The sequence below is a fragment of the Coturnix japonica genome, chromosome 21, assembly GCF_054131305.1.
Source record: "Coturnix japonica strain WE chromosome 21, WE-NBRP24, whole genome shotgun sequence".
Classification (NCBI taxonomy): domain Eukaryota; kingdom Metazoa; phylum Chordata; class Aves; order Galliformes; family Phasianidae; genus Coturnix; species Coturnix japonica.
In genome coordinates, this window is record NC_140683.1 from 6,904,334 (window position 1) to 7,185,166 (window position 280,833).

The 280,833-nt window shown below is 48.3% G+C and overlaps 12 protein-coding genes and 1 long non-coding RNA gene across 81 annotated transcripts; 6 read left to right on the forward strand and 7 right to left on the reverse strand.

Moving 5' to 3' along the window:
- Window positions 1-3,323: 3,323 nt before the first annotated feature.
- Window positions 3,324-15,933, reverse strand: NCS1 (neuronal calcium sensor 1). The gene is made up of 8 exons (XM_015879224.3): window positions 15,223-15,933; window positions 8,620-8,644; window positions 7,136-7,274; window positions 6,933-7,011; window positions 6,724-6,812; window positions 6,560-6,637; window positions 6,202-6,318; window positions 3,324-5,777 (listed from the first exon to the last, which is right to left on the reverse strand). The coding sequence occupies exons 1-7, from the start codon at window positions 15,284-15,286 to the stop codon at window positions 6,220-6,222; spliced, it is 573 nt and encodes a 190-aa protein (XP_015734710.1). The 5' UTR covers window positions 15,287-15,933; the 3' UTR covers window positions 3,324-5,777; window positions 6,202-6,219.
- Window positions 15,934-19,858: 3,925 nt separating this feature from the next.
- On the reverse strand, window positions 19,859-53,643 carry GPR107 (G protein-coupled receptor 107). 6 transcript variants are annotated; one of them, XM_015879221.3, is made up of 18 exons: window positions 53,523-53,643; window positions 48,885-49,010; window positions 48,351-48,401; window positions 48,041-48,129; window positions 47,757-47,905; window positions 47,191-47,225; window positions 46,933-46,989; window positions 46,330-46,440; window positions 44,997-45,130; window positions 44,287-44,362; window positions 43,212-43,285; window positions 42,538-42,655; window positions 41,592-41,722; window positions 39,803-39,846; window positions 32,970-33,019; window positions 32,086-32,169; window positions 31,155-31,279; window positions 19,859-25,459 (listed from the first exon to the last, which is right to left on the reverse strand). In XM_015879221.3, the coding sequence occupies exons 1-18, from the start codon at window positions 53,619-53,621 to the stop codon at window positions 25,363-25,365; spliced, it is 1,650 nt and encodes a 549-aa protein (XP_015734707.2). In that variant the 5' UTR covers window positions 53,622-53,643; the 3' UTR covers window positions 19,859-25,362. The 6 variants fall into 6 exon arrangements, with proteins under 6 accessions (XP_015734707.2, XP_085377466.1, XP_085377467.1 ...); XM_085521340.1 differs by having other exon boundaries at window positions 53,518-53,643; XM_085521341.1 differs by lacking the exon at window positions 48,041-48,129.
- A 43-nt stretch (window positions 53,644-53,686) lies between these two features.
- On the forward strand, window positions 53,687-57,840 carry LOC107321843 (uncharacterized). Of its 2 annotated transcripts, XR_014936285.1 has the most exons (4): window positions 54,039-54,177; window positions 55,351-55,441; window positions 57,089-57,194; window positions 57,644-57,840. It is a non-coding gene; the product is annotated as an uncharacterized LOC107321843 (long non-coding RNA). The 2 variants fall into 2 exon arrangements; XR_014936284.1 differs by lacking the exon at window positions 57,089-57,194 and having other exon boundaries at window positions 53,687-54,177.
- A 624-nt stretch (window positions 57,841-58,464) lies between these two features.
- On the forward strand, window positions 58,465-140,421 carry FNBP1 (formin binding protein 1). 50 transcript variants are annotated; one of them, XM_032448177.2, is made up of 19 exons: window positions 79,088-79,280; window positions 81,797-81,912; window positions 86,312-86,368; window positions 88,922-89,069; window positions 97,895-97,957; window positions 98,753-98,857; window positions 110,259-110,387; window positions 112,040-112,186; window positions 116,336-116,533; window positions 117,902-118,084; window positions 122,343-122,432; window positions 125,561-125,575; window positions 125,722-125,757; window positions 128,946-129,055; window positions 131,079-131,211; window positions 132,047-132,168; window positions 132,550-132,689; window positions 132,902-133,060; window positions 137,543-140,421. In XM_032448177.2, the coding sequence occupies exons 1-19, from the start codon at window positions 79,170-79,172 to the stop codon at window positions 137,548-137,550; spliced, it is 2,070 nt and encodes a 689-aa protein (XP_032304068.2). In that variant the 5' UTR covers window positions 79,088-79,169; the 3' UTR covers window positions 137,551-140,421. The 50 variants fall into 50 exon arrangements, with proteins under 50 accessions (XP_085377443.1, XP_015734712.2, XP_085377440.1 ...); XM_032448179.2 differs by having other exon boundaries at window positions 132,553-132,689; XM_085521339.1 differs by having other exon boundaries at window positions 122,346-122,432; window positions 132,553-132,689; window positions 137,543-140,357.
- A 2,164-nt stretch (window positions 140,422-142,585) lies between these two features.
- USP20 (ubiquitin specific peptidase 20) lies at window positions 142,586-159,294 on the reverse strand. Of its 5 annotated transcripts, XM_015879190.3 has the most exons (25): window positions 159,146-159,294; window positions 158,234-158,329; window positions 157,995-158,098; window positions 157,601-157,654; window positions 157,043-157,105; window positions 156,787-156,900; window positions 156,120-156,216; window positions 155,866-155,935; window positions 155,198-155,311; window positions 154,315-154,393; window positions 152,546-152,969; window positions 151,524-151,661; window positions 150,368-150,480; window positions 149,771-149,943; window positions 149,344-149,438; window positions 148,901-148,934; window positions 148,409-148,454; window positions 147,978-148,158; window positions 147,694-147,820; window positions 147,414-147,583; window positions 146,725-146,806; window positions 146,222-146,330; window positions 145,736-145,838; window positions 145,416-145,487; window positions 142,586-144,606 (listed from the first exon to the last, which is right to left on the reverse strand). In XM_015879190.3, exons 3-25 carry the CDS (start codon window positions 158,073-158,075, stop codon window positions 144,446-144,448), a joined length of 2,700 nt encoding a protein of 899 aa, XP_015734676.1. In that variant the 5' UTR covers window positions 158,076-158,098; window positions 158,234-158,329; window positions 159,146-159,294; the 3' UTR covers window positions 142,586-144,445. The 5 variants fall into 5 exon arrangements, with proteins under 5 accessions (XP_015734676.1, XP_015734675.1, XP_085377433.1 ...); XM_015879189.3 differs by lacking the exon at window positions 158,234-158,329; XM_085521307.1 differs by lacking the exons at window positions 155,866-155,935; window positions 158,234-158,329.
- A 39-nt stretch (window positions 159,295-159,333) lies between these two features.
- On the forward strand, window positions 159,334-164,379 carry C21H9orf78 (chromosome 21 C9orf78 homolog). Its single transcript, XM_015879195.3, has 9 exons — window positions 159,334-159,435; window positions 159,626-159,685; window positions 160,848-160,899; window positions 161,093-161,163; window positions 161,345-161,422; window positions 161,843-162,040; window positions 162,520-162,656; window positions 163,412-163,510; window positions 163,875-164,379. Exons 1-9 carry the CDS (start codon window positions 159,356-159,358, stop codon window positions 163,964-163,966), a joined length of 867 nt encoding a protein of 288 aa, XP_015734681.1. The 5' UTR covers window positions 159,334-159,355; the 3' UTR covers window positions 163,967-164,379.
- A 187-nt stretch (window positions 164,380-164,566) lies between these two features.
- Window positions 164,567-168,082, forward strand: TOR1A (torsin family 1 member A). The gene is made up of 5 exons (XM_015879191.3): window positions 164,567-164,804; window positions 164,938-165,203; window positions 165,691-165,866; window positions 165,960-166,087; window positions 166,739-168,082. Exons 1-5 carry the CDS (start codon window positions 164,591-164,593, stop codon window positions 166,987-166,989), a joined length of 1,035 nt encoding a protein of 344 aa, XP_015734677.2. The 5' UTR covers window positions 164,567-164,590; the 3' UTR covers window positions 166,990-168,082.
- A 1,316-nt stretch (window positions 168,083-169,398) lies between these two features.
- TOR1B (torsin family 1 member B) lies at window positions 169,399-173,653 on the reverse strand. Its single transcript, XM_015879192.3, has 5 exons — window positions 173,446-173,653; window positions 172,845-173,110; window positions 172,348-172,523; window positions 171,605-171,732; window positions 169,399-171,326 (listed from the first exon to the last, which is right to left on the reverse strand). The coding sequence occupies exons 1-5, from the start codon at window positions 173,621-173,623 to the stop codon at window positions 171,061-171,063; spliced, it is 1,014 nt and encodes a 337-aa protein (XP_015734678.2). The 5' UTR covers window positions 173,624-173,653; the 3' UTR covers window positions 169,399-171,060.
- Window positions 173,654-174,252: 599 nt separating this feature from the next.
- Window positions 174,253-176,678, reverse strand: LOC107321830 (torsin-1B-like). Of its 2 annotated transcripts, XM_015879194.3 has the most exons (6): window positions 176,443-176,651; window positions 175,836-175,929; window positions 175,376-175,701; window positions 175,125-175,300; window positions 174,746-174,873; window positions 174,253-174,653 (listed from the first exon to the last, which is right to left on the reverse strand). In XM_015879194.3, exons 3-6 carry the CDS (start codon window positions 175,634-175,636, stop codon window positions 174,409-174,411), a joined length of 810 nt encoding a protein of 269 aa, XP_015734680.2. In that variant the 5' UTR covers window positions 175,637-175,701; window positions 175,836-175,929; window positions 176,443-176,651; the 3' UTR covers window positions 174,253-174,408. The 2 variants fall into 2 exon arrangements, with proteins under 2 accessions (XP_015734680.2, XP_015734679.2); XM_015879193.3 differs by lacking the exon at window positions 175,836-175,929 and having other exon boundaries at window positions 175,376-175,644; window positions 176,443-176,678.
- A 4,478-nt stretch (window positions 176,679-181,156) lies between these two features.
- PTGES (prostaglandin E synthase) lies at window positions 181,157-190,891 on the forward strand. Of its 2 annotated transcripts, XM_085521354.1 has the most exons (4): window positions 181,157-181,362; window positions 187,413-187,550; window positions 188,634-188,716; window positions 189,547-190,891. In XM_085521354.1, the coding sequence occupies exons 1-4, from the start codon at window positions 181,210-181,212 to the stop codon at window positions 189,794-189,796; spliced, it is 624 nt and encodes a 207-aa protein (XP_085377480.1). In that variant the 5' UTR covers window positions 181,157-181,209; the 3' UTR covers window positions 189,797-190,891. The 2 variants fall into 2 exon arrangements, with proteins under 2 accessions (XP_085377480.1, XP_032304094.2); XM_032448203.2 differs by lacking the exons at window positions 181,157-181,362; window positions 189,547-190,891 and adding an exon at window positions 187,123-187,291 and having other exon boundaries at window positions 188,634-188,865.
- Window positions 190,892-193,730: 2,839 nt separating this feature from the next.
- On the reverse strand, window positions 193,731-211,593 carry PRRX2 (paired related homeobox 2). 5 transcript variants are annotated; one of them, XM_085521353.1, is made up of 5 exons: window positions 211,490-211,593; window positions 209,443-209,639; window positions 196,622-196,806; window positions 196,325-196,503; window positions 195,501-195,884 (listed from the first exon to the last, which is right to left on the reverse strand). In XM_085521353.1, the coding sequence occupies exons 2-5, from the start codon at window positions 209,543-209,545 to the stop codon at window positions 195,749-195,751; spliced, it is 603 nt and encodes a 200-aa protein (XP_085377479.1). In that variant the 5' UTR covers window positions 209,546-209,639; window positions 211,490-211,593; the 3' UTR covers window positions 195,501-195,748. The 5 variants fall into 5 exon arrangements, with proteins under 5 accessions (XP_015734864.1, XP_085377479.1, XP_085377477.1 ...); XM_085521351.1 differs by lacking the exon at window positions 211,490-211,593 and adding an exon at window positions 210,541-210,653; XM_085521352.1 differs by lacking the exon at window positions 211,490-211,593 and adding an exon at window positions 210,263-210,332.
- Window positions 211,594-213,882: 2,289 nt separating this feature from the next.
- Window positions 213,883-218,515, forward strand: ASB6 (ankyrin repeat and SOCS box containing 6). 3 transcript variants are annotated; one of them, XM_015879361.2, is made up of 7 exons: window positions 213,883-213,974; window positions 214,060-214,265; window positions 214,455-214,636; window positions 214,996-215,102; window positions 215,518-215,626; window positions 216,066-216,164; window positions 216,502-218,515. In XM_015879361.2, exons 2-7 carry the CDS (start codon window positions 214,153-214,155, stop codon window positions 217,266-217,268), a joined length of 1,377 nt encoding a protein of 458 aa, XP_015734847.2. In that variant the 5' UTR covers window positions 213,883-213,974; window positions 214,060-214,152; the 3' UTR covers window positions 217,269-218,515. The 3 variants fall into 3 exon arrangements, with proteins under 3 accessions (XP_015734847.2, XP_015734846.2, XP_015734848.2); XM_015879360.3 differs by having other exon boundaries at window positions 213,883-213,948; XM_015879362.3 differs by lacking the exon at window positions 213,883-213,974 and having other exon boundaries at window positions 214,128-214,265; window positions 214,405-214,636.
- A 585-nt stretch (window positions 218,516-219,100) lies between these two features.
- On the reverse strand, window positions 219,101-221,615 carry NTMT1 (N-terminal Xaa-Pro-Lys N-methyltransferase 1). Of its 2 annotated transcripts, none has more exons than XM_085521355.1 (4): window positions 221,559-221,615; window positions 220,345-220,511; window positions 219,966-220,218; window positions 219,101-219,589 (listed from the first exon to the last, which is right to left on the reverse strand). In XM_085521355.1, the coding sequence occupies exons 2-4, from the start codon at window positions 220,504-220,506 to the stop codon at window positions 219,333-219,335; spliced, it is 672 nt and encodes a 223-aa protein (XP_085377481.1). In that variant the 5' UTR covers window positions 220,507-220,511; window positions 221,559-221,615; the 3' UTR covers window positions 219,101-219,332. The 2 variants fall into 2 exon arrangements, with proteins under 2 accessions (XP_085377481.1, XP_015734849.1); XM_015879363.3 differs by having other exon boundaries at window positions 220,345-220,549.
- Window positions 221,616-280,833: the final 59,218 nt, after the last annotated feature.

The following is a 280,833-nucleotide window of genomic DNA, read 5'->3' on the forward strand; positions in this document are numbered from 1 at the left end:
CACGCTCCCCTTGTGCATCACTCGGATCAATAGCAGGCCCTCCTGCATGGGAAGGGAATCATCTATAGGCAGTACTCCTTCATGGGCACCTCAGTGAGAGCACAGCGCAAGCAATGGGCTTTGGCAGCAGCAACCTCCCCCCAGCACTGTGCCCATCACAAAACGTGGGGACAAATAGGTTGGGGTCCATCCAGCCAGTGCTGGACACACTTAAAGCTGGGGGACCATTTGCCCTCCCTGATTGCTCATAGACCAATGGGCTCCTGCTCCCCCCATACCCACTATCTGTGGGCTGATCACAGCCAAGTCTGCCCTGAGCTGCCTGGGGTGTTGCAACAAACCCAGTGTTTGCAAGAGGTTGGTGGGACACCTTGTCCCCCAGCAGGACGTGTCACACCCAGCCCTGCTGAGTCAGGAACTGACCCCAGGTGAAGGCACAAGGTGGGGGGATGGATTCCCAGCTGGGAATAGGGTGGTGCAAACACAGCTCTCCCCAAACAACACATCCCCACTGCAACAGGAGATGAGATGGGAGGTGGCACAATGCCATGGAGCTGACAGCAGCTTCACCCTCTGCAGCCCCATCAGGAGGGAAAGAGTGAGATGGAAATGGGGATGATACCCCACATGCACTCACCCACACCTGCAGACAGTGAATTGTGGTGCCCATGTGCCTGCAGTGAGGTGGGGATGTGAGGCCCCCTCTAACCCCAAGGACAGAGAAACCCATTGACCATGGCAGGTATCCAGAGGGGACATGCAGCAGTAGCTGCCCACGCTGTTCCTGTGGTCATGCTGGCACTTCTGCAGTGCCTGGCACTCATTGCAGTCTGCAGGCAAGAGAGGTGAAGCCAAGTTCTTCCAATTCCAGCCAAGCAGGAAGAACTGGAGCACCTCCCTTGTGCCATAGTTCCCACTGCACTCCTGGAAGCAAGCAGGGGGGGCTGAGAAGGGACATAGCACCCAGTGGAGTCCTGAGGATGGAATAGGAGGGGTGAGAGTGTCAGGCTCTGGGCACCCCATGCTCCCAGCACAGAAGCCATGGTCAGGCAGGGCAGGCACCTACAGTGTGGTCTCAGTGATGCTCGAGTGTGATGATGGATTGGCCTGCACAGCATAGCACTGTGTATCAGCAGGGGATGCTGCAAGCGTGAAACCTAAACTGGCATCCACCAACACCCTGAGCCCCTGCTCTGCATCAACACACGCATTCCTGGCCTCAGTCCCAAGTTTCTGTTTGTTTCCCTGCTGTGCCTGGCAGCAGAATTGCCAGCAGCCAAATGCCAGCACTGTGCTGAGGGCACCCAGCGCTTCCGCTCAGCCCTGCAGAGCTCTCCCCGAGAGGCAGCGCCTGTGCATTTTGCAGTGCCCTTGGGAGAGAGGAATTGAATCATTGGCAGCAAATGCAGGAAGCCCTGGGAGAGATAAAGAGATGCGGGGGCCAGAAAGGTTGCAAGCAGCATCTGCTTTGGGAGGGTTCTGCTGGGCTCAGCCAAGGGAGATGAGCAACAGGAGAGATGGAAGGGAGGAAAAGTGGGTATGAACCAAAGGATTTAAAGCAAAAGAGGAAAGGCAACATCCTCCCCAGCAGAAACCCACCTGACACCATGAGCATTGCATGGGCAGCAGCAGAGCCCAGGGCACTGCATGTGACACAGACATAGGTGTCAGCATCCCAGGGGCACAAGCAGCACCACCTGCTCCTGGGCACCATCTATGGGGCAGCTGTTAGGAATCCTTCAGCCAGATGGGGAAGATGTCCAAAAAGGAGCATACAAAAGACTCACTGTGCAGAACCAGGGTGAACACCTTCACTGCTGTGCCCACCTCATTCCCTGCCATGCAGCAGTAAAGCCCCACATCAGCACTCTGATGTCAAAACACCATTAACCATGAGACCACTGTGGGGTGGCAAAGGCACCTTGGGGATGTCTGGCTTTCTCATGAGTGCAACAAGGTCCTAGACTACAGCAAGTGAGGATTTGCTCAAATTCAACACCAATAGGCACAGAAAGAAAGGAAAGAAGCTGCTTACCATCAAAAACCCTCAGGTGTGCAGAGATCCCCAGCAAGACCCCCTTGCCTCCACTGCCAACCCTTAAATAAGGTCTGGGTAGGGGTGGATCCTGGCTCCAGCCCTTCCAGTCACTCAGATGCACTGCTTGCAGCTGAGCTCCCCTGGGTTGGCCCTGCCTTCCCACCAGGTGCTCCATCACTGCTTCACACCCTGATTTAGTATTTCAGCTACACCCTGCCTGGCTGGAGACAACACAGGTGGCAGAGCCTGGCATCAGAAGGCTGCACCTGGGAGATCCCACCCTAGTGAGCCAGCTATGAGAAGTTAAGCTGGCAGCATCCCTTCCAAAACAACCAGGGCTGCAAACCTCTGGCTCCAGCTGGGCCTTATGTCTATGAGACTGTGGCTTGTTCAGACACAGAGGCAGCTTCATCTGCCCTGCAGTGCTCACTGTGCTCCTGCAGGTGATGCTCCCTGCTGCTCACATCCCCTGCAGCTCCACCAGATACTGTGCTGACTCCACGTGGATCCAATAACATGGATTTCCTGGCCATTCCTGCACATGGCATAGAGCAGAGCTGGCTGAGCATCCCATGCCAGGCTCACAGTCAGCCAAGCCCAGGTTGGCCAGACACAGCCTTATTAGGTAGCACTGTTTGCTGTGAAGGTGACCTAAATGTTTTCATTACTGGATGCTGTTCTCATAATTACAGCTGGCTGGAAAATGGGAACTCCTTCCCATGAGGGATATCAGTTGTTGGAAGAAAAAAAACCCTAACACCCAGAAACCTTTGAAAAACAAGAACAGCAGAACCCAAACCATCAGCACCAGCCAGGATGGTGGGCCAAGGTTACAGTGCCTCCCTGGGAAGGGATTGCAGGAATGAGCAGGATGGGGGGGGTCCAAAGGTGAGGATGGGCTCCAGGTGAGGCTGTGACCCACAGCACCCAGACAGGGAACCAGTTCTACCCACAGCTTCCCCCCATCACCCTCCCAGCGCTCCCAGTCCCTGTTTAAAACTGGGCTTAACCCCTTCCATGCTGAGACTGCTCCCATCCAGCAGCAGCTCTGGGTGCCCACATCCACCCCCATCATTCGGAAGCTGTGCCCATCCTCACCCTCTCCTGGCACAGCTGTAAATCTATTACATGTGTATAAACCTACACGATATCTGAGCACTTGCTCCCAGCAGCAGGGTGTCCCCACGTCTCCATGTGCTGTCCCTTACAGCCCCTGCCCAGGGCACACAGCACTGGATGGTGACACCCCCCCCCAAACCCCACAGCGCATCACAGACCACTTCGGTACCATCATGAAGCTTTTATTTCCACCGCCACAAAGTTCCTGGGTTTGTTTCTATTTGATTGTTTGTTCTGTTCTTAAAACAGGTCGTTTTGCTTGGTTTGCTCTTGGATTCATCTCAAAACAAGGCAGCGGGGCATGCAAGCTGAGACACCGGCACAGGAGCACAGACAGCTTCACCTCCATGAACACAGCTCTGCTGCTCCTCAGCCTGGGGGTCCTGCAGCACTGCCTCCCCTGGGGGCACCCTGACCCCAAAGGGAACCGAGGGACCCAGCGAATGGCGGCTGCAGGGCAGCAACAGCACGTGAACAGAGAACGGAAAGGAAACACAGACACTGCTTTTAATCAGGCAACACCGACAGACAAATGGTGGGAGGACGCTGCGGTCACCGATGGGGAAACTGAGGCACGTGAGGAGGTGAAGGCCGACATTCCCGAGCGTGAGAAGCTTCAAGCCATTCTTCCATTGGCACCAGGAGTTGTGGGTCTCAGAGCTGCTGACAGAGGATTTGGGGCCCCTCGGTGCATCCAAGGTATGGAACCCCATGGGAAGAAATGCACAACAGGGAGAAAAGAAACCCAAAGCTTTCCAGGGGAAAGTGCCAGAGCAAACATCTGCATCTTTCTGGTGTTACTTCTCATGGGGCACCCATCATGTCCCAGTGGTGCCATCAGAGCAATGCCTGGCACCAGGAGGGTACCCGTCCTGCAGATGGGAGGTGATGGAGTTTGAGGCACTGCAAAGATCTACCCAACAGAGACACGTTTTGGCCACAAAGCATCAAGAAAAGAGGTTTTAGGGGGGAGAAGAGAGTGATGCTTTGTAGCACACCCAGCACTGAGACACTGGAGTAGAACCATCCTGGTGGCTCCTGGTGGCAGCGGAGGTGATGTCTCTTTGGGGATGGGGAGAAGTGTCTCTATAAGGGTGTGTGAAAGCATCAGGAGCTGTTGGCTTCCCAAAGGTGCAGGATCCCAAGTGTCAGCAGGGCAGAGAAAGCATCCACAGCCCCACAGCTGCAGGCCATCGTGATGGTGAATGTAAGATTCAGCCCCATAGGGACACTGCTGCCATCTTATGCACAGTGGGGACACCCCTCAGAACATCCTGTGTCCATCTGTCACCTGCTGGGGACATCTCCATGGCTGAGAGCTGTGTGAGCATCACCAACTGCTGCCACCATCAACGGTGCCTGGGATGGATGAAGGGGGTGGGGGTAGTGCTGGGCCAGGAGCAAAATGCAGCAGGACAGATCTCTCCTTCCTCAGAGATGGATGGAACCAGCAGGGATGGCATCTGACGCTGTGGGGTGTCCCATGCAGGTGGGTGCCCTCCTCCAGCCCTTCGCCTTCCTGTGGGGAGGAGTGTGGGTGCACACCAGCTCCACTTTCATTTCCAGCGCAACCTCAATAGGAAGCAATGGGGCGGCCCCAACCCACTGCCCTTCATAGCTGCCCCTGCTCCGCCAATGGAGGAAACGCACCTTCCCACCGTTCCCAAAAACACCACCAAGGGAATTGGCTTGAAAGCAAAACCCAACGCTTGGCTCCATTAATACTTTTCATGCAGTATGAAAAAGACACAAAGGAAAGTGCTCCAGCACCGGCTGCCTCCTCACCTCACCAGATGGGGAGAGAGGCTGGGGAAAGGAATGGGAACAGAGCAGAGGGATGGGGCTGAGCAACCCTGGTTGGGCAGGAGAGGGGAAAAGGAGAGAGAGAAACACAGGAACGGGGCTACAGGAGAGGGAAAGAAGTAAAAGAACAGAGCCCCATCCAGTGCACGGCATACAGCGGGTGGAGGGGATTTTTGGCTTGGTTATTGCAGGCTCCCGGTGCCCCGCAGTCGTGTGTGGGGATGTAAACGTGACAGACGCCATCAGTGGGGTGTGGGACACACAGACATGGGAGACGAAACGTGGCAGCAACGGTTACAACAAATAAATAAAGGTATCCGTCGTGTTAAAAAAAAAAAGCCTCACTTCTTTCCACCGAATGGACCAAAAAAAAAAAAAAAAAAGAAAAAAGCACAATACTGTCTCACCAAAATAATAATAATAATAATAATAATATAATATATATCCCTATAGCCCCTGTGGGCTCCATCCCCAGCTGCATCCCGGAGAGGCGCATCCGCAGTCCGACCCCAGACCGTAGGAATGAGGAGCAGGGGGGCTCAGGGCCGGGGGGGGTCTCAGCCTTGGGTGCCACTCTGACCCATTCCCTCAGCCCCCAAGTTTTGGGTGTTGGCTGCTGCTCAGACCGTGGTCTTTTTTTGGGTGGTTTTTGTTGGAAAAAAAGAAGCAGAAGGTGGCAAATGGCACCGGCGTTGGTTCGGGGCGTGAGCTGGCGCTGCGCTGCATCCTTGGCTCGTGGGATATGGAGGAGGGCCGGAGAGGGGCAGGCAAGCATCGCTGCGTGGTCGGATGGCACAGAGAGCGTCTTCCCCATAAGCTGCAGGAGAAGAAGGGGGAGAGGGAATCTGTGTGAGGACTCGCATAAGCCCCCCCCTGTGCTGCCAGCATGATAATGAGCTAAAACATAAAGGGAACGTTTAACATCATGTCACCGTGGAGCATCCCCATGCCCCGTATCACCAGCTGCCCCCATGGCTGCTCTGCAGCTCCTGCAGCACAGTGTCGCAGGCCCTGCTGCCACCTGGCAGCGTTTATTGTTTTATGGCACTGCAGTGCCTGGGGATGTGCTGAGCGATGGGGATGTGCTGGGAGAAACCCACGGGGATGGGGAAAACATCCCCTCCCTGATCCCCTGGGGGATTGTCCATGCTCTGATGCTCAGCACAGGGGGAAAAGCAAAGTGGGGATAGCACTGGGTTGAGTGGGATGGGCACATCAGGACCCCCCCATGCCAGACTCACCGCCGCTCGGCCCTGGGACTATACGAGCCCATCATAGAGGGAGAGGGCTTGCACGATGGAGGGGTCGGCCTTGGAGCCCTCCTGAAACTCCTGCAGCGTCAGCTTCCCATCTGCATTCTGCAAAACGTGGCAGTGGTGTTGAGACACAGACATAATACCAATGCAGCCCCACACAGCCCCACACAGCCCCCCATGCACACAGCAGCAGGGCACAAAACGCATGGGGCATCCCTGGGGCCGTGGTATAGAACTGAGTTTCCCCTAAGTGATGCTGGAGGGGAAGGAGCAGAGATGCTGCGGGAACCCAGAACCCCCAGCCCCCAGGAAAACAACCCCCATATGACCACGCTGCCCTCACCTTGTCCATCATGGCAAAAATCCGATCCACCCTCTTCTCCGGTGTGTTTTCCTCCTCGGGAAGCTCCACAGTGTTTCCCTATAGCAGCAGGACAGCACACAGTCACAGGTGGACGTGGGGACCCCAGGTGGGGACGTGCACTCTGACCCACCCCCAGTGCTTACCACCATCTGGTAGATGGCATCCACAATGTCCAGCATCTCATTCCTCGTGATGTAGCCGTCGTTGTCCAAATCATACAGCTTAAACGCCCCTGTGAAGACCCACGTGGAGATGTTGGGGCCCCATCCCCACACCCACATCCAGATGGTGGCTGTGCCCCCTGCAGCCCACACAGCCACCCCACAGCAGAGGGCCCACGGGCAGCACTTACATCTCAGCTTCTCGTCCAACGTCCCCCGGGAGGTGACAGACAGAGCCTGGATGAACTCTGAGAACTCGATCCTCCCATCCTGGGGGGGAACAGAGGAGTGAGAGCAACCGGGGAGTGAATGGGACACACAGGGCAGCACTGCACCCACTGTGCCCCACTATAGTCCCACGGCCACACACCCTGTCCGCAGTGTGCTGACTTGCCTTGTTCTCATCAAAGACATTGAATACAAAGGTGGCGAATTTGGTTGGGTCACCAAAGGGGAAGAACTGCTTGTAGATCTTCTGGAAGCCGGCAGCATCCAGCTGCCCGCTGGGGCAGTCCTTGATAAAGCCCTTATACCTGGGGAGGCAGCATTAGGGTTACAGTTCCATCAGTATTAGGACCCAGGACCCAGATGGATCAAGTGGTGCCCAACCCCAGCACCTGCCCAGAATGGGGAACCATGGCCACATCCATGTTGAGCATTGGCTAGGGAGGGGATGGGGATGAGGATGGGAAAGGGTTAGGAACAGTGATGGGCATGAGGATGAGAATGACAATGAGGCTGAGGATGGAGATGGAGACGGGAGTGGGATGGAAATGGGAATGAGGGTGGGGATGGGATAGAGATGGACAAAAGGATGGGGAAGGTGATGGGGATGCTACTGGGGGTGGGGATGAGGATGGGAATGAGGATGGGAAAGGGAATGGGGATGATATTGGGGATGAGGATGAGGTTGAGGATGAGGATAGGGATGAGGACTTTGATGGGGACAGGAATGAGAGCCCAGCACAGCAGCCCCCAGCCAGCACAGGCTGCTGCTCCACTCTCATGTGCTGCAGCCAAGCCATAGCAAGAATGGGCAATAAGCTGAGGCAGCACAGGGGCTTTTGTGCATCAGGGTGTCTGAAAACTACTCATAGGAACTGAGGGCACAGCAGGGCTTCTGCACCTCCTGGGACAGCATGGCCACAGACAGAATCACAAGGCACTGCCACAAGGAGGTGCAACACCTCCAATGCTGACAGTGCAAGTGAAGGGGTCAGGCAGCTCCCTGAGTCTGAGGACGGGACATGGACCTTGCTGGGACCCCGCTGTGTGCAGCAGCATTACACAACCCCTCACCCAGATCTGTCAGCGGGCCGAGGGCTGGGGGAGGAGGGGAAGGGGGTGGCGAGGTGGGAAAGTGAAGCGCCGGTGACATCTTCGTGCTGCTGCAGCTTATGACTCATCGGGAGGGGGGAGAAGGATGAGAGAAAGCGATAAAGAAAGAAAACCTTGACTGGTTTGATATGGAGATGAAAGGGAAAAGGTGGCTTTTTTAGGGCGGCACGTTCGGCAGCTGGAGGGGATGGGGTGAGAGCACACTGCTGCCAGGCATCCCTGCCTCCATGCCATCGTCCTGGTGTCTCTGCCCCTGAGACTCTGAGCACCCTCAGGGTTGCATTGGGGTACACACCGTGGCACCATTGAGCCCCAGTGTCCCCATGGGGACTAAGCAGGAGGAAAGGCAGAGCCACCACTGCACAGAGCCACAGGCAGAGGGAGCGGAGCGCATGCGGTGTGCAGGGAACAAAGTGCTGTGTGCTGCTGTCCTCCCCTATGGGCTGCATGCACCCCAAGGTCTGCCTGCCTCTGCACTGAGCTCCAAGCAGGAGGGGTCCCCCAGCACTCCCAGCATCTCACCGCCACGCTGCTACTCACCACTGCTGCACCTCCTTCTCTGTAACTGCAAGAAAAGAGAAAAGATGGGAAAAAAAGAGGTCAAAATAAATAAAAATAGGAATGGAGTGCTTTTATGGTGCTGAGCGATGCTCTGCTCACCCTAGAAGTGAGTTCCAGGCCTGCAAGCACCTTCCTGGGCCTACAAACACCCATGACTCCATCCCACCTCCATATCCAATGGCTCCATCCCATCTCAGCTCCCATTCTTGGCTCCATCCCTGCCTGCTGGGATGCTGTGGGCAAAGGGGCCACTGCCCAAACCACACCGAGCACGTGGGATGGAGTGAGATGTGGGCATGGCTGTGGCACAGCGTGGGCATGGAGTATCCCATCATAACCCCCGTGGGAGCACGTGAGCAGGGAGCCTGCTGCCAGCACCCCGGCTGTCATTTCAATCGCCTCGTGCATCCAAATAGTAATAATAGAAAAGCAAGAGGGGTTGAAACGCGCCGGGATAAGGAGGAGGAGCGGGGATGTGTCAATGTGCAAAAGGCTGATAAAAATAGAGAGCCCAGCACACCAAGAGATGCCAATTACCTCGGAAGGCAAAGAAAAGAAAGCGGGTTTCCATCAGAGAGATTCACAACGCGCCTGGCAAAAGGCAGAGAGCGGCTGGGGGGGCTGCAGGGAGGATGGAGAGGGGAGAGAGGGGGCGGCTGCGGTGTCACAGCAGTGGGTTGGCTGTGGGCAGCACAGGGAGGAGGATGTGGGGATGCTCAGCACCGGGTCTGGGCCATGGGAGGGCTGTGGCTGTGCCATGAGATGGATTTTGTGGACATTTTGGTGCGTCACAGAGGGGACGGCAGGTACCGGGCTGCCAGGTGCTGCTGAAGGCAGCAGGAGGAGGAGGAGGACCTGGTGCAGCTCTCAGCTGTGCTTCCCCCTCTGTGCTATTTCAGTGCTGGGAGCTGCCTTTCAACTCCAGCAGGAAACAATTAAATCTGTGCTTTTTTTAGTACAGGAGAAACGCTGCGAACGACACGCGCGGAGTCGGCTCCTGGCACACACAGGGCACCACCAGCCCCGGGCATTGCCTGCAGGCACCAACACGGAGCCCTCATCTTCATGCATGGAGAGACCCCCTTGCTTTGAGCTTTACACCTGCAGCAACAGAGCCGGGCACCCTGCCGGCTGCAATGCTCTGCATGGCACCAATGGAGGATATGAACACCATCCTTGCTGTGGGATCTATGGCTGTGCAATGTGGGGACACGCCGTGCTCCTGGTCCGAGCACCCCATCAGGGTGCTGAGCAGCTCCCTGCACACAGCCCAGCACACACAGTGTCTGCACACTGACTGCTGCATTCATTCCCTCCCGCCGGCATCGATCGCGGCGCGATGCTGAGCTGATGCAAATCAATTTGCAGCCATCCAGCACGGGCACGATTGACCCCGAGAGCTCAAGGACGAGGGATTACCCGCAGAGCATCCCGCTGGAGCAGCAACCTGCTCTGCAGCACCCAGAGCACAGCCCTGGGGCGGTGCTCCCTATGGAGCACTGAAAAACAGCGCACAGAGTGAAGTCTTAATGGATCTCAGGATCCTGAGGGATGAAAGGCACCATATAAAGGCTCACTGCTGCTATTCGTGATGAACTGTAATGCTGGGAGAGGCACTGCCCCAGCGCTGCAGCCGCACTCCTGGAGGCACAGTGCTCTATGGCACAGTGCTGTATGGCACAGTGCTCTATGGCACGGTGCTCTATGGCACAGTGCTCTATGGCAGCTTCGATGCTGCTGCCCCTTCGTGGTACCCATGACTCCATCCCACCTCCATACCCAATGGCTCCATCCCATCTCAGCTCCCATTCTTGGCTCCATCCCATTTCAGTATCCCCTTTGCCCCTTCCCCCCCCCCACTCCCCACAGCGCACGCAGGGGCTGATGGCACCATCACCACCCTCCCTCTTTGTGCCTCCCCCCTTCCTACCACCCAGCTGCTGCAGCAGCAAGAACAGCTCTGGTTAATCATTGCTCCAGCCATTAATTGATGTTTACAGGGCTGCAAGGGCAGCAGGGATGCACCATGCCCATGCAATGGGACCAGAGCAGGAATGGGGACGGAGCACTGCAAGGATGCAGGATAAAGAGCAGCAATCCAGACCCCAACACTTTACAGACCCCTTTCTCTCCCCTGCTGCTGCTCCCCGAGTCCATTGGGGTCACTGCTGCCAGAGCAGGAAAGCAGAGTTAATTATTTCCAGCCACAGGCAGCACTCAGCTTCCAGATCACCAACAAGCTGCTTTCACCTCCGCTGGATGCTCAGTGCAGCACCCAGATTGCACGCTGGGCACTGCTGCATGCATGCAGCACATGTGCACGTGATGGGGCACTCACTTGCACTAATGGTGCTGTATGAGCACTCGTGCAAAAGCCAGCTGGGGGATGGACTGCATATGGGGCACTCGTGTGCAAAGCTTTAGGGTGAGGCCATGCTGACTCAGCGGGTGCTCATGCATTTATTGGGCTCATGTACAGCCTTATTGAGCCCGTAAGAGTAAATGAGTGTAATTCCCACATCACACACTTGTGCACACACCAATTGAGTGGCTCAGGTGCTCCTGCAGAAGTGAATGGGAACCACAGGCAGCAGTAACCACAAATGAGCCCAATGGGCAGAATGCAACCAGGCGCTCGGACGTGCATTAATTGAGCACTGCTGTGTGTACTAATTGGGCTCTCATGCGTGAGCCCATCGGGTGCTGATGCGTGTCTCTCCGGGGTGCTCATGCATGAACAGATCGGGCTGTGATGCACACAGCAACACAGCGCTGCAACACCCTGCAATTTGTGCCCAACACTCCACCCCTCACTGCACTGAAACACGTTGTTAAGAACCGTCTGAGGGTAAATCTGTTATGAACTCCACTTCCAACATCATCACGGTGTTCACGTTCATCGCTGATGGAGCCGGCAGGGATCCCCCCCTGTCCCCTCACCTGCATTTCTTGCCATGCACAGAATGGGGGGGAACACAGCAGAGCCCCCCACCAGCCCAAACACAACCCCCGGCCCTACAGATGGGCTATGGGGTCATCACCACGGGCTAAAGGCTCCTATGGGGTCATCACCACGGCCTGAAGGCTTGTGCCTGGGGACTTCGCAGAGCTCCATTTGGTGACGGCATTCCTTCCATCTGCCCCACGTCAGCGCTTTGGAAATGTGGGTTGCTTGGCCCTGATGGCTCACATTCATTATCATTCTGGATTAAATATGTAACCAATGGCCTGGTTACACATTGCAGAGCTCGCTGTCTTCCTGCCCCCTGGGCTCAGGCTCTGCCCAGGGATCAGGCTGCTCTGGAAACCCTGTGGTGCAGGGGAAGGGGCTGCGGGTCTCCTTGGAGCAGCCGCCCCCACAGACACATCCATGGCTGTCCTAGAAAAGACTTCTGCTAATCCAAATCCTGTGTACCCCTATTTCTATCCCAGTGGGTGCCCATCCCACAGCCAAAGGCTCAACACACATCATCCCACCACATCCCACAGCCAAAAGCAACCTGGAGACATCCCCCCCAAGCCCTGGCAGCTCTGGGGCTGGGCTGCTCCTCTCCCCCATGATGCACATTGCAGGCACTGAGTTGTTCGGGGACACTGGGGGCACAGTGCCATCATCAGTGCCATCATCAGTGCCATCATCAGTGCCATTTGCTACCGCCGAGGTGGGAAGTGCAGAGGGAACTGTGTGTGCCTGGCACTGCTCACAGCAGCTGCCATTGGCTGCGGGCTGAGCGGGGCCACGGCACGGATAGGAAAACCAACACGCTGTTAAAATCCTTTTTAGACCCTATGAAATATTGAAGAGCCTGATGTAAGGCTTTGGGAGCTGGATTTGGGGCAAAAGCAGCAGAGGATGGTCATCGTGTATGAGGATGAATGAATGATGCTCCCATCAGCTCCATCCCCAGCACGAGAAGCCCACAGCACCACGCACTGAGCAGCCATGGGGGGCTGCATGGGGGGCTGTGTGGGATACAGGCTGTAGCCCTGAGGAAGGCAGGGAGGAACAACATGAGCACGCGAGCATCGCCCTGAGAGCAGAAGGAGCACATCGCATCCCTCCCGGAGCAGCCGCTTCCTTTGATGCTGTCGCAGCCTCTTGTTTCACAGCCTTAATTATAACAGCAGCAGCAAAGGTCAGCGCAGTGGTTAAGCAGATCCATTAACGTGTCAGGGGATCTGTGAAATGTGATGCTCCCAGTGCAGTCACAGCGAGGCCCAAAGTGCCACCAGCCACTGTCCCCCCATGGACACGGGGCAGGGGATGGGGCTGACACCCCAACACTTGGCAGGGCAGAGTCAGGGCAGGGCAGTGAGGAGCTCAGCCTGAAAACTGGAGCATTTTCACTCTTTTCCCCACAGAATTGAGCCAGCCGCTGCGTACCCCGTAACTCCAAATCGATCTGTTTGTAGGTTGCTCTGAATCTAATGGCCATTAATTCAAGGCATTACTGGCACGCAGCAGAGCCAATTTTGTGGTTCGTTGTAGAAGAGCAGAAAGTGCCAAAGTGAGCTGAAAGTTCACTAAAGAGAGAGCAGGGAGTGGGACACGGTTGGGGTTAAGGTCCAAGGGACCCTAACACAAGTGCTGCAGTCCCATGGAAGCAACTACAACTGCACACAAGTGCTTTGCACCAGAGAACCATTAAGGCTGGGGAAGCCTTAACCTTCAGCCTGAACCTTCACAACCTGAGGCCATCATCTGTCATCCACCTGCATTCAAGACTTGGACACAACCTTTCCTGCATCCCAAGACCTTCACGGCAGAACCTTTTGATCTCAACCAAACAAATCCAACTCCCAACATTCCCAAATCCCATCCCCAACCCCACACTGTGAGCAGAACAACCATAACCCAAAACCCTGCTGGGATGGCAGCTCCTGGAGCCCCACCAGCACCTCCTGGGACACAGTGCAGCACCCAACACTCTATGAGCCACCACCACGACGACAATGAAGCACTCCAAGAGCTTTCAGATGAAAGGCTCTGTGGAAGCACAAAGAATTACAGAATTTATTATTCATTATTATTCTGTGCTGGCCCCTCTCATGGATGGGACCTGGGCTGCCAGGTGGGTTGAGCCTTCTCTGGTTCCCCCCATAGCACTATGGGCACGTGGGTCAGCACAGCTCAAGCAAACAGAAAATGATGCAACAGAAGGAAATCACACCGGGGGAGAAATGCTGCCCTTAATGCAGCCACAGCTCTCAACATCATGGGCACATCCCTGGGATGAAGGTATTTCTCTACCATCAGCTCCCTGCCAACACCTGTCCAGGGCCAGAAGCACTCAGCAAAAGTAATTCAGACACGAGTAGTGGAATGAGCTCAACAAACTGAGCCCAGCATTAGGGATGGCTGCAGTTGATGGGCACCGTGCACTGCTGGGGGGGCACAGCCATGTGCTGTCCTGATGGGGAGGCACAGAGCAGACACACACAACCTGGGTGCAATGAGGACGGGGGGCTTTGGGGAGGGGTGTGGGAAGGGGAGAGCACCCAGGAGGGGCACAAAGTTGGAGCCACAAGGCCACAACCCTGTGCCGGCCTCATCCAGCAGAGAGGACGTGCATTCACTACAACGGGTGCCAGCAGGTCCTGCAGCCCATGTGCCCTGCAGGGCAGCACCTTCCCAGCACGGAGTGGTGCAAAATGCCCAATGCAGCATCACTGCTCAGAGCCGAGCTGAGCTCCGGGGCTGTGCCCCCCTCCCTCTGCACGGTGACAAGGAGCAGCCCCGAGTGCGGGGGTGTGCAATGCACCAGCGATGCCTCCTCTCCGTATGGGAGAACACGGAGAACACGCTGCATCCTCATCTATTGCCTTTTTGGGTAAGCGCTGCCGTGGGACTGCAGCAATGACAGCGGGAACGCTTGCAGGTCTGGCGGGGCACGGAGCCGGTTGGGAGCTTAAAGCAAAGGGGGGTGAGCGGGGAGGGGAATTGGGAGCAGCGGAGCCTTTGTTTCCTCCGCGCATCCTTCAGAACGGAGCAAAATAAAGGAGGTTTGGCTCAAAGCGGATGGTTCGGGCATCGGCCGCGAGAGTGAGGGGACAGCGGAGGATCCGAGGGGAAAGGAGCCGGCTCGGGGAGTTAAAGCAGAGACCCGTAGAGCGGAGCATGGAGCGAAACGACACGGGAACGGCACCGAACTTCGGGAGCCGCGGGGGCAGCGCTGCCCCAAAGGGGTCGGAGCGTCCGGGGCTGCGGAGTGGGGCCGGGGGGGTCGGGGTACGGCAGCCGGGGGAGGGGGGAGAAGGATGCGGCCCCGGTGCCGCGGTGTCGGATGCTGAGCAATAGGCGGCGGAGCGCAGCGTGTGCGGGGAGCCCCGCGCTGCCCTGCCTGCCTGCCTGCCCCGCTCCATGTTTTCTCCCTCCTCCTTCTCCCAACAAAAGCCGGGGCTGAGTCTGCGCGCTGCGGGAGGGGCCGACCCCACCGCGGTACCCGCAACCCCGCGAGCATCCGCGGGGCGCAACCGCCGCTCCCCCCATCGCCCCCTCCAGCCCCAAATCCTCTCCCCCCTTCCCAACCCTCCTCCCCCCCCCCCCGTTCACACCGCGGTCAGCCCCCGCTATGCACTCACAGTACGTTTTCCTGGTCAGCTCCTCCACAACTTCAGGCTTCAACTTGCTGTTGGATTTCCCCATGGCGATGCGGAACGGGCTCAGCTCGGGGGCATGGAGGGCTGCGGGGCCGGGAGCGGGGCACGGAGGGCCCTACATCCCGGGGAGGAGCGGAGCGCTGCGCTCTTTGTTGCCGGGCTTCGGGGCTGCGGAGATGCGGGGCCGCTCTGCGCCTCCGCGCGGCCGCTCCCGCCCCTCTCCGCGCTCCCTCCGCGCTCCCTCCCCTCCCTCCGAGGGTTGGGGTGCGGGAGGGGGGGCCCGCAGCTCTCGGCCCGACGCCGCCGGAGCTCAATGGGAGAGAAGGAGGAGGGAACGGGCTCTTGTAGGGCGGAGGTGGGAGGGGGGGATGCTCGCCAAGGGCCGGAGGATGCGGAGGGAGAGAGGCGGCGGTGTGAGCGCAGAGGGAGCTGCGGGGTGGGAGTGACCTTGGGGGGACGCACCCGGATGCACAATGGCCCCCTCCTCCCTCCTCCCTCCCCTCGGTGCCGGCTCCCCGCTCTCACGCCGGGATCCCCGCTACGAGCCTTCATTCATCGTGCAGTGAGCGATGCACCCAGCCGGGCCGTGGCACCAGAAGCCGTTTTCCCCACCTCAAACCCAGGCAGGGCTGGATGCCCCCCAACGCAGCGTGATGTACACGATAAACGCGGCTCAATTCCAGCCCGTGTTGCAACGCAGGCCCCGCAGGAGCTGCCCGGACACGCCGTGCTCCTATAACAACAGCCAGGAGGAAGAAACCACATATCTCTGCTTGGATACGGTTAAACCTGTCTGCGGGGCTGCAGGCTTTTGGGGGACAAAGACCCTCCTGCTTGCAAAAGGCCCCGTGCATCCCCTTCCTTCCAGCAAAACGCCCATCTTTGCAATGCTCTCCTTTGCGCCGAGCTGTGACCGTGTTGCAGCAGGGCTGTGTTGTGTTGCTGTATGTGTGTGTCTGTGTGTGTGCAGAGCAACCAGAGAACAAGCCACAGTCCCAACCGGCCCCGCATAGATCCGGCATTTCAGCACGAGCTCTGCGATGCGAAAGGGATTTAATTCTATTTAAAACTCTCCCCTGCCTCCATCACCGAGAGAATAGAGAGCTCAGATCTCACCGAGGAGAGGAGAAAAGTAATTGGGAACTGTGCGAGCCATCCACTTTCTCTAATTATTAGCTTGAACCTTGCCATTGCTTAAATAACAGCACCGGTGGCAGTTGCTGGGAGGCAGCAGAATGCAGCCCCAAAACCAACACAGCGGGAGCTGCGGGTGGGCAGAGCTGTGCAGGGCTGGGACAGAGCGATCTGTTCCTTTTGGGCTTCCTTGTGCCCCAGGAACAGGGCAGCAGCGGGGAGAGCTCAAAGCGTGGGGGAGGAACGAGCACACACACACACGAGATTAATTGTATCGGCTGCAAAAAGAGCGGCTATTTTAAGGTTAATGCTTAACGATCCTGAGTCAGGCAGAAGAAAAGCCGAAGGAAAGCAGAGGCAGCAGCTCAGGGTTGAACTGGCACAGCCAACCCCCCAAACAGCTGCTGCTTTGAGAGGGAGGGGGAAAAAAAATTCCAGCGGAATGAGTTCAATTTCCTGGTGTAAGAACCGCAGCGGGCAGCGCACTGAGCCCGTCCCATCCCAACCTGCCCTCACTGCTGCAGTGCTACGGCTCCTGAGCACAAGGAGATGGGGTTGGGGGCAGCACCAACAGGACCCTACAGTGCTCGGGAATCAGCCAAGAGCGGTGACACGGACCCCAGCAGCTCTCCAACGTGGGCTGCTGCTGTTTGAGTTCATTGTAGATAACGTGGCTTTAGACGGAACACGGCGACGAGGAGGAAAACAAATCAGGTCATCGGGTAAACGGGCGCAGCAGCGGAGCCTGCAGGCTCAGCTCCCAAAGAAACGGAACTGCAGACGTGGAAAGCACGGCCGAGCTCTGGAAATAGGCACAGCCCTACAAAGGATGTAGGAGTGACAGCGGTACAGTTTGTTGTGCTGGTGATTTCTCTGCTCAGTTCTAGTGTGTATATAATATATATAGAGAGAGAGAGAGACAAAGCCGGGCAGGAGGCGGCGGTGCGATCCTCGGAGACACGCTGCAAATCACAGCTGGCACCTGGGAGAACAGCGTCCCTCCTGCAGCTCAACAGCCGCCTCCTCCAGCCTCCAAATGCTGCTTGAGAGCGGGCAGATGACAACCGAGAGCACAGCTACAGCATCACCCACCTGCAGCATCACAGGGGTCGGACAGGCTCCGAAATCCAGCGCACAAAACCGATTTGCACCTATTTCTTTCATTTTACTGCCCCCCCCCCCGATGCTGCTTTGATTCATGACACCGTACAGGCACTATGGGACCGGTAAATGCCAGCGGGTTTTATGGCAGCAGGTCTTTGTGCTGAGTTTGTGCAGCAGTTATTACCTGACTTACCCAGAATACAGATGAGGGAGCATAGGGAGCAGCTTCATCCTAACGCAGAATGTCCCTGCTCCTGCCAGGTAGCAGCCACAACTCACCCAGTCTATGTGCAAGGTTTAACAGTCAAAAGTGAACCCCTAAAGCAGCAATTATGCATGCAATATGCTTCACACCGAGATAAGCAAATGGCAGGAGAGCGAGCCGGCCTTTAGTCCAGCTCACAGCTGATAAGGGACTGCTCCCTACAGTACATTTAGCAGCGATTTGTCCAGCGCTCTGTTCATTATCTGAAAGAACACAGAACTTCCTCCGTTTCTCCAGGGAAGGTTGTCTGCAGCCAAACCAGTCCTGTTGGCACAAGGTTTCTCCTGACATCTTGTTTTCCTCTGCTTTTGTTTCATCTCATCTCTCCACATCGCAGCCCTTGAGCCACGCTAATGAATTCCCAGTTTGTTTCTGCAGTTTCTCCCCATGCAGCCATTTTGTACCGCGCTACTCTCATCTCAGCTCTCTAATCATCACTTAGACAGGCTTAGAGATTTAATTCTTGTCACCTTCTGTCACTGCCTGTGTATCTCATCTCACCACGGCCATTCATTGCAGTGCCACCAGCTTGGCCAACGCCTCCCAACACAAGATGATCCCTAAACACCAAAGCTGGGCTTCTTCCAGGAGATGCAGATCAATATCTTCATTAGAGCTGGGCCAGGTGTGGGATTCCTCATGCAGAGCAGCTCTATGGGAGAGGCATCTTCAGGCATGCTGACAAATGCTCTTCCACCCCCTGTAAGAGCAGGGGATGCATTTGTAGGGTGACAGATTGCCACTGGGCTGTGCCACCCTACAACAGCGGCTCAAAACCACAGATGGTAAAAGCAGCTCAGTCTCCTGAGACAGAAACCTTATGTTTAAAACCTTATGTTTAAAACCTTCTGTCTACCTTTTGTGCAGGAGAGCCCCATTGCAAACAATTCCTACCACTAAGGATGCTGGAAGTCTCTGGCCAAGCTCAGTGCAACCATCCCAAGAGGGAGCAGTAATGATTCCTAAGCCACCCACTCCATTCCGATCCTGACCTACACCATTTAGCCCCACTGCAGCAGTCCCACCCTGCAAACCTGTTTAGCTCTTCCTGATAAGATGATAACAGTGATTTTGTGCACTGTGTTTCGACCACCCCAGCAGAAATATCCCATAGAGGAGAACAGCCACAAGAAAGCAGCATCACCCATAGTGCATTTAGTTTCTATGGGCGGGAATGGAGAGGAGGAATGGATGACATGCATTTATTATGACGTGTTGAAGCCTTTGGCTCCTAACTGGGGACCCCAGTACGAGGATCAGCTGTGCCAAACACAAGCTGCTTTATTACCTCTCTGTTCAAAGCAATTTGTTCTTATTGACCATTCACCATACAAGGCACTACAGCACAGTCCTGCTTATTAGAGTCTGTCAGTCAGAAGGCAAAAGTGGGATTTAAAGAGAAGGCAGATCTTTGCAGGCATGAAGATAACCTTGCTAGTGCTTGAGCACTGACAGCAGGCATCCTGGATTGCAGCAAGGAGCAGCAGATGATCAAGGCAGCTCCAAATTTCAGATGCTAACAGGAAATCCTTAAAGCAGGTGGAACCATTTACCTCCTCTGGCCAGAGGAATACCTAGAAACCTGGGTATAAACACAACATATCCAGGAAAGCTTCATTAGGTTATTGGTTATTTTTGCTCCTTTACAAATCAAGCAGATGGGCTTTGCTTGCAATAGACCATAACTATTAGGAGCCATTACAATTAGAGGCTCCTCCTCTCACTCTGAGAGCAGCCAAATCAGGATTCTTCCTGTATATACTACACTTAGTTTCAAGCTCAAGTGAACCTTTCCACCATGCAGCCCTACACTACATACCCCTTTGCCAGCAATTTGCTTGTCATTACAGCTGAGCTATTTCAGGTCCAGTACAACATGAGGGTAAAGGAGATCCTCCTGCTTGAAGACAAGGCAGCTCAGGGAACACCTGCAGCAGCCCAGGAACAAAAAGCTTCTCCCATCCATTACATGCATATAGCTGCTCTGTGATTTGGCCCTGTACCCATGGAAAGTTAACAGTTGCAACTGGAGGTCAGGCATGGAGGGGAAAAAAGGCTCTGAAATCAAAAGGTCATCTTGGTTACCAGCAATTCAGAAGCAGAAAACAAAATGCATTAAACTTTCTAGTCATTCAGTCTTTATTTTATACATTTGATCACAGCAGGGAAGCCAAGTTGCACAGACCATCCTGATTTATACCTACTTTGCTTCGCTCCAAATACTGCTCGCTGTTCTTTTAATAAAGCTTAAAAAAATACTGAAAAAAAAAAACCAAAGTTATTTGTGCATCTTAAGAAGAACAGAAGAAAAGGCTATTGATAGGTCACCAAAAACCAAAAGGAAGAGGACCTTACTGTACAGGGAAGTCTCTGAGAGCTCTTTTTGGAGATCACTTACTAAATGAATTCAGAGCTACATTGTACAAGGTGCCCTAAAGCTGCTTAATGACACAAGAGGATCTAGAATTAATTATTCATAGGTACTGAAGGGAAAGGAAAACCATTTAGACCCATCCTCTGTTTTGACGGAACAGGTCCCAGCCCCACGCTTGGTTATCAGAGCTACAGGAGGAAGCACTGCTGATAAGGTGGAGGTCAGGCTCTACTTCATTACACAGAGAGCACAACACCAGGTGAAATCCCACAGGGAGATATTTATTTAGAACAGTCCTTTCTACAGGGTTGCAGCAGTCAGAACGTAAGTGGGTTCTTAAGCCAGTCAACCTACATGGAGCGCCCCTTCTTCCTCAGCCATTTTCTTCTGGTTCCATCAATTTACACAAGTGTAACATCTCAGTATTTTTCTTACCCTGTTCCACCCACTCGCAAGTACACATCACGTGGAGTTCTTACAGGATCATTGCTATTTCCAAGCATAAAACTACACAGGGGGAGGGGAAAAGGGGGGGAGTGCACAGCTTTCTATATATCTCTAAGTAAAAGTGATTAATAAGCCAAAACTGCATCATACCAAGTGGCTACAAGAAAAGCCAGATTAAACCAACTGAGCAATCAGCCCCAGACACAGACAGTGGTCAAGTACCCCTAGGGAGCAGCACCTCAGCTCTCATGAAGCATTCAGGTTAATGAAGTTACACACCAGGCTGCGGGTCTTGGATAGTTTAAGCCCAGTTGTGTTTCACACATCACTGTTACCTGCCACCCACATCTCCATGCCGAAAAACAGGGAAGTGTTTTATGATTGAAATGGAGGTCAGAAGGTAGAATCAATAAAACACGTTGGCTTTAAAGTAACAGTAGTCTGTTAGCTATTGTTACAGGTCAAACTGAAGGTGACAAAGCAGGCAGACTGAAGGAGCAAGCGCTTCCTTCAATACCTGCACATCTACCTGGTTTTGTAAGAGCTATGCAACCTCAGTTCTCATAGAGCTCAACAGAACCTACAAATACCCAGTATTTGCTTCTAATGCAGCTGGGCAATTTCCAAACAGACACGCACCTTGTCTATTTGTTTGCCACAGTTCAGCCTGCATTGCTCCTCTTTAAGAGAAGTGTACCATAAGGAAAAAGGAGTGTTAACACATTAAGAGTCTTCCATTGGACTCTAGTGCGTGCTGGAGTGATTAGGACATGTCCCCTTTATGTCCAGAAGGAATGTTACAGTACTTTGCAACACAAGGTGGATACACACTCAGGCTACAGAGAGTCCACCACCTAGCTTAGAAAAATACATCTTCCACATTACAAGCTCCAAGACAAAATACTGCAATGCAGCAAATTTTTACAACATGCTCCCAGGGTATGGCAGCGTGGAAATCCAGGAACAGGGCACTCAGCTGGAGAGAAACACTGAACAATGTGCTGCACAGATCGTGACATGCTGAGTTAGATGACAACATTAAAGAGCAGCTTAATAGGACAGCATGTGGCTTCTTCAACCAGAACTGCTACATTCTGAGGAAGCAGTAGCGACATTCCAGATGACCCCATTATGTCTTCCTTTCTTTTAATACTTCTCTTGATGAACATCAAGGAAAATGTTTTCAAGTCTGAAGAATGCAAGAGGCTGGCAGCTGCGCTGCAAGGAGGTTTCCTATGGAAGACAGCTTGCTTAACAGTCAGAGCGGGAAGGAGGAATGCATAGAGGCATCTGCATGTCACCATCAATAGGGATTTACTGGGGCATAAGCTGCATTACAACTCAAGAGTGAAGCAGTCTTGTTCCTCTCTGCGGAGGATGCACAGCAGCAGCAATGTGTGTGAATGCATTCACAACCATTTAGCCAGAATTAAAGCAGGGGTCCCTTCCCAGGACCCCTGTCAGCTACACTGCTGTGGACTCAGTGACTGCTTCAGCTGTTCACTTCAATAAGAGGCAGGCAGTAAGGCTCTATCCCAGGATGATTTGTACAGCCACGAGCAGCTCTTCTACTTCCCCTGCATGTGAAGGGCAGAGCTTCCTACCAGACAAGCACACTCAGTATCTGAGAGGTGAGCACTGTGATTATGCTGCCTGGTGAGCCCCTAAGCTGCTGCTTTTCACCAGCGATAGGAAGTCATGCAGATGTGGGCTTGCTCTGGGAGGAAGGGGGAGGGAGCAGCCCTCGCTCTGATGCTCTATGGCACAGCACACTCCATGCTGTGCACAAAGCACAACTGCAGGCGCTCTCTCCATCCTCCAACATCCCAGCAGCTGCTGTCTAATCATGCAACACTACAGGGACATCTTTCAACCTGCTTTGTGGACTCCTACACTGAAAAGTGCAAATTCACTTTGGAAATGGCTGCACTAAGAAAACTTGTCGCTGTTTTTTGACTTGCTCACCCACGTTTTGTTTCCTTATTAATGAATAGGACTGACTAGTCCCTGCTGTAGTGCTAGCCAGTGTCCTGCACTAAGTGCCAGCTGTAGCTGACTGCTAAGGCTCAGGTCTGAACTCAGAACCAGCTCTTCTAAGAACACTTTCAGAGCGCTACCACCAGGATTTTGTGCCAAGACAAAGAAATCACTGATCTTTTGGCCTCTGACTATGAAGGCAGGGTGCTGGTGGACATAGCTACACTTGATGCAACTTCAGCAACAAGAAACCCGAGATGAAGGTAAAAGCATTTCTTCTATCAGCGATTCACTGATGCTAAGGTATGAAAAGCCAGCTGTCAAACCAGCTCAGTGCACACCACGACCCAGCACAGCCACCAACGTTTTGGGAGTGAATGCTGCGCCCATTAGAACTTCCAATTTCATTCAGAAATGACATTAACAGGTTCTAAGACATCATCACGTTCACACTAACAGCGCATTATTGCAGTTTTGCTCCTGATAGTAAACGCTCATCTCTTACATCCCTCCATGCCAACTGACTCTGTGTCTCCAGAAGACAACTCTGAACAAGGCTCACAGTCTGTCTCAGCAGCCCTTTGGATACAGAGATACTTCCCCAGGGACAGAGCATCTGTGCGAAGAATGAGAGGCCCCAGTTTTCAGGTATTTAACCACACAATGTGCTAGGGCTGCCTATGCTTGTTTCTAGTTCAATTGCTCAAGTCCCAGCTATGAAATATGGAAAAGAACTTTCCATACAGGAATCTAGAAGGCTCATTGATCATGTAACAGCCTTTTCTGTGGTGTAGGCTCTCTTTTCACTTGAACTGTATCTCTGCAAAACAGTGACAGCAAACGCCAAAGCATCACTGCTGCAATTATAGTCTAGTTACAAGCCAAGGAGGAAAATAGAGAAGAGGACTCTGCACCAAGATAAGAGGGTTATTCTCATGCTTTATCTGAAGAGAAGACAGTTCCAGGTATCAAAGCAGGTAGATTAATTTCTACTACTTCCACGATGAATAAAATCAACACCAGGAAAAAAGAACTTGCTGTCAAAGAAAACAGTGCTGCTCTTCAAACAGCAAGTCTTGGTACAGGCTTCTGGCTAAGAGCTCTACTACCCACACTGAATACTAAGAAAGAAGTGGTTCAGCATTTCAACAAACAAAAAAGCAACTCCACAAAATAAAAATCCCACCCTCTTCTTAAGTTAAAGAAAGAGACAAAGCAGTCATAGTCATGGCAGCCCTTCCATCAGTTGTGCCCTGGAGATGCAGTCAAATAAGAAAAAGAAAAGCTAATTCCCAAATGAGCTTAAGAGATGTTGGCACATCTGAAGCTCTGTGAAGATGCCCATCCCTGTTACCAACAGGAGCACTTTACTCAACAGGTACCTCTTCACAGCTCTACATAAAGATTAAGGCTTCATTCGGTCAATGAGTTACACTTTTATTTTTCCTTAGAACTCATCCTTGTTACATCAGCGAACCACTTCTACCCTCCTACAAACTAACAACCAATTGCTATGCCTCACTACTACAGCTACCAGTGTGCCCTTCTAGCAGTACCAGAATGCTGGAGATGAAATGCATTTGTAACATGACTCTAAAGATCACACTGCAGATCTGCAGATGATAGTTAAGACTTGTGTATTCCAGCCATAATTCACTCCTTTTCTGAAAACAAAAATAAAAACCACTTAGACTGGGAGTCACAGTTGCCTGAATTTGACAGCAATACCATTCCAACCAGTTCAGCTCATCTCATACATCAACGCCATGTTCTACACAGCCAGGGAGGTGTGTGTAGCCACCCAGAGAGGCAAAGCAACTGAGGATAATGGAGAACCAGAGATTTATGCTGCAGTACATTTGCTGGTTTGATTTCCATTGGAGATTCTGGTACTATTCCACTGTACCAGGGAGTATCTTCTGAAAAATCTTTAAAGTATTTCAGAATGTAAAACAAAGTACTCTGGGTCATGGCTTAGAATTCCATGTTTTAGATAGCACGGCAGACCCCTAAATATAGGCAACAGTCCTTTACTTCGTGTATTTCCCATCAGGTGGGTGCGAATCAAGAGCAATCCTATTAGCAGTGGAGAATCCACATTAACACTTGTTGTGCTACAAGTTAGTGCTTTTAATGGAAAACAGTCGCTTGCTTCCTACGTAGCAATACATTTGAAAACCTGACATATTCAAGTAAAAGCCTGCACAAATTAGACAAGACACTTATCAATGTTCCAACTGATGTGAGGACTGGAGGAAGTCACCTGATCCAATAGCCCACTTAGTCTTAACTGCAGTTGTTTCAACTCATTTGCTTTGCAATATTTTCTCAAAGCCAAAAGGAGAGTTTATATATATATAAAAAAAAATACTTACATCTCATCTTCTTTTCCCCACCTTCTGTGACACTTTGCATTTCCCAGCATAAGTGTTACTTAGCATGTGTGTGTATATATATATTTATGCACATTATATAAAATATATATCTTACATACACACTAAAGGTCTCTCTTCACATTAGACTTGAACATTCTGAAGAACGCAGCTGCAAAGAATACCAAACTGATCCAGAAAGGGGAAAAAAAGAATAAGCTGCCCAAAAGCCCTAGGAAAGCTTCACACTCCTTGCAGGTACCAAGAGATGCCTTTTTTTTTTTAATAATCAGAGGAATAGTTAAGATTTCTGCACTGCTTTGCTCCCCCTTGACACACCCCACTCTGCAGTTTCAGTGTTGGGAAGTGCTAAACGCTCCCTTTCCACTGAAAGTAATATTAATAAATTAAAAAAAGTTTCTGAGAAAGTGCTGCCTTAGTCCAGTCCATCATGCTGTGCTTTCCCACTCGCCCCGTGGCTCTGCTGAACCATTCACCACTTTCTTGACCTTCTTCATGCCCTCCATTACTCCAGAAGTTGTCACCCTGGAAGAAAAAGAAGAAACATCAGAAGAGAACTTGAGCTGCAGCATCAGTTTCACCAATAGCCCATGCTTTTCCTGTACTGATCAAATAACACTTCTCCTAAATGTCTCTTAACCCAGATCTACCAGTTTGGATGTTCTCTATTCCCTACCACTACCATTTTGCAGACCAGATACTGTTCTGGACACATCACTGATGGTGATGATTCTCATTACTCCTCATCTGCCATTAAAATAGAACAGACAAATGTAGACTGGCTCACAGCTTCCCATTCTAGGAGTCCAGATGTAGCATCAGAAACAAACATTTAACACACCTGTACCAGTAGAATGAGTGTAGCTCCATAGTTAAAATAGATGTGGAACAGATGAAATGATGGTAATAGACAAGATCTAAACAGCACTCAGCTTGGAAGCTTTATATGAACCCACAGCATCATTCAATTATTTCCCTTGTGCTAGAGAATATCCTATTGAAACAGTATTAGAGACACTGCAATGGAATAAGCATTACAATATTTGCTCGTATTTGAAGATGTATGGGGTTGTCACCTTGACACCAGCTGTTTATATGCTAAAGCTTGAGCAGCTTGCCTAGAAACTTTACAGCTGAACACCCTTAACTCTGCATTAGACTTAGTTGTGCATTTGACATGTATAATACATTGTTCCTGTTTAAAGAACAAGCATCACAGATGCTGCCCCAAGTGATCATTACTAGCCTAATGCACGCCAGCTCTGCTCATAGCAAAACCACTTAATGAACAGCAACGAAAACTGAGAGGCCATTCCAGTTATACCAATCCATGCGAAGGATATAGATAAGACAAGGGGAACGGTTTTAAACTACGATTGGGGAGGTTTAGGTTGGATCTTAGGAGGAAGTTTTTCACCCAGAAGGTGGTGACGCACTGGAACAGGTTGCCCAAGGAGGCTGTGGATGCCCCATCCCTGCAGGCATCCAAGGCCAGGCTGGATGTGGCTCTGGGCAGCCTGGGCTGCTGGTTGGCGACCCTGCACACAGCAGGGGGTTGGAACTGGATGTTCTTTGAGGTCCTTTTCAACCCAGGCTATTTTAAGTCTGTATTTTTCATGGCAATCTGACTAGTGAACTACAAAGCCATGTAATACTGTTCAAACACCATTCAAACTCATCTTTTTATCCGGCTAGAACAGCACCACTATTCTCAGAACTACCTTGGCTATCCAACAAGCTCTTCAACCCTGTATCTTCCTTCCTGAGCACACAAAACAGTCTATTCTCAGACACCAGACATTTGCTCCATTATTTTGCACAGTGTGATTCTCATTCTGCACGTATTTTTTCCTACAGATGTTCTGCAAAGGTTGTTGTGGATGCTGTAACTAACAGCGCCAACAGCACAGTGCATTCACAAGGGATGCCTGGAAGCATACATAAAACTACCCTGTTTGACGTTGTTGCTGTCAGTATTTACGTGCTTTCACCTGCTGTTCACCATGTAAGAATATCTGATCAAAATAGCTAACAGCATCTTCACAGCATTACCCTGGAGGAGAAGTAATCTTCACATTAGAGATCAGCTTTTATGACCTCTAAGAATAATTTACCCAAACAAAAACCAGTACATCCTATGACTCTTAATGGTGACACGACTGGGACCCACCAGACGTTAAGATACCTCAGAGTAGGCCTAGATGAGCTTGTATTTAATGGAATAAGAGGGGCCAGAAGAGCACAGACCTAATTCCATTTTTTAGTTTGGTAGGGAATAAAAAAGGGAGAAAACAAACAGGCTGCTTAAAGAAGATGGAATTAGCGAACATTTGCCTGGAGGAGATCACATCATGCTTTTCAGAACAGAGGACAGATAAGTCTCACAAGTTCTCCTCAATTACAATAGCTTTCCCACAGTCACATAGGAAAAATCTTGGGAAATATGAGCTAGACAAAACTATCATCACGGAGGCAGAACAAATTGGAAAAACATGCATTGAGATGTATTTAATGGTTTCCTGTCAAAAATGAAAGAACACTGAGTGTGGTTCCAGAGGTCTGTCCTGGGTTCACTTCTACTCAATATTTTCAGTAATTGCCTGGGTAATGGAATAGAGAACTTGCTTATTAAATCTGCAGAAGACACTAAGAGGCACATATTTGAGAACAGGACTAGAACACTGAAAGGTTCAGGCAAATTGAAGTAAGTAATGGCCTGAAAATTACAGGACAATGCAGAAAAACAACTATGAAGTTTACTCTTCAGGAATAATTGACTTCATAAACACAGAAGAAGGAACTAAATGTTGATTCTTCAGGGGCGAGCTTAAGATTACAATTACAAACCAAGAAATGAGCCACTGCCAAAACAATCCAACAGCAATCATACTGGGATCCATAAATAGATGTTTTGCCCATGCACGACACCAAAGCAGTGCTAACACTTGACTCACAAGTAGGATCCCACCAGGCACAGCCTAGATTTTAGCACTGAGCTTCAGCACAATTACAAAGTTATGTTTCAAGAAGACGACAAAACATCAGAGGTTACAGTCAAATGTGAATGACCCACTTCCCGTGTTCATGGAGGAATGAGACAAACAGATACATAATGAAAGTGAGATTTTGGGAGCTGGGTGGATCCCTCAGCTGTTAAAGGCTGCTCATCTGGTAGGTGCTGTTCTTGTCTAAGGACAAGTGAGCAGTGCAGAGATCTTAAGGCCTGATTTTGTCTTGCTGCTCATGTACAATGGGAAATTCTCTTCCCTCTCAAAATTAGTTCAGACAATGTGTTCTAAAGCCCATGAAATAAAGGTAACAGCGCTATGGTCAAGATCACTGCAACTCTCATTGTAATGCTCTGAGCAGTCTCAGAACTTCAGCTCTGACCTGCAATACTGCAAGGAAACATTTCCCAACTGAACACTTCACTGAATTGCACTTCTGCATTTCAGTCATTGCTAAAATACAAACCCTTCCCACTAAACCATTCCTCCAGAGAACTTTTGTGGCTGTCAGAGGGAAGGAAAATCACTTCCAACAAAGAACATCATGAATCAGTCTGCCACAAAGCACAAACAGAGAAGGCAGAGCAAAGCAACCCATCAGAACTTCAAGTCTCTGCACAGAACAGGCTGTCTCATGACACAGGGAGAAACTCCAGATCCCAGGGCATGAGCAAAGGTAGGTCAGCATTACCACAATAGTTCACTATGTTGAGGCTGTATGGGGGTGTTAAGAGAATACAGAATCAAGTCTCCATGCACTCAGCAAAATAGATATACTCAGTTAAGCATCAACAGTTATCGCTGCAATCCCTCCTTCAGTGGAAATATCCCAACCCCACATACACTTATGAATATGATCTCAACTCAGATTGCAGAAGAGCTCTTTGGTACCTAACATCTAAAGCAGTGATTATTAAGCTAACAAAATAGCTTACTGCAAGAGTAAAAAACAAACCCACAGAACTGCTTCCTCTCCCCTTCCTCACCCCACTTTATCGACTGTACAGTTAATTTTTTGTGTCCATGTCCCAGAAATGGCATTAGGACTGGAAGCCTGACAACTGTTCCTGCCAAGTGTGGCTGCACCTTTTCAGACAGAGTACTTTAGTCTAACAAACTGTCAGGAACAAGCCCACATAGTGACAGAACAGGCTCGAGAGGCTGCCCAACACAAAATACACAGAAAGGCACTTTGTTGATGATGAATGGCTATTGACCCTGCTTGAAAAAGAACAGACCCAGTCCTTAGTTCAGGTTTAGTCATCCTCTCTTCTTCACCAGGGCAGCTTCTATTGAGCCTGGTATAATTGGAAGGAAAGTCCTGTAACATTTGTGGATGTGTTCTCCCAAGTTAGAGCATGTTAATTGGAAGGGGAAAAAAAAACCAAACAAAAATCACCTTTGCAATCGTTTGCAAATCACCTTCACTGCTCTTTATCTATAAAATATTTTCAAATATTGCTACAGAGGGAAGATTTGTGCCCCACATTGCATCTGTCACAGGCACTTAGTCCTCAGATTCTATTTTTCTTTAAACCCTTCAGATTGCAACACTGTCCTTTGCAATATTTACATTGCCTGCCAAACAGAGCTTTGTATAGTTTGCGTTGCACGAAAACTGGCGTTCAGCTAAAGAGCTGCACTTAAAAGCATCTTCTTGCTGGAAGAAGAGCAAGGCTGGAAATCAGGCACGGTGACCTTTGAGCTCTGCTGACTATATTGAGTCTCAAGTAACTAAATGCTTCTGCAGCAAGTGTTTAAAAAAAGGAAAGATTAAAAAATTAAGTTAGAAAAAAACCCACCACCATAAAGCCTGTAAAGATGACATGGCAGAGCACCATGAAGACAAGTCAGTATTTATCACATGAAAGACAAAACACTCATACAGTGGTTACTCAGGATGCAGTCAGGCACTTAGTCACTAGCTCAAATAAAGCCTTGACGTTTTTTTCCCCATAGAAACAACATTTAATATTTATAAAAGCAAAAATAAGACCCAGCAAGATCAAAACAACAAGAAATTTAATACACTTGCATTGCAGCACTTCACCTATTACAGGAGGTGTGTGAACCATGCCTTTCAAACACGTGTAAACTTAACCTCCCTGATGCAGCCAAGGGAGACAGCACAAGACACTAAGAAATCATCCTCTGCCAAGTGCCCACGTGGAATAAAACTCGTGAATCAGATGAGAACAATTCCAGCAAGGCAAGGGGAGCAACCCACAAAGCACAACAGTGGAAACTCCAAACGTAAAAGCATAAAATGCCTTACTAGGAAGAGGCTCACAGAGAGTTCTATCCTCAAGTAACATCTGTACCCCCACTGCAAGCTATAAATCACTCCATTCGTTCACTCAACTTCTTTAGGCTTGTTTCTGACAGTCTCTCTGAAACTGGGCAACGTCTCCAGTCCAGTGAAACCACTGTATGGTGCAAGGTTGCTTCTTATTACAACTAAAAAAATACCTGATCAAGTAAAATAACAAAGGATTTGGCAATAAGATCTGTTACTAGAGACATTTCAGAGAATTAAGTCCCTGCATGACACTGCAAGCAGATCCCACCTTACAAACCTATCTTTGTAGCAATTCCCCAGTAAGCTCCACTTCTTGCTGACCTAACTACGAGGGCAGCAAACACATTCTGACTTTTTTGCCCCTGCAATAAAAATAAGAGGAGCGTTGAGATATTCTACCCAAAATCAGGTAAAGGACACTTGCAAAGCTGAAATGAAACTCTCAGGAACAGACTTCTGAGTCTGAACATGAACTGCAATTATGCACGAAATGCATAACTACTATGAGATCAGGCTGGTTCTGCTCCTACAGCGGCAATGGTATGGTAATTATAACTATACTCAACGCTTTCAGTATGCTGCATTTCTTAGGGCAGTTTTTATTATATAAAAAAAAGAAGTGTTTTTCAATAAGTCCTCAGAAAATCACTGCAATGGAAATGACAGGGATTATGTTGAGTCCCACTTCGTAGTTTATCCTCACTAATTCAGTCCTACTGCATTTGTGGTGCCTCATGGTCTGCTGCATGGAATGGAACACTGAAGAGCACTGCTAAAATCCCCATCTCAGTGCAGAGTTACTTAAAATAAGCTTTTGCAGATCTTTAGATTGAACTTCAAAGCCAAAGTGGCCTTACATCATCTCGTTTACATTCAGCAGTAAAAGGAAGAGGTAGTAAAAGGAGGTTCTTACACAGCTTCCATCTCCAAATCATCCTCATCATCTTGAGAAAGCTGCAGGTAAGGGTTATCTGATGCTGGACGGAACTTGTACCCAGTGAGGACAAAGAACACCAGCGTGGCCATTTCATTCAGCAGCTGCAAGTAAGACACAAGATTGAAACTCACTCCTGTAATTCTTCATGGTCATAAAACACTTCTCCTCATTCATAAGGTTCAAGATTGAATGGCCAAGAAGTCTGTGTCACAGCAGAAATAAAAAAGCAATTTCTATCCCGTTATCATTAATCCCAGGGTAAAGGCTGTCAAACACTTTGTTCTTTCAAATTTCCCCATCACTTTATATTCAGTTACAACTCTAGACATCACTCCAGTGATGTTCAGCAAGACTTAAAAGCCAAGGAAAAAAAAAGAACACCATATCCTGAAGTTGTCTGACATTTCCAACAGTTAATATATTCCACAGACTACCTGCACAGTTACTTGGATTATATGTTAAGAAATCAAGTATTTAAAAGTCACTAGGCAAATAAAGCCTGTAAATGGAAAAGCAAAAGTCTATTTCACTGGCTCCCCAGGGCCTCAATTACACAGGGCAAACCTAAGTAATTTTTTTTCCCCTCTTTTCTATGTTCTTGATTAATTTCCTTCAGACATTTTTAAATTGAAAGTCTAAAATCAATAAAGCAATTACTTTCAGACATCTCATGTATAATCCAGCAGTCTTGCTGGTCAAACAGGACTAGAAAAATCCACTCCTGCCATCAGGAGTGATCAGTGATATTAGTGAGGAGAAGCCAGAATGTATCATTGAGCTTTGACATGTTCTACCACAACATGAACAACAAATTAAGGACTTGGTTTGGTGGGGTTATTTTTACAGATTAGTAAATAAAGTAAAATAAAATAGAGGGATGGATGTATTTTGTGTTATTGACAAATACCTGGTACAGCCATTTCCACTGGAATGGAACAGCAATCTTTATGAGAATTGCAATGATTTGTGTGAAGTAAATGTAACACACAATCTGTGGGAAGGAAACACACAATCTGTGAGCGAGAACAATAGCATCATCCTGACTGAACCTATTTTTCCAGAGAAATAGCTTAAGCAGCTCCCAGACACCTCATTATGTCAGATTAGCCCTATTATGCTTCTTCGATAAACAAGGAAGATATAGGCTGAGGGCTCTGCAGTTTGTTGAACATCCAAATGACTCAAGCTGCTACTAACATATTTAAGTTACATCAGGAAAATGCTTTAAGCATTTGGGTTTTGTAGAATTCTAGAATCAGTATTGTAATTTATTACTCTTAATGCTTCTTAGAGTCTGAAATGAGACCACTGGAAACCATTAAGGAGGATATACTCTCTTAGGAGTTATGCTCAGGGCCCCCAGTGACTTAATAAGAAGCTGTATGTGTGCATCTCAAGGCACTGTTTGCTCCCAAGTTTAGTTTTTACCAAGTTTATTGTATTTTATTCAAGCCCATCGATTCAACTGGCAGCTCAAGCTGTCTCCAGAGGAAATTAGTAAGCATTACAGATAGTTGGAACCAATTTAAAAGATAGAAGGATGCAACTACTTGGAAAAGAAGGGAAGTTGCTTGGAGGTGTGTAACCCAATTGGCCAAGATGCCAAAGCACATCACTGCCACAGAACTGGCAACATCTCCATCCCATTCATGAGTTATAGCTTCAAACAAGTAATCCAGCCAAGAGCTGGAATGGCTTCCAAGTGCTCTGTATGCATAGGTACACAGCTGCTGGATTTGTTTGGTTGGGTTTTGCTTGTATGTTGTTCTGTTTGTTCAGTTTTAAACTTACCATAACATAGTAATGCCTGAAAAGCTTCAGCTTTGCTAGGTTAATGGCAGCTGTCAAGAGAACACAAAAATCCATCAAAAAGTTAATTGAGAGTATTTTCCTTGATGATTTTCTACAAGGTAGACAAGTGATCAAAATTAGGATTTGGGTACTTCCAGATTTAAAGCTTTATACCCACAGTCTGCTGGCTGTTTCAAGGAGTGCTATTCTGTCTCGACTACATATTGGATAATCCCTAGGCTGGGGCAGTCAACCTCTCACAAAGGCAATTCAACGAGGTCACTAAGTTTCACATAGATACACACACTAGAGTATAGAGCCTTCCTCTAATGCTCACCTGTCTGTAGCCGACTACGCACCGTTGCTTTAGTTCTGCTGCAAGGGCAGTGCCACTTGACACTATCTCAAAGCTGTTCAGATCAGTTGAAGGCACAGATCACGTCAAGAAATACTCCACAGAGGATGAATTTTGTAGGAGGCAATCGTGGGTTTGAGAACCACTGCATCTTGTTAAAACACTTCTGTTGCTGTTCAACAGCTAAGCTGTATTTCTCTGTCACTCGTGGCTCAGTCATAATTTATAAGTGAAATGGGAAGTCACATTAATCACTTCTCATTACAAATGCATGCGTTTCCAATCACAAACCATGTAAGCAAAGGCCCCAGGCTAATCTGCACTTACTGGACAGATTACATCAGCTCTTGAGGAACACAGCATACATTCACGTGAATGAGCAGAGGTCAACAACAGATGGAACAGCTGTCAGCTCCAGTTTGAGACTCAGGTTTTATAGGTGCAGCAGGATAACAGATACAGACTTCTGGTGCTTTTGTAACAACAGGAGAGGCAAAAAGCCCAAGATATGCTGACAGCACACAGAGATGCAATTGAGAGCCAGTGAAGACATGTTGCTAACCGGAAAATACTGCTATGCACTTCTTTGTAGACTGCATACGAAACACTTAACATAGAACAGCATCAATTCTGCAATACAGAACTCTGGGCTCCAGACTTTAATCTGCAGACTAAGTACAAAGAGCACTTCACTGTGCAATAGATGCAGAGACCTGCAACTGCCCCAGAACATAGTCTCCTCATAAAAGCACATTTAAATAGCAAGAAAGAGTATGGATTTTCATGGATATAGTTGTCTACTTGATAGCTTTATGTCAAAAGCATTCCATTACACACTTGGAGAAAGATTAAAACATGAAAATTTGCAGGACAAACTCATTAAATCACGAAGTAACGCTGTCATATTTAAAGAACTACATTAAGTGTGACCATGAAGATCCTGTGATTCACCACGTATCGGTTTGTGCAGAAAGATCTATTTTGAACTCAACATATCCATCTTCAAGAACTGCTACCAACTGGTGCAGTGACAGGCCACAAGAATTCCCAGGCTTTGTAGTTACAGGAACACCAACTCAACAGCTGTGATTCAAACTGCCGGCCCATCAGTGCTTTACAGTCAACAACTGAGTGAGCTGGGGAGTCATTTCTGTTCAGGCAGTGCATAGGAGGAAAGGATAGTGGTGCCAAAGGGATAGTGGTGCCAAAGATTCAGCTGCCAGCTGAAGTACTGGAAGTACCTCTCACTCAACAGATAGAACGTAGCTCAGGATCTTACCTATGTATCAAGATAATCAATATCATAATAAGTGTTACATCTAGATAACTGGAACAGTTAAGCACGGGGGAAAAAAAAAGGCAGGAGAAAGAAAAAAATAAGACAAAACACCCAGTAAAAATACTGAAATGACACCTGTAGAAGCCAGCTTGCTTGGTTACCACAGCCAGGTGCTCTTCAGAAGTTGTCTCAACTTCAGAAATCCTCCTCTCCACTGTCAGACACTAGAGTCAGTATTAATGCACAGCTATGCCAGTTTATCTGAACAGCTCAAAGTCACAGCACACACTGTTCTGAAGGAAGTCTAAAATCATCACTGCTTGGCATCAGCAGCCTGCAAATAGCTTTTTCACAGTTTGAAGGTGCTCCAAACAGTAACACTTGAGTCTTGCTATGCTGGACACTTGGAGACTTCGGCTCACCTAGCCTGGCAGTACAGACATCAACAGCAACACACAGGAGAGAGGTTAGGCCAGCAGCTGTCACTTACAGCTTTAATCACTTGCAGTCCCAACCTGTGAAGCTGTGATAAAGCAGCAGCAATCACAGCATGCAGTAAAGGTTGGGTAAATTTATGTTTCGATTACGATAACCATTCTTCAAGGAACAGTACTTAACTGCAGAGTAGAGAAAGAATAAAAGAGACTCTCTACCAAAGGTTTCACAAATAAATTCATACTTGTGTTCCACTGCTTTCACAGACTAATTAAGATAAAAGCAATCTTCCAAGAAAGGTTTATAACACCTATACCCTGCTTCTCTCAGTTTCCCCTCTTCATCACCATTTACTTTAACAGCTTGTGCCTGCAATAGCCTGATCTGCATTTAAAAAAGAAGAAATAACACGCTACAGAATTTTGGAAATCAGTCACTGTTTCAGATTACTCTCTATGCTAATTTCAATGCTGAAGCAGCCCGTAAGATGGGGGGAAGAAGAAAGTCAGACCATGGCAGCCCTGCACACCAGACAATAGCTTTTTGAAGAGTAATAAGCAACCTCTCAGAATATGTATGTAATAACAGTAAGAGGACTACGGATGAGAGAATAGGAAGCTCAAATGCAGACAATACAGAATGCAAGGACAAAATATAATGCATCTAGAGCAAATACAAAGTACAGATAAGAGCATTTCCACAGTGCACTGCATGCTATAGTAACTCATGTATTTGAGATGCTATATTGTTGCCAAATTCTAAATGTAAGTTCTCTGTCCCCTCCTGCTCCCCATGAATGAAGTCATGCATGCAAATTTAGACCTTAAAAAGCTACTCCAGGAGTAAATCTGAGAAGCATGGCCTTATAATCTCTATGGCACTCTGCTTAAAAGCATTCCTACATCAGAAAGAAGAGGTCAGGCATACAGATACAGTAACCCTCAGTGTCATGCCAATGAAGGTGGCACAAACTAGCTAATCTTGAATATTCTGAAACACGTTAGCCATTTGGCACAGAAGTTCCCCATCACACTTGGAAGAAATTCCACACTACAGGATAAGCAATGTGTCTGCAACATGTAACTGGTATTTTGACTCTGGAACATAACAGGCCTATTTCATTTCTCAATGTTTTTCAGCTCTTCTGTGTTATCCACTGAGGTTTTGAGACTGAAATCACTGCACTTTAACTCAGGGTTTAGATATGTCTGTGTACTGCCTGGAGCATGTTTACCCAAGCACTAGGCCCTCCTTCTCTCTGGAGAGCTGCAGAGGTGTTTTTAAGCTCAGGAATCATTGCCTCTAACATCTGCTGAGCTCAGCTACACCAGGGTGTTCTGTACCACTCAGGATGGGGCGCTTCATTCACAGCATTTTCATGGTACAGAAGCAGGATGATGCTAAATATGGCAGAAGGTTCTTCCTGACATGGACACAAGCATGAAAGCATTAATCATTTGCCCACTGCACAGCACACAGGGAATGTTGCCTGAGAGCTATACACTGCAATCTATTTCCCCTAGTACTGCTGCCAACTGTGACATGCTGCAGTGCTTCAGGAAAATGGCTAACTGTTCGTGACCAGACTGCACCAAGCTTCACATCTCTGAACACATAGAGGTACTGGCAGAACAAAAGCTGCAGTGGTGCTTGCAGCCCTCCACTCCACTCTCAAACAACAGATGTCAGGTAAAAGTGGGTTATGAGGCTTGAGAGGCCCAGGGACCTTTTGAGATCTTTGAGTTTTGAACAAAAATAAGGAGTCTTCCAACAACATACTCCTTTCTCCTCCTTCTCTAACAATGCCTCTGAACAAGCTAGTGATAGTTGAGCAGACTTCAAGCCCAAGCAACCCTAGCTCAGTCAGCAAGGCTCATTTCATTACATCTGTAAGCAAGACACCCACACAACGCAGATGCAGAAGTGGACAAACAGACAGCTACCTGTGAAAAATACAGTGACAGACCAGAAGAGCTGCAGCAAGGCACTTGCTTAAGGTGGTGATTTTAAAAGGGGAAGAAAAAGCTCCTAAAAAAAGGGTTTTGTATTTTTTTTAGTACCCACCACAGTGCAGGATGAGAAGCCTGTGTACATCAAGTATTTTGCTTCAGAGTTAAAGATCTCCATTCAAAGGAAAAAAGAAAAAAGGCACACCAAGGCAGCTCAGAGCCAGCTGTATGACTGTGCCATGCCCACTCCTCACCAGCAATCTGTAACATCTGTGCTTGCGAGGTCTTCCTGGATAAGTCACAGCTTTAGAAATATTTCTCTAGCTTTCCCACTTCAAACAATAATTTTCTAGAAACCAAGTTTAAGTGAACGTTAGCCAATGACTTCAAATCACCAGCAGTTTAACAAGCCTTTTATATAACCGCAGATTGTTAAAATAAAACCCTAAAGCAGGCACAGCTCTAACAGATTGAAGACTCATAGTCAGGCCAGCTTTCTTGAATTCTATTCTAGTCAAACTGCAGTCACGACTGCACTCGACCCAAAGGAGCACTATCTAATAACAGGTTGTGAAGTAGCTGGAAGAAGACAACAAGACAGACAAACAGCCAGGAACATTAGCAGGAGCCTGAGCCATAAAGTCCTGGAGCAGTTAGTTCTAAAGGACACAGGAAGTGAAAATAATTTTCCTTAGGACCTTCTCACCAGCAAAAAGGTCACCAGAAGACCCAGAGACAGGAAAAACAGCTATTGAATTTATAGGATATAATTCCCCAAGACACCCTCTGAGATAATTAAGTCTGTGCAAGAGAAACAGGGAAAACAGCCTTTGAGGCAACGCCAGACAATAAATCTTAGCTTGCAATAGGCAGCCTGACCAGAACTCTGCACAAGACTCAGACAGCTTTCAGCACAAGATAGACAGAGAAGCAGTTAGGCTGCATATGAAAGGATTCAGTAGCTTTCACCACTTAAGGAGAAAACTGTCTTCATTTGGTAAATTCAGTGTTCATGCTGGTGAAGACAAGAGACTGAGCAGCACCTCTGCAGAATACTGCCTCCAAGGGAAGCCTGCAGAGTAAAAAGCATGTGGTTCCAGTCAAGATGGTTCATTTATAAGCCTGTGAATGATTCTGCCTTACTCACAGTGCAACCAAATCTTCTTTAGTTTCCTCACCAGGCACACTAGCAGCATGACACCATCAGGTAACGCTCCCCATGGGCTTCTGACAACCACCTCTAAATATTTAACATCTGATGAGAGCTTCATCCCTGTGGGGGTGCTGGGTACAATCTGGCACAAGCCTATGGAATGTTTTCCCTGAGATATATAAATATATATTTTAGCTCTTCCCTTATTATTAGACTCACCACTTCCTTATGCTGTGCAATCTCAACACAGTTACTGATTTTGCAGAATCCCTACAATGAAATGTGGCTACAGCAGCAGGTGGCTCACACACAGCACTTACTGTGAAGAACACTGCTGCTCGTGTGGTACCAGTGATACAAGACTAAGATTAACAGACAGTCTGAAGGGCTACAGTGTGCATCACTGACTAGCTATAAGGATGTAAGTACTTAACAGATCACTATACACTTACTTCCATTATACACTACAACAAATCTTCCAGAATAAAAAGCCAGAAACAATGTTATTACTCAGATCAGGATTCCACCCACCACTATGATGGACAGACAGGTCAAAAGTCTTTATGTCGAACATCTTTGATGTTCACTACCTTATTTTTATCCTTCATTCAGTGTTTTAAGGTTAATCAACCCAACTCCATAGCACCACCTTGTGATATGAACCACCAAGTGCACTGTAAGAACATGCTACACCTTCAGGTAGATCTAATAGTCTTCCATCTCAGTTCTACACACAAGCCCCGGAGCTATCAGCACTGGAGCAGCTGCTGGCTCTGTTGGGTGCAGGAGCTCTGTCTTCATTACAAGAACACTGATCTACACCAGCTAAGAACCAGGTCTTACTTACAAAAAGTCCTGAACTGACTAAGTCACTGCTTCAAAGATGGTCTAAACCAAAGCAGACTTGTAAAAACAGAAGGATTCCAGACGACATATACTGAGTGAGCATCAAATCACAGAATAATGAAGTGGCTGCCTGCTTCTAAGGAAGCCAGTGCTATGTTCCATGGCTTCAATCTGCAGCCAACTGAGGAACTTATTTGGAAGAAGTGAGAGGACAAAGCAGGAAAAGCAAACATTACCAAAGCCATATTTGGGTTGACTTTCCATCCATCATCTCACTTTCAGTGCTACAATAAACACAACTTGACTTTACACAAGCAGCCCTTGAAACTGCTGTACAAACATGGAGAAGATGAGAACTGCGTTACATCCAATGCCAATTTATGTTTTGTTTCCTACTAAGGTTTATTCCAGTCTGTCCAGGTAGGAACAGATTTATGAAGATATTTAAGTTAGGCTATCAGTCAAAATACACACCAATTCTAGAATACACTTCTAGATCACTTCTGAACTCGAGCCTAAGAACAAGGTAAAGCTATCAGATGATTTCCTCTAGATACAGTGTCTAAATGGAACATTTGGGGCTGTGCAGATACCAGCAAACAAATTTCATACATGAATTGTTGGAGCAATGCATGGAAAAGGGCATTTCCCAAACGTTATTCCTAAAAGACCACAGAGGAAAAGTAGCAATGCAACAGTAACAGCGTAGGCTTACAGCTCTAGTTTAAGTATTTTAAAAATCAGCACCATGCTTGAAATTTTGGCAAGATCTTCTGGTATGTAGCACAGAACAGTAAGAAAATTACTGCTACTTGCCTTTTCCATCTGTTGCTGAAGCCTCCTGTAAATGTCTTATTGACCTGAAAAATTAAGAAGTAGAATAAGCTCTTTTCACTGCAGCCCTCCAGAACTCTTAACAGTTCTATTAGCTTTTCATGGCTGGGCTATGCTCATAATTAACTGTGCCTTAGCATGCGTGGCACTGCATATAGTTCATCCCCACTCCAAGCAGTTAGTTCAAATATCTGTACCTCCTTATGATTAAGAAATCTAAACTGCTAAAGCCTACTTCAACCTACAGAAAGCTGGGACAGAGCAGAATGAGAAACTGGGGCATTTCGCAGCATAATGCTTACCACTCAGCTGAGCTACGCTTCAGAGTACTGCCAAGCATTTGGCACCTCACTGCTCTTTTAAGCTCTTTTCATTTAAATAGTTGATTACAGCTTACATGGCTACACAGGCTACTTATGTAACAGAAGCTCCCTGCAGGAATGGAAATTCAATGGCCAAGGCTTAGTCACTTTACTCACATGACTCATTCCAACAGAGGCAGTGAGACTACACAGATGAAAAAGGGGCAGGATTATGCCCTAGGTTCCACTGCCAGTTTATGTTGGTGCCATGACAATGGAGGAACACTGGCTGTATCCTATATAAGCAGCTACAGGACAGTTCATTCAAATACTTTACATAACAAAACTGCATCTGAAGAAGAAATGCAGGTTTTGTACTAGCGTGTTACTATGCAGGGTGTCAGTATGCAGGATGTACAGATTCTGGCATTATATAGGACGAGTTGTGACAGAAAAAGTTTCCTTAATCACAGGTAATCAGAATCCCTCTGTAACAAGTTTGTATTCCTGTAGCTTTATTTACCAGGCCCAAATGCTGCCATCCTCAGCAGAGCTGCAGCATTTTGACCAGAGTGGAGGAGTGTCAGGTGGGTTGTGCAAATTTCTTGGAAGACATTTACTGGCATTGGCACAAGGCCACTAAGACTGTTGGGCTCGGTCCTTACACAGAGAACTGGAAAGTGCAGCTGCAACACAGCCTAGCAAGCCACAGGGAGCTTACTTATATCTACAAAGTAACACGTGCATTATGAAATAGTTCTCCAAAACACTCAAGAGCTGCACACTATTGACTGAAGATGTATTTACTAGACAGACATATTGTTGCATTTCAGGAAAAATGCTGGAGCTACTTGAAAAAAAAATAGAATATTCTGTGTTTAAAACCAGAGAAGCCAGAAGCTCCTTCAAATCCTCCTTTAGATGCAGCTGTTTTTTCAATTAAGACTAAAATGAATTTAGAATATAAATGTGCTGCCTAACTGGCAGGCAGCAACAATAGCACTGATCTGAATTATCTGTGTTTTCGTTGAGTTTTATATAACCAACATTTTTCATTGCCAACTAGAGTGGAAGGAAGGGCAGGGAAATGCTCCCTGTGGGATTATTTCTTCTAAACAGTCAAGTAAAAATGCAGTGCTGCTTTGGCTGAAAGAAGCTCTGATCTCAGACAACACCAGGAGAATCAGCACTTCTAAAACATTTCAAGCTTCAAAGGCACCTGTAGTCTGCTTGCACGGTCCTGGCCATGCTTTTAAAAGGTCCCCTACTCAAATATTTCTAAAGCAAGCATCTTCCACAACACTGAAGTGCTAAGACTGATACAGTTTAAGAAACTAAGAGAAGACTTGACTTAAAGGACAGACATTTACTTCTCTGTCTTGGCAGCCTCTTAACCTCTAACATCAACACCCATTAGTTGAGAAACAGCTCACAGCATCAGTACTCAAAATGATCACACAGCAACTCACCATACCACTGGAAATAAGATGGCACCACAACACAGCAAGTCTACCAGGAAAAGGATTTCTTTCCATAGTCCATATTCAGTTGTTCCCTCTTCCGTTGACTCTATAATAATGTATGCCACATTTGCTAGCACCTACAGGACAAAAGGTGGGTAATGGTTTCAGAAGCTTTCCAAGGATAGATTAGATGTGGGCTGCAAGTTCAGCAAAAGTTATCCCACAGTTGCAGAAAGAGCCTATTCAGTAACTTCAATTTTTCTCCTGCAGGTCTATGTAAAAAACCAAAATCACACACATTCTAAAGACCTTCAAAGGATCTACAGAAGTATAATTGATTGGAATGTATTTCTGCTGACATTCAGAAGGCAGTCCTTTCTGTTGCACACTATGCTGAATCTATTGTTTCAGTAAAAACAATAGAATAAAAATCTATTACATCCCCAAAAGCTGAAAGGCTGTTCTATCTACAACAGCGTATAGAAATGCTGCCTTCCTATTTACTTTAGGAGACAAACACCAATTGCTTTGAACATACTGGAGAGAGAGAGAGATCAGAGCCAAGGGATCTCACAAATTCCAATGCTCCCCTTCCCCTAAACCCATTTCAGCAAATATCTCAGAAGTGATAACTTTCATCTCATTTCTCTGTTTGGTAATTTAATATTGCTTTGCAGCCCAAGTTTTGTCTTACCATGACTAGACCTACATTACAGCTCCTTGTTTGCTTGCTGTTATTATTTGATAACCATTATCTAATACTCGATATCAAGAGAAAAGTTGGGAAAATTACATAACTTCTGGCCCTTTCACAGCTTCAAAAAAATTATAACTCAGCTCACAGGCTTATACAAGCTGCAATTTATATTCTGTGTAGGATTCACAGCCTGTTACAGTTTCCACAAGCTGCTCTCCCACAATACAGTAAGTATTGACACAGCTCAGTCCTCACCTGAAGTGGGATGACAATCATGAAAATTTTTTTGTCTTTATCTGAAAGGATGTGTTTAATGAAAGCCCAGCCTGTTCCAATGAGGGCAATAGTGATGAACAGAAGAGCACCCTTAAATCTGAAAGAGAAGCAGATAATGCAAGGAGGTATTTTATACTTCCTCTTCAGCTCAGGTCATCTCTTCTACAGTCAGTAAAGCCACAAACCCAAATAAATAGCCTTGCTATTCATAACTCTAGCAAATGCTTATCCTACATCAGCAAACAGATGCCTTGCTTACAACCATGCATCACACAGCAACATTAGCCTTCATTCACAACCACCAATATATGCACAATCTTTTCCTGGGGGAATTATCCATTTACCATCATGAACAGGAGAAAACACTGGCAGCTGCACTCTCTTACTATTCACACCAAAAGCAAATTAAATACTTGAATATTTACATGAACAAAGGAGAGCAAAGCATTTCTTCTCCTTTTACTCCTCCACCCACATAAGTACCAATTCTCTGCAGCTGTCCTCTGGAAGCAGAGCTTTCCCCTTTACACTGGGCTCACTGCTGCCTTGTCACTCAGAGCTCAGCATCAAGAATTAGCAATTCCCAGTTTTCCTGGGAGGGAAGGGGAATTCAGTTTCACCATTTAATTTACTAAATCTTCCGATATACTTACAGGTGAGTGATGTAATAGACAACAGCCCAGCCTTCAATAGGAAATCCCTGAGAAGAAATGTAGTGGTAGTCGATCTGGAAGCAAAAAACATAATATGCTACTTTATAAGACTTTCAAAAGCAAACCACCCATGGCCATAAACAGGTCTGCTTTAACAGCCATCTCAAGTTTCATTTTCAGTGTGTATAAACTCATAATTTTCATAAAGCTTGCTCCCAACATTCTAGTACTGTTTAGTATCAAGATCATCCTCATCCACTCTGTTTCCTAAGCATTAGCGAATATACTTTACACAACCTACATTCTTCCTACACAGCTTCCATGTCTAACTACAGTTAAAACAACTGCATTTGTATCTTCGTGCATTCATTGTTCAAGTTCAGTTGCATTAGAGAACTAGACACTTCTCAGTTTTACTTTCATTGGAAATCAATTCAAACCTGCTGACTCCAGGTTTTTGTAGGTGTTATCCTAGCATGAACTTGACGGAGAAGATCAAAACTGGCACAAACAGGAAGATTAAATGCTTGTCATTACCTTCATTAATGATATATTTCAGTGAAAAGGCAAAGTCAAGACAATACAATAGAGACTTCATGTAATGAATGCGTTAAAGCTTATAATACTATGTTTGCTATGGTACAGCAAGCACACCGTGCCAGCTAAAGAAGCACTTTTCAATTCTACAAATATCAAGGTCCCCATTCATTAACATTTACTGTAAGCCATGTAGCTGGAGCAGTACCGTTGCTCAAGATTCTAGACCAGACTGAGCTGAGCTGGCTGACACATGAGAATTCATGGAACTCATTCAAGCCTCGCATATATGCTTGCTGCATCCCCACATCAGGCCACGATCCCAATTGTATTTAAAGTCACAATTTGTTGAAGAAAATTAAATCTCCTCCACCACACAGCTGCAGTTCAGTACCAACATTTCAATTTGAAAGACACTTCTCTCCCCCTTCCCTCCTACTCTTCTCCCCCCTCAATACAAATTCCTCTAACAACACACCCTGGATCTCATATTTCTAATTCCCAGCTGAACAGCTTAAGGCAGAGAAGTTGTACGTACTGCATGGAAGACTAAGGACAGTGACTTTGTGAAAGGAAGAGCTGCCATTAGCCAGTGAATCTTAAAGACCTCGTTTCTGGGAAGAAAAATGTATCAGTTAAAAGCCAGCAGTAAATTTTAGTTTCTGCAAAGATATTTCTTCATCATCTATAAATGTCAAATGTTATCTCCCAGGTAGAGCTGACTATAAGCATAAAGCAATTCTCCATAATGCTGCAGTCCAAACTTTTACAGCATCCTGAACAATATTTGAACCACATCCTAATACTACTTTTTTAATCCCTGACTTGGAAGACAGCAATTCACAGGAACATCTTGTATGCACAGACCATAACAGTCAGAAAATTGCTAACCATTATTGAAATGGATATCACCCAGCCCAGCCCCAAGTCACTATATCGCACCACCAGGTGAACTTCACTAAATAACGAGACCAACAAAAGAACTTCAGATTGACAAACAATCAGATCACCACGTGAACTTCAAACTATGTACAAGGGTTCAAGCTACTTCTGGCTTCTGATGCTGTGTTAACGTGGCTTCTAATTAGTAATTCCTACTGCCTTTGACTGTAATCAAAATTACTGGCATATAACACTATGACAGGGTTCAAGTTTTAAGTGATTAAATCTGAACTGGGTATAACAAGTGGAAAAAACACATCAAACAAGCTAAGTCCATATTTGTCACTGAAACAAAACTTTGCTTACCGGCGTTTACGAAGTATGTGGATCCACACAGTCCCAGACAGGAAAAAGAAGAGTGCCATGGAAATGTAAAGTTTTGGCAGTGGGATCTCACCTGCTGAGAGGTAGCTTTCAGGGTTCTTCTCCGTAATTTCTATCTGAATATTAACGGTATGTTATGCGGACAGTTATAAAAACATTTGGCTAAAGCACTCATGCAATGGCTCTTCCATTTACAATTCGTCTTTCTGGAGAGGTAATGTTAAAACACTCAATGGAAAAAAATATGAGGGCTACTCCAGAAGTGATGCCTCCTATTTTATTATGCAGGTCCATGACATCAGAGGTGAATGCTGGTCATATGGCAGTAAAGGATGAACCTTCTTACCAGTATCCCTTTACATTTTGTTGCCATACAACAGATGGCAGCAGAAGGGGCAGTCTGATAAATGGTGAATGACACAGAAGTGCATATGAAGCAAAGGTGTGCCCCTGAATTCCCCGATACAGAAGAAATTGCACCTACTGACATTCATCAACACCTGCTGAACATTTACAGACACCAAACAGTGGATCTTAGCACAGCAAAGTGGTGGGTGCTAGCAAGAATGCATAGCCAGCTAATGGTGGTGACTATGTTGAAAAGTAGTGTTTTGAAGCTAAGAAATTGCTTTATCAAACAGTGTTACTGTGCTCCTTGTACCTGTTGTCATTTCCATGGAAACAAATAGGAGGCATCACTTTCAGATTTATCTATGTAGAATCAGCTCTTCATCCTCAAGAGTTTTAAAACGTTTTTAGAACTACATCCACACCCTGAGCTGTTCTACTACATTCTGGCTCAACACAGCACAGAACTGAACCCCAGGATGTTAAAAGAGATAGACCATGCTATAATATATTGCCCTTAGGAATATTCACTGAGCAGTGTAAAAATGCATCCTGATTCTGGACAGAAAAAGCAAACAACAACAACAACAAAAGCCCTGCAAATTCATAAATACCAATAGTTTAAACTGCAATAAGTCTTAATATCTATAATTGCGTAAAGAGAAGATTTCTGACAGCAACCAGATATGAGATGTTTTAGCTCTCACTTTGTCACAGTACCAGTCACAACTGTGTACACTGATGCTCAGATGTAGCCCTCATATTTCCAAACATTTCTCTAGAAGTTATATTTTAATTTTTCTTACTATAGTTGCTGCCTACAGAGATTAAATGCATGGCTCTGAATCACTTCCCACCCCATATATACGCTCATATACCACATGTGCTTGGTATACAAGCTACAGTTGAAAGTTGTATGTTTTAGATAAAGTGAATGAGTTAATTACACTTAAGAAGCTATACTCACGTCAAGACTAAACAGCTGCTGATCACGAGTTTTCCCATCACCACCAATACATTTATGGAAATACAGGCTGTAGAGACCTTCTTGGTTATCAGAACTGATGTTAAAGAAAAACTGAAAATAAAGAATAGGTAAGTCAACATCATTCTCATTCAACAGCTGGGCTGCACTGTAAAGAAGCCATCCCTACCGAAGATAGAAAAATCAGGTCAGCTGGTTCATTTCAGCAAATACACTGTTTTGAGGATACCTGCATATGTGCAAATCTCACATTATCTCAAAATATTCCAGGTAGAGAAACACTATGATTGTGCAACTCTAGAAAGCCAAGACCTTCAGGCATCAGTGTTAAAGAGAAAAGATAACAGCAAGTATCCTCTACCTAATGTGATGAACCACAGAATTTTTATCATACCTGCCCAAATGCAAAAGCAGCTGCTCTGCTCCTACCCCAACCACACACATTTCCATAGCTATATAAAACTGTTCCATAACACATGACAATTTCAAACGTTTTATAGGAACCAACAACCACAAGTGAATCAGTGTGCTGAAACAAAGGAACTGTCTGAACACATTAGGTCTAGACAGTGGCAGAAGCCCTACCTGGAATGAGATAGTTCCTCTGTCATTGTGAACAGGATGCTGTTGTTCTACTATGCTCTGAGAAAAGAAAACAAACACAGATTTTGAAGCAGGTACCTGCTACATCTGGTTACATCATCCAAGCAATCAGAACTGCATGTTGTAAGTTCACAGGGAAGCTAAAAGCAATGAAACACTTCTCTCAACCTTCTGGCCATGCCTGATTTTGGAGTGCTCCCCCACATTCTTTCTGAATGAGAGCAGCAGATAGTTTCTTACCTGAGAGGATGTTGTACTTCGCTTGGACCTGGTAACTAGAGATAGAAATATTACAGGTATCAGTGGAGTGTTTGCATGTAGGCATCCTCACAGACTACCACCTTCTACACACTGCCAGTACCTTACTCAAATATTCTTAATGTTAATCCATGTAGTAGTTTCCAAGACAACCATTAACAGATATTTCTCCCCAGCCCCTCCCCTACTACCCCAGGACTCTTCCCTCCACATCCATTCATTCCGAATGCAACATCAAATGTTAAGATGGTGAAAATTCAAAACTTAAATTTTGTTTTTGGCTTCTGCATGTCAGCACACTGTCAATGTTCAAGCTACACTACTGCAAAACTAGACCCGTTGATGAATGATGTTCAGTGTTATCCAGCCTCATTCCCTGACTTGTTCAAACAACTAAGCAAAATAAAGATGGCATGCTCCATTTTCACAAGGCTGTGTAAATTCCAGCCCAAGGGGATCCCTGGAATGCAACCACAACACACTGTTGGATGCACGCTGGCCAGAAATCAGCAATGAAGACACACACAGTCAGGTTTAGCAAAACGTACCTGTGCCATCTGTATTTTTGTTAGTCTCCGTTGGACTTTTATCTTCAGATTTTGGTGGTTTGGTAATCAATGCAGTGGCATTTTCCTCAGACACAAATGAAATTTTAGGCAGCAGGTGAGAAGCTTCTGCAGAGAACCGTACCTTCACACTGATGAAACAGATTTTATTTCTTTAATATAAAATTAAGCCAATCAATGTTCCTAAAGAGGCTGTCATGATCTACATGTGATCATAAATCATTATCAAAATATGCCAAGAACCATTAAAGAAAGTATTTACTCACACATCATTTTTGAAGTCCAGAAGTAAGATTACAACAGAAACACCTTGCTCAGGTTTCTTATTCAAAATACAGTAATCCACTTCTTCATCCTGGCAATGAAAGCAAAATATCTTCAAAGTACCTTCCTGTTCATAAGAAACGGGCATGCTCTCCCCCAGGTGGAGGTAACTATTTTTAGTCCACTAAGATACATAATTGGATTATCCGTAACAACCTGCCTGTATCTAATGGCTCTTCCTTCCAGGTCCTCCTGGAAGTAGGCAGACTATGATATGACCCTACCATAGAAAAGAAAATCCACATCTCTTACCAGATATGTGGAGAACCCATCATTCCTTGTTCGATCCAGACTGAACCCCACCTATGAGACAATAAAAAAGAATCTGTCAAATTAAAACAGCTCAGCCACCACAGGATAAGAAGCCAAGTCAACATGAAATGAGCCAAAAATGGCATTTCTTAAATTAGCTGTGCTAAGTTTAAGGCAGAATTCAGATCTTCTTTAGGTACTGCCTAGTTATACAGCAAATCATTCAAATATAACGTAAGTAGGATCTCTGTAGGTCTCTTCCAATTCAGCTATTCTATTTTACACATAAAATAGATAAATGCAGACAAGTTCAGCAGAGTATCTGATAAGTTAAAATTAGTTCTTAAGACAGAATGAATATCACTGGAGGATAAGTCTGGTAGAACTTATATCCTCACAAGTTGCTCACAGCTGTGAAGGACACACTCAGCACTACTTGTTACAACATGACACTTCAAACCGGTTTAAAAAAATCCATTGTGTGGGTAATTTCCCAGGAAGTTTAATGCAGTGACTGGATGCAAAGTAACTTACTGATGAGCTGCCCTTGTCATCAGTATTCAGAGGTGGCTTCAATGAAAGGTTGCTCACATTGACTGTCATGAAACCATTCTTGAAGAAGCCAAAGGTATTCAGGTGCACTTTCTGCCTCACATCATCCTACGAGAAAGAAGAGTTTACAAATCTCACAGTGTCACTATTTTGGCTGAGTTAAACACACAGTCACCTGCAGGTGCAATATAAGAGGAAGTAAGGTGACCAAGATTGACACTCCAGTGTTCATGCAGAGCATCTATCCGATCATACCAAGAGCAAATTTCTTTAGGACACCTTCAGATATAGCCAATCATTTCATTGGAATCAATCCACTCTTCCAACAACTTCGACATGAGCTTCAAACAAGCGTGGCAATGCTTATCACTTGACTACACTCTTCAGAAAGATGCAAGAAAAAAGCCTGGAGGAAATAAAATCTCTGGGACCACTGATTAAATGAGGTATTGCTATTCAATATATATATATATATAGAGAGAGAGAGAGAGACAGACAGACTGTTTGTAATCCCAGCCACTGCAAGAGACTGAAGAGGAATGAGTCAACTATGGTGCTCTTAGCTAAGACTCAAGGCCTTAAGACTTCAAGAACGATTAATGTCAATTAGGAAGAGTGAGGTCAAACAGAATCACCTGGGTTGACTTTCCTACCAGGAATCCCAGTCCTCTCTTCTGCCCCTCACCTTAGTTGTACAATAGCTCATCTCTTCTCAGACTGGCAAAGAAACTGCATGAATGGACACCTTCTCATACCTGGCTCAGTCAAGAACAGTTCAAATACAGTTGGCTTTTTTTATTGCCCTCTGCATAAGGAGATCATGAAGGACCACACATGAAAAGCAGTAAAAATTGCATTCTGACATCCTATCAGACAAGGAAAGGTCTCATCCCTAATACTTTGCATTCAAAAATCATAAGAGTAGGTATGGAATCTGACCCCCAAATCCTACAGAATCTTTAACTGGAAGGAAAATCAGAACAGAACGACTAGAATTAAGAAGCAAATCTAAAGTGTAGTTGTCTCCCCTTTCCTGACACACTGATTTGGTATCCCTGCATAAAACTTTCCTTACACAAATATCACTCAGTATAACAGCAGCACACAAATCCTGACACATCACAGCTAGATTACAGGTTGGCTAAGAGACCACCCTAATAGAATCAGGTTAACCTGGCAAATAACCAGATGGTTCCCCTAGTGCTTGGAAGAGGAAAAGTCAGCAACACATGGCTTGCAGCAGATGCCTTGTTTAACTATAGCTGTGCTATCTCCATGTTGTAGGCCAGTTACATGCTTGAGGCAATAGTCCATCTGGTTAGTTTCACAGAGCTTTCAATGTAATCTCTCAGCCAGCAGGTTAACATGATCTTTTTTAGCTGTACACCTGGTATGGTATTAACCACTTCTGCAGGGATAATCATTTGTGTGGGTGTCAGAGACAGGGCAAGGAGGGAAAGAGAGCATCACCCAGCCACAAGGCTTTCCTATGTGATGTAAATACAATGAGAAACAGCTGCTTAACTCTAAATCCTTACAAGCAGTTCAAGTTAAGTTCATTTGTTCCAGTGGTTCACCAATACGCTGCCCATCAACGAATGATAATTAACACATAACATGCACTTTCCTCCCTGGTTTGTATCAGCTTTGAATCCTTAGAGTTTACAGATTTAGTTCACAAATCCTTCAGCTTTAAACCATCCTGAAGAAGCAACTGCACATCCTCCAAGAGCATCCCTTGCTCCATATATCGACAGCTTAAAACTGCAGGCTTACCAATAGCCATCTCACCTTTCACAAGACATTTAATAGGTCAGAAAAATATGGCTTTCATTTATAATCTCTCAACTTCTGACTTCAGAAACCTAAGGTTATGTCATGATAACAAAGGTGTGAACCAGTACTAAGGAATACCTTGCTATATAAATACTCTGCACCTCTTGAACATGACTCAAAGAAGTGTTATCCAAGATCCCGTAGCTCAGAACCTGCAAATTATTATTATTTAACATTTTGCTCATAATGTAATTGGGATGATGCTATTAGCACAGAGAAGATTTTAACTGAGGGTGTTGACGCTTACATGGAATGAACTGTATTATCTGTGTAAGCTCAGTAATTTGTACAAAACTAAGTTGTTTTGGAAGGCCTTATCAACTTGAGCAATTGAAATCCAAGACTTACCAAGATAAAAAGGCGACAAGGATTCACATGAACAGAAACAACCAGTGGAAATTAACATCTCCCACATAAAAGCTAAATATGAAGCTGAAATTCAGACAATATCATTAAACAGGAGGGAGTTTTGCTTCCCTTTTGGAAATCATTGCATGGCAGAGGTAACTCTCAATTTAATCAGAAAGCAACACCACAAATAACTACATAGCACTGCTGACTGGATGGCTCCTCTTGTTAAGTCTCTAGAAACCTCTTTATTTCAGCAGCTTACCAGCATTAAACTTAACTGCGTGCTTGACAAAGGCCTCAGCTACACAAACTTCCCCATTCTCAGAAGCAGTTTGCCACAGCATTATGCAAAGCAGAAGGTTTCAGTAACACAGCTTTCAATTGCTGGGACTGGGGATAAAACAAAACACCCCTTCCAAAAACAACCACAGCACACACCATAGTTTTGGTAACCAGAAAGGAAGAAAATCATCTTTATTCTAACAGAAAGACTCAAACAAATTCATCTTCAGAAAGAAAAGAAATGCTTCAATTTGTACGTTTCCATAAAGATAAAAAGCTATTTTTACAACAGTGAACCACACAGAAAAACAGGAAAGCTTCACTTCAGTACATTAATTACCAGGAAGAAAGCTTTTCTAACTTAGGCAGCAGCAGCTTGTTTGAGGAAGCCCATACTTTTAACACGGCCTCAGAGCACACGTTGCCAACAGCACCAACAGCAGAAGGGCTGGTTCATTGTAAAGGGCTATCGGTAGAGAACTGGATGTTTACATAAAGTGCTGTAAAATCACAAACGAAGAGACTGCACTCCAACAATAAAGTTCATGTTTACACGTTTACACAGGTGCACAAAGGCATGAAAGCACTTCTGATTTCCCTGGTGCTTGGTAGGTCAGTGTTGCAATTTACATGAAACTCATAGTACTCAGCGAAGACCATACTTCATATTGATTGTAATAAATAAGAACAAAAATCAAGCAACAAATCTTTTATATCTTAGCAGTTTAGAAATACCTGGATAGGAACTATAAACAGCGATGTTTGCTGCTGAGGTTTGCTTGAAACCAGCTTGGAAGTTTACTATGCAACAGAAATACCAGCTCAGTATAAGCTTCCAGCTGTTGGTTAGAAAGTCTTCCAAACAATAAAGTAACCAATACAGGTTTCCTAGTTTGTTGTTTCAAAGGAAAGTTAATTTTTCCTGAGGCAGAACAATGTCCTATTGCATTTTAGGCTATTACTCAGACAGGTAAACTCCCTGTGAATGAGTCAGGAATGATGGGCCTCTAAATTATGGGCATAGGGGACAATGCTGGTATGTTCTCCTGCAACAGAATCCCAGGACAGCCTTCTTACAACAGGCCAAGCAGCACTGCTGGGGCTGCAGCTCCCACCACAGCCTGCCCTACTGCCTCAAGCAATGAGCTGCCCCCAAACACAGGTAAAAAAACCCACAAAGGAATCTGTCCAAAATCACAGAATGAGCCGGGTTGGAAGGGACCTCAAGGATCATGTAGTTCCAACCCCCCTGCCTGGCAGGGCCACCAAACATACACCTTTACTAGATCAGGTTGCCCAGGGCCCCGTCCAACCTGGTCTTGAACACCTCCAAGGACGGGGCATCCACAACCTCCCTGGGCAGCCTGTTCCAGGGCCTAACCACTCTCCTAGTGAAGAACTTCCCCCTAACATCCAACCTAAATCTTCCCTCTTTTAACTTCAAACCATTTCCCCGTGTCCTGCTATTGTCAGCCCTTTCCAAGAGTTTACTCCCCTCCTGGGAGTAAGTTCCCTTCAGGTATTGAAAGGCTGCAATGAGGTCACCCCGCAACCTTCTCTTCTCCAGGCTGAACAAACCCAACTCCCTCAGCCTGTCCTCATAGGGGAGGTGCTCCAGCCCCCTGATCATCTTCCTGTCCCTCCTCTGAACCCTTTCCAAAATCTCCATGTCTTTCTTGTACTGGGGGCTCCACACCTGAAGCACAACCTGAAAAGCACAACACCAAAAGCACAACCCGAAGTCTATTAAGCTGAAGTAGAGAGCAGTCAGCACCCGTTCCTTCTTCTGCCTCTAGCAATCACTTGATAAAGTGCCCATCACTAGGAGAAATAAAGCAACACCGCAGCCTTCAGAGTAGAACGATAGAAGCCCCACACCCTGAGGCAGCTCCCCCACAGCACAGATGGGGCAACACACATAGGAACAGTAAGAATAACAACAAAACCAAAGCCAACAGGAGCCCCAACAGGCCGATACACAGCGGGAGAGCTGGACCAGCAGCGGCGGCGAAGGGCCGAGCCAAGCAATGGGACAGGCCCAAAGGGAGGAGAAGACCCCCGGCCTGAGGAGACAGGATCAAGTCGAGCCCACCACCCCCCTCTCACCCCACCCGAGACCGAGCCAAAAGGATGCTACGGCGCAGACCTTACTTTGAGGGTGAGGTGATGGACTCGAGCTCCAGCCGGACCCACAGAGAACAACGCCAGCACAGCCACGGTAAGAGCGGCTGGAAGGCCGAGCGCCGCCATCTTGACTCCAACATCAGCATCCTGTTCCCGCGGCACTTCCGGGAGCGGGGCGGCCTGGGAGGGTCACGTGAGCTACTATGGCGGGCGGGGCGGCCGGGCCTCCCCACAGCCTGCGGGTGTCATGGCGGCGAGGCCTTCCATTGCTGTGCTCCGTGTTGGGGGTGCTTCACGTATCTCAGGCCTATCTGCTGCCCGAGGGAAGGACCTGAGCTGAGTCCTGTCCTCAGCTGAGGCCTGTCCTGAGCTGTGTTGGTGCCTGCTCCCACGGGGCTGGGAGCAGTGGTGATGGCAGTCTGATGGCTGGGTGTTTGTACTGAGAGCTGGACTCGGTGGGTTGGATTTCAACGTCTTAATGTGTATATAAACAAAAGGTTTTCTGCTTCCTTTGTGGGGGGTAGCGTGGAAACTGCTGAGCTGTTTGATCGCTGTGGTCTCACTTGAAGATACATGCAGCCCAGATTCAGCTTCAGTGTAACTACATGTAACTGAAGGAGCCAACACTGTGCCAAGGGACACTGCAGGTGGCCTTACCCATTGCTGGAACCATTTCTGAAAGGTAATCTGCCTTAACAACGTGATACAACACAGCTCCTGCACGTTCTGTCACCTCTCATCACTCCAATGTTCTTCCCTTCACCCTAAGCTGGGTGTACAACAGCAATAGGACAGCAGGGCAGTGAAGTGCTTGGCTTCATCAGGGTGAATAGGCAAAGAAAAATCCTGACTCTTGTAATAGTGCTTACGTGGAACATCCCACCTTTGTTCAGTGGTGATTCAGGCGTTACTCTACATGTTACCTCTTATTTAATCTCCCCTTCTTCCTCTCATTCTCTTCGCTAATAGCATAAACACAGATCTCTCAACACTACCAAAGAAACGTGGGCTGATACCTGAACGTACCTGAAACTCTGATAAATGAACTCTTTCGATTATTCTTTCTCTAGGCAGTAACTCAGGCGAGCCGCTAGATGTCCCCTCAGCATCAGGCTTCGTGGTGCACGTAGCTACACCCTGCCGGCTGTGGGACATCATCAGAGATTTACTTTGAAAACAGGATTCTGGTTCACATCTTTTCTCCAAATCCACATTTTTAGTGTTGGAATTACTATAATTCCTGTGCTTAGACCTCCCTAGGAAACATAGAGACTCGTGAGAAGTGGTTATTTGCAGCCCCAGCTGCAGCACAGGCTTTGTGCCTTACTCTGCTCTCATTGACTATTTCAGTAGCCAAATGACATGGAGCTTTCCCGTATAATTCCAGGCACTGCTTCAGCCCATCAGCATCTCCTAATCAGAAGGTATTTCCTATTAACAATCAGGGTATCTTACACCACAAGCTGAAACTGGCTGAATATTTCTCCTCTCTGCCAGCCTCTCAGGATATCATAGAGACTAAATCACAACTGATCTAACTTCCACAGATCACTTAGTCTAGAACTTGCAACATGTCTGCTTTCAGTGGTTATACATTTTTAAGAGGTTGTATACACCTCTGATTCTAGACTTAAATTCACATGCCTATCAATACATGAATCGCCTTTTCTCTGTAATTAATATACTGTAGTAACCAGTCTTATCTTTACAGTGATGTTTTATTGTAGCCACAAGATAAGATAAACCTGGCTGTAAATAGGCTGTTTAGCAGTTAAGAATAACAGCATTCACATATGCTTAGTTTCTTTATATTCCTTTTTATTGTATTTCCTCCCACGTACCTGAAAACAATTAGGATTCCTCACAGACCTTTTTGGACGTATATGATAAGCAACTGTTGAGACTGGATGGAAAGCATGAGCAGACTCTTGGCATATGGATAGTCTGTAAGTACAGCTCAGTACAAAGTAAAAATGGGTTGAGTATTCAGTAATTAGTGTACTCTATGAACATATTATGGGTATATTGCAGAGTAGCAAAGCCTGTTTTTCCTCTAAAGAAAACTCAAGCATAAAAGCAGTCAGAGGAATAGCAACTTCACCTTTCAAGGTTGCAGTCCTACAGATACTAAGCAAAGCAAGCCCAGGGATAGCAGCTGAGGTTATCAGGCAAGCTCCTAACAGTAAATCAGAGGTGAACCATGAAATTGTTTTGTAGTTTAGATGCTGAAATTAGAAGTCTGCATAGTTAAAGAGTAAAATAATGCCTCAGACTGATGCTTAAATGAGGCTCCTGTGTCAGTAGGCAGAGGGTATGTGCAGGGTGGGGTGGAGGCCCCAGGTGAGGATGGTCAGGGCCATTATGGTTTATTGGCTCTTTATCAGATGTTAATCAGACCCCTCTGATAAGTCTGCCCACTGATAGGGCATGTAAAGAGAACCTAGGTCCCCCTATTGTGTGTCTGAATGAGCTGGGTAAGTTGTGACTGCAGAAAGGAAACAGCTGTAATGGTGATGGCCTTAGGGAAAGGTGTGTCCTCTTCCTTTCCTGGTGCTTTTTCAGTTCCAGCGTATGAAAGGTTATAAGCAACATCTACATTACAGATCTTAGATGTGGATGATCTAGGTAGTATTGTAGAAACAAAAGGGAAGCAGCTGTAAGGATGATAACTGGGGGGGGGGGGAAGGTGGGTCCCCTTCCATTTACGTTCCGGTAGTTAAAAATGTTTATACTTACTTTACAAGCTATCATTTTCCTTGATTTGCATGAAAAAAACACAAAGACTGAGGATTTAGGTTAAACTATGGTTGAAGGATTTGTTTTTACCTTTCTCGGTTGCTAAATGATTTGGAACGGAGCTGTTTTGAAGTTGGTTTTTTTTCTTGTTTGCTTTTTTATTTAAAGGAATTGCTTCTGCTTGGGCTCGGGATTTAGTGTGAGGAATGCACTGAATCACAGTAACAGGGATATAAACAGGGAATTTACAGGAATATGCCTCTATCTAGATAACAGATCTGAATGGTTTTGTTCCCAATGCAGCCAGGGGAAAACTCCTACTGGTTTCTGTATCTCTCTGCTTTGCATTGTGTGAATTAGATAATGGAGAGATAAATAATCGGGTTTTTAAGCTTTATTTTGAGTTATTCTTTTGAGGCTGGAACCTGCTAAGCCTTCTCACATCATGCTGTAGCATAAAGGGCACTTAATGCTCCCATCGTTGTTAATTACATTAGTAATTAAGGGTGAATCAAGCTGCAGGCTCTGCTGTTTTGGGCACTGCACTAACAAAGCAGTAAGATAAGTGGCAGTCTCTGTCTTGGAGAGCATCAGATTAAATAACAAAGAATGGGAGGAAAAAATCTACCAGAAATATCTGGCATGCAGCTTACTTGGTTTTACCTTTGAACCCCATCCATATGAATCTTAATCTTCACAGGTTTTGGTATTGTTGATTCTGATGTGCCATCCTAATACAGAACTTGCATTTCTGGCCTGTACCTTTCAATAACCAGTTATGTGTTTTTTTGTCTTTCAGTGGGGACAGGTTTCCCTGCTCTTGCTGGTGTAACAGGTTTGCCTTGTTCCCCTCCCAGGTCTTTGTGCAAAAGGAAATTCCACTGCGAATTTGCCTCAGATACCAGCGCTGCTTTGCTCTCGGAGTCTGTGCCGTTCTTTTTGTTCGAGTATTTATGGATTAAGGTCTCAAATAGTTGTGATGCAATTATGTTCTCTGCTTTTGTCATGTGTTCTGGGTGGACATAAGGCTAAGGAAGGACAGCAGCCCCTCGTATCCCTCTGCTGAGAGCTTGTGGAGGTAGAAGCCCTTAGGATGATGTGGAGGTGCTTGAGGCAGCATGGCAGGCTCAGATATTCAAATCCGTTGGCAACAGCAGGAAGAAGTAGTCTGTAAAATGAGTTGAACAGCGTTGCTTAGTTGTGATGTAGTCCTTTAAAGATATTAACGTTTAATGGTGAACAAAAGCAGCTCCTGCTCTGTGCCTGGCTTCAAGCGTAGCAGCATTCGACTCAAACCAATGGGGATACAATGAAATGCAGTTGCATTATTAGCATCGTGCTCATCTTTACTGTTGTTCTAAATGTTGGAATCACTTCAATTATCCTTCTTTTGTTTTTCTTTTCTCATGCAGCTTGATATCTGTGTGCAGTGTGAGTGCATGGATCCAGAGGAGGTAACGCATGCAGCAGCTGTGCAGTTATCAGGCGGATCCCAGCCCTCTGTGAGCAGATTGAGCCCCTCAGGTGAATAAATGTTCTCCCTCCTTTCTGTTCCCATGCAAATCTTTCCTGAACAGATACAGCAATAAACACAAACCAGGAATCTAAAGGTCTCCTCGCGTTTCATGCAGCTGGAAAGCAGAAGTCTAAAAATCAGATTAGGGTGACGCAGCTGAAATAAACACCAAAGATGAGCACAAAATAAATCTTATTTCTCCAGCAAGGAAACGAGCTGAGTTCTGCAAAGCCTGCGTGACTGCAGCCGTGCCCTGTGTCAGGGTGCAGGCAGGTAACTCGATTATTTCCCTGCCTGTTCAATGCTGATGGATGACAGCCCACGTTCCTGGATGCGGCTGGGCTGGGGTGTATTTGGGTTTGGGTTGGGGTGTGATTGGGTTTGGGTTGGGGTGTGATTGGGGAGGAAGCCCCTCCCTGCAGGGTGTGTGTTTCCTTATTCATCGGGGCTATTTGCCCCCCTCATCCAAATCTCCAAAGCAGACAATTAAATAACATAAACCCTCGCTTTAAAGCGATAAGAAACAGGGCAGCGGATGGGCACGGCAGCCTCAATGCACGGAGCGCCCACCATCCCGGGGGGCTGCGCGCTCCCGAAGGACGCGGGGGCGCGCATCCGGCGGCTGCGCTTGCGCACTGCTCACCTCACCCCCCCAACCGCCGCGGGGCGCGCATGCGCAGTGCACCAGAGCTGTCAAGCGCTCCCCCCTCCCGCCCCGCTCCGCCGCCGCTCGGGCCATTTTGCGGCGCGATGAGGCGGGAGCGGCGGTGAGCAACGGTGAGCAGCGGCCGAACCGCTCTGCTCCTTCGCCTCAGGGATCCGAGCCGGTTCTTAAGCTGTGTGGGGAGAGGAGGAGAAGGAGAAGCCTCGCTGAGGGGCAGCGACCCCCCGCCCGCCCTCCGCTCGGCGCCGGCGGAGCCATGAGCTGGGGCACGGAGCTGTGGGTGAGTAACGGGGAGTGAGGGGGGGGAGAGGGCCGGGACCGTGAAGGAATTAACGTGCAAATAAACGGGGCGAGCAGAGCCGCCCTGAGGGGCTGAGAGGGGCTGGGGGCTTCATTGCTCCGTGTGTGTGTGTGGTTTGGAGGTGGGCTCACACCGACGGGGTCTGGTTTAAGGAGGGAGGGGCTCGGGGGGCTCCTCTGGGCTCGGCCCGGCGGTGCAGGGTCGGACAGACTGAGAGCGGTGCGAGCCGCGGGTCGGAGCGGAGCAGTGCCGGCCTCAGTGCCGTGATATGAGCGGAGTTGGGAGGTGGCAGAAGGGAAACACGGGCTCGGTCACAAAGAGGACGCGGTGCAGCCATGTTTGGCAGCGAGGAGCAGCCCGATGTGAGGGGCGAGAGAGCGACCAGATGGGGGGTGGGAAACACCGCGAGTGATTGCGTGGGGTTGGGGCTGTGTGTGTGTGTGTGTGTTACACGGCGCTGTTGGCTGTGCTCATCGCAGCCCTGACTGCTGGGGAACACAGTTCAGACAGCATCCCGCTTTGCTGTGATATTGTGGTGTTATAGCTAGAAATACACAGTAACACGAGCATGGGACGCTTCCATCCTATGTTTGCCTGCTGCAAAGTGATGGAGTGCTGTAGCAACCTCTCTTTGATTCATTTCTTTAAGCAGCTCTGCTATATGGGAATGATTGTGGGGAGATCCACAGACTGCGTTGCTTTCTGCACCTTGTGTGCTTTGTGGGCAGGTTAAGCGGTCTGAATGCTGTTAAATAACGACTTGCTATATCAGTTTTGATGCAGAAGAATAAACGTGGTGTTCTCAAGGTGGGCTTAGCATCTGCTTTTGCCTTAGCAGTGCAGGAGTTGCTGAGATGATTCTGCACAAGACTAAGGGAAGAAGTGCTTATACACGGTTTATTGTAATGTGTGTGTTTGTGATGTTTGTTCCCTAAAGTTTTGTTGGTGAAATCCCTGCTATCTTCACCAGTATCATTTCTCGCATCCTCAATGTAGCTTGAGAAGCATAGCAGGTTTACTGAGGGGCAGAACACAGCGACCAGGTGCAGTGAGGCTGGATGCTGGGCTGGCAGGACTCGGTGTGTGCTACATTGGGCAGAGCTTTGTGAATGAATTGCTTTCCAGCCCTGTGGGTATCTGGGGCAGAATGCTGGCGTCCCTCTGTGCATCCACCCCCTTTCATAGGGAACAAAACCACACAACCAGCTTGGAATTAACACATACCACCACCTTTACTTGGTCCTGGCGTTTCTTAAACAAAATTGGATTTCTATTTGTTTTTAATATTTGTTTTAAGTAGTCACGTGTTGGTTATACAAACAGGTGTCATGAATTAAAAATGCCCGTTGTAGGGTGTGACTGGTGTAGGATTTGCTGTGGCCGATGGATGGGGTGGAAGTTGGGGTGGCAACAGGTGTTTCTAATTGTCGTTTAGGAACTTCACATCTGCAGGAGGAGCAGTGCTGTTTAATCAGGGTTGTGTTGCAAGGTGAGGTGCCCATAACCATAACCAGTAGAATTATTAGAGGTACCAGGGCAGCATTTGGATCCAATGTGATGGTAAATGCCTGAGGATGATGAGATCATGTAACAGACTGACTTGTCTGTGTGTGTGGCAGTGGCTGGAGGTGCTGTGCTGCTCTGTGTGCCCACAGCCTGCCCAGCTTTCTGCCCATTGCACTTGAAACATATGGAATCCAGGGGGAGGAGTGGTGGGTGAAGGGCAAAGTATGCTCATAGGATTGAAACCTTTTGTTTTCTGCTCCAGTTCAAGAGTAGCTGTAAGGGCTGACAGCAGGGGGTTGGAAGACTGGTCTTGTGTTAGATTCTTGCAGTTCAGTTTTCTAAATATTTATGTTAACGTAGCAAGTAAAGATTGTGCATGGGTGGGTATATAGATACAACTTGTAGCTTCTTCAGTGGCTGCACTTTGGGTCAGCAGGATCTGAAAGCGTTCTCACATCTTTCTCCCTCTTTTAGGTACTAAGAACAGGGATAGCAGTCTGGCACATGCTGCTACATTGGAGGGTGCTTTAGCTGGTGAAGTGCTGCTGTACTGTGGACTTCCCAGCAGGGTTCTTTCCTGTGGGATGAAGTGAGTGGTAGGAATTACATAGCGAGCTAAAACTAACCTCAGAGCTTCACTCCTTGTCTTGGGTAGGAAGGGCTGTGAGTTGAAGGGAGTTATGTTTCTTGATGGTACTGTATGCAGTGTAGGGAAGGTATCTGTAAATCTGTAGTGAGATGGTCCAGCACAACCTGTGGCTCCTCTGGGTGCTGTCACATCATGGCAAGTGCAGGTAGTGATGTCAGTCAACATGGGAAGGTTCATCCTTTATGCTATGAGCATTTCAGAGATGCAGATGCTGCAAGGTTATGGGCTCCTCCCCCCCTCCATGTCCAATATGAAGGTAAAAAAAAGAAAAGATTAAGTGGGGGGTTGTGATTTAATTGGTTTTCCTTGACCTTTGTGTGGCTGGGTGTCTGCTAACAGCTGTCACTGTCCTTTCAGTCTGGAGAAGGTGAGTATTTGTGTTTGCAAAGGGCTGAATGTGCTGCCCTTGCACAAGGAGCAATGCTGGCCAACTCCTCACATGATGGGTGCTTTGGGGACTGTGCCTTCTGTTTGTGCTGTTTAGTATGGAGAAAAAATTACAGCTTGTGCATATGGCTACTTTTGCTGTCTAAAGTCATTCCACTTCTAAATGTGGGTGTCTCTAAACCATTTACCATTTAGAAAATGATGTTCTTTTCTATCTGAATAGTAACATCTTCATTCACAGTGTGGAAATAAGTGGATTCCTGCAGACCCTGTTTCTATGAGCTATTCCCCCTTGTCAAACAGGGTTGCAGCTCTGAGATCTCAGTGCTTCCTGCATGGAGCTGATGGATCATTCCCACTCTCAGTCCTTGCATACCCAATTATCAGCAGCGTTTGTGTTTCAGCAGCTGTGATCCTGGATTTTCATTGAATGCAGCATTGTTCTCTAGTGCCATTGTAATATTTATAGCTCGTAGGTGATATATATACAGCAATGAGTCACGTTCTGAGTCTGTCTGCAGTTCTTAGGTGGTTGTGACCTCGGTGGCATCACAAAGTAGTTATCTGAGCACTGTAGTCAGACATCATCTTAAACTTAAAATGAAGGCTCTGTTCTTGTCAGCATATTCCCTGTAAGAGGCTCTGCAGAACTGGATCTATGTCTGATCTATAAATTAACTTCTTTTCCCCCTTAAATCTAGTTGGGTTGTTTGCAAGGTAGAAAATCCTTTTCTGAGAAGTGCATTGTATTGTGAACTGACTGTTACAATGTATTTGACATCATTCAGGCAACCAGAGGCAGAAAGTTCATGTCTCCTTGCTCTCTATTGCCTTTGCATTTCCGTAGATGTTTTTTTTTCCTATTTAGTAACCTGTTAATTAAAACATCTTACAGTTGGAAGAGGCTGAATTTCACCTGCAGGAATGGCTGGGTGACAGCATAGGGCACCCTGAAAGGAAATAGGATGGGGGAAAAAAAAAAGAGAAAAGAGGTTGGGGCAAATTCATCATGTTTGTAATTTGGGCTTGTTGATTCTAAAGCTGGTTATTAAAGTTGTGTACAGAATGCTGGAGATAGAAGCTTCAAAGCAAAGCACACATTTCATTAGCAACTATTCTGCATAGTTATATGCACGGGTCTGAGGCAGCAGAAATGCCTGACACTGCTGTCTCCTTCTGATTTCACAGTGGATCACTTGCTGTTTTAAATGGTCAGCTGGTACATGTAGGTTAGAGAGGGAGAAATTAAGGGAGGCATGTACTCATTGTGGAGTTGATAGCTCTGCAGGGCACACTGTTGTGTTTGCCAGCTCAGGATGTTTCAGGCTGCAGCAGTGCAGGATGTGCGTTTTACACTGTTGCTATTGTAGTTCTTTTGCTGAGCTTGGAAGTAGTTGATGCTTAAGATGATGTGTTGTGATGGGATGTTGCTGCTGCTCTCTGAGGTCTACCAGGATCTGGGTGTGCATATGAGGCTTCAGCACCCAGGCCATGCTGCTTCCATGAGCTGAGAGAAGAGCAGCTCTGTTTAGGTTCCTAAGGAACTTAACTAGGTCTTGCATGTGTGAATATCTGATATATTACTTTAAGAAAGGATTGCTATAGTCCTGTCACTGCCTCTTCTCGTATTTTCTACCCATTCATTAAGGAACAGATTTACAATCCTTCAGCATGAGTCAAGGCTGCAGAATACCTTGTTTTGTTCCTCTTTTCCCCTCCTGGTCACTCAATCTTCCCATTTGCAGCACAGACATCCAAGGTCCCCTGCTCTCTTCAGCCCTGTGGGAAGGCAGGCGAGCATGACACAATGTTTTTCTGGACTCCTCGCAGCTCATTAGTGTTACTCATGTTGGGAAACATTCCTTTAAAGCAGGATTTCAAAAGCCGAGCTCCACATGAAGAGCAGGAGCCACTGCTGGACTGTAACATAATAATGCAATTTACTTTATTGCCTTTGTTGTTGATTGCTGGAAAGGTAACAATGCTAATGAATTTTTGGAAACTCACTTTCATCCTGTCTGAAATAATACTGACATTAGTTCTACATTGAATCTGATCCAGCTACACAAATCCAATGCTCTGTTGAGTTTCCTTAGCATTCACATAAATATTTTAAAGCAACTTCCCCCTTCAACATAATCTTTCCTTTCTCAGATGAAGCATCTCTGCTTCCTTCCATCCCTAGCAGCCCTGCTTTTCTTTTTAACACTGACCTAGTGAGGTTGGTGAGGAGAAACACAGTTGTCTCTTGACATACTGCAGTCTTTGTTCTTTGCAAGCAGTGGCATCTCAAATAGAAAATGGAGAAGAAGTAGCGTGTGTGTCTAGATGGGGTTTCTAGATTACTTGTAGAGTGCTGCAGTTAAGGTGTAGGAAGGAAATGCTGAGTACTCAGGGTTCATTGCTGAAGCAGCCATGCATGTTGCAAAGCTAACAGAAGCAGCTTTATTGCAGTGCTGCCCTCTTTCATGTGGGGAAGACACAACCTGTTGCAGAAATAACCAGGAGAACAGCAGTGATCTCCCAACCAGCCTGAAAAACTGAGAGAAGGGATGAATCTTGAAATGGAGTTATAGCCACTAATGGTATAAAAGCGTGATGTCCTGCAGACAGCCTGCCATCCTAAAGGAACGCTGCAGTGCTTTATTGTTGTTGTCGTGGAGATACCATGAACTTCTTATTGGTGTGAAGTATTCGGATGTTTCTGCCTGGTACACAAAAAGAAAAACACAAAGTCCTTAAATTCTTCCCTCTGCAGCAGGTGTGAGTGCTACTCTGTGTCCACAGGGAAGGGACATGGATAGTGTTCCCCATTACCCCTTAGAACAGCAGCTACAATTTGTCTCATGCATTATTCATTCTGGAGGGAAGAATTTTACTTTCAAGGCACTGTGACTGCAGATATGCAATAAGGGATTACTGTCTAGGTGACAGGAGGATGTTCATCTTGCAGAGGGGTTTTCTCTCTCAGCCTACGTCGTAGACACTTGGTTTATTTTTTGTTCTATTTTCTGTTGAGATCTTTGATTTTCTGCTGCTTAAAGCTGATGTGCTCACACTGTAGTTTGCTCCGTGCCTGCCTCACGTTTCTTGTATCTAGATTAGCCAGGGTTTTCCAGTTGTTAATAGGGCTGGTGTACTGTCCATTGTAAGTGCAATACTTCTTTGGTTCTGGAGAGCAGACACAGCAGGGCTCCATCTGGCCAGGTAACAGCCATCACAGCAGTGTGGGAGCTGAGCAGGATGGGAGTGTATATCTTGCTATGTTCACCTAAGGGTGAGGAATAGAGGAAGAGGTGCTGTGAGCAGAGAGGAATCTCCTCAATGTTTGGGTCTGTAGGTGGTAGGGAAGGAGGTGTGGAGCTCTGAGAACTAGTCACAGGAACCTGCAGCTGTTGCTTAGGGGCTGTTTGGGTTAGTGAAGTAAAGGGCCGAGGATGGTGAGAGGGGTTGGCTGAGGAGAGACAACTTGAATTAGTGATGTGCTTGGCTCTGATTGTGAGCTTGGGGAGGATGAGAGAGCTGGGACTAACAGGGAAAAAGAAATAGCAGGGATGAGCTCAGGAGGAGAAAGGGAATTTTAGCCAGAAGCCAAATCAGGGGCTAATTTACCTAAGGAGCATGTGGGGATAGTAGGGTTGGACTCTGGGTGGGACCTGAAATGCTAGCGGAGATTGCACACCCTGTCTGCCAGCAAGCTGCAATGAGAGCCCTGTGCTAGGAATGGCAAATCAAGAGTGTTGGAAGCAGGATAAAGGAGTAGGAAGGAAGGAATGGGGCAAAGGATAAACAGAAGATGAGAAATAAGAAAGAATAGTGAAGAAACTTAGCAGCTGTTTTTGCATGTTTGGTTTCGCAGCGTTACTGCTTTCATGTGGCTTTTTCCATGTAGTGTTACAGTGGAGTTGACATACTGGTTTGAATGTCTGCACGCTGATTTCTGTGGTTGCATTTTGCATCTTTACTCACTATGGAGGAATACCTGGCTGCGTCCCTGCCTGAGAGCTGGAACCAGAGCTGCGTGCACTGCTGGTTTTCATCTACTTCTGTGCGGAAAGCTCTAAGGAATTGTGTAGCAAATTGGTTTATAATACTTACAGATAGTATTTTTCACTCCGCATGATGTTTTTCTTGCACAGAAAATTCTGCTTGAATGCACTTACGCTCTATTTACAGAAAGAAAGAATGATTGACACGTAGCAGTGAGTGAATGCGTGTGTGTTTTCGCAGACAAAAGTGAAATGAGGAAGGGAAATGTTTCTTGCCCTCCTGAGGACTGCTGAGCTCTCCAATGTGGGGGGCTTATAGGAGTGCCATTCATTAAGAGTGTGTAACTGAGATTTTGGTGAAGGAAAACTGGTGGTGGACAAACAAAAACCCACCAGTGTATGTATGGGCTAGTGATTTCAGTGCTACTTTTCATGCCTGCAGCTGATCATAAAGGCTAAGGAGGGTTCTGTTGTGGACGGCAGACACAGGGGCACAGGTTTGTGCTCTACCTGAACACCAGAACTGTGCTGGGCAAACACAGCGGCCTGTCCTCTAGGCAGTGAGATGCATATCACATGATATGTGTGACTGGGCTCCTATTTAAATCAGCGCGCCGGGGATTTACAGCCTTATTTTTGGATTGGGGGGTATAGGGTTGAAACCTAGCTATTTAAAGACAAAATAATGCTTCTGTGGCTGTGTGTTGTCTTATGAGACGCTGTGAGGCAGCCCAGCAAACAAGGCTGGAAGCATGCATCCATTGCTGGTGTAGCACTGAGTGCCCTTGCACCTCCTCTTCTGCATAACTGCAGGCTGTTCCTCTTTTCTCACTGTGGCTTCAGCTCTGATCCTTGTCTGTGTCATCCTAATACCAGTACTCTATATGAAATAGCTGAAAGCTCCTTTTCCAGAGCTTCAGCATGATTGGCATGAAATTATCTCGAAATAGGAAAGCTGTAATTATTATAAGGAGACAATTTTTGTAAGAAATGTGCTGTTGTGAAACACATACACCTAATTTAGGGAATTTTGGAGGCTGGATTGTTGATGCTCTTTGAAAATGCTTCGTCTGGCGTAGAAAGCTTGTGTATAATGGTGCTAACCTTTAGTGGTTGTGGGAGTGTGTTGAGTTGTTGCAGCCAACAAAACCCTTTTCTAGGCTAAACAATACAAATATGTTTCTCCTGGTTATTAGCAGTTATTTGAAACACGTGATGGTTGGGAACAACATCTCAAAGCTGTGCACTGCATTCAATACCAGGTCAACAGGCTTTTGGTTTATATGCATGGGAACTATACATCATGTATAGATGTTCACACTGACTTAAGCATCAGATCTGCTGTTGGCTTGGTATGGTTATCTTCTGTGGTTGGTTTGTGGGTTAACCTCTGGAAACAAAACAAAGCTGGAATATTGATGAGGCAATAAAGAGCTCTAACCCCTGCTTCTCCAGGAGCCGAGCATCTTGGTTCTTGTTTGTTTTTCAGGTGTTGAAATAGTGGAAATTCAGAATGCTATTTTAAAATCAGAGTTTTTCTTTCTTCAGAACACATTGGAGCATGCAGTGTTTGGAAGCTGCTGGCCAGTGGAGCAGTATTGATTTCCCTCTGGGGGCACGGCGTTCATCCAACCTTCCCAGCAGGGGGTGAGATTGATTCCTTAATCAGAATAGCAACAATCCATTCTGAAGCTTCCTCAAGGTATTAGGGTTAAATTAAACAGTCTGGGACTCATGTGTAAGCCCTAATGCACTTGGAGAAGCTTTCTGGGATAAGGAGAATGTTGAAAATAATCACAAAATGAACCCAAAACAAAAAAGCCTCAGGCACAAATCACCCTTAAAGAAGAGAACTAATACGTTTCCTTTGTGTGGTGCTGTGCTTAATGCTCAGATTCTCTTAGGGAAGAAAAGGGGGAAAAAAATACATGAACTACATAGCTCTATTCATTGTCTCCTTTTTGTATGTGTTCTATAGTCATTCCAAAAATAGATACGGTCACAAACAAATCTTAAATTAATAGAATTAAGCATCTTGAAGCAGGGAAATACTGTGCTCTGGATTTCTTTTTTTGCTTATTTTTCAACAGTCGATACTTAGAATGCGGGTTCCTTTCTATATTGTGTTTGTCTTAATTTTGCAGCCTTTTAAGCTGATGTTTGTGTGCATTTACAGAGTCTACAATTACATGAGTCTCCTGAGGATAAAAATGTCACGAGTGCATTCAGCTTTTCTGGAAATGCTGTCATTAGCTTGGAGGAGGAATGAAATAATATGACTGAGTTTTATTCTGTATATTAAGTGTTTGTAAGTAAGGATTAACTGTAATGTATGAGTAACCTTATTGAATGAGCAAACTAATAATTAGGGATGTCATTTCTATAGGTGAGAACTCAGCAATAAAAGGAGGCAGTGAGAGTAGAGCACATGACATTGCTTCTGCCTTCCTCTTTTCTTACTGACTTTGTCTCATTCCGCCTCAGTCTGCACACTGAATTAGATAAACAGTAATTTTCCATCCTACAGTACATTGAGATCCTTTCCAACAAATGCATCCAGAGGTGCTGAGGGCTTGACAAAGGTTTCAGTATTTTCATTGACTCTGAATCCTGCCTGTGAATACAGCAGGGAGCTCTCATTGGAAGTCAGCAGATGCTCTTTTCTTGTGGACGTGTATTGGTCTTCCATTGAGGAGAAGGTATTCTACCATAACATCAACTTCTTTGGCACAACAGGTTGTATTCAGTTGCCAGTACTCCTCTGTTTGGGTTTAACACTGAGATCTGTGGGGTAATGAACACTTAACTCTCCGTTTCTTGGTTGTATGCAGTAATGGTTTCAGGTGAACCAGAGCTGTAGCTTCCCAAGAAGTGGAAGGTGGTGTTTGAATGAGCTCCTTGCTTCACAGGATCCCTTGCTTTCCCTCATCCTCTCTATACATAGGTAAGCGTACCTTCTCCCCTCCACCATTCCTGCATTGGTCTGGTTTAGAGGCCAAGCTTTCTTTGCCTGGCAGATAAAACATCTAATAGATTCAAGTCAATATCCTCTCATATTTTTTAGATGATTCAACTGCTCATCAAGCAAATGGCCTATCTGTGTTACAAAATAGGTGGAGAATCATGAGATGTTCAGGGAATTGTGCCCAGAAGCTCCAGTTGCTGTAGGAAGACCAGTTGTTCTAATCCATGCTGGGAAAGGTCGGGCAGGAGGTTCCTGTTGTTCTGCAGCCAAGGGCGTTTCTACTGTGCTCTTATGCTTTTCAGTTCAGCAGACAAAATGGCTTTGAAAGGTAGAGGATGAAAGCTGAAGTAAGGAAAGCAGCCTATGAGGAGGAGAAATTACTCCTGTAACTTCAATTACTTGAGCACAGATAGGAGCTAAACGCCTGGTCTTTTTATTTATGCACCCGTTGTCTGTTTGCGTTATTGGTCATTGCCTTTTTTTTTGGAGGTTAATAAGAACTGCACATCATCATGCTTAGTTTAGTATCGCTGATTCTGTTCTCTGAACATCTGTCACTGTTTGCATCACTGCCTGTGCAAGGCACAGCAATGTTCTGAACCTCATTTCAGGTCTCATTTCAGACATGTTTTTCTAAAGCCTTTTTGTCTCTAGTTTCCCCTCTGCAACTATTCTCCAGTTCCATGTGCAGTTGTGTTACATTTTCTCTTTCCTGATGTTCAGCAGTACCAGTTCTGTTTCTATCTCATTATGTTCCCTTGTCTCCCTGTGCATCTTGCTTTCTGTGAGTAGATTATTTCTTCTGATACATACTATTTTTTCTGTCTCTCTTGCATTACTCATAAGATTAACTCAAGTCAACGTGTATTTCAGAAGGTGAGCAGGGCTGGAAGGATGCAGTGCATGGCATGGAAGGACTTGGAGCTGGAGTACAGGTCTGCAGCGTGTCCCACCTTCTGACTCTCCCTGCCTGGGGAGCAAAGATTCGTTTCTCTTGCACTTATGTTAGTTAAGAGAGGTTTCTTTTGTTTTCACATTGTAAAATAGTTATTGTTCTGAGATAAAAACTAAAGCTAGCTGTTTTTTTTGTATCATGGATTGAAAATCAATATGGTATGCTGAGAGATACCCAAAATAGATTTTTGCTGGAATGGCTGTGTTCACTGAATGCTCAAAGAAATCTGTGCGTCTCAGCCATGTTTCAAAGAATTATTTTTCCAATAGGCTAATTAATTGCCTTCAAATAAATAGTCATTAAAAAAAATAAATATATATATAGCTACATCAATATTTAATTGCATCTGCTTAAAATTCTCCTAGTCCAGGCTTGTGAAGTTGAGTGTGGATGTTATTCACATATCCTTGTTAAAATGAACAGAATTCATTTTCTTTTATGGACCTAATTATTCCTTAAAGAAAGAACTGAGGTCCTAAATGGCTGCGCTCCAAAACAACGGGCAGCAGGAAACAGCTCCATCCCTCTCTGTAGGCAGTTGTGCTGTGAACCCACGTGTGAATGTCACCAGAAAGCTGCTTTGTGTCCTGCTCGGCTGTAAGACTTGTGTACAACTTGTAGGGTTTTGGCTCCACGTGGTCTCTTACTGAGGAATCCTGTCCTTTGAAATGAAGCAGATGGTTCATTTCCTCCCACAACAGGGGCAGAAAAGAGCAGCGCTGTGCTCGTCTTCCTCTTGGATGTTTGTAATTGCTATGGTGGGACAGCCCAGCTAGCACGGTACAATGTAAGCATTCCCTCTGTTTGTTGTTTTGTTGTGGTCGTCTTGTACTCAGCCCTCCAAGATCATCAGAAGAGTGGAAGCAGGATGATGAGACGCTTTAATAACATTGGACCGTATTTTGTGTAAGTCATTTAACCAATAACACCACCCATATATGGGGGTCTCTGTTCATCTTTGTGACCAAATGCTTTCTATCATTGTCCCAGTGTTGAGCCCCAAGCACAACAAGCTGCTGTGTGCTGCACAAACTGGAACTCTCTTTCAGGAAATATCTTTGGCACCTCAGGTTTTTCAGCCTGCTAACACATTCAGAACACAGGACAAGCAGCTTAAGATCTGAATGAGATTGTTCACCAAACGAATTGGTGCAGCATATTAATTTGCTAGCACTTCTAAATGCCTTCAGTGTTACAAGAGTCTGCAGTGTCACTAAAATACCAGGAGCTTTGTTGGTTCTAAACTACTTAAAAGAGAGTTTTACATTCTTTGCTGCCTGCTGTAGCCTTACCGGCTTTATAAAGAATGTTAAGATCTGTATTTGAGAAATGTTTTGCATTCTGAGCTTAGCAAAGTTAGTAAGAACCTTTTCCTGGTAGTATTAATGGCCTTGGAGTTTCATTCTGCTCTGATTTAGCTCCTTATTATACTAGGCTTGTATTAATTCTTTTATGTAAATGGCCGCAGATACATTAATTGCATTGTTTAATAAGCATTTATTCTCAGTAGATAGTTTCAGGATTGATGTAGACAAAGCACTTGCCTTTACACTTAGGTGATGTTAGTGAGCTGGGTGCTGTCAGCCTGGTGTTTCGATGCATACTTTCCATTGTGCCATCTGAGGTTTGTGAGTTGGTGTTTAATGCTGGAGTGGAACTGGTAGGAAACTGAACTGTTATCTCGTTTTTTCCTTTGTGTAATTTACCAACGCCCCCTTCTCACCCCAAAATGGTGGAGCTGTCACAAGTGTGTGGTTAAGAATGGGATTAAAGCATTCGGGGCTGCCCATTCTATCAGTGCTAATAGATGGAGGCAGATGGGTGATACTGGGGATGGGCTGTGGGGGACAGGAAGCAGTCAGGCTGGTGTGACAGCCGTGTGGCTTTTAATCTGCGCTCCAATAAGCACTGCTGTCATTTGGCTGGTGCTTTCGTTTCATGTCTGTCTTCGAAGCTAGATTAACAGAGAGCTTCTTCCTGATGTATTTCCCATTAGGGTTGTGAGGATGCATGCTTAATGAAGCGTCATAAAGGTTCAAAACCTCAATCACGGTGTCATTATCATAGCATATATTCTAAAATATCCATTTCTTTTTGTTGAACCCAAGGCCATGAGATTGTTGTTTCAGGCAAACTGAATGACCCCCTTTAGCACGGCTAGACTCACCTGTCCAGGTTGGGAATGGAATGGCCTTGCTGAAGGCAGCAGATTGCATTTAAAGGATGAGAAATGCTGGATTACTTGAAATGAAATGATATCTGTTGGTGATGCTTAGGCTTCCAGGTCGTATTGGTCAAAAAGAGAACCTAATTGTTGGTTTGCTTTCATAAAGCGTTCTGTCTGGCTTGGAGGTTTTGGAGGAAGCCAGGCTGGGTTTGTACAGACACCAGATGCCCTACTTACTTTCTAGAAACTATAATTTTAGTTTCTGTTGGTTAATGTGCTGAACTGGAGCTTTGTCCATCAGGGCTTCCAGCCTGGCCCTGCTACACACACACTGTGGCCATGCTGGCTGTGCTGCGGCTCCCCGCGTGCCTCTGGTTTGTCCCCTTGCCCCTGTGCCGGCCCCTGGGTGTGCAGGAGCTGCTGCCAGAGCTGTGGGAACTTTGCTGCTGCTGCTTCTGCTTCTTTCATGCCAGCTCACTGAGCATTTCCCACGTATGGATGAGAGAGATGATTGTGTTAGAGCTCTGTCTGTTTTATCAACGTCATGCTTAAAGGATAGGGGTATTAATATCTTCCTATCAAACAAAAAACAATCTTTCTGCATGAACGGGGTGTTTTCTTTCAGTGTCTGTGTGCTGGTTGTGCCTCTTGGAGATCCATGGCAGCTCAGACACACTCCTGTTCTGGCTGCAGCTCGGCCATATGTGTGCTGCCCTATTGCCTGTGAACTTGAAATGTATGTGGGAGAACTTCCCTTTGTGTCACAGAATGCAATTTAATTGGTGCTTGTTTAGTAGTTTGCCTCATTAAATTATTCGTTTTCGCTTCTGAACAAATGCTTTGTGTGCTTTTGGTGGGTCGGTGTTTTACATGGTATTTCCCCCCTCTTTATTCCACCTACTTTGGTGCACTCGTTTAGTATTTGCTGGGATCTTGTTACTGAGAACTGAGAGAGCCTTCTGCTGGGGGCCCAGGGGGACCCTGTAGCTCAGAGAGGCTTTAGACAGTGATTACTTTTCTTCAGGTTCAGGCTTTGACGTGAGCTCACGTTGTAATGAAAGAGAGTTGTACTGCAATGTCTGAGGGTGAGTGTAAGGGAAACAGAACAGAAGTGAGCGTGTGGTCTCTCCCTCTAAGGGAAAAGATGCTGTCACTTATCAGAAGATATTTGTATCTCGATTGCAGTGGATGTTGTGATGCATAGATGGATGGTTCTGATTCCTGCTGAGATACGTGAGCAGTACTGTTGCCACATAGGTGTGGGTTTGGCCATGATTTAGTCTGTCAGACTTAGATGGATTCTGTGGTCTCATCTTTTGCAGGGAGGGGAGGAGATGCGCCTTGGGATTCAGCTGGAAGTTTGAGTATTTAATGCAGGTAGGATGAGCCTGCACCAGTGCTGTTATTGACATACAGACAAAAGGAAACAGTGCAGTTTGTAGAGCAGGGGTTAGTCCCTGCTCTAAAGAGTTCATCACCCATGAGCTGAGATAAGTAATAGGCAGGATGTGAGCTGAATGCCTTGGCTGCTGATTTCATAGCTATAGAAAGCATTGGCTGTTACACAGATTTTCTTAAATACAGTATTAAACCCCAGTTTTGAAGTGATGAACTTTGTGTCCTATTTCAGTTGGGTTTATGCGTAGCATTACAGACATTTAAAATGCCATATCCTCCTGCAAAAAGGGGAAGTGTTGTTCTACTTAGTGCATTAGATTTCCTGAATCATATGAATTTCTGAAGTAAATACAGAAGCCTTTGCTCTGGGTGCAGACTATTCCTTGGGTCAGAAGCACCAAGTCTAATTTCTGGGTTATAAATGGAATGCAGTGGCAGATAGGAATACTTGAGGCGGAGCAGTAATCTTATTTGGTCCCGAGCGTGAAGTGGCACTTGATAAATTGAGGACTGTATTTGTAATGTTGTGGTATTTAAGATATTAAATGCTTTTTGAACCTCATCTGAAAAGGAAAGGGTTGTGGATGTGATTTAAAGGGACCTTTCTTTTTTGACCTTACACATCTCCATTGCTCCAATTGAAACAGAAGAAAAACCATAGAAAAGCATGTAATGATTTGAGGTGGCAGCTTCCAGCTGTGCAAAATTACAGCACCTTTACAACATCTTTCTCTTCTGTGCTGCAGTTACACATCCCATAAGGACTGTATGAGCATAGTGTGCTGTAAATGCTGCTCCAGGTCTAAGTGCAGTTCCTATGGATAAGCTCCTAACACTGTAACTGCTTATAACTTGCTGTCCGAGGGCACGGTGGCCTCTCTGTGTCTTTTTATTCCTCCAATGCATCAGCATGCTTGTTTGCTTTTCTATTGTAGTCCTCCCTGCAATGGGCAGCAATGCTGTGTGGTGTGTTGTTCATAATTAGCACACAACTGTCCAAAGGGAAAGCTGTGTGGGCAGGAGAGCTGCTCAGTCTTTATTTTAACAGCTGGTATTATATTGAGGGAGGGATTCACGGAGTGGAGGAAGAAAAAGAGGATGAAAATCAGTCAACAGTTAATCCAGAGATACAGGCAGGCACCTGGAGATTGACTGGGAGTTACTGCTAGAAGTGCCTTTGTTCAAATAACTGAGAATAAAATAATGGCTGTGTTAAATCGAGGTAACGATGGTGCTGGGGAAGAGTGAGAAGTTGCAACACTGTCAACTGAAAAACCTTCCTGGAACAACAGCAACATATATTTAGCTTTGTTACCATGCTGCAACTCCTTTGGGAGGCAGCTCGGGTCTGCAGCCCGTGATTTATGCCGGCCCAGCAGCAGGGGATGAGCACCAGAGTCTGCCTGTTATCTAAGCTCTTGTTTATAACAACACGCACAGAGGGATGGATCCCCGTGGGTCAGTATAGCTCTGTCTGCTGCTCTGGATACTGTCAGCAGTCCTTGTCCCAGTCCTCTTCCCTCAGGACAAGCAGAAGGAAGAGGTTAGCATTGTTTGGTTTGTCTCTTTGTTTTTTAAATGAGTTTTGCGGGTATCATTAATGTTAATGATAGAGATGCATCATTTCTCTGGGCCTCAGTAAGACTTAATTGTAATCAGCCTTTATTTAGGCTTTGCTCAGCTAATGAGCGAAGAAACATATTTGGGTTTTAAGGTCTTAATTCTGCTGGTTTTTTCCCCCCTGTATTTATGAGAAATAACCCAACTTTGGTACCACCAAAAGGAAAAGCAGCACGTGCATGTGTATCTGCAGTGTAAGTAGATGAATGTGTACAGAAATAAATTAAACGATGGTCTTTAAATATAGTTGGTATTTCTGACCGTTCTTCTTGCAATAGTTGAGGTATTATTATTTTGATCTTTAAGAGCTGTCTTATATTCTGGGTTGTAATTTGCACATTATAATGTATTTTGAAACAAAACTCTGTCCCATTTTGGGATTTCTTGTGTGTGTTTTATAAGTGGAATTGTACGCTTGAAGAGAAGTGTTCATTGCTGAGCGGTCTCTTTGTGACAGCTGGTTCTCATTGTGGTGAGCTCGTGTGGTGCCTCAAACCTCAACATGTAGAAACTTATTTGAGGGAAATGAATTGCTGCAGCAGTGTGGGCATCTATGAAAAGCACCGTGGACGTTGCAAATGATGTTTTTGAGCCATAGGTGTTTTCTCTATTCGAAGAAAACTAGAATGTTCATTTCCAAGAACGTGATGTTCTGATGCATCGTAAGGTGAGCGTTTCCTCTTCTGAGAGATGTATGCAACCTAATTTGAAGCAGCTCCCACTGGTAACAGATGGGTTGAGCCAAGCATGTGCCATCACAGTATGGCCTTCATAGGCAGTGAATGAAAATGGAACTCCACCTCTATGTTTACCTGTACTAGATGAGCTTATGCTCATCATTGTGTGTCAGCTGGGTCTTCACAACACAATCTCTGTTCTAAGAAAGCCAGGCTTCCTGTTAGACTTCTGTATACATGAGGACAGCCTGGCTGTCCCTCTCTGTCTGGCTCCCTTTGGTTCACTTGCTGTTTCTCACCTGTTGCTCACCAGCTCCATTCCAGCTCAGCTCTTCACATCTCCTGTTCCCTCCCCAGCACCATTGCTCTGTGCTGTCTCATCTCACAGCCACTGCAGCAGCCACATCCTCTCAGGTGGCATATCATCTCACCTTCCTTCCTGCCTGCATGCTCGTGCTGCTGCTTGCCCCATTGCTAGCAAAGCACCGCAAGCTCTACCTCACCACATCCTTTGCAGGGTACAGCAGGCTGAGGGGAAGGAGAAGGCTCAGTTTGACACCAGGATGTTTAGGTGCAGAGTTTGGGGTCTGTCTGATGTAGGCTTTGCTGGGGATGGCTGTGCAGTGGCAGGAGTAGCCCCTGGGGCTCAGGCAGCTGGTTTCTGGTCCTATCAATAGCATTCACAATCCAGCACCAGCTCAGCTCACACAAAGCAGTGCTTCCAGCTCATGGCTTGAGCTTCAGCAGGGAGCTGGGCATTCAGCTTATGAGAACTTGGCCAGCAGCAGCTGAACTTGCACAGGGAGGTTCCTGCTGCGAACCACGTGTTGGGTTTTGCAAGGTTTCCATAATGAGTGGCAAAGTGGGTCACCAATGTGAGCAGCCGGACTGTGCTCCCAGCAACCCGGCAGGCAGAGGTATCCCAGTGCCAACTGATCCCAACGCTGCTTCTTGGGGAGCTGCTCGCTGCCCTATCCCTGCTTGCAGACCTTGCTAAGCCTTGTTTTGCACTGTGGTTTGCTGTCAGGATCCCTGCTGCAGAGTTCTGGGCATGGTGTTGAATCACTTCCCCTACAAGCAGGCGAGCTGTGCTATTGCAACAGGCTCGTGTTCTAGTTGGAGTTGTACCCATGGAGCTTTAGCTCGTCTTGTTCAGTGTTGCAGTTCACCTTGTTCTCCATCAGCCCTGATGATCTCATACTCCAAGAACTGGCCTGGCCTCTGTGTGACTGCAGTTTTCGTCGTGCTCTCCATGTGCTGTACGCTCAGCTGACTTCTCTTTCAGTACCTGTTTGTCTTTAGCCAAGTTCCAGTCCAGGCAGGTTAAGGAGGGCACGGCCCAAACCTGTCTGTGAGACAGCACTTCTGCTTCATTAGCAGGAGGGGTCACTCTTGAGTTTGTGGAAGGTGGTGCTTGGGTGGGGATGGAGAGGTTGCTCTCCCTAACAAGGTTCCTCCCCAATGCCACCCTTTGTGCATGGCCATGCTCATGAAGTGGGGCAGCGTTGTTTTAAACCCCAAGTAAACCTGGTGTAAGTACTGGAACTTGGGTTGCTTTGCAGCTTCAGCAGAGAGCAGAAAGCCTTTGAAACCTGAAATGTACATTAGTTAATTGCTAGTGTTTATTGGAGCAAGTAGGACTATGAGAGGTGAGTTTATCTAGCAACAGAAAAGAGATTTCAACATAAAACATGATCTGTTTCCAGTGCTGATTGGTGGCTCTTTTCCCTCCTGTTTGGATCGCACTCAGTTACCCTAAAATACAGCAAGGAATATTGGTTCTTTCTCTCATCTGGATCAAATTCTGGGTAGAATCCAAAGAGATAAAAGAAAAAACCTGTTGGTCTGTATGAAAATGAGTTTTAGGGATGGAGATAAGGAGGAAATGGAGGTGAGAGAGTAAATCTGAGTTTTCGGAGGCATTTATAACTTAGATGAGGTAGAAATATGCCTGCTGAAGGTGAAAGACCCCTAAGAATTTAATACTTGAAAGTTAAAATGAAATATGGACAAACAGAAAATGGGAAGGCAAAATGCGATCATAAACAGTTTCATTAAGGGGGGCCGGATGTGCTGAGCTAATCCTGCCATCAGCCATGCAAATCAGCTGGTAAAAGCACAGCATTGTTTGAGCACAAACCAAAAAGAGATCACAGAGAGATGCTCTCCTCTTCCCATCGCTGTGTCGGTGCCGTCTGCCCTACTCATCTGTGCTGCACCAAGCAGGTTGGTGTCCTGTGCTCCTCTATGTGAACAGCACCCACCTCCCACTTGTTCACTGACCACAGCTGACAAGGCTGGTGTGGGAAGTTCTCTCTCCTCAGCATTGGCTGAGGCAACGAGCACTGCTGCTTTCCTATTTCTGCACCTCTCTGCTTTCTCCGAGCTCTCGCAGGAGCAGCCTGAACTTCACCTATTCCTTTAGTAATTCATTTACCTGAAGGCTGTGGCATTTGCATGTGGCTTTATTGTAGGTCTGTGTGGATCTGTTGTGTTCTACCAGCATTGTGCTACTACATGGGACTGAACTGAGTCTGTGAAGGTCCCAGCAACTATTTTTTTTCCCCTTAAATCTGAAGTTGTTAAATGCACTTCTAAGGAGGGTGAGTAAATACGTAACTCTGGAGGAAATGCAATGGGATTCCCTGGAGAGCGAGGCCGTGAAAACTCTTAATAAGCATTTTTAATTTTTAATAATCACGTGTCTCATTTTGCTGGATTAGAAATGTAGGATTATGCTAAATACAGAGGCTTTGTTCTGCTGTTGGTAGCTCTGTATTTGCACCATGCACATCCACTGCTTGTCTTTGTTTTGGCTGTTATAGCTCTCGCTCCTGGCACTGCTGCTACCTGTGGGAGCAGTGGGAAGAGTGACGGCATCACCTGCTTTATGGGTACATCAAATAGTGCTGCCCAGATCTGATTCTAGCAGATCTGAACAGAGAACCTAATGATGTTTGGTCCAAACCGAAAGCCCAGAGCTTCTGCTGTACGGTACAGTTTGACTCCATGGCACTAACTGTTCTGTTTATGGGAAGTGCTTACCCAAGACACACGTGTTGCCTTGCTGCAGAGGCCTGAGGTTACAGCAAGGGGAAGACCAAGGGCATCCCTGAGTTTCTGCTATAGCTGAAGCCCACTGGTGACAAATCATTGCCATCACTGGGTTTTGAAAGAGTCCTGAGCTGAAGGATTTCACAATAGATGAAAGCTCTCTAGAGATCAGGTCCGTAAGGCACTCCCTTCAAAAGACCACAGGAATAACATTTGCGTTATTGCTCAATAATTGGTTGTACTCCATGTTATGCGGCTTAGGAATGGAGAGCGAGCTTTTCTGTGCTTTCCTTATTTCCCTTTTGTTTTTGTTTTATTTCATGGCTATTTTTCTTCTTCCGAAGAGCCTTTGCTTTGTTGGGGAGTGAAACATCAGGAGAATAGCTGAGAAGTGAGGGAATTTGACAGCTTAAAGAAGCAGTTAAAGCTAGGAGAAGCAAATAGGCAGAACTATTTCCATTTTAAGCATTGTTGGTGTAAAAAGCTTACAGCTGAGTTTCAGGAAGACCGTATGAGCATGAAGTTCTTTGGGCAGCGATAAAAATACTGGGAGAGAATTAAAGGAGATGGAAAAGAAGTTAGAAACACTTTGCCTTCGGGATGAAGTTCTCAAAGCACTCTGGCTGTTTGGCTTCCCATGCAGCTCAGTGATGCTCTGTCCTCTTTTGAGCTTGTATTTTTGTATGCGTGTTGGAGAGTGCATTAAGCACCTTAAGTTACCTTTACAACCAAAGTATGGCATAGTCTCTTTTGTCCCTGTGCTTCATTAGCTTTAGCATAGAGCTGTACCTACCTTCAGCTCACTGAGCAGATGGGGGATGCGAGGAGGATGTGGATGTCTTGCCTTTGAAACCTTATGCTCCCAATTTTGCTGACCATATTTCATCCTTAGGAAACACAGAAAAGAGCTGAAAACAGGATATGTGACCCCAATATAGGACATCACTATGGGGCACGGGTTATCTGGTCGAGGTTGTTCTGGTTACCACTCAGTGCAGGGTGAGTTATATAAATGGAAAGTCAGTATGTTCACATGGTCGGCGACGTCTGACAGCCACATCACTGCGGATTCACCTCTGCACTGCTCAGCATGGAGCTCGCCTTCACCAGACCTGACAAAGTGAAGCTCCTGAGGCAGCCTGGCAGATTGATCCACAGCATTACAGGGCAGAGTGAGTCGGCAGCATGGAACAGCCTTCAGGTTTTTTCTCATTCCTTAATCTAAATGATGCTTTGAGAGAAGTCTGGGTGGTGGTGGTTTGTATTGCTGGTGGGTTTTGTTCTGGAAAGCACCAGGCGTAGTTAAATCTATCAACAGGATTGCTTTCCTAGGGTGAGCCTGTTCTTCATGTGTGCTTGGCATTGTTTGAGTCCTATCTAAGGGCAGGAGTTCCCTTAAAGGCATCCCATCCTAATGGGATCCCAGCCTTTCCTCTTTGGTTTTAGTTATAGTGAGATGTTCAGTTTCTTGCTGCTTCTATGGTGTATGTGAGCAATAAGGGTGGTTTAATTTGCATAGTGGGGGTAGTGCGTGGATTCCCCAACCTGAGACAAGTTGGGAGTGTGTGTGAGTGTATGTAAATTGTTGGTAATGGACTGCTTTATGGGCTATTTATTTGATGTGTGTGTGTTTATGTTAAATGATGTAAATGGTGGAAGAGCTGAGTGTGGGATAACTGCACGACCTCTGGAGCAGAAGCCGTGTTTGTAGCACTATCCTGACGCCAGCACAGTCACTGTCATTAGGGCTGTGGATGTGAAGCTGAGCAGGAGCTGCCTCATTGCAGAGCACTGCTTCCTCCCTGCAGCCCTGCGGGTGAGCAGAGCTCTGTGCCGTACCCCATCTTTGTTCTCCCCAGCTGTGAAGTCTGTTTGAAACAAGGATTTGTCTAAACAAGGGTTTGTCTACATGCAAATATGTGTTGGCTCAATGCACGTCTTCGCTTCCCGCAGCAAATCTGCGTCCTCTTTTTGAGTGAAGGAGGTTACCTTTGGTGTCAGGGTGACTGCAGGGTGTCAGGGCTCTATTCTGTGTCCTTTGGGTTTTTTTTAGTTGCCCTCAACCACTTTGTATGGCTCCTGGAGCACAAGGCTTATAAGTTCTGTGCTATTTTGGTATGTGTACACTTGCCCTTTTGCTGTTGTTCCCCCCCTCTGGTGCCTTTTTGGTTAACTAAAACTGACGTAATTTAAACTAAAGCCTAGTCTGGTTTGGCTGCATGGCTTTGAAGCAGAACCTTATGCTAAACCAGAGCAAACAGAGTGATGCTCAAGTCTGTGTGTCCAACTCCATTCCTATTGCCTGCTGCTTTAAGTGCTTCCTTGATAGCTTTGCAAGTTTTCATCCCGTAACAAGGCTTTCATCTCTTCAAAAAGGAGTTAAAGCAGTTTTGTTGGCAAGCAGCAGCTTCTGCTTGCAATTGTTTTACTCAGAGCTGAAGTTTTCTTTCTTGATACCAATCTAACTTACTGCCAGAACCAGAAATACTGCAGTGCAGTGAGTGGTTATTTGCTTAAAAGCAGCAGATTCATAAACCAGGCTTTGTAGTAACGGTGTTATTTTGTGCCTCTAAGGAAGTGGGCTTGTACTGGTTTGATAGTGTTTGATGATAGCCCTGCAAAATGGAAATCACAAGAGCAGATCTTCAGAGCACAGAAATGAAGCTCTGCTGCTGTCAGGAGCATTCACTGTGGTAGCCCAACATCTGACCCAAATCCCTCCTTGTATTCGTATTGTTGGAGAGCACGGCAAATCTAACCTCTGTGCCACAGATGTCTGTTCTTTACTTTCCCTGTAATACATAATGGAGCCAGCTGCCAAACGTTTCAGGCTGATATTAAGGCCTGGTTTGTGTTGTATTTTGGTAAGGATAAGTATGCAATATAGCTCGGTGTTGTGGAAGCATCGATTACTGTAGTGTTGTATGGAATGGATGGCTGTGGAAGTGTAAATGAAGTAACTAAAGTTAAAAAACAAGAGAAAAAGGTAATTTAGGTTAACTCAGTACACAATTATAAGTTGCCTTGGATAATTAATTTGGATTTAGAGTTGCTTAATTTCTCTTGGCGTTTTCAAATCCCAGCCGGGCTTGTGGAATGTTTTTGATTGAAAAAAAGATTCTATTGGAAACATGTGTGACTGTGTTTTTGAGGGCAACAATATCTGAAGAACAAAGCAGCATCTGTATATGAATGTCGACAGACAAGAAGCCTTGCTGTAAACATAACTAATGTAATTTTGTGGCATCTTTTCTTAGCATGCCTTTTATTTTAGAACAAATCATGAGGCTGCAGGGGGAAGTCAGTCCCGTTCTGTATTAAGCTCTACCTGTTCCAAATGATATTTGAGAGCATTACACTGATGAAGCTGGGCTATAAATCTATTTCTTAGACTAATATCAGAGTTATTATTTAGGTGTAAGCCTTAGATTTGGGATCCATTTCTTGTCACTTGTTATGTGTTTACATTAGAAAACTGTTTGGTGAAAGGGCTGGGATTTGTGCAAGGGAAGTGAGTTAGAAATGAAAACTGAAGAGCATGACTGTGTTAAGATAAAGATTTCTGTTGGTATAAGAACCCGTGCTGCTAAAAAATGTCTAACTGCAGTAATGGAAAATATTAATAACAGTATAAAAAGTGATATGTGCTTTGGAAATAATTTCCAGTTCCCTTGGTTCAGTGAGACTAAACTTCTTTTTTATGATTATTCCTTGCAGGACCAGTTTGACAATTTAGAGAAGCACACGCAGTGGGGTATCGATGTTCTGGAAAAGTACATCAAGTTTGTCAAAGAAAGAACAGAGATTGAACTCAGCTATGCAAAGCAGCTTAGGTAAGTTGGCATGGAAAGGTCTGCACTTAGAGTTGCTTCTGCTCAGTGCCTGCAGTCATCTGCAAATGCATGTTGTGGTAGTAATTTGCTTAGCTTATAATGTTTGCTGTTAGATTAAACTTAGCATTCAGATCTTTAAGCTAAAACTCTTAATCTAACATTGTATTTTTGTCTCTCTCATGTGCTTTGTAACAGAGAAGGTATTTGGGTGGCTGAGGAGCATACTAGGGCTTACTCATAATGTACTCATAGTTAAAGGCTTGGGCTTTGGGTGGCATAGCATTGTAATATTTCCCATGAAACTATGACTGCAAATAAACTCTGAAGAGTTTAAGAATTCAACACAACAATGGTAACTCGCTATAGAACAAAGTGTCATGGTTTTATATGACACAAAGTTTAGAGCTTTTAAATAAAATTTTATTTATTTTATTTTGTCTGACAGGCTCATAAACAGTGTTGGAGAAACTGCAGGCCAGAAACTCAGTCTCAACACTTGGAAATTGAGTCTGTATATGAGTCAGATTGCAGCCTAAGATTTGTATTTTGACACTTTTATAGTCTTGCCAAAGTTCTTGCAATGGGTCCCTCGAACAGAGCAGAAATCCTATGAGTTTATCTTGAGCAGCTAAATTACTAGAAGTTCTTGCTGGGTATTTTCTGGTATGAACTTTGGGTTGTACATAAGGATACGAGGGTATGTAAACCTGCATCAGAAAACTAGATCAGATCCAGGGTGAATGGAGAAGAAAGGGGATGAGGAACTCTACTACAGTGGCGAGCTCTTAACCTGCACAATGTGAGAGGGAAGGAGTGGAGCAGTGGTGGGGAATGGTGGTTAACTGGGGAGGGGAGCACAGGACTTCCTGACCCCTACAGTACATCCAGACCTTTTGTTCTGTATGATTGTGTGCATTCAGACTCCTCCCATCTTCTCAGTATTGATAATGAATGAGATCTTTGCTTCTGGTTGATCTGTGTATACACAAAGCACAATGTCTATTAAAAAAGGAAAAAAAAAGCCTGGATTTTTTTGGATGCTTTTCTATTTTTAGAATGGCTTCTGAGATGAGCAATGGCCTGTTATTTACTAGGGGTTGGTAGCTGATAATGCCCTGCCTTTTTGGTTATGTGCTTTCTCAGGGGAATGCCACAAGGATTCCCCGGGGTATCTGCTATGGACAAGCAGGAAATTGAAAATGAGTTGTGCAGGAACAAATTGCTCACATCCTATGGAGATGAAGTTGAATTACAAAGGCAGAGTGAGCTGAAAGAAACTAGTATGAGTAAACTGGGAAAGCCCAGCATAGTATCTGTGTGAGTAAGTCTGCCTTACAGAGAGTGATACCCTTGAACTTCTGAATTTCTTGGGATGATGAATTTTAGGTGTAAGGTGCATAGTTGTGAAATCAAGTGAATAAACAATACGTTTAAGGGAAATGGGGAGGTAGTAACAGGTAAAGATGTTCAGAGGCTGTGAACCCCCAAGTTTTGTCTCTTATTCTGTCCCAGAATTCCAGAACAAACAAATTAGGATTAATCCTAATATTTTTTTTTTTCTACATTTAATTCTATGCTCATTGTTACATTTTTGCCTTCCCCCATGGGTAAGATGTAAAGACAAATAATACATTCATCTTTGAGGAGCCCTGAAGCTGTTTGGAGCCACCTGAGAGTCTGAAGTATATAGGGGAAAAAGGCAGAGCAGACCTGTCAAATGTTGAGATAAAACAGTTCTGGCCATTAAAAATAAAAATAAATCATACATCTGCTTTTAATAAATTTCCCCAAGCCTGTGGCAAACCTTTTGTGTGTCACATTGATTTAGTGTAAAAGGGCTGCAGTGGAGGGCTCACTTATTGCTGCATTTTGTTTTGAACTTCAGCTGGATGTGGGCATGGGGGGCACTGCCGCCAGTGACAAAGAGGTGCACCCTTGTCCTTGTCTTACTGCTGATTGCACACAAACTGGGCATCAGAAAGTGCCAGAAGTCTAATGTGAAGATGGATAGATAGCTCTGAGGAGGACAGGTTCGAAGAAAAATGCCTTGCATGACAGGATGCTTTAGGAATCAAGAACCTCTGATGTATGATAAATGTGGGAGGATGTCAAAGAAGTGGAAGTAAGGGAACAACGAAGCAACCTGGAAGGGCAGAGGAGTGATGCTGAATGAAAGGCAAACAACTGTGAATCAGAGGGAGGTGCACAGGCTGGCACAATATTTTCTGAATGGCTATTTTATTGCTGATCTGTCCTCTTATGTCTTAGTTGCTTCTTTAATCACTGTTAGATTTGAAGGTCATTGCTTTATGAGCTTGAACCTGGGAAGTGCCAATATTCTGGCCATGACACTGTAGAACTGCACGCTGAACTGCAGCATGTGAGAGTCATACTGGCTCTGAATGGATTCAGTATCACTTCTGGATTCAGTATCACTTCTGTTTTTGGGTTGGTTTTGTATGTATCTTGGTTAAAATCTTGCATACTGTTTTAATGGGGGGAAAAGCAGATGAAAAACATAATTAAATCCAAATAAATAGAGTTCATGTTTTCTGAGTACATTACAGGGTACATAGAAATCAATAAGATGTTCGAGTTGCTAATCCTCACTATATTTTCTAAACCCTTTTGCTGTGACAGCATGGACTTTCTGCTGGTTTTTGTCCCAGCCCAGCAGCCTTTTTGTACCTTCAGAAGCTCAGAAGACAACAGTTTGTATGTCAGAATTAACTGGGTGGCACAACACTGATACTGAAGGGAGGTGTGCATTTGATATGTGTGAAAATACCTTACCATGCAGCCTACAGTGTGTTTCCTTGTTTTTCACTTTCCTCTTTAAGCAGATTTATGGAGGCCTTTCTATGCTGCATACAGCGTTTGTAAGACTTAATGTAATCGTGCAGAGCAGTTTGTACAATTCTTGCAGCGCTGATGTTTAGTTGAAACTGCTGCACACAGAACTAGGGAAAATCTCCTTGTTCCAGAGCATCCTCTTTTCAGAGAAGACACTGGCTGGAATGGAGATGCTTATTGGGGGCCTCTCAGGAGGAATACTGATGTTTTGAAGAACACATCTGTGTGAGACTGACAGCGTTCTGGCTATTGCTGTGTTTGGGCAGATGCTGCTTAATTCCACAGGGAAAAAAACATGAGTAAGAAATGTGAGGCAAGAAGGCTTGCTGTCTTCCAGTTAGCAGTAAAAACAGCTTACAGCAGGGATTGGGTTACGTCCCTGAAAAAGTAGGGTTAGTACTAGTGTGTGTTTTGTTTTTCAGTGGGATGTGTTCTGGGAGTTCTCCAAAGAGTTTGCCATATACAGGCCAGTGACATTTCATAGTCCCTCTGAAAATGATTCTATCGACACCAATTGAATGTCATTTGGAATCAGTAAAAACATCTTGTAAAGTTAAAACAAATGGTCCCTATTTCACTGAGAGGTGGCAGAGCCTGCAGGACTAAGGATGAGTTTGGTGTGTAGGAGATCCCGGTGCTACAGCACTGAATAGGTCTTAACTGCTGGGTAAGATTTATCAGCTCTCAGGTTTAAAACGTGTGTGGAGTTATGTTTGCTATAGTCCAAGTATGCCTTGTAATTCTGAGCTTTAAGCATCAGCAGGGTGTGCTGAGTGGTACACAGACAGTACGCATCCTTTAAAGCCTTGATTTGTTGTTGGCTGGGGGCTCATGTTTAACTTTTAGGAAAATGAAAGCTATATCGTAAGGTAGACAAGCTAACTGAGTTATGTTCAACTTCTTTATTCAAGATACAATCACTGGAAAAGCATATCAGTATTTTAAAATGGAATCATTAGTTGGATATGTAGTGATGAGATGCAATCATCTCTGCTAATTGGAATAATCAAATTTCACATTTCTGCCAGCATGAGTTAATGATCACAGCAAGATCCCCATTTTATAATCTTGGTACAGCTTTACTAAGATTGCTTCTCTTCCTTGGGAGCATCCTGCAGGAGATGAGCAGACTTGCTTTGTCACAAGTGTCACCTGTGGGAAATGGCACCGTACTGAACTGGCTGCTTTGGGTATGGAATAGCACCTTCTGCTGGGTGCACTCATAGCTTGTCTGTGTGTCTAAGGATCAGTGAGAGGGCCACAGAGTGAATGGGACTTGTGTTATAGCAGATCTGGAGCTTGGGTGCATTGATTTCATGACTTGAGTTTATGAAATTCTCAGGTCCAGAACTTATTGCAGTTACGCAGACTGAAGCACAGACGTGAGATGGGCCCTGCAGGTACTGCTGCAATACAGCCACGCTTCTAACAGGGCAGATAGCTGGTGAATGCAAACCAATACTGAGCATCACTGTTTCTGTATGCATACAAGAACTATGCACTTAGTCTGAAGGGGATTTTTAATTGCCTTTGTTTTTAATTTTAGGAATCTTTCAAAGAAATATCAACCCAAGAAGAACTCCAAAGAAGAGGAAGAGTACAGGTACGTTCATGCTGTACTGCATGATAGAGGAAGGGGGGTAAGGCTCTGTCACCTGCTGGGATTTGGCTAGTCAGGCAATGCAGTACAGAGGTTGTTCCTGCTATTAAGAAATGGAGTTTGAAGGAAGGTTGGATTTGCTCTGTAACTGTTCAATTCACTTTAAATGTTCTGAGTACTGTCTTTTATTTTTATTTTTTTTCTACATACTTTAATATCTTCAAGCCAGACCATTCAGTCCTGGTTCTTTGAAGTGCATGACCAAACTCAGATTAGCTCCAGCAGCAGCAGAAGCTGCTGTTAATTTTAGCATGAAACTTGGGCAGTCTGTACAAGTATTGAATTACTCAAATGGACTGACAAGGCAGATTAGTATGTTACTTAAGGGGGATCATATTATAACACCATAAAAGAAGTCAGTGGCACTTGAAGGGTAGGAGATGTAGTTTGTACAGGCAGCATCTTGGAATAGAGGAACACTTGACTGGCAGCCACTAAAGGATGCTGCATCACCCAGCTACCTGCTTCTGATTTAGGTACTCAGGTTGTGTCTCCCTGGTTGCCAGGGACTGAAGTAGCATTTGCAGAGAGCAACTGCAGTGTCAAAGCACAGCTCCTTTGCTTTGTAACACTGGAAATGCATATGGATGATAGTACACAGTGCCATTAAAAACATCCCTTCCCTTGATCAAAGTTCTTCTTTAAGGAGAACTTCCTAGAAGAGAAGCTTCCCAATGGACAGGCTACATGTCAGAGTTGTAACCTTTTCCTTAGAGCACTCTGACTTCTTCTAAAATTACCCCACTTCAGTGTTTTGTAATGCATCAGCTCTGAAGGAAAGCACCATAGAACATTCTGACCCTGCAGCCCTTCACTGCAGGAGGCTGCTCTGCTTTCTTAGAGCCTGGCAGCAGACTTGAACCCTTGACCTTGAAATCTGAAACGTTTCACGTGAGTTTGGATTCACATCTGACTCATTGGTTGTGTACTAATTTAGATATTTGGGTCAGGACCCCCTTCCACCTGCTGTGTACAGCTACCTGAGTCATTCATATTAACCAAGAGAATGGCCTTTTCGTTTTAGTTTTGATTTATTTTTAGTAACGTTGCGTGGGAATCAGTTATTGATGCTATTGTTTCCTAAAACAGTAATATTTACACAAGGAAGCTCATATTGCCAGCACAATGGCTGTTTTTCATTGTACTTGGGATTAGGAAGAAACGTGCCTTGGGACAGCTATACCATAGATGGTGTTTTGATACCATTCACTCAATAATTTTGAGTTCACTACTAGGTTTTGTAGGTTTTTTTAATACATCTTCATCTGTTGTAAAAGGATAGTGCAGCTAAAGGACTCGTGATGTGACACAGAAGATTCTGTGTATCCCTTGACCTTTTAAATGGACTGTTCACCTCATCATACATCCCCTGTGTCTCTAAATAACATCTCGGGGGTTTGTCGTGCAGCCTTTGGGTGCCTTGGATGCTGCATTGAGATAGTCTAAAATCCTGTTTTCAAGCTTATTTTTGGTCTGCAGTTCTGTCTTTGATCCCCTATCTTTTGCAACTGGGATGTCTCTTGAGGCACCGCAGCTTGACTATGAATGTAGCTGCTTATATTGGTTTGGGTCTCTTTTCTTAGGTATTTTTTCTAGTGTTTTTTCTTATTTTCTCTGATGTCTTTCATCCCCAGTCATCCCATTCCTCCTTGTCCTCTCAGTCTCTCCCCTTTTTCTTTGGATCTTCACTGTTGTTGATGTTTTTATTGCAGGCGACTACTATTAATATTAATAGTTTTGCTAGTACGTACAAGTGCAATGCTTCAGAGCAGCTGTCTTCAAGCTGACCAGCACAAGCAGAGGAATTTAAATGCAGCTCTGTTGGCTCACTGCTGAATAGGCCAGTGACATAATCTGCTGTTTTTGAAACTGTGTGCACAGATGTTCATTTCTCCCTTTTAATAATACATGAAATGTTGTACTGGAGATTATCTAATATGAAAAAAATAAACCTTGCAGTGGAAGGTTTAACTATAAAATTATGGGTTAATGGTGAACACGTGGTCAGTAAACTCACTATCATTCTGAAATGTTAGTAAATTAGAGCTAATCTACCTCCAGCTGGCACTTGGAAATGTTCTCTTTTCTGCACTGTGTTACCAAAGGCTGGTTGCACAGGTTGGATTTGCCACATAGGGTACAGTGGTGACTCTGTGCTGTGGAGTGTAGGGCTTGAAAGAGTGTAACTCAAAAATGGTGAGTAAAGATTAGCGTAGTAGAGTCCCAGAGCTGTGCTGATAAAACATCTGGCACTCTGAAAGTGCTGTATGTTAAGAGCCGATGTCAGACTGTCTAAATCAAGATTAATTCGTCAGACAACTGTGAGTGTTTGGGGGAGGCTTTCTTTTGAAAAATTCTTTCATGTGGAACTGTGTTAATCCGTATTTAGTCTCGTGCAGCAATTGTAGATGCTTAAGGAGGATTCAACCTCCCTTTTCTGTGTGTATTTCTGGAAAGAAAGGGACTGAAAGCAAAATGCATTTTTGTCCTCTGCAGGTACACATCAACTAGAGCCTTCCTAGCCACTTTAAATGAAATGAATGACTATGCCGGACAGCATGAGGTCATTTCAGAGAACATGACCTCTCTTATCATTGGAGAGTTAACTCGCTATGTGCAGGAGCTGAAACAAGAGAGGAAATCGGTAATGGAATGTTTTTTATTATTCACAATTGCTTGCTACGTGAGACAGATAATTAGTGGTAGTAGAGTTCAATGTTAAGCAAAATTAATCTGCAGTTAATAAACATGAGCTTTATTAACAAACCAGGCATTAAAAAAGTGGGTTACGTGCCCTGGCCAAATCACTGAACCATTTGAATTATATGTTATAAAATCAGACAGCTACGCCTTCAGGAGAATGCCTGCTAAATAAGGTCAGAGATCCATCTGTGCTTAAGGCTCAAGCCAAAAGCTTGTGTAGTGAAGAGTCCAGCAGCACCATGTGAAGCATGAAATAAACAGAGAAGCTGTATTACTAAACCAATTGAGACAATTAATAGGAAGTTGATTCACGTTTCCCTGCTTCTCAACCAGATCAGATCAACCAAACCTTCTTAAAAACAGACTTCCAATCAGAACTGCAGGGTCTGCTTTGTTTTGGTGATACTGAGGAATCTTTTTCTTTCAACCCAACGCTTTCAAGACTGCTAAAATTAGGATTTAAATTAAAATTTGTTAGCGCTGCATTTTAAATAGTACTTTATGAACCTGTGTGCCTGCCACCGTGAGTGTTAAAGCTGTTGTCACCAGCTCTGAAAGGCACATAGCTGAGATGTGATGGCTTTTTCCCCCTTGCCTTGAACTCCTATCCTTGGAATGAGTGGGCATAAAGTACTGATTGTAAGCATTACTGTTAAAAATGCTCGTAAACCAGGTATAAAATGGCTAAGCGAAGTTCAGCAGGCAAGGCAGCATCAGACCACATCCATCTCTCACTTCCATACAGTCGCCAAACTACTGGAAGGTGAAAAGTGCTCTTGCTAGTCCAGCAAAAATGTAAGCATTCCTAAATAACCCCACTAGACATTGGGGGTACATTAAAGTGCTTTGTGAGATCAGAGTCTGAAAATGTCCATGTTTTCCTAAGTTTAATATGAGAATAAGTCTGTCAGCAGAGCCATGGAATATACAGACGTGTCTTTCATTTGCAGAATGGTGTGTAGTCTTTCAGGGGCATATTTGGCCAGCAGCATCTTTTACATATAGCTGGGACAGGAGAGTGACCTCAGCCATTTCTATGACCTTTTGTTCTGCATGAACTCTGTACAGTATGCAAAGCTATGAAAGAAAAAACAATCTGCATGGCATTAACCTGTCACTTCTAATCTTGTTACCTGATTTTTAAATTACAAGGATTTATGAAGTGATTGGAATAACTATTAGGTGTTTTAAATGTAATTATGAGGGGCTTGGTATCTTATAAAGAATGTAGGTGCTAACTGTATTGCTTGTTTGCTTTATTTTTAGAGCTTTATTGTAAGTTTGGCTCACAGGATGAATGACAAGCAAATTACTTTAATATCCATTTGGAAGGATCTGATGGTCTGGTTACCTGCTGCTGGTGATAAGTCAGCTTCTAGCAGAAGGCAGCTGTCAGTCATGGTTGCTTGTTTTGTTCTTGTAACATGAGTATAAACTGTGAATTGTGAATCCTTGTCTGAAAAGGAAATTGCTTCTCCCTTCAGGCATATTTCATACCATAAAACACAAATGCATCAATCACGCTCGGATCTGCACGGCGATTGTTGTGGGAATATCACAGGTCTGATGCTCTGGCAAAACCTCATGAGATACAAATTGATGAATAGCTTGGAGTTTCTAGAGATGTTGCTGGCAGGGCTCTCATGCTCACTGTTTGATACATAATCAGCTGTTATGTAGAAGTTGCTGTAAGTAAAAGGTGATTCTTCCTGGGGTTAGGACCGCGGAAGGGAATTGGAGGACCCATTCTTTTTCATTCTTGTATCATTTGGATGGAGTATTCAAGTCTCTGAACACCTGTAAAACAGAGCATCAGGCACAAGTTCAATTTTATTTTGCTGTGCATCCTTCTTCCATAGGATTGCCCCCATTGGCATTAACCCTGCATTGGGTGATGTTTTGTCCCTGTGGTCTCTGGAGTTAAGCATCCACCCTGCCTCCTCTTTACCTACGTTGTCTGTGTGTAAGATGGACAACTCCCTGTACTGTTTCAGTTCTTCCCTGATCTCCAGTGAAGTGAAACTTTTAAAAGTACAGTTCCTCACTTTCACTTCTTTCTGGAGTCTCTTGATCTAGGACAACACATGCTATTGTCGTCTTCAGCAAGGATCTTATTGGCTGTTTTCAAGCTGGAATTTCAGTTCCTGGCCCCTCAAGAGAGGCAGTTTAGGTATTTTCTCAACTCTAGCTAAGGAAAACCCTCAGTGCTGTTATTTCTCTGGACAGAAACTGATACGTTCATTTCTGGGACAATTCTGATTTCAGAACCCTGTTCACAAACTGGGTCTGACTCGGTCCTCTCTGGCAGCAGCTGCTCCCTGTCTCTAGGCAGCCACTGCTCTCACATCAACTTTGTATTTGGGAGTCATGAACTATTCCTCCTATTACTGCTTCTGCTTTCACCTCTACCTCCACCTCCCCTTGGGCATCGGCTGGCTCCATACAATCGAGCCTGAAAGTAAAGTAGAAGCCAGCAGCTCTGCTGCAGACTGAGCTGGTACAGCACTGGGACCCTGTGGTTGGGAGAGAATTTACCTGGTGTCAATACGTTCCATTTTGTGTCAGGATAGAAGCAGAGCAGGGAATGAATGCATCCTTATGGATACCGCAGGGGCAAAAATGGTCTGGTTCTTCACAGTGGAGCATGTACGTTCATACTGGGGGTGTACGTGTCAGAGAGCTTTCTGTTTCTTGTAGACTCTCAGGTGTTGATGAAAAGTAAATAATTGGAGGAATTCTGGCACACTGGTTCATTCTGAATAGTGCCCTGTTCTACTAATAGTCCTGTGGTTTCCAGCAGGATTTCTCATGGAGTGTTGTACTGTGCAAGCATGAAACAGGATGGCAGAACACAGCGCTGTCATGTGCACAATGGATTTTCCGATCTGAGCTATGGATGTGCTTCAGGCTGTCTTCCAGAAACTGCAAAGTCAATAGGCAAAGTGGACGGTAGGAAGGGGAAGAGATGTGTTGAGAGGAAATGCTTTGCCATGCTTCAAACTTTGGTTTGATTACATTCAAATTGAGTTTTCCCCAGCTCTTGTTCTGTTACCACTTAAAGTTTTCAACGCAAATGAATGGGGGTAGATGTATTTAATTTAAATAGGGTGTCTAAATTAGAAATGACAATGGACCACTTTGTGGTTACTGTAGACATCATTGTTGGTATCTTCTAGCTTTTTGCTCCTTATTGTCCCTGTTCACATTTCCAAGTAGGCATGATAAGCTCATTCTGTTTGTCTGGTGCAGCTGATGTCATCTCTGGAGCCTGAGAAACACAGATCTTGGTAGTCTGTGACTACTTTGGCATTCACCACAACAGGAGACAACTGCAGCTGAATTAGCATCAGCTTTGCTTAGATTTGAACTTGTTTCAGCAGAGTTGCATGTTGAGGTGAATAATGGTCACTCTGAAGACAGGAGTGAAGACAGTGCACAGGAAAAGGAGGCTGTGTCACAATACTAAGAAGCTGTGATGAGTGTGCAAAGATAGGTGTGTGTTTCATGTCACCATTCTCAGGACTGTCTTATACTACGTTATTACCAATGAGAACGGTAGGACCTCAAGACCACGGTTGTTATTCTTGGAAACAAAGAATTCTCAAGAGACAATTTCCTATCTTTGCTGTCAGGAAAGGAAAAGCATTTGTCAAGGCTTTTTGCAAATTAAGCTGGGGAAATTGAAGAAAAGATAGTGTTCTCTGACTTCCATCTCTATCAGTGCTTTTGTCACTGGTCGTTATTTTAAGTATCATTTGTGCCAAAAGCATAGATTGTTTGATAGAGAAGAGGAAATGTACTGAATTGCTGGGTCTGACTTTATATTGTCCATCCTTACCGGCTGAGGATGCCAGTTACAAAAAGTCAAAGGTAACTGGTTTCTGCTCGTGTAATCTAGTTTGAATGTGGAAAACAGAAGGGGAAATGTAATGGCCTTGTACTGTATGAAATGGCCTTGTACTGTGTATCTCTTAAATTCTTGAACAGGATGTTGTCAAATGAGCGGCATGCCATGCGTATAAACTAACTAGATTAGTTTTTCTGATTATATTATGTATAACATATACATTTTTCTGATCTTTATTTTTAAGTCAGTTATTTGCTGTAGTTGGGTTTTGGTCCAGCACCATCAGCCCTGCTGTCACACCGCTGTTCTGAGTGGCTGAGCCAATCCTTTCATTTAAAACTGCCCAGGAGCTCCTCAGCAAAATGACTGGATTGTGTGGCTCTGTGTAAGATACTTCGAAGTACATCTTGCTTTTCTTGGAACTCTCTCAAAGGGTCTCTCAAAGAAAGTAATCTCCTACCAAGCTTTTCTTGTCTGCTCTGTGAGTCTGTGGCTCTATCAGCCCTTGTGGGTACCAAGAAAACTTGGCAAACATCTCCCTCTGCTCCTTCTTGTCGTGGTGTTGGCAGTGACAGACGCTCTATTGTAGGTGACTCTCTAGCTGCTCCCAGGGCTTTCATCAGCATGGATGAAATCTGAGCCTAACAAAAGTCAATGAGAGTTTTGTCCTGATTGCGCAGCAGCCAGGATTTCTCCACAGCTGTTACAAATACAGCACAGTGACAAGGAGAGCGCACGGACTGGTATGGCTTGGTTTAGAAATGAAATGCTTGGCGTACAGTTTGTTGTTGCCTGGATTTCCTGCTCTTCTAAAACTCTGCTTCCTTTACTGTACTGCAGCAAAATGTTCCTTCAGCTGGGATCCTTTGGAGTGTCTGTAGTCATGGATGGAGGCGCCTGACCCAAGGGTGGCTGTTGCTCAGAGCACCCTCAGCATCCTGAGGATGTTGTACTTCAGTGCATAAGGGAGGAGGACAGCTGTGGTCACACAGCCAGCATGACTTGGGCTTTGCTGCTGTTTTTTAAGCTATTTAGTAGGTCTAATACTTGGATAAAGTAGTTTTCAGGAAAATCTCAGAGTTGGCATGCTGATTGCTAGCGTAAGTCTCTTATGTGTAGATTAAAAGGTGGTTTGGGGAGATAAAGTAATGAACACTATCAAAAACAAACCTTTCCCTATGGTATTTTATTAACAGTTTACATGCTTGCAGGTCTTTGTGCGAGTGAAGGTTTAGGATTGTTCTCACTGTTACATGCTCTTGATTTTCTTCTGTGCTGGTTTTGTAACCTGTTGTACCACTGATTTTATTAAACCTGCCACATGGTTGTTTATTTTCTTATCCAGAACTGCTTTTTCATCTGCATTTCCAGTGCTGTGAATGTAGAAATGAGTCTGGAGAAAACCACAGCACTTAAACAACCAGCGCCACTGTTGCAAATGTCTGAGTGGCTGCTCGGAGTGTGATTCATTACCTTGGTATCTCGCTTGTCATCTGAAGGGCTTTAAATGGAAAGCCTGATTAGGGTGTATCAGTTTGGCTGTTCAATTTGGAGGAGGAAAGAAGTCTGTATTATATCAACTCTTCTAAATTGATTACTGCAATGTGCATGACTAACTGGGATGGTAGTTTTTCATACCATTTGCTGAATCATTTGTTGAGTTCCTGTTTGCTCAATCACCGTGTGTAGAATAACTAATTATTATTTCATTTGATTAGGAAAGAAAAAAAGAATCCTTAAATCGTGCATCTTGAAGCCATATCAAGAAGGAAATAATCTTTATGTTTACTAAATAACAAACACCAAACACCAAACAGCTGAAAGGCCTTTGCTGCATCAGAAGGTTTTAACGTATGTAAAAGGAAATGGGATTGAGGAAGTTGAAGATAATGTGGGGTTGGAGGAAGCTGCACACTTCCTGTATGACTCTGAGTGCATCACTTAACTGGAGTCTCAGGCTTTTTTAACCGTAAAACTGGGACAGTGACAAAAACGCAGGTAGATAAAAGGGCCTCAGTGCTATCACTGTATGTCAAAGTGATCTTTTGGGATGCAGAAATCATCCTTTGAGTGTAAATGATTTGCAAAAGCAGAAGTGCTCTGAATGCATGGAGTACATTCATTGTGTGTGGCTCTCTCCCCCACGACAAGGATATATGGGTGTCAACGCAACAAGAATGAAGAGTTATGAATAGATTTAGGAAATGATTGAACTTAAAACAAGCCAGCAGGCTGTGTTCAAGTGGAATCTCCAACATGTGGTTCACCTGCGTACATCAGGCTGTCACTGCATATGGGCTCACCGGTTGCACTATTTAATAATCCTCAGAAATGCCCATTTTACATCCCATTCCTGTAAAAGGACTTCTCAAGAATGCAGCAGAATATGAACAGCCTGCAGCCTTCCTGCTTGGACTCACTGCTCTGCTGGTGTGTACTGAGGATGCTTTGTAGCTCTTTCCTTAAGACAAAGTGGGAAAGGAGATGGATGGCTCCTGCAAAAATGAAAACTACGCTGCTGATGAACAACAAAGGAGTTTAAAAATAGGAGCTGAAGGCAGTTTTGTTACTTGATATGCTCTTGATTTCAAGTTCATCCTTCAGCCCTTGTATGCAGCTGTGTTCTGTTCAGTAACGGGGTGTGTTCTTCCCTGAGGTCTGTGGCTCATTGGCAGTGCTGGGCTCCAGCTGCTCCCTGATCCAGTCCCTTCAGACCAGCGAAGTCAGAGGTGGAGGAGAGGGAAGCACACAAGGAGGGGATGAGGGAGGCGATAGGCAGGAAGTGCGGTATGAAGACAGCCAAGTTGTGTTATTTGTTTTGTTTCGCTGCTCAGGATTTCCACATATTCCACACTTATCAGCAGAATGTTTAAAAATGTGGCGTTAGATTGTGGTTGTTCCTTAGAACAGTTTTCTTAAGCTCTTAATTACAAAACAAGCCTAAAATTGTGAACATTTCAAATCCTCCTAGCAAGGAAGATAGAGCACACGGTCACACACAGCATTTAAAGGAAATGGGAATCTACAAAAGGAACTGAGATCTGCTTGGAATTTTCCTCCACCACCCAGCAGTTTCACTGTCGTGTTTGAGATTAAATGTCACAGTGCAGTGACTGAGCTTTGGAGCAGCGTAGCATGGTCTGAACTCACAGGTATTGTCAGAGCTGGTGACAGATGGGGCTGGCATTCACTCCTTGTCTGCATTGCCCTCAGCCTCACTGCTGTATGTTGGCTGCTCACAGAATGTGGTGGTTGATCTGAGTGCTGCTCTGCCCACAATTAAAGCATCACTGACATTGTGCCTCTCTTCTTCAGGAATGGTTGGGTAGAGGTGGGCGACATCCAGAATGTGGAAACTGTAGTGTCCCTATGTTCATCTTACAGCTACGCACACCTTGATAATGGGGTTTGGGACTGTGCATAACACAGTCTGGAGTGCTTGGAGCAGTGCATTGCTTGTCCATTCTTGCAGGCAGATTGAGGCTTATTATGGTTTTAAGGCAGTAGAGGTCTGCTGGACATGGTATGAGAGAATTGCAGTTTTGTGGCTATTTGTTTCTCATGCGTTAGGGCTGGCTTGTCTGGTGGAGGCTGAAAGGCAGTGGGGAGGCATTACTAGCACGTTTACTCCAAAAATCTGCTGCCCAGACAGAGGGGACAACGTGCTGCTGGAGTGGGCAATGCACAAAGTCCATCATGGCCAATTGGAAGGAGACTGCCTGCAAGCACTTCATAACTTTAGTGGTTTGTGGAAGGCTTCTGTTCTGAACTTGGGGATTCTCTAACCTGACACTGACATCGTGTTACTTAAGATGCACTTACCATCTGATTCTGCATGTGCCAGACAACGTGTACCTGTTGCAGGGATTAACTGGCAATACTAGATCTCTATTTTTGAATCTTACTCTGTAAAACCATGTCTTTGAGTAAAGCATCCTACTTGCTAGCAAATAACACAGTGGATAGGCATCTCTCTTACCATTATAGGTTGTTATTTGTTTTGCAAGGTGCTTGGTAAGGAGAGCAGCCTGTTGTAACAGTTGGCTGGGCACTCAGGTTCCTGGTCCCTATTTACAACTGTATCATTGATTTATGCAGTGATCTTTGACAAATTGCTTACCCTGAGGACAAGTGAGGCGTGCGGAGGATAGAGGGAGGAGTATCTAAAGCATATTAGGTTCTCTGATAAAGGCCATTGTGTAAGGGCTAAGGACTGCAATTTAAACTGACTGCAATTAATATAATGATGAGCCTTGCTCCAAAAGGCATGTCAGGATATGTTCCTTGTCACTCAGCAGCTTGCTGACTCTCACATTTCAGAGCTTCTGTAGCACACACACAGTGTATGGGAGAGAGTGGTTGCTGGCAGACTCAAAGCATTGAATACCTATGGAGGAATAAAGAGCTGGATTAACAAACGCTTAAAGATTAGGAAGAAAAGGTTTTCTGTTGAGTCTGAATGAAAGTCAGGACCAACACCAGTTGTTAGAATGTGCTAATCAAGGGAATCTTGGTATATTACATGCAGAGAGAAATTTTAATGTAGAGTTAATGTACAGTCAGTAACCAAAGAGATCCTGTTTGCCTAAAAGTGCTTCAGATTTCATAGTGTGGGAAACCAATAATTACGAGATACAGTGAATAACGCAAGGTAGAATTGCTAAAAAGGATTAATTGGATTTAAACTAACCACTATAATAAATGCAAATACACATCTGCAGCCTGCTGAGAGACATCAGATAGTCATCATACACCTGCTCAGTTTACCAGGGTTGCAGAACACAACTGTCAGAAGAATTTCTGTTTTATGCTGGAAAATGATATTCTGTTCTTCATTGCTAGAAAAGAACCCCTTGAACATAATTGGCAGTTCGGTCTTTTGTTGTTCAGAATGTTTCTTTTTCTCTCTTTCTAAACAGCACTTCCACGATGGCAGAAAGGCACAACAGCATATTGAAACCTGCTGGAAACAACTTGAAGCTGTAAGTGGGAATTTCCTCAGATGAGATGCTTGAGTCATTTTTATACTGTTTTCTCAGAGCATTCCAAACTTCATATTTAGAAAATAAAGGCTATGTGGATAAAAGCTGGAAAACGTCATCTTTTAAAACTTCACAATCTAAAATACACTGGTAGGCACAACAGTTTGCTTCAACAGCCCATTTGGCTTTCCATGGGGTCGGTCTGTTACAAGTAGCATCTCATTGTATCTGACTTGTGCTAAGTGTTAATCAGAATGCAGTGTCCCTGAGGATCCTTTTCAAGGATTCCTCTGCAAGCTGAACAGCTCCATCCTACATGCATAAATCCAACACTATCATAATCTCCTGAGTAAGGGGCTGTTTCTCAGATGTGAATGCACTGGAATTTGGACTGATGAGAAACTGTGGGTGGAGGAGAAGGTGAGGAAAGGGGACATAGGTAACTAAAAGCCCTACTTGCCAATGAATGCACCTTAGAAACTCCCTTGTTGTCTATTATAAAAATCAAGATTTTAGTGTTGGAGGGAAGTGATTTGGTAAACCAGGATTGAAGAAGCAAGGATAGGGAAAGATATTGAAAGAGCAGAGATGTTGGTGGAATGAAGTACTCTGAAGAATGGAATAAAAAAATGTATTTAAGTTTTTTTAATATGTAAAAGTGATCCAATATAAACAAGCTAGTCATAGAATCTCCTCAATTGTTACAGCAGATACTTCAGGGGTCACTTATTGATTTTAAGTGGATTTTTGAAGCTGTGTTTCTTTGCCATATGAAAGATCCTGTTTTCCTTACAGAGTAAAAGGCGGTTTGAACGTGACTGCAAAGAAGCTGATCGAGCACAGCAGTATTTTGAGAAAATGGATGCTGATATCAATGTTACAAAAGCAGATGTTGAAAAGGTAAGCCAGAGGGTAGAGAAACTGTCTGTGAAAATTGTTGTGATAGGTTTAATTCCTCAGTCCTGCTGCTTGTAGAAACCTTCTGAGGTTAATGTAAAATAGGGAGATCTCCCCAGCTGCTTGTATTTGCATGTAAATTATAAATGCAAGCAGTCAAATTTCTTCAGTAAGATGGTATCAGAATCTAACATAGCTGATGTGGCTCTGAATACATTTATGCAAAATTGATTTTAACTCAACCCCAGAGTTTTTAACAGGCAGGCTTGTGAGTGCTCCCTGCAAATGATTGCCTGTCAGTAGCTGTGTGATCCCTGTAGAATTCAACTTCTTTCCTTGCTGAGCAGCACTTCAAAGTGTCCCGATATTATTGACTGCAGGGATGTGGTACCAGGACTGTTGGTTATGGTCCCTGATTTACAACAGGGCACCATTTCTTTTTGGTGTTGCACATCTGCTCAAACAATGCAGAAATGTAGACCAGAAAGACACGAAGAAACAATGCGTAAAAGTAGCTGTGTCTTAAACTCACCTTTCAGATCTGATTATCTGTCACTTTCTGGATTTGCCAGGGCACCCTATGAATAAATGTGTGTAGGGGACTGTTAGAGATGCAAGGCCACACGCAGGTTTTCCTGAGATCCAGAGAAGGACCATATCTGCTTTATCTGTATAAAGTGATTCTAAAATACATTATTTGACTGATAAAATTAGGTCTGACCCTGGATTTCTTTTCTAAGCTGAGGTCATGTTAAAGGAACACAGAGACATGACTTACACTGTGGGGGCAAGTAGAGAGCTGAAACTCCTTAGTTCTGTGTTTTGATGAGAAAAGGCTCTCATTAAGTGAAAGGTAATGCATCTGGTAAGTTCTAGGAAGCAGTCCTTACCTTGGTGCTCTTTCCCTGTAAAGTGGAGCAGGGAGTCCTCCCTTCTATATTTCTGTTTTTTGGTTGTTTTTATAGTGTGTATTAATTACTTATTGCAAAACGAAGCTCAGAGGCATCTTGAAAGGCAGAAAAGTCCATAGCAGTGATGTGTGTTGGCTGATCTCTGGAGAAGGCATTAGTCGGCTTTCCAGTCAGTCCGTGGAGTAGATGGAGAAGGAAAAGGTTATCAAAACGAGTGGAATGTGCAATAATATTACTGAACAGAGAGAACAGTGTTTTCCAAGTGCATGTGTTAAACTGGGTTCATCCATGCCAGGCTGTGAATAATGCCCTTTCTTTGCTGTGCTCCACCCGCGTGACAGGCTCTGCTTTACGTAAGTCCCCCAGAAAATAAGATCTTGTTCCCCTGGAGCTGCTGCCAGGGCTGCTCGCGTGGACTCACTCCAGGGAGATGCAGAAACTGCTGGTTTCCAATGAAGCAGTTTGATGACTTTTCCCTCCTTCTATTGCAGCGGTTCTGATTTCTCTTGCCCCTCACAGCTTGGCTGCTGCAGTCGTGCTCCTGAAAATCTGTCTGGCCAGGAAAGCAGACGGGCTGGCTGTGTTCAGAGCCACTGCTGCTCACTTTGGCTGACCAAGGTGCTCTTCAGACAGCGGGATAGGTTGTCCTCATTTCTTGGGCTCGAGATGGACACCTTGGCTGCTTTTGCTTCTACCTGCCGATATCAGCAGGCGCCAGAGTTATTTTTTGTATTGTGCATTACTGAGTAATGGAATTAAAATTCTGCAGTGATCACAGCGAGAGATGTGATCAGAAAAATATGTTGCTGCAGATCCCTAATGCACTTAGTGCTCTACTGAATGAGGATCTAACCTGCGTGCATCTGTCCATCTTTAAATAGCAATAGCCTTTGACAACCACAGGAATGAATTCTCTCAGTAGCGCTGCCAGCTTCCAGTATTTAACATGGCCTTGCTGAAGGCATAGTTCTCACTATTACAGTTTATGTATGCAGACTAATGATACAAAAGCAAACGGAGAAGATTTTCCTACTTATTTCTCCAGGACAGTTCAACAAAACAGCATTTACACCACAGCCCAAACTGCTCCTGGGGAACCAGCCCCAGTCCAACACACTGCACACAGTGCTGTCTGTGCTGCTCTATCTGCTATGGCTGCCTTCATCTCTGCTGCCAGCCAGGCTGCGGTTGATCTAAGGGAGCTGGAGTCCGGCTTTGCTTCCTGACGTTTCCTTTTTTGGTGTTGGTAATGTGGAGCCAAGGGGCTGTGTTCAGGTGTCAGCAACGCTCGCAGGCTTTGTGCAGCAGTGAAATCAGAGGAGGGGGTTATGGCCCTCGGGTTCCCCTTCCTGTGTGTGCATTGTCTCTAAATTGCAAGCAGTCAATGTTCATAGAGAGAATTAAAGAGTAAATGTGCAGTTTGGCTCCAAGGTTTTCTCTGTGCGGTTCAGCAGAGTCAGAGTTGCTGCGTTGCAAACAGCTCCACTGTGAAAATATTGTTATAAACGAAGGAAACAGTGTAACCTGCTGCTGAAAACCCTGGGAAGGTTTGTAGGTGTCACTGTGAGCTGCAGCTCCACTTGGATGGCAGTGGGATGTGTGCTTTTAAAGCAGTTCTCCTGCAAAAAACCACAGTGGAGTTGCTTCAGTTTTTTGACCATTTGGGGAAATGGTCTCTGTCACCAGCGCCGAGTCAGTGTACATATAAGGAAGCGCTCTATTGTTTGTTCCTTCTCTTTAGAGCTGTAATCACTAAAAAGCTGACATCTTTATGGGATAACGTGGTACCCAGCGGGGCCTTTGCAGAGTTCTTGCAATAAAATAATAGTAATAATAAAAGTAAAGCTGTTAGTTCTGAAGGTTTGTTTTTCAAAGTAGATTTTTTCAATATCTGTTTTTAGAGAGGAAGTGGTTGGGGCCAACCATACAAAGACTCTTCTGCCTCTTGATTTGCACAGCAGCTGGGGGGAGGACGGCAGTTTGAGGTTCTTCGTGTCAGGCAGAATCTCTCTTTACTGAACAGTAGCACAGTTTTATATTGGGGTCCAGGTAATGATTCTGCCAGAAAAGAACTTCAGTTGTGCATAGCAGAAAATGAGATTTGAGTTCGCAGGCTGCTGTCCTAAAGTCAGGGCTGGCAGCTTGATTTGGGTTCTTTGTTCCTGATAAGGTAGGAGGGTTACACTTTAAGTGGTTTCAATATTACCATAAATGTTCTGTGAATCTAGAAGGCAGTGAAAGCCTTAAAAGTGCCAATCTGACCTCAATTCTCAAAAGTCACTAAGGTCCTGGCATTGCTAAATGCTTGAGTGGGAGTTTTATTTTGCTGTGTCTTTGACCAACTCAGAAAGTCTCAAACCTGCACCCAGAGAGCTTCAGTGATTCTGTTTTCTTTCATACTGAACACAGGCAATTCTAAATGCAATATTGTCTGTGTTGTCCCTCTTAGCCACAGCAGACATGTCCATTTATGCTGCATTGGAAAGTCATGAGCTGAACCACTGGCAGTGCCTTACGAAACACACATCTAGAAATATTGCTACTTTGAGAGATTCCTGGAATAAACTGATCTTCCTGCCTTTGCAAATGAAGTTCTGCTGTCAAGTGTTAAACTGCTTTTCCAGCAGCCAGGCTGCTGCGCCGCAGCACGCAAATCTCCTCATTAAGAATTTACACATCCTTATTATGAAGGATGAACTGAGCTGGACCCCCAGAGAAATCTCTGATTGTAACACTGATAGCATCAGTGCAAACCTTCATACGCTATTTGCAGCATGCTTAGTCAAAGAGCAAAGCAGGATGAAGCGTGTATCACTGAAGCGCTGCAGACAAACCAAAGCAGGCTTCTCCAGCTCTGTGCTGAATTGTTGCAAAGTTTTACTCAATGAAGACTGTGGGCAGCAGATTTGCAGCACAGCCAGAGGTGGTGGGTGCCCCCCCTTCTGCAGACCATGGCTGCTTATTGAGCCCTATCTTTCAGGACATGCTGTGCCATCTGCCCCATGACAGTGGGGTTTATTGTATTGTTTCCCTCGCTTAACCAGCTCAGGGCATCTATGCTTGGGAAGATGATGTTAGAAGTGTTTCTGTCACTGGTGTGATGAATACTTCTACCTACTGCAGTAAAGGATTCCAGAGGCTTTGCTTCAATGCTTTGTGTGCTATGAACTCACAGAAGTGCAGCATCAGTGTCTCAGTGAAACATGTGGGTGCAGTGAGCACAACTTAGTCCTGCCCACAGCTCCAGACGTCCCTCATCTGTGCATTTCTTACTGGAAGAGGTGGGTACTGCATAAGACTCGTTCTTAGCACAGTGGTGGGATTTCATTATGCTTGCTAGGCAGCTGCTTTCCTTTCTGTCCACTGACAGCACTGACTGAACCCTCCCGTGTCTTTGCTTGTGAAGCGGATCCAAATTCCGAGCAATTCAAGGGCAATCCTTTTTTGGTAGCATGATTTAAAGCCATTAGGTTGACACTAACATAATCTCCCTGGTTTATGCAGACCCCGATCTCTTTCTGAACTGCATCTTCCTTATCGGCAGTGCAGTGTGAAGGGAGTCCCTAAGCACTGTATTTGCATTTCTGGTAGAGTAAGCCTTGTTTACAACCTGCCATCAGCAGCCTTCTGCGATCATACAGCAGCTGTTTCCCTTTTGGAACCGTGGCTCATTTATGAGCTTTGATTTCTGGTGTAAAGAGTTGATGACTGCAGCATTATTAGCTGCAAGACATGCTAAATATCCTTTTGAATCCCATTCAGACACTGTATGCGGTGTTAGGAGATCAAGGAAAAGAAGCACCAGTCAGTTTTAGCATAGGATAAGGAAATCCATCTGAATTTGTTTCTTCTTTGAGTTGCTCCTCTGCAGTAATGTCCTACGTGGTTCATAACAGTGCAACTCTACTGGGAGTTGAATCACTAAATGGAGCAAGCAAGGCAGGATTGTGAAGAGGAGAGCTAAGAACAGCTTTGAATTAATGATCAACTGCAATTAGAATTGAAGGTGTCGTATATGTGGCATTCTTAGCTAACGCAAAGCAATTAGTTCAAGCTGTGTGGCTGGAAAGCTCTGCAGTCATTCCTTATTCTATCAAAAAATATTTTGACAGATTTCTTTGTAGAAGAACTGGGGGGGCGGGGGGGAAGAAGCACGCCTTAGAATGTAGCTAATTGTCTGTAAGCTGTTCAGTTTAAGTGCATGTGTTGTACCCATAAGGCTGGGTGCTAAGGCTACTGAATTCATCTGGTAGCTTTCTTCAGCCCTAACTATTCCTTCTGCATTGGCAGCGTTTGTAAAATCGTTGTTGGACAGAGATGGCTTCAGCCATGCCCAGTATGCAAAGTATGATCTAACAGATGTATTATGCAGTCCTGAAATAATTTTGCTTATTTATATTCCATACTCACATTTATATACTGCAGAATATAATTGCTCTTGTTACTAGAACTAAACAGATCTCCAGGAATCATTCAAACAGTCGGCCAGCACTCCAGATGCTTCTCTAGCATTCTCCTTGCTCAGTTCCAAGTATCCTTTCACCCGCTGTGCAAACACTTAATTCCTTTGTAACAAATTAGGTTGATTTATTTACTTAAATTTATCATCACGGGGCTGCTCTGGGCCAGCAGAGATTTGCCCATCCGACCACATTCCACCATTGGGTCACCCTGGCAGTTTGCACGTTTAGTATTTGTGGCATGAGAACGACTGTGGAAGGAGACCAAATTCTGGGTTCAGGGCACAGTAGTTTCTGTAGAGCCTTGGAGCTGTGTCCTGATGTTCCTCTGGTGCATAGCACAGCTGTGCTTGCTGCTGTTCTCTGTTCTTACATAACGGTCCTCCCTTAGATGGTTCTGAACACTTGTCGCGCTAAATTGACAGGATCAATTGGATGGGACAGAAAAGAAATAGCAGTACCTTTGTTTTACGTGCGGGAAATGCAGCACTCAGATTTGTGCAAGGGAGTCTGCCACAGAACTGAGATCTGAAGCCAGGCCAGCGAAGGCTTGATCTTGTCCATTTACATGAGATTCCTGGTAACCTCAAGCCATTGGGCTCTGTTAACCAGCTGAGGATGTCTCTGGTCATGTTGTAGAACTGGCCTGGTGAATAGAGGGCTGGCACGGCTGGGTGAGCCCTAAGAGGGAGCATATAAACAGGAGGATGAATGGGTGTTTCCAAGGGTGGATAGTGATAGGACAATGGGGAATGGTTTTAAACTGAGATAGGGGAGATTTAGTTTGGATCTTTTTTCACCCAGAGGGTGGTGACGCACTGGAACAGGTTGCTCAAGGAGGCTGTGGATGCCCCATCCCTGCAGGCATTCAAGGCCAGGCTGGATGTGGCTCTGGGCAGCCTGGGCTGCTGGTTGGTGACCCTGCACACAGCAGGGGGTTGGAACTGGATGAGCACTGTGGGCCTTTGCAACCCAGGCCATTCTGTGATTATCAGCATACACTGCTGTCATCTAGCAGAGTTAAGTGGACTGCAGACTCACAAGATAACAGTTCTGAGAGCTGATCGTGAAAGTTGTTCATCATCAGCTCTTTGCTCATTTGTATAATTTGTTCAGCCAAAGGTTTTCAAGGATCAGGTTGTCAGATTTTTTTCTATTCCTTTTAGCATTGAAAGTAGGGACTTGTCTTTGTCCTCTCCCATCGGTTATTTTCTATGTTCCGTTCTCCCTTCTTGCTTGCAGGAAAGCAATTTTTTTTTTCTTTGCTTGTCAATTCAGTGAGACCAAACTGGTTATTGTAAAATAGTAAACAAAGGAGCTTGACTTGGAGGCTATGTAAATCAAAGCCTGCAGTCCTGGCCCTGCATCTGAGCCTATGGCAGCATTCCCACTGTTATTAATGCTTCTATGAATGCTGCCAGCATTACCAATGGTGGTGCTGGTGCCTGCTCACAGCAGAGCAGCAGCGTGAGCTGGGCAGGGATAACCAGAGCCTGCAGCTGAGAAATGTGAGCTATTGAGAGCATTCCTGAAAGTGGTCAAGTGTTCAAGTCTGCCTTTATCATTAACTTATAGTTGAAGGGATTGGGCAGTCGAAGAGGGGTGGATTTTTGTGTTAGTGTTGTAGTCTGCTCTTGGATTTCCCAAAGACGGATCTCTTTTGGCAGACGGTGGCTTGGCGGTGATGCATCTCACATGCTGTCTGGGTTTGTTGGTGTTTGAAAAAGAGGGGGCAGAAGAAATCAAGCTGTCCCAGCGTCTTGACTGGAAACTGCCACCCTGGAGAGAGCAGCAGCTGAGAAGCTGAACTGTGCCACTCAGTGCGGATCAGTTTAATAGCAGCCAAAGCTTTATGCTGCCCTTTTCAGTTATTCATATCACTCCCACCATCACAGCCTTGAGGAGCTGCATTTTTTTGTCTGTGTAAACCCAGAAGACAGTGTGTCTATTGACTCTCTTGCTGTTTCTGGAATGCGTCTTACAAAGTTGTTATCAGCAAAATATGCTTCATTCTTTTCTGTTTTGGAGACAGGAATGGCAGAAAATATGTGCGTGTGTGTATATATATGCATATATTTAAATATTTCTCCTATGTTTACTTTACATATTAGTTTTTTTCTGAGTTAATTATAGAAAATACTACTTTGGTAAGATTGTGTTTAAATCTGGATTGCCATGACAGTGGAAACCTGAAGCTTACCAGCACACTTGCTGCAGGGTTAATGGTGCTGCAGATGCTGGGCTGTCCTTCATCCCTCGGAGTGCTCCTCCTCATGAGAAGTGTGTTAACATATCTGACCTCTGGGTTTCTCTGCTGCAATGTGAGTTCAGAGAAGAATTACCTTAAGAAAAAATAGACCTTGGTTGTGGTTATGCTCATATCCACTGCATGTGTTTATCTGGGGCTTAAAAGGTGGTACAGAGGTTCACTTGGAATGGAAGGGGGGTGTGAATTCCTTCGACAGACGTGCACAGAATCTGAGCACCTTTCACAAAGCAAAGTGAGCTGCTTTTCTTCTCTCCCCAAACCCTTTTAATGGATATACTTTTTTTTCCCTACTTTTTCATGCTGCTGCAAGCGACCTCATTTATTTCTTTATTTATGTGACCTCATTTATTCTTCCTCTCAAGAGGAGGGGCCTTTTTTTTCCCCTAGTGTTATGAGTGCCCAGCCTTCACTTCTGCTTTAACTGGGAGTGATCTGACAGTTGTTGGTTCACATGTGGTGCTGGAAAGCTGAGATCATGCTCCACTATCCCAGTCCCAATTAGAGGAGAAGTGAACCAACTGAAAGCTGCCTCACAGTGTCATCCTCTGACCTGAAAGCAAGGCCTGGTATTCCAAAGCCTTTCCTCCTGAGAATGCTGCTTCAAGTAGATATTTTAACGTTAATTCTAATGTCTGAGAATAGCGTCTTTGAATGTAAAAACAAGCAGTGAAGAAAGTAGAAATATGCTTTTCTGTGAAGCTCAACTGTAAATTACTCCTGAAATAGCTCCTGTGACTCGGCAGATCCAGGCTGCTGTATCTGTTACACTGGATATGAAAGCTAAGGTCATCAGCTCATTTTTATCATTGTGCTTCAGCAGCAAACAGAAATCTAGGACTAACTGAGTTGTATTTTAGGACTAGAAGTGATGATGTTAGAGAAGTGACATATTCAAATGGAGTAATAAAAAAAAAATTCTAGACTTTTAAAAAATATTTTTATTTTAAGGACCAAAATACCTCACTGGAAAAATATTTAAGCTGTTTGAAGCTTGCCAAATGCATTAAATGGCCAGCAGAAACTAAACGTCACTGGGGCTCTGATACAAGAATCTGTGGTTTTTGGAATGTACCCAATTTTACTTATTCATCTCCTGCCTTCTCTTATTTGGGGCCAGTTAAGATAGTTTTGGAAACGGAGCATCTCCTCCTGCATGCATTTAGCTCGGGGTGAGTGCTCATACCCAACCAATGGGGTTGCTGATGAGGAAGAACACTGTCTATTTGCTGGGGCTGCCTGGAAATATGTAATAGCAAAGTCCTTGCTTTTTGGTTTCAATAGTAGAGTCAAGGGACAAATTCTTGAGCTGTGCTACTTAGATAAATAAAGAGAGCTGTGTAAGTGGTACTGGGCCTTCTGTAGAAGTCAGCTCAAACAATGGGTTGCTCTTAGGTAGATGAAGATACTGGTGCTCACAAATGAATATTGATCTCCAGCAGCTGGGATGTGAGGAAGAGGCTGGGAGGTTCTTCTTACAGCTGTCATCCTTTCCATGCCTGACTTTGTTTTCCTGGTGTATTTTTGTTTGTAGTACAAGGCTACATTGTTTTCCATTGTGTTTAATGTAGCTTTATGTGTTGGTAAAGTTTAATAAATTATACAGAGCACTTGGGCAGAACAGTGATGGCTGTGGCTCCTTGGGATTTCATTGCAGCAGGTCAATGTTACACATACTTGTGCTGCAGGAGCTGGTGGGCAATTAAAGCTCCTTGAGAACAAGCAAAGTCAAAAGCTTTCCTTATCAGATGTTTTTATTTAGCTATAGTTAGTCTTTCCCATTTGATGCTGCTGTTTCATCTGCTGTGCTGCATTCAGTGCTCAGCATTTTGTTGCTGTGCTCAAATTATTACTTTTGTTGAAAGAACGTGAAAGGTGATCTAGGAAACTACTTCAGCTGACTGCACTCACGAGAAAAATAACTGAATCAAGTCAAAGTAAGTTATTAGGTGAGATGTGTGAGCTGGACAGATGGAAGGGAGGCCTATGTGCACACTGAGATTTGAAACCTTCTGGCAGAATCTGTTTGCTTCCAGTTAGGATTACTAAAATGTTCCATGATTTGGTATTTCATGGATTTATTGTCAGGAAACTATTATTGTCTGCCTGGAATAGTTCAAAGAATAACCCTACTCTGAATTGTATTCAATGGGAGCCCACTTCTCTGAATATATTTAAACTATTTGCTGCATTGTTTTCCCTTAAATAGCGGAAAATGTTTTTAAGCTTGTTTTTAAAGCAGTCTTTCTTCTTTCTAAAAGAGGTTTTTCAGAAACTTGAGGGAGTGATGGAAACCTAATGCTGAGTACCTGTAGCTGTGTTCTGCAGCAAGGTAGAAAGCACAGGGTGAGGAAACCATAAATGCCTGTAAAAGGAGTGTGAGCAGGGTGGGTTAGGTATCCAAAGCCTAATGGCCGGGCTCTCTCTGGCCTCTACAGCGAGAATTTTGAGATGGAGGGGGTATGTGGGAGCCCAGGATGGATAAATGGATGGATGCCAGTTGTGAATGAGCACGAGATGGACCTCGAGGCTCAAGTGACCGTGGGGTAGGGAGTGATGGCAGGAGCTATACTATATATATTATATATGGGGAGAGAGAGGGAAGAGCTTCTGTATGAAGGCCAACCACAGAAAAGAAAAGGAAGCTAAAATAAACAGATGGGATAGTCAGCTAGGGGAATAATGGGCAGTGAAACAGATAACAGAAGGCCTTAGGAAGCAGAATTGTATGGAGAAAAATCTGAAAATACAAGAGGGTCACTCAGGGACAGATTGTTCTAGGCAAAGAAGGGAGGGTAGTTGCCCAGTGCTCTGCTATGCTGGGTAGCAAAGCAAATCTGCATGGGTAAAAATAGGAAGGAGCTGTGTCTCAGCTGCTCCTCGGGCTCCTGTTTCTTTGCATAATTTGTGCCAGCTCTGTTCAAGGAAGTGGAGATAAGACTTTGCAGAGAGCGCAGTGGGAGCGTGAATTAAGAAGTTTTGTTGTATGTTGGCTGAGGCATGTGAAATGAGACAGATATTTGTTTTGCCCCTCCACTATCTCCAAAACGTACTGTGAGCCAACAGGTAAGTGGTGTGTTAAAGAGATGACATCCAACAGCTTTCAGTAGAGGAAGGAGTGCCTGTAAGTGTCCTGAAAAAGCCCCTGCCTTGAAGGAGGATCCTGGAGGGTCAAATTTGGTATTGTGTGACATGTAGTATGAAGAGAGACTGTTTCTGAGTGCACAGTGATTCATAGAAGGAGCATATTGCAACAGAAGAAAAGGATAGCAGCTGCAAGCATCAAGGGCCATGTGCTAGCCAGAGGAAGCTGGCATTGCCTTCTGCTTGATCGGTGGCAGAAGGTTTATTCTATGAAGATAGGAAAAAGACTAGAGATGTTCATTCTGATGATGCATCTGAGCTGTGAGAGCTATTCCTTCTTAGGCAAAGTAGGAAAGCAATTCTTTAGTGAGCCAGATATTGACCAATTTAAGTTAAATCTGGAATTTTAAAGGCTCATAGGAATAGGCAGGAATGTGTTACAGTTTGACAGAGAGGCAAGGCCCTGCCATGTTTAATAGAAGAAAGAGAATTGAATTCCAGCAGACTCATGCTGGTTCACAGTGGTTCCCAAATGTTTGTGGGTAAGAGTGAGGCAAAATTGGAAGCATTCAGAGGCCCATATGCTAATGTTTCTGTGCTGCCTACTTGTGAGGTTGGTAATAGAAGTAACGCAATGTCATTTAGTTCCAAATGGTATAGATTAAAAATTTCTTCTTTTTTAGGCAAGACAGCAAGCCCAGCTGAGACATCAAATGGCAGAAGACAGCAAGGCAGAATATTCTTCCACTCTACAGAAGTTCAACAGTGAGCAGCACGATCATTACTACACACACATACCAAATATCTTCCAGGTAAAGCTCATTGATGCTGTTCTGGAGAAGTTCAGAATCTCACAATAAAAGCCAAGGGATGTGTTGCTTGTTGGCTCAGTTCTTGGATCTTGCCTTTTATTTGGTAACGTTTGTCCTCACTAGCAAGTATTGCATGTAGTCTGCCAACACGAGAGGTGGTATGAAAAATTCTGCCCTTCTCTTCTGCAGCAGGAAACAATGAATTGTCATGACAGATTATGATAGTCTTTGGATTTGTTCACAGTCTTGCTGTATGAAGCTCTTGTGTTTGTGCAGCTGGGGAATGAGAGCATTATTTGCATTGTTAGAGCAGGAGGCAGCTGGGGGGTGTCCTTACATCTGCAAAGCTTCGTGGTCCTTTATAACATGTTTTAAAATCAGACTTCACAGATATTAAATTTAAACCCCAATAATTCTGTGATATTGAATGTCAAAGAATGTAAGGAACTGACTGTCTTATGATGCTTAAAGAAAGATAGAGAATAAAAAAGCTGTCAGTGTGCTTGGCTGAACAAAGAGAGATTAATGCTGTAGAACAGAAGTTCTAAATGACTGTTCTATTGTAATGGGTCATAGGAGTCAAGAAGTAGAACATGCACCCTCTTTAAGGAGAGGAAATGTCACATGCTTATCATCTGATAAGAAATAACTAGTACTTGCGTAGCAAATAGGCGTTTTCTTATTCATAACCAGAGCGTCTTTTCTAAATGGACACCTCTTTTGCTCATGGAACTTCAAACCAGTATCTTCAGATCAGTTATCTCTGGCATTATATTTAATGTCTGCCAGCATACTTGTATTTAACACTAAATGCAGTGAAAGTTCTGATTTGTAGATGAGCATGCAAGTTGTGCACACATCCTTTTAACTGCTAACAAATAATCTCTATTGCTTTCTATTAGCTGCTGAAATAACGGGTATATTGTAAAGGATTTATTTCCTTTAACTATTGAATTGTTGTTGCTTGTATATTAGGGAAGGCAATGAGGATTTTTAGGCTGTGTTCCATAAGATTCTTGCAGTCTTACATGAAACAGGCAGTTCTTGTTCAAGCCCTTCTGTATCCTGTTGTTATAATCTGTCTTAATAGTGTTATGCCACATCCACTTACCCTCTGCTCTAAATCAGAGGTCCATGCAATAGATGCTGGAGATTGTGACACTGAATCCACTGAGGAGCAGGGAGCGTATGTTGAGAAGCACATGTGTAAGCAACATGGTGTGTAGGGCTGAAAATCATCTGCTGGAGCAAAGGGGAAATAAAAAATCCAAGGGAATAAGAATCTTCAGTGGAATGAAAATAAGATCTTTCACAGCGTGCTGCAGAGAATGAAAGAGAATTTATTGTTCCAGAAATTATGTTAACAGCTTTAGGAACCACTCCTAACAAATGTCTAAAGCTGGGATTTTGACAAATCAGCATTTCTTAGTGTACAAAACTAATTGATGAATGCTCTGTAACAGTAACACAGATTGCTCCTAGAATGGTATTTAGATGTTGAAAGGAGCCGCACCAACTAACTGCCTTGTTAGAACAGCTGTCCTAATTTGTCTGTTCTTTAAAATATATATATTTAAAGGGTAGGGAGGAAAGCTGTTTGTAACTGTGATGTGACTGTTGATCTGTGATCTGACTGAAGTCTCTTGTTTTAGAAAATACAAGAAATGGAGGAAAGAAGAATTGTGAGGATAGGTGAATCCATGAAAACGTTTGCAGAGGTTGACCGCCAAGTGATCCCAATCATTGGGAAGTGTCTGGATGAAATAACAAAGGCTGCAGAATCAGTTGATCACAAGAACGTAAGTGTTACTTTACTTGTATTGCTGACTGCCATCTTTAGAACCGATCGCTTTGTGCACAGAGGTTTAAATGCTGGATCCAAGCTGCAGCGTGTGGGCTTTATAGTCATAGAACTAAAACAAATAATGGGCTCTTGTCCCAAACTACTTTGTCTGAGGCAGATTATTTCCTAAATCTACTTAACGTCAGGAAATGCCACGCTTTCTTTTCTTTTAGGAATATTCTCTCCTTTTGATAGGATAATGACTTCTTGAAATAACTGTTATTGAAGATCAGAATTCTGCTCAGAATAAGGAGAATGATGGGCATTATTCCAGATATCCAATCACCACCAATTCTTATTCAGATGGGTTCTGTACTCTTCTAATAATGGAAGTAATTAAAACGTTGGCTTCATTAATTATTGCAGCAGTTCTGGCAGAATTTCTACTTGGTTTTAAATTCTTCATTTGCAGAACTGAGACTTGCTAGCAATCTGGACATGAGTTCTCGTAAACCTTAATTTTGAACATCATTGTCAGAACAAAAATAATCCTCCCTGATGAAGGCTGATAAGGAGTTCAGTTGTGCTTCCTGACATACGGTTAGCACAAGGGCAAATGTGTTTTTTATTTTGTTTTCAGAATGATCTACTCCCTTTGTAAATGAAGCCTGTGCCTGCTCTTTCTGCCCTTCTCACGGATCACATTAGCGCTTCAAATACAAACAGCGTGTGTCTCGCTGCCTATTTGCAATTCCCATACATCTTTTTCACTGGAATCTTTTCTGAGCTATTCAGTGCCCTGAGCCCGGAGACTGCAGTTAATTGGCAGCACAAGCCTGAGGCTGAGGTTTTGAAATGAATCCCCTGCTTTTGCACGGCGGTTGCTCTCCCAGAGAGCAGCATGAGAAACCAAGGAATCTGAAAGTTACTGTTTCCTTTTTGGGGTAGGAGAAGGAGCACAAATTCCCATGTTTGAACAATGTACCCTTTTTTGGGGTGCTACTTGGTTCTGTATGATGAAAATCACTGGGGAGAGATTCATAACCAGGCCTACACTGTGCTCAGATCCTCAAGCACAGTCTAAGAGAAACACACAAACCACTTAATGCTGAGGATTTGAGCCAGAATGAATCTTGCTCTCAACTTTGGTCTCTTGCACGCAAATGTGTTGGACTGATGGCTCATGTGCACAAGTGGAACATTAGAAGAAGGTGCTGTGAGCACTGATAGCTCAGGGATCTTCTGTAAGTACTAAGAGAACTGCATTAGTTACAGTTGAACAATTATGAAGGATTTGGCTTGTTCTGTCTGGGAAACTGATGTGCATAAAGGATTCCTCTTGTCTTAAAATATCATTGTGGGCTTCATGCCTCTGGAACAGTGATTTCTCACCTTGACTCTAATAAGAGTGGTACACTTGTTCTTATATGCTCTAGGGTGTGTGTCCTACCACTTTATAAGCAGCCATAGCTGCAGACAGTGGCAGTTTAACATCTTGTTCTCCTTGAGCCAGTCATGCAAACTGCTCCAGCAGACCTTTCATATCTCTACATTAAACTTTTAGGGAGGCAGTTCTGGCTCTTAGACTACTATCAGAAGAGTTTCTTTTCTTTGAAAGTTTTAAATTGAAGTTTATCTCCTTTGTTCATCTCTTTCAAGCCTGAAATTTTTTGGATGGAAAAGTCAGCTAGATCTGAGCTGTAGTCGGCTTTGAAATTGAGGTCAGATTCCAAGCGAGTTGAATGCAAGGACAGCTGGTGATAACATAACCAGTACAATGGGGAGCCAATACTGAGAGCCTGCTGAGCAGGAAGAGCTTTATGTGAAACTCTGGGCTCACACAGACACGTGTTTCCCAGCTGGGAGGAGATCTCAGGGATCTGGTAATTGTAAACAGAAGTACACAGCATCACCTAGAGATGTAGGAGCTCTGACACTGAGGAAATGCAGTGATGTATCTGGAGTTCTTATACAGCTCCTGGCTGGTAGTCTTTGGTTGGATTGTCCCTTGTTTTACCCAGCTATCGTGTACAGAGTTGCTGAAGAAAGGAGGATGGTAAATGAAAGCTGTGCTGTTGGTGTGGGTAGCTTCAGTTTGGACACCAGGCCTTTAAATTTAACAGCCACAGCAAGTTCAGAGGATGTATTTGTCAGAAAGAAAATAATGACAGAAAGAGCAGCAGTTCTGGTGCTTTACCTTGTGTACCAAACTGAGTCAGCCCTGGCTGAGAGGATGGAAGAACCTGCAAGTTCTGCAGCTTTTTTTTGCTGCCAGTGAAACATTCCCAGCTGATATCAGTATGTTAAAGAGGAAGAACAAAATGGAAGCACAGCTTTGCAGTGCACGCGAGTACCTACCTGAGCTTCAGGTTAAATACTGACACTGACCAATGAAGGGGTTTCCATTTATGAACTGCTATGATTGCGTATCAGACCTGTGCAGCACAGCAGTGGGTCAAGCTGTCATTCTGTAGTTAGGTTGAAACTGTGGAAGCATAGATTGCTAACAGCAGGCTTCCTCTCCACAGCCATCTCTGCCTGCCCTGCCATCTATATAACTACCAGCAGGATCCTCAAAGACCACTTTATTTTCAAGGCCCCTATTTCATTAGATGATGTTGAGAACCAGAACAATATCTGGAAAATATTTAATTATTCTCTTAAAAACAACAAAGTTCTACCTTGTGCCCACAAGCAAAATGGGTAAATATACAGGCTTAGCTAGGAAATTTACAGCTGTGCAAGCAGCATTGCTTTATGCTCTCATAGAAGTCCTTACAACTCCCACTAAGCAATGGAAGCTCTCTGGAATTAGCTGGTAGCACTGGTTAGCCCTGTGTTCCTATTACAGCTATAGATGCACTTCTGTTCTGTATATTCTTTCTAACAAGGCAGAGGCTGCATTACAAGGGTGTGCTGGAGTGACTTCTAAGTGAACCTCTGCTCCAACAGCAGGTAGAATTAATCTGTTATGGATTTAGGAGTTCCTGTTATGACAGTATCTCTTTGTGATAGGTGGAACATGCTATTTATATTTAACTCAATCGTAGTGGAAGGATGTTTTGACTAAATAGGGGGAACGCTTTGCAATTAAGAGGGGGAAAAAAAAGGCTTTAGGCATAGGATAAAATACCGGTGGTGGATTTTATGTAACCTCGTGTATGTTTGTCTTTTCTTTCTTCTTTCGTGACTATAAAAAAATCTCTTCAAATGTTCAGGTTTACAAAAGTGTTAATGTCCATCTGGGATGAGATAACAGAGAAAGCGCTGCTTTACCCCCTTTACAAGCTGCATCTGAATTCTACAGTGCATCTGATAGATATAGGATTTTGAGCCTTAATTTGCTGGCATTCCCCAGGATACCTTTGGAAAGCTTTTCTTAAAGCTGTGTTTTGCTTAATTATGTCTGGCCTCTGAATATGTGCTTGTCCCACTGGATTTCTCATGAATGCAGTTTTAGCCATGGATGTGAGCAGAAGCTGTGAAATGCTTCCAAAGGAAAACATTCTTTGATTTGAATGGGATGATGGTGCTCTTCTCCAGAGACTAATAAGGTTTTTGTGTGCACAGTTCCCTTAATGATCTTAGAGTAAGAGCTGCCTGGAATGCTATAACATAAAGAAGCTTCCTTCCTGAGAAGTCACATAGATCAAAAGTGTTCAGAAGGACTTTTTTTCTGAGGCCATTAGACCTAAATGTTTTTGGCAAGTTGAAGTCCAAGTCTGCATTTATGTATAATTAAGCGTGTATGTGGGCTTGACTAGGATAAATGCTTTATGTTATTTCTTGTTTTATCTTCTTCTGTTTAAAAAACAAAGCAAAACTACTGCAGAGTGTACACAGCCAGTGTACGGCTGTAATATCTGTGGTGTCATTCAGTTGTACGTGGTGCAGTGCCTTGTTTTGGTGGGATAATATGCTCTGCATAACTTTTAAAAACACATTTTGGTAATGAAAACAGAATGCAAGGAACCTTAATCTTGGAGCAGGAGAAACTTTTCCAGAACTTGGGACCGGGATGAGTATTTATTTACCAACCCCTTTAAAGATTTTTTCCTCCATAGGAAAAAGCATTTTTGTCCTTGTAGTGCTCTGCTATACCACCAATGATGGCAGCCTTCATCTGAGATGTTCACGCTTGTTGTTGATCTCTGTCCCATTTCAGGATTCTCAGATGGTAATAGAAGCCTACAAATCAGGGTTTGAGCCTCCAGGAGACGTTGAATTTGAGGACTTCACTCAGCCCATGAAGCGGACTGTCTCTGAATCCAGCCTTTCCAACTCCAGAGGGGATGGGAAGTACGAGCCGAAGTTTGGTAGCAAATCCAAGGGCAAGTTATGGCCGTTCATCAAGAAAAATAAGGTACTGACCTGCAAAAACATGAGCTTGGTGTTAGCTAGTATGCCTGTAGTCAGCAGCCACTGTCTTGTCTAGAGATCTGGGCAATTACAGATTTTTAAAGACAACTTTAGTTTCAGAAAGTTAATGAGCGATGTGTTAATATGGTGTTTTGTTGTAGTCTTTGGTTACTTAAGGTTTTCTTTTAAATATCTTTGAAGTTTTTTGTTGTTATTTCTTTAATTATGTTGCAGTTTTTATATTAATTTAATTGTCATGTCTTTGCCATGGTCCATTTCTGTTCCTAACTCAGAAGGAATCGTGTACCACTTACTTAGTGTCACATGTGCTAACTAACATTGTTACTTCTGGGAAGCTTTAATGTGTCATCACTGTTTTGACACTTCTAAAACTCTTTGACTTTTCATTTGTGTGACCTCCTCAGTCTGTGCATTGGGTTCTGCAGTTGGGTGGTGGGGAGCAAGGAACTGCTGCGGTTCTTTCTTCTTCAGCATAACTAATGGAGCACAGCTAACTGAGCAGTTGACTTTTCAAAGACCATGTTAACTTACGTATCCATTAAACCTTGTTCATTTCACTGTCATATATTACACCATAGTGCATGGCACCATACATCTAAGGATACCAGAATGTGTCAGGATGACTGCGCTGTATCAGTCTACAGAAACACTGATGGAAGCCCAGAGCAGCTTCACTGTTTTGATCTCACCCTCGCTCTGACCCTCACCAAACCACTTTTACTAATGACATTGATAGTCCAAAAGCCTACCCGATCAAAATGGGTCATTCCTTTTGCTGGCAGAAGAGAGAAGTCTGGTGCTTGCATTAGTGGAGCCAGAAGCAAAAATAAAAATGGGACCAACTCCTGAGCAAATTCATAGACTTTGTAGAAGTGAAGTTTGATGCACGTTATTGAGGTATGATTCGAAAGCAGGAAGGAATGTGGTTTGTTGTTTTCCAGATAATAGAAACGCTACTGGGCACTAAGGTACCTTCCTTATCTGATCCATTTAAATTCAGGTATTTGAAAGCTCTATCCATTTGCATTACTCCGAGTTGTCCACAGAGCAGAGCAGGGCAGTTTATAGGGATAGCACTGCATGGAAGAGTCTGCATGAGCTTCCCGTCAAAATGCTTCCTTACTCTTCTGTTGCATCACTTACTAAAAACTTCAATTTTATCATACCTTCATTTAACACAACTCTAAATACTTCTCCCCCCCCCACTTCTTGAACCATGGCCTTTAATATTTAATTATTTGATTGTTTTTTCTCTGAATTTCAAATATTGGTTTTGATGCTTATTTTCGTTTTGTGTTTTATCTTTTTATTTTGATTTTTATTCTGTCACTTCTCCATCTCTTATACGTAGCTTATGTCCCTTTTAACATCCCCCCATCAGCCCCCTCCTCCTCCCCCTGCCTCTGCCTCACCCTCTGCTGTTCCCAACGGCCCCCAGTCTCCCAAGCAGCAAAAGGAACCCCTCTCCCATCGCTTCAACGAGTTCATGACCTCCAAACCCAAAATCCACTGCTTCAGGAGCCTAAAGCGCGGGGTAAGTTCTCCTCTGGATACCTCTCTTTCTTTCTTTTCTTCCTTTCTTGCGCTTTTATATTGCACGTTCTGTTATGTAAAAACTCGTTTTGTTTGGTGGATGAGTCCGTTGTGTTTTATCATAACATGCAGACAAATCCAAGGAATCCCATCCTGTAAAGTCTTTTGCAGTCAAAAACCCCAAAGTGAAACCACAAAAAATAACAGTTTCTGATAGAAGTTACTCATTCCTTTTTTTCTTGGAAGGAGGGAGGATTATCCAACATGTAGAAAGAACAGCTAAACTTGAAGCAATATTCACATACAACTCACAAATCATTAATTTAGCAGCTCTGCATACGCTGCTGTTCAGAATTGTAGGTCTTTTTCTGGCATTTCCTATGAAGTCAATAGATTTTTTTTTTGGTGCCTGAACTGACTTTCACTTCCCTTTGCTATGGTGCACATGGTTCAAAATCATATTCTGTGTGCAAAGCTTATGGTCAGGCAGACATGCTCTGAAACACAGGTGGGAGCTTTTAAAGGGTTGGGGTTTGGGCCCTTCCTGCCAGCAGCTGGAGCAGTGAGCTGGGTGCTGCTCCACTGCAGAGAGGCTGGAGGCCTGTGGCTGAGCCTGGGGATCCACATGGGTGTAGATGGAGCTAAATCAGCTTCTTGTGACATAACACCAGCACTGCGAGTTCATCACACCTTTCAACTGAAATAAACCTTTCAGGAGGTTTATCCCTCCATCACAGGAGGGAGACACAACCTTACAGCCCACACTAACAAACATGTTTTAACACTGAGGAAGAGTAACTGCTTTAAAAAGCCCCAATTCTGCTCCAGGGTCTGCACTGACATTTAGGAATGAGGACTAGAGCTGTTTAACAGTAGAGCTGATTTCAGTGGGGAACTTCAGTGGTTAGTCAGAGAGAATTGAAAACACTGCTGTAAACAGTATTTAGTCTCATCTGGTTACAGGCAGTAAATTTAAAGAAAAAAAGTTCTTTGTTTTTTTTTCCATTTCATGATGTATTCAGTGTAGGATGCAAAAAACCCCATTTCTGATGCTTTCTGCTGGGGATGCAGGTGGTTTCTAAGTTATCCTAAGGAGGTTTGGTAACGGCCTTCCCCCTCGGTTGTAGTTTGGTTCACAGCATCTCTTCTTTTAAGCTTTTAAGGGAGGAGGGAATTGCCTTTCCATTGTGCTTTGGTAGCAGCAGGTATCTGTGTGCTGCTCCTGGCTGCCCTGTTGGTATGGGGTAGCAGCAAGGAACATGGACAGAAAGGCACTGCTGCAGGTGGCAGCTGACACTGTGACCTGGTCCTCCAGTTGTGCCATTCACCAAAATGATTATTTAAAATAATACAGAATATTTCTATTTGAGTTGAAAAATAGCAGCTTTACAGTTCCTTGGGTAATGCATGAGCTCATATTTCAAATGTACTGACTCTTATTTATTATTTGGCCTCGTGAGCAGTTACGACTTTTAATATTTGCCTGAAAATGCCATAACATAATGTGCTAACGGTCTGAGAAGTCTAAGTGAGACTTACAAATGCTTTGTACTGTGTTACTTTTAATTGGTTTGTTTGAAAAGTGAAATAATGAGAACAATTTCCTCCAGCTTTCTCTGGAATCCTTCTAATTTCTGCTGACAAGTTCATTAATAATGCAAAAAGGAAGGCTATTGCTAAATCTTCATTTGAACCTTCCTCTATGTTCTATTTCTCTTTCATTTCCTTCCCCTGTTAGTTACCAGGATGTTTGTATGTAAACAGTTTTGCTGCCTGACTCATCCGGCAGAGTTGGAGGCCAATGTTCAGATCATCATCGTGGCTTTATCCAGAGGGACAAATTCAGGCTGCTTAGTTCATGTATAAGTATGGAGGAGGAGAGGCTGCTAAGAGCTGGCAGCTCGTTCTGTCTGCTCTGAGGATGCTGTTGATGTTTCATTGGTCCTTGGTGATTTTTGTTATACACAGCGTCAGACTGAAAGATCACGCAAGTGCTTAATGATCTTCGAAAATAGATTTCTAACCAGACGCACCCCAATCTCATTTATTTGTCAGATGAAAAATGAGTTGTTGTAATTTCTCTGATGCAGCCCTCTTTATATTCAGTACAGCTGGATAATATTGTTAATTCCACTTTTACAGTATTACATTTGATAAGATTTCCTTTTCTCTGTTCCTCTCCATCTCGTTGTCCCTCTGCCAGATCCAAGAACATCTGAATTTTGCTCATGAGCAGTAATGTTGCTAATGATGCACTGAGATCTTAGCAAAGAAATGAGAGAGGAGGAGGAAGGGAGGAGCTGTCTGTGCAGAAGAGTATTTGATCTGTACAGGAATACATTAGCAAAGCAACTTTTGGGAAGGTCGTGCAGGGAGCTAACAGAGCAGTACAGCATAATGGATGCTTGGCTTTGGACACAGAATAATTTCATTTGCTCTGAATATTGTCTCCATTCTGCTGGTTTTGTTCAGCCAAACACCTTGCAGTACAGGTGGCCATGGGGGAGATTTAAAGTAGTTATGATTATTTTAGATTGTTCTAACAAATGGTCAAGAAGAGGGTCCCTCCTTTGTTGACAAACTGAGCACTTAATGCCTGCAAAGGGCCATGCAACCATTTGTTTATTTCAGAGGAAATGGGATCATAACTGCTTTCTTTCCCTGGTTTAAAGAAGAGGAACGTGGCAAGGAACAACTTAATGTGAACACAACTAATAGCTAACAGAAGTGTGATGAACTACACAGTGTAACCAGTCCTTGGAATGTGAGGCAGTGATCCCCATGCAATTCCTCCATAAGCCCTTTAGAGGTTGCAGTGAGTGGCAGTGTGTTTTAGTCATTTCCTTCCAAGTTTTGCTTTAGCATCTTCTGTTACATTTGGCAAGAGAGATTACAAAGCTAAAGTGGACAAGGCACTGGTGACTGTGGAATTGTGTCAGCAATGTTATGTCCTGCTCTCAATCTGGCTTTAGTTTCGCTCCCAGTCTAAACATGAACTGAGTTTTGTTTTCATGGAAGAAAGCAGAGATCTGAATGGCAGATGTGAGGTTAATGCACCAATAGCTGCATCAGTGATCACTGCCAGTGTGACGTCCTGGTCTGTTTGAAAGGAAAACAGCAGCACCTCTGTTGGTGCTGACACTCATCAGTGTCTGTGGTTTATCTAACCATGTTCTCTTATTTTCATCAAACTTTCTTCTAACCCCAAAAGCAGAAACATCCATTATAAAGAATCATTAGAACCAGTTGCAGTGCTTACTGAAGATCTGAGCTGAAAGAGGGGAAGTCTACACAGGGTTGGGTTTTCTTAAGTGCTTAAAATGAGCTCTTTCTCTTTAGGGAAGTAAAATCCAGAAGAGCACAAAAATGAGGAACCACTTACATAAGACATAATTTCATTTATGCTTGCTCTGCTTTTCCTAATTCCTTTCTGAGGACAACGGAGACATAATATCCTGCTAGTTGAAATTACTTTTGTGTTTTTGCTTTATTGCTGCACTGCCAGTAACATCAGCACCTTTATTTAAAGAGCAATACTTCTGAACTAACCGAATCCAGGGGTAGAACTTACACCCTTGAGCTATTGTGTACATTGAGCTGATTTGCTTTCTGTCATCATTTGGACACTGCGTTTAAACAGGAGGTTGCTCTGGGAGAAAAGGCACAGATGCTGCTGTCATTGCCCACGCAGCCCCATAGGGTCCAGTGGAGGGATTTTTGTGGTTTCCTTTTTAAGTGGAAGTTGTTGACTTCATTACAATGTAATTTCATTTCCCTTCCATCAATTAACGTTTTCCCTTTCCGTCCTGATTTGCTTCTGTGATGCACTGTGCTCTTTTTCCTGACACCTGTAGCCCAGCCCAGGGACCATGACCTGGTTGTGCTGTGATTGTGCAGAAGCACCAACCAAACCACACCAGCTCCTCACCTGCTGTGTCCCCTGCACAAGGGAGTACTCTGTGCTGTAATGCAAGTGTGTGTGTGTGCCAAAACACCTGGGCTTGGGTGGGTGGGCTTGGTAAAGCCAAGGTTATCCTAGCAGAGAGATTTTATCTGCCATGGCATGTTTAAGCTAGCCTTTAAAAACATAAGTGTTATAAAAGCGCTGAGCTCAATTAATGCTCACAGAGCATCAAGCAAGCTTCCACTTTGCACTTAACAGCTATTAAACCCCGAGCTGTCTTTTGCTGTAGAAGCAGTAAACACGGGTGCTGTGCTGGTCTCCACCATAACGGATGTGTTTTCTCTTGCTGACTCAGCAGCAGACACAGTCTTTGTATTTTCACAAAGAACTCATGAAGAGGACTTTAGGGACACCCACGTGTGCCATTGAGGCTAGGGAATACGTTGTAAGTCCACGTATGGTGTGATCAGCCCATACTGTTGCTGCACAGTCGCTAACCCCACTTACAACGCCCTGAGAGTGTGCTGTGGAAATGTGCTTTGTGCAAAAGAAATGGGAAACTGCAAACTTGGAGAGGCAAGCTGCAGCTGACTGTGTTACATGCAAGAGAGACTTGACTGCTAGGCCTGGAAATGCTGAAATTCACACTCCTCTTGGAACCATTTAGAGTGTGCTTGGCTGTAAAATAAATAGACAACTAAAAATTATATTCTAAATTTGTTAGCTTGTAAGCTGAGATGCTTTTACAGCAAATTTCCTCTGCGTAAAAGTGCTCCAGGTGGGTTCCTTGCATTTATTCTAAGTTATTTTATGAATGCAGTTTGACCATCATGAGCCAGCCCTTTGTATGAGCGGTAGGGGCACATCCCTGGCCATGGTGGCAAAGCTTTGCGAAGCTTCCCTGAGCTCTCTGTGACAATGACAGCTCGTGGAATCAATGCTTGTGACCTCTAAATCTGGTGCCCAGAGAAGGCATTGTATAGGATGGATTACTGTGGGAGCATGGAGAAAGAAATTTACCTTTGGGCTGTCTGGAAATGCAGCGATTTATTTCAACCCCTATTTCTGTAAGTGAGGTTAGTGTCTGTCTGTGACTGTCCAATAACACATGGACTTGCTGGCTTTCATGCGCTCTCATGTGTTATTGAAGCTTGTGGCTCTTAGGCTCTTCATTTTATCCCTGCAAGACTAAGCTAGACTTGTTCTAAACCGTCAGCTTGAAAGGGGGTTTGCTCATTTTGTAGTGATGTGATTTATTTGATCGTTTTGAGGGGGAAAAATGCTCCTCTTCCAGGAGCTGTAAGTGTTGTGAAAACCCAACAGAATGGGCAAAAGCAGTTATTTAGTGAATGTTTAATGCAGATTTGTTGTCACTCTGCTTATATTTGTTTATAGAAACGGAATCACTGTTGTGAAATTATCGATGCATTTCAGAAATGGAAAGCTGTGAATATGACTTATTTCAGCATTTCATTGTCTGTGATCTGCTTTACTCCTCCTGGCTGTAACAATCCCTGATGTTCTCTTTGGAAATGCTCTTAATAAACTCTATATTTGTCATACATAGTAATGCAAGAATTGGGCATATAATGTGTTTAATCTCTGCAATTTGCTGAAATTACAGCAGAAGAATAGTTGTGATGCAGATGGTTCTCTGCAGTAGTGCAGTGCCTTTAGACTTAGCGTATAGAAACTAGCGCATGTAGCATACATCCGTGCCTCTATAGAGTGCTTCATAGGTAAATATTTCCTCTGCACCATCAGTCTTGTCTGTATATATGTAGGATCTCAGTTTGTGCTGATCATGTCTATGCTAAAGTTCACAGGAATGCTAAAGGTACAATGCAAACAAAAGCTGCCTGCACCAAATGTCTTCTGCAATATATTGTAGCTCCTTCTGTCTCCTCCTTCTGCAATTCTTCTCCCAAATTGATTGGTTTTTCAATGGCCTCGTAGCTAAGAGAGTAAATTTCTTTACTGCGCTGTGATCATTGAGCATTTCTGTGCTGATAGACTCAACTTCAGAGGGGAGCTGAACTGCTGCGTTGTCACTAAATGTATCAGTTCACTATGAATTTTAAGGCTATTTGTTTTCCTTGAATTACTGACATGTATTACTGCATAAATTCTGCTAACGAATGACAATCATTTGATAGTTGAGTATTTCTTAAACTGGCTGTCAAAAACATCATGGGTGTTGAGCCACCCAAAAGAAAGAACTCTTGCTAAAGATGGAGCATCTGTTTGTGACAGCTCTGTATCCAGGAGCTGCTATTAGACAACTCATGAATAGCAAGGTGTGCAAGAGTCTGACAACAGATTATGGCCTGGAGCAAGAGGCATTTCCCCATTTCCATGTCAGCTGTCTTTGACACACAGCACATGCATTTATGCACTTGCAAGCTCGTTGCACGCCAGCCCGAAGAGCTGGTAGCACAGTCACAGTGAGGACTGCTGGAAGCCTGAGTGCAGTTTTGATTCTCCCTTGAGTCTGGTTTTGTACCTTGAGCAGCAGTTAGCTGTGCTCCTTGGCACAGAGCAGAAACGCACTGCAGCACCGGTAGGCTCTGATCTCTTGGAAAACCTCCTGGCTTGGAGCTGTCATAACATCTTCCAGCACTGGAATAAAGCTTTGGTAGTTATGGTGGTTAACTGCTTGAGCACATTTGTTCACCTGTCAGTTTGAGGTCCTCTATCACTGCTCAGAGCCCAACATGTAAGTGATGTAGCACAGAGGCAAGCTGTGCTGCTGTGTAGGTCGTTTCTTTTAACATCCACCTCTCTTTTTGCACTCTCTTCCTTCCCCAGAGCAGCTAAAAGAAAATGTTTTGGCTCTGCACCAGGGAGTGTGGTAAACTGGACCATGTATATCATTTAAGTGGCTTGAATAACGTCTTGCTCTGCCGCCATAGAATCAATTTGGTGTAAAGAGATTTTTCTTTTTCCCCCTTATTCTTGGTCCTGACCTTGTCTGACCATGTGGCCAGAATAAGTTTGAGATAAATATCTGTATGAATTGTTTAAGGACACCAAATGGCTTAAGTGAGTGCCCAGGAAGCATCGTGTGCAGCATTGGAGGTAATTTGGGAGTACAGTCATTTGGACACATGCCTGTGAGCTGGGCTCTGTCTCTTGGCCTTTAGCAGCAGGAGCTGAGCAGTGCCATACCTCTCCCTACCTGCAGCTAGGTGCTGTCCTTCCCTGCTCCTGCACAAAGGGGGCTGATGCTTACGACTGCATTTCAGCACGTTTTCAGTCGACTTGCACACGTTTACAGGTGTTCTGTTTTGTTTGCAATCCAAAATTCAATGAGAAAATCCCTCTTGTAGCATCAGTAACGAGGCAGCTCAGGCAGAGCTCTCAGCTCCAAGCGAGGCCATGGCAGCTGCCCGGTGCTGCTGGGCCCTCTTGTGAACTTTTGCACAGATCTATCAGTGTTACCCATCCAACGAGGGGGATGTGTGTCGTGTTATTGGAACAGCACCCTGAAAAGTTCCTCTTCTACTGATACTCTCTTGTTTTTTTTCTCTCTCTCTTCCCCCCACCCCGTATCTCTCCAATTTTTACATGAAGCTTTCTCTCAAGCTGGTAAGCACATTTTCAGCATGCCTGTCCTGTGTTTTAATCACAACTTTGTCGTGTGTTTGAATGTGCACTGTGCCACGTCTTGACATGACACTGAAATTGTTTAAATTTGTTTCTTCTTTGTTTGCTTTTTTTTTGCTGTTTATCAGATAACTCTGAATACACAGGTCTGGAGTCTAATAGAGGTGATCGGAACTCAGTCTTTCTAATAAGCTGCTAAAAAAATTAATTCTAATACATAGTTTAGCTTTCATTTTTATAATCTAGGGCTATGAAAATGTAGAAAAACAGTATCAAGTAATTCCTTTATTGTGTAAGTATAAATTGAGACCTTAAAAGAAATCAAGACCTGTTTGGACTTCTCCCAGAGAGAAATGCCTGTATTTGGTGTGACTTTACCATTGCTGTCAGTGCCCAGGTGTTTACTGGCAATCTTACCATGGTCACCTACATTTTACAGCCCTATGTAGTCCTTCAGAATAACTAATAATGATTAAAATTCCATAAACCATAACCAACAAGGTTAACTCAGTCTGATTTGAATTTGCAAATAATGTTATGTATATGATCCCCAAATTTGATCTCGGATGCAGCTGGGAAGGTTGCTTGAGCTACGGTAAGGTAACGTGTTACTGAGCTGGGAAGGGAACGGGTGGACCTATTTGGGAAAGCAAACAGGGCTGAATAGATATTGCAGGTACTGCTTGAGATGTGCCACAGCTCAGTATGTTTCTGGTAGTTTGCTGCTGTTCCTCTGCCCTTTGTGATCCCAGAGGGACCTCAGCTGTTCTGCCCCAGTTCATGCACACATTCCAGATCCACAGTGACTGGTGGCGGTTTGAGAGCTTCAGAGGATTTGCAGCTCCTTAAGTGCATTAGCTTGGAAGCTTTCTTTTCCCTCACCAATCAGTGCTTTAGGTTCTCCTTCCCTGTTATTCCTCCCTACATACACATTGTCCATGGATCTATCGTTTTGGTCCTGTTTTGTTCCTAGCAGCTTATTCTGAGGAGGGCTGTGTGCCCTGGGGTAGCTGTGATGTGCCTGCAGAGGTTTGGGGCTCTGCTGCTGCCCTGCAGAGTGCAGTCACTCACTGCTCTTCATTTGCAGTATTGCACTTCTGAAGACTTGTGGTAGGAGTGGGGAATGGTGGAAATCTCTGGCTCACTTGGAAACCTTCTTTTGGCTATTGCCATCCATTGACCTATTAGTCCCAAGTGTTTATACCAAGAATTTCCACTTGTTTTTATGTAGTGTAGCTGAGCTAAGCCTTCACATGTGTTGGAATATATCCGCCCCAAACAAACAGCTGACCTTGAATTGCACAAATCAAGATGATGTGTATTTCTAGAAAACACGTGCAACGTTTACAGCTTGAGAGATGGTTCCAGCATCTTTTGCTTGAGAGCATGAAACGTGCCTAGCATGTGCAAAAGTTGTTCCTTGCCTCTTCCTGCTGGAGGAGGACCTGTAGCTGCTGTTCTGATGGGAAGTTACCGAGCATGGAATGAAGCCTCTGTGAGTTCACCCAGTCTCAGGCATGCGTTTCTACACAACACTGATGCTTTGGTCTGAAGCATTGTGAACACAAATACTGAATTTAATTTGGCCTAGAGCTTTAAATTGAAGTATCAAAAAAGGAAGAGCTTTTCCAAATTGCTTTGAATATATCTGGTATAACTGAGGATGTTTTCAAGCATCTCTGTCTCTTCTGGGTAGAACTGAGAAGAATATTTTATATGGTCTTTCTGTTAACTGCTCATTTATTTACAAGTCTCCGTCCAGATGCTTTGCCTTAGAATGATATATATGGGTTTAGCATGGAGGCTGGCTGTAAAATATACCAGAACAGTTTAATGTGATGTGGGAGTTATTGCAAAGCAAATGCTGCCAACATTAAAGAATGAATTAAAATAGAAATCTCCTGTGCCACGCACAGCAATGTAAGCAGTAATTCAGGACCGCACGTGGCTACTGATTTAGACTTAGTGTAACTTGTTTCTTGCATTTGTGTTAGATTTGCTTTCCTGTTGTCTCTTAAAATGGAAATTGATATTATGCACAAGATCAGGCCTCAAATGAGATGCACGTGTTCATTCTTGCTGAACATTAATATGGCAGCAATTTCATTATGCTGACCTGTCCTGCTTTATTGGAATTAAACAGGAGGGGTTGGAGAAGGTGACCTGTGTGGATTTGTCCTCCATCCCTCTGACACCCACATGCCTTTGTTATAAGTAGCATGTTCTGAAATGCAGAAGAAAGAGCGCTCTGTCTCGGGGTGCACATTGAGTGCAGAATGAAGGGGTCTCACAGGCAGGTTTTGTGGCAAAGCGTCCCCTAAATCACTTTCCCCTAAGAGAGGTATTTGGCATCTTAGTAGAATGGATGTTTCAGCTTGGCTCACAGCCTTTCAGTAAGCTGACAGGCTATTGAATTCGGGTGCTCAGCTTTGTATTTTTTCCCCTTCTTTCTCACATATCCCAGTATTTCTCCTTAGAAATGGGACACAAAACAAACAAAAACCAAGAGAAACATGTGCAAGTTCTAGATTATGCTCAAGACCTTCATCCTTTTGTGATTCAGCTGGTCATAAGGCTGCCTGCCATACAAAGTTAGAGCAATCAGGGATGAAGCATAGGAACAGAAATAATTAATTACAAATCTGACAAACGCCTTGAGAACTGAGAATTGCAACCACTTCTATCAAACCAGACTGATGTGTTAGTTTCACAAAAACAAGGTCAAATATGCCACAAGTTTCATTTCTGCTGCTCTTTTTAATGTTTTAATAAGACAAAATATAATAAATAAAGGGAATTTTATTATATACATTAACTGTTTTATATATTTGATGTGTGGCTCGAGACAATTCTGCTTTGCTCAGTGTAGACCAGGCAAGCCAGAAGGTTGGACACCCATGAGTAGAGCAAGCCAGCAATTAATAGTGTGCTCAAGAGGCAGGATTATGACACAGGAGTAGAAGCTAGCAACTGCTTTCAAGGGGATGCTGTGTCTAGAGGAGCAGGGGAAAGCAGGAAGGATTAGCTTTCCATGAGAATGAGATCCTGTTAAGTAAAATCTGCTGTTAGTTATGGTTAAAAGTAGATTCTCAGCTTTGCCAGAATTCTGGCATTCTTGCTGATTGCCCATTAACCACTTGGTATGGAAGTGCTACCTGCTCCTGGGCTTGTTTCTTAGGCATTCTGATTCCTAACCACTTAGGGGCTGATAACTCATAGTACCAATGATTACAATGCTTCAGACCATTGTGATTTCTGCACAGATTTGTCAGCTGTTTTTTAAGTGCGGTCCTGAAGGATTTGTGTAGAGTCTGATCTTTCTTTTTTTATTCCCCTCCATTCCACTCTGCAGGGAGCAGGGCCAGAGGACTTCAGCAATCTCCCACCTGAGCAAAGAAGAAAGAAACTTCAGCAAAAAGTCGATGAGCTGAACAAAGACATTCAGAAAGAGATGGATCAAAGGTAAGCCAACCCCTCCAATGGAAAATGAAATAGATTAACAGAAACAACTGAAACATAAGAACAGATAAGAAGAAGGTTCTGGTGTTTTCTAAGGTGCTGATCCAAGAAAAGACACCGTTTATTTATTGCTAAGAATGTCTTAAAATGTCTTCTGTAATCAGTTATTTAACTTTGGCTGATGTAAGTCAGAGCTCCCTTGCAGGAAAGTAGCAGTCTAGTCACAAGCAAGACAAAGATTGCTGTTGGATACCCAGATATTTCTGTGTGTGTGATGTGAGCTGTTACTGATGAACTGGGTGATGGTGGGAGGAGGGTTGTTTACTTGTTTGGTTGGTTTTAGGTAAGTACAGGATGTAAACATGGTCTCAATCAGGGTTACAATCATAGACCTCTCAACCCTAAGCAAATCACCTGCAAATGTTTGATGGGCCAACATGATCATGGGTGACCACGTTATAGCAAATGAGGCTATTATGAGCTTGATAACATTATCCAAAATGCTGATTGTTTGCTGGATTTCTTGCAACTCTCTGAGCTGCAGCATACATTTCCTGCAAGCAGGAAATAGGAGTCCAATGCTTTTGTGGATGCTTTTTCTACAAGGCTTCGTTTCTTGCTGTGGTTGAGAACAAGACCATTGTAGCTACACGCTTTCTATTGATTCTGGCAGCTTGTATTTGTTGCTTTCAGTGTTTGTTCACATTCTGGCTCCTGCAATTGCATTAAAAATTCAGCACACAAAAAACAGAACTTTTTTTTCCCGGAGTGATTTTAAGACTCAGCCTCACTGCTATTAGTCCATCCCAAAACATTGCTTCACATCTATATGGAAGTGCCTATGTTTTCTGCTAGATTACTTTGAAGAACCTGTTCACTTTGGTTTGCTAACAGACTTTTTTCATCACTTGTATCATAAATGAGAAAGGAAGAAGAAAATGTGTACATGGTTGTATTACTTTCCATAGCTTTTTTCCTACTGTGGTAACTTGCATTTGTTTCTGTACAGATTTACCCTTCTGTATAGATTCTGAGGTAACCCAGTGATTAAATCTGATATGAAATCTGAGCAGAATTAACCTATTTTAAAATGAGCATAGTGTGTAATTGGGGAATTAACACCAGCAGTTAAGTAAGGGTTAAAGAGTAATAATCATCGTGACTCATATGTTTGCAATATTGTCCCTTAGGGTTTCAGCCACAGAGCAGTCCCACTTCCTTGCCACCCACACTTCTCATTTTCTCTGCACAAAGCAAAAGCAGGCACAGGATTGTAATTGTCAGGAGTTTGGTGGGAAATTCCAAAATATAAAGAGCGTTAACTTGAGTCGTGGGACTGACATTAACCTTTTTCCCCCCCAAGTAATGCCTAGAGAAAAGCTGAATAGCTGTGGCAGAAATACAGGAAATCAGCTCATAAGTCCATCCATCTCTAAGCTCTGAAACGTTCATCATGCAGATAACTTTTGCCTTAAGTTCAACTTGCTTCAGGTCAAAGGCAGCACATTGCTGGCAACGAGAACTCTGCAGGCTTCCCTAAGGGATCTCGTGCTTATATTATATCAGCATTGGTCTTGTACTGCATTCATCACAGTGGGCCCTAATATTAACATCACTGAAACCGTAGGCATTTGGCATCTGAGTTGATATGAAACACAGCCCCCAGAAACAGTCTGGTAAAAATACTGTGTAGCTTAACAGGATGCAGGGTCGCGTTACGTGGCCCAAGGTCCATCTGTTGCTGCACTGTGACAAATGCAAACCATCTGGATTCAGCTTCATTTTAAGCAGTGTGAAATAAATATGGTACAAACTATTAGCTTTGCAAAAGGCAAAATGCAGGGTGAGACTTTCTGGTTATCACTCCATTTCTGTTGTTGTTATGTCTGCATCCAGCTCTTTGTTCCAGTTACTCAATTGGATTTCAGCCCGTGATGGAGAATAATGATGCAACTGTTCATCTTTCTCCCCCCAGTGCTGGGATGATACTCATTTAGAAACCTTTATTTTTTCTTCTGTCTCTCAGAGATGCCTTAACGAAAATGAAAGATGTGTATATCAAGAACCCACAGATGGGAGACGCAGCGAGTGTGGACCACAGATTATCAGAACTTGAACAGAACATTGAAAAGCTACGATTAGAAGTGCAGAAATTTGAGGTATGTGGAGGGATGTAAATGTGGTGTTTGTCTCAATGAGTACACACATCTCTGATGGAAAAATAGCTCAGCATATGCGTGCTTCTAAGTAGGTACTTCACTGCTTTTCCAAATAGAAAGAAAATGCTTCAATACATTTTTTGTGTATGGAGAAGTGCTACTTAATCACTTACATTAATTGAGATCTTTGAGCCTATTTGTGTAACATAAATAGGTACCATCGCTTGTGATTGTCAGCCAACAACAGTGCTCTTTAAATTGCACAGAAGTCTTGCCAAGTAGAGGAGGAGATAAAATGAGGGGTTCTCTAGAATGCCCAGAGAGGTTCAGATGCTTACATAAATAATGACAATCATCATACTACAGCGGAAAACTGGGGGAATGTAAGTGGGAAACACCATTTAAAGTCTAACAGCAAGACAGAAGCCATCAGATGATACATGTTTTAAGGAACGGTCTGCCATTAACAAGAAGCTTCTTAGAGATGCAGAACCTCAAAAGCATGAATAGTATTTGGAATACAAGGATCCATTAGAAATGTGTCCCATTACATTTAACACCAGAAAGACTATAGGACTGAGGAAAGGCTTCATTCTGTGAGCTGGGCCACAAACATGAATATATACAGCCTGTTAATGGATGTTCCTTACAGTCGTTTGCTTTACTATCAATTGCTTGCTCACCCATTTGAAAACCTCCCCAGCTATTCTCCTTCTGATTTTACTGAGACTACCATGAGCTGCTGCACGCCTTACTTCATTGTGACTGGAGTAGCAGTATGTCGTGCTGTGAATGCAAGCTCCAGTGATGTGACTCTGCTGCTTTCCATTGGCAGGGCTGGCTGGCTGAGGTAGAGGGCAGGTTGCCCACGCGGACTGAGCAGGCCCGGCGGCAGAGTGGGCTGTATGAAGCCCAGAACACTTCAGCAGTGAACAGCTGTGCACAGGACCGGGAGAGGTACAGTATCTGTACAGAGCTGCCTTGTTCAGGCTGATAACTGAACTTGCTTTCTTGAGCTGCATCACCAGGAAAACTTGCTCTGCAGTATTCAGGACTGTTTAACTAGGCTGAAGGCAGGCACTCTGTGACAAGAGTGTTGCATACTAGTTTTTAGCCTTACAGAATATTCCAACTTTAAGAGATGGTTTTCTAAGTGTAATGGCCCCTGCAGTCACTGCTGTCAAGACAAGTGTGATAGATTCATTTTATTATGGAGAGAAAAATGACTCTCTAGTGGTAACAACCTGTCCTGTCCATTCTATAACACTGCTGAGCTTAAGACCTTGTCCTGCTCCTGAGGCTGGTCGCTATAGTTGCTCTGTATTTTCCTCTCTTGAGCAGCCCAGATGGCAGTTACACAGAAGAGCAAAGTCAGGAGACTGAGATGAAAGTACCTGCAACAGATTTTGATGATGAATTTGATGATGAAGAACCACTACCAACCATAGGAACGTGTAAAGCTCTCTATACATTTGAAGGTATCATTCACTTTTTACTCTTCTTATTGCTTTGTTGGCTTCCTATGACAAGTGGGAAACCTTCATTTAACCTCTGCAGTGCTTAGATAGACAAATGGTACTCTGATGGTAGCACTGGCACTTCCTGTTACTACTCTTATGTCAAGATCATGTTCCTTCTTTGAATGCACCCTATTGTCATCCATCCTAAAGACATCCACTGTGTCTTTCAGGTCAGAATGAAGGAACAATTTCTGTAGCAGAAGGAGAAATGCTCTACGTAATAGAAGAAGACAAAGGTGATGGGTGGACACGAATCCGAAGGAACGAAGACGAGGAGGGCTATGTCCCTACATCTTATGTTGAAGTCTATTTGGACAAAAATGCCAAAGGTGCTATGACTTATATTTAATAATAATATTATTACTTTATTTGCTTTCACAGAGATACCCAAGCCTGCAACTTTGTGTTGCAGAAAGAGCCTTTTAAGTGTCTGTACAGTGCCACAAAGTGCATTATTTCATACGTGGACTAATATGGCTTGCTGCAAAATGTGCTTTTTATTGGTCAGAGAAGGTGAGTGTGGTTGAGGTGAAATGCAGCCTTTCCTAGTAAGTGCTTGTTCACCTGTCACTGCTGTTGCACATCCAACCTGGGGCAGGAAACAAAACCATTTGGAAACATTACTGGTTTTCCTTACATATCCTGGGAGCATTTCAGACACGTTCACAAGTTTGTCCCAAACTGATTGAGTAGATCACTATGTAGGGAATATTCAGCCTGGTGCTTTGTGTCTCAGCGTGGTGGCTTTCAGAGCCTAACGAGTTCTGCGGACCTTTGGAACTGAAACCTGCTCATCATTTAGTTAGCGTGTTTGGAAGGGGAAGCAGAAGTCTTGCCAAAGCCTCTCTACACAGCACTCTGTGATCTTTGATAAATCATTAAAACATCGACATTAAGGAAAATCCTTCATTCTTTCCTGTCTTGATACATTTCAGAAAATGGTCTTTTGGCTGGATTTGCTATTTCAGATGAAATGCAGGTTTTCAGATGACCCATGACTAATGGTTTCATCTTTTGCTTAAATGCAGTCAATGGAGGCGCTCTGAGCTTAAACTTGACAGTATTCTGTTTCTTAGTTGCTTTTGACTCCTCCCAGATAGGTGTATTTTGTAAAGCAAGCAGCACATACAGGAGACTGGCTAGAATACATGCTAGCATGTAGATACCTGGTAATATAATACACTGAGAAGTTTTAGGTCTGTTTCAAATTGGTATGTTTGAAGTCCACTGTTAAATAATTTATGCATTTCTTTTGCAGTCATTTAATCCTTCAGATTATTGTGCTGCCTGGACCTTAAAGTTCTTGGTGTGAAACAAACTGCCTCATCCAATTTAAAAGAAAACAGAACCATTCTCATAGAGGTTTATGGACAGCGGGGAGAGAAGAGAGCTGTCTCTGTAAACAAGCACTATAATCTGATCAGTTCCCTTTTTCCTGGGTTCAGTGTTAATCGGTGTTTGCCTCGTCTGCTGCAGATGGAAGTCTAGGGTCTGATTTTGCCATAGTAGTTTTGTGTTTGGCAAATGCAGAGTCGGTTGAGATGCAGAAGTAAACTCAGGCCTTCTGTCTGCTTCTGTTAACCTTTAGAAGTCAGGTGTGTATTGTATGTTTTCTCTGTTTCACGTTCAGGACAAGACGGAGAGCACAGAATGAGACACCCCATCTCATATCTCAGTGTTCTCTCCTTTGGAGATCGTGTCCTTTGTGTGTGGCAGTGGTTGAAAGCAACGTTATTGTTCTGCTGGAAGATGTGTTGTTCAGCAGTGCAGGCTGCCTGAAACAGCTGAGCTGCTGTGGCATCTCCATCTGTCAGAAGTACCAGGCATGGCTCTCTGAGTGATGCTGAAGGGCAGCCTGTGCTGGGAGTGAGTACTGATACAGCAGGGAGGAGTTCAGATATACTTGATTTTCCCCATTAATTTTGCTGGACTATAGGAACAAAGTGTGTGTGACTAGCTAATGGGAATGAACTATGATATTTCCATTAGAATGGAAAACATGCCATTAAACATCAGAGAAGCAGTGTAAAGATTTATGGGAAATGCTGCCACGTTTAAAAGGCAAACGTTGTGGCAAGTTGCAGATTTCTCACTTGATATTTATGTGTTGTAGAAGTGACTTTATTCAATCCTTGACTATTGAAGCTAGAAACTACAACTGAAAATGACAGTGCTGAAGTGTTTACACACTTCAATTCCTGTTGAGGACCCTGGAGCAGCTGGCAGCCCTCAGTGTAGCTGTGCAATGAGCACCTAAGTGAGGTACCCAAGCAAAGCCCTGGGCAGCCATTGTGCCTGTGGGATGGTAGGACAGGTAAGTTGTGTGCTGCAGCCACCCCAGTGCACCAGCTCAGGGCTGTGTGAGGACTGGTCAAGTTTACCACGGTGAACTCCAGCCAGAGGGTGTTAGCAAACCCTGTCACAAAAAGAACAGTAACGTCTATCTTGTTCTGCCTTTTCTTTCCAGATGTGTACAAAACCCTTCAGAAAATCTCTGAGTAGGTTTGCATAGACCTGTTCACCTTTTGTTCTGTGGGTTTCCTGCTATGGTTGTTTTAAGAGATCTCTTTCAGGAGGTTTTCTTTAGAAGAGATGAATGCACGTGGCACGTCTCCATCAATGAAGGGCTCTGCCAGGTGCCGCTGGCTCAGCTGATGCACTTATAAGTTCTCCTTGCAATTTAAATGTGCATCACTGCTGATGGAAGCGTGGATTTAGTTGTAAACAGCAGTATTGTCCTTCCTGATACCAATGGGAGCTTACACAGTTCATTCCCTTTACGATGCATTCAGGAAACTGTTAGAAATGCTAAAAAGGTTCAGGCTGAGAAGTGATGTCAGATACTTGCTTGTGCTTTGGGGCTTGTGCCAACCTCTCCTTGGTAGGGGATGAGGAGGAGCATTGCTCAGGGCTGTGCTGGTGTAGCTTAGTGCTGGGCTTCCCTGCTCTGGCGGGTGCTGGTGTTGCTGGCTGTCGATACTGGAACCAGTTGGACCTTTGTGCTCAAGACTGACCATCCTGTGTTATTAAATGTGGTACCTCATAACCTGCTTGGGAGCAAAGCCCTCTTTCAAATGTGATACACAGAAGAACTTTGATGCAATAGTTGTTAGATAAACTTTAGTGGCACCCAGCAGAAAAGCCATGCTTGCTGCCTGCAGAGGGGCTGGTTGCTGGGGGACCTGAGTGGGTAGGGACTGTTGTGTGACGTTATGCTTCTGGGGAAGAACAAAGAATGAGTTTGGAGCCACGTGAGCATGGCAGCTCCTCTGCCCATGTCTGCTCCTGTTTCCCTCTGCATCCCCCAGCTCCATAAGCAGCCCTGGTTGGTGGGCAGCTCAGTGCTCTGCTGTTTGCTGGGACCACCACAGCGAGCCTTGGCTTGTACAAAGCAATAGGTGAAAGTTAACCATGCTGATGCACTTTTGATCTAGGATGTATCTGATTATTTAATGCTTGCCAAATCCTTTAGGAACTGGTCATTAATTAGCAACTGGACTTTAAAAAAAATATATCTTTGTGTTAAATACTTGTCCTTAGTTCTCCTGGTATTACAAATCTGTATATAACATAACTTAAAAACTAAAGTTACTTGAATTTAAATTGTTTTTATCATTTTATATATATATAAATATAAATGGTTTTATAGGTTGTTGTTCTCCTTAACTTAGCTGTTGTTTTGGTAACTATTCGGTCCTTATGCTGATAAGCCTTCTTGGTTCCTCAGCTGTCTGCATCTGGTTGGAGCTGCATAGGAACTTTTGGTGTTAAAGTCTGTTAAATCTGGCCAGTGCGGTTGTTCCATTTCTATTCTCATTTTTTTAAAGGATCATCATCTGTCAGAAATCCCTTTATAGCTTCGTGTACCACGGTGTCTTCTTCTAATAAACATTATATTTTCTCATTCCTGTGAGCCTTTTATTTTTGATGGCTATTCATTTGAAATTGACTTTGTTCATGGAAAGGAGGTGCCCCGAAGCTGCTTTTCACCTGCTTCCCACACAGAGGTACCTTAAGCAGAAATGCAGTTGTTTTTCAGGAAGAATATTTTGCTGTGGCTCTGTGGAAACTGTTTTTTGTGCTATCATATGGAGGTTTTTTCTTATTGCCGTGGAAGTGGGCAGAAAGGATGCCTGAATGCCGTCCCCCCATCACAAGTGTGAGGGAAGTTTGGACTCTTCCTTTATTCCTCCCCATAAAGCAGTCTCTTCAGCCAAAGCAAACTTCTGGATCGTAGCTTTGACCACAGAGCAAGTTCACCCTCAGCCAGAAGCCTGTGGCTGCAGGAATGTGATGAAGCATGAGTTCAGAGGCTAAGATGACTTTCACTTACCTGTTTATTTCTTCACTTCCCCTTGGAGTGTAAGGGTCTTCATGGCCTGCTGTGTAAGGGATGGCTGGTCTGGGTTCATCTGCAAAATTCTTTGTGTTTTGGCTTCCTGTTATTCTTCAGTATCGTTCACTTGACCAGATATAGAACCTCTTAGCAGATTGAAACGGAAAAAGGCTGTTTGTTTTCTCTGCTGTTGTGCTGAGAAAGTGCTGGCACGGTTCTGCTGCTGGGTTTGACATCCTTCTCCCAGGGGAAAGCAGCGATCCAGCGATGCTTCCTGGAAGGAAGGGCTGAGGGTGAATGGTGACTGAGTGTTGGGATGTATGCCTGAGTTCAGGAGCTTTGCTTAACCCTCTGTAACCCTGTAGGTGCTCGGTTTCCCTTAACCTCCTGCAGGTAGCGCTACTCTTAAGGGAACCCCTTTTCTCCAGTCTCTTTCTAATCCAGTCTCTTTCTTTTTGTCTTTCTTATGTTTTAGATTCCTAAAGGTGTTTGTGCTGGTGCAAGAACCTCGGGGCGAGCTTGTCACAGAAGGAGAAACAAAATGGTCTGTTTACCCTGCAGGCAGTTAAAACATACCCATGGAAAGCCAGACTCCCACTCTTGTCTGGAGTTCCCACTTGAAAAATTCAGACCTAAATTCCATCCCAGTATCATTCAGATGCTTGTTCTTTTCCATGGCATGCTTACTTGTGGCTCAGATTAACTTATCAGCCTTCCCTGCTCTTCTACAGCTTGGCACATCCCTTCTGTAAAAAAAAATAACCGGCACTTCCCCTCCCAGCTCCTCCCAGTGCTGGTAGAGAATCACTGGCTGCCCATTGATGCAAAGGGCACCCAAGCATGTGCAGGTCTGTCTTGTGTCCTCCCTTGTCCCTCTGTCCATCCGAATGTATGCACTGGTCCATCAGCATTTCACGTGGTGCCTTTAGCACTAATCCTGCAGGTAGTTTCACCAGCTTGGAAAGGAGGTGCATACACATGGTAAGCTGCTCCTGGGGACAGTGTTACAGCAGCTGGACTGGACTCTGAATTGGCAGATATTCAACTTGATCCAAGTGCATCATTCAGTATTCTTCTTTCCACAAAAATAAGTCACTAATACTTTTCAGCCTTTATTTTTTTAAAATCTAGGCTGATGCTCATGCCAAGTATTAAATCCCTATGACCTTGCTGTTGCCTGAAAGCCTTCAAGCTCACGTATGTACACTTTCTTTCCTGCTTGTTCTCTTTCCCCTTCCTCTTTATTGCCCCCTCCTTTCTTCCTCCTCACCCTCACACACACACAGACACACACAAACACTGGTGTTTTGGTTTAAAGCCCCGTTCTGCTCGTCACAAAGACCTCCATTTTGCTCTTGTTTCAGTCTGCATGCTCGCCCTGTTGCCTTGCCTGCGCCCACCTTCCCAAGGGCCACATTATTTTGTGGCTCGTTGTTAATCTCTTTTTAGTTTTTCTTTTGTTGGTTTGTTTTTCAGCATTTCAGACCTACCTTCTTCTTTTTGCATGACCTCCTGTGCGTCCCCATCAGTTACTGTTTGAATAACAGAATTTTTTTAGAAAATAATAAAAGAGAAAAGAAAAGAAGAAAAACTGCACTCTATTTCGTTCTCCCACACTGTCATGGACTGGACCTTGGCCCTGAAGCCAGCCCTCAGCCATCCTGTTCTCATGTGGTTTTATCTGAAGCAGAAGCGATGCTGCACTGTGTCACGTCATGCATCTATCTCCAGATATGCTGCATGACTTAAGCTGCCTAACAGAGGGGTCAGTTGCTCTCTAGATCTCTGTACTACAAATGCATTGGTTTCCCTGAATCTTTACTGTTGCTAAGTTGTCACAGTAATCCTGTATGTGGTTAAGCCCTATAAGAGTCGGTTGCTCCTCATAGCTCCTGAGGGACCTTACTTATCCTTAAACCAACCCATTGCTTGGGAAAGTCTGCTTGCTCTTGGGGAACTTCAGCATCTCTTGTAAAATCCACAGAACTTGAGGAAAATTTGTATGGGAGCTGATGTGGCTGATGACCCTGAGATGAAACCTCACAGGTGTATTTTGCAGACGTTGTCCGTGCTGTTCTGCTGCCTGCTGTGCTTCTATGCGGGGTCAGCATGGAGAAACGTGTCCCAGAATCATGTATTCTCCATGCTGGGGTTTGCCTCAGTCTCCTCCTCTCAGAATGAAGTCATTCTTGAATTAACATTATCTTCAGGACTTTGTCCCTTTCCATTTGAGATACTCACTTTTAATTTCCATAGCAGAAACCCCTCAGTCCTTCAGTTGGTGCTGCAGCTGCTGTATTGCAGTGCTTACAGCCTGCAAGCATCCACCAGCAACAGGTTATTTTTCAGTCTCTGGGGGTCTGAGTGGTAGTGCAGCCAACAGGTGTGCAAGAATGGACCATAGAATGTTTTAGCCACTGTGTTTTATTCTCATGTCCAGTGCTGTTCAATCAGCAGCAAGAGGAGTTCATTTTCACCTGTTATTGTGCCATCTATGTCAAACAGATAGTTTGCTTTTATACCTTTAAGCTGGGTGGACAGTATATTATTGTCAGCCTTCGTGGAGCATTGGAGCAGTTGCAACGTCTGTGTCGCTCAGTAGCGCAGTAGGAGGAGCATTAGCTTTAGCTGCCTGGTTGTCTTTCAAGAAAGAGTTCTATGAAAAGGCCACAGATGGAGTTTTTATAAGCCTGGATCTGCAAACTGACCACAAGAAAAAGGATGGACAGTCCACGTGTGTTGTAGCCTACAATCTCTATTCTGCTGCCTTCGTTCAGGGTAAAGGATGGGTAACTTTGGTCGAGATTACCTTCTATACAAAAGCAGGACTGAATACGTGCACTGGTTTATAAAAACTCTGCTTGAACTTCTCCTGCCCAGAAGCGGGGACTGCACAGCCTGCAAAACCCTGCTGTCCCCAGCAAGTCTCTTAACGCCCTTTCTTAACATCTGTAAATAGAGAAGAAACATATTTACTGATACCGAAAGTCGTGTTTAATGCTGAGTATTTTTCAGAAGTTCATTTAGTTTGATGCATATCGTTGGTTATTTTTTTTCCTGCCTGAAGTGTCAAAAAAGAACCTAAAAAGAAGCCAAATTCTATTTTAACATGAGGATGTCGAGCACTTTTTTATTTGTATGTGTGTGTATGTGTGTTTGAGCACCGATCTCTAGATTGTGGTGGCATCTCAGTGTTGTGATTTCATTGCCAATGTAAAAAGTTCTGGTGTTGCCCATTCGTTTCTGGAGACAGAATTCAACCAAATAAAGTGCTTCCATTTGAAAGCGAATATTGACCTTGTAACGGTGAAAGGAAAGTCATCCACCTATTTAAATAAACCTTTAATTCCTGAAGCATGGTTTCACTGCACCCCTTTGATCTTCCAGTGACGAAGAAAAATGGTTTTGTTCCTTTTCTTTCCCAATTAAAAAGGTGGTTTCTCTGCTGGGGGTTCTCTGATAGAGCAAGGCCTGATGCTGGGCTCCCCAGAGACCTTTCTGCCTTCCCACAGCCATTTCCAGCTGAGAAAGGCCTTTATCTGTGACCTGCTTAAACCAGGTACTGGTGTTAGAGCCTGCTGTATTCAGAGCAATGGTGTTCTCATGGTACTTCTTTCTTGGGTTTGTTTTTCATGCTGGGATCTGCAGGTGTTTGGAGTAGTAACGGGGCTGTGAGACGCAACTGTGATGCTGTTTTTATCAACCTTCCCAGCTGGCAAAAAGGTGGTGTGGTTTTATGGGTTGGTTTTGAGGTTGGTTTTTTTTTCTCCTATTGCTGTATTAAACTTTCTGACTTGACCTGTTAGCTCAGCTCACTGGAAGCAGCATCAGCCAGGAGCCACGAGGATGGTGCAGCTCACGGTCAGTGATGCTTTCACTTGAAGCAGCTCTGTAGAGATCTAAGGTCAGATTGATGTTTTAACAATTTCATTTGTTCTTTGCCAGCACTAATTAACACCTCCGTCAATTAAGGACAAATCAGTGCTGTTTATCAACCAGTCTGCTAGAAAGAATGCTCAGAAATAGAGAGAAAAGTGAGCTGAGAGAGATGTGCTGCACATCTTGGTGCTTTTTGGATACCAATGAGCTGTGGGAGCGTCAGTCTGGCTCCAGCTCTGGTTTATCTTAACCAGAAGTAGCATTGCTGACTTCACGTAGAAACAGCACAACTAAATGACCAAAGGCAGGAACCTGAAGCCAAGGTGAGCAGCAGCAAGGAGGAAAATGAAATGAGCTTTACCTCCACCAGATGTGTTACTGAACGTGTGAGTACAGGCTGCTATTTACTTTGGCCATTCAGGAGGGTGGAGATGCACCACTGGCAACGATGAGCTCCAGGATCAGGCTGAGGCTGCGTGGGCAAAGGATGGCCAAGGGAAGCTGTGGGGTGAAGTTCCAGTATGCTGGCTGTGCACCATGGAAGGAAGAGCTATTCCCCTCTATAGGGGTGAGGTTAGTGCAGAGTATTTGTCATCTGTGTATCATAGTTTTAGCTGTATCACAACTGTCTGTCTATGAGGCCATAGTCAAAGCCTGGGAATAGCGAGCAGAACAGCATGTAAACCCCCCCCCCCCCCACACACACACACACTGCTTCTATAGGACTGAGAGAGGGAGCAGAGAACCTAAAATCATGGGGCTAGCTCCATCAGTCCAATGCACGAACAGTTCTCTCACCTTTTTTTTTGCAGTCAACAAACTATGGGGGAAGTGATATGCAAAAAGAACCGATGCAGCTCAGCCCTAATATCTGGCTTACATCAACAGTGAGTCACAAAGCGAGATGTGCTGAGATGTGCTCAGAAATACCAGAGACACCTACTGTGGGGGTCTGAGAAAAGCACCAATCGAGTCACATTTCAAATGAAATATAGATGCAGAGCTGAGCTTTGAGTATTTTAATGGACAGAGGATAACAAAAAGTTGGGTTTGGCCAGTGCAGCGTTTGTCTAGACGCTGTATAATCCCATCCCTGGGGAAGGGAGTTTGTTAATGTCTCCTGGAATGTTACAAACTGTTCTGCAGTTGCTGAGGTTACGGCGTTTGTTTGCTAGATGCAAGTTTTGATGGTTGATTTCAAGTTGCTAGAGAACCAACTGCGCGTCCTTACTGAGCCCAGCTCTTTGGGCAGCCCAGGCTCCAACCAATGCCATGTTATTCACCCAGCTGGCAGCAACCACGCATCCCCTGCAGCCCCTCACCCCGGGCTGTATTTCTCTCACCCCCATCTTTCAGCACTGCTCACAAATAGCACACGTACTTCCCAGCCAGTGCAGCTTTCTGGGATGAACTTGGCTGCACCATGGTGAGCAGGAAGGCTTTGTGTGCACAGGGGATGCCTGGGGAGCAGGCGCCCTCATCTGACACAGTGCAGGATCAGTTGGTGGACTGCCGGGAAGGATTTACTGCACAGCCTTGTGGCAGCAGGAAGCTTTGGTGTTCTTTTGGGTTTTTTCATTACCCGGAGTTAGCTGGTAGATGCTCGGGCCCTGCAGGCAGACAGCAGTCGTGCAGCGTGTTGGATGCACATATATTTATTGTAACACATTTTCAGCACAAAGTGTAACACTTAAGCACAGTTGTATTAACTACGATCTGTACAGCATCCTCTGAACGGCACAGACAACACAGACATGCAGCCCTACAGGCTCTGCAGCAGCTTCCAGGAAGGCTGCAGTGGTGAACAAAGCTGAGAACAATGAGAAATCCCAACAGCGGCTCATTCTTTGACCTCCCCTTGGGCACATACAGGCATCCAATAAACAAGATAGTGAAATTAACATGCCGAACCATTTACAGGATTTATTTAAAGAAGGATTTGCTGTCTGCAGCAATCTTTTGGTCTAAAAAAATCTGAAGGCCACGTTTTTTTTTCCTTTTCAAACTCTTCTGCGCTCTTCTCTGCACTCTACCTGTGAGTGAAAGCACAGCCCTCCCTTCCTTTCTCTTTTCCATGGGCCTCCAAGCCCAGGTGTGATGCTGTGGAACCAGGCAGGTTCCAGCTCTGATGAATGCACAGTTTTGGTCCTCAGCCCAAGAGAGGTCACTTCTGCCTCGCCAGCTTTGCCCTGCTGAGATGCCATTGAAGCTCACTGAAACGCAGAGATGCTCCCTTTTGCCATGGCCTTGTCTTAGGTGAAAGAAGAATGTTTTAAGAATGGCCCTGCTGGGATAACTAGCATTCAGACTCCTTTGTCTTCCAGCCTCTCACTGCTGGCTGTTATTATAGTCCGCAGCTACAGCAGCAGCAGTAGATGAGGGAGCATGTTATTTCTATCCATTAAACAAGCCACTGCCTACACAAAGGACATCTGTACTGAGAAGCTAAACGACCTCAGCACACAGGTGGAGGCTTGTTTGCAGAAAGCAGCTCATTCCTGAAGCCACCCCAGCAGCCTGGATCTGCTCAGCCAGGCACCTTTCCCAGCCCTGCCCCCTGAGCAGGACTCTGTTGACCTCACTCATCCTTTCTTTCTTGTGACAGATCTGTGCTGACAGCAGGGTCATTCTGAGGAGGGGTTCTGGGCTTACAAAGTCCCGTGTCTTGCTCCAAAGAAGTCTGCCCATTGAACAGCTTTGAGTCTAACCTGTAAGGCTGCATCCCATATCTAGCAAGCTGCCAGGAGCTTAAGGGGAAACAGTACTGAGGGAAGGAGAACTCGTCCTCCAGCTTTGTTCTCTGAAAACATGCTGAACGCATGAAATCAGATACGAGGAATAGAAAATCCTGCCAGGATGGTGAAGGTGTAACTTCAGGGCTTAGGGGAGAAAGAAACAGACTACTTCAAAGTTATTCAGTTGCAGCTGAAGTTGGAACAATGAGATAAGGAGCAAAACTGGGAAGCTGTGACAACCGTGCACCAGCAGCACAAAACTACCAGGAGACCTCGTGGCTTTAGTTAGCTTCAAATAAACAGGTTTCTCTAGTTGTGACGCTGCTTAGTGGAAACATAAATAACATCTCATTACCTTTATACAGGGTTAAAAAAGGAAAGTGCCGAAAGCAAAACCTGCAAAGGAGCAGAGAATCAGTTTACTGAGGACAAGCTGAGAGTGCTGATTTCTTGAAAGCAAAGGGAGAGGCTCAGGTCAAAACACAGGCTAGTGAAGTCCACCTGCAATCTCACCACCAGTTTCTTTTCCCACTGAGGCTACAAATGTGAATTAAAGAGAAACTGATTTCTCCCGGTCTTTCATAGTACCACCTTATATCACCTGCATGAAACGATGGCCAAGGACACCTGCCTTCCCCAGGGTGTTGGTGGGAGCTGCACACGCCTTCGAGTACCATACAGAGGAATAGGTTGGACTCCTCAGGATTCCCCATCCATCCGCACACACAGTTGTGCCGTACCTTCCCTGCCCCGTCCTGCACACATCACACAGCCCGGGTTTCTGCTTCAATCTTCTGCTCCCCATGCAGGTTATCTGTTTCTTGGACCTGGGCCACGTTCTGTCTGGTAGCAATCTCTGGGCCCCCTCCGTACAGTGTGCTTAAATAAATCCACGTCTCCTCAGAAATCTGCCCATAATCAGCACCTGAAAAGGACAACAGCAATAAGCAGACACGCAGCCATCAGCTGGAGGGGCTGCTGCACTGAATCACGGAGGACATCATCCCCTATCACCTCCCCCTGCACCAGAAGAGCAGAGCACGCCTGGTGCCCAGATCTGCAGTGTCCAAATGAAGCACAGCTCGGTGCCGAGCAGCCATAGCAGCAGTGCTCCCACCAGCCCTCTGCAGTGCCACCTGCTGCTGGAGCCACTGAGGCTCCATAGCACTTCATCCCACAGCTGTGGGATTCTGCTGCAGTCACTTCTTCCCATCCTCAAACTGAGCCCCACCACCAAGGTCACACACAGCACAACATGAGCTCTGACAGAACAGAGCTACACGCCACCCCCAGGCAGATGGGGTTCTACTGCACCAGAGGGACAGAAAACGCTCCTTCAAACTGTCCCAGGAGGAACAACTTAAAGTGGCCACAGTAAAACACAGGGAAAGCAAAGGTGTGAAGGTTATAAAAGAGGAGGAGAGCAGAAATATTTGCTTAGAGAGATAACCAAGATACAGATGCAATCGTCATCTGCCCAGCGGTGCAGTGAGGACAGCCCAGGCAGTTGGACCACAGCAGATGTTGAGTAAAGATAAGTGCAAGACTACGATAGTGAGCAAAGGGAAATGATGGGAAGATGTGGAAATAACAACAGGAGATGGGGGACTGCAGGGTTTACTGCACTAAATCTTGTCAGCAAGTTGGGTCGTGTGGGACCTGCCAATGGAGAACTGAGTGGAATATTCTCCCTCAACTCTTAGCAACACTACAAGACAGCAGCACATGCCTTACCTTGTTTAACATGCATGTGGCCACCCGCTTTTGCGAGTGCAATCTTGCTGTTGTCAATTGGTCCAGGCGGCTCTGTGAGAGGAAGAACAAACACATGTAGAACCACTGCGCTTTCCACGCTGCCACCCAATTCAGATCATTTCCCATGCTAGTCCTCATTATTTCTGCCCCATCCAGGGGACTGGTTGCTGTCCAGACCCTGTGCAGCCTCAAGTTGTACCCAGCAGGTGCAGTTCTTACTGAGGAGGACACCTAAAAAGGAATTTATTTTCATTCTACCTCCCAGCATTGACAGTCTCCAGCGATCTCTGGCTTCTTACCATTATCCTTCCCTCTGACAAACGCTTCCCACTCACGGAACCACTGCATGCTGATAGAATAGATGACACTTGGAGACTCCTCTGCCTGGAAAGCCTTGTTCAGCTGGGAGAGCAGGGAACAGAAGTGCAGGAAAGATTCAGTCTCTGCTGAAGGAGCCCCTTCCATTAGCTATAAAGCAGCTTGGCCACACTTCAGAACAGCCCCTTATTCTGAAGAATCCCACCACCATGTGTTTCCACTGACTAGCACAGGCAAGAGACTGGGATGGTTTCCAGCGCTGTTTGTCCATGCATCCATAGGCAGCATTATTGTGTTCCAGCTGCCCCTCCCCACACTGACAGCTCTGGGGAACCCCTCAATCTATCTCCTGTAAATCATATTCTGGAAAACAATGGCAAGAGTTTTCCACCACTACCCATCCACAACAGGCCTCTATTTCCCACCCCCACCCTTTTCCGTTGCCTCTGAATCCCTCCCATACAAACCTTGATGAAGGTGTCAATTTCAATTCTCCTGCGTTTGGCAAGTGCTTCAATTTCCACTTGGCAAATGGAGCACACATACAGATGGTTCACCGCAGGGCCGCCCCCAAACCTGAGTGCAAGAAGAGAGGGAGGGGAATAAAGAACTGTAGGAAAATGGAAGTGCTTCCCAGCCCTGAATCCTACACAGATGGATTTTTACATTACTCCAGACAGTGAGGACGGAGGTGCACCTGCAGCTCTTTTCTGAATGGACAGTATTGATTTTCTGCAACACACTGAGGGTCACACTATTGTCATAAGACAATGCACTGATACAGCTCGTTTTGGTTTAGATTAGTGGGCTCTACCTAACATGGGTCTTGTCAGCCCACACCAAGTGCTGCGTGCCCTCAAGGTGCCATGGTAAGGTGTTATAACTTGGATGGTGCCTAAGGTGGAGAGACCCCAGAATGACAGACTGCCTAGGAAAACAGAACGGGACATAGAATGAAATGGCCAGTCACCTGTTGTAGAGATACTCCCACACGTTCTGGGGCAGAATCACAACCAGGTCATCAATGTAATGGTATTTATTAGGAGGGATCCCTGCAGGAAAAGCAAGAAGGAGAGCGAACAGAATTCTGGTTAAACACAGAAATAGCAAAAAGACAAATCTTCCTTACTGAAAACTCCCTGATTCCAGCATTTGCTTCCTCTACTAATGGAAGTCACCCAAGAGTTCACTGACTGTGGAAGCTTCTCAGTTCAAGGTGACAATTTCTAATCAAGTGCTTCCTTCCTAATTGTGAATATATGAACACGAGGGTTCCGAGGCATGAGAGATGGAAGAGAGCAGTAAAAATGTGGGATCAGGTCCCTTCAGGAGCGTGTGCTCCATTCTCCAGACAAACACTGAAGGCCAACCTTGCTGATAGGGGTAACGCAGATAAACGTTGCTTTTTCTGCTTTCTACAGGTTCGTTGTTAAAAACAAGCAGAGAACTGAATACTGTTGTTTCCCAGCACAAGGCATTTGATCAGCAGGACAATGGGGCAACTGTCTCATCTCTCCCTGAGTGGGCTGAAACTTTTGCCAACAAAGCAGATCCTACAACAGCATGAGCTGTGACAGGACTACAGTGTTTGCTCATGCACCAGAAAACAAGAAGGCAAAGCTGAAAGTTGCTTTTCTGGGTTCAGCAGCACCTTCTTACCTCCATGAGAGCACAGGAAGGTGTGATTGGTGATGGGACCAGGCTCAGCAAAGGTGTTGAATTTGTTGAGCCACTCTCGAGAGATGTAGAACTGCAGTAAACTGTGCTCCTTCATGCTGGCAAGGGACACAACTTTCTGACGCTCTCGCACAGCCTCTTCACTGCTTTTCCTTCAGTAGGGAAAAGAAAACAAAGCAATTCTTCAACTCTTAGTTTTCCATACACATTTCTAAGCATTCTGCAATCAGGACAGAACTGCTGCATGCAGAGCACTGCTCACCTGTAGAACAAGACATAGGCTTCTGCATTCTGTACCACAGTCTCATGGACCTCAGTGACATACTGGTCATCAAACTCGTACCACTGGCCATTGATCACGTTCTGACAGTAGGCAATGTAATGCCCACCTGTAACAGGAAACACAGCGTGGCTGAAATTCAGGGTGCAGATGAAACTCAGGCTCTTCCAGAAGAGCTGCTGCCCAGCCCTGGAACACACTTATGCTTTGTTCATGCTCTTCTTGTTCTGGCTCACTTCTGCCATGCATTCACAAGAGAGACTTACTGCCTGCTGTGCCATGATGGCAGATGACTGACAGTAGATCATAGGTGGTGATCTGGGAGACACACTCCTTGGCCAGGAAAGGCCTCAGATCCAGCCCTTCCAAGGGGAAGGAGACGTGACTGTTGATCTTGAAGGAATACATCACCTCGTGCCGGAACCGTTTCAAGTGGATGCAGAGAATCTATAAGACCAAAGACAGAATAACAAAGCAGTTTTGCTGTGGGTGTCCTGATCCAAAAGCCTCTCTGTACACTTTATCTTTGCAAGGGTTTTTTGCCTGTTATGAATCCTGCTGGCATATCAAAAATCCCCTCTGGTCTAGATACAGAGCTTTGCCACCAAAACAAACTGCTGTTTCAGTTCTACCTCTACACTCTTTACCTCCTCAAACTGTGTCTGCTGAATGAAAAGTAAGAGTGAAGGTCACTCACCTCTGGTAGCCGAAGGACTTTGCAGTACTTTACTCCATTCCTCAATCTGAGGGAGAAAGAGAAACCAGCTGTGAGAACATGCTCAAGCAAAGGGCCACCAAAAGGCAGGGCAATTGGCTGGCTGCATCTTGCTCACTTTGAAATTCAAGACAGATCCTGATTTCAGCAGCAAAACATTCAGGTTCCTTGCAACACCCTTATCAAATGAGGCATGGCAAGAGCAGTTTGTTACACCTCTTCATTCTAGTGCAATAGCTGCCAACCCACATCCCTACTCACACCCTTCTTGTCTCTTTTCCCACCTTGAAACCAACGCTTTTTCTACCTGCCCACATCAGTGAACTCTCCAGACTGGAACTCTGCTGCAAGGCAAGGCAGATTTTACATGACACCCAGCAGAAGTGATGTCCAGGGAGAGGATGCAGCAAAATGTTTAACAGTAGCATGAAGTAACGAAGTCCCAGAAATACCATACAGATAATGCAGACTTACTTTTTACACCTTTCACAACTGTACATGTTGTCCCCTATGGATGAAGAGAAGAAAGCTGTTATGCACTTACTCAGAGCACACAACTTGAATTGATACATTTCTGTCCTGTGCAGGAAAATTACACTGAGTGGATTCTTAGGGAAACCACGGTGAGAAGAGATCAAAACGAGCATTTCCCTCAATAAAGGTGGGGAGGAGAATGCAATCAACTAGCAGAAAAATCTGTACTGCTCACCACTGTAAGTGGTTACACCTAGATGTTTAAGTCCTCTATGGCTTATGGAATGGGCAGAGAAAGTGAAGAAACTAGGAAGGCTAAAAAGCCATTGACTGAAACTGTCAAGTTTCAGTACTAAGCGAAATAAATACTACAGCAGGCTTTCTAGGAGATTTAATGTGCCCCCAAAATGCTTGTGAAATATTCCTACATGCATACAACTCACCTTTCAGCTCATCTGCTGCAAAAAAGGCAGCAAGACAATCCTCCAGTGTCACAACAGGACCCCAAAACCAGCTAGGGATACAGGACACCACAAATCTACAGAAGAAAGGGGATCAGGAGAAAGAGTTACATGGAAACAGTTGGGACATTTTGGCTTACAAAACCCCCTACAGATGGGCTTTCTTTTAGCTGCTGGTTCTAAGTTCATCACCCAGAGGTACAGGAAAGCTGATGTTCCTACTGTAACTGCTCAATCTGGAAGTAATTTGCACAGTTTCTTCATGCTCCAGAGGGCATGATGGAGCTAAAAGCAGAAGTGAGGGATCATCATTTGCACAAGAGATGTCAAGGGCAATTAGAGAAGTAGAGAAACAGCAGAAACTGCAGAGTAAACCTCAGAAGAAAGAGCCCTCGCACAGGGAACACACCTCCGGATATACTCCATGATGAAAGCAATCCAGCCTTGTGAGGCGTAGTTGTCACCACACGTCCCTGTCTTAGCTGGCACACTTTGGTAAATGGCAGAGTGCAGCTTGGCCAGGTCCTCCTTCCCTGGGATTGGGAGTGACAGGTCTTGGAATGTCTCCACTGTTGTAGAAACCTGGAAATATCCAAGAGAAAAAGGCCTGGGTTTCCTGTGCATGTAACAAAGCCAGGACCTGACTTCCATCACGTTTTATCACTGCAGAAACCTGACCTGGAAGTAGCAGCAACTTGCTCAGGGTAGTTCTTCTTACCTACTGTAAGTAGGAGGGCTTTCAGTTGGAATCTGTTTTCTGATGTGAATGTGACAGTGCTAGACCAAATCAGTAGCACAGATAAGCAAACATCACTATGGAGGCTGAGAATTTCTTGGAACGGCAGGTCTCAAACACATCCCACCTGCCAACATTTCAGCAGTGCTGCATCCCACAGTATGGAAACAGAAAGCTTCATCGCCAAAAATAAACACGTAAATAAATAAAAAGAGGTCTATAAGGTCTATAGAAGTCTGCTCTCTGACCAACAGTTACCAGGAGACTCACTCTGTCACAGGTGAGGCACTGCACCAGGCTGAGAATGGAGCCATCGAAGATATCAGAGATCACACTGCGATAACGAAGTTCTTTCTTCTTTTTCCCAGAAGCCTGAACCTGGGCTGGAGGAGACACAGAGACATCACGTAGCAACACTTTCTCAGTCTCCTGGCTAAAGCAGAGTCACAAAGACACACAATGAAAACACAAGACAAGCACTGATCCTGCATGTTCAGGACCATGTTTTGCCCTAAGCTTTACACTTAACTTCCTTTCTCCTCAGCCTGTCTGTGTACTTTGTCTTTTTATTAATCCCCTCTAGCATTTACCATATTTCTATGCTGTCTTGTGCTGGAAAAGACTCTCCACAGCAGCAAGTGTCCAAGCACACAGTTTTGCTTAACAAACCCCCTTCCCTATGCACACGTGCAGAGAGACAGAGTGCTTTTCATCAGGCAAGAACATCTGTGGCTGTGCTGACCTCAGCCAAGAGGCCAGGGCACAGTTCTGGAAAGAATGTTATTACTGAACAGCTGTAGAGACAATGGTGTAAGTACATGCCATTGTGTTTGGTGGCTCTGCAATGCTGAGAGATTTTGTTCTGCAATTTGCTTGTGATGAAGAGGCCAGTTTGACAAGAACAGAAGCCAGGCCCCACCCTGAGGCCTAACAATGCTTCCAGCACCAGGCTAATATTTGCAGTTTAATTCTATTACTGTGAGCTCATGATGTCAAAGAGCCCAGAAGCTCTCCCTCAGTAACATCATTTTATGGCTCCTTGAGTCACACACAGTAAGTGCAAGTGTGGCAGACAAATGTTCACATGTCTCCACACTCCCCTGAAGAGACAGAGCTGTGTCTGGGACTTCATAGCTCTTCCATCAATAACACAGCATGCAATTACATACTTGGAAATCATTTCATGCTCCAGTAGAAAAGCAAACTGGAACAGCTGTTGTATCCAAACCCTGACTTTACCTCTAAGTTTCCTGTAGACTTTGCCTGCTATGACTTTAAAAAGTACTGATGTTCCAGGGGAACCAGCACTGCTTAGAACTGCTAATCAAGGATCATCGATTGTTCTTTCTCTCTTCTACAAATGAACCCTCCTCCACTCCACACGCTCCCCTCCTCCTCCCAGCATGGTCTGACTGCCCTGCACTACCTTTCTTGAGTACATAGGAAGGTCCAAGCCTGGCAGGACTGGAGCGAGGAGGACTGCTGGACAGCTTGGAGTGCATTTCGTGATGGACCGGACTGCAGGGACGTGAGGAGCAGCGCACGTAGGCGTCGTTGTCAGGTTCTGTTGGGAAAAAAGGAAAGCAGAGGAGCACAGGTGAAAATCCATTCTGAAAGCCAACTGTTACAGTCAGTGTCAGCCCAGCTCTGCGTTCCAGCACAGAACCTTTCACAGCACTCACAGTTCAGTCTTTACTGTCCTACTCACACAGTACATAGAGCACCCTCAGTGCATGGATAAGAGTGCATAAAGAACTAATAGCTATAAAAAAAAGCACCAACCAATCCACCACTTTTTCACACTTGTGACTAATTAGGTTTTACAGCTTGCTCCTGTATCCCTTATCCACATAAACAGCACTGCTGCCTTCAGTGCCAGCTGGCAGGGTTAGGCTCTTATATAACGATAAGTGTTGAAAGATGGGATATGTTCAGTTTGAGGTGCCTCCACACCTACGTCTTAACAGCTGCTCTTTTCTTTTCCCTGAGATACAGAAACCCACAAACTGTGCATCACCCTTTTCTCCCCACAAAGTCCATAATCCAAATTACCCAACAGCCACTTCCACATCTTTTCTCACAGCCAACATTTCCCCAGGCCAGCCTTTTAGACAAACCCAAATACATTCATAAAACCTTTTTCTCAGACAGGAAAATACAGAAATATCACTTCTGCAGGTTTGGCTTTTAGGCTGCCTTTAGGATGCAGGCTGCACTCAGCTCTCTGAGCACTCCAGCCTGGCTGAGCTCCCCAGTTTGCTCTGTTCTTCTTACAGAAGCCATTTGTGCACAAAGGCAGATCTGCTGGCAGGGACACTGCAGAAAGCCCTGGATGCAGAATCTTCTGAGACCCACTGAGGGAACACATGCATTACACGCTGCTATTGCACTCAGTGCAGGAATACAGCACGTCTTCTCACAAATAACATCACTGGAAGAGTTTTATACCTGGTGTCCTGCATGGGCTGGCAGGACGGGGAGCTGGGAGCACCTCAGGGGAGGCTCTGCCATCCACTGGCATCATAGTGGTATCAACATCTGCATCCTCATCCACCTGCTCCGAGTTGCTGCGCCGATGGCCACAGAACTTTCTGTCCTTCATCCTCTCTTTTTCAGAGATCCCTCTCCCTCCTTCATCCTGGATCAACAACTCTGTCTCCGCCATGCTCCCCGTGGTCCGGCTTTGACCATCTCCTTCACCCCTGTCACTGTTTGAGTCACAGGAGAGGAACTCATCCTCCGAAGGACTTCGGTCACCCTCACGCTTGTCATCCTGGTCACCCATATCCAAATCTCGTGTCTCTGTAACAATTGGTTCCTTCAGTTCTTCATGAAGCTGGTCCATCAGGCAGCGCAGGAACTCCTGAGTGTCCTTGAAGACAGGATTCATTCTGTGTTAGTACCCATCCACCCAGAATTCAGGCAAATAAGAAGGCCAAAAAAAATAAAAAGAGGTGGCTCCATTCACAGCCTCAGTTCTGCCAACAAAAGTTATCAGCCTCTGCGACATGAGGAGACTCTTGTAAAGCAGAGAGTGCCACAGAGATTTATCAACAGGCATGTCTGCTCAGCAAGTGTCTTTAATTCCAAATGATAAAAGAACCAGTTTTTATCCAAATGTATTCATCTGAAAGATGCTGAGGAAAGCCAGACAGCCACTGCAACAAGCAAACCATAGAATGGCTTCGGTTGGAAGGGACCTTAAAGATAATCTAGTTCCAAAACCCAAACTACGACCTTATTTATCAGGGTACTACCACTGATAAGAGGCAGCAGCCAACAGAGAACCCACTCTGAACCACACAACAGTTTTCAGGATCGCTCACTTCTGCTTATGGGAATCCCTCTTTTACAGAGGGCAGATTAAAATCTTTAATGAACAAACAGTGGAACCAGAAGCCAAAGACTGCACAGTCAAGGAGCAAGCTCCTAAATTTAAATACACAGTAAAAGAACTGATATGTTGGCTTCAAAGCACCCGCTGGGGAGCAATCTGCTATTTTGACAACTTCAGAGAGATAATTATGATGTTTCAGTTTCTTTAACGAAGCTTGACTTCCAGCCTGCTCTGCCTTGCTTTCAACTTCAGAGCTGACTTTTCCAATCCAACATACTTGACATCAAAGATAAATACAGAGAGCCTTTCATTAATCATTATTTTTATCTTCTGTTTTGACTTGCTGTCAGCACCGCAGTTTAGACAGGCTGTCTGCTGTCACTTCTTTTGTAAACTTTCTAATCAAACACAGTTTGATGTTTACATTTTATTCTTAGGAATTAACACTGGAAGCCATGATAAAAACCTCAAAGAAAAAGAGATTATCTTTCAGCATGATTTACTTAGCTGCAATTCCTCTGAAAAAGAATACAGAATGTGGGCATCTTGAACTTCTTCATACAAATGGATCCAGATTTCCCAGCTCTAACATGAATAACACCTGACTTACGTGGCATGTCCCAATAAGTATCAAAGCCCTTCACAAAGGAGCTCACTATCACAATTTAGAGGTGAGAAAGCTGACACAGGAAGGGCCCTGATGCAGTAACAGCAAGGTCTCCTGAATCCCACCTGAGGGCTCTGTCAGATCACTAAGGCCAACGTAGAACAAGCATGACAGCCCAGTTCTAACTCCTCTCCCTGATCACAAAGCAGAACTGCTGCAGGAAGGGAAAACCACCATCTTTGGAATAATGTTGAATTTTCACTGAGGCCCCACCTGCTGTGCATAGCCTCGGAACATGGGGTTGACGAGTTTAATTCCATGGGACAGGCTGCTTGGAACGACATAACTCGGCCTGTTTAGGTATGGAGGAAAAAACAACAAAAGTTAGCTTGCTTATCAGGCCTGGAGCCTGTGTAATAAGCAACAGAACAGGGTGTGGTAACTGGTAAAGGAGGACCCAAGATAATTATGCACCTGCAAAGCCTGAACTTAATTTATACATCACCGAGCTGATAGAGAAACCAAGAGAGAGAAAACATCTCACAGTCATTTCACTCTCTCCTTCCAGAGAGAACCTTCCCTAGAGCATGCTTTAACTTGAAGCTCTGTCCACACCTGGAACTGTCTCAAGTGATTCTCCCCAGAGCAGGGTTTGGCAGTGGGTTACGTGGTTTGATTTTGCAGCAGCATGTTTGACAGGTGGGCTGGTGAGGGACCAACCAGTACTGAAGCAAGTCAAAACCAATATGAAATTGATGTAATAGTGCTTCAGCCTGCTGCATAAACACACAGAGCTGCTCTGCATTGCTTATCCCTTATTAGTGACTAACACAAAGCAAACACACGTTGCCACTCAGATTCCTGGCTTGATTTTTTCCCCAATTTATCTGTTCTCTGCAACTAATATCTTTAAATTTCAATAGAGCTGAGCTATTTTACACTGTGTTACACCAGTCTATAATTTGAACCAATAGAAAACATTTCTCAACAAGTCACTTGTATTTTTCATCTTCTGGTATAAGCTCAGTGTCAGATCTCTATCACAGAGAAGGGAATGCACTTATCCCTGAAGGCACCATTTCTTTTTGCTGATAACATATTTCAGAACTAACGTAAATACAAAATCTATACACGTGAGAATAGTGTGACCACTCACCGTTTCTTATGCCAAACCTCAGACACCAACTTCTGGTAACTTTTGCATAGTGCTGGTTTTTTATCCGTACGGACCAGGCCACCACATTCCAGGAAAAACTGTGTGAGAGGTGGGCTGCAAGACAACAACAAGGATTCAGAGCACAGAAATTGCTCCTCTGCCTCTATTGAAAGACTGATCAAAGCTTAAATGCATCCCTTTTTGAAAACATGCTTGATTTTAAGTCAAGGGGAGAAGCGATTCTAGATGCAGACTTGATTTCTGCCTAGAAATGAACAAAGAAGGCTGATCTGAATCAATTCCCAGCACAGAGATCCTGAAACCAGCTGTCAGCAGAATGGCTAATGAAGATCTTACAGTGTGAGGTGTTAGAACGATACCACTGTGGAAAACAGAAAGATTGCATGTTTTCTCACATGGCAAACATGCTTCTGTCATGGTGGAGTTTTACTTCCAGCATTCATCTAGAGACAAGTCTCACACACAGCCACAAAGTGGCTCATTTTCCTACTGCAGAACTTCTGTTTTCCTAAACACTACATTGTTCATATTCCTTTTTCTGCAGCTAGCCTGGCTGGTTTATCCTTGCATGACTAAGGAAGGTGTCAGATCAGAGGTGCTACTGCTGATACGTAGTAAAAGACTCTACTAAAGGCCCTAATGCCTACCAGTTAGAGAGAGCCTGAAGTGCTGCATTCATGTAGCAGGAGTTCCCAAGATTTTTCATTCCAGTAAGGCCTAAAGCACAAACAAGAGAAGCATGAAACACTTTCCAGAGGTGCTGCTTTCTACATTCGTTCCCAATGGGAAGATGATGTGACCCTTTCTGGGCTCTGCACTCTGCTGCCAGGACCCTCTCAGTGCAGGTCCTACAGATTGCAGAGTCACCCTCACAGCTCTTCCATCAACTACATGCAGTTACCTCTTGGTTTCAAGTCATCGTCCTCTGATTCGGATTCGCCTTCATCAGCCACTGCAATTGGAACAGCTTTCAAAGGGTGAGCAGGCAATGGAGAATCCTAGATTAAAGACAGAAAATAACCATCAGCAAGAGTCCTCCTTCAAAAGACGAGCTGCGAGAAGTATCTTAGGTGTAAACTCAGCCAGCCTTTAAAATGGCACACTCAGAAGAACCAGTTGTACTGCCTACCCTTCTCAGTAATGCATATAGGGAATGGAAATGGCACCACTATTGCTTCCAGTGTTAATAATGGAAGAGGCACTGGGAACATGCAGTGTCACAAGTAGACACGGTTGAAGTCTGACAGCTGATTTTTTATTTGAAATGAAGATATCACAGCTGTTGTGGCTCCTACCAGAACCAGATGGCCCATAAAAGAAGCCAGGAGAGGTTAAAGAAAAACATCAAAATGGATATTCAAGTCGTTGGAAGCCTTCCTGCATGGAGAGTCTATAAAGCAAAGCTATTGGTCCTCTGACAACAGGCAGCCACCTTCATTTGGAAGAGTTCCTACCACAATAGCAGCCTGGGCAACTTCTTAGCTAATTTTGCAACAAGGAAATAAAAAGCCTGCCAAGCATTGAGCCCTGCCAGGCTGACACACACCCACTGCTTCACTCAACTTTACCGAGGGTGACTGCGTGTGCGCTGCCAGCCGCTGGTCCAGGAACACCTCCTTCTCACAGGCATAACACCAGACCCGAAACGTGGTCAGATTCACTGTCAGGTTGTGCTTTTTGGCCTAGAAATGAAAAGGCGAAGTAATGATTTGAATGGTGGGACAGCTTGAAGTGCAGAATGTCCAAATTCAGGCATAAGAGGATTAGGTAACGGGAATAACTCAGCTCTCTCTGTCTTTAGATGGACCATAATGAAAAGCTTACCTGTGCATGAAGGGTGCTATGGTCAGAAAAGGACTCCCCGCAGCCAACATAAGGACACCCGATCTAGTGAGAGAAAGCAAAACTACAATGGCACACCAAATGAAACCCTTCACAAAACAGTCTGCAGCCCCAACCCCACCTACAGCTGCAGCTTCAGAACTGATCTTGCCACTCAACTGTTTTTCTTTGCAGGGCTTAGAATAAGGCAGATGACTGGAATTGGTTAATTTAACAAAGAAAACCTGAAATCAGTTTGCACCCACGTAAGTCCTCATTCCAAGACAACTGCTCCAACAGGTTCATCTGACCAGACTAAATGTCCAGGCACTCCAATGTCAAATCAAACTGCCCCTGCCCACCCACACACCCTCTGTCACTCCATTCTGCCCCAAACACCATCTTCAGAGCTCTCACTCTTGCAGCTTCCCCTTGCAGCGGATATTTCTATTGTGTTCACCCATATTTGCATCCATCCCTTCTTGTTTGGTCCAATACAATTCTTTGTATACACTGAACAGAAATCCCACCGTGTCATGCACACAAACAAGCTGTTCTTACCTGAAGACAAGCCCAGAGGTTTGGTCCCACAGCTCCACATGACTGGCAAGTTCCCTGCGTATTCACAATGATAAAAAAATAAGCTTTGTTTGCATGTCTGTCTTTTAAGTAACCCCATCCTTCAGCAGTGAGAAACTTCTCAATGCGACAGGCCTCCCCCGCCTGCAGCTCAATGCACTGCTTAAATCCATGCTTCCAATGGCACGCTTTGCAGTGTGTGTTAGATAAGTGGCGTGTTTGAGCAGGATAAAACGTCAGTGCGAAATGCACCAGATGGGACTGACAAAGGCTTATTGATGGGCCATGTGCAAGGTACAACAAGGGTGGAAAAAAGAGTTTCTGCTTCTTCTGTACAGCAAATAGGGAAGGGGCTGATAACCAGAACACCCCGCACCTTGGATTTGAGCAGCAGATCATCTCTGGTCACCTCTCCTATGGAATCCAGGTGAGGGCAGATGTCTCTCGTATCCCCCATTGTCACTGCAGGAAGGTGATTTCCTAGGGCAAGAAAAGGCAGCTCTGTTTGGTTACAGCCCAGGACAAATACTGGTGGGCATTAAAACCATGACTGCTGTTTAAATGAAGCTCCACAAGAGGGAACTGGGCTTAGAAGACCTTTAACTGATAACCCACCTTCAGTGTTTCAGGAACTGCTCATTCAATAGGTGGATTTTGAACAACTCTCAATGAATGCATGGAGCTGTTCTGCGCCGCTCACACAGCCCAGCACTGAAAGCACAAAGGATTTCACAGCTGTGTGCTTACAAACCCCACAGATGCTCTTATAACAGGGTCTGTGCAGCCAACCTGGACTGAAGGAACAAAGCAGACCTGGAAGAAGGGATCACATCCCTGCACTGCAAACACAGCAGTGACTGCAGGCAGCACCTGGGATGAGCTGCTTAACAGCACTGAGAAAGCTCAGGAGCTGCACAGAGAAGGGAAAGGCTGCCACGTAACAGGGATTTAGAAGACAAGCAATAAGAGCACAGTGACTGACGCATAAAAGTGGGACACTTTCAGGCTCTGAGTGCATCAGAATAGAGTCTTTTTCTCCAAACACATCAGCACAACCAGCTCTAAATCCCACCTATCAGTGCCACGTCTGCTCTTCCATCTCTCTCCATTTCCTCACCCAGAAAATCAAATAAACCCTTGTTTTTAAACGAACTCGGGGACCCCTTCATCTCCCCCCACCTGAGCCTGCATTAGATCCCACGGCATTAGATCACACAGCCCCGTTCCCAGCCCAACACCGCGATGCTGCCGGTCCCTCCCGGCCTTTTCCTTTGCGAAATAAACCGAAAAACGTCACTTTGAGCTCCCAGCAACAACGGGGCTCATTCAAGAATCGTTCAGCTCAGTCCTCACCGCCTGCAGCCCGCGGGGCTCCCAAGCATCGCTCAGCAAACCCGGCGTTACACAACGAATCCCCCGTTACTCGATGGGGCCTACGGGCAGCACGGAGCCGGACAAGCCGTGACCAGCGTTTTTACCGGGGATAACCCACCCCAGGCTGAACGTTTCCCCCCGTCCCATTCTCACCTGCTGGGCCCGACCCTGCGGTGTGTAGGGCTGGATGGGGGGCGGTGCTGGGGCCCAACGGAGCCGCAGGCACCGGGTAGAACCGGGGCGGGGCGGGGCGGCCCACAGCGCCCGGTGCGGCCTGCCAGGCTGCGGTACGGCGTCGGAACGGAGAATAGACGTCATCATATGGCGTCGTAAGAAGAGATAGAGGAGGGAGGGGGGTGAAAAATGGCTGCCAGGGCGTTCAGACGGCGGAGGGAGGAGAGCGAGGAGGATGAGGAGGATGAGCAGCTGGCTGAGGAGGTCAGGTGAGCGCAGGGGATGGGGGCTGTGTGCTCTGTGCTGTGTGCCTCCCTCAGCTGAGGGAAACGCAGGAGCCTTGTGGTTCAGGTATTGATGTGCAAAACCAGCGTAGATTTGGTGTTAACTGCAGGAATTAATTAAGTGAATTAATAGGAACTGAGTACTGAAGGCAGCGGTTTGGGTTTCTTTCTCCAGGTTAAAGCTCGAGGAAGCCAAAGAAGTGCAGAGCCTGAGGAAGAGACCCAATGGGGTGAGGTAAGGGATGGGAAGGTGTGTTCTATGTGGTATTGTCATGTAATAGCACCCATCTGCTTTATGTAGTAGCTCCGTGTTCTCCCTGTGCCAAAGGGGGTAGAGGAGTTTGTGTCTAAGCCTGAAGATGGTGTGAATGGTGAGTTTGTCCAGGTGTGGAGCCCTCAGTACAAGAAAGACATGGAGATTTTGGAAAGGGTCCAGAGGAGGGACAGGAAGATGATCAGGGGGCTGGAGCACCTCCCCTATGAGGACAGGCTGAGGGAGTTGGGTTTGTTCAGCCTGGAGAAGAGAAGGTTGCGAGGTGACCTCACTGCAGCCTTTCAATACCTGAAGGGAACTTACTCCCAGGAGGGGAGTAAACTCTTGGAAAGGGCTGACAATAGCAGGACACGGGGAAATGGTTTTAAGTTAAAAGAGGGAAGATTTAGGTTGGATGTTAGGGGGAAGTTCTTCACTAGGAGAGTGGTTAGGCCCTGGAACAGGCTGCCCAGGGAGGTTGTGGATGCCCCGTCCTTGGAGGTGTTCAAGGCCAGGTTGGACGGGGCCCTGGGCAACCTGATCTAGTAAAGGTGTATGTTTGGTGGCCCTGCCAGGCAGGGGGTTGGAACTACATGATCCTTGAGGTCCCTTCCAACCCGGGTCATTCTGTGATTCTGTGAGTGCAGGAAAGCATTGGTGTGAATGGTGAGTCAGGTGCACTGCCAGCCTGCAGAGTCTGTGCTGTATCCTAACTATGAAAAAATAGACTAAGATTGGAATTGGTCATGGGATGTATTTAGTTAGATTGCTTCTGTTCGGTTCACGTAGCAGAGCTGTAGGTTTATCTGGGGCCCTTTTATGCCTTCTCTCTGATTTCCTTCTCTCTCATATAGCGTCATTGATGAGCTGATGCAGTACTTGAAATGGGCACCAACAACCAGCTTTGTTCCTTTGCTGATTCACTGTAAGGCACTAAAATCTCTCTGCCTGAACTTCTCATCTTCCCAAGACGTTGATAGTTCCTCTACCCATAGGGAAGGACAAGGAAAACTGGCAGCTTAGTATTAATACAAGTGTTTGAGACCTGCTGCTTGATCTAGGGAAGGATAAAGAAAGACAGCATTGTTGGTAACACGTTTCCTTCTATTTCCTTCCTTTTGTCTCTTTCTTTATGGCTAACCAGTGCTGTAGCTCTGCTTGTGGGAGAGAAGTTGCAAGAAGAAGCAACGCTTGTGGTAAGTGCTTGATACTTTTGTCACTTTATTGCTAAGATGTAATGATGTGAAAACGTTGGTGTGATCCAATTGATGGCTGTAGGATTCTGCTTCTCGCAGCCTAATGCTTTTTGTCCGTTTTTATCCAGATTTGGAAGACTAACATTAAACTAAAGGGGAGCCTCAGGGTTTTGTATTTTATCTTGCATTACAGGATGACCCATTTAAGATAAAATCTGGGGGGATGGTGGACATGAAGAAACTGAAAGAACGAGGCAAGGACAGGTGGGTGCTTATGAGCTCTGAAGGTCTTTCCCTGGACTAGAAGTCCCAGCTAGCAATAAATTAACCAAAAATTGTACTGCTTTGGAGAATGTAATAGATTGCACTTCCACTGGCTGCTACTACCTTAGCTTGTCAAATTAGTTCAACAAAAAGCAACTGCAACGGTGTGGTTTTCATTTAGGATTAATGAAGAGGAAGATCTGAACTTGGGAACTTCCTTCTCAGCTGAAACCAACAGGCGGGATGAGGATGCTGACATGTGAGTTGAGCTGCGTGTTGTCTGTGATGCTGAACTCTGGGCTGGGTGTCCTCTCAGTTTCTCTGTTTTATCTTGGATACTGAATGTCTCATAACAACTTCTTGATTCTCACCTGCTTTTTCACCTTCTGGCTGCCAGACTTGAGAAGGCATTTTCATGCACAGAGTTGGGAGGTGCCAGTCAACCAGCCAATACAATGGTATTAAATTCCAGCAGCAGCCTTCCTTGATGGGTTATGGAAGAGCTTGGGAGACCTTGATCAGAGCTGCAGATATCTTGTTTTATGTTCTTGATGTTAGCTGACTGCTTTTGGATTCATTTCTCTCTCTCAGCCTTTGGGAGAGCAGTGCAGCTGTGTTCAGCAATTAGGTACAGAAAACAGAACTAAATACCACATCTCCCTCGTGGATCGTTCTTTAGGATGAAATACATTGAGACAGAGCTGAAGAAGAGAAAAGGAATTGTGGAGAATGAAGAACAGAAGGTGAAGCTGAAGAACGCTGAGGACTCTCTGTATGAGCTGCCAGAGAACATCCGTGTCTCCTCTGCCAAGAAGACTGAGGAGATGCTGTCCAACCAGATGCTGAGTGGTATTCCTGAGGTGGACCTGGGAATTGAGTATGTTGTTCACAGATCTGTTAGTTAAGGCCTGAATTACAGGGATGAGCATCGTGATTGGAAGCTGCTGATCAGCAGAGCACTGGTGTGGCTGCATTCTACAACCCCCCTTCTGGCTCTGTGATGGGATTAAGTCTTAGTCTGGATTAGTGGGGTGTTTAGCACTGCATGTTAAATTAAACACAGCAGTAGGTTTCCAGCGCAGTATGATAACATGACCTCTGGGAAGAGGCACTTCCATTTTTGTTACTGCAGTCAGCAGCTCTCTGCAGTTTATCAGTGTATGTTGTGCACTGAAATAGGATGTGTGCTTCACTTTTACCTTGTAAACAAACCATCTAAGCATCAGATTTCTATAGCACTGCAGCCTCTTAACCAAAATTAGACCAAATACAATACGAGCACTGTTAATGCATGCAAATCCATTTGTTTTGAACGACTTGTTACTTACCTGCTACTGTTCTTTGTTTTTCTTCCAGTGCAAAAATAAAGAACATAATCTCAACTGAAGAGGCCAAGGCCAAACTGCTGGCAGAGCAACAGAACAAGAAGAAAGACAGCGAAACTTCCTTTGTTCCCACAAACATGGCTGTTAACTATGTCCAGCACAACAGATGTAAGTCTCATGTGGTTGTCCTGACCCCAGTATGACCCGCCCCTCTGCTAGAGGAAAGCAGTCAGTTGAGATGGAGTTTGTGCAGGAGAAATTAGTCCATGTATCAACACAAGCAGCTGTCTGGTTTCTTTCTCTGGGATGTGCATTTAGGCCCCATCTGGTTTGCCTGTTCTTTTGGTTTTTTTCCCCCAATCCATCAGCATAGAGAAGGACTTATTACTTATGACCCAACTTTCTGCTCTTGAACTCCCATTTGACAGTTCCTCATAAATTTCAAGCTTTCTTTTTCTTTAAGTTATGCCTTGAACGTGTGTTGGAAGTGTCTGCCTTGTCTGTGGTTATAAATGATGGGTTATAATTGAGAGAATCCATTTTGCGGGCTGCCAAAGCAGACAGGTGGTCAAGCAAACATAGATCTTAGTAGACAGGAGATAGGAATTAATTTCCGGGAGAGCCTCCCATACCACAACCATCTGGAGGAAAGGCAGCCTGTTACCATGTCTGACCGCACCTACAGGGGTGATCTGGTGTCAGGTTTGTGTGTTCTGAAGGAAATTAAGCATTTTTGGGTGACTTCTGATGAAATAGTGCCTCTGAAACATGGTGTATCCTATCCATAGAAACCAATTACTGGAACACTTGTCGTGAGGTTCTGTTGTTTCTCCTGAAGATTAGTCATAATAAGTGCCATAGAAGAACATCTGTGTGAAGAATGCAACTCTGAAATACTCTATCTGATGTTTTCCTTCCTTCAGTTTATCACGAGGAGCTCAACGCGCCGGTGAGAAGGAATAAAGAAGAGCCAAAGCCCCGTCCACTGAGAGTGGGGGATACAGAAAGGCCAGAACCTGAGCGTAAGTTCCTGATCTGAAGTGTCTTAAGGGAAGGTACTGGAATGTGTTGGGGTCTCATACAGAGTTATAGCTCTCTTGTTGTGCAAGGTCCCATAGGAAACCAGCTGGATGCAGGATTGTTTAGTGATACCTCTAGATGGAGCAGCAAAGGTCACCACCAGAATGCATTAACCAAGCTGACTGATAGGGGTGTGCTGAAAGCTGGGATGGAAAAGGAAGCGAGGTTAAGGAGCACTGAAGGACAGCCTTTCATAGAGCAAGGGACGGCAGTTGTGTGGCTTTACAGGAGTTCATAAGGTTCAAGTTTAGGTAATGTCATCAGGGAAAGGACTGGAAATGTGCTGATCCTCTGTTCCTTCTCAAGGTTCTCCTCCAAATCGCAAACGTCCACCCAATGAAAAAGCAACTGATGATTATCACTATGAGAAGTTCAAGAAGATGAACCGGCGCTACTGATGGACGTGGGCTGAGGGCTCTGCAGAGCTGCTTGTTCTCCCCATCTCTCAAGGTGGATCTTGTGTCAGTGCCCAGGAATGGAGGAGCTTTCCTTGTGCTCTTGTAGTCGATCTGTTTGTGAACTCTGGTTGGTAAAATCTTGTATATAACTTTTATTTTCCATCATAAAGCTTATTTTATCATAACGTCAGCTTTCACGGCTAGACTTTTTGTAGTGGGAAGATGAAATTGACTTTACAGATCCTCTGTATGGAGGAAAAACAAGTCAAATCTCCTTTAAAAGCAGGAGGAGCCCTTCAGGAGTGGGAAGGGGCAGAGATCAGTGTTAGCAGGGAGGAGGTTGGAGGGGGGTGATGTGAAGGAGCCTGAAAGCAAGAGATGGGGCTTAATAAAAGTCTTTTAAGGCACTGTAATGGATGTGTTCTTAATGGAGTTGTGGACAGCCCACATCACTCGTTTGATCCCTTTTTCGACTGAAGGTGTTGGCACTACTGGATGTCTATCACCCTATGGCTCCGCCCAACATGGCCGCGCCCAGCCCCGCCTCTGCCCAGCTTCAAGATGGCGGCGGCGGAAGTTATACATCAGGCCGGAAGCGGCGGACCGGAAGCGGCCGTGCCGGCCATGAAGGTGCAGCAGGGATGGCGGCGGGCTGTGCTGGGGCTTGTGCTGCTGCTGCTCCTCGCGCCGCCATCACGGGCCGTGGAGCCCATCAGCCTGGGGCTGGCCATCGCCGGGGCCGCCGCATCGGCCCTTACCGGCATCATCTCCTACCCCAGGCTCTACTGCTACTTCAGGGAGTGCTGCCTCCAGCGCCATGAGCAGCGCGTCGCCAACGGTGCGGGCCGGGATGGGATGGGGGCTGGGATGGGGCTGAGATGGGGCTGAGATGGGGCTGGGATGGGGGATGAGATGGGGTTGAGATGGCGCTGATGTTCTGCTCGCTGTTAACGGTCCCATGTGCTCTACAGCCCTACAGGAGAGCCTGGACAGAAGGCTGTTCGGGCAGCACCTGGTCAGCAAGGTGGTGGTCAGGGCCGTGCGGGGCTTCCTCAGCAACAGCCAGGCCAAGAAGCCGCTGGCTCTGTCCCTGCACGGCTGGACGGGCACAGGGAAGAACTTTGTCAGCAAGATCATCGCTGAGAGCATCTATAAGAGGGGGCTGAAGAGTAACTATGTGCATCAGTTTGTGGCTACGCTGCATTTCCCTCACGCTCACAGCATCAACCTCTACAAGGTAAAGGTGGCAGGAGGGCAGCGGCGCTGCTGGGTGGGCTGCAAAGGGGAGGAGATGACCTCAAAGATCTTAAGTGAGAGGATTTCATGATACAGCACAGAATTTGCTTTATGTGCCTTGTTTTAAGCGTTGTCTTCATATAATTTCTGGGTGGCTCAAACTAAAGGCTGAGGTCTGAATTCTGCTTCTGCCTGTTCCAATGGCTACAGGTGGGATCTCAGTGAGTCCAACAGAGCAGTTGTGATGCTGGGGGATGCTTGGACCAAAGTGCTGCCTAAAGCACTCAGTGCTCCACAAGGCTCTGCTCTGTGTTGCTGTTCCTCCTGGTGCTCATCCTTTGTCCTGATGTGTCCTTTCCTTTTCAATGTAGTTTCAGGAATATCTTTCTCTTGGGAGTTCAGGCCCATCTCATCCTGTCTCTGGGTGTCCTGTTTTCTGCCTTTTCAATGCAAACCCTTTCAGCTGCTCCTGTTTTTATGCCACCCAGGACCAATTGCAATCATGGATTCGAGGAAACGTGAGCATCTGTCCCAGGTCAATTTTCATATTTGATGAAATGGACAAAATGCACGCGGGACTCATTGATGCCATCAAACCATTTCTGGACTATTATGAGCTTCTGGATGGGGTGTCGTACAGACAAGCCATCTTCATATTCCTCAGGTAAGGAGCACCTCATTGGGTTTGCTGTCCTGTGCACTTTGCTGTCCTTTTAAAACTACCTTCAGTTACAACCTTTGTTTTCCTCTTTTTTAGCAACGCGGGAGCTGAAAAGATAACAGAGGTGGCACTTGATTTCTGGAGGAATGGGAAGGCGAGGGAAGATATTCAGCTCACAGACATGCAGAACGCGCTGTCTGTGTCTGTCTTCAATAACAGAAATAGTGAGTAGAGCTGAAATTGAGCTTTGACACAGTCAGAGTCCCATATAAATGATAGTCAGCCATCAGTGCACACAGTGTATTTCATGGAAGAGGTTTCTGCTTTACGTGGTCTCCAGTTTTTGGGCTCTGGAGCCACCGTGCAATGTGTGGCCAATGGGAGAGCTCTTGTGATGCCTTAGAGCTGAGGACACCTGTGTGCAGCTTGTTTGATGGCTGTGGGTTACGTTTGGATTAGGGGAGTTCTGTGCTGTGTGTTTATTGATGTACTAATATGGTAAAGAGAAAGCAAATAAAAGAAATGAGGCTGGGTGCAAGATCTGGGGGAAAAAGGAGCTGGACAAGATGTTGTGTGAGAGCTGATAACAGAAAAATATCGGATCTTCTCTAAGTGAGAGAGGTGAGGCTGTGAGAGCAGCATGTGGGGAGCAGGGATTAAATGCAGTCACTCAGAAGGGATCCAGCAGACCATGTTTGTGTGTCTGAGACAATGCAGAAGTGTGAGAATAGGCTTAATTTTAGATTGACTTGTGCTCTGTAGGGCCCTAAGAAACACAGGCGGATCCCTCCAGGTGTGTTGCAGGAGATGTAACATTCACCCCCCTGTGTTCAACGTGAGGAGCAGTAACAAAGCCTTTCTCTTTCCTTTCGTAGGTGGATTTTGGCACAGCACCTTGATTGATAGGAATCTCATCGACTACTTTGTTCCCTTCCTGCCTCTGGAATACAAACATGTGAAAATGTGTGTCAGGGTTGAGGTGGAATCCCGTGGTTATGCTGTGGATGAAGACATTTTAAACAGAGTAGCAGATGAGATGACCTACTTCCCCCGAGAGGAAAGGATTTATTCAGATAAAGGATGCAAAACTGTGGACGCAAAGCTGGATTATTACTATGACTTATAAGGCTTTATTGCTGCAACCTGCAAAGAAGCAAATTTAACTTGATCATGAAGTGGAGAACCTGAGACATTTCATTAGTAAACACTTTTTAATGGAAGGAACGTTGCTGTAACTGGTATGTAAAGAAGCAGAAGCATCTCTGCATCTTAATTCTGTCACTAATCACGGCTCCCAGGCTTGTCCTCCTTGTGCCAGCAAGGCCAGGAAGAGCTGCACTGTGAACTGAGGGCTCTGATGGGGCTGAAGGCTTCTCCCACATGGATCAGCAAAACCCCAGGGCTGTTGGTATGGACGGTGGGATGGGGATGTGACCACATTGTGGTTGTTTGGGTTCCTGTGGGAGGTGTCTTGGCAATACAGAGAATCACGATTGAAATCCCTGTTTGTGAAAGCCTTCAATGGGCCCGTGTGGGGACATTCCTCTGATGGCATTACAAGCAGGAGATGTGGATTTTCTCAGCTAGCTGGGCTCCAGCAGAAAGGGCAGATTCTGTAATTAATATCTATGTATATATTGGTATTGCATAGCATTGGAAAGAATGTCTTTCTCAAAACAGCCATATAAATTGGCTTTCCTTGAGTCAGAGTTATAGATGTGAAACTCTTTGGTGTCGCTGGTGTTCAGTAGGAGGACTTCATATTTAGCAGGGAGAGGAAATGAGTGAAAGATCCCTGGCTGTCTCATCACTGCAGCTGGTCCCAGTTCTGGGTTGTTTCTTTGCTGGATTGAGTTGTTGCCACGTGCTCTGCAAGGTGTGATCTTCCTAGGAGAGCAGTGTGTGCTGTGCCTGGTGAGCTGGAAACACTGTGACTTAATGGGAAACATGTGCAGGCTGATCTTACACCCAGGAACTGGAGAAGAGGTTTCTCCTCCCCTGCATGGAGAATTCAGAAGGCAGCTTGCAGGGTGTTCCCTGTTCTCACGATGCTGTTATGCCTTTGAGGTTTGGGATGAAGATGGATCCGAATGCATATGGAAAAGCTGTGAAATGCATCCCCTGAAGTGACTGCAGCCTGTTAGACTTCTTTCTGAACGTGAGCACTGCAGCCTTTTGCATTCCAGTTTCTATTCACAATAAATTCTTCCCACCAGAAACGTGTTCCTAAGCTGCCTTCTGCTCCTTTGCATTGCATTCTAATGTCCATTTCTTACCCTGACTCCTCATAAAGAACATGCAGCGTGTCTGGCTGAAGCCAGGTGAGATGCAGCATCAGAAGCAGCATCACCAAGTTTTCCCTATGAAGAAATTAAAAGAGGAATAGCTGCTAAGGTTTCAACACTGCAGCTCTGCTATGGGGTTGTGTAATGTGCCCATTAGCTTATCGGTCCTAGAACTGGTCAGCAAACGCATGCTCTGAACTCAGCTCCTTATCTTTCCTTGGCTTTATGATCACAGAAAATGACAAGTTAATGGAAAAAAAAGCAGACATGGAAATGATAAACTTTTACTACTGTCTGGTGCCTTCTCATCAACAGAAGCAGCTCAGCCCAGCAGCACCGAGGCTCTTCCAGCCTTAAATGTGCTTTTGATTCTGCTTAGTGTGCTACTACAGCATCATTGGAAGCATTTGGCAGATGCTGTAGCAGTAGTTTATTGTATCATAGCCCTGGGTGGCTTAGGGTGGATGGGAGCTTCCTGCAGAGGATGCAGGAGTGATGCTCAGAGCAGAACCAAAGCTCTGAGGATCTCTGCAGGATCCTTCTGATCCTGCAGCAACTCCTTGCCCACTCAAAGTGTGGTTTCAAACAGAGCTTCAGCCCCTGTCTTGCTGTGAGAGAAGCTTTGGGCTGTTCTTTATTAATGTGCCACCTGAAATGGGAGCAGACAGGAGAAATGTCAAACTAGGGGAAAGGTCCGAGCCTGACACAAACGGTGCCTTGACCCGGTGGGAGCAGCTGAGCTGTCCCCAAGACTGAATTGTGTTTGCTCTTACCAAAGTCCAGCACAAGCAGCTGCTACTTCAGTTAAACCTCCTACAGGGAAAGTTCCCAGATCTCATGCTGTGCTTGTAAAGCGAGACTTTATGGTTAAAATGCAGTGATCCTTCTCTTACTATCTGTCTTTCTTAGATTATCTTTATCCCTTACTACAAGGCAGCCTGGCCCTGGGGATGCATCTGCTTGACCCTGGGCTGCACACGTGGCAGGAGATGCTCTTAACTGTAGAGCAGAGCCTTTAATTAAAGCTTTTCTGGACTCTTAGACCCAAACCTAATGAGCCACAGCACTGAATTTCTTACAGTGTTCTTGGACCGCTCAACCTGCTTTAATATCAACAAGCTGTTTTGAAGTCTCACCCAACAATGAAATAAAGGCAAAAGGAAGCGCAGCAGAAAGCTCTGCAGGGGCAGCTGGTTGAAAGCTGCACGCAATACGGCTTTTCTATAGCTCAAAATGATTCAGGCAAGAGAGAGAAACAACTGAAGGTGTTTATTCCAGCTGCAGCAACGGCGGTAACAGTTAGTGTTGAAGTAACAGAAAGTGGTGAGAACGTTTACGCTTACAACTAAGTGGGTTAATAAACAAAACATTGCATATGGAAAAGCTGCAGTCCAATGTCCCAAGGTTAATGGCTGGCCAGCATTTGGCTCCAGATTGCATCAGCACCACCAGATTGCCAACATTTGACAAACTCCACGTGGAGCTGTAAAAGGCAATTGACGCTTCGAAATGAGAGCTGAGCATTAATGCTAAGACCCCCCTGCTGTCGTTTCCATGAGCACGGGAACGGTGAGAGCTGTAGTTTGGCATCACCTCTGTGATGGAGTCGATGCTGTGCTTCAAACAGCCCACACCTATACAACAAAACTAAGCAGTGAAATGTTGAGGCACTTCTGTCTTGCAGCACTGATTGATCCACTGGTGATGGGTGGATGGTGGAGTTAAAGCTACACCAGCCTGACCAGGTAGAAGGTTCAGTGTTCCCCACCTTCCTCATCATTCAGTGGTAAAAGCTATTCTAGACACACACTCATCACCCAGTGTTGAACGGGGTTGGTGGTGGCTGAAGCCCTTTCCCACACTCCCTTTTCTCTGTGGTTCTCCAACGTTGCATTTTCGTTGCTTAAAAGTTCAGTATAAAAACACACCATTAAAAATAACTTCAGCCACAAAAGTGTCTCGTAAGCAGGGCAAGGGGAGGAACGGCCACTCCTCAGCTGCAGGGACCGATGGAGATGTCACAGCCTTCAGGCTCAGAAGCCCACAATGTGCTGGTCCTCGAGAGCAACTTCTCTCTGCCTAAGAAATGGAACTGAACTGCTGTGCTGTAAGTCAGCCCTTTCCATCCATCCCTGTGCTGAGGAAGGCAGACACCCTGGAATCACTGTGCAAATTCACTTTGCCCCCTTAGAAAAATATTAGAAGGAAAAAAAATATAGAAAATAAAAATCACCATTTCTTTTTCCCCATAAGGAAGCGGAGCAATAATTCCATCCTCCCCTTTCTCCACCGTTTAGTAACATCTCCCTGAGCTCATCTCAACTTCCCATATTACTACAGGGGGAAACATGATGTGACACAAGTCAGACATGAATTATAACGCAGCCATTCAGCCCCTAAACAGCTGAAATCTCACGTGTAGAAACCCCAGCAGCATCAGTGTGATGTGAAGGTGGAGCCTCCCAACAACCACCTCCTGGCTGCAATGCATCGAGCTCTGTGCCCTTGCTGTGATCACACTGTAAATCAATTCACTGTCTCATAAGCCAGAGCATCTCTGTACAACTGCCTGCAAGAGCTCTGCTGCAGGTCTTTGGAAAGGGCAATAAAGGGTTTCATAACCCTAACCCTTAAAGGAGTAACTCAGGAGAGTCGTATCCAGTACCACACATTCATAAGTCTTCTAATAGGTTAAAAAAATAGGGGTGATATTCGGATAGCAGCCAATTTAGAGACGAATAGTGGGATTTTATGTTAAAAATAAAAGCTTAAAAGCTCCCACACCACTCACTCACTCTGGGATTTTCAGCACATTCCCTGCAATAGTAAAAAAAATAACAAACCCAAAAAGCTCAAGTGCAAATAGACGAGTTTCCAAAGGCTCTGAAAATGCTTTGGAGCTGAAGGGTGAATCAGTCCATGGCTCCTGCAATGTCTTCGTGGATGTCCAGCTTGGCCTGTACAGTCTTGCAGCCTTTATCGGAGTAGATTCTTGCTTCTTTTGGGAAGTAAGTCATTTCATCAGCCACTGCCTGAACAATCTGCTCGTCCACTTGATGCCCACGTGCCAACATCTCAGCCCGCACACACATCTTCACGTGCTTGTGCTCCAGGGGCAGCAAGGGAACAAAGTAGTCAATGAGGTTCCTGTCGATGAGGCTGCTGTGCCACAGTCCACCTGAGAAGGAAGGAAAAAGATACAGGAGACATAGGAAGGACATTCTCTACACTTGGGCTCTGCAGACTCCATTCACAAAGAGGTTTATCTACCCATGAGCAGCTTCTGTAATGAAAACATCCCTGGGAGGGGGATGACATTGGAATGAAAGAACCAAAGGGGCTGGTGATGGGGCACTGAGGCAGGTGGGGATAAAGAAGCAGAGTTGGGTGGATGAGGTGCAGATCACACCCTGTGAAGTAAAGCCATTCCCCATTCCCTAAGGGAAAGTGACTCACTGTTTTTGTTATTGAAGACTCCTACAGACAGCATGGGCTCAAGGTCTTTCAGCTGAATATCTTCCCTGCGCTTTCCGCTGGTCCAGAAGTCAAGCGCTGCTTTATTAATTAAGTCACCCCCAGCATTGCTGTTATAAGAGAGAAAATCACAGCAGTGAGCAGACACAATTGAGGCAGAATCTCTTTTCAGCTGGTCAAGTGGAATCAAGTCACTGACACAGAACCTGTCAGCCCAAATCACTGCCCTCCCAGGCAAAGCACCACCCAGCCAGCCTCAAACAGCTCCTCACCTTGAAGCTGCTGCCCCCGCTTCTTTCTCTACCCCGGTTTTTATTGCTGACCATGACACTGTGGTTGTGACGCTCCCCATGCCAATCCAGTTCCGTTCTCCTGGCTGTGCCCATTCCTACTGTTGCCTTTTGCCCACCCCCCCAGCCAGGGAATAAAAAGAAATCCTTGAGGCTGTGCAAACAGCAGCCAAACATGGGGGTGTTATCAGTGCTGCTTTAGCCACAAAGGCAAAACACAGGCACCAAACAGGCTGCCCTGGAGGATTTGAACTCCATCCCAGTCATACACAGCACCAAAGGACTCCCCCAATGTCTGAGTTCTAATGCAAGCTGTGCTCTGGGCTGGTCTCATGAGATCTCATATATCTCTTGTGTTGAACTGTGAATGAAGTGCCACATGAACATCATTAGCATCATAAATACAGGTTAAGTTTTCAAAGAGATGCCACCGACCTGAGGAAGATGAAGATGGCATTCCTGTACGACACCCCATCGACCTGCTCGTAATAGTCCAGGAAGGGCTTGATGGCATCGATGAGGCCCTGGTGCATCTTGTCCATCTCATCGAATATGAAGACTGAGTGTGCACAGGCGCTGACATTGCCCCGAATCCAGCTCTGCAATTGCTCCTGAAACAAGGTAAGAAATGCTGGAGGGTCAGGGTGTACCAGGAGGTGCTTCTATGGAGTCCAAAGACCCCCAAAGCTGCCCCAATCCCACCTCATTGGTTGTGTCCCTTTATACCATTAACACTGCGATCCATCCCTTGGATACGACATTGAATTGATAAGTGAATTCCTTCCCTGCTCACAAATCAAACTTCCTCATTCTTTCTCCTTAATACAAAGGAGGTGAGCTCTGCCTACAACACTTCATCTGTTTGCTTTCAGTCGATACTTCCTCTTTCATATCGAAACCACAACTACGACTGCAGCCCCGACCCCTCTCACCTGGTACATGGGCACACGCTGCGGGTGCGGGAAGTGCAGCGTAGCCAGGAACAGATGCACGAATTTACTTCTCAGCCCCGCGGGATGAACGTGCCGGGCCAACAACTGGCTCAAGAAGTTCTTCCCGGTTCCGGCCCAACCGTGTAGTGACAGTGTCAGTGGTTTCTTGGGGCTGGGGTTGTTGCTGAAGCCCGTCACCGCCCGCAGCACCACCTCCTTGGCCAAGTGCTGCCCGAACAACCTGCCGTCCAGCTGCTCCCGCAGCGCTAAGGGGAAACGCCGTCAGCACCGACCCATAGACCCTCAGACCCCCCACAGACCCATAGACCCACAGACCCATGGACCCCCACAGACCCATAGACCCCCACAGATCCACAGACCCCCACAGACCCACAGACCCACAGATCCACAGACCCATAAACCCACAGACCCACAGACCCCCACAGACCCATAGACCCACAGATCCACAGCCCCACAGCCCCACAGACCGATAGACCCATAGACCCACAGACCCACAGCCCCATAGACCGATAGACCCACAGACTGATAGACCCATAGACCCACAGACCCACCACCCTCCCCTCCCTCCTCCCCCCGGTACCGGTGGCATTCAGGCGGTGTCCGGCGCTGGGGCAGCACTCCACGTAGCTGCAATAAAAGCTGGGATGGGACAGATAACCGGTGAGAGCAGAGGCCACTCCAATAGCCAACCCAACGCTCAGCGGCTCCAGCGCCGCCAGCCCCGGCAGCAGCAGCCACAGCAGCACGGCCGGACGCATGGCGACAAGGAACCGAACCGCTTCCGGACCGACGGCACCGGGAAGGAAGTGCTGCACCCCCCCGGTAACCGCCGCCGCCATCTTTGTGAAGGAACGGGGCGGTGCTGCCCTAAGGAGGGACGTGCCGGGTATGGCAGCTCTGTGCCCCGCTGTGTCCCTCCGTGTCCTCCCAGTCACCCTAATGGTGTTTCCCACCCCATGATACTGCCTGCAAAATGCTCGCCTTCCTTCATTAGAGCCCAGGGAACAGGGCAGTGTGTCAGCCCGGGGATGTGAGGGGTGATGGGGACATGGAAGGCAATGGGGACATGGCAGGTGATGGGGACATGGAAGAGATGGGGATGTGAAAGTCAATGGGGGCATGGCAGGTGATAGGGACATGGAAGTCAGTGGGGACATGGAAGAGTGTGGGGACATGGAAGGCAATGGGGACATGGCAGTGATGGGGACCTGGCAGTGATGGGGACATGGCAGGTGACAGCACAAGGTACATTAGTGCTGCCCCATCAGACCCTGTGGGAATCCAGCCCTGCAGCCAACACCCGCACAAGGCTCTCAGCCATATGGTCTGATTCACTGGGTGCTTCTGTGTGGAGCCAGGAGTTGGACTCAATAACCCCTATGGGTCCTTTCCAACTTTAGGATATTCTATGATTTATTAAAGGGCTTCACAAAAGGCCCCTCTGGAACAGGATAAATCCTATCCCTGTCAAGGAAGGAGATGTGGACTGATGGTGCTGCCTGGCTGGGTCCTGCAGCAGGAGCACAAGGTTGGCCATGCAGCTCTATGTGCTCAGAGCCACCCTGGAGGCCACAGTCTTGCAGCCTTTGCTGGAGTAAAGCCTTTCCTCACTGGGATAATCTGCCATCGCTGAGGCAATCCCTGTGATGAGATCTTCCTCCTCAGGATGCCCTTGAGCACGCAGCTCCTCCCGGACACACTGCTTGACGTGTTTGTATTCAAGAGGGAGGAAAGGGATGAAATAATCAATCAGGTTCTTCTGGATCAATTGGCTTTGAAAGAAACCACCTGGAAGGAAGAGCATGGAAAGAGCTTGGCCATCTGAGTGCTCAGGGGGCAGCACTGCTGGGTGCTTTGCAGAGCAGAGGGGCTGCACTCACTGCTTGGGTTCCTGACGATGTCCTCAGAGAGCAGATCCTGGAGCTCCTCTGCAGGGATGTCTTCTCTCCTCTTCATCCTCCTCCAGTAATCAAGAGCAACCTCCGTTATCTTATCTCCGCCTGCATTGCTGTTGGGAAGGAGATTCAGGGGCTGGTTAGATCGTATCTTTGCTGTCTTTAATGGCAGTGATTTGAATGACTCTGCACTGGAGTGGAGGTGATGTTCCTTGCACAGAGATGGGAAGTGATAAAGACCACAGCAAGGGAGGGATCCTGAGCTGCTCAGCTGTGCTGATTCAACCACAGACCTGTCAGCAATGGGCACTCCCTGCTGTGTCAGTGGGGCTGTAACTCCCTCTTGGCCCTTGGCTTTCCTTACTTGAGGAAGATGAAGATGGCCCTGCCGTAATGAACCCCATCAATCTCATGGTGGTAGCCGAGGAATGGCAGGATGGCATCTATCAAACCATGCGGCATTTGATCCATCTCAGAGAAGATAAAAAGGGACCTTGGGCAGGCGCTGACATTGCCCCGAATCCAACTCTGCAGCTGCTCCTGCGAGAAGAAATAAAACAAGCTGCTGTTTGCAGCCCCAGCTGCAGATAAAGGGAGGAAACGAGCTGTAGGTACCTTATAAAGATGGACGTGAGAACTCTGTGAGAAATGCAGCACCGTGCTGAAGTGGTGCACAAACCTCCTCCTCCATGTATTGAGTCGGTAGAGGTTCTCTGCAATGATGCTGCTGACAAAGGATTTGCCTGTGCCAGTCCAGCCGTGGAAGGACATCACCAGGGGCTTCTTGGGCCGCTTGGATTGAAGGTTGGTGCTCAGAGCTCTCAGCACTATTTGAACAGCCAGATGCTGCCCAAAGACTTTTCGCTCCAAATCCATCTTCACAACTGGAAGGATGAGGGCACAGTCAGCAGGTGCCGTTTGTTCTAACCCTTTGGCTGCAGCTGTAGGGCCGCCAGAGGGAGCAGACATACACTGTGATGAGATGTGGGTCAGCAAAGAGCCAAACTCATGGAGCAGAGCCCAGCAGCATTGATGGGAACCAAGCGGTTTGCCATGAGTTTATATGGCTGTGCACCTCTGCCTCCTGTAAAGCCTTGGGATGGGGTCTTATCTGCAGAGATACATGTACTCAGTTCTTATTAACTATGTTTGTGTCCTCCAGCACACTCCTGTTACACAAAGTGCTTCTGTTGCTATATAATTTCCTTTCAAAAGAGAAACCCAACCGGTGTTTCAATGGCTGAAGTGCCAGAAAACAGCCTGTTTGTCACCATCCAATGCAGAGCAGCAGGAAGCTGCAGCTGAAGCATCAGGAGGCAAAAGAACCTTTGGGTTCTTTCAGGGTTTCCCCTGCAATTTGCATCCCAGCTCTGAAAGCAAACAATACTTGCATTTTTACAGCACAGGAATGGGGGATTTCTAAGCAGAGAACACTAGAAGGTGTGGTTAGAAAGTAGCTCAAGGGGTTTTTTCAGCCCTGTAGTTTCAGGATGAAATGAGTGCCAGACTGCTTGCACTGGTGACTTCTCATTCAACACAGATTACAGTGGCTGAGGTGTGGGATAAGCTGTGTTAGAAACCTTTGCCTTTTAGAGCTTCTCCTTCCATGAGCACCCAAAGGATGCTCTGGGAATCCCCCCCCCACCCCATAAGGACCATCACTGCCCTTCCCACCTCCTTACCTGTGAAATTCAGCGTGTCCTTTGCATTGCAGCACTCCAGGAGGCTGCACCTGAGCCAGGAATTGGGGGAGAAGAGCTGCCAGCCGATGGTTGCACCCCCCACAATGAGGTAAGTGCTGAGCGGGTCCACGGTGGGCATCAGTGCAGGGGCAAGGATGGAGAGCGCAGCAGCATGGAGAAGCTTCATGGTGAGAAGAGAAAAGAAAGGGAAGCAAAACTGAAACTGCAGGGGAAAAAAACCAACAAGCCAAACTTCCTGGAGCACGAGGCTGTTTGTGCAAATAGAAACCACTATTTTGGATGTTTATGGTTGTCACACCACGAAATGAAAGCATCAGAGCAGGTGTTTTGTCCTACCCACTTTGTGATCCCTGCCCTTAAAACAAGGATTGCATTGCACTCAGAGCCAAGCACATCAAGCACATAGGAAGCCATGGGGGTCTGTGTTTGGTGTCCGCTCTGTTTGAGTCCCATGCTGGGCGCTGCTCCTGCTCCAAGCTCCTTATTCTGGGCTGCAGTGAGTCCTCAAAGCCCCAGGAGCCGCAGCACGTTGCTAAAGAAGTGATGGGAGTTTTCTAGTCTGTGTTTCAGTGATGCACGGTCCTCTGCACTGGTCTGTGATGGACGCTAGATGGGGTGTCAGACAAAGAGTTTCATCTGGGATTTACCGGGCGGAACTTTGCAAGAGTTGGAAGCGATGCCTGAGAAAATCAGGAGGGGAGCACACATCTCGTGCAGAGCTTGTGCTATTAAATGTGATTCTGGGGACAGCAAACAGCGCAGCGCTCGCAGCTCTGGCTCCGCAGAGGGCGAGAGACTCACGGGCAGTTTCAGTCTGAGAACAATGTTATCTCAGCAAGGGAGAGTTTGAATAAAGAAATGAGGCTGATGGTTGCTCACCTGGTTGGATCTCAACAGGTGAAGGAACAGGATGTGGTTCTGAGAGTGCTGGAATGGAAAGGCAGCTCGGAATCTCTCTGGGATAAAGCGCAGTGCCAAGTTGTGTCTTGGAAAGGATGAGTGGCTTCAGACCTTATATTCTACTTTCTCTCCCTATGTCTGGCAGTGGAGCCTCTGCTGACTATGGGGACAGTGAGGTGTCTATAGTAAATTCTTCACTGTGATTTTGTGTCCTTCCACAAAGTCCCACCAACCTGCATGTGCGAAATGCAAAGTAATGTGCCAGAAACAGCAGAGAGGAGGAGGAGAATGACCTCATTTATGCGTAAAGAAGGAGCAGCATGGGACACATCTATAGATTTTTTTTTTCCCTTCCCATATGGGAGGGAGGTGGCATATATTTCCTATACAACAATAGGATGTATGCTGCCTAACAGGTACCAGATGGGTGTTTAAATAACCTTCAGCTGCAACATGTCATGCTGTTATCTCATTATCCCTTACAAGTTAAATGGGTTCAAGCTGGGCCTGGACATGGCTGAGATGTCTAATAGCTGTGGTGAGGCTGACACTGATGGCAATTTCCTTGAACAGCTGTCTGGGAGCTCCAAGTGGAGCACAGACCTGCAATGTACAGCCTGCAGAGCTCGTGCATAGTGCTCTTCCCTTCCCACCTCCCCATTGAGCCCCAGCACGATCCTGCTCTCCATCACACATTGGCACAGGGGATCAGTGGGCATGGGGTGGCAGTTGCAAAAGGGAAATCCAGAGTGCAGAGATGGGCTGCTAAAGGCAAAGGGTGTGAAGAGAACAAAGTCCCAGCTGAGAGCTCTGCCTGCCCTTTCTCTGCAGTCCGTGTGTTGAAGTTTTCTGTCACCCACCCGTGGTCTGATTTGTGTGTTGTTGGTTTAAAGTCAATGCTCCTGGCAGTCAGAGCTTGCAGCAGCGTGGCACAGAGCCTGGATTGGTGCAGCACTGGTCAGCACATATAGCTGGGAGCTGGAGAGCCGAGGAAGGATGCATGTCTCCAGCAGGGTGATGTGAATGGGAGCTGCAGGCCTGACATGGAGCACAAGAGATTTGCAGGTATGAGTTTTAGGGTCTCTGGGTGCCATATGGGTTTCTCCATATTCCCAAGTACTACAACAAACAGGTTTGGGACATGACGGCCCATTGACATGATGTGCTGGGCTGGAAAGAGGATCTTGTGAAGATTTCTTGCCAGAGAAGTGGAAAAATCTCTTTCTCAGTGTTCATTTTTACTCCTACCCAAGCGTATCTCCTTCCTTCCAACCCTGACTGGACACTCTTAGTGCTCAGAGTCTTTCCAATGGGAGTGTTCTTATTTTCTCCCTCCCCTTTGCATGGTTTGGGTTTGTTTTCTTTCCCTGCTTCAATTTCAGCATCACGTTCCAAGTCATCTTTATCCTAAACACCAAGACGAGGCAGCAACAGGAAAAGGCTGTTGCTCTGACGTACTTTGGGATCTGTTCAGAGCCTGGCTAAGCTCTGAGGACAGCATTAACGCTGTGGGAAGGCTCTGACTCATGGAACATGGTCATTTCATTGACCTTTCTATAATGTGATGGTAGCAATAACACCAAACACCAAAATCTACGTGAATGTTGAGCAAACATTGTCTAATCCTGGCAACACCCAAGGAGTCAAGAGGCCGTCATCCTCCTTTTGCAGCTAAGGGAAAACAAGCCTTAAAGATGATGAACGTTCTTAACTTGTGACATTTTATGGCAAAGGGATTGGCAGCTCTTCTCTCTCTCTTTGGAATCTTGATTTAAAAGCAGATTTAAAAGTCCTTGTCTGGGATACAACAGCCCAGAGCTCGAGGTGCTGGTGTGTGCGGCTGTGCTGTGTGAGGAGGTACAGCCTGACAGGGAAAGGTAGGGATGGACATGGGGTAAGGGTGGAGGGAAACGTGGTGCGTGTGGCCAGGCACATCTGTCCATTGGGAAACAGCTCCTTTGATCACAGCTGAATCCCTGTGAAATTGCAATGGACTCGCAGGGCTTTTGTTCTGGATGCTCCCTCTAGGAAACACAGCTGAGTTCAGCCCTATGGAGGAGAAGGATTTCCCATCTGGATGCCTCGAAGCCTTTTGCTCTGGCTGCAACGTAGAGACTCACTGCAACGTGCAGAGGGAGACAAATGGGGTTTTAATGCTGAACCAGGTGGTTTTCAGCAGGTGGGATCAGCCAGGTGGTGTTACCAGGTAGGGATAGGAGTGAAAGGAGTGGGAGAGGCGGTGCTTAATGCCATGCTGGGTCTGCAGTGTTGGTGTGGGTGAGTGAAGCTGCTGTCTCATGCTTCTCCCCTCCTGTGGGCACTTCCTTGAAAGGTAATGCTGTGTAGATAAGTGTAAGGTGGCAAGCTGGCAGGGCACCTCCTGCCCTTTATAGGGCAAGAGCTGCTGCTGATGTGTGTGTTTGATCTTTCGGTGGTATTAGCTCCATCTATTCAGTGCTAATGAAGGAGATAGATGGAGAGCAGCTCTCTCAGAACAAACACAGGGAGGTTCTTAAGTGCCTGGCTCTGTTTCTTGGATCATAATGTGCTCTGGAGGGAGAAGGGGGGGGCTGGGCAACATGATCAGTTCAGCTTTGGAGAAACTGAGGCACACTCAGCTCTTCTAGTTTGGGGCCAGGAATGATAAGGTTGAGATACAGCTGCCCTGAGCTGCCACTGCTCCCAACTAATTGCCTCCAGGCTCTGGTTTCAGGGCTGGTGTTGTGCAAGATTGTGGTGAATAATGGATGGATTGGAAGTGATAGAGCCAGTGGCTGGCTATCAGCTTGCACTTGCAGTTGAGACTCTGTTTTGGCTTGTAAACTAAACACAGCTCGTGCAGACATCTGTGGTTTAGTGATTAGATCTGGGGACTGTGCTGGGACTGCAGGGATCTGAGTGAGGTGGTGTCACCCTGCATGGAGCAGCACAGGGTGGGTGATGTATGTTAGCTGTGCTGCAGCCTCCTCTTAGGTGGGATGGGGATGCTGTGAGACCTGCATTTCACCCATCTTTGGCTTGTTGTTTTTTTTATTTTCTACCTTTTTTTAATTACTATTTTTAATTATTAGTTTATAAAAATCTATTTATTTAAACCAGAATCTGTTTGGCTTTCACTGGGTTCCAATCTGGGGCTGGGATCTGCTCTCTGGCTTTACTTTCCATCCAGGCTTGGAAGCAGCTGAAGCGGAGCAGCTCTCGTGTGAGCCAGCCCATGTGGCTGCACAGAGCAAGAAATAACAGGGAAACTCTACCCCTATGTTTACTTCTCTCTTAAAACTTGATTTCTGTTGCAGATAATAATAACTTAGAGACAAAGGCTGTGTGAAAGGGACAAAAACATTCTGCTCCAGGAAGGGTTGCTACAGGAATAGGATTACAGGCCATGAGACACACTGTTCCCCAGCCGTGGGCCCTCTGATGTGGCCAGTGGCTTGTATCTCATCCAACATGCTTACACCAGTGGGGTTATTAACCAGACATCCTCATCCAGAGCTTCAGGACCTTTAGATGAAAGAAGGTATGAAAGTGCCAACTAGGTCTGGGCTTGGACTGGAATTGGGCTGTGCTTGGCTTGCAGCTCACAGAGCAAAACACCGTGCTCTTTCACCCATCTCCTATAGAAGAGCCTTAAACACAGGTCACTAAAATAAGCCCTACAAAGCAGCTATTGCAAACAAGGGCTCCAACAAGAGCAAATTCCTGAGGTGATGAGCTATTGTGCAGCTGCTCCAGCTATGCGAGAAAACTGATTTGTAGGGCCTGAGGTCATCCCATTGGTGTGGCCTTTGGGAGCTCTGGGGCTGTGTCCCTGCAGCCTGCTGTGCTGGGCTCTCCTGAGCGTGCATGCAAATGCCATTCCATGCAAACTTTGGAGTTAAAGAATTATTGCTCCATTTTGGTGCATTGTCAATATTTACCTGGTTCTCAGGAGAGAAGAACGAATCCCAGAAGACTTCACTGTTCTGTTTCCATTTGCTGTTTAGAGACTACTCAAAGGTAATGAGATGTTCCCTTTTACTGCTCCTCACTGTGGTGTTGTGCTCCTTTGCCATCTCATCTCCAGCATTAGAGTAAGGCCTTTGGTTTTGGATTACTCCCATGTGTCAGACATGGAGACATTTATCAGTGTTGACCTCAGAGAGTCTGAAAAGTGTAGGTTCTCTTTCTAGGAGGTATGTTGTCTATTGGGGTGGGGGGATGGAGTTTTGTGAATAGAAGATTGCATGTAGGGCTTCAGTTTCCAGCTATTGTTAAGGTGTATTTGAGAGCAGGGAACCCTATGGCTAACAGTAAGCTGGAGAACAGTCAAGGACAGGAGGATGGACATGCTTCACAAAGAGCAGGGCTCGCTCTGTGCTAACAGCATGACAAGAAGGAGACCATGCTGGGGTGAAGGAAGACCCAAAGGAACAGAGCTGAGCAAAGTCCCCAGCCTGTCCTCTGCAAGAACACAGTTGGAATGCTTTCATTTTAAGAATAGACCCTCCAGAGCACTAAGCAGCTTGGTGTGGAGTCAACCTAGAGCCCAAAGAGAGAGGACCTGTGGCATTTAAAAGACAAAAGAGCTCAAGGGCTGCTGGAGTGTGGGAGTGCAGTGAGTTGGGAGTCATGTGCTGGTCATCTGCTTGCCTCAGCGTTGGGGGGAAATAAGAAGTATGGCTGGGATAATCAGAAGCATGGAGGAATCTCCTTTGAAGAGAGATGAAAGTGAATGGGGTGTGATAAAGCTGAGTAAGAGGTAATTTCACAGACGTGTATCAAAGGAGGAGTATGCTAGACAAAGCTGAGCAATAATCGCTGCTCTTCCTAACCCTCAGCATGTCTCCCCATGGCATGAACAAGAGGGGAGGCAGATCCTATGAAAAGATTATCGTCATCATCTGAACTTAAACCATGTTTTATTGTGGGACTCATCGTATGGGAAGTCATTTAATTTCCACATTTCGGAAAGTGAATCGACGTGTATAATTATCGAGCGCTACCGTCATCTGTGACAACAACTCAGGAAAGAGAATTAAACCTAGTGATTCAGAGCTTAAATTAATCCTCAGGTTCTGAAAGGTCAATGAACCAGGGTGTGTATGAGGCCAGTTTGCTGCTTCCTGCTCCCTATAGAGGCTGTGGAACCTTGTTGACACCATGGCTGGGTACCTCTGTGCTCTTGTTGGAGAGCAGCAGGTCCCTCCCAGCACAAACCAACTCAGCTCCTGTCTCTTTTGTTGCCTTATTCTCCTTATGGGACAGCTCTGGCCTCCATCCCACAGCTCCCATCCCTTCTCCCTTGCAGTGACTTCTTCCCAACCAGTTCCCATCGAATAGATGTGCGCTTCTTGTTCATCATTAGCCATGTTGATGGCACCGTCAGTAGAAATGTGCTGTGCTAGAAAGATGCCTTCTGCTGCTTTGTAAATATTTGTATGGAGAGCATAACTCCTCATGGAGGGCTGCGTAAAGCAGTCATGGTTCCATAAACACAGCATGGAGCAGATCTCTGAGCACACGTCATGTCCATGGGGGCAGAGCCTGTAGGTCAGGAGAGCTGTTAAAGCACAGGACTTGGGCAGGTTGCTGGTGCTGCTGGTGGTTCACATGGGAAGGGAATGCTAGGACAGTAAGTCCAAGTGCTGGACTCCATGATCAAGAAGTCACTTGCAGGGGTTTCTCTGCTTCATTGCACCATTCACACCACATTCTGCTCTTGCTAAAGATGGAATATTGGTCTGGACTGTTGTGTGGTCCCACATCCCTTTCTCTTTCCTCACTGTGACTTTTAATTGCTTCATAAAATCCACGTGCTGTGCTTCATAGGGCGTGCAATCCCTACTGCAGTGTCCAGAAAGCACCCTGTGAGCTGCATTCCTTTCTCCTTATCTCCTGCTCCAGCACTTATGATGTGACTCCAGCCCTGGTCGTGAGCTGTGAGTGCATAAGAAAAGCTCCCAGCCAGTGAGGGCTGTAAACAACACAGCTAAAGGACTCCCTGCTTTCCAGGCTGACTGCAGGGAGGATGCTCCTTGCGTTACACGTGGGAGGTGTTTATTAATAAATGTCAGCATTTGGGACCTGGATCACCTTTTTTCCTGGCTGCTGAGATGCAAACAGTGCTGCCAACATGAGACTGAATGACACGTTGCGCCACCAGCACAGGAAAAGAAAGGGAAAGTTTCAAAATGTATTGGGAACATTGCTCACAGGCTGACTTCATCCAAACTGCGGAAAGAAAACCTCAAACCACCAAGAAGTTCTTACTGGTCTGAGTCAGGCACCCTGGGTTCATAGCAAGCAAACTGAAAGACTGATGGAGGTCAGAGTTGAGAAGCTGGGAGCTCAAATGTTGGGTGCTTTGCTCAGGGTTGCTGCAAAAGGGCTGCCCGGTGCTTTGCTCTGAGAATTGAGATCAGCATCGGTGATAAAGAGATTTAGAAAACATGACCTACAGGGGAGAGGTGGGAGGGACTAGTGCTGTTTAGTCTAGGAGTGATGGAGGGGGCAAAGAACTCAGGGCTTTGAAAATGAGGTTTGCGTTTTTGGAGAGCATTGTGGGGAGAGGAAGCATGCCCCAATTCCCCTTCCTTTGTAATGCAGCGTGTGGAGGCAGGACTGTGCAGCACTGATCACCTTTGCTTTTGTTCAAGAGGATCCCAGCAGGGCAGCTGTAGTTACTTCGTATGTTTGCAAATGCTCGATGCAAGTTTAGGAAATGCTTTCCCAAGTTTGGAATGTTTGGCAGCAGGATTTATTTCTCTTCCTCCCCCCCCCCAGGCCTGGCTGGGAAACCCCCTCCTTTTGGCCAATGATAGAAGTGGTGTTTGCATGTTGTTTATTGGCATCGGATTCAGAGGAAGAGAATCCAATGCAAGTTGCTGCAGTGGGATGAAGTGAGAGATGTTGGTTTCCCACACACCCTGTCCCCAGCTCCCACCACGGCCCCATGGCAGCTGCAGGTGCAGGTCTGCCTGGAGCCTGTTTGGAGGGCTGGGTGGAATGGAGTGGAGCAGAGCATCCCTCCCAGCTGGGCTGTATCCCTGCAGCCTTGCCAAGGAATTCTTTGCCCTAAGAGGCAGCTCAGGCATGAATCCACGTGAAGCTCAGAACAAGAAATTATGACCTGCCTCCCACGTGCTCACAGCCTCACTGCTGCTTTTCTACTCCTGTCCCACCATAAGGGACAGTGACAGCCACACAGTTGGGGTGGCTGGGAGAAGGGCAGCAGCCTGACAAGGGCTGATGGATGGAGCTGGGGCTGGCCAAGGAACAGCAGCATGTTTTGCTCCTGCTGTGTCCCAGACCAGGAGATGCTGCACCCCTTCCCCAGGCCTCTCTGCTGCTGCCAGCATCTGGTCTTTGGGAGAGTCCCGTTGAGAGGCCTCAGACACAAGGAATGTGTGTAGCTCCTGCCAGTACAGCTGCAGGGAAGATGCTTTGCAGCACAACACAGACAAAAACCTCCTGCAGTTTGAAGAGTTTGGAGCTTGCCTGTTTGTTTTAGGCGCAACCTTTTGTGCAGGCAGAGGGAAAAAGGCAGGTGGAGCACCTTCCTCTTTAATTAAGGAGTATCTAAGCTGAGTCATGCCTTTATTTGAAGCTGTGGTTGCATTGGAGCAGGAGCAATCTGCCATGGGCTGCTGCATTTCCCAGGGCTGGGCACAGCAAAGGGCGAGTGATGGCTGGGGCAGGGCACGTCTGCAGGCTGCGTGCTGAAAGATACAGGAGGTGGTGGGGAAGGAGGGCACCAAATGGGCTGGGAGTGCAGCTGGGGAGCTCCTGCAGCCATGGGCTGAGCTGCAGCCTTAGGGAAAATGGGGAATTGCCCATTTGGGCAATGGGAAATGCTCTCTGTAACACTGACCGTGCCATCAGGACGCACACATCTGTGTCCCAGTGGGAAGGATTCCTGACACAAGCAGCCCTCTCACTTTTAGGTGCCACCAGGAAATGACCCAGCACAGCAGCGCTGGAAAAACACAGTTATAATGCTGTGGTGTAACTCAGCTGCTCAAATAAACAGTTCCCTGTGTGGGAAATGAGAGCAGCTTTTATCCCTTCTAAAGAAGGGTTGTTATTAGAACCTTCTATTTTTAAGCACTTCTCTCAGGCACTTCCCATGAATTTTTCTTTCCTTCTTCCTGCTCCTTGTTCCTCCTCCATCAAAACCCTCCACCCTCTTCCCACAGCTCCTGGGGGTCATTCTAACCTGACTGGTGCATCTTCACCCCTTTCAGAGCCCAACCCTGACTCCCATTAACCATTCACCTGCACAACACAGTGCTTTCCACCAGCAGCATTGGCACCGGGCAGCTTCTTGGTCTGAGACCTCGTGTGCTCAAGGCTCTGTGGCACAGCTGCGTTGTGTTGCCCTCAGGACCTGCTCTTGTTCAGGCAATAGCTCCATCCGAGCAGGATGTGCTCCGTGTAGGAGGATCAGCTGCCTTCCACTTCAATTAACGGGGTGGCTGAACAAGGTCCTGGCAGCTGCATTGCCGCAGGCCAGGAGGTGCCGCCCTGCCATGGACGTGTCCAACAGCACGAGGTCCCTCAACGTGAGGCACCCCAGCAGCACCACGTCTGCCCTCTGAGCTGCTCTGCCCCTCATCCTCATCCCATGTGGGTTCAGTGCCCGCCCCTCTGCAGGGCTGTACACCCAGCACATCCTATGCACGTAGATCTGGGGCTGCTGCTGGGCTCACATCTGGACTACAAATAGTTCTCCATCTCCACGTTTGCTGCTGGAGTGAACAAGAGGAGTCCTGGCTTGTTGGCAGGTGGTACTGAGCTCGTGTGTATTCCTGCTGCTCAGCAAGGTGTGCTGATCCCTGGGAGGTGCAGAGGCAGATACAGAGAGAAGGCTGCTGCTGTCTGCTCTGTACCATTGCTGAGACAGCTGCCCTTGTGCAGCAGGACCTGAGCCAGATCCTGGGCTGTAGCATTTCTGCTCATTGCTCTGGTTCCTTTCGGATCAAATCACGCTCATTTGGTAGTTAAGAAGCACTGCAGGACAGAGTCAGTCCTACAGGTTGCAATGCTTTGATGGATTCTTTTGCAAAGAGCAAACCATCCTACTCAGCTCATGGGCTTATTCTGTGGCTGGAAACAACAATTTTAGTCCAAACCAGAAGGAACTACTCACATACCCAGAACGTTCATTTTCCAGACGATCTCTGAAAATATCCATTTGCTTGAAATAGACCTTTTTTGTGTGCGTAAAGGAATTGAGTCCCCAGTCCAGCCCTTGTAAGCTCAGAGAGCTCCCTGCCAGCGCTGGGGCCGCGCAAGGGAAGGAGGAGTTAAAGGTTTGCAGTGTAGGAGCAGCCAAGATCCGACCCTGCTTGCAGGCTTAGATCCTCTCACTCTTCCCTCCTGATGGCTGGGAAAGCTGGCTCCATAATCAGATGCCCCTTTCTAGGCTAGGATCAGCCTGCATTGGGCTCTTCTGATTCATCTTCTGGGAGAAAAGCAAGCGGAGCTGCCCCAGGGACGGGTTGGTTTGTATTTCCCTCTGCAGGCTTGGGGGCTTTGGGGTCCTTCTGTTGGGTTTTGGGATCCTTCTTGGCTTTGGGACCCTCCCAGAGGCAATCCTGTCTGGTGGGCAATGTGTGTGGCTGGAACAGCTCTGTCCCTGTTCCCTTGGCAGGTGGTGCCCAGGGGAGGGCCGGATGCCTGTGCAAAGTGCTCAGTCCTTGTGGGGCGGGACTGGGAGCACTGGGACGCTGCCACGCAGGGCTGTGGGATCGGGGCAGAGCTGGACTGGGTGCAGCAGAAGTAGGTACCTTCTTTCTCCTCCCTCCTCCTCCCCAGGGCTGCCAATGGGCAAGGGATGCTCTGTGCAGCTCGGGAGGGGAGGTCTGTGGGGTGTTGTAGGGCAGGCTGGTGCTGTGCTGAGGGAGTTGGGTCCCAGCTCGGAGCATCCAAGGAGCAGAAGCTCACGGTGGGGTCCGGGTACCACTTCCAGCCATTCAGCTGCACTGTTTTGCTTGTGGCTGACCCCATGGGGACACTGGGGCTCGGGGCTGACAGCTGAAGTGCTGCCTTCCTGTCCCTGTCTGTAGGGCCAAGGCAGGAGCTCCGCAACCCCCACCATGATGGGGAACACCGTGTTCCTGTCATTCGCCTTCTACAGCACGATCCTGATTCTAAAGATGTACGTCGTTGCCATCATCACGGGACAAGTGAGGCTCAGGAAGAAGGTACGTCCCAGTTTCCTTTCCCTCCCTCACCCCTCTTGCCTTTTGCTGGGGTTTCTGTTTGGATTTAGTACAAACCTTTTCTTCTTTTCATCCTGCAAAATCCAACTGGGTTTTGCAGAAGCAAGCTGAGTTTTCTTTGACTCCAGTTGAAAGCGAAACAGGTTTCCTAGCTGTGGCAGATAGCCATCTCGCTTCTCTTTGGCTCTTTTTGTTTGCTTCCACCATCTGCAGCTTGATGTTTATCATTTCTGAATCCCAATCTAAATAGCGATTTCAGATGTAAAATACCATGCAGGTGAGCTGCTGCTCTGTTTACATTCATTTGCCTTGTCAGGGAGGAAAGAGAGAGAAAAGTTGAAGGACAAGTGGTTGAAATGCCAGTAAAAAAATAAAGCTTGCAATGTGGCAGCAGGCTTCTGTGCTGCAGCACTGCAGAAACAATAGCTGGAGGAAATGGCTCTTGGACGTGGGGACATTGGCGGGGATTGAGGCACAGCTCTAAAGTATTCGAGGCGTTTCCGACTGCACCAGCAGAAAGGGAGGGAGATGGTTCAAAGGCAGAAGCGGGTTCTCCTGTGCTGTGGCATCGCTGGAGCTGGGGATGTGCTTTTTGCTTTGTGTTTCTGAGTGATGCTGCAGCCCTGGCACTGCCCGTGTTGTAACATGGCTGCAAGGTGAAGCTGTCTCCTGAGATCCCTGCAGAGCAGCGTGTGTGTGCCCATCATTCTCTGGGAGGATACTGACGGTGGATCCCAGTAAAAACAGTAGTGCCAAAGAGGCAGCCAGGGGATTTGCTGCCTCAGTAGGGCAAAGCCATCCATCATTCACTGTTATCTTTTGGCTGCTGCCTTCGGTGTCTGCAAGCTCTGTTGGCAAAGTCTCCCATTGGATTTCATGGAGAGAAATGCCCACGCCAAAGGCACCCGGGGGATACCTGGTGTTCTCCATTCACTTTTTTCCTGCTCCATTCATTTCTTTTAACCTCCCCTTATGAAAACTGCATGAAAATAACCCCCAAAGCCCTCCCAAAGGGATCAGGAGCTGCATCCCCTGACAGCTCTGCATGGGGACACTCTCTTGCAGGCGTTTGCTAACCCAGAGGATGCACTGCGCAATGGGGGGCTGCAGTACTACCGGGAGGACCCCGATGTGGAGCGCTGCCGCAGGCGAGTATGGAGCCAGCATCCCGCCCCAGCAGAGCAGCAGGAAGCTGGAAGGCTCATTAATTAGCTAATTGCATAGCTAGGTGGAATGCCCTGAGGTCCGAGGCAAGACCCTGTGAACCAGGGCAGCTCAATCATTAATGGGAGAGTGCTGTGTGTTGGAGAATCAGGGTTTGGGGGTCAATGGGCGTAATGAGACTCAGTTCTCAGTGGTGAATTTGGGGTGACCCCGCTCTGTGCTTGCCTTTAGTCCCCTGGAGGAGGTGGCCGGGCACTGGCCCAGGCACTGTGTGGGCTGGTTCTGAACAGGAAGGGAGGCTGGAGCCATGCCGAGCCCTGCTGCCAGCTCTGCCCCACCAAACATCCCATAGCACCAAGCCCCAGGCTGCCGGGGGAGGAGGAGGAGATAGATGAGCTGTTCCTTTGCTACAAGAAGGAAAATAGTAGCGGCAATAATGATGATCCTCTTTTGATTAGTCAGAAAGGACAAGCTTCCATAAAAATAAATAACCGGAGCCGCAGCAGCGGTGGTGTGCAGAACTCTGGGGTTTGTGCAATGAGAACACGCCAGGTCAGACCTTGCCAATGTGTTTGCAGCCCTGGAGAGGGCAAATTACCCCTAAGGTCTGGCCTGAATGGGGTGTATCAGGGGGCTGAGAGCTATGGGGCCTTGCACAGAAGGAGAAGAGGGGTCTCAAAGCACAGCTCCTCTTCCACTCTCCAAGTCTGGCCCCACTTGCATGCAGGGGGACTCTGAGCCCTCTGGGGGCTGCACTGACCCCATCAGCAGGTTGGGAGCCAGGTGGGAAGGAGCAACCTGCCTCTCTTCACAGGGCACATCGCAACGACATGGAGAACATCTTCCCCTTCCTCTTCCTCGGAGCTGTGTACTCTCTGCTGGATCCCAGTCCTGCAGTGGCCAGGATCCACTTCTTCATCTTCTGCGTGGGACGCATCGTGCACACCATAGCCTACCTGCTGAAGCTGAGGGCTCCCACACGCTCCGTGGCATACAGTGTGGCACAGCTGCCCTGCTTCTCCATGGCCCTGCAGATCCTCCTGGCAGCTGCCCCTTATTGGTAGCACCCAACTGAACAAAGCACCCAACCCACCCCGTCCTGCTCTCTGCGGCTGTGCCAGCACTGAGATGTTCCTGGTGGGGGGGTGTGTGGGTGCTGCAGGGATGCGTGGGATGGCCTTGGTGAGGTCTCTGGGTCTGCTGTTGAAATTGGGATAGAGGGAGCAGGCAGGGGATGCTGAGCAGCTTTCCCTCTTTCCTGTCCTTGAGGAAGGGGAGTCAATGGAGGAAAAGAGGTTTTCTGCATCAGTGACCCAGCGTGGGATGGGGAATGTTGCACCAATGTCAGCAGCACCAAATCAGGAGGGAGAAGCCACCATGGTCCCACAGCTCTGCAAGAACTCTTGGTTAGTGGATGTGGGTGTTGGCAGTGAGGGAGAAAAGCTTTCCATCTGGTCCCAGCCTCAGCATGGGATGCAGCAGGGAATGGCCAGAGCAGCCTGCAGAAATCTCTGCCCTGCAGAGCTGTGTGCCTGCAGCCATGTGCTGCTGCTGCCTGGAAGTGCTCGGATGCTTTCAATGTGCCCTGACAGGGGGGTTCTGCTGTGCTGCATGAGGATGGCCAACCTTAGGGATGGCTCTGGGGCAGCTCCATGGAGGACAGGGCAGGAGGAAGGCTCTGAGGACAATGCAGAGCTTTGCTAAGATTGCAGTGAGAAAGGAGGATGAGCAGAAGATGAGCTCCCTTTCCACCTGTCCTAAGCACTAAAGCTCTATCCCTTTGCTGTGCTCTCCTCTGGGATCCTCTCACCAAGACCCCACTGAGTATCAGTGGGAAGAAGGGCAGCTTGGGCAGCTGCTCAGAGCCTCATCCAGCTCAACGAGGGCTCCCAGCCCAGCAGTGGCCTTGGCCTTGGGCTGAGTTCTTTGGGAGGTTTGGAGCACAGCACTCTGCTCTCCTGGGTGCAGAAGGAGGGCTGCAGGTCCCACAGTTTGCTCACTGTCCCAGCTCAGCAGATATCTTCATAATACTCCTTTCAATGAGCCCATGCTGCCTCACACGGTGCGCAAGGTCTCCAAACCCCTGCACGTTTCTCTGCTGCTGCTTATGCATCCTGGTGGCAGGAAGCAAGTATTCCCAATAAAAACAAATCATTGTGCTCTGCTACATCCTTCCTTCGGGAGCTGCCGATGCAGCTGGGCAGCAGCTGGGGCCGGGTCCAGCTGCAGGGAGCCCTGAGACCCATGGGGCCAGGAGTGTCCTGGGGCTCCTGGGGAGCTGAGCACCCTTCACCTGCCTGCAGCTCTTGGCATTATCGGGGCCAGCCCTTTAAAACCAGAGGAGCTGGGGCTTGTAGTGCAGCCATGCTTGGCTTTCCTGCCCCAAGCAGCCCAACGTTTGGTGTGCACCCAGCTCTCCTCCAAGCAGGTTTTTTGCTATAAGATGCTTTTTCCAAGCAAACTCTCTCTGTATTTCACTTGCATTTCTTCCCAATGGAGATGCTTAAATCATGGAGGTGTTCAACAAAGCCGTGGTTGCTCTTCTTTCTGTGCTTACAACTTCCAAAGGAGCTGCCTTTGTTTTCCATGCTCAGCAGTCCCTTCCTTCTCTAGGAAGCCAACACCTCGCTTCTTTGGTTTCCTCCTATTTTCTTCAGCTGTTGGTGTTTGGGAGGTGCTGCCCTTCTGTGTCTGCAGCCACATTAATGGCTGAGCTGGACAAAATGGTCCCACATGACAGATTTTACTTTCCCCCACCACTTCTTGTTTTCAAATAAGAAAGGCTGTGGCTTTATGAGATGGACTCCACCCTGTACATGCTGCTGTGGGCATAGCTGAGATTGGGGCTTTGGGGTGGGAAGGAAGCACTGAGAGCCCCCTCTAACCTCTGTCCAGTGCCTGGGGGTGATGCCCTGCTCAGGGAAGCCGAGGTTATGTGCAGAGCTCTGCTTGTTTCTTTCTTTATTAAAAAAAAATAAACCCTGCTGTACTGGCTGCAGGGGGAAAAGCTTGGGAATGTGAACTCTCCTGCCTCCAAAAAAACAAACAGAAAAGGCCCACGAGGCAAATTTCAAAGCGGCTCAACCATCGAAGCTGGTTTGGAAACGATGGGAGCCAGTGGGAGAATGGATGGAGCCCAACTTGTCCCTGCACAGCCAGGACTGGGGCTGGGGCTGCACCACTGCGGTGCATCGACACGAGGAGCAGCCTCATGCCCTGCTTTATTCCCAAGGGCACGTCAAGCTGCTGGCACACAAAGCAGGACGGTGTCACCGGTGTCCCCTGCAGCGATGCTGACTGTACCCACCAGTGCTTGATGTTTGTTTCTCATACCCGGCTTACATTCCCTCCGGCAAGCGTGGAGCTTCACATCTCTCACGGTGGGGTTTTACATGGCGAAACCACATTTGAGTCTTGCAGGCAGACCGAGAGTTGAACGCCCCACGGATGCACCACCCGAGTCCCCAACCCCGTGTCCCGCGTGGGGACAGCGCTGCGCAACGCGGAGCCGCAGAGCCACCGTGTGGCCGTGGGACGCACAGCCGGGACGGCTCCGACCTGGGGATGGGGAGCCCCTAAGGTGGCTTTGGTTGGGGTTTGGAAAGAAGTTGTGGGTAACCGGAATACCCGGCTTTTTTATCAGTAGGGAAACCACAGTAACGGGCTGCGGGATAGGGGACAAAGGGAGAGAGGTCCTTCCATCAGCTGAGAGCTCATCTGGGAGTCAGCTGGCTGCAAAGCAGCTGATGCAATGGAGGAAATGTAATCTGCAACCAACGTTCTTGAAGCCTTCCTACCAAAGCAGTGGTCTGTGGACAGGGACCAGAAAGCAGACGGTGGAGGAAAGTCCCTCTGTGCTGTGGCAAATCCACCTCTGTGATGTACTGAGTCAGAAGGGACACTTAAAGGCCACCTGGTTCAGCTCCCTGCAGTGAACAGGGACACCCACAGCTCCATCAGGTGCTCAGAGCCCCGTCCAGCTTTGACGTTGGGTGTCTCACTGCAGGGAGCTGCAATAGATGATCTTTGAGGGTTCCCTCCAACTCAAACAATCCCACCCCAGCCAGGTGGGTTGTGGCTCTCCATCCTCCTGTCTCCAGGAGCCCTCAGACCATGGCTTGGGACCTCCTGCTCTACCAGGAGCTGAAATGAAGCTGGGACAGCACAGGCAAGAAATTAATGACGTATTTCCAGCAGCAAATAGTCATGAATCAATGGAGAATCTGCACAGTTTCCACGTGCACCTCTTGCATTTTGCCTGCCACTTTATAGCTCATGTCCTACAACTCATTCCTATGAGGCTCACTCCTATGTTCCTGCCCTTCTGATCCATGTTAGCTTGTGAATCACCACCTGGTTCACTGTGGTGCTGCCCACCTCGGTGCACAGGATGGAGCCTGGAAGAGCTGCACTTGGTGCTGATGTGGGCTCCTGGCACTGCTGATGCTCAGCCATCACTAAGCACTGAGAGAAGCGTGTGCTGTGAGAGACCACCTCCTCCTGTCCCAAAGCAGGTCTACATCTCCTTTCTGTATTTCTTGTCTGGTTCTCAAGGCCAGGCCACATGCTGCTCTCTGCTGTGACTGCAGATGATTGCACATCCCAGCAGGACTCCTTGCCCATGACGTCTGTGGAGCACTACTGAGCTCTTAAAGGCTTTCACCCATATTTGTGCTGCGGGACGGGAGCTGACAGCTCAGCAAGGAGGAGCTCTGCCCCCATCCCCATCCCCATCCCCATCCCCATCCCCATCCCTCCTCAGCCCATTGCTGCACTGCTGGGGGAGATGTTGCTCTGACAGCGTGGATGCCCAGTACTGCTTGGGGGGGGGGGGGGGTGATCTCCTGGCTGTGGGGGGGGTCAGCACTTCCAGCCCCTCTGTCCAGCAGTAGGACTGGGATGTGGGATCAAGGTTCCCTGCCCTCATGGGACCCCAATGTTTTACCTCCACCCCCCCCAGTGGTGTGAGCACTGCTCTGCACACACACAGACACGTCCTTACTCAGTAAAATATTTATTCCTCCGTTATTTCACAAGAGTTGTTTTTACAAAAACCAAAACCAAAACCTTACAAAAATCTCCAAAAAACACAAACATGCAAAAAAAAAATTAATAATAATAATTATTATTATTATTTAAAAAAAAATCAAAAATCCATCTTGTTAGAAGCAATTGAAATGTACAAATGACAAAGGGAGGGAGCTGGGATGACAGACCACCATCCCTCCATCCTGATGTCCCTCTTGTTGAGGCTGTGATGCTGAGGGATGCTCCACCTTAAGCCAAGAGCGTGGCAAGGGAGGGACCCAAAGATGAGAAAGGCATGTTTTCCAATATATATATATATACATATAGATATTTAGTGAAGAAATATTTATTCCCTGCTATTTTATTTTTTTTTTTAATTTCTTTTAGGTTTACAGAAACAGCATCTGCAAACTATTACATGGGTTTATTTTCATTAATGCTCTCAAAGAGGCAGCGACATTTATATCCCTGTGGTTTCATCTTGTATAACTGAAGGGGGGGGGGGAAAAAAGGAGCCCTGTGCTTTCCATGGGAATGGGACCCCCCGGCCCAGCGCTGTTCCTTGGGGTGGGGGTTTGCTCTGCAGGGGCTCCTCTGCCTGCATGGCAGTGCTCAGCATTGTGGGATCCCCATGAAGTCTCACTCTGGGGAGATCTGCCCTCCCCACCTGGCACACACAGGGGACACCGTGGCCACCGAGGACCAGATGTGGCTTTCCCTGGTGGGAAAGGGAGAGGAAGCTCCTGTGGGCAGGATGTGGGGGGCTCTTGGGTGGGTATACAAAGTGGTTTGGGAGCTTTTGGCCTCGGCATCTCATACTGATGGGTGTTGATCTCGATGGCTGTTGTGGTCATCCTTGGGTCCAATGCTACATTCACTTGTTATCAGCCCCACTGTGCTGGATAGACAAAGCACTCCTAGAAGAACAGGGTTGGTTGGCTGCTCGGATGCTGCTCCTTGCAGTGGGTGATGGAATAGTGCTCCATTGGGTTTGTCCATGGAGTCAGTCCCCCATTACCCCAACGCCGGCTCATCCCACATTGCTGCAGTGCCACCATTGGAAGTTTTCTTCCCACCTCGCAACCAAGAGCCCCCTTGCTGGGCTGTGTGTTGTGGTTGGGAGTACAGCTTCCTTTATTCAGAGACACAGAAAACACCCCATGGAGCCTCCAGCCCTGCGCTCTGTGGCCCATCTGCAGAGCGGCCGCTGGGGATGCTGTGCCTCCGGAAGATGAAGCCTGCTCTGCCCTTGGCACGAAGCACAGGGAGCCGCCTACTCAGCTGAAACCAACAGCTTTTTCCAATTTTCTCTTTCCCTGGGCTGGTTCAATGACCCGGGGCTCTGCAGAACTGCTGGCAAACCCGCAGATGTGGGGCGGTGGTGCCTGGATGGGGTGCAGTGATGTGTTTCCCTCCCCACCCCCCTTCCACACTTTACAGGCATTGGGGACCCAGCTGTAGGCTTGCAATGGTCCCACTGCACCCCACGGCTGGCAGTGCATGAGGAGGTGAAGGCCCAGCATAAAGGGGGGCTCTAAAAATTGGCATCGTGCAGCATCGCGATCGTCCCAGCGCTGCGTGCCGTCCCTGTGGGAGGAGAAGACCCAATAACGCTTTGGCTCTCCAGGCAAGATACCCAAATTGGTCAAATCCAAAAGTCCAAGATCCTTCCATGTTTGGAAGCAAATTCTTGATCGCTTGGTAAGTCTGTTTGTCCTTGAAGAGCGCGTGGGGGGTATGTGTGTGTATATATAGCCTTTATTATAAGGGTGTGCAGAAAAGCGAGTTTCTAACCAAGTTTGCTCCATATGTGGCTATAGCGATGTGCCACTTCTGGCTGGGACTTGACTCTACCTTCAAGAGGGAAGAGGAGAGGAGAGGTGCTGGGACATCAGATGAGCACTGCGTGGGGCGGGCAGCGGGTTGGTGCCAATCAGTACAGGATCCCCACGTCGAGTCCTGGATGAGGCCATGGGGATCTTCCCCGGTCAGTTCACAGTCGGCACCTGGTTCTGATGCAGGCTGAACTCTTTGGCTTTGAGGCGCAGGCTGGCGATGCTGTTGGCCATGTTCACCCCTTGGGTGGGCGTCGCGGTCCCGCTGGAGCTGTAGGATGGCACAGTGCTGCAGGGGGAGCAGAGAGGGGTAAGGCACAGCCCATGGGGAGGCCCCACATCCCTCTGGCTTCCCAGGCTGCATTGGTGGCTCCCTCTTGGACATCTCCCATCTTTAGCACTTTTATGTGGCTAGACGCATGTGGGAACCCCACAAAGTATGTGCCAGGAAGCCATGGCCTTCACATTAGGAGAGCTGGGAGCTGAAGGGTCTCGCTTCTCCTCCTACACTGGCATGTGGGAAGGGTCAGTGCAGGCCAGGAGGGTCCCTCATGAGAACCAGGCCTCCTCCCATCCACAAAACACTTGGTGGGGACTGGCAGGAGCTCCCAAGGTGATCCCCAGTTACATCCCACCTCTCACTCCTTTAACCCTGCAAATCTCCTTGCATCCCCACCAGCAGCACAGGGCTCCCAGGGAGGTGGGTTTGGTCCCACATCCTGCACCCACCTGTATGGGGAGGAGCTGCTCCATGAGAGGTACTCGGGGCTGAGCGCGGTGGGCCGTGGTGCCATGGGCTGCTCAATGGCTGCCTCCTGGCTGTAGGACTTGAGGAGTGACGCCGATCTGTTGGCCAACATCGCCCTCTCATTACGGCGAAACTTGGCCCTCCGGTTCTGAAACCAAACCTGAGTGGGGAAGGGGAGATGTTAATGAGACCTGGGTTGAGCGGGGATGTCCCTGTGTCCATCCCACCACCCAGACCCTGGTGCTGTGTGAGGATGGAGATGGAGGGGTCTGTCCCACCTGGACTCTCGCCTCGCTGAGGTTCACCCTCCTGGCCAGCTCCTCCCGCACGAAGGCATCAGGGTAATGAGTCCTCTCAAAGACCCTCTCCAGAGCCTGCAGTTGGCTGCTGTTGAATGTGGTGCGGTTCCTCCTCTGCTTCTTCTTCCTCTTGGCCACCCCACGGCTCGGGCTCAGGCTCTCACCTGGGGGAAATCACAGCAAAAGCCCCATGAGACTCCACAGCAGCCACCTTCCTAAAGCTTCAGTCTTCATAGAAAGCAACAAATTAAACCCCAAAACACCTCAGAGATCCCCCATCCCCAACAACGTGTGGAGCCACAGCCCATACTCATGGTACCACCAGACCTCATCCACACACCATGAGCAAACACAACCACAGCCCTCGGAGTTCAGCTTCCTCCATGCTAATTTCTGCCTTTCCTTGCCCTCAAAATCACCAAGTGGTTTGATTGGTTTCACCACATCAACCTTGGGCTTCCTTCCAGGCTGAGATAAACCTGTTTTTTGCCACTAAGATCAAGTATAGGCAAATTTGTGGGGAAAAAATAATGGATACCCAATCCCTGCCTTCATGGGAAAGACATCTTGCTGTCGGTATTCCTGGTGGAGGTACTGGGTAATTATTTTTTTCCCATTAATAAAGCATCTGGATCCAATCTGTACCTACTGGTGGGAAAGTATTTTGGAATTATTTGAGATGTTAATAGCTTTATGGCATCGCTCTGATTCATAGCAGGGTTATATTGGGGTTTTCTGTTCTGTATCAGTGCAGAGGCCGCGATGGCAGGAATTACTGCTCCCTGAGCGTGCAGAGGAAATAAATACTTGCTAATAAACTATCTTGGTACTTATTAAATAGATGTGCAGCATTTCGGGGTGATTCTTGAGTGAGGAACAAAATCTGCTGGAAGGGATATTAGCTCCCCTGCTTTGAGGCAATATGAAGCAGGAAGAAAGTAGAAGTTTCAAGATTGTCTTGGCCTGTAATTCTGAATAACCACTAAACCTCTGCCATTAGGTTTCCAAGAGATCCTCCATTAACTTTGCACTGGGAATGGCCCATGCGGCCATAGATAGGACATGAACTTCTTGGTAGGGTGAGGGTACCAGGGCTGGTGCCTGAGATACACACGGGTTTGGGGCCTCTTTCCCAGCCAGGAGAATGCAGGCTGCTCTTTGCTGCAGTCCACATAAAGGCTCACTACTAAAATTCCCCAGATTCCCTCCAGCTCTCGTTTCTGCTGCTCCAAATGCTCTGCCAGTCTCCGCTTTCCAGTTGCCCCTTTTAGTTAAACTCCTTTTTTGGTCCTGTTTTTCCTCAGAGAGCTAACGAGCTGCTGGATTAAAATACACAGAGTCCAGCCATGGTCGACCCGGAGTTTCCTGGGGCTGGGACTGAGCTGGTGCCATCTCTGGAACCAAGGCTTGGGTCAGAACCTGGGGTCAGAAGCCAATGGTCCTCAACAGAATCTGATGAAATGCATAAATTAAATTTATTAACCCCATTTGATTTTCATCCTGGTTTAAATTCTGGCTGTTGGACCTGAAGCTCAGATTGGATAGCAGGGAAAAAATTGTGCCTAGGAAAAGTGATGATGCAGCGGCACAGACTGCACAGGGGTGGGGGGTCACTGTCCATGGAGGTGTTCCAGTGGAGATGTGGCACTGAGTGACACATCAGTGTGTGTGGGGATGGGGGGGAGGTTGGGGATGGGGATTTTGGGTTTTTCCAACCTGAATGACTCTGTGATTATGTGACTTTTCCATAGGTGATGGCTTCTCTTGCCCGCCCTAAATTGTCCAAAAGAAAATAGGATTTCTTAAGTTTCCTCTCCCTAAATGCCCGTGTCCTCTGCTGAGCTTGGAGATGAGGCTCAGTGATGAGCGCACATCTTGTCCCCATTAACCCCACCATGAAGCCTTTCTCAGACAAAGAACGGCAGGACCAGATAAACGCTGCCCTCACTGGGGGCAGTCATCACTTCTATAAAGGATAAAGCAGGGCAGCTTTACAGAGATGAGCATCACAAACTGCCCTGCAGTACTCACCAGGGGAGCGAATTTTACCACAACCACCTTCACCATAACCTTCATGGGGGAATAACATTTCTGTTCCCCGATGGGCTTCCGAGAGCTGTAATTGCCCAAAGTCAATAAGAGCTCAACAATGTGTCGCTTTCGACCCCAAAAAGCAATATTTGGGGAGGCTGGGGGGGAGATATTGGTGAAATCCAAACCCTTGCATTTGTCAGCTCTAATTTTGGGGGGGTTGATGGCAGTGTGGTGGAGGCATTGGCTTGATTGTCCAAGCAGAGGTCAGAGGGGACGCCTCAGCAACCCCTGCTTTCCCTTCGGTGTATTTACTTTCCACTGATTACAATTTCCGCCAAAGGGGAAAAAAGAAAGCAGGAGAAGGGGGGAAATGGGAGGGATAACGTTACTGAATAATGAAGGACGACATCAGGGATGGAAGGATGAGGGGGGCTCAGCAGCCCCATGGATCATGGTGGGACTTGTCCCATGGTTCCAGCCCTCAGGACACCAGGACCACAGAGAACAGCCCCGCAGAGGGGAGCAGGGAGTGCGTGGTCATGCACCATTTGCAAAACCAATGGCCCCAGTGCTGCTGGGTCAGGGCGTGTTGATTTAGCTGAGCACGGAGCAAGCTCGCTTTTCCAGCTCTTGCCCTCTTTCCCTGTGTTTTCCATAGGAATGATGTGTCAGGAGCCCCAAACCAGCCACCAGTGAGGGCTGTAAGCGGGTGATGTGCACTGCAGCACAGTGACTCACGCAGGATTTCCACCCCAGCTCTGCTTTGACTTCCAACCTCCACCAGCAAGCACCCAGTGATGCTGTGCCACCCCCAGCTCACTGAGATGCTCACGTCTTCCATTCCCAATGGTGTGGAGCTCCACACCAGCCACAGCTTTTTGCTGTTGCATTATTTTGCACGTTCCATTTGTTTGCCAAAGACCTTTAAGCCTGAAATTCCGACCCCCCCACCCAGATGATCCAATCTGCTGTACCATTTACTTTCCTGCTCCTCCTGGAATGGCATTTTTGTGTTGGCTTTCCCCCCCCCCCCCCCCCCCCCTTCCTTCTTTCTTCTTCTCGGGTATAATTTAAGGGTTGAAATAGCCTGGAGGGAATTAGCTGTAAATTCTTCCTAAGACAAATAAATTCAGCCCTCTAAGTTTCTACGTTTTTCAAACTGTTGAGAGACATTTTGGGTTTGTTTTACTTGAAATAATGATCATGGCATATCTGACCCTCAGGCTGCAGCCGGCTCTAACCAAATAAATAGCTTTTATTAATTAAGGTTTATCCTTAACAAATAAAACCCCAATTTGATCTCGGCCGGCTGAATTAGCAAAAATAAACAACTGGTTCTCCGGGCACTTGATGTGGATTTAACAAATTAACGCTGGGCCTTCATCAGGGAAGCCGCAGGGTGGTGGAGGCCTTTTACAGCCAAGAAATCCTTTGGAAAAACAATGTCTTTCGTTTCTCCCATGGTCTCTCTCGGTAAACATGTGGACTCCCTTCATCCCTTTATATACTCCAGGGAAGCGAGGCGAGCTCCAGCGATGACGTCCAGCGAGCTCCATGTGCTCCATTAACCGGTTCCTTGCGGCCATCAGGAGGAAGCGCTGCCCTTGGGGTCGTGATGGGGTTGAGCAGAGCTCTCTGCCCTGGGAATTCCCACCCCCAGGGGTTCCCCGTTATCCAGATCCCTTTTTCCCACAGCTTACAGGCTGAAGGTGTGGGCACATTGAGTTGGGTTTGTACTTGGCCACGAGTGTGGCAAAGGATGGAGACATAGCGGGGATGGTGTCTGACTCATATAGTAGGGCACAAAGATGGCCACGGGAGCAAAGATGGAAACCACTGGAAACCACCCACCCCACTGCAGGTGCTGATATCCCCAAACCACCTCCAAAAGCCCAAGGAAGGTAAGAAGCACACTTTGCTTGGGACAATGCTGCGCCATTCAGAGCCACCTCAGGAGCCCCAAAAAGGCATGGGGATGGGGGTCTGGGGCTGCCATCCTCCTCAGGGCCCTTCTGCTGCCCCATCCCATCCCACAACTCCTCCCTCCCCTTCCAGCCCAGCCCCAGCTCCCTATATCCCAATAAATCCAGAAGCTCAATGGGAGCAGGAGATCCTGGGGGGGTCCAAATGTGCTGAGTCCGAAGGAAACTTTCTCGGATCAAGTGGCGGATGTTAAAAATTTAAGAGAGGGGTAAGTCTCAGCTACCGGAGAAACATTACAGCAAAATGTTTCCGAGGATGTTTCACCTCATTAATTGTGAAAAAACTGAAACGCTGACACGTTTTTACAGGCTGCCAGTTTTGCTGGGGGAAAAGTGTCTCTGTTATAAAGGAGCAGCAAAAAGCCCGTACCAAAAAAAAGAGGCCAAGGCCGTCCCGGGAGGGTCTTAGCTCCGCTCACTGACAGGCAGCAGCTGGCTGCTTTATGGTCATGGGGTTTGCTGCTGCACCAGCCAGCAACCACCCAGCGCTGCAGATGGATGAGTTTGGACAGCATCCTGCACAGAGGTGCTCCATGAGCATCCCCCGTCGCTGGGGATGGTGTGGGCACTGGGCACCCATTGTGGCCCAAATGAACTGGGAGAGCACTGGGTGTCATTCTGCATCCCTGCAGGGCTGTGCTTGGAGCCCTGTGCTGGCTGCTGTGCAGCACCAAGCTGCTTTTTGGCACAGCCTGTCTTTAGTGTAGGAAGCATGATGGGGCCATGTAGATCATGAGGGTTTGGGGACCAGAATGGAGCTTGTTTGGTTTCCCCAGGGCCAAGGGCCTGATCTTGCCTTTCCCTTCACCAGAACAATCCCACCACAGGGAGAAAACCCCATCCCACGTGGCAGCAGGGTGGCACCAACCCAGGGCATCAACATCACACATCCCTTGGGCTCAGTGCTGCATGTGCCATGTCCCCTCCTGGAGCCATCAGCTGCAGCATCACATGAGGCTTTGGGAGCCAACAAGAGCACCATGAGCACACTGAGGCACCCACCCGGGCTGCAGTCTTGCTGTTTCCCAGCGCCCTTGCTGCTGCGCATTGAAATAGCTGAGCACAGAGCCTGGCAGAGCCATGATAGCTAACAGATGTGTGAGCAGTGCACGAGGAAACGCTCTGCTCAGGCCCTGTGGATGGAGGAAGCCGGGCTGCAGGAATGGACAGGGCTGTGACAGTGCTGGAGCTGCAGCGGGATGGGATGTGGGGATGGACTGTGCTGGGATGGCTGACACCGGGGTGGGAGGTGATGCTGGGATAGACCTCACCATACTGCAATAGCAAAACTCAGCTCTGGCTGCAAAGTGCTTTTCCCTGGGGGTGCCCATCCAGGTACAGGGAGGGTGACACGGTGTTTAGGACATACAACTAATCAGGCAGGGCTGCATAGCAGGAGTGGCTGGCTGCCAGCCAGAGGCTCCTGACATGACAATCCCAGCCTTCCTCCCCCACGGCAAAAAAACTGAAAACTAAAAAGAAAAAAAGGAAAAAGAAAAAAAAAAAGGTGATTTCTTGAAATTTAATAAGCAAAAGCCCATAGAGAGGCCGCCCCAATGGCATCTGGCACTGAAACCCAACACCAGTCCTCCAGGTTAACATGCTGCCCTAATTGCATCAGGGTCATTGCCAAGATCGAGGGAAGAAAGCATATGGGGACCAGGGGACAGCCCCACGGGGTGCCCCCTCAGGCAGCTGGAGGCAGCAGGACCAGACCCTGGCACCCACTCCCCCCATCTCCATCTTTTTGCAGCCAAAAGGGCATTTTCCAGGCGGAGATGCCACCGAGCCCCACTCCAACACCAATCACCTGCCCCAAACCCATCCTGCAGCCCACAGCCACCACTGGAGCATCCCAGGATGGGGTCACCAACACACTGGGGTGGTGTGATGGTGGCTGTGAGCCCCTGTCCCCATACCCCACTCTGAGCACCCCATGGGCACGCACGTACTCATCCCACAAACCCTCTCCAGCGAGCAGCATTGCCGTCCTTCGGTCTGGTTTTCATTTGAGGTCGGTGGCCCCTCGCCAAATTTATTGTAAAACATTCATTTTAATAAGTGGCTCGTATCTTTTCTCCCTCTTTTTTTTTTTTCTGCTTTCCCCCAGACCAAACCCATTTAACTATTTGTGGGTTAACACACAGCCCCGCTGGGCGCAGGTGTGATGATGCTGGGGGATGAGAGAGGGCTGTGTTGGGGTCCTGCTCACACACAGTACCTCAGAGCTGAGACCCCTCTATTCATCACACCACTGCCATCCCTCCTGTCTCCTTCTTGCCACACTGAGACCCCCGAGACCCACCCAGGAGCTCAGTGTGGTCACACTGGAATTAGTGCTGGGTGCAGCTCAGCCACCTCTGGGTGCTCACTCACAGATCCCATAAAGCACAATGCGCTCCCCCAAAGGCTTTGACAGATCTGCTTGATATGTCACGATAGGGATCTGACTGCGTGATGTCACGATACAGAACAGCCACAGAAAACCATGACACACAACCTGCTGGGGTTGGAGCATGAAGGGGATGGTGCCTGGTGGTTCCGTTCTGACAATTGTTTCAGGTTTTATACACCTCTAATACCAACAGAAACACTTCAGCCTCTTTTAATTCAAACAAAAACAGGGGGTTGGTTTCTTTTTGTTTTGGAAGGGAGGGAGCTGGGTCTTTTCCTTCAGTTAAAATTCCCCCCGAGGTCTTTACAGCCCCCAAATCACAGACACGTGGCTGCCAAACTGAAAATGGAGGGGAATGGGTGTCCCACATGGCCATGAAGCCGTGCTGATCCATGCACACCAGGGTGCAGCAGGACCCCTCCATTCATTCCCTGCTCAGAGGGGATGCCACATTGCTGTCCCTGTCACAATGCCCTGCACTGCTTGGGGTGCCCAGCCCAGCCCCGCAATGCTCTGTGTCCCCTGTGGGACCCCTCTGCATGGCTCAGGGTGCACTGTAACCTCCCCATCAATGTTTTGCACAGCTCACGGTACAATACAACACCCCCCCCCCCCATCTTAATACTGCAATGCCCTGCACAGCTTGTATACAATGCAACTTTCCCCCCAACACCGCAACACCCTGAACAACTTGTGTGCAATGCAACTCCCCCCCACACTACTGCAATGCCCTGCACAGCTTGAACGCAATGCAACCCCCCCCCCCCCACACCATCAATGCTTTGCACATCTCCAGGTGCAATACAACACCCCCTGAACACTGCAGTGTCCCGGGCACAATGTGATCCCCCCCACACACCCCATCCATACCTTGCTCAGCTGCTATGCAAACCAACCTCCCCTCCACCATCAACTCTACCCTATAGGGTGCAATTCAACCCCCCCAGCACACACACACACACACCGCCATGCCCCCGGGGAGGCACAACCCCTGCAGCAATGCCTTCTCTCCCCCTTTGTGCATCCCCCCCCCAACCCTGCAGCTGTGCCAGGAGGGCCGTGCCCCCCACCCCCTCCCCACACCCCTCCTGCCATGTGCTCCCCCGCTCCCCTGCCATGTGCAAGCCAGTTTCCTCGCGTGTGAAGGCGGCAGCCTCTCAGCTGCAGTGGCTGGAAAGGACGGCGCCTGAGCACATCTGGTTCAACGCGAGCGCCTGGCGCCTGGCTTAGCCGCAGTCTCCATTCGGAGACGCACAGACTTTAATAGACTCATACAATTCTTCCTGATCTATCACTGCAGCCGCAGCTGAAAAGCTGCTTTATTATACCCGCTCCAAAGGGGGAAGAGGAGGGAAGGGGAGGGGGATGGCGGCTGCCACTGCCGCTTTCTGAAGGCTGAGGAGCTCCACGGCTTCTCCCCTCAGCACGGGGGGCACCTCGTTCGGTCTCCAGCTCAATTAGAACCCGCCCGGTGCCATGCATCGCCCAGGGATGGGCTGCAGGGTGGGGGCTGCGCTCTGCCATCCTTGTGTCCCCAGGGGTGTTCCCAGCCTGTGATGGGGCAATGTGCTCTCCAAAGAGTCCCCTTTAGCCCCAAACCCATCATCCTCTTTTCCCCCATATAGCTCAGAAGGGTTTGATCCTTACCCCCCCCCCCCCCTCAATGTTTCTGATGCCCACCCAATGCTCCTCAGCAGTCTTTACATTGGATGACCCCTTTGGCCAGAGAGGGGTGCTGAGAAGGGAAGGTCTCTGCGTGGTGTAATGATGGGAACACATCAAGGGTTGGGGCTTTAGAAAAATATCTCCAAAATGTGGGGGTGCCCCTCTCCTGTGGGCACTGGAAGTTGCCTTGAAAGCCCTACTCAGACCGTTCCTATGGGTTTTCCCATTCCCATCCTCCCCGGACATTGCTGACCCCATGTCAAGCAGATCCATGACAAACCCAAATCCCTGACCCCTCCTGTCTCATTTTAAAGGATGCTCTAGGCTTCCCCACAGCACAGTGATGCTATCCCAGCCCCGCTGTCCCCCCACCCCCCCCCCATAGGATAAACCCTTCCAGCTGCAGATGGGAACCCGATGCCAACCAGGGGACTTCACCACAGCAAAGCAGCCAGCCCCATCCTGCCCCCAGCCCCATCCCTTCAGCTCCATCACTTCCCAGCCCCAGCGGGAGGGGGATGGGGGGTGGAGAAATTGCCCAGTGCCGGAGGAAAGCAGCGCTGGGAAAGGGGGTGACAGCCCCACTCCCTGGGAGGGAGGAAGGGTTCCTAACGAGGCAGCCTCAAAGCTCTAAATCATTTCATCAGCCTCCCAGCTACAGACACACGCCCAGGCTCTCTTAAAATGCTGATTCGTTGAAATTCACCCATCTTGGCCGCGTGGAGTCAAAATTTCATATTTTTCCCGTGAATCAGCCCCATTCCCTGAAATAACAGCCCGAAAGGAGAGGGGAAATAGTCTCGCCCTGAGCTGTTCCTGATCACAGCAGACACAACAGCCGGGGGGCAGTGAGGTGTCCCTGTGTCCATAGGGCTGTGGGGGCTCCTAATGGACCCCCACATCCCCACTGCACCCCTGTCCCCTCCATAGCACCGCAAGAGGTTTTCAGCCCTGTTCCTATGAGCATCTCTGCTCCAGGGGGAGAAAAATCACAGCACTGAGAACTAAGGGAGGATGGGGGGGGGGGGGGAATGGGACTTTCCTGGCCCAGCCAGGCATTCGGTTTAGGATTTTTCTCCCTCCCAGCACATGCTGCAGGGGGTGTCCTACAGCCCCTATGGGGGTGTTCAGCCCATCTGTGGGCAAACTAACCCAAGTCAGAGCCCAAGTGCTGCTGATCTACTAGGGCCTGAATGCAGCCCAGGGCATGGAGCATCCCCTGCCATGCAGGGAGGAGTGTGACAATGATCCTGTGGCATCCCCTGGGGTCAGAGGAGGATGGAGGAAGGTTGGTACTGGGGTGTTTCCTTGACAGAAACTCCATTTAGAAATGGGATCCCTTTTTGCCCACACCCACACCTGGCAGCTGTTTGTGTTGTTTCTGGGTTCTTTTTGCAGGCTCTGACCTACATCAGCCCAACCTCAGCCTCTCACCCTGCCTGTCCCATCAGAAGAGCATCGCTCCTGCCTGCTCTGTGGCTTTCCATGGACACCTGGGCACCAGCCCCAGCCTACCCACAGGGAGCAGGTCCCATGGCAGCAGCATGGGGTGACAGCGGTGGAAGGGCCCCATGTGGGGAGAGGAAGCCTTGCTGTAGGGCCTGCATCTCAGGCTGGGGGTCAGGGTTAAGGTGGGTCCTTCCCCAGAGCCCCTCATCTCTTTGACAGGGATGTGCTCGGATCCCCAGAGCGGCTGGAACTCATCAGTCTCTGCAATGGGACACGTCAGGCTCCCAGCCCCTCACATGTCACCAGCCCCACACTAAGTGCAAACAAATGGGGCAGGAGATCCCCGACAGCAGAGGATTAACGAATTAATTACAGGGCATTCATCAATGATCGATTAATCAATCAATATGTGTGACTGGTGCTGCACCATTAGGTGAGTGCTGGGCTTGTGCACTGAGCACAGACTGCATCCCCCTGCACAAAGGTGAGCTGCCTGTCCCGGTGTGTGCATCCCTCCTTGCATGATGTGGGCAATGTCCCCAAGCAGGCAATGGGAACAGAGATGGTGACACTGTCTGTGGGCATCATGGCCATGCAAGGCTTGTTCCTGTCCCAGATCTGTGTGCCACCCAGCATGGCCATACAAGGACTGAGCGGCTCTCATCCCTCAGCCCCCCCTTCAGTGCCACCCTGCCTGGCTCTGCTATGTGTGGACCATGCAGATGGGCACTCACAGCCGATGCTGTTTTGGGGAGCAGCACGGGACTGTGGGTGATGTAAATCCCACAGCTCAGCCCTGCTGCCTTTCTCAAGATGAAATAGGGTGCAAGCAACCCCAGCCCTCACTGGGCATCATCATTGTCTGGCGGGCACAACTGAGGGGTCCCCACATTGGGACCCCAAAACAAGCATTTAGGAAGGTAGGAAAAGCCCAGTGGAAAAGTGTCTCAGTGGGGGGCTGGGGGAAACCACTCAGCCCTGACCTCAGAAAAGATCCCTTGTCAATTTCCACTTTCATCAGGTCCTTACTTCACTTCTCCCTTCTCACCTGCCCTTGTTCATGACATTAGAACCAATTCACCATAGCATCGTCCCCTCAGTTGCACGGTGGGACCAAGGGGAATTTCTCTGCTCTGCACTCAGGTGATGGGATGGGGAATGAGCTGCTCTGCCCAGGGCTGTCCCCTCACCCCATCCACCTCCATCATCCACTACCGTCCCTTTTGGGAGCAGCCAAAACAGCACAGCCCCAAAGCGCCCATTGGAGACAGTGCCCAGCTCTGCTCCCACCCCCAGGCAGCACCAAAAGCAAGTTCATTGTTTGAAAAGCCATCAGTCAAGGCCCGCTGGCTAAAATTACCCTCCTGCTTTATCATCTTGAGAACATTAAGGGCTGTTGTTAACAGATGTTTCGCGTTACACATTATTTGTTAGTCTAATGAAAGGAGGTGAACAAGCTTTCAAGACCTCAGAAGTTGTGTGGAAGGGTTTGATGGGAGGCTGCACTGCTCCAGGGGATGATGAGGAGGATGAGGATGAGGATGGGGATGAAGATGGGGACAAGGATGAGCCCTCACTGCCCCTTTGGCTCTTCCTCCACTGCTGAGCTGTGCAGCTCTCGGCCTGCATCCGGGAGGAGGAAAAGATGAGATGGTGGAGAGGAAGATGAGGGAAAATGCCTTCACTTAAGGATGCCCATAACGGAGAACGTTACTCTCCTCTGCTGTCATCACACTGATGCCAAGAGCGTTGCAGATGCAAAGGCTGTGTGGCATTTATGATCCTTATCTTGGTTTAGGAAACTGCATCCCATACACTGGGCATTGGGTCCCACAAGCTGAGGTTTGCACCAACATCCTCATTCATCCTCCTGCAGGCTGCTTGCAGCTCCCATCGCTCAGGTATCTCCATCTGGGGTAACAAGAAATGCTTCCACTCTTGAGTTGCTCACATTGTCTTCAGCCCCATAACTTCACAGAAACAGGTGCCAGTGGGAAATATCCCCCCTAGTCCAGTGATGCCAAACACTGTAAGGCTTCTGCCCCATCAGGAATGGGTTTTTTGGGGTAAAAACTGGCCTTGGGAGGATCTGCCAGATCTGTCTCACTATGCCATGCTGCATGCAGCCCCTCCAGCCCCCCCAGTTGTACAGTCCCATTCACAGCCCCCATGGTCCCAAAGGCAATGCGGGAAGTGCAAACAAAACCCAAGGGAAGGGGAGGATGGATGGGAAACAACACCGAGAATCTCAGCTGCCAGCCCTGAAATCAGTACCCAGTGTCCTGAGCAGAGGGCAGAGCTGGGGTTCCAGTTGTGCTGGGAATAAGATGTGGTTGGGAAAAGGATGTTTCTGACCCAAATCACAACGTGAGGGCTGCTGGGGGGGACACAAGGATCCCTCTACTCTTCCCATGAGCCCCTCATTGCAGCTCTGTGGCTGGGGCATCTCTATACACCAGGTTGGCCCTGTGGCACGGCCAGCAGCGCCCCGGGGATGGAGCCCAAATCCCAGTCCAGGGCAGGTTTGGGGGTCCCGGGTCCGGGCTGGGGACAGGCAGTGGGTCTGCACCTCCACTCCCTTCTCCCTCCCACAACCCTACAGCTTGAGGGAGCTCTGGGAGCCTCCAGGTGCCCCTATAGCGGGTCTTTGCCTTCAGGTCGGGGCCAACCTTCTCGCTCGAGCCGGGATGCCGCCGGGTGGAGCGGGCTTGTCCCGTTCTAAGTTCGCCGGGACCGAACGCGGCGAAACCCAGAGCACCGGGGCACTCCCCGTTCCCAACCCGGCTCCTACCAGCCCCGAGGGGAGCGCCCGGACAAAGGCAGCTCCGTGCCGGTGTCCCGGTGCCAACGGCGGGGACCCGCAGCTTTCCTTTCCACCGGTCCCGGAGCCCGAGAACCGGGGCGGGGAGCGCCGGGAGGGCCAAGTAGTCCCGGGACAGACAGGGAGCTCGGCACCGTCCCGTCCCGGTGGCGGCGGGGAGGCGGCCGTTGCGGTGCCCGCGTCCCTCTGTCCCCACGGCGCGGTGTCCCCCTGTCCCGTCCGTCGGTGCTTTCTGTGTCCTGGCGGCTCCGATCCCACAGATATCCCAGATCCACCCCAACAACCCACGGCGACGGTGCCCCCACAACAGCCCCCACCCCACCTCGTGGGTACCCCGCGCCCCTTTGTCCCCCGCGCTCAGCCCTGCCCGGGGGGTGAGGGGGAGAGAGGGGCCACCCCACACCCCGAGGCTGCGGGTAGAGATGGGGGCCCATCCCGGGACTTCGGTACTCACCGTCCTGGGGTGCCGCCTCGCTGCCGCTGCTGCCTCCCGACGGCTCCGGCATGGCCTTACTGCCGGCGGAGGGTGGGGGGCCGGCGGGGGGGGCCCCGTTCATCCCGGCCGCCACCTCCTCCAGGTCTAGGAGATGGCTCACGCTGAAGTTTTTCCGGCTCTGAGGGTTTTCGGGCGGCTCCGGACCGCGCACGGTGCTGGGGGCGAACGGTTTGTCCATGGCGAAGGCTGACGGCGAGTCCATGGCTCCCACCCCCACCGGCCCGCAGCCCACCCCGAGGTGCCGGGCCGCTCTCCGGCCCCTTTCCCTTCTCCAACCCCCCACCAAATAATAATAAAATAATAATAATAATAATTAAAAAAATAATACAAATCCCGGCTGCCCTGCGAGTCCGGCTCCCTCCCCAGCCCCTGTTCCGCCTTGTGCTGACGTCTGGGGAAAAAACCACGCTCCCAGCCCAAACTTTCTTCCCCTGCTCTTTGCTCTGGAGCTGTTCAAACAAACGCCCCTACACCGAGCGGGGCGGCCCCTCGCCCCCCGGTACAACGACCCCCGGGGTGGGGGGGAATCACCCCCTGCGCATCCCCCCCCTCCAGCCCCGCTTTAAGTGCTTCTCTCAACAAGTGTAAGTGGCTGCGCTCCGTGGGGAGAGCCGCGCTTCTCCGACTCCAAATGGGGCTGCGAACGGGTCACCCCAAATGGTGACCCTCCGGGCCCACCCCTCCACCTACATCCCACCCTCCGGGCCCCCATCAACCCCGGAGCGAGGTCAGCTCCGTTGGGAACAGCCTGGCTCTCTCCCCTTAATGAGATAATTACGTCCTGCACCGCAGTTACGAACTCATAGGCTGCTTCCCTTGGGGTTAGAGAGAGAAACCTCCCTAATGAAAACCAGCCACCGGGCAGGGGGGGAAAAAGGAGCTTTTCCTCTTTAAAAATTCGACAGATAGAGGTGTGTGTGTGTGTCGATGTGTTCGTACGTAGGGACGGAGGAGGCGGCGTGTCCGGCTGCGGGGCGATGGGCTGAGGACGGGCTGAGCGCCGCACCTCGGACCCCCGCATCCCCCCCATCCCACACCCCGCGTGTCCCCTCTCACCGCCTCTATCTTCTCCACGCGGAATTTCCGAGCTCGCAGAACCCTTTCCCACCCATCCCAGCCCCCGGAGGAGCTGTTTTAACATTGGCCGTGAGCTTTCCTCGCTCTCTTTCCCTTCGAGCAGAGAGGGGAGCGCATTTCGATGCAATCCGCTGCTGCCAAATCTGATCTTCCTGACGGGGCAGCGGTTTCCCGGAGCTCCGCAGATTGAGGCTGAAGGCAGATTTTGGCAATCTACGAGTCCGCTGTGTGTGTTGGTGGGGGGGGGGAGCTCCCAGGGTGCTCAAACCCAACCCAACCCGTCCCAGCCTCCCTCTATTGAGGTTTATTGGCCTCAATGTTTGGCCCCGGGGTTGTGTTGCTGCAGCCCCGGCGTCCCCTCTGCTGTGTGACCGCGGGGATGGTGGCACCGCTCGGCCGCCCGCTCAGTGCCCGGGGGGGGCTCCGTGCACAGCCCCCCTTGACTCCTCATCGCCCTTTTCTCCCACTATAACCATCTCTTCCCAGCACGGAGGTGACGGAGCTGGAGGGACAACGTGGCCCTACGGCAGGAGGTGTCCCCTCAAAGCACGGGGTCCAGCCACCAATGTGACAATGGCTTCTGATGGGGGGCAGCCACGTGGACAGACCCCCCTCCTTCCCCTTCTGCTTATCCAGGGCCGACGTCTTTCATTCCATCCACGGCATTAAATAATTAAACGGAGGGGAATAATCACCAGCAAAACCCCCTCGGGTTCGCACTTCCTCGGGCCGTCTGACGGCCGATAGTTTCGGGGGCTGAAATTCGACCTTTTTAACATATATATACATCCATTCTGCAACGATCAAAGCGGATCGGAGCTCCAAAGGAAAGAAGTAGGAAGGGGGGGGAAAGAGAGGCCAAGCGTTTTCTTTACCCCGATCCTCGCGGCCGGCTGAAGTTTCTTTAGACACGCAAAGATTTACACACCTTTCTGCGGGGTGCCTGCAGTTCCCCGCCGATCCTCACGCATTTCCACGGGCAGGATAGGAACAGTAAAGCATTGAGAACCGAGGCGCCCTTCAGCCGTACCCCCGTCAGGCCCTTCAGAGGGGTGAGAGCCGAACGGCTTTAGTTTTTTTGATGTAGGGGTCAAAGTTGGGCTTTTTTTTTTCCCTTTTCCTTCCCTTTTGAAACCAAACAGTCGCTATTAATGCCATTTCCTTTGTAGCGGTAGGATTTAGCTTCTTTTTTGGAGGTGTGTGTGGGGGGGGTGTTGAAAAATGTGTTTTAAGTGCTTCAAACTGGTGCTGGCAAAAGGAGATCCCGGCGCAGCGGAGAGTGTTGGGTGGAAACTGAGCCAAGCACGTTCAGTGCACCTAACCCTGAGTGTACGGGCTCCAATCCCACTCTGTGGGGCAGAGCAGCACAGACCCCACTGCGATGCTGTCTGTGCTCCTTGGCGGGTTTCCCTCTTCGTTTTTCCCACCTTAAAACTGGACGAACTCAATGTAATCGAGGCGCAAAGAGAGACGTGGGGGTGATGCCCCATTGTGTCCTCCTATGGGGGGATCAGTGTCACACCATGGGGGTATCTTGAGGGGCAGGGGCTGCAGTGCCTTTGGTGGCATTACACACCCCAAGCCCACGGGAAGGTTTCTCCCCTAAACCCTTCATTCCCCACTTTCCATCTCCTTCTTTCTCTCCTTCCTTCTCTCTTTCTTTCCCTGCCAGCAATCCCAGTCCCAGATGAACCAATACTCCGTGGCTCTGCTATTTCCCTTTTATTCCCCCCCCCCCAAACCCCCACAACCCTTCAGCAGCGAGATGGGAAAAGAGTGAACTACAAAAAAAAAAAGAAAAAAAAGAAAAGAAAGAAAGCAAAAAAAAAAAATCAAAGCTGCACATATTGGATCCAGATGTGCTTACAGCCCTTTCCAGCAATTTAATTAAATTCCCCCAGACAGCCAGGAGGATTTCTTAATGATCAAATTTCCCTGGCTTTCCTCCTAAAATGCCCCTCTTTCTTCGGCTCGCTGCTGCTCTGTCTCCCTGATGGATGGCAGCTCACATTCCTCCCCGCCGCCCCGCCGGGCGCTGCCAGCAATGGCACAGCCATCCCGGTGTGAGGCTGGGCACCAACACAGTGATGGGGCACCGGGCTGTGGGTACAGGAATAGGGGTGAGGGGGGCAACATGTGGGGGGTTGTGACATGTAAAGGGGGGGAGGGCACCGCGGGGACGTGGTGGGAATGCAAGGAGGACACAACGGGGATCCAAATGGGATGTGGTGAAGACGAGGTGGGGACGCAGCAGGGATGTGGTAGGGACAGGAATGGGATGTGGTGGGCGCACAATGGGGACACAGCAGGGACGTGGATGGGACGTGATGGAGACACTGCAGGGGCATGGTGGGTGTACGACAGGGACATCATTGCAGGGACATGATAGGGACATAGAAAAGCCACAGCAGGAACGTGATGGGGACATGGCAGGGGTGCAATAGGGCCACATTAGGGACACGACAGGGACACTCACAGCATTGCCATCTAAATGACTTCTCCCATAACAGTGCCTGGGGCTGGACCTGCCCGGTGCCCCCTGGTGCTACATGGCTGGGGATGGTGACAGTGCCACGGTGTGGGGAACACGGAGGGTTTGGGGGTGGGAGAAACACCATGGGGGTGTGCATGGCCCTGACAGCCCCTAAATCCACATCCCAGGGAGCTGACAGCCAATGGGTGCACTATGGGGCACCCACAGCCCTATGGCTGCAATATGGGGCACTCACAGCCCTATGGCTGCAATATGGGGCACCCACAGCCCTATGGGTGCAATATGGGGCACCCACAGCCCTATGGGTGCAATATGGGGCACCCACAGCCCTATGGGTGCAATATGGGGCACCCACAGCCCTATGGGTGCAATATGGGGCACCCACAGCCCTATGGGTGCAGTGCAGGGGGCACCCACAGCCCTATGGGTGCAGTGCAGGGGGCACCCACAGCCCTATGGGTGCAGTGCAGGGGGCACCCACAGCCCTATGGGTGCAGTGCAGGGGGCACCCACAGCCCTATGGGTGCAATGTGGGGCACCCACAGCCCTATGGCTGCAATATGGGGCACCCACAGCCCTATGGCTGCAATATGGGGCACCCACAGCCCTATGGGTGCAGTGTGGGGCACAGTGGGATCAATGGGGGCAGCTGCACCTTTGGGTGCCCCTGGATGGGGCTGTATAGGGCGGCACCTGCTGTGCGCGCTCCCGCCCCTCTCCCATTCCCCCGCTGCCCCCTGGCGGCAGAGCGCGCATTAGACCACGCCCCCTTTATAGGCCACGCCCCCAATCAAACCCCGCCCACCTCGGAGGCAGCGGCTATTTCCACTTCCGGCGGCGGTGCCGTGCGGTGCTGGGTTGCGCTGCGTCTCTCGGGCTCCGGTTCCGGCCTGGTGGGGTCTATCGGAACCACCTCGAGGTTCTTTGCTTTGGGGGGCGGTGGGAGCGAGGGAGGCGATGTGCTTTTGAATGTAAAACTACCCGCAATCCGTCTTTGCTTGCAGGGGGTGGCTGTGTGGAGAACAGGCCTGGCTGGGCCTAGCGGGTTGCTGTGTGTAGGCCCGAGGCTGTGCCATGCCGGAGGGCCCTGCGGGGGGATGCCATTCCTGCACGGCTTCCGTAGGATCACCCTGGAGTACCAGCCCATGGTGGATGAGATCCTGGCGCTGCTGACACTGCGGGACGATGGAGGGAAGGATGAGATTGAAAGGTAATTGATTGGGCTGTAAGCAGAGCTATGGGGGTAAGGGGCTGCTTATATAAGGGTAAGGGTACTGCTGTATAAGCCAACAGTTTACAAGGCAACAAGATAAACTAAACCTTTTCCCCCTCCCTGCTTTGACCCATAGGAAACACATACTGCCCAGGTGAGTAACTGGTTGTTTTCATTCACATCCAGCCACACCTGCCTGGGGAGCAGTGGAGGTCAGCTCTCAGCAATGAGACAAGTGTTGCAGAGGGAAGCCCACTCCCCATTCTACCAGGAAGGTGTGAGTTATACCCTGCTGAAGGTCACTGAGCTGGGGCTCGTCCAGGCTGCAGAAGTACTGCTGGAGTTTGGTGCAGACCTCAGCTTTGAAGGTATGGCTGTGGGGTGGGTGCTGTGCTTGACTCTGCTGCTTGGGTTGGCTGGGAGGGTCTGGGTGGTGAGAAGGTGGCCCTGCAAGGCAGAGATAACTGGGACAGAAAGGGAGGGGTGCTGCTAACTCTGGCCTCAGGCTCCCACTCTGGATTTGATTAGATGTGCCTTGTCTATACTCTTATTATATCTCTATAAGAGCAGACTGGGAGATGGCCAGAGAATGGGAGCCAGCTGGCATCTTTGGGGGGGTTTTGACAGAGGCAAAGCCACTGCAGATACAGGACCTGGGGCATCTGTAATGATTGCTTCTATAGACAGCTATTCTCAGTGCCCACCCTGATGTGTTTTGTGTCCTCAGACCCAGTTACCTACTACACCCCGCTGCACATTGCAGTGCTTCGCAACCAGCCTGACATGGTGGAGCTCCTGGCGCGTCACGGGGCTGACATCAACCGCAGAGACCGGGTATGGAATTGACTGCTTGGACATGAACATGCTCCAGCTTCCTTGGGGCTGCACAGGGCCATTGTGTGGGGTCAGCCCTCTCTGCTGCCCCTTCCGGGGCCTGCTGCATGCTGCCTTCCATCAGTGGCCTCCAAGGCTGCTGCCTGTGCTGCTCCAGTGCTATGGCAAAAGCTGAGGCCGCCTTTGGCCAAGCAGAGCTGCCTTCTGCTGTAGAGCATGTGGTGGGAGGAAGCTGGGGTATATCAGCCTCTCCCTGTAAACATAGTGACACTGGGGAGGGAGCTTTCATTCTTGTTTTTGGGGACAGGATGAATTCTATGCTCTCTTGTTGGCCATGATGAAGCCATCAGTGATTCTCCAGCAGTACTCATAAATAGTCCTTTATACTTGTGGATTTTCCTCTCGCCCTGTACAGATCCATGAGAGCAGTCCCCTTGATCTGGCCAGCGAGGAGCCTGAGCGGCTGCCATGCCTCCAGAGACTGCTTCAGCTTGGGGCTGACGTCAACGCAGCTGACAAAACTGGTTTGTGGGGTGCTTCCAGCAGGTGGGCTGGAGCAGGGCATGGGATCTGTGTCCCTTCACTTTGCTGCTGCTAATTCTGCCTGCTTCAGAAATTAATGCAGGCTGCAGAACCTCCCTGGTGCTCTGTGCTGTCTCCTAGTATCTTGTCTGCATTAGATGCAGCAGGAGGCTAAAAGCAGCTCTGTACAGCCCATGGAAGATGAAATTGGGTGAAGAGGGGGGTTGTGCTCTAAAAACCACTCTGCCATGGCCCATGTGCCCTATGGGGCCACCACAGCTGTGCTCCATCACAGTGATGTTGGGAGCCTGCTAGCAGAAGGGCTGTCTCCCTCGTGTTTAGCTGTTGGGCTGGTGGGATGGATTCTTCTCCTTAGTTCTGGTGGGCTGAGCATTTCCAGGTGGAACACTGTCTCATCTGATTCGTCTTTTCCTACTGCAGGAAAGACGGCATTGTTGCACGCCTTGTTGCACTGTTATTGCAGCAGTGATGTCGTCCAGATCCACAACACAGAGAGCATCCGTCTGCTGCTGGAAGGAGGTGAGGACAACAGCTCCCTTCTCCACTCAGAACCCCTCTAGGCCAGGTGCTGCCCTCCCAACTCCTTTATGTTCCCATCTGAGTAAGAGTAAAGTCCAGAAGAGCACTCTGTTCAGGGTGCTCGGATTGGAAGTACTTTTCCACTAGGGAGAAGCACTGTTTGTCAGCCCTCTTGCTGTCAGCTCCATGCTGGGTTGTGCAGGTGCATGCTGCATTTAAGTACAGTGTTTCATACCTCCTGGTGGTACTAAAGGATCCACACCCCCTCTCCTGAATCCATCCTGATTGTGTCCTGCCTTTCTTTGCAGCTCCATTTATCTTCTGTTCCTTCCTCCAGGTGCAGATGCCAGGGCTACCACTGAAGATGGAGACACTGTCTTCACCTACATCATCTTCCTGCTGGGTGACATAGTCTTGGCCAGCACAGAGGCCGAGGTACAGAATCGTTTCTGCATTCGTGTCATGCAGCTGCTCATGGCCCACGGTGCCAACCCCAGTGAGTGCCCATCCCTCGAGTCCTTCACCTACCGCTGCCTCCAGAACTTCACGTGCCACTTCCCACTGCTGCGTTTCCTGCTGGAGTCAGGTGCTGCCTACAACTGTTCCCTCCATGGTCCCTCATGCTGGTCGGGCTTCCAAACTGTTTTTGACTGCCTCTGCTCTCACGTCAGTATCCTCAAAGACAGCAGCATCTCTACAGAGGTCATCCAAATGGGTCAGACTCTGCTGGAGCTCATGATGGCCAGTTCACAAACCATCCAGCTGCCCAGCGACTTTAAGGTCGACGTTAACAGCTGCAGGTACCACGAGGAAAAGATCAGGACTCTGTTCTGCTCCGTGAAGCAGCTGGAGCACACCCCACAGGCACTGAAACATCTCTGCAGGGTGTCCATCTGCCAGTGCCTTAGGCCTTGGCCAATAGATGTAAAAATCAAGGCTCTACCTCTTCCAGACAGGCTGAAGTGGTACCTCCTCATTGACCACACTGCTGTTGGGCACGAGGGCCTCAGCCTGACCGATGACTCTCCATCTCCTCATTCTGTGGTCGCAGTGCCTCCAGACAGTCAGCAAATCACTGCTCTGCACCCGTTATCTCTGCAGTGAGAGGTACTGCTGTCCCTGTGCCAATGACTCGACCAATTCTGCCTGTGGTGTCTCTGCTGATTTTTCAGGGGTGTCTTTTATTGTGCGCACTGCTGCATGCTCATCTGTGGAGGTCTTGTGGCTTTAAAATATGTTGCAGGGAGGTGAGCAGAGCCTGGGAGGGCTCATGGGCAGCAGGGAGTTGGACACTGTACAAAGGTGGTGGTTTAAAAGGTGGATCCACCTTTGCAAGGTGAAAAAGATTTGTAAGAAAAGGGGAGAGGAGGATGCTGTGACTGTACAGGTCTCTGCTCTGGCTGCAGGGTGGGTGAAGCAGTGCCATGAGTGAGTGGCTGCCCGGTGAGATGCCTCAGGATGCTGAGAGATGTTGGTTGTCCCAGCAACAGAGCGGCAATATGAAGAGGAATGTTGGCATCTGTGCCCTCCTGTTCAGTCAGTGGAAGCAGCCACAGTCCTGTATCTCTGCCTGGATGTGGGTGCCTTCCTCACTCACCTGGGATTCCAAAACCAGGAACATGGAGGGGATGAGGGGAAGCAGGTTTAGCAACAGCAGCCTGACTGAATCCACTCAGCACAGAGCACTGTCTACAAAGGGTGCCTCAGCAATGCTGGACTCCAAAGCAAGCAGACCAGTGGCTGTTCCTTGGTCTGTCTTTGTACAAGGACGAGGAATGGGCAGTTACCTCCTTGCTTTTCCCTGTTCCTCTTATCTGCTTCTCTTTCTTTTGGTGATTGCATGTTGAACTTTGATCTCCAGTGCCTCTTTCCCAGGGGAAGGAAATAGCAGCAGGGCTGCAATGGGAGTTTTCTTGCCAAGCTGCTACTGGAAGCCCCAACTTTTGGGGCTCTGCAGGAAGATCCCAACCTGTCACATCCATCTGGCTCCCCCAAGGAGGCATCTGCTTCCTTGTGAGGTGCAGAAGATGCTGTAAAGCTGAGAGCCCCTCCACGTTTCTGTTGGTTTTGTTTGTTGTGAGGAACAGATGCATTGGAGGAAGAAATGTGCTCTGAGCTGATATTTATAGCAAGTGGATCCAGGATCCACAGGCAGTTGGTTGCAGAAGTTGTCTCACCACATTGCCCCTCATGGCAGCATCTGTTTTTCACCTTTTCCCACTGTGTGGAATTGGAGCTGTGCATCTTGATGACTCCATGTTTTGGGGGAAAAACAAACAAACAATAAAATAATGTGATAAAATACTTCTGGAATGGAAAACTAGCAATTAAATGAGGCCTTTGAAATAGCAGCAAGGTGTTTGTTTCTTCTGCAGGAGAGTCAGGGTGGAAGTGAGGGCTCCAGCTGGGGAGGAATCATAAGGGATGGGTGGCAGCAGCTCTGTGTGGGTTCAGCCCTGGGTGAAGTGTTAGCAGTTGTGATGCATTAGGTGGGCACAAGCCAGTGGCTGGACTTGAGCAGAAATGCCCTGGATGTACATGGCAGAGGAGAAGTGTTAAAAGCTGGAAAGCAGGAGGTGTGGGGCCCAGGATGATGTCTGCCACCTGTTTTGCTGCATGTGTGGAGACCTACTTTGTGGGCTTATAGGAGGCCTTTTTCAGAGCCCCACAACCTACAGCTTACCATAAAGCAATGGCAGAGATTGAGATAAGCCACAGTGAGTTCATGAGTGGGAATGGGGCAAACACCCAACCGAGAACGGGAATCCATCCCATCACAGAGATGGACCAAGCTCCTGCTCACAAGCAGGGAGCAACCTGTAGGTGCTCGAGGAGCACATCTCTTACAGTGGGGACTCTGCTGCTCCCAGCAGTGCCAGGCATCCTCATACAGATCCCTGGGTGCAGCACGGAGCCATCTGACAGAACCCAAGCGCTTAAATCCAACAGCAGGAAAACAAAATGTATTTGGCAAACACCTCTTTTCACAAACAGCAGCAACTTGGAAGACGAAGCCCCGTCCTCACCACCAGCCCCACACAGACGGAGTCACGACGCCCTCACTGCCACGTGCAGCCCCGCGGTGAAGGCACAGTCCTCACCCCTCCTGGCCCCGGCAGGAACCGCTGTCCTGGCCCTGGACAGACCTCCTCCCATCAGCAGGTACCTTCATCTCATGGCGAAGGTGTAGACATGGTAAATCTCATCGGGGAAGTTCTCCTGGCGTTCTTCAGCCAGGAGGTGGAGCCCAGCCCTGCGGATGATCTTACGGACCACATCCAGGTCCCGGCAGACGCTGCTGTCCACATCATCCATGATGACTCCCTCCTGAGCCATGTTGTCCTTGATGACCACGATGCCGTTGGGCCGCAGGCCGGCACGGCACCGCTTCAGGAAGTCAGAGAGGTGGTTGTCAGTGAGGTGTCCTGTGGGGCAAAGCAGGTGTTAGTGAGTGCAGGACCCCCAGACACTGTGATGGATGGGCAGTGTGATGGATGAGGCTGTGGCTGGGATCCCTCCTTATCCAAGCAGACAAGTATTTGAACAGTGGGATGTTCAACTCGCATCCTGTGGGCTCAGCCTCAGCTCTATCCAGCCCACACCCCTCTGCCCTGGCCTTAGAGTTTGAAGGGAAATGATGCCACAGTGCAATGCCCCCCCACTGCCCCTCTGTGGGTCAGGCCCCCTACCCAGCTGTGCTGCAATGCCTATAGGAGCCCGAGCTCTCCTCAGTCCCCTCCCTGTGCATGTGGGGTAGCTGGGACAGTCAAGCCAGACTCTGCAAAGCCAAGAGACCCTCACCAATAACCCACTGGATCCAGATGACGTCGTAGGAATTGGGCTCGGGGCTGAAGTCCTGGAGGCCGCAGCAGAAGTAATTGCGCACCCTCCTGCCCTCCTCCCCCAGGTAACTCTTGGCCTTGGTGAGGAAATCCTCGGTCACATCCACCATGTCCACCGACTTGAAGAGGGGCAGCAGCAGCCTCTTGGTGATGCGGCCGATTCCAGCCCCACAGTCCAGGGCTCGGGTTGTTCCCGTTCGATTGGGGCCATCCTGGAGTGATAGTGGGGAGGGGGCTGAGCTCAGAGATATGGGACGACCACATAGAGGGAAAGCAAAGAGGGAAGAGCCCAGCTCTACACAGGGAGCTGTGTGTGCACACCCAGCCATGGCACCTACCCGCAGGAACCGCTGCAGGAATTTCCTGGAGCTGTTGATGTCGATGCTGGAGATGTGGCCGTAGCCCCCCAACATCCCATCCACTGTGGCAGGTACGTCCTTCCAGTACTTCTCTGCCTTGGAGTAAAACTCAAACTCATTCTCCACCACTTCGCTCGTCATTCTGGCTGCGGGGCACACACACACACCCCTATGGGACTCACTGCTGCTCTGGGAGGGGAGAAATCACACGTCAGGCACAAAGCCCCTCATTAAGCATGACTCCCAATGAGCCCCTAAGGGGCACAGCATCACCACCCTCCCCTTGTCAGTGTCACAGCTTACCATAAGGTAAGCTGTAGGACTGTAGGACTATAGGGCTTTAGGGCCGTAGGGCTGCAGGGCTGTAGGGCTTTAGGCTGTAGGACTGCAGGGCTGTGAGCACCCTGATGTGGGGCTGACACCCCTTTATCATCCCCTACCAGGGCTATTTCAGACCCTAAAACCCACCTGGGGAGCAGACAAAGGAGCATTGTGTTGTCAGCCTCCCATGCAGGGATGCTCCAGCCTCATTTAACACCACCCCATTTTCCCTTTGAGGGCTGTCCCAGCCTTTCCACCTTCCCTTCCTCCTCTCTCCACCTTTAAGCATTAAGTTTTAACGTGTTTATCTGCGCTGACAGCCCCATAAATCACCTCCAATTACATCAGGACTCGCTAAAAGTCCCCCATAGCAGCTCCCTGAGCGCTGTAAATCTCCCCCATTGACCAGCACTCAGCTCTATGTGCCATATAACAACCTCAAGCTATAACCAGCAATACAAGCCATAAATCCCCCCCCAGACATCCATCATTCAAAGCACTGCGGGGCTGATTAACAACACAGGGATCAGAATTGAGACTGAAGGTGCTCAGAGGCTGAACGTGAGGCCTCCAAACCCTTATTATAACATATAATATATTATTATAATATATAACAAGGCATAAAACCCCATTACACACTAAACCTTCCCATTGAGCTGTGCTGTGCCCTAATAGGTCCTAAATAGCCCCAAAGGGAGGGCTATGAACGCACAAAGGCCTATAGCGGCCTATAGAGCCCAGTGCCCCACACCCACACGGTCATTACCAGGGGGTCCCGACCCCAATTAAGCCCATTATGAGGGGTCTCCCCGTGTCCCCCCCCCCCCAATAGCCCCCATTGGGACCCCCCACCTCGTGTCCCCCCGTGTTACCTCGGGCCGCGGCCACGCGCCGGGAGGCGGCGCTGCGTGTGACGTCACAGCGATGTCACGTGGAAAGAAATGGGGGCGTGGCTTAGAGAACAGCGGGAGCTCCGCCCACATCGCTCAGCCGACCGCCCCCCCCCGGGTGCAGTACCGCAGTGTGGCCGCCAGGAGGCGCTGTTGTCCCGCTGTGCCGGGACGGACGGACCGAGCGCGGCTCTGAATCGGAGGGAGGTACGGTGTGCCATGCAGCCCTACAGCTCTACAGCCTACAGCCCTATAGTCCTATAGCACTACAGCCATACAGCACTACAGCCCTATAGTCCTACAGCACTACAGCCTACAGCCCTATAGTCCTACAGCACTACAGCCCTATAGTCCTACAGCACTACAGCCTACAGCCCTATAGTCCTACAGCCTACAGCCCTATAGTCCTACAGCACTACAGCACTACAGCCCTATAGTCCTACAGCACTACAGCCTACAGCCCTATAGTCCTACAGCACTACAGCCTACAGCCCTATAGTCCTACAGCACTACAGCCTAAAGCCCTATAGTCCTACAGCACTACAGCCATACAGCACTACAGCCCTATAGTCCTACAGCCCTGCAGCCCTATAGTCCTATATCCCTGCAGCACTACGGCCCTACAGCCCTATAGTCCTACAACCCTGGAGCCCTGCAGCCCTACAGCCCTATAGTTCTACAGCCCTACAGTCCTACAGCCATACACCTTGCAGCCCTACAGCCTAAAGCCCTACAGTCCTACAGCCTAAAGCCCTACAGCCCTGCAGCCCTGAAGCCCTGCAGCCCTACAGCCCTGCAGCCCTACAGTACTATGGCCCTACAGCACTATAGTCCTACAGCCCTGCAGCCCTACAGCCATACAGCCCTACAGCCCTACAGCACTACAGCCCTACAGCCCTATAGTCCTACAGCCCTGCAGCCCTACAGCCCTACAGCCCTATAGTCCTACAGCCTTACAGCCATACACCTTGCAGCCCTATAGTCCTACAGCCCTATAGCCCTGCAGCCCTACAGCCCTGCAGCCTTACAGCACTACAGCCCTACAGCCCTGCAACACTACGGCCCTACAACCCTACAGCACTACAGCCCAGCAGCCTTACAGCCCCTCCCCATCTATTCCTTGGCACTCCCCTCTCACTCCCCCCCATTCAAGGCAATCACCATTCCTTCAACATTCAGGACTCCCCCCCCCCCCCCCCCCCCAAAGGTACTTAATCACCCCTATTACCCTTTTCTGATTAATTAATTCTAATTAATTTCACACCACCGTTTGCAAGATGAGTTGACCAGAGCTGCATGCGATGTTCCCACTGATCATCAGCATGCTGCATACACCACTCAGGTACCAACAACCTGGGGGACATGGGGGACCCCATACACCCCATACACCCCATACACACAGCTCTGTGCCCCACACCTCCAGCATTACACTGCAGTGGGTTCAGGACATCACAACAAATGAGGTCAATGCTCTCCTTGTGCTGCTGGGAGCCACCAACAAGCGGGTGGTGGCACCAGCTGTATGTTATCCACTATATATTATGCATTACATATGTGCTCGGTGCTATATGTTGCACACTACATGCTATATACTAAACTAGATGGCAGGTGATAGCTACCAGATACTTATTAGCTACTACAGTGCACAGATATACATTCTCCCTATAGATTGTATAACATTATGGATATACTATTATAGAGTTTAACTGGACCATGTATCCATGTATGTACACATATGTATATGCTTACACATATAATACACGCACACAGATGTATGCCATACCACACACACCATACACGTGTATTTATACAGTAGTTAGATATAGGTGCATGGATATATGCATCTATGTGAACACGTGCAGACATAATTATATCTATACCTACAAGAAATACTTGTGATATGTCTATCTGTGTATGCACACCTGTATATTGTGTGTATATATCGGTGTCTATGTGTATCCAGATGGGGGTGACAGGGGGAGAAGAGGATGAGGAGGGTGAGATGAGGGTGAAGGGAAACCGCTCCGGGTTACAAAAGCTCCTTATTTGATTAATTGTACTTTTCTGTTTGATAAATGTTACTTGTGAGTATAAAATATGCAGAGCACTTAGCAAGTTCGCACTGTTTAAAGAACTCAACTCGCCAAATTAAAATTCCATGATAGGAAGCAAAGAGCAGCAGAACAGCACGGCGAGGCCATGGGCTGATACACAGAGCTGGGGCTTCCAGCCATGCACCAACACTCCCCTGCTCAGCCCTCATGAAATGGGGCTGGATATATGGGATGAAGGGACCCCCCTCAAGACGTGAGTCTCTGCCCTCAGCCCCCAGCCTCCCCTGTGCCCGCATGGGTTGGAGGTTGGCTGTAGGCAAAGGTGACTCTCTGGTTGCTCTTACAGCACTCTATGGTTAAAGCCATTGCTGGGTGGGGGCACCATTGCTCCAAGCATTGAGCGGGTCCATATCTCCTAGCAGAGGAGGTCATGGCATGGCACAGCCCAGCACAGCCCAGCACAGCCCCAGCACAGCCCCATGCAGCCCATGCCAGGCTGAGCAGCACACCCAGCTCAGCTTCTCCTTGCAATGATTTAACACCCATTAACCCATGTGGCTGTAAATCCCAGCACAGACAGGTCCCAAACATTCGTTTCAAAGCGAGGCAGTTTGTGTCATTTTGGGATTAGTGTTTACTCTCTTGTTAATTAATACTTGTTAAAGCCAGGCTAAAAAAGCACTCGGCTTCTTGCTTCGGTGAATGCCTCCGTGCCCTGGAGGAGCAGCGGGGCTGTGCTCAATGCATGGGGCCATAGCCAGAAAGGAGAAAAATGGGCTTCATCTGTACATGGGGAGGATGATGATGGAGCTGCTGCTGCTGCTGCAACACGAGGGGCCAGAGGGCATCGTCCCAGGTGGGGATGTGCTGGTGTCAGGAAACTGCAAGTCATGCAAGGGGAAACAGTTTGGAATAGGAATAGGAATGGGAATGGGAATGGGAATAGGAATAGGAATAGGAATAGGAATGGGAATGGGAATGGGAATGGGAATAGGAATGGGAATGGGAATGGGAATAGGAATAGGAATGGGAATGGGAATGGGAATGGGAATGGGAATGGGAATGGGAATGGGAATAGGAATAGGAATGGGAATGGGAATGGGAATAGGAATGGGAATGGGAATGGGAATGGGAATGGGAATGGGAATGGGAATAGGAATAGAAATGGGAATAGAAATGGGAATAGGAATGGGAATAGGAATAGGAATGGGAATAGGAATAGGAATGGGAATGGGAATGGGAATGGGAATAGGAATAGGAATGGGAATGGGAATAGGAATAGGAATAGGAATAGGAATGGGAATGGGAATGGGAATAGAAATGAGAATAGGAATAGGAATGGGAATAGGAATAGGAATGGGAATAGGAACGGGAATGGGAATAGAAATGGGAATAGAAATGGGAATAGGAATAGGAATGGGAATAGGAATGGGAATGGGAATGGGAATGGGAATAGGAATGGGAATAGGAATAGGAATAGGAATAGGAATAGGAATAGGAATGGGAATAGGAATGGGAATGGGAATGGAAATGGGAATAGAAATGAGAATGGAAATGGAAATGGGAATAATAGCAATAGCAATAGTTATAGCAATAGCAGGAATGGCAGCAATAGCAATAGCAATGGTAACAGTGATAGTGACAGTGATGGAGTAATAACAACAACAACAAGGAGTTAATTCTTCATTAACCTTTATTAAAGAAAAAAAGACACAAAGTCCACAACTTTAAGCAACTCTGGGGTAGCTCAGGGTGACCAGTTTGCAACCCTTAAAATGTGAAATGGTGCAAGGTTTGGATCCTACCCCCGGAGCACCTTCTGGCTTTCACTGTATTGAACAGCCCCACGTGTCCCAGCAGCTGCAGAGCAAACCCTGAGGCCAGGACCCTCTGGACACCTCCAAGTCTGAGCCCAAGGCTGGTTGTAAGCAGGGGAAGGGCAGCACTGCCTGGTCCTACCCTTCATTTTCCTACAAGAGATGGGCACAGAAATAAAGCAGCCCCTCCCTGGCTCGGTGGGGGTGAGGATGGTGCCAGGCCAAGGGCTGGGGCAGCTCACAGGGGTCGTGGTGCCCACATCCCACATCCCACAGCCGGCGATGCGCTTGGTGATGCAGCGCAGCTCGCGTGTGCCAGGAGTGAATGTTAATGGTGCCGAGCTCCTGGGAGAAGTGATCAAATTCTCCATCGAAACCAGCGAGGAAAGGAAGGGGAGGGAGGGGAGGGAAGGAGGGGGGGAACAGCTCCACAGATTAATTCTGCTGATGAAAATTAAAATCGGGCATCTCCAAACCCAGACCAGGAGCAGCCGCCTCATTCCCAGTGCCTTGGGTAACCCCAAACCTCACAGAGGGCATCATCGAAACAGGGGTCTATGGCCTCAAGGTGCCATAGTTGGGCACCCCTGGGTGGGACCGCCTGCACCCCACCTCCCTGCTCCCCTCCGTCCCCTCTCCCCTGCCAGAATGTGGGTTTTATCCCCGGCTGTTTCCCTCCTCCCTCCTCCTTCTCTCCGCCCGCTCTCCTCTCCTCGCTGCCAAGTCCGCAGGTTTCCCACTGTGACCTTGAGCTCGTGTTCCTGGAGCTGGTTGTGGGCTTCTTAAAGGCGCCATGTGGGCACTGAGGGCCCCGCCTGCTGCCTCCCCCCTGGGATCTATGGAGATGGGGCACTGGGATGTGACAGCACAGCATCACTGAGCCCCATGGGCTGAGGATCCAGCCCTGCTCGGACAGCCCAGGATGCACTAAAAGCTCCATCATCCAGAGAGGACCCCAATCAATAGGTGCCTTCAAGGCAAGTCATAAAACTTGGACATTACGCCGGCACCGCTCGGCACTCCGCGGTGAAGGCGGTGTTTAATTCATGGGATTAAATGGGAGAGGAAGGATGGAGGCCCCAGTGCTGCTGGGAAAGCCATGAAGGATGACCTTAGCCATGGCTGGGGCACACTGCTGCTCATGGGGGGAGCCCTGCAAACACCCTGTGTTCCTGAGCACCGTGGCCAAGGCATGATGCTAATACAAATCAATGTGTGCATGAGGGGTAAGGCAACTATTAACCATGGGAGACATGAGCTGGTTCACCAGAAGGACATGGAAATACCTCACCATGGTGATGGGGTGATGGAGGGGATGGGGCTCAGGGTGGGCTCTGTGCATCCATTGGGAATGTCTCCAAGCTGGGACAAAGCACACAGGAAGGGATGCTGCATGTTGCACTGCTCCTCAGTGCCTTTGAGAGGTTGGGACTCCAAAGATTGGCATGAGAGCCCAGCACTGAGCCCTGCACCATGTCCCATGAGATGGGGACTGGAGCACAGAGCCCATGGGTAGATCAGAGAGCCGTGCCAAGCTGTTAGAGATATGAGTGGGGAAACTGAGGCACTGCAGGATCTCAGATGCTGAAGAGATGGAGAAGAAGGGAGGAACCCAGCGAGGCTCACACCCAGCATCAGACCGACCCCACAGCATCCCAAAGATCTACCGCATCACTGAACATATCTGGGCAACACAAAGGCACCAGCTGGTGACCGAAAGGCACAGCTCCATAGGCACAGCCCCACAGTGCTCCTGGATGAGGACAGATGCTGCACCCTATGCTTGGCACGGGGTCTGTCCCATGGGAAATGGGATCACAGCATCAGGATGGGACACACAGCACAACCCCCTGTGTGAAGGGACGGAGCCGGAACCGCTGTGCCCAGGGATGGAGCAGTGAGAGGAGGAGGAGGCAGAGAGGAAAGAAAAGGAGAAAAATGAGTTTTCCTGCTGCCCCAGCGGTGCGGCGATTGATCGGGCGCAGGTTAGTGTGGAGCGGTGCTGAGAGCCTCATTCCCAACCACCAGCTCACAATTATTGGAAAAAAACCCCGCGCTGCTGCTGCAGTGAAATTAGTTATTGATCTCTTGTCTGGGTGACGAGCGCGGCGCGGGGCTGCGGGGCTGCTGCTCCCCGGGGACACAGCCCAGCACTGCGCTCACCCGCGGCCGCCCCATGGACAGAGAAGGGCTGAGTGCCCCCATGGGGTTCCCCCCATGCACCCACCCCAAAAAGCAGCTGGATGCCCAACCCCAACCCAACCTTCCCATTGCGGCCCCACTGGTTGTGGTGTCTCGGGGCATCTCCCACCTTTAAGGCACCATGGAGGGATGTGGGCAGCAGTTGGGGGCTTCTGTTGCCTTCGTGCCGTGGGGGGGTCAGGGCAGTCTGGATCTGGTTTCCAAGGCTTTTCCCCCAGCTGTTTTACCTGGAAGGAAACTGCATGAAGTGCCTTTGGGGATGCAAAATAACAAGTCCTTAATGGGCTCCTGGGGACAGTGGGCTCTGCCACACCCCCAAGCTTTGGGTTTGGGTCCCCCCATATGGGGGCTGGATGCTGGATACTGGCACGCAGTAGAGACCCAAAGGCTGCACCAATGGTGAGGTGCCATGGGGTTGGGACACAGGGACAGAAGGGACAGCAGGCTGCAGGGCTTAGGGGCTGTTCCCAGGCCCTATGATGGGGCACTGAGCTCAGCCCCACACTCAGCATCCCAGACCCCATCCACATGTGTGTCCTGGGGGAGGTTGGGGGGTCCCAGCCCTTTCTCTACACCCCAGACAAAAGCTTGTCAACAAAAGGCTGTGGGATGCGGGAAGGCACCCCCTGAGCCGGGGGGTGTTTATTTAACCCACAGGGGGGGAGAGCAAGCTGCATTTCAAAGCAGTTCCCCCTTTGTCAGCCCTTGGCAGCCCCCCTTGGTGCAACATTCCTGGCGTGGGGCTGCGCAGGGGGTCCTGATGGGCTCCGGTTACAAGGCAGCTCCCAGCCCCATGGCTGCTTTTCCAGAGGGGAGAAGGAGAGGACTGGGAATGGAAAATGGAAAAACGCAGCCAGAATGTGGCAGCAGATGGGCCTGGGAGCCCATTCAGGGGCTCATAAGGAGAGGGTCCCCCCAGCTCCAGGGATCGCTTTCCACCCCCAAGCTGCCCTGGCAGTCACGGCTCCGTGTCCCATAGTTAAAGGGATGATCATGTAGGGCTGCACCGTCCTGCTCTGCCCCACAGAGCTGGCTGAAACCCACAGCGAACACAGCGGCTGGGCAGATGGAAAGACCAAATGATGGCTTTGCAGGGGGGCCGGGTTTGTGTGAGCCATCCCTGTCTCGGTGAGCGACTTCGAATAACGGATACACTTGAGAAAATCACCATCTGCTCCCGGACAATTCGCAACCAGAGGAAATAGGTGAAATAAATGCAAGGATGGTGTTACCCACCCGGCCTCGACGCCAGCAGAGGGGCCGTGCTTTGTGTAACATCCCCAAAGCCATTTGGGCACAAGGGGATGGGTTGGGATAAGCAAGGCGTGAGCATCCCGGGTTCCGTGGATTCAGTAGGAAGATGGACTCCTGCCAGATTGATTCTTTCTTTCCTTTCCCCCCCCTCCCCATCTCTCCATTTTCTAGTGCCTCCTGCTTCCAGCTGGGCTGGAAACACCACAAAAACAGACACTACGATGCAGCTCTTCCGTGTTTCAAGTCCTGGAAGAAACCAGACGCAAAAGATATAGAGGCCATTGCATGGGGATAGTGATGGTGGGGCTTCATCTTTTGCTCTTTGTTGGGCTTCACCTGGGCACTAGTGCAGATGTAGCTGGAGAAAGCTTGAGTGTGAGCCAAGCAGAACCCTGCCATGCTGTCTGAGCTCAGACAAAAGCTGCTGTTTGGTTGTGATGATGGGCTGAAGGCGGGCAAGGCACCTCCTCAAAGCTGTAGCACAGAATGGGGTGTCCCCAGGGCCTGGGGAGGGCTGGGGGTTCTGCAATAGCCCCACACCCCATAGCCACAATGGGTTTCCACCAGCCAGGACAGCACCCTGAGCACAGCGCAGCCATATGGCGATAGGCACAATGCTGCGGTGTGGGTGCAAGCCCTGCCTGCAGGTGGTCCTGTGGGTGCTGCGACCACAGGGGACAACCCCACCGAACACCCCCCTGCCCCCCATCCTCAGCAAGACCCACATTGTGGCAGCCGTCCCCATGCACAGCCCCTACAAGGAGCAAACCCTGCTGGACACCCCAGGAGGAGGAAGAAGAGGAGGAGGAGGATGAAGAGGAGGGGGAGGCAGAAGGGCTGGCAGCAAAGCAGCCGAGCAGGAGCGATGCAGGCACGGCGAGGCGAGGCTTGTGAGCGAGGGAGAGGGAGCAGAAATCTGTTGCCCAGGATGTGTGCTTTGCTGTCAGCCGGCTCTGATTAACGGGCTGCCTTCCAGCTCCGAGCCGGCTGCGTTCCTGGCAGCAGCCGAGGCCCCACGGCTTCCTGCCGTAGGAGTGGCTTTGCTGAAAGGTTACATTTGCACAATGTGCCGCTGGAAAAGCGGTGCCAGAGGTTGCAGGCGGGGGAGCAGGGAGAGCAGGCAGCTCCGTTCTGTGTAATGGAAAAAACCCTCCGGGGGATGAGCGGGGAAATATCACGTTACGGTCCCCCCAGCACCGAATGGGGCCGGGCACTGAGCGATGGGGACAGGAGAGGGATGGGGGTGTGCGCCCCACGGCGCAGCTCTGAATGGGGACGGATGGGTTTGTCCCCCTCTCTCCCCGTAGTTTACTGTGGGTCACACGGCGGCGATGGAGGGCTGCCCCTATGGGGGGAACGTGGAGGTGATTGGAGGGGAACGTCCCAAATCTGGCAAGGGAGGATTTCCTTTGGTGGAGCCTTCGTTGCAATGAGCCCAATGCATCTGCTCCGTGCCCCACAGCTGCCCCACAGCCCTCTGTTCCACCCCCTCCATCCCACCCCATCCCAATGCTCTCCTGCATCACTGCCCCATGATACAGCTGATGCCACTCTAAGATGGGACATCTCCGCTGGAGCAGACATCCCAGCCCACCAAATGTTCCAGTTCCCTCCTTCATCGCCCCTTGCAAAGGATTATTTTCCCTTTTGCTTCCCTTGTTTCCTTGGTTTCAAGGCTTTTCTTCCTCATCGAGCCCCATATTAAGAGGGGATTTTTAGTTTCGGGGTGTTGGTGGGGTAGGAAAAGGGATTGCAGCCTCTCCAGCTTTTCTCCCCCTGTGTGTGGGACCCAAGAGTTGTGCCCCAGCTCCTCGGGTTTGCCCCAAAGCTTTACTGCAATCTCACACTCCCCCTGTGCTGCATCTCATGCTGGATCCAACTGGACTCCCAACCCAGCCACATTCTGCTGCACAGCACCGCCCAACCCCAGCCCCATTGCACCTCTGATGTCCCTGCCTTCCCTCTTTGTCTGTTTTCATTAGGATTTGGAGATAAGCTTCAAAATAAAGGCAGTATTTTTAACCTCGCTGCCTTATCAGCATCCTTCCAGTGGGGCCCTGACCCAGCCATGCTGTGTGGGATGCTCCAGGGAACAGAGACCCCAAATCTCTCCCCCTAGATGAGAAAGGGAGAGGGCAGATTTGCTGCCCCACATCCTGCAGTGGGGCTCCAGAGGGCACCGGTGGCTTTGGGAAGCTCTCACTGCACCTGGGGACAGCAGTGTTGAATGCACCCACGTGTGGGAATACAAACCCAGAGCCAGCTCAGCACACCTGGATTTTATTCCTGGCTCTGCCGCTGACCTCCAGCAGTTGTTTCCCTCCCCTGGGGCTGTCTCCTCTCCTCCTCTGTCACACCACCAGCACTGCTTTGCCCCAGCAAGGTCCCCAAGCTCCATCACCCCTTGGCTCGAGGCAGAGCCCGCTTTGAGGACACAGCCCTCCCCTGCCCTTTTCCCAAACAAGGTCCCCAGCCCGACAGAATAACACCACGTCCACCAAGCTGTTGCTCATGGACAGCAGAGATCTGGCTGGTCGCACGGGGTTGGCTTTCGTCCTCGTTTCCAGCTGCTAAATTGCATTATAGACAGTTAAAAATACATTGCATACTTTCCTAATGTGACTTTCTCGTGGTAGGCGAGCAGCACCGCCGCCACTGAGATGCTGGGCAATGCATGTGGGGCTGCAGAGCTGCTCTGCATCCCTATGGGGGGGACCTGCAGGCTGGCAGATGGTTGCTCTGTGCTTTGCCTCAGTTTCCCCTCCGGTGAAAGCATTTGACAGTAACCCAAACACACACAGGAGAACTCAGCTCCACTCAGTTGGGCTTTGGTGAAATAGTGACTTTTTGTGCAAGGAACAGAGATTAAGAGAAGTCCAGAAGTGAGCTAGAAATGATCTGTTAATAGCATTATAACACAATAAGGCCTGGGCATGATTGGAAGTGCAACACGGCATCCCACTGAAACACCAGCAATGCACGGACTGAGGCAGCACCTAAAGCAGTGGGGGTGCATGCATGGAGACCTCCCATTGCTTTGCTGCGGGTGGAAGGAGCAGCCCACCTACCCAAATAAGCAACGATGGGTTCCCTGTGGCTGGGACACATCTGTACCCCAGCAAATATTTGAGCAGTGTCTGGAGGCTGGGGAACAGCTGCTGCTCCTGAGTGCTGTGTGTGCCCACATGGAGGTATGGCAGCAAGGTGCTCTTCCATATATCCCACACTGCCTGCCTGCTTGTTGGGCACAGAAGTGATGGAAGAGCTGCAACATCTCCCCAACTCTGCACCACTGCAGTGCTGAAATGTGGGGGTCTTCCCATGGTCCCCCAATGGACACACCTTTGTATGGGTCCCTAGTGGACACCCCATCCCATGGGCCCTCAATGGATACCCCTTATCATGGTCGCCCAATGGACACCCCATCCCATGGGCATCCAATGGATACCCCATCCCATGGGCCCCCAGTGGACACCCCATTCAATGGGCCCCCAATGGACACCCCATCCCATGGGCACCCAATGGACACCCCATCCCATGGGCCCCCAAAGGATGCCCCTTCCCATGGGCCCCCAATGGACACCCCTTCCTATGGGCCCCCAATGGACACTCCTTCCTATGGGCCCCCAATGGACACCCCTTCCCACTGGCCATACTGTTGGCCAAGGAATGGTGCGAGAGGGGATGATTCCATGCCCATGGTATCAGGGCACAAGGCTCCATTGGGCTCCAGCACAACCTCACCAGGCACCTCCTGTAGGACCAGGGATGGGGTGGGCAGGGGCTCCCACAGCCAGGAGGGGGCTCAGCAGGAAGATTCGAGAGGGTAAGGAAGGAGTTAAACTCCTGCAGAGCCAGCCCCCACCCTCTCGCTTCTCTGCTAACTTTGGGAGGAAGGGAATAGCATAAAGGTAAGAGTGGAGGAAGGAGAGAGAGGAGACAGATGAGAAAGGGAGAGAGAGAGGGAGAGGGGGAGCATGGAACAGACGGCGGAGAGGGAGCGCGCGTGGGGGAAGATGCTGACGCTTCTCCTCCATCTCTGTGTGATGCAGATAGAGGGGAGCAATAAAAAAAAATTAAAAAATATATTAAAAAAGAAAAGAAAAAAAAAAAAAGAAGGCAAAGACCAAGGGAACATGGGAGAGGGAGAAGGAAGGAGCCCAAGCAAGGGAGCATGTGTGAAAGTCGCTGCGAGAGAAGGGGCCTCTTTGATTCCCCGTGCCTCATACCAGACAGTGTCTAGACTGCAGCAATTATTGTCAGCTCAGAACACCCAGGCATTGCCATTTCAGCTGAAAGGGAGCTTAACAAAGAGCGAGGGAGAAAAAAATACCCTGCGAGCAGTGCACTGGGCTGCCTGCAGCATGAGGGGCTCTTTGGAGGGCCCTCTGCCACCACAGCCCCCCGGCAAACCCCAGCCCTGTGGGTGTGCAATAGGGCGGGCGATGCTGTGAGCCCCATCCTGCTGCTGCTGTGGGGTGGAAGCCGTTCCTGGCCCATCCCCAAGGCCCTTGGGTGTAGCAATGTAGGGGAGCTCTCCACTAAAGGCCCCTGGTGTTTGGGAGAGGAAGAGGTGAGGATGAAGGCTCTTTTACACCCAGTGAGCCACATGTTCTCATCGACTCACACAATGGTTTGGTTGGAAGGGATCTCAAAGATCATCCAGTTCCAACCCCCGTGCTGTTGGCTGGTTACCAACCATCAGATCACGTTGCCCAGAGCCACATCCAGCCTGGCCTTAAGCAGCTCCAGGGATGGGGCACACGCTGCTGAGCCTTTTGGTGTCAAGGAGGCTGCAGTGTGCTGGGATGCAATGGGGTGACATTGCCTCATTGACCGAACCAGCACAAAGACCATCAGCAGCCCCACACGGAGCCAACAGAGCAGCAATGCCTTCATCAAGAGCTTTGTTTTCCCTGCAGTTTGAGGGGTGATCTCTGCCTCTCTGCCTTTGGGGAACAGGATCTATTTTCTCACCTGTCCTGGCTGTGTCTGCAAAACTAAGGGCTTCTCCTGCCTTGAGATGATGGTTTTGATGCCATCATGTGGACATCACCAGCCCCATCCAGGATCTGGGCATGGCAACAGAGCAGAGCTGATGACAGCAGAAGTCCCACAGAGATCCAATATGGAAGAACCTCCTCAGGGAGGGCCATGGTGCTGTTTCCATACGGTGTCTGTGGATATAGGACATTTCCTTATGTGGTGTTCCCCATGGAGCTCAGTTTGGAGGCTGGGAACAGCAGCTCAGGGGTCCCAGAACCACTCTGGGCAGCACAGTGGGGGATTGCCAGATATCTCCTGGAAGGTCCCACAGCTCGTAATGCTTTGGGCTGGTGTTACAGCCATGGAAGACATTGAGTTTCCAGCCAAGTGCAGGTTCTGCAGTCATACAAATACACGGGGAGGATTTGGGTCAGAAAGGGTTTGACCTTCACTGGGGACTTTGTGCACCGTGTCCCATCCGCATTGCGGTGCCAGTGCCCACAGTGCAGCGCTGGGTGTGGGGCAGCTGATCCCCAATGTATTTCCAGCTGTGGGGCTTTGGAGCATCCACTCTCTGCATCTCAGAGCCACCACAACAGTGTCATGCAGTGGGAACACCCCCAAGATGTCCCTGCACTTTGCCCAGTGCTGGACTCCCATCTACACATGGTTAAGCAATGCAAGACCTTGCTTTCTCCTCCACCCCACACAGCAGCTCCGCTGGGTTCAACAGGGGCAGCTCCGCTGGGGTTGGCACCATGTCGTGCCCCATCCCAGGGCAGCTTGAACCTCTCTGCCCCTTCTCATTGCAAAGCACTGTGCTGTCACCAACCTCACATTTCCCATTTCCTTTAGATTTACCCCCACTCTTTTTTTCTTTTTTTCTTTATTTTTTTTAATCTCCCCGCTTTCCTTCCTTCCTTTTTTTATTTTTTATTTTATTTTATTTATTTTTTTTTCTTCCTGGGTTAAAAATAATCAAGTTTCTGGGAAGCAGCAACTCCTGCTGCGCTGCCTCCCCGCACTCGCCCCGGAGAATAGCTCAGCCCGGCGCTGGGCTGCGGCCCCTCCTCGCTGCTCGCTCCTTCCTCCTCCCCACCCCCTACAGGGATCTGACTAATATGCTCGGGCTCTGCTTGCCAGCTCAGCTGGAAAGGAATTTAACCGTTGCGTGGTCTGGAGGGAAGAGCTGGGGAACCCAGAGCCGCCCCGCTGAGCTGCGACCCTCCTCGCATCGCTCTTGGTTGGCTCCGTGCATCACCACGTTGTGATGTGCGTGGGATGGAGGGATGGGGAAGGAGCGATGCACCACGCCAGAGCCCGGCAGCCCCATCCCTGAGCCCCAGGCGGGTGCAGCCATCTCCTCCCTGTGTTCCCTGCCTCCTGTTTGGGGCAATGCAGCACCCCGGGTGCCGTGCTCCCTAACAGTGGGGATGGTGGAAGTTCTTTCCCCACCCACTTGCATTCCCTGTGTGCCAAAACCCCGAAGCGATGCAGCCTGCCGCTCACCCCAGGCCTCAGCACTGGGTGACGGAGCAAAGCGGGACCTGCAGGATGTGGATGGGGGTCACGGTGGTCCCATATCCACGGCAGCAGTTCCACAGTGGGGCTGAGACCCTGAGCACGGAGCACTGAGCTCAGAGCTGCTGCAGTGCAGTGCTGTGGCAGCAGCCAGCAGCCCTCCTCCGGGGTGCTGGGAATCAGCCTCTGCACCAGCACAGTGAGCAAAGGCAGCGCTGTGTTTGGGTAAAAAAAAAACACAGAGAGAGAAAGCTGCCTTGACCAAGGTTATCCCAGAAAGTCCATGGCAGAGTCCCCCCCTCCCCACATCTCCAGCTTGCTGCTGTACTGCAGCATCTCCATGCTCCACTATAACTCCCCTTGAGATCTCCTGGCTGTTGCAGAAGCACTTGGAGGCCAGGACAGCTCAGCCCAGCACAAAGCAGTGCCAGCTCCAACTGCACCCTGCCAGGGCACTGAGTGTCCCAGAGCAGGATGTGATCCTTCCCACAGCATGTGGCCCCTCTGGAGATGGGGCTGCAGAGGAGGAAAGGGCACTGGGGACAAAGTGGGGACCCAGGGAAGAGCAGGGAAGGGCAAGGACCCCATAGGTGCTGGGATATCCCATGCTGCAGGGTCTTAGGGATGGAGGCTATGCCGGCAAGGATTCGGAAAGAGGAAGATGCCTCCTCCAAATCCTCCCTTAAATGGCAGTTCTGCTGTCAAACAGGAGAGGACGGAGCACGTCGATCCTAAATCTCCCTGTGTTCCAAGAGCTGCCTGCAGCCCTGCTGCCCCACAGCAACCCCAGCAGCCAGAAAGTGCTGGCAGGAGGGAAAGGGGTTGAGAAACTGCAGGCAGCAGGATGAGGCAGGAGCCAGCGCAAGCAGGATGTGACTAGGGGGTGACGGGGACGGCTGGAGGGGTGCCACGAGGAAGCGGTACCCGGGGCCATCCTGTTACCTCCCTCCCACAGCCCTCCAGCCCCAGCACCGCTCCCTGCACAGCGCTTCTCTGTTTCATCCCTGCCACCTCAATTCTCTCTCAGCAGCAAAGCAGCGCCTTCTCCTTCCATTTACCGTGGGGTTTTGCACTCCTGCCCTTGTTGGGTGCATTCAGGGCTGTCACTCTGGGCTTTCCCTGCCATAAGTGCCCCAACCCTGTCAGTGCATCCGCGTGGCAAACCTGCTATTTTGCTGGTCCTTTTTCAGCACAGATTTTACGGCGCTGTTGGGAGGTGTGGGGTTGAGGGGAGGCTCAGACCGTGCCCTTCTCAGTTCTCCAAGTGTTGTTTTAGCACTGCAGAAATGAGAGAAGAGAGAATGAAGGAGAAGGAAGCAGTATAAAAAAAGAAAAAATAATAATAAAAATGACTTTTTCCCTCACTGGAAATGATGCCCAAAGCAGCTTTGCTTTGTTTCCCTATAGCTCTGGCTGGTCCCAAGCTACTGGCACCTTCCCCTGCTGTCCCCTTCACTGAGCTCCAATTTCCTTGTCCCCCACCTGCCCTTCCCATCCACGTCCTCCAGAAATCCTCATGTTTCCCATCTCTGACATGGCCCAGGGAAGCCAGTGCAAGAGCAGCTCCTGTTTGGGAGGAGGGGTCCAACCCCAGGCACAAGCTGCAGCACTCACCCTATTGAAAGGCAAGAAGGGACATGCAAATAACCCCCTCCCCAGTCCTGCCACACTGAAATGCATTAAAAAAGAAGGAAAAGCAAACACCCTGATGGGCAAGAATGCATGCTGACGCCTTGGCTTTGTGGCAGCTCACCATCAGTCTTGCCTTCAGCTCATGTTGGTATGGAGCAGCTTTGCTGTGGGGCAGGATGACAGGGAGATCCCCCCCCCTGCTGCCCATGGGGTACGGGAAGTGGGCTGGGGCTTCATAGCAAAGGTGCTCCACAACAAAACCTCAAGAGCTCCGGGGTGCTGCAGCTCAGCTTTTCCAGCAGGGATATTGCATGGCGTGTATGCTGGGCAGGTCTGAAAATGCAAACCATCTTCCATTACTTGCATGACAAATTGTTTTGGGGCCTTTTCTGAAAATTTTCTTTTATTATTATTATTATTATTTTCATTCCAGCAAACCTACTGCATTCAGCTCAAAGATGAACTCAATGTAAAGGAGGAGATCTAAAGAAAATAAGCAACCTCCAAACACAATGAAACGAAAAACCTTTGTCTGAACCAAACATTATGGCTTGACCTAAAGTGAGCAGCTATGCTGGTATGGGGTATTTTGTGGGTCCTTATTTTTATCACTTTGCCTGAAAGTCCCTCCTACATCCTCATCTCTGTGCTGACCTGGTCCTACTTCCACACCCAAGACGTTCACTTTGGGCACCAACCAACACTCTGCCTTCATTTTCCTATCAACGTGGTTCTTCATCCATAGTCAAGACCCACTGGATGTTCTTCCATCCATAGACCCAGTGGATAATCTTCACCAAGAGCAAGCAACACTTCAGTTCCACTCCTTCATGGACCCATGAGCCTGCCCCAAGCATCCTCTAAAGGAAGACATGGCCAAGAAGATACGAGCACCCAGAAAAGGTTGGTTTCCCTATGGCTGCAATAGGGGAAGTCTATGGGGAAGAGGCTACACAAAGAGGCGTTGGGTTCCATTTCCAGCCCCCCACCCCTTGCTGGCTGTGCCAGGGCCGTGCCCTCCGACCTGAGGCAAAGAAGTGAAACCCCAGTAAAGTAGCAAACAAGTCGAGGCGTAAACACGGCACGAATCTGCGGCGCTTCACCGCGGTTCGTTATCTCTGGTTAGACTGGAGACGGTAGAGCTGGGTTTGAGGAGAGCAGAAATATCAGCAATTAAAGATATGTCGTGTCAAAAAAACTCTAAACTGATTAAAGTTGAAGGCTCCGTTTTCTTCTTTTCATCAGAGAACGGAATCAAAACCTGCCTGGAAAGACGCGCTCCCCCCGTTCCCAGCGCTCCGAAGGCAGCGCCTGCATCCGTCCTGCTGTGTCCCTGCATTTTAATTACCATCTTATTAATATTCATGAGGATAGGCACTCAAGGGGGATTGCAGTCTGTCATTCTCTCTCTCTTTCTTTCCCCCTCTCTCTCTCTCGGCTGAATCTGTGTGGTTTTTTTTCTTCCCTTTCCCAACAGTTGGCGTGCCGCAGATCCGTACCGCGTGCGTGTGCCGACCCGAGGTGCTGTGTGTGCAAGGGGAGGGTGTGGGGGCTTGCACACGAGTGAAGGTGTGAGTGGGATTACCCCCATGTACATGGCATCCAGAGACGAAGCTCAGCCGTGCTGCTTGGAGCGAACGTGTGTGTGCAAATGTGGTGCCATGCACTCAGCGCGGGATGTCGGCATGGGAGCGGAGCGGCACGGTGCTGCCAGCAGAGCTGATGCACGTGTGAGCAGGCGTGCGAGGAGCGTGTGCTCACACTTGTGTGCATTGGCCTGGCCGTACGGGTGTCTTGGAGCAACTGGGTTGATGGTGTGGGACCCCACTGAGCCACAGACTGGGCTGTGAGGGTGAAATGGGACTTGTTGTTTCAGGCATGCTCTGTGAGCCTGGCTGGTGGATGTGCAGAAGGCACTGGTTGGCAGTGGAGCTGGAGGTAAATTGATTGTCTCATGCCTAAGTTGAGCAGTATGGGGTTCACCTGCTGCCATGTGGCATGGAAACCTTCTTATGATCCCTATTGAACGTAATGGCCATGTAGATGGTGGAGAATTGCTCCCAACGCTTCTGGAACACATGCCCTGCTCCCATTTAGCTTGAGGAAACACAGCAAGGATTGGGCTATCCCCACTGGGCCACAGCCATGGGCATATCCCCCGTCACCCAACAGTCATTCCAAACATCCCAAACACCACCACCTGCACCTCTATTTTTAAGGAAGATGTAGTGTTGGTTTCCCCATCACTTTCCTCTTGGTTAATGCCACCAAGAGCTCAAAGCCCTTTGGGGAAGGATCCCACCACCCAGCACACAGCCCTGCCATTACCAACCACCTGCAGAAACCTGTGGAGAGACACTCCAACTCCACGGCTCCCCAACGCCCCACTTGCTCAGCTCCACAAATATTTGAATTAAGGTCCCCTGGGGAGCCACAGTCACAGAGTAACTGATTTCTCCTCCTTCATTATATCTCTGTGTAATTTACCGAGGGACGGCAGCGTGTGCCTCTGTTGGAGTGAATTCCCAGCAGGACTCCCCAGAGCTCACAAATCAGGCAAAGGCAAAGCATTAGAATATGAAAGGTGAGGCTGGTCTCCCCACCAAGACTCACCTCACTCTTCTCCGGCTCCAACAGTCCCAAATTACGTTAGATTACCTCCTGCCACCTCTGCTGGGTCATGCTCCTGTGTGAGCAGGGAGGTGCTTGGGCATAGGGCTCTATCCCTGCTTGCTCCCTCTATCTTCTGGGCAGGAAATGGATGAGGGTCACCTCCCTCTTGGCAGCATCTCAGGAACGAGAGATGAAAAGTGCCAATGGAGCCAACACAGCAAAGCCTTCCGGGTGGAACCGTATCACCGTATCACACAGCAGAGATCCCTGCCCCAACATCTGACTGTTTTCACTCACGTCTCCATTCCCACAACTGCAGAGAAGAGCAATCATTCCCTATGTTTGCTGGTTGAAGACTCTATCAATTAGATGTTGGAGGTCTACGGAAGCCAACCTGCGTTCTGGATCCATCTGCATTGCATCTCCAGCAAGGTGGAACCAGAGGACGAGTTTGACATTGTGTCTCAATAGTTCCCTGAAAGGTCAGAAGAGTTTCAAAGGAGAAATGAAAGAAAAAGGAGAAATCAAGGTCTTTGCTCTAAGGATGCACAACGTTGCTGCTTGGGATTGCTTATGGAACACGCAGTGTGAAGAGACATATTCAGCAGACCCAAATCTATCCAAACCTCTACCCAGTCCTGCATAGTGCTTGTGCTGAGGTGCCAGGTGTGTGTCCCAAGAGTGGGAGGCAGTCAAGAGGTCATAGAACCTCCCATGGGTCTGAACTGCACCTCTAGGGCAGGGGCTGTCCTTGAGCCAGCCCAGGCATCGCCAGGGATGTGGCACCAGAGTAAGGCACCATTTGGGCTCTGAGGCAGCGAGCTCTCTGTTCCAGATACGCTGCAAACAGCGGAGGGCAACATTTTGCTTCCTGGAAACCCAGAGAAAGAAGTGTATTTTTTCTAAGAGCTGCAGCTCGTAGGCAACCTGTAATGGAGGCTTCAGAAAATTGGGTGTTCCCCCTTACATCTCCTCTGCAAAGACAAAGCCTTGGCAGATGGTGGTGGTGCTTCACGGTGCTTGGATATTGTTTGGGAGCTGGGTGCATGAACCCAAACTCTCTTTCTTCCCTTTAGAGGTACAAGCAATGTGAAATCTGCCTATCCCTCGGATGTCTCAACTTCTCAGAGCCCACGTAGTGTCTCTTTGCACAAGCTGACTCAAGGACCTAAGGCTCTTCAATCTGTAACAAAGAACTCCTTTCTCCCAAACATTCCCCAGTCACTGGAGCTAAATAGGCTGTGCTGAAACCAAATAAAATAAAGCCCATGCGAAGGCAGCTCCTAATCCCCATCTCCTTGCCAGCACTCTGAATTTCCTCCCATGGACAAGCAGCTTCTCAGTGTGCCAGGGCTCAAAAACACAGTGATGTACTGGCATGGCAATGACAAGAGGGTACCTGGGAGGGAAACGTGCCATGGAGCTGCACCAAGAACTACACGTGCTCCGAGCATGGGATGTCAAGAGCTGTGGAAAGCCCGGGAGCAGCTCCTGAGCAGCCTTCATGGGCACCCAATGGGGAACCCCAAAAAGGGGGATGCGTGGGCAGCCAGTGGGAAACCCAGATAGGGTGATGCATGAACACCAGTGGGACCCTTCCACAGCCACAATGAGCACCCGATGGAGCTCACGCATCCCCCTGCTTGTGGTCCCCAATGGGAGCCTTCCAAACGCTCTGCCCAGGCCACCCCCTTGTTGTCCCACCCGGCTGCTTCCATCCCCTCCAATTTGGGGCCAAATCCCCACCGCAGTACAGGGGACCCTCCTCCCCCATCTCCCAGCACTAAGCACCATCGCAACAACCATCGCGCTGAAGCAGCTGCCTCTCCCCATCAGCGAGGTGAAGGCAGGAGGGGGTGTCCATGCTCCCAGGGAGGGGGGGTTGGATTTTGGCAGAGCGTATCCGGAGGTGCTGCCGGTTCCGGAGCTGCGTGCCCGGGACCTCACGAAGCATTGGGGGCCGGGGGCTTTCAGTGCGAGCAGCTCGTGATCAAAGCGCCGAGCGCAGCCCGGGGGCTTTCGGGGGGTGGGGGGGGGGGAGGCGGGCGGCGAGAGATGAAACGGAGCAAAGTTCTTCGGGTTCGGACGCGGGAGTTGGAAAGGATTCGACGGCAGCTTGGAAAAGGAGGTGGAGAGGGCCGGGAGCAGCAGCGTTCAGCAGAAAGGAATGTCCTGATGGGACGGCAGCCTGAACGCCAGCCAGGACCCCCCCTTCACCCCCCCCCCCCCCTCCTCCTCCTTCCCAAGGCTGTTTAAAAGCCCCGGACCTCTCCAAGCCCTTTAATTGGAGCTTTAAAAAACTTCCTTGTTCCTTGACGCGGCGAGGTTTGCGTTTCATGCCCAAAATGACTCAATTCCCCCTCTCCCCCTCGTGCAAAAAAATTTCTCCTTTGAAACGTTTGCTAGCAGCCAGCTCCGTCCCCTCCCCATTAGCCCCAGTACCCCCAGCCCTCACCCCACCAGCCTCTTGTGTGTATTCTTGTTCTCCCCTAATAATCCACATCCCAGCTGCCTCCCTCTCCCTTCACCCTCCTCCTCCCTGCCTCTCTCGCTCCCTCTTTCTCCCTCCTCCCCCCTCCTCCCCCTTTCCATAACTCAAAAGCTTGTCAGGCTGGTTCCAGACTGCTGGCGCCAGGCTTCACTCCAGGAAAAAAATAAAGCAAAAGAGAAAGGCATGCAAGGCAAAACAGCCCCGCCACATGAACACACATCAAACCAGCCCTTTATCTCCCCGGAATGCTCTCCCCTCTGCAGAGCTCCCTACCCCGTCCGACACACGCACACACTCGCTCCCATCGCTGTAACCCTAATGCAGCACGGTCGGGCTGCGAGAGCACACGCCCCGGCAGAGAAAAGCGAAGGAGCAAATACAAGATCTATTATTTATCAGTGTATCAATTATTTAGAGCCCCGTGGCGGGGAATGGGTGGGGAGAGGAGGCCTTCACGGAGGCGGCTTTTACTCCGATCATTCAGGTGAGGGGCTCCTTCCCGGACCTATCTCCCATTACCCACCCATGGGGAGGTGACCATGTGCCTCCAGCCCCATCCTTTGCCCTCACGTCCCACCTTGGTCCTTCCTCTGACCAGAGGAGCACTGTTCTTCTTCCTCATGAGCAAGAGAACACCATTACCCTGCTCTACCAACAAGGGAGCCCCATTATCCCACCCCACAATCAAGGGAACCCTGTTATCCCACCCCAGGAACATCCCAGTCCTGTAAGCACGAGACCTGGTGTGATGGCTCTCACAGGTAGACCTGGCCTCCACGCAGCCCTCAGCAAAGGGAATTTTGGCATCAAGCTGCAGTGCCAGCACCTGCTTTGAAGCAGCTTGCACATATCTCCAAGCCACCTCCCTTCCCAGGGAAAGCACAATAACACTGACAGTCATACCAGACCCTGGTGGGGCTGTGCACTGGACCTGCAGACCTATGAGTGCTCCTGTCCATAAGCTTCTCCTAAAGGTCTCTTCCCTGCAGGTCTTGCCACAATATGGAAGGTCCACAGCTCTTCACCTTATGGGGGTTTTAAGCTGGTCTTTACCCCAAAAGGTGAAAAATCACAGAATCAGTGGGGTTGGGAAAGACCTCTGAGATCTCCAAATCCAACCCCACTGTGCCCACTGACACGTCCCTTAGTGCTATATCCCCACAGGTCGGGGAGACCTCCAGGGATAGTGACCCCACCATTCCCTGTGCTACTGCAGCACCTAATGTTTCCTAATTTCCAACCTGAACCTTGTGCTGCAATTGGAGGCCATCACCTCCCATCCCACCACTGGGAGAGCCAACAATCCCAAAGGTGGGGCACAAGCTAAGCTGCGGGAGGAGCACTACACCAAGCTACACAACATCCCTGCATCCTTCCAGCCCTCTTTTCTCTTGGATTTTAGAGCAAAACCCCAGCCCACCATATTCATGATGCCTATGGTGAACAGTCCCATTCTCCAGCCAGGTGATGCTGCATAGTGCTGCACCGTTATGCTTGGGTTCACCCATGTGCCACTGCTCAGAGCTCCCAGATGGTGACCGCAGCCTTCCCTCGAGGTAGCTGCGTTTCAGCAGCAGATCACGCCGAAGTAGCTACAGTGGGAACGTGTGATGAGGTGGGTGTGCTAAGAAGATTTTTTTTGGCAGACTTCAGGATGACTTTATTGCTCACAAGTTCTCGAGTCATGCCTGAGTAACACACTCAGCGCGTGTCTCGAGCAAAAAGAAAAACCAACAAGTAAAAAAACCCCTTACCCCAGCACAAAAAGGGATATTTTTTGCTTTCTGAGGACATCAAGAAGCATGCAAGAGAGACAGGAAAGGGCCCAGAGACCCAATGATTGTACTGTGCTGTTCCCAAGTCTGGGCATCCACCCCAACCCCAATGGGTTCTGAGCATCCCTATAATAGAGAGGAGAGGGCTGTGGCATGGAGCCCTGCTGTTGTTGGCTTTTGGGTGGCAACAGCATCATCAGCTCTCAGGGCTCCTTACCAGCCCCTAAGGAAGACTCGGGTGGGATGGAAGTCTTCTCCCCTTGGGTTAAGAAAGAGTAAGAGTCACTCCTTGCATTTCACTGTCCCAACCCTTCCACACCAAAAGCTTAAAACAGATGAGAACTGGTCTGAAAAAGGGGGAAACTCTTGACCTTATTGATCCCAATCCATTCTAATGGGTTCAAAGAGGATGTTTTTGTGAGTTCTTCTAGGACAGTTTTCACCTTTTTTTTCTTTCTTCTTTTTTCCCCAAAAAGCCCAACATTCCAGAAAAAAACCAACCCACATTCCCTATAATTGCAGCTACTGAAAGAGCAAATCTATCTCTGGGAGGAGAGCAGGGCGAGCCAGAGAGGGAAGAACTTTCACTGAAGATTGAGGGAGGGGGAAAGCAAAGGGACCTGAGGAGCCCTTCGTTTAGAACCCATCACTAAAAGCACACCCAGGGACAGCAGCAGTGCCAGGACAGCCCCCATCACCACGATGCTGCTGGCAGGGGAAGGTACGGCTGCATCCTGCCATGTGCTGCCTTCAGAACAACCAAGGTGTGGGGAGCCAGGGTTGGATGCACTGTGCCTTTAGGAAAGTAGGAAGAAGGACAGGAGCAGAGCTATGGGTGCTGGTGCACAGGGACCGGACGGGGACGGCGGGTGGCTGCAGCCGGTCCCAGCTGTATCCTCTTCCCATTTCCCTTCCATGCTTGTGGTCAGGCTCCCACCCCACTCCTGCCCCGCTGAGGTCAGCTCCGGCTATTCTCTCCACTACTTCCCCTCCTCCTGCCATGCACTTCCCTTCTCCCTTTGATATTTCACCTTTGCTGCGTCATCCCCCCCCCCACGTGCCGGTTTGGGGCTCGGTTCCACGTGGACGTTTTGTTCCTTACTGTTGTCACAGTGTCGTGTCAGGGCTGTCTCTCACATCACCATGAGCCAATTGTCTCTGTACTTTTGAGGCTCGTGTCAGGAAGGCCAAACAGAAGCACTGGGATGGCCAAAAGGCAGCCAGGCCTCCCACCATTGGCACCCAGCAGCATCAGGTGCTCCCTTGGCTGCTCTCTCTCTTGCCCACAAGAAATAAGCCAGCTCACACAGAGGAACTGAACGGACAGAAGCTTTTAAGTGCACTGAACTACTCACACAGGGCAGGACACTTAGTAGTTTGGTGGTGGATTTCCTTCCTCACAGGTCCCTGTTGGAGCACCATCACCCCCAGCAGACACATCAGCTGGGCATCCCACCTGGACAGGACATCCCTGGCTCTGCCCCTTCCAAGCAGCAAGCTGTCACACAGCTGTGAGCATGCTCCCAAACCATCATAGATAGCACTGCCCATTTGAAGTCTCTCACATGTTATTTGCAGGGAAAAAAAAGACCTCAGTGCTCCCTCCCAGTCTCACATTGTGCCCAAACCACCCAGGAACCATCAGCACTACCCACATGAATTGGGATGGGGGCACAAGCAGAGGAGAGGCTTGGCACCAAAACCCAAGCAGTCCTTTTCACTAAGCAGGCACTGAAATGGCATCTGAGATGGTGGAAGAGGTACCATCAACACACAGGTACAGCCTCGGGCTGCTGGCATCCTATCCTCTTAAACCTTTCCCTCTGCCAATGGCACCAAGAAGCATTGACCAACATTTCCAAACCTTCTCTTTCAGCTCATGGATGCTCAGCCACCTGTCTGTACCCAGGGGGTCCTCTAGGAGCAAGGAGGGAGCTGTAAAAATAAGCAGCAATGATGACGTGGGGACCAGGCAACCCCATAGCCCAAAAGATGGTGATGGTCTACCCCCCCCACTGCAATGGGGCAGCGCTATTTTGTGGTTTCAGGCTCAGATTTGTCTGAGTGACTCACGTGGATTTTTGTCCCCCTCCTGGAGGTCTTCCCTTCATTGTCATTTTTGATAACCTGAAATATTAGTCAGCTGGACCAGAGCTGCACATTCTATTCAGCATCTCCAAAGGAAAATACAGCACTAGCACTGAAGGTGAAAAACACAGAGAGAAGAGTGCAGTCAACTCCAAGTACTCAGATCTCCTAAAGATATCCAGACTCTGGAAAAGAATCAGGGAATGGCCCTTAAAATAATGAGATTTGCAAGAGAAAATGAAAGGAGAACAGTTGGCTTGTTTTTATTTCCCTACTGGCTCTCGAGCCTTTAGGACACCCTTATGTTTCCCTCTCTGTCAACCTAAGGTGAGGACCCTTAAACAAGCAAACCCTACACAACCAGAAAACAGGCATTAGGGAAACCTTGAGCAGGAGACCAAAGACATCCCTGAAATCCCATCCAAAGCCCACACAGCTCCACCAAAAGTGCCTCTGTTGAGGCGTCCCATCCACCCCCAGCAGTACTTGTATCTACTATAGGCTACTGAAGCACCTGCCTCCTCCTTTGTGCTCTCCCCATGAGCCCTAAGCAGTAAGTATGGCCCCATGGTGGGTTGGGGTTGGACTCAGGGATCTGAGAGCCCTTATCCAACCTCAATGATTCCATGGTGAAAATCACCATGCACACGAGCTGACCCTCCCCAGCAGAGCCCTCACCCTGTCCTCCAAGGCCAAGCAACCCTTGGGCACTGCACATAGAGCTGCTGCCCTTGAGTTCAGGGCAGGAGAAGAGTTTGGAGATGTCTCTGTTTGCAGCTGCTCGGGGGCCAAAAGCAAACACACCATAGCAGTCCGGAACTGGGAAGAAGCAGGGTGCGGTGAATGCCCGGTTCCTCGTGCCGGATGAGGAGGAACTTGGCTTTGTGTTTCCCATGCAGGATGTTGCAAGAGGACACGGAGCCCTGAACCCACAACCGGGGGGGAGGAAGCCACCCCGAACACAGACACAGCCACGAGGGGGACGGCACCGCGATGCCATCGGAACAGCGGCTTCGAGCAGGCAAGCGATGCCAGCTGGTTGAAAACCGCAGCCGAGCAGCCTGGGGCTGATGCGGGGAAGCAGCCCCGTGCGTGGCGTGGGGCAGGGGGCTTCGCACCGCCTCGCTCCCCGGCTCTTAAAAGCAAATACAAAGGCTGGGCTCCCCAGCCCTCGCTGATGGTCGACCTCTCCGTTGTCCTCGCTGCACGCCTGTCCCAGTTCCAGCAGCCGGTTGCTACAGCAACTGAGCTCTGACTAATCATTTGCGCAATGACCTTTTTTCCCCCCAGAGAGAGGGAGGGAGGGAGATGGAGGGGAGGGAAGGGAGGGGAGGAGAGGCAAAGCAAGTGGAGGTTAGCAATAAAAAGCAGCCGGGGAGAATGGGTTTTTAGGAGATGCGAGATTTGGGGGGTTGCGTTATGCAAGGACCCCCACTCTCCTTGCAACCCCAATGGTAAGAATGGAGGGGAGCAGGCTGGGGGTTGTGGGTGAGGGGGTGGTGGATGCAAACCGGGGCTCAAATGCATTGCATCCCCCACCCCCCAACCCCACACCCTCCCAGCTCCCCCAAGAAGGGCCCGAAGTCAAGAATTTGGCTCTGCTGCTGAGCAACCATGAAGGGTTGGCCAGTGCCAACAACGAGGAGCCTGGCTCCAGCACCCTGAGCTCAGCAGCCGGGGGGCTGAGCCCCAAACCCTGCAGCCAGGTGCTGCTGCTGGGCCCCAAAAGTGACCCAGGCAGAAACCTGAGCCCGGCTCCAGTGACTGTCACTGTGTCACCATGATGGGCTCACCCCCACTGCTGGTGACCACAGCCCAGTGCGAGCAAGGCCAGGTCTGGCCTCATCTCTGTGATGCCATAAATAATGCACGAGCCTCTGCACACAGACCCAAGGAACACAAATGAGCTCGCATCCTTCTGACGTGGGTGAAAACAAGTTTAGAGGTTGCAGGTACTTTTTCTTCTCGTACCCACTGGAAAGTAGAGGTTGGTGGAACCCAAAGAGCACATCCAAGGGTGGATGGTTGTGCCACCAGCCCTGAGTTCCTGCAGCAAAAGGATTTGGGCTCATCTCCAGTCAGATCAGAAAGCAGCCCCATCTGACCTTGACCAACCACAGAGAACTAAGGCAGCTGAGACAGCCAGGAAGAGATCCCTGGTGCTGGAGAGCAGAAATCTATGGAGAGCTACAGAGAAATGGGGTGGCTATTTGGGAAGAAAAGGAATTGTGTAGAAAACAAAATATTTTTGAGGAAGGATAGGCCAAAACTGGGGGAAAAAATGGACAAACTCTGCAATCCTCCCTTGTGAATAGGAGAATGAGGGGAAGAGGAGGAGAACACGGAGTAGCCATGGGGCACAGCAGGGAGGAGTGAGGTGTGCCTGGGTGCTGTACACGTGCACCACAGTCAGTATCTGTCCCATGGAGGAGCTCGGGGCTGCTCCTGATCACATGGAGGGCTCTGGGTTGGGTGCACCCAGAACTGTTTTAAGATGCTGCAGTGGCCCATCCTTACCCTGCTGCCTTTCTGCACTAAGCACAGGCTCCGTCCTTAAGGCTGCTCAGACAAAAGCCTTGCTCCCAGCACTTCCAATACCTGGCTCAATAGCCAACATCCTCCTCCAACTTACCACGCTCCCTTCTGCTTATCAGACAGCCTCAAGGACAGGGCATTCTTAGCTACCCAGGCACCTACCCAAGTTCCCCTTGCAGCATCTGACCCCAAACTTGGCAAAACCAACACAGATTTTACACAAGATTCGTAGCACGCCCATAGCAGTGCATTGCAGGCAGCCACAGCTTGCCCTGCTCGAGCAGACCAAAGCCACATCAAGCCCAACGCAACAAGCACAGCTGAACAACATGAGACATGAACCCAGCCTTGGTGCTATGCAGTGTGGTCACACGGCTTCCAGATGTGGACTGCCAGAGCTCCTGCCTGCCCTGAGCCACCCTGCAGCCGGGGGCTGCCTCTAGACTGGAAGGCAGAGTGCAGAAATAAAACTGCTTTCCACCTCTTTTTGGTTAAATCGCTCTGCAGCTTGCAGAGCTCCACCAAGGACAATTATTTCCAGCATGTGCCGTGCGTGAATGCTGCAAGCAAGGCAGAGCTGGAGTTTCATCACAGCCCGGCTTTGTGCGCATAGCAGAGAAGGAGGGGGGGGAAAAGAAAAAATCAAAAAGGAACTTGGAACTGAAGGCCCCCCCAGCCTCACCCTGATCCAGAGGAGGCTCCGCTCTGCTCTTGCTCAACCCGACATCGAGAATGAGGAAGTGGAGGAGACAGGCGGGGGAGGCGGAGGAACGGTCAAGCTGAAGACAAACAGCCCCCGAGCTGCAGGGCTGGGAAAGAGCTCCATGAGCAAGAGGGCACAGGAGCAAAGAGTGCTCTGCAGCCATGCTGACCCCTGTCCCCATGCAGCAATCCCCAAGGTTTAGGTAACCAGAACCTGAACGGTCTCCTAGGAGCTGGTTTCCAGCACCCAGACCTGCAACCCCTGCGGCACATGGGGATGGCACAGCCTGTCGTGGCATGGTCATGCCGAGCTGCGCCAAGCCAGCCCCAGCCAGCCCACTGCCTGCCTTGCTCAGCAACAGCCAGCTTTCAGCACAGCCTGCAGCTCACTTGCTTGCCTCCGTGCTCCTGAATACCAGGAACCACAACACCATGTTCACTGCAAACAGGAGTTAGCATAAAAAATTAAAACCCAGCCAGGCGCGAGGTTCTGCAGGCAGCTGCTGCAGCCCAGAGCACTTGCTGGTCCCCTTGTCCCTGGTCTCACATCTCTGTCACCATCCCCATCCATGCACACAGTTTCTAATTCATCTTGCCCCAGGGGAGGAAGAAACACAAGGCAGCCCCAAGCTCCGTGGTCCAGGGGTGGTGGGGCAGCACCCAGGGGGGTGTTTTCCTGCTGCTTTGTCCTTCCACTCAGTAGAACAGCCAGGATTTGCCTCAACTTTATCCCTCTTACAGCAAAAAAAAAAAACCATAGCAGAGACATTAGGGGTGCATGGAAGGTCCCTAAAGGGGTCCCCATTATTGCAGCTGAGGAGACAAACAGGACCTGTGGTCTGTATGGTAAACCCACATGCATTTTCTATTCTCTTCAGGACAAGCAAGGCAGCAGCGTGGGTAAGTGGGAGGGAAATGAAGGGCTCCTGTCCCACCCAGCCTAGGCCAACAAAGATAGCAAGAACCAATGCTGGTGTTGGTAAAACCTATCCCAGAGATTTAATGTTTCCCTGGGAAAGCGGCAAATCCCATGGGAAGGAGCGCTGCATGAGGACCAAGGAAGGCAACTAAACCCAGACAGGGAGCAGACAGAGTGCAAACCAGCAAAGGCCTGAGGAAAGGAAAACCAGCAAAGCTTTGGGGTTTCTTTCATCCTACTGTGAGAGTTGGGGTGAGGGAGCTGACACCCAGCACCTTGGCCAAGGGCTCTTAGCCAGGAGCAGAGCCTGATGGAGGAGCTCATGGGAAGGCAGCTGAGCAGCAGGACCTGCATGAGCGCCCACAGCAAGCAGCATTTCCAGCAAGTCTACACCCTGCATACATCTCAGAAGCATTCTGCTTCCAGAGCATCCCTGAAAGGGAGATCTCATTGCCAAAAACTAGCAGCTCCGCCTGCCCAGAGTTTGCATTTTCATTTTGGCTGGGAATCTGGAAAAATACGGACCTGAGAAGGCAATTCCATCATCCCATCACTGGTCTTTGACCCTGCAGGGCTGGGCTGGCACTGGGAGGCATTTGGTTCCTGCAGTGCTGGGGGTGGCATGACAGCTTTTAGAAATGGGGCTGAGAGAATTGCAAAGTGTCAGTTCAGGGTCTGGGTGTGCCTGAACGATTTTGTCCACAGCTCTGAGTTACCCAGAACCATGGAAGCTGTCCCTGCCTTTCCCTGCAGCCTCATCCTCAGGACCCGGCCAGGAGCCGCTCTTAGCAAGAGCCCCGGATTGAAATAAATAAATGCAATTCTGCTGAGAGGGGAGGAAAGGAAAATAAAGGAATAAAGGATGTGCCTCTCCAGCTCCTCCTCCCCTCCCAGAAACCTGTGTGCTATGCAAATATATGCAAATAGGGCACCGAAAGGGGGATGAAACTGGCTCTCTACACCAGCATGGTTTGCGACTGGGAAGCATTGGAAGCAGCTTGTTGGAAAGTTGGGGCAGAAATAGCTCCAGGATGAGAGGGACGAGCAGTGACAGCTGGAGGGTACACGTCCCCAAACCCCTCCGGCGCTGCAGTCAGCTCCTCCAGCAGCACCCAGCCCCAACCCTCCTTCTCAACATCCCATTTCTGCAGCTGATGCCCAAACGCTCGCAAAATCCCCTTTATCTCTACAAGAAAAAGCACAAAACTTGCTTTGCTGCTGTTTACAATTCCCACCTGAGAAGAGACAGCACAAACCGTGTGCGCCGCATGTTTGCTGCCGTGGCGTTCAGCCCCAAGCAGGGACAGCAGCTGCGGACAGAGCCGGGTCCTTCCCCCAGGTACTGCCGGAGTGACACCTTTCTTACATGAGGAATGGGCTCCTATGAATTCCAGCTCATTTGTTCCAGGCAATTTATCCAGCCCGGCACTGCCTTGTTTGGTAGCGTTTTCTCTCAAGGGGTTTCTGCAGAGAAGCAGGTGAAATCTAGAAAGTCTGAAGGCTTCGGGGTGTAAACACCACTCGCTTGAGCAATGCTGCTCACGTTGGTAGTCAGTGCCTGAGCGTTTTCTGCTCAGAAACAGGAGGTGTTTTATGTTAAACACTCTCTGCTCGAGAGCAGACCTGGCTGAAGCTGCAGCCCCTTCCCTCCCTCTGACCCAGAGCAGGAGTTTTACAGATGCTCTGAACTCAGCAGATAGTTTCTGTGAGTTCCAGAGCCCTGGGCAGGGCTGGACCAAATCAGCATTGCTTCAGGCAGTGCCATTCATTCCCATCAGCATCCCATGGGGCACAGTGGGGAAATCACCTCCTGGGATTTTGATTTGATGCCATCACTCCCTTTGGAGTCTCCAACTCCAAAGTAAGGACTGGCAAACCTCGATGACTATTCCTATAGCACAAACCCAGCTTCTCTACTTGATCTGGTCCAGATCAGGGGACAAGGCAAATGTTTTCCTCATTGATTTATATTTGAGGTCACAACAAAGTATCTTTGGCTCTTCCCTCCGTTCCCACATCCTTTCACCTGCATTTTCCTCTGTATTTCCCTGACACCTTTTGGGGTGCCCTGCACCAACACACACCACTCAGCACAGTGCTACACAAACCTTCAGAGCACAGCCAGTGCCAGCAGCAAAGCAATAGGACATTTCTCCCCTACCCACACAGCAAAGCCCTGCACAAATCTCCCCCCACAGCAAAGGAGAAGCAGCTGATGCACATACAGGTTTGGGACAGACTTCTGATCAAATCATTCACCATATAAGAAGTATCTCTTTGGCTTCAGATCATACCATGGCCCCACAGATAGGAGTTGGGTAGGGATGGGAATGATTGCCCTTTCCTTTAGAGGCTAAAACCGGCCCTGAAAATCTGAGGAATAGCAGGTGCTGGGATTTCAGATTCAGTGATTAAGGACAGAGACAATCTTTCCCCTCCTGAGGCTGTGGAACAGGCAGAGGTGAGGGCAGCTCTTTGAGTGCTGCCAGCAGTTGCAATAGGTGCCTCTGCCATCACCAAGCAGAGATTATTCCCTAGATCTCCCAGGCTGTTTATCAGGAACACTCATTGCTGCAGCCACTAAACCAGCTTAAATACCAAAATTAAAAAGAAATAATAATTAAAAAAAAATAAAATCACTTCTGTAGCCTCACAAGGAGAGAATAAAAGAGGCAAAAGGGAGAAGGGGAGGGGATAAAAGCACCTGGGAGGCAGGTTGGGATCTTAGCAGTGCAGCTCTACACAGTGCTGGGAAGTCAGCAGGGAGGGACAAAGTTGGCTGTGCTCGTCTGGACTCTTTGCCTTCAGCACATCAGGGTGGTGGTGAGCCAGGCAAGATGCTCTGCACTGTGACTGGCACCCAAGGAAGAGCCACAGAGCAGTGCCCGCTCCCCATGCACAGGGCAGGATAATGAATTGCACGAGAGCCTGGATCTGGGGACTGCACTGGAAGAAAAGCCACGAGGTCTGATTTCCTTGGGCATTCAGAGCCTTTGAAGATCAGAAAGCAGCTAAGTGCAAGGCAGGCTTTCAAGCTGGTTAGTGGTGGGCCTGGGACTCCCTGGGGAGCGCAAGCTGCAGGATCCCAGCTGTGGGGTTGGATCCTGCCTCCGTGCTGCAGACTGAACGGGAATGGCTCTGCCTACATCACAGGAACACACTCCTCCATGGGTTGTTAATTAGCACACAGATGTGAGCTCAGAAGCACTAAGCTGCTTGCTCACGGCTGGCTGGGTGCCTATGGGTTTGGGATCATCCCAGCACTGGATCTCCTTTGTGGGTTCCATTGGCACAACTGGAGGCTGGCTCCTCTCCTGAGCATCCTCCTTGGACAGGGGGGCTCCTCCCTGCCTTTGTGTAGTCAGAACCTCCAAACCTCCCACTGCTCACAGGCTCAGGACAATTGAGACCCTTCCCGAGGTGTTGGCAGGCAGGGAACATCCCAGCCACTTGCATGAAAGGTTAAGACCACTTTCCAATTAGAGAGGCAGGAGCCATTGCAATAAAGCTCTTCTGAGGGGATATTAATCAGGGCATCTTCCTCTCACGGAAATGCAAATCAGCCAAATGGAAATGGGAATGATTAGAGCCAGCGATTAATGTGGGCACTTCGATCCCTACTCCACACACGGACACGAGGGTGGAGGAAAAATACACTGGGAAAGGATGGGCTCCACCTGGGACACTCAGCATCCAATCTCCAAGATGACAGAAGCTGGAGCTCAATGCCCACCATCAACCCAGATTTCTGGCCCCTCCTCTTGCACCCACCCATAGAAGGAGCAGTCTCATGGGGAAGTTGGCTGGTGGATGGGATGCTGCAGGAGATTCAGGCACACGGATCGAGGACTTGGGCAGGAGAAGTGGTGAAAGCAGGAATGAAGTGCTGGATATACAGGCTGGAAGGGGAGAGGATGAGGAGCAGAAAGCAATGTGGGAAGGGGCCAAAGCACGGGCCAAGGTGTGGGGGGCACAGAGTGCTCCCTGCCTCACCCGGGAAGTGCCGCACCGAGGCCGGAGCCGGCTCTGCTCCTCGCGGCAGGAGGCATTAGATCCAGCTGAGCTGCTTCAACGCAGCATGCATGTAAATCAGCCGGACAGGCAGCGAGGAGAAAAACAAGGGGGATGAGATAAGAGGATGGAGAGAAAGGCAAGGGGAGGAGGAGAGGGAAAGAGAAAAGGGGAGGGAAGGAAAGGAGCAGGTGTGGAGAGAAAGAGAAGAACAGAGAGGGCAACGGAGAGGGGAGAGGGAGGAGGAGGGATGGAGAAGCAGGAGGGCAGGGAGGGGGGCATGGGGCAGCCATGGGAAGGGGTGCAAGGGGTGACCACACTGTCATACTCCTGCATCCCTGCTCCTAGACCCACAGCACCAGGCCATGTCCCTCCTGAAGCTTTGGGGTACAGAAGCATTGCAGTGTTCTATTACAGCCCTGGGGGAGATTTGGGCCCCCATTTGCATTGCCACACAAGTAGCCCGTCTGCTGTCCTATAATCCCTTGCCTGGAAATGTGATTCCCTTGAATCACCTGCTCTGAAACCTGATGTGCATTTATTATGGAAGAGTTGGTGGGTACCAGCCTGAGGTACCTGCACCTGGGGAATGAAATGACAGAGCCACATCGCTCATTTGAGTCATGGCCACCTTGCAAAGCACAGTGGTTCTTGAAAAACAACATCTAGGCACCGTCCCTTTCGTCCAGGGAGCTCACAGGCAAAACATTATCATTTTAGACTCCCTACAATGAAGATCAACAGCTTCAAGAGAAGTTCCTGTGACTGGGCAGGACACAACAGTCTCCTGACATCAACGTGCAGTAAGCAACCAATGCTGATGCAAATCCCATCTGCTGTAATCATGACATCACCCCTAATTATATAATGAATGAGGATGTCACCACCTGCAGAGTCCTGACGTCACCAGCAGAGCTGGAGAAAGGTCCAGAGCTGGATGATCAAACAGTGAATCCATAGGAGGAAACCCTGAAACCAAGCAGCTAGAGAGGCACATCTATGGCCTCAAAAAGGTGAGCCAAGTTTGATCACTCACCGTGTCTGCCAATAAAACAATTAGGAGATATCCAATGGCATTAAGAGGCAGGGGATTCAAAAGGAACAAGAGAAAATATGGCTCTTCACACGGTATGTGGTTAAACAGTGGAAGCCCTCACCACAGCTCTCAGGGGATGATTAAAGCCTCTGTGTTTACAGAAAAGAAATAATAATAATAAAATCAACCAGAGAAATTCATGGGAAATCCATGGAGGGGCATTAAAGACAAAACACCACCCTGGCTGGGGAAGTCCCTGAGCTGCCACCTGCTTTGGGTTGGGAATGTGCTCAAGAGAAACATCCCTGCCTAGATCTGCACTGGGGATGCCCTCTACCATCCCTTGCACTACACTGGAGACAGAAGGTGACATCCCCAAGCTGGACCTCACAATCCCAGCAGCCTGCTGTCTTTCCAAGCCCCACCTTTGGGGCAAGGTGCTAAGCCCACAAGCAGTGGGGCTGCTCACTCCAGGACCCCAGCAGGAGCCAGGCTGGGTGCACAGCTCCAGTCCTCAGGACAGCAGCTGTCTATGTCCCCACAAGCAGCATCCCTCACACAGGCAGGCGCACAGAGTCCATGCACGTAGCAATCCCAATTAAACCCAACTACATTGCAAAGGGCCCTGGCAGTGCTGCATTTATCAGGCTGCCTGGAAGGGGCTTGTGCAAGCTGTCCCCCCGGCTGACGGATTAGACAGCAGACAATTAGGTTTCAGACACACACACATACACACACACACACACGCAAGCACATGCACGCACACAAATCCTTTTCTCCATCCATCTGCAAGGCCAAGGCGGCTGAGCACAGCTGTGTGGCTGTCCAGTGCTTCTGAAGCTGCGTGCAGCTGAATAAGAAAAAGCCCCCGCGCCTCGGCTTTCAGCGGCTGCTTGCAAAATGAGCGAGAGGTCCCCAAAGAGATGACACAATTGCAATGGAAATGATTAACCCTTCGCAGGTTGAGTTTTGTTGCTCCGTACAGCAGCAGCCGCCAGCCTGGCCACAAACTCCCACTCGTTGGGTTTCAAGGACAAAGCCAAAGCAACTCAGTGCTCAGCCAGCTAAACTATCACAGGGATGAGCGTGCTCCTGCACCCGTGTTTCATGGCAACAATCTGGGCTTTTGGGGATATTCCCATCTCCTCTAAGCAGGGATGCTCTCTCTGCACACACATCACTTCTGCAAACATCCCACCCTAAAGCATCCCCACCTGGAGCCCGAGAGGGGACACTATGGTTGGTACACCCAGATCCTAGCCAGCTTTGCTCTTCTGATTGTCCCTTCTGAGGGCTGCTCAGAACAATAATTCAATACCAGGAAAAATTAACTGCATAATTCAATGGCTGTGATAGAAAAGGAACAAACTGGGGGCTTCTGAAAGGCGAAGCGTGCATACCTGCTATGGGAGATTTCCAATGGAATCAACAAAACAACAGATAAAGGTGAAAAAACATAATCAGTAGATATAATTTGTTAGGATGGCCCTAAAGCCTTTGATAAAATCCCGTGTGCTACTGAGGAAGACAGGAATTACTGGGCAAGATGAGAGCAGGAAGCAGCAAAGTGCCAGCAGGCAGTGGGTGGCAGCATGGGGGCAATGGCCCTCTATGCAAGCAGGACAGGAAAGCCAACAGTGTGACCATACTCCTTGTCCAGCTTCCCACAGACAAGGGCCTGCCTGCCCTACCATGCAAGCAGGGATGAGAGGGCAGTCAGCAACTCCATCCCTCCATCATTCACATGTACTTGAGTTTGATAAGCTGAACATGACCGAGACTGTGTCAGTCCTTGGCCTCAGTCCTTGCACTCAATACCTTTGATCTCCCTGTGTCCTTCCAAGCCATCTTTCAGCTGTATGTCTGGAAAGAGCCCAAGGAGAGAAACCTCACATCTTACACTTGGTGTGGGACATGCAGGGAGGGAGGATCCTCCACCAGCAAAGCTCAGCTTCCTGGAAACCACACCATGCTCTTGTTTTGGAAGATCACATCGCAAGACCCCATCCTAGTATGTGTGATCTTATAGAGTCAACTCCAAGATGACAAACACTCAGGTAGAAATGGCCACAAAAGCAACTCAGCCCATTCTTCAAATCAATGAGAAATTTGAGGTTTCCTTTCACTAAATATAGATGCAATCCTAGCATCACAAGATACATTAACCACTACGGTAAGAAGAAACTTTCCAGATGTATCGGAGAACATCTACATGTTCACCAAGGAAGATTACTGATCTCTCCAAGCTCTGTTTATTAGTAGTAGCATGGACACGAGGATGGCTCTGACCTCCCAGAGCGCCTTGTACATGAACTTAAGAGTAACTGGAGGCTGCAGCTCTCATTGCCTGCGAGCAGCCAGTTACACCCCACATATGAACTCCTCCATCTCCAAAGCCACTGCATTTCCCACCTGTTCCAATGGGTCCATCCCAGAGCATCATTCCTCCCCTCCATCAGCTCCCACTGTTCTTACCCTAAGCATAATCTCAGGCAGTTTAAAATCATTTGACCTCATGCTAACAACGTCTGCCATTGAACAGCTCAATTCCCACCTCTGTGCTCTACCTCCCATGGCCTACCTGCTTTGCAAAGCAGAGTTTGCATAGTCTCAGGACATGGGCCATTCACTGCATCTCCTTGGGGACTCAGCCATCATATCTTGTATCAATCCACAAACCACCCCTTCAGATTTACCAAGGTCCTACAGTTTTCCTTCTGCAGCCCTAAGCATGGGATCAGGAAGAATTTTCTGTTAACTATGCCACATTTCCCTCTCCTTGTTTTATCCCATTATCCATTGTTACATCTCCTAGACCACTCTAAATAATTACTCAACTGTGTGTTTATGACCTTCAGATATTTGTCCAACCTTGGTTTATTCAAGCTACCCCTAACATTTAGGCTGCACAGAGAAATGCTTATGTTCAGAGACCTTCCAGGATGGGGAAGGAAGAAAGTAACTCCCCAGGCTCTGTTTTGAAGGCTGGGAAACTGAGGCATAGGGAGACAGCCACAGATTGATCCTATAACCCACCACCTCCAGACATCCAAGACATAGATGAGTTAGCAGAAAGGGCAGATTCTGCAGCTTACCACGGCTCTGGTGGGTGCAAATGGAAAGCAGCAAAAATTAAGCCTTTATTTAACAAGCCCTCCAGGAGGTAGGAGGTGACAGCCTTCATCCCTGCTCTCAGCCACTGGGGCACCTATTGTGAACTCCAGCAGGGTCACACAGGAGATTGCAACCCACAGAGCAGTCGATTGACTCAGCTGTGGTAAGGTGATGGTCAGAGCCACAGCAAGGAATGGTGAGACTGGCAAGAGTAATGAAGATTTACTGCACTGAGCCCTGTTAACTGGATATCGAGCGCCAGCACGAGTTACTGGAGACCACAGCCCAATGTGGTATGAGCATGAAGGCAGGGAGAAACAAGAGGCATTGTGGTAGGCTATTGTTGTGCTGGAAGGTGGGAGTTCTGGGGTGGGGGGTTCAGCTCCATTGAAAGGAAGGAGAAAGGGAAAATGCATACTATGCTATGCAGATGCTAACAGATACCTTAGGCTAAGCCAGGCACCTCTGTGCTCACAGCTCCAGGCAAACCAACACAGTGAGGGCATCTGCAGCAGTGGAAAGAAAGGAGAGAGGTGAAGAGAAAGCAGAAAGAGCTCCCCATCCACAGCACTGCCAGCTTCAGGCACTCACATGCCACTGCCAAACCCTAAGCAAAGTTAAGAGGGGGTTCTTAAAAGTATGAGCATCTACAGAGTACTCATTTCAGGGTGGTTATCGTGCACTATCTGCTTTCTGGGGGTTGAGATGACATTTCCCTTCTCTTGCCAACACTACCTTAACTTTGTTAATGAAATCTCAGTCCAAAACACCAAGCTCCATGACCTGGAATCTTGGAGCCTTTAAAGTAAGATGTTTGCCATTGATAACACTAAGGGCAGAGGTGGGTGACACTGCTCTACAGGCACAGTGACATGGGTTTCTCTTCCTGCACAGCAAACGTAGCTCCAACAGTCAGCCCCAACGCACCCTGCAAGAGCCTCTCTGACTCATGGAGAGGAAGTGACTCGCCACGATGACAGAGCATCGCTTCACTGAAAAGGAAGGAGAGCTGGCACATGAAACCAAGCCTTCTTCCTCTTAAAAACCAGGCGTCACCCATCAGGAGATGACAGAGGAACCGATCCATTGCACACACTGTCTGGATAACAAAACCCTGGTCCCAGTCAGGCCCTCCATGGGGGATGCAGGGAAGAGCAGCCTTCATGTGTTCCCTCCAGAAGAGATGGCTCCCACTGCTTGGAGGGGGACTGTTGTGGGCTGAGGAAGACCATATCTAAGGGAAGGAAAGCAGTGAGAGGGGAAGGAGGAGAGAAACGAGTCCAAAGCCCCCGCAGGTCTGAGCCCCACGCCGGGCTGTGTTATGCTGTTTCCTCATGCCACGTCTCCATAGCAACTCCATCAGCAAGCAGCTCTGCTCCAACTCCGCTTCCTTCTCCATAGGTGTTTTTTGGGGGCTTTTTTTCCCCCCCTCAACTCTCCCTTTTTCTCACCTTCTCAGCTTTCCATTCAGTGCCCATCCCAGCCCCTGTCCTAGCAGTCTGTTGGCCAGTCCTCCCCACACCAAGTGGGGATTTGCAGGGCTGCTCTGTGACTTTGCCATGCTGTGATGCTGAGGGGTCACAGGCAGGGCCCCCAGCCCCACTGAAGGACAGGGCAGGATTTTTGGGAGGGGAGGGATCTTATGGAACAGAGACTTTCGGGTCCCCTCACTCCTTTCCCTTGCCCTTGATATCCCTGCCCATTCAGCATCACCAGCAACAAGGACTCCAAGCACACCTCTGTTGCAAAGAGGGTCTTAAAGCCCACCCATTCCAACACCCTGATGTGGGCTGGTTGCCACCCACCTGCCCAGGTTGTCCAGGGCCTTATACAGCCTGGCCTTGGGCATCTGCATGGATGAGGCTCCCACACTGCTCTGGATAGGAGCACCAGGACCTCACGGCCCTCTAAGAAAGCACCATTCAGACTTAACTCACTCTGTCACAGGGTGCATCTGTTTCCAGGGGTCCCCTTCCAGCCCTGTTTTCTAGCACCAATAACCAGAGAAGGCTAAATGTCTAATTAAAACACTAGCTGAGCCAGAACCATGGGAAAAATCAGTGCTTATATAATTAAAAAAAGATTGGAAAGAGATGTAACAAGGCCAAAAGAATCATGGAGGACACAGAGATACTGGAAGGAGAGGGCTCATAAGGAAGAAAGACTCTTGCCCTCAGTTCAGACAGCCCATCCACAGCAACAAAAGAGCCATCCTTCAGGAAGAGGAGGGTTCTGAGAGCATCCCCCAGCATTAGATGCTTTCTTCCACTTAATATCACAGCTCTCCTTGAGCTCTTTGAAAGTCCCAACCTTAAGTACCAAGGAAAGCCACCGGTCCCTTCAAAAGCTGAGTTTGGCAATGAATTTGGCCTCCTCAAAGTGGGAGACCGTCTTCCTCGTTGAGCATCTGGCCCTGCTGAGCACCAGGTGGGTGTATCCCTGCAGCTCACACATCCCCAGAGCCTGCCAGCTCCTCGCCAGGATGGCAGAGCTCCTCTGGTTTGTTTTGCATTGTTTTTGGTGCTTTCAAATAGCTGTGGTTGGAAAGCAGAGGCTGGGTTAATCTGACCCTGTCACACGCATCAGATGTGCAGCAGAAACAGCCCTCCAGTAAATGTTACCACATCGTTTGTGGAGGCTTTTTTTTCCCTTTATAGCAGACATCTGCAGTGGGAGAAGAGGGATGGAGCAGAGAGGACTCGGAGGGGACAGCAAATCTTCTGACAGTCAAACCCTACCAACGCAAAGCTCCTCGGCCCTCAGCCCCAACGTGCTCAGCCCAAAGCCAAGCCAAGAGGAGCAGCCCAGACTCTGGGATTGTGCAGCACAAACCCTTTGCAGTTATTCCCACGCACGTCTGCACCAGGCTCAAGGTTTCTTTATGCACACAATCACACTGACTTCACTTAAGGTGCAATTTTGCAACCGCCGCTGCTTGCTTGGGAAGCCGAGCTTCTTTCAATGTGGTGTAAGTCAATTAGGAGCAGGTTGAAGCTGAAGTGAATTAAGGCATTCAACCCCAAATGCAAGTGCCTGCCTGGAGGAAAGGGGAGGGGAAGGCAGCTCTGCACCAGTTTTAAGTAACTCAGCGCGATTCAACCAACATAAAATCTGAGAACAGACAAGGCAGCATCCTTTCTCCCTCCTCCTCCCTGTTCTCACTTCTGCTCCCCCCTTCTTGCTTCCCCCATCCCTTCCCTGAAGACTCTCCTGCTGTTCATCCTTCCCCACTCTCGCAGCCCCCCCCTCTCCATGCCCACATGCACGAGGGGGCCAGGAAGCAGTTGGAGAGCAAACTCCTGGCAGCCGAGGCATCGGACGTGCTGAGAGCCCAAGACAGCTCCAGAGCAGGGAGTCAAAGGAGTGGGATGAGCGAGAAGCGGGTGGGTTCGGGTGTGAGCAGAGAACTGCCTGCAGCGTGTAAGGCTGTAAGAAGGCAGGGGAGAGCGTCTGCTTTATAGCACCGAGTGCACGGAGTCACTGAGCTTTGCCCCCCACACAGATCTGCCTGTACCAGCGTTTTAGAGCCCAAATTGTGAGCTGTTTGGAAGTCTGTAAGGAATTTTAATAATGCAGGAAGATGCATTAACATAGATGCCACAGGGTATTTTGAAAGTTTATATGCCCCTAAAATACCACCATCCTCTATCCCTCAAGAAACAAGTCCTTAATCTTCCAGATTGACATCCGAGATAAAAATCAGCGCTGTTTAATTCCTCCTAGACATCACCCAGCCATTCAGGTGTCAAATCCCCTGCAAGGAGGGCTGCTTCATTCTGGGGTCTCCACATCCATCCCCTGCAGCTACAAGCGGGGTTTCCCCATGAAGATGTGGGGGAAAGGAGGAGGTGGGCAGCACAACCCTGCAGAGCCACTATGGGGCTGCCTGGATGCCAGCCATAGGAGCCTGAAGCTCAATGCAGAGGTACCTGCCATGCTCCAGCTGCTACCAGGGACTGCACAAACAACCCACATCAATAAAAATGCAGCCATAGCAAAAACCCCCTGCAACACCCCGCTCCACACCGCAAGCTGAGTTGCAAAATCCTCATCCCTGGGTGCTTTGCTGCAAAAGGGCAAACGCACCAGCTATTTTCAGAGATCCCTGCTGCAGGTTGAGCGGGAGCGCTGTGAAGCTGCTCTCCGTGGTTCACGGCATTGGCTGCTGCCAGCTAAAAAAAAAGAGAGAAGGAGGAATTGTTGGGGAGAACAGAACAAACACAGTGGGGGGATGGATAATTAGAAGAGCTGCCTGAGATGCAGCCTTCCTGGATAAACTTTGGGACGTGCTTCTACTCCTCATCAATGCAAATAAAGTGGGAGGACCTGGGGGACATCCCAGGCTCCCCTTTGGGTTTACACCCAGGTAATAGTATGACAAAGCTCTCAATCCTCAGCCCCCCCCCCCCCCCCCAGACCTGTAGCACCCCGACCTGTAGCACCCCAACCTGAAGCTTTTCAGTCCCCAGCCAAAGACAGGGGAGCTGCCACATGCTGAACTTGCTGTGTTTCTAAATGATGTGACACCAGAAAATCACGTTGTGGACAGACCTACAGGAACCTGCACACCCCTCTCTGCTCATCCTGTGGCCATCTCTGCTTGCTAATTAGACGATATTTCACACTCTTACAGAAAGCATCCTTCAGCTGCTATTTCCCTTTATGTCCTGGGAGCAATGAAGAGAATTTAATAGATTTTTGAGAAAATATGACATAGATATACACCAACTATCTTCACTCTGGAGTATAAAGAGCAGAAAACAAGCGAATTATTGACAGAGAGTGAGGAATGACATGGGATGGGTGTGTGTAGAGGGCTGGAGTGGAAGGCTGGACAGGTGGGACAGGAAGCCAGACCCAGATCCTGGCTCTGTCACCAGCTTCCACACTGACCTTGGACAAGCTCTGGGGACAGCAGATTTTCAGGTGACTTTTGTTTAGGCACCGAACTGCCCAGGCTGGGTCCTCTGAGGCACGTAGGATGCTGAACCTGGGTCTTGAAGGGAAGTTTGATATCTGGGGTTCCTGGAGCCCCAGAAGTGGCCACATCTGTGCCTTACAGTGATGGTATAGATGCAAGGGATTTGGACAAAGCAGCAGTAGCAGAAGCCCGAGATCTGCATGCTGAGCCCTGGCATATGCTGGCCCCTGCCCTCTGCTCCCCGATTTCTGCTCCCAGTAGCAGTGCAGCTGTCGATCAGCACAGCTTTTTGAAGACCCTTTGGGTCAGGGCAGTCAGAGTGAGCCAGCACCTCATCCTGCAACATCAGCTCGGAGTGCTTCAGCCCTGACATCGGCTACAAGGAGGAATGGAAAAATACAGAAAGGACCTCAACAGAGCTTCCTCGCAGAGGGGCTCAGACCACACTTTGGACCCTATCTGCCACCTTTGCTCTCTCGTCTTGGCAGCTGCACAGTGTATCCATGCAGAGGGAGCAGATCCGAGCTGCAAACTTTAAAAAAAAAAGGAATAAGAAAAAAGGAGAGAGGGAGCGAGCAAGCGAGAGAGAGTGTCTGACTACAGCCCTAAGGGCTGTCACAACAGATAAAACCTCAGCCAGGCTTCGCAGTTGGAGCTCCTGCACGCTAATGCACAGCAGAGCTAAAAATACCAACGTGTGGAAAAGCAGAGGCTGCTGTTGCTGCGTTTTGAGCTCAGCGCGGGCTCTGGCTTCCCAGCAAACCAGATGCACGGCCACAGAGGGGAACACTAACCCAGGCAGGGGCAGGGGTGCCCAGGGATGTCCCCACCACAGCCACAGGGCTGGCTCTGTCCTGCTAAGCACAGAAAAAGGGTTGGCTTTGTGCTGATGTGCAGCAAATATCCAAACAAGGCACTTGCACAGTGTAGGCAAAGCAAGGGAAGGAGCAGCCTTGGGGAAAGGGAAGGATGGAGCCTGGATGAGGGTGATGCAGTGAGGATTCATAAGACAGCAAAGAGCCAGGGCTCTGTCCTTTGGGCTGCCAGACCTGGAGCAACCTTGTGTGAAACAGAGAGCTCATGGCTGTGCTGCAGCCCTATCTCCCAATGTATCTGGCTGTCTTCATTTCAGCCATCGTTACCCTATCTGAGGCCCATGAACATACTTCAGCATGCACTTAGATTCAAGCATGCACTTCAAGTCTATTTTCTTCAATGGAACTGAAGGACATGCTTAAGACTTGCACATGATTAGCTGCTTTCAGCAAAGGTCAGTTTTCCAAGTCAGGGCCTCTGGGTGCATTCTCAGGGCCTCCTCCCAAACCTGAGTGTTACTGAGCTGCTACGTTCCCATCTGTGAACTCAGACAAAACTCACTCAGCATCTCTTGGCCCCAAGACCTGAAGCTTAAGTTCAATACAGAGGCACTAAAGACAGAGCCCTCCATGCCCTCATCTGACTACACACACCACATGCTCCCCACCCAACACCTCCATTTCAGCCCTACTTCATGTCTCCCACATCAGCACTGACCCCACTGTACAGCTCCCAGCCCAGTCACCCCACTCACTCTTCCCTACTCACAATCGCATTCAAGACACCAACACAAAACCCCCGTGGATCCATTTCAAGTTGCATTATCAGCACATTTGGCATTTTCATCATGCTCAGGACACGGTCCCCTACAAAAGGCCAATTTATCTTGCAAGCAAACACATGCCTTGAAGGCTGTGCTTCATAGCAGCTGTACCAGCACAACACTGGCCACAGCAGGAGCCCCAATCTGGGCACACAGCATCCCCTTGGCATTTGCCACCCACCCAGCTTCACACTTCCAGCATTTCAAGGGTTCTTCCAGCCCATTTATTTTTTTCTGCACACAAGCATATGAATATTATAACTGCACACCATCCAATTATAACCCAACACTGGCAAATATCACAGCACTGTCACAAAGTAGCGTGAAACCTTCTGACTTCCACAGAGCCTCAGCTCACAGAGGCAAGAAGTTACAAAAGGAGAAAAACAAACCCAAATTCATAACTCTCGCTAAAAGCAAAACACAAACCAAGTCATAGCCCTCATGGCTAGAAGAAATAAGAGGGCTGAAAGCATGGATCCCAGCCACAGAAACTGGAAAGCACAATAGAAAGCAAGATTTTTCACACTAACCTTTTGATCTGGAGACAGCAGCTAGCATCGCAATCACTTCTTATTTGCTTGTGTTTGAGGAAGTGAAGAGGACAGGTCCCAGCAGAGCAGCATTCACCATCACAGCTCCACAGAGCTTCCACTTCTTCAAGAACCTGGATGTTCATAAAGAAACTTAAGCAGGAGCTGAGCCCATCTGACAACCAGCCATGATCCCACCTAACCACCAGCTCAAGAGCCCAACATCAGTGCCTTCATGCAAGCAAGAACCCCTACTATAGTCATACCCACAGCCCTCAGAAAGCAGCCCCCAGTTTCCTACCTCTTTGATTGAAAACCTTGGGTGGCTCACAGCACTTCTGCTAGACCAGCACCTTGCTTCATCATTGAGCTTTTAACTGAGAGCACCCGGAGGCAGTGCTGCCCCAGCTGTGGCCATTCATATTGTTAGCACTTTGGAGAAACCACTTTGCAAAAGGAATGGCTCAGCTGGTGATGAAGTATGGGAACTCCCATCTCAGGACCTCAGAACTGCCTAAGCTGAGGCCTGCATGCAGCTCTCCAGTAGGCTGATGTGAGACTGATTCCTTCCTGACCCATCTGCTCAGACTTGGGCTACAAGATCTGTATGACAAGAAGCATTACGTGCATTGGTCCTGTGCTCTGCACTGCCTGCAGCCCACAAGTGCTGCTCTAACAAACCCAAACAGCAGCTGTACTAGCTTCTAGGCAATGATATCAGGCCCACTATTGTGATATCCTTGTTGGTCTTCCTAACTGTCAAAGAGAGGGGCTTTGGGCTTCCATACCTCATGGCTGTGCCTCCATCAGGGTCTCATCCAGGAGGCAGCACAGGGAGCTCACCCTACAGTGCCTCTCTGCCAGGCTTTGGGGCAAAGCAGCCAACCCTACACACTGTCTCTGTGTCCCATCCCCAGCCTCACAACTGAGACCTGGAAAACCCAGAGCTGTTCAGAGTTGCACACAGTCACTGGGACAAAAATCAAGGCACAGAGCAATGCAGGATGCCCCAAACCATGTCCTGCTCTAAACTCCTGAAGAGGCTTCTGACTCCAACACTCTCCTGCCACGAATTCAGCAGGTCCTTCTGCCAGCTCCCACCAATGAAATTCTGCACACTAATAAAATCCTACCTCATTTACATCTGAGATGGGGAGTGAGTGGCAGCTGTTGCTATAGAAACCTTCTCCCGAGTCCTGGCTCCCGCTGCAGCTCCAGGAGGGCAGATCCTAAGCAGTTACCCCATACCTGGTGGCATGGGACATCCCTTGGTGCCCTGCTGAACCCAGCACTGCTACCCCTGATCCCATTGCAGTGGGTGTAGGGGCTACAGGGTATCCCCGGGTATCCCCTCCTCCTCCCCCTCCAGGCCCTGCCTGCTGAACCTTCGTCTCTGGAGCCCCACACTCACCATCCTTCTCCAAAACCACATGGGGTTCTACATGCCCCTTTCTCACCCAGAAAAAGCAAAATACAAAGGACAAGAAAGAACTGCTCACTGAGCTACCAGGCTTTGGGGAAACCTGAGCTGAGGATCTTGCCAATAGAAGAAAAACTTGCAGTGTGCTTAACATTTATTGTGGCTTACTGCTTTCCCTAGGATGGGCTGATGATTATCTAGTGCATGGCCCATGGACGCATTAACACTTCAGGTTGCTAGCAGCACCTTACATAAGACCTTCCCTTGTCTCTGACCAGGTTGAACCCTGGTTTCTAGCTCAGCTTCCAGAGTGAAGCCTGGACCAGTCACTAAGAGATTCACCATTCCTGACAACACTGCTACACATGGAGACATCACCTCTCCCCAGTGCAGCATCGGGAAGCAAGATTTTGAGCAGAAAAGCAACCAGAGGACAGGGTCAGATCCTGCTTCACTCACAGGCTGAGCACAAGGCAACCAGCTTGTGAGCTGCCACATCTGCCACACAGCTGCAGATGTGCTGGTGTGTTGAGGAGCATCACACAGCCTGGACACACAATGGTGGGGTGAACGTGGTGCCTCTCCATTGGACATGTCACTCAGGTCATCCAAGGAGCAGCAGTCCTGGTCTCCTTTTCCTTTGGCCAAGACATCAGGGCTGTCTGAACGCTGCTTTGCAGGGACATCTCTTTTATCTCCTGTATGTGTGCTGTGCCATGTGGGCACCATGAGTACAGGATGGAGAGTGGTACCACCACTTTTTCCCCACCAAGCAACACCCCCAGCGTGCCTTTGAAGCTATTTATTCCTCCCTCCAGACTTCAGCTGCCTGCTCCATCAGGGAAAAACTGACTCAGACCTTCCCAAGATAAGGAGACCACATCTGCAGCCCAGCTCCCCAGGAATGCAATCAAAATAGCGACCGGCAGGCAAGGCGAGAAAGCATTTTTCGCTGCTGACTCTGACCCCCTGATGGACTGTTGCTATGGAAAGGCAGCGAGCAGCCCCAGCTGGGGTTCTGCTGAAGGATTTTCCCTGTTTGGCCTGAGGCTAGGGCAAGGGGAAGGGGGGAGCGTGGGGAAGGAGCTCGCATCTGGCTGCGGCTGGGCTCCCCACTGCCAGGTGCAGGCTCACCTCCCTCTTGGCTGCAGCATCCTGAGACACTCTGCATCCTGCACCGGGCTCAGGCGCTGCTTGGTGGTGTTTGGAGACTGGTGCAGGAGCACAGCTAATAAGCCCAGCTCCTAATTGGTGTCAGAGGTACCAGGGAAGGGGCAGAGGGACAGTAACCCAAGCCTGGCCAGTCTTCCTCTGAGCCTGTAAGGTCTCTGGGACACTCATCCAGCTCCTTTCCCCTTCAGCCTGTTTCCAGTTCCTCATTCTGGCATGAAGAAATAGGACAGTAATTCCTCTCCTATGGGGAGAAACAATACAGAAGTTAGAGCAGAGGCCTTCCAGGCTGCATGAACAGGCTGACGGTTGGGTGAAGATTTACACAACTTTCTTATTGTTAAAAAAATGCTCAGTGACAGCATTGGGCCAGGAGCAGCAGGAGACCCTCAGCTCCCTCTGCAGATCCTTCCCATGACAGCTGCCCCTGGGTGGATGAGATTCATCTGTGAGAAGCCACGGGGACACATGTAGGGCTGCTCTGCCCCTCCAAAACGTCCCTGCTCTGCACATTGACAGTGCTGAGACAGCACCACATCTCCTGCCAGCCTCTTCCCCAGCTCCTGCTGGACCGTTGATGTTATTAAAGCCCCTTCCAGTTGATGGAGGTGGCCTGACAATGAACGCCGGTCTGGGCACTGCATGGCCACTTCTCAGCCAGTTCATTGAGATGAGGTGGAAAAGGCCAGAGTTTCAAGCTGTCTCCATACACCAGCGCCTGGCACCAGGCACCGAGGGAGCTGCTGCCAGCAGCCAGCACCCAGAGGAGCCATTCCCCTTCCTGCTGTCTCGCTGGGAGTTGGCAGGAGGGGACAGACAGCTGCTTTTCCATAATCATTTCTCCACTGCTGATGACATGCTGGAGCTAATTTTCAGAAGACACCTTAGGAAGAAGAATGTATGTACATCAGCTGAAACAACTCCTTCTAGAGACCAAACACGCACAGCAAAACAAAATGCTGCTTCTTGTTAACCCCTGACGCTACATATTCAGCACAAAAGTTGCTGGTCAGATTCTGCCTTGCTCACAGTCCTGTAGCGGTGCTGACAGTGAGGGGGGGGAGGAAGCAACTGTCTCTTCAGAGATGTCACTGATTGAAAATCCCCCCCGAAGGAGGGATCCTGCCCCAGTTATTGCCAAGGCTTGCTCTTTCAGATACCCCCTGGGAGCTCACTGTGCTGTGCCCAGCGTGCTGGTGTCGCTTGGATGTGCAGCGCGTGTGCTATGGCACGCACGGCAGCCCTGGGACAAAGCAAGAGCTGCAGAATGTCCCGGGTACAGAGCTCAGCCCCACACAGGAGCAGGCTCTGATGAGCATCCTTGGCCCAGGAGGAGAAAGATGAGTTGGAGAAGGTGAAAGGAAGGGGAGGAGGAACACCACCTGCTTATTGATCAGAACATACGAAAAGGGTTTTTCTTCTGGTTCCTGAGCTGGAGACAGGAACCTATTGGATAAAACCCTTCACTCTCCCGCTGCCCTGGTTTCAGCCACTCCAGGCTGCTGGTTAATTAGATGAGCATTAGCAGACAGGCAGCTGGGCAGCCAGGAGGGGCCAGGTCTCTGTGTCCATAGGCGCTGGTGCACGGGGCTGTGCTGATGGCCAGGGCACTACCAGTGCCATGCCGCCTACGTGTCTCCTGCATGCAGCCAAGCCAGGGACTAACCCAGGCACCAGGGAACCAATGACCTCAAGCACTGCAGCCATTTACTTCTTCCACCCAGATTTCCATCTGTTCTTGCACCAGCCCCATGGTTAACATAGCCTGGCCCTGGTTGTGGGGCCACCCAGAACCAGGAAGGCTTGAGTGCAGAGCGGGCATTTTTCCTGCCTACATCCTATCGGTGAGTAATTACAACAAAGTCGTGAAGGATTTGCAATTATTTTCGGGCTCCTTTTCCCAGATTAACACATGGATCCACTTTCTGGTGAGCAGTCTCAGAGTGTATTGTTTTGTCTCTGTTGCAACCTTGCACTCCCACATCCCAGGGCTTCCAGTGCCCCACCGAGGTGTACAGGATATGAACAGGAGCTCACTTTAATTAATGTTTACTTCTTAATTGGGCTCCGAGCTCCCCAGCAAGTCAGGTAGTATTTTATCTTCATTATACAGTCCTGGGAGAGAGAACACAGAGGGAAGAGCAAGGGACATGGGCAAGGATGGTCAGCAAGGTGGCAGGTCAATGGAGATACCCTAAAATTCTCCCCCCTCCATTCCCATTACCTGCACTGAACCCAACAGCAACATTGCCTGGTGACAGCTCACTCTGTTTGCAAGGATTATTATCCCAGATTACCCACCTGCATCAACCTGCCTCTCCCCCTTGCTGTCAACAGAGCGACATAGATTCAAGGAAACTGGGTTAGATCCACGTTTATATAGGGACACAGCACTCACAGGTTAAACAAAGTTCTTCTGATTGCCAGACTGCTGCCAAATGACCCCAGAGGAAGGATGGGGCTTTATGTCACAGCTTTACCAGGGACACGGGGTGAGCTAATATTACGTGTTGTAAAATAAACTTTCCAACAAAATCAGGATGCAGCTGTTTCAGCTGCTTTCAGCAAGAAGACATTATCTGCAAAACAGATAAACTCAGTTCAGCCTTACCTACAGCTCCACAGCCAGCTCTCCACAGCAGCGTCAGCATTCAGCATCTGTAACACATCCATGCCAGAGCAAACTTATGCCTGCTGGTTTTGGGGGAGAAAGCCAGAGATTTGCATTGTCCTTGTCCCACAGCACTCTGCCTTGCTTGGCCTGAACCAGCTGTGGTGGCATCAGGAACGCGGTGCTTTGCTTCCTCACCCTGCTACTGTTTTTCTGCCCTGCTCTCCTTCCTTAGGTACCCATTGCCAGCCAGCATGGAAAAACAGGGGATTGGGAAGGATGAGTTTCCTTGTAACAGTGGCATTCCTGGGGCTGCAGAATGTGGGACAACAACCAGTCCCTGGATCATCTGCAGACCAAGGAATGAAAGGCTGCAGATGCTGGTGGAGGCACGTGGGTGAAGGTATAGCCTGCAGCCAGGCTCACCGGGGAAGAAGACATGACAAACCCAGAGGGATGAGGGAGCAGAATCTTGGCTTGCATTGCCCCTTACTCTCTTACAGCTCCTGGAACGCACAGCTTACCATGGAAAACTTGGGGACCTCCATGTCATCCAGCAAGCTTCAACGAGCCATGTGATGTGCACCTCCATGTCTGAAAGCTCCGTACCTAGATCAGGAACAGAGTGAATAATATCTACTGGAACCATATCTAAAGAACTTTGGGGCAGCAGCAGAAAGATCAATGGAGCACAAGTACTGCTCAGTCTCCAAAGCTCCTTCCTTCAGTCAAGTCCAAAGGACAAATATTCACTACTGTGTCACTAGACCAAATGTAGTAACCTTCACACAAGCACATCCCAGGGAGCAGTGCCATACCAACAGCAAACCCCAACATGTAAACAGGCCCCTCTGGGCCATTAACGAGGATGTTTGTTTGTGCGGCATGGCCTGGACGGCACCTCCTTCAAATGAGATCTTCAAAAGAGAGAACGGAGTTGGGTGCCCAACTCCTATTGGATTTTGTTTCCTTTCAGATTCTTTAAGCTCAAAGCCTCAAAGCCGCCCATCCTCACAAAGCACTGCACAGAATTTGCTATGCACAGTGATCGATGCTGGAGAGGGTGCTGTGTGCTCACACCCACTCACACCACTCTGAACAAAGCCAGCACAAGCACACAGTGCTCAGCTCCAGCAATAGCAGAACCCAGCACACTCACAGGCAGCTCCTCTCACCTGCAGGTGCAGCATCAAGGCACCATAGGGAGGTTTTCAGCAAGCAACTTCCCAGCCCTGCAGCAAGAAAGCTGCTCCCATGGGCATGTGAAATACCCAGGCTTGGGAGAGAGGGGGTAATTATATGCCAGGGGAGCAGCTGATTCCAGCCCTCGCTGACCCCCAGGCTGAAGAGTTCTCCTGATCGATCACGAAGATGCTCTTTCATTTTCCTCAGGCGTTTCGCTGACGGATGGAAAAATCAATGCCCCACCGAGGAGTCTGGAGGGGGTGGAATGCAGGGAAGAGAGGGAGAGAAAGGGAATGAGGGAGCAGGAAGGGGCAAAGGGAGAGGAGACCCAGCCAGGGAGGCTGGGGGTCCTGACAGAGACATCCCTGATACCTGTGGTCAGATCTGGTGGAGGAAGCATGCAAGGTCCACGAGGATTTCCCTATTAGCTTGTTTTCCATGAATGCTGCTCTGAGGAGATCCCCCAGCTCTAGCTCCCTGTTTAAGTGCACTCAGAGCCCCACCTCAGGTCCCATCCTGTCCCCACATACCTGCAGGAACCCCCAGCACCTCTGTCCTGCGGGGCTCTACCATCCCAGCACCTTGCCAAACCTGCTGAGCAGAGATGCTGCCAAGAGGGACCGCATCCCTCCAGGGGGCTGAATCTTTGCTCAGCCCCACATGAGTCACTAAGCTCCTTGGTTTCTGATGGCTGTGGCTTTCAGAGGGACAGCTGAGCCTCTCCATTAAGATTTGTGCTCTTGCCGACAGCAGTCACGACAAAAGAGATCTGTGAATCTCCCCTTGGGTCAGGGGAAGATAGGCCTGCACTGCTGGACACAGATGAAGCAGCAGCTTGGCTCTATCTGTTGGGGTTTTCCAGTGTTTTCTTCCCCACATCCTATTAATAATTAACATCGCTGCAACAAGACTGGCTTTTAAGAGGCTTCTCTGCTATGAGCCGCATTAGTACCTCTTTCAGGCACAAATGTTTATCTGTAAGTACTGGAAACCAGGAAGGTTCTGATCTTGGCCAAGGCTGCCAGCCTCATGGGAACGCACCTCCATGTCCCCACCAGAATGAGTTAAACCTACTGTCACACTGCTATAGCCCTGCTAGGGCAGCCCATCCTTGGCTCCTTCCCCAGTTCCCACCCTTAGCTGGAGATGGCTCATCATTCCAGTTTAAAATCACCATCCTCTTCTCCAGAGTGCCCAGGGCATGAGCTAACTGAGCAGGAGGATAAGCCAGTGCCCACTCTCAACACAAGATGTGGAACTGGGTAAATTAATGGTCATATTAGAAATGGGATTTGGAATTCAGAGGGCAGAGTATGGGGATCAAGGTGTTCTCTGCCCCCTGACACACAACCCCTGTCCCATGGTATCTACAAAGCAGCAGATAAATGTATGCCACTAGAGCAAAAACAGCAGCTCACTGTGGGCTGCTTATTGGGGTGTTTTGCAAGATTTCCATATGGAGAACCTGGCTGTGCCATGCCAGGCTGGGGACAATACTCTAGACATCAGCTGGGAAGGGAGAGAAATGCTCAAGCCATGCTCAATGCACAGGGTTTGAATGGAGCAGTGTAAACCAAACCTGTGGCCAAGCCCCGGAGCTGTGCTTGCTCTGGCCCAGCCCCACGCAGAGCGGCTGCACCAGCCTGGCCGGTTCTGTCGGTCACAGTGCTCCAGGACCTTCTTGCTGCAACAGCCCTGGCAAGAAACAGCTTCCCCACGTAGGCTGTGTTGCCCAACCACCTGCTCCCCGCCCTGAAATACCAACAAACTTATTCATCAGCACACAACAGACATAAAGCAGCAGCAGTGCATGGCCATGGGCACTCCAGCACAATGGGGCTGGACAGTATCTGTGAGCAACATGCATCCCCAAAGAGTGCAGTCCCATTGCCCCTGCACCACCAGCTCATACAGTGGTTCTCCAGCTACACTACAGGAGCCTCAGGCTGGCCAGCCCCTTAGAACCTCCTTTTCAATACAAATCTCCCCAGTTTTCCTCCATCACTTTCACCGTGCTTCTAATTTCACTGATCCTGCAAACAGCTTCTAAGGCTTAAATACACCAGGCTCAAACCCTCAACAGCCTTTTCTCTATGGAAAAACCTCTCCCATTTGGATCTGGGATTGGAACACTAGGGAGGGAGGTGCTGTCCAAACCCATTGCTGCCTCCATGCCCAGCAGCCCCCAGAGATGACAAACCACCTCTGAAGGCAGAGAGCAGGCAGGGCTCCGGCTTGCTGGCATCCTGGTGGGTTTACGAGATTTTAGCAGCACCAGAACAGTCACTGGATTAGAGCTGCAGGCTTCAAAAGGAGCTGATGAACGCGAGAGCCGAGGGCTGGAGTCACTACGGCTTAAAAGGGAACGCTGCACATTATAAATAGCTGCCTTACTGGCAGCACATCTGTTTCAGGCAGCAGCTCTGGAAAGGCTGTGCATGCTCCGGTTTGGCTATTTTGGGGGAAAGAGATTTGAAACTCACTCATTATTATTGTTTGCCCAAGAGATGTGAATAGTGTGTGCTTTTTAAAAAAAAGAAAAGGAACAAAACGGTGTGTTGGTTCCCCAGGAGCTGCAGCTCATGGTGAGAAGTTGTACCAGCACCCTGCTATCACCAAGCCAATCAGCCATGGCCCTAAACATGGCAGCCATGGCCCTAAACATGGCCCTAAACATGGCAGAATGGAGTGGCAGAGCCCTAATGTGCTCAGCAATGGGACAAACGCTGGGTACTACCACACATAGCTCTGACCCTTCAGTACCGCCAAACCTCCATGGAACCAGTGTTGAAACAAGGCCTACAGGGCAGGACGAGGACTATGGGATGAGGTCTGCAGGACGGAGCAAGGCCTATGGGATGGGGTGAGGCCTGTAGGAAAGGGTGAGGCCTATGGGACGGAACGAGGCCTGTAGCCGCAGCGATGCTCCAGCACCATCAAGCCTGCAGACATCGCTCAGTCCCTTGTGGGGTTGTTGTCCCATAGGGCACCAGGCTGGGCAGAACATGGAGAACCCTTGTTGAACGCAGCAAGATGGCGGGGGCCCGGCCTGTGCATGGCCGTGCAGCCCAGCGACGGCTCATTAATCACTCAGCACCGCCGCGGGATTGAGGGCCTCGCCGCCCGCCGCCAATCCCTGCGCCGTTACCACAGAAACAACCCTTACCCTTCACAGGCTTCAAAGGGTTTTGTGCGTGTGCCTGTGTGTGTGTTTCTGTATTTCTTTCTCCCCCCCGCTTTTCTCCCCTCCCTCTCCTTCCCCAGTTGTTGTTTTGTGTGTGTGTGTGTGCACGAGAAAAGAGTTTTTTCTCCTTCCCGGGAAGCGTTTGGCACCGGGGCTCAGATCATGTGAAAAGCGAGCGCGGGAGAGACAGGCAGACGGAGCAAAGGCGAACAAGCGCAGCCGTGGTAGTTGCATGGCTGTCGGGGGCTTCGAAAAGGAAAAAGAGAAGGCTTGGAAGAAGGGAAAGGGGGGGTTGGGGGGGTGGCAGCTGCGGTGCTAACGAGTCAAAAATAAATATTTATATGGGGAGAGTTTTAAAACCCTATTTTGCATCGTTATAATAAATTATTCATCCGCTGGTTTCTCTCTGCCTGCTTCTCCTGTTGGGGAGCTGTGAAGGGGGCTGACACTGCAGGGTGAGAGAAAGGGTTGCAGCTGAGCAGGGACCAGAAATGGGGCCCCTTGGTGCCCCCCCAACCATGGGGAGAAAAGCTGAGGGCTTAGAGAGGAGAAAACTCTGTGGATGAAGTCAGACCTGACACAAGCTCAGTGGTATCAGATGGGGGAGGGTCAGGGGAGGTGGGTGTCAGGCTGAAGCACCCTTAGGGGGCCCAGGGACTTCAGATCAGTGCTGTAGGAAACACTGAGAGCCATGCGCTCATTTGGAAGGAGCCCACTGCAGCTCCTAGGCTCTCTGATTTTTGTTTCAGCAAAGCCAGCAAATTTCCACAAGGCTGGAGGATGCCCTGCAACGTCCTTCTGCAGTGGTGGGAACAAGCAGCTCTGCAAGGAGCCACCTGCACCAGCACTTGCTCACCCACATCCCTTGCTCCATGGCCACCCATGTCCCTGGCTCACAGCCCTCCTGCCCAGGAGCCTTTACACACCCACCAAAGCAGGATCACAGAATCACAGAACTGTAGGGGTTGGATGCTGGAGCTCTGCAGCACCAGCTGAGACACAGCTTCCAGAAACCACCTTCACCACTGCTTTCCCACCTATGTGCTAATACACACACAGCCCTCTGTAAAGCTCATTGCCTGCACCCACCAAGGACCTCCAGCAGCTTCTTCTTGGCTGTTCCAGGCTCAGTGTTAACTCTCCTGGACACAGCAAAAGATTTGGGCTCTATTTCACGTCCCTGTATTCTGATTGCAGCTGCTGTCATCTCCACTAGCATATGGGGTTTGAAAGGAACCACTGTGCACGAAGGAAAGGTTTTTGGAGGAGCGATTTGCTGTGGCTATTTCCAGGCTTGTTGCAATTGTGTTTGCCAGGACGACTGCAACAGAGACAAAAAAAAACAAGGAGAGAGAAAGCAAAGAGCCTGGCTGAGCAAAACACAAAAAGCTCTTTGCCTAGCTGGAGTCTTCTAGCACATGGAAGGGGAACTAAAGGGGCTGAAGAGGATGAAAAGTGATCACCTTGATCTCTCTGCTCCCCTTGCCCCCCCCCCCCCTTGCCAAGCTGCCCCTCCAGCAATACATAGGCAGCCCCCCAGAGCCTCACCCCAAAATCTCCATGTTTAAGCCCACAACTTCTTGTCCTCCCCACAGTAGAGCACGGAGAATCGTTTATTCCTCTCCTGTTTGCAGCAGCCACTGACATATTTTTGAAGGCTGTTATCACATTTCACCTTCAGTCTTAGACCTTTTCATGAAAGATGGAACAGAAACACAGGTTTGTGACGGAGAGGAAGGACGGAATAACAAAGAGGGTTTCTGGATCACACGTGGGAACCAGGAAACTCAGTGAAAAGGCAGAGAGCCAAGGAATGGGCAAGGGGCAGTGCATAACACTGAGAAGAAGCTTAAGTGCCTGCAGCCAAGTTCAGGACACAGGGAGAGCTGCTGGAGACAGATGAACAGAGAAGCAAAACGGTCAAGCAAGGGTTGTAGTGACCATGGCTGAGAGCACTGAGACAAAACGGACCCTGGGTTTCCATGCATGAAGATATGGTGGTGCCATGTAGTAGTGCTGTGACTTATCTAACAGGAGTAGGAGCTGGCCTCACTTATTCTATCACTGTTATTTATGGCAAGTAGTGTGCTGCATCAGTCCTGTGTGCTGTCCAGCCAAGCCGGAACAGCTCAGTGACACGAGCAGCAAGAGCCCAGCGCTGAGATGCAGTCTGCTCATCATGCCTTTGCAGGGCTGAATGTGTCAAAAGTACTTACAAGAATAAGATAATCTAATTTGATAAGGAAGAGGGTAGAGGAGTAACACTGCGGGCACAGATATCAGGAGCAGAAAACAAAGGAGAGGCTGCAGCAGGCATCTGCTACAGACCCCCAGGACTTCAGGAGAGAAAGAAAGAACAAAAAGATTCCTGAACCAACTATCAAAGAGCTCGCAAACACAGGATACTTGTACTCAGGGGGCACTTTAACCACCCAGACATCTGTTGGGCGACAAACACATCAAAACCCAGCCAGAATGGTTTCTTAGTTATGTAGAGGACAATTTACAGATGAAGGAAGTAGAAAGGCTCCATGAATCTACTCACCAGTAAAAAGAGACTCTTAAAAAAGCGACTGCAGTAGGGGAAGTTTGGAGCCTGTGATCACAAGCAACACAAATTCACCAGAGCGAGGGCACAGCGGCACGAGATATTTACTTCACAGCAAACATTACAAGGGGAACTAAGGGACGCCAACAGCAGCAGAGCTGCAGCAGCTCAGGGAGCTGCTTGCAAGCACCTTGCCCCATATGGCAGCATGTCTATAGGGACAGAAAGTTCTGAATAGGGTGGAAGGAAAAGAAGCAGAAGAACCATTCTCTGCACCAGAGTCAGTCCTAAATGTGAGCTGTGGACCTGGCTGGCAGATACAGTATGCCTCGAGGCTGCCAAAGGCACATTTCTGCCTGGAGCAAGGGGAAGTAAAGGCAGGACCAGACTGCCTGCAAGAGCTTAGGTGCCGAGACATTCCACGTCTTGTTGCATGAACAGAATCATCCCCTGCATGTCACCGAGGAGCTGAACACATCCAAACACCCAGCTTGAAAGGCATCCCCAGATCCCTTTGACACTACACCAAAAGCAGAGCACCAGAGAGAGAGCTGTGCATGGCCAGGCTATTCTCAGCTTTGGCTCCTGCTCTTCTCCCACGGATGCTGGGGCACATCTGCGCTGTCGCGTGGAAAGGGCTTTCACAACATCCAGAGACACAAAACAGTATTGCACAACTTGGAGATGCAAAAGTAAACATCTCTGACATGTCAGCAGAGGGGCTTTCCCAGCGTGAAAAGCTCATTTGGGCTTCTGGAAAGGAAAGTAAGGAGTGTATTGGAGGTTTTTGGGAAGAGTCTGGAAAAGGTGCTCCAGGCAGAGCCACAGACTTCAGGGCACAAGCAAGAAGGGGTCGCATACAGCCCCTCCAAAGTGCTCCCTCCCATGCAGCCTAGCCTGAGCAGCTCTGGAACAAGGCTTTGGCACTTTGTAATGGGGTTCAAAATTAAAATAAACATGTAAATCTGCCTCCTTTTGACATTTAAAGGACCTAAATTTTCTTGAAGGGGTGGGAGGCAGCATGAAGCTCTGTTTCTTTTCTAGAATGATCCAGGCGATGAAGGGATATGTCATCCCCTGCTTCCCACACCAAGAACAAGGACCTCTTCAGACCTCACTGTTACTTCAGGAAGATGCAGAACCTGGAGATCTGCAACTTCAAACAACAGTACTTAAAAAAATACTGTCACCTGGGGACAGGTAAATCTCTGCTTCCAGCCACGTTTCCAAAGGTGGTTCCCACATTTTGGTGTTAGCTGATACGCACGGTTTTCCATTGATGCAAACACAGCTCTGGATACACGAATGTCCATGTTGCACAGGTGCTGGCTTTCAAATACTCAGGAAAAACACAGCCATTAAAAAAGTAAGGAAAAGAAAGTAGTAGCAGCCATACACCACCCCTTTGCAGGGAGCAGCTCTGGACATCTTGCCCTTTATTTACTGAAAAGAAGACAACATCTTTTCTCAGGGCTGAAACCCCTATTGCAGTTCCAACACGTGTCTATTTATCAGGAGAAAAGCTGAATATTTCCACTATCACAAGATTATTGCCAGTGCTCGGATTTTTCCCTAACCTCCAGCTAAAATCCTCTGAGCTAACGCTCTGAAAATGGAACGGCATACAAAATCTGCGCTCTGGCTCTCAGAGGTGGAGGCCCACCCTTTCTCCAATAAACAATTTTGCATACGTTTAAACCTCCCTCCTCTGGTTTCCCAACTCCTCCTGCCTAACTCCCCCCAGCAAAGAAATTACGAATATCCGTCATTTCTCTCTTTTTCCCTTGCACCTCCATCTATCAGTGTTTCAAAGGCAGTCTCCTCAAATGCAGAGCGGAGCAGGAGATGGGCAGCGGTAATGGGAATGTGCTCCTGACTGTGCAAACCCACACAGAGAGTGAGGACAGGAGAGACTGCATTTGCATACATATTAAACGAGAGCAGTAAAAAATGCAGACGTGCAAACCATTTGGACATGGCTCGCCTCAGCAATGTGCCCTGCAAGGGAATCAATCTTCTGCATTCTTAAAGGGAAAAACCCGTTACGGAGCGCAAAGCAAAGCCAGAAAGATGTCCACTTACAAACACGGTCAAGGTTTGAAGACAATCTGACCTTCTGCCTCATCGACCACGACCTGCTGTGCAAAGGTATACATAAGAGGGTGAGATCCTGGCGTGAACCAGCTGCTGTCACTGGTGAGAGATCTCCCAGGACCCCATCCTGAGTGGGAACTGAAGCAAGAGTTCCTAGCTCCACATGTCCACTAGTGAGGGCAACGCAGAGACCTTCCTGAGATGGCCCAAGCCAGGCTCCAGGGAAGAATTAAATGACATCTGTATGGAAGAAGCCCAAACTCTGTGTCCCAGTGCCTTCACCTATTGAAAAGTGAGTATGAAGAGTCACGTCCAGCTTTAGCCCGAGGTGTGATCCCGTTTACTCCAAAAGAAAGGCACTGAGCAGAAGGAGAGCAGATCCCAAAAATGGCTTTGGTCCAAAGCTGCTGGGAGTCTTTGTTGGCCACATGGAGCTTTGCATCACCCTGCACAGGCTGGCCTATCTACCATGCCTGGGATATACCATGCCCCAGGAGGACCAAATCCAAACCCAGCTCCATCCATCTTGATGTCCTGGCTAAGGACATTCCCAAGATGGGATGTTACATCCAAGACAGTCAGTAAGGGCAGTGATGTTACAGCATAGGACATCCCTAAGTGCCTCCAAGGATACCAATCTAACAAGGCAAATCACGCAGGCAAGCCTACCGATTTCAAAGCCTGCAGGTTTAGATGCATAAAAAGTGCAAAATCAGTAACTTTTATATTGCCACTCAAGGAACCACAAAGATAAAAGCAATATTCTTGGAGTGAAGATGCCATGAATATTTCTCATCTGCACTTATAAGGGATATTTGGGACCAATGGCTTGATTCTGCGTTAGCCTTGTTCGAATGAGATAATTTACATTCCCTGCTGGCTGAAAACAGCCTGTCAACATATTTACTTGTGTCAGGTTTCACTTCGAACAACGATGCTGAGAGCACATGGAGGGCGGAGGTTAGGGTCAGGAGCAGCAGAACGGCAAAGACAGGGCCTGGGGTGGGCACCTGGGCAGGCTGCAAGGCAGCAAAGCACACAGTCCTGCTGGGAGGGCATTGGGACACACCAACCAGCAGCTGTTCTGCATCCTCTCATCTCCATCCTGCAGTTTCCCCTCTGCAAAGACAGGAGCTCACCGCACTTGGCTGTCTGTCCTTGAGGCTGTGGACAGACAGCTGGGCATACCTCCCACTCAAGCA

Coding starts and splice junctions, on each gene's coding strand:
- NCS1 (XM_015879224.3), bottom strand. CDS start 15,286: ATGGGGAAATCCAACAGCAAGTTGAAGCCTGAAGTTGTGGAGGAGCTG. Junction 6,813..6,932: donor GTTGGACGAGAAGCTGAGAT/GTAAGTGCTGCC, acceptor GGGTCTTCACAG/GGGCGTTTAAGCTGTATGAT. Junction 6,638..6,723: donor ATGCCATCTACCAGATGGTG/GTAAGCACTGGG, acceptor CTGCTGCTATAG/GGAAACACTGTGGAGCTTCC.
- NTMT1 (XM_085521355.1), bottom strand. CDS start 220,506: ATGACGAGCGAAGTGGTGGAGAATGAGTTTGAGTTTTACTCCAAGGCA. Junction 220,219..220,344: donor TCCTGCAGCGGTTCCTGCGG/GTAGGTGCCATG, acceptor CTATCACTCCAG/GATGGCCCCAATCGAACGGG. Junction 219,590..219,965: donor CTGGATCCAGTGGGTTATTG/GTGAGGGTCTCT, acceptor TTTGCCCCACAG/GACACCTCACTGACAACCAC.
- PRRX2 (XM_015879378.3), bottom strand. CDS start 209,686: ATGGACTCGCCGTCAGCCTTCGCCATGGACAAACCGTTCGCCCCCAGC. Junction 196,807..209,442: donor CGAGGCGGCACCCCAGGACG/GTGAGTACCGAA, acceptor GATTTCCCCCAG/GTGAGAGCCTGAGCCCGAGC. Junction 196,504..196,621: donor TCAGCGAGGCGAGAGTCCAG/GTGGGACAGACC, acceptor TTCCCCACTCAG/GTTTGGTTTCAGAACCGGAG.
- TOR1B (XM_015879192.3), bottom strand. CDS start 173,623: ATGCGTCCGGCCGTGCTGCTGTGGCTGCTGCTGCCGGGGCTGGCGGCG. Junction 173,111..173,445: donor ACACCGCCTGAATGCCACCG/GTACCGGGGGGA, acceptor GTTTCCCCTTAG/CGCTGCGGGAGCAGCTGGAC. Junction 172,524..172,844: donor AGCGTGTGCCCATGTACCAG/GTGAGAGGGGTC, acceptor ACCTTGTTTCAG/GAGCAATTGCAGAGCTGGAT.
- PTGES (XM_085521354.1), top strand. CDS start 181,210: ATGCAAATGCCATTCCATGCAAACTTTGGAGTTAAAGAATTATTGCTC. Junction 181,363..187,412: donor TGTTTAGAGACTACTCAAAG/GTAATGAGATGT, acceptor CCCTGTCTGTAG/GGCCAAGGCAGGAGCTCCGC. Junction 188,717..189,546: donor GATGTGGAGCGCTGCCGCAG/GCGAGTATGGAG, acceptor CTCTCTTCACAG/GGCACATCGCAACGACATGG.
- C21H9orf78 (XM_015879195.3), top strand. CDS start 159,356: ATGGCTGCCAGGGCGTTCAGACGGCGGAGGGAGGAGAGCGAGGAGGAT. Junction 161,164..161,344: donor AAAGAACGAGGCAAGGACAG/GTGGGTGCTTAT, acceptor GTTTTCATTTAG/GATTAATGAAGAGGAAGATC. Junction 163,511..163,874: donor AGAAAGGCCAGAACCTGAGC/GTAAGTTCCTGA, acceptor TTCCTTCTCAAG/GTTCTCCTCCAAATCGCAAA.
- USP20 (XM_015879189.3), bottom strand. CDS start 158,075: ATGGGGGATACGAGAGACATCTGCCCTCACCTGGATTCCATAGGAGAG. Junction 149,944..150,367: donor AGTGCCTCACCTGTGACAGA/GTGAGTCTCCTG, acceptor GGATATTTCCAG/GTTTCTACAACAGTGGAGAC. Junction 146,331..146,724: donor TGGGAGTATCTCTACAACAG/GTGACTGGCCAT, acceptor TCTTGCACTCAG/GTTTGGGGGCGGCCCTGCGG.
- FNBP1 (XM_032448173.2), top strand. CDS start 79,170: ATGGAGCTCGCCTTCACCAGACCTGACAAAGTGAAGCTCCTGAGGCAG. Junction 86,369..88,921: donor AAAGAAGAGGAAGAGTACAG/GTACGTTCATGC, acceptor TGTCCTCTGCAG/GTACACATCAACTAGAGCCT. Junction 89,070..97,894: donor TGAAACAAGAGAGGAAATCG/GTAATGGAATGT, acceptor CTTTCTAAACAG/CACTTCCACGATGGCAGAAA.
- GPR107 (XM_015879221.3), bottom strand. CDS start 53,621: ATGGCGGCGCTCGGCCTTCCAGCCGCTCTTACCGTGGCTGTGCTGGCG. Junction 48,130..48,350: donor ATGGGTTCTCCACATATCTG/GTAAGAGATGTG, acceptor TTTCATTGCCAG/GATGAAGAAGTGGATTACTG. Junction 44,363..44,996: donor CACATACTTCGTAAACGCCG/GTAAGCAAAGTT, acceptor TTTTCTTCCCAG/AAACGAGGTCTTTAAGATTC.
- TOR1A (XM_015879191.3), top strand. CDS start 164,591: ATGAAGGTGCAGCAGGGATGGCGGCGGGCTGTGCTGGGGCTTGTGCTG. Junction 165,867..165,959: donor GCCATCTTCATATTCCTCAG/GTAAGGAGCACC, acceptor CCTCTTTTTTAG/CAACGCGGGAGCTGAAAAGA. Junction 166,088..166,738: donor TGTCTTCAATAACAGAAATA/GTGAGTAGAGCT, acceptor TTCCTTTCGTAG/GTGGATTTTGGCACAGCACC.
- ASB6 (XM_015879361.2), top strand. CDS start 214,153: ATGCCATTCCTGCACGGCTTCCGTAGGATCACCCTGGAGTACCAGCCC. Junction 214,266..214,454: donor GGGAAGGATGAGATTGAAAG/GTAATTGATTGG, acceptor ATTCACATCCAG/CCACACCTGCCTGGGGAGCA. Junction 216,165..216,501: donor CCGTCTGCTGCTGGAAGGAG/GTGAGGACAACA, acceptor TCCTTCCTCCAG/GTGCAGATGCCAGGGCTACC.
- LOC107321830 (XM_015879193.3), bottom strand. CDS start 176,629: ATGAAGCTTCTCCATGCTGCTGCGCTCTCCATCCTTGCCCCTGCACTG. Junction 174,874..175,124: donor GCCATCTTCATCTTCCTCAA/GTAAGGAAAGCC, acceptor CCTTCCCAACAG/CAATGCAGGCGGAGATAAGA. Junction 174,654..174,745: donor CATCGTCAGGAACCCAAGCA/GTGAGTGCAGCC, acceptor TCTTCCTTCCAG/GTGGTTTCTTTCAAAGCCAA.